The 245440-nt window shown below is 25.6% G+C and overlaps 7 protein-coding genes across 11 annotated transcripts; 4 read left to right on the forward strand and 3 right to left on the reverse strand.

The window, feature by feature from the left end:
- The first annotated feature begins 11877 nt into the window (after positions 1-11877).
- Positions 11878-176185, forward strand: LOC132930158 (ras-related protein Rap-1b). Of its 3 annotated transcripts, none has more exons than XM_060995862.1 (6): positions 11878-12127; positions 23106-23139; positions 74135-74186; positions 145122-145354; positions 156423-156700; positions 170144-176185. In XM_060995862.1, the coding sequence occupies exons 4-6, from the start codon at positions 145187-145189 to the stop codon at positions 170556-170558; spliced, it is 861 nt and encodes a 286-aa protein (XP_060851845.1). In that variant the 5' UTR covers positions 11878-12127; positions 23106-23139; positions 74135-74186; positions 145122-145186; the 3' UTR covers positions 170559-176185. The 3 variants fall into 3 exon arrangements, with proteins under 3 accessions (XP_060851845.1, XP_060851844.1, XP_060851843.1); XM_060995861.1 differs by lacking the exon at positions 23106-23139 and adding an exon at positions 41361-41423; XM_060995860.1 differs by lacking the exon at positions 23106-23139.
- On the reverse strand, positions 96263-138235 carry LOC132929437 (lipase member H-like). Of its 2 annotated transcripts, XM_060994778.1 has the most exons (8): positions 138052-138235; positions 137876-137948; positions 137408-137523; positions 135566-135817; positions 113847-114032; positions 102615-102771; positions 99867-99926; positions 96263-96540 (listed from the first exon to the last, which is right to left on the reverse strand). In XM_060994778.1, exons 1-8 carry the CDS (start codon positions 138218-138220, stop codon positions 96528-96530), a joined length of 1026 nt encoding a protein of 341 aa, XP_060850761.1. In that variant the 5' UTR covers positions 138221-138235; the 3' UTR covers positions 96263-96527. The 2 variants fall into 2 exon arrangements, with proteins under 2 accessions (XP_060850761.1, XP_060850762.1); XM_060994779.1 differs by lacking the exon at positions 96263-96540 and having other exon boundaries at positions 99863-99926.
- LOC132930878 (hexokinase-4-like) lies at positions 106422-109181 on the forward strand. Its single transcript, XM_060996977.1, has 2 exons — positions 106422-107653; positions 108682-109181. Exons 1-2 carry the CDS (start codon positions 106693-106695, stop codon positions 109179-109181), a joined length of 1461 nt encoding a protein of 486 aa, XP_060852960.1. The 5' UTR covers positions 106422-106692.
- On the forward strand, positions 123710-124863 carry LOC132928633 (52 kDa repressor of the inhibitor of the protein kinase-like). Its single transcript, XM_060993440.1, has 3 exons — positions 123710-124073; positions 124144-124430; positions 124507-124863. The coding sequence occupies exons 1-3, from the start codon at positions 123833-123835 to the stop codon at positions 124861-124863; spliced, it is 885 nt and encodes a 294-aa protein (XP_060849423.1). The 5' UTR covers positions 123710-123832.
- A 7377-nt stretch (positions 176186-183562) lies between the features above and the next one.
- On the reverse strand, positions 183563-215083 carry LOC132930625 (uncharacterized). 2 transcript variants are annotated; one of them, XM_060996597.1, is made up of 5 exons: positions 214701-215083; positions 192498-192737; positions 191213-191613; positions 189039-189198; positions 183563-184160 (listed from the first exon to the last, which is right to left on the reverse strand). In XM_060996597.1, exons 1-5 carry the CDS (start codon positions 214706-214708, stop codon positions 183902-183904), a joined length of 1068 nt encoding a protein of 355 aa, XP_060852580.1. In that variant the 5' UTR covers positions 214709-215083; the 3' UTR covers positions 183563-183901. The 2 variants fall into 2 exon arrangements, with proteins under 2 accessions (XP_060852580.1, XP_060852581.1); XM_060996598.1 differs by lacking the exon at positions 214701-215083 and adding an exon at positions 197718-197835.
- Positions 215084-220227: 5144 nt separating this feature from the next.
- Positions 220228-227653, forward strand: LOC132928238 (pre-mRNA-splicing factor ATP-dependent RNA helicase PRP16). Its single transcript, XM_060992770.1, has 18 exons — positions 220228-220466; positions 220544-220679; positions 220751-220914; positions 220976-221132; positions 221832-222013; positions 222177-222391; positions 222471-223220; positions 223308-223454; positions 223548-223758; positions 223842-224060; positions 224561-224720; positions 224820-224970; positions 225038-225209; positions 225279-225420; positions 225480-225640; positions 225722-225876; positions 227036-227250; positions 227332-227653. Exons 1-18 carry the CDS (start codon positions 220310-220312, stop codon positions 227408-227410), a joined length of 3573 nt encoding a protein of 1190 aa, XP_060848753.1. The 5' UTR covers positions 220228-220309; the 3' UTR covers positions 227411-227653.
- A 1272-nt stretch (positions 227654-228925) lies between these two features.
- LOC132928239 (zinc finger protein 883-like) lies at positions 228926-237136 on the reverse strand. The gene is made up of 5 exons (XM_060992771.1): positions 236597-237136; positions 235516-235615; positions 232613-232661; positions 231951-232492; positions 228926-231876 (listed from the first exon to the last, which is right to left on the reverse strand). Exons 2-5 carry the CDS (start codon positions 235611-235613, stop codon positions 230505-230507), a joined length of 2061 nt encoding a protein of 686 aa, XP_060848754.1. The 5' UTR covers positions 235614-235615; positions 236597-237136; the 3' UTR covers positions 228926-230504.
- Between the last annotated feature and the right edge of the window lie 8304 nt (positions 237137-245440).

The raw sequence follows: 245440 nt of genomic DNA on the forward strand, positions 1-245440 counted from the left end.
CTTTGAATACGATTTTTTAAAAAATCTAAGATTTTGGATTAATTATTATCGTAGCTATTCTTACGATTTTGTATTTTTACCGGAGTACAAGCCACAATATGTATATTATCGGATAAAAGTATAAGTAATTTTTTTTAATAAAAAAAATATTCGCATAAATATTACAGTAAGCCATACATTATACGTACGTTGTTTAAGATGCAGAAATTAATAATTACAAAATCTTAAAAACAGTAAATGTATTGATAATTGTAAAAAACAAAACGTATGCTTTATTTTTTATAAAATTTTGAAATTCTAAAAATAGGTAATTGCACTATTATTACATTTTTTTTGAAACATATCCGTTGTTGTGCATAATACATTGATTTGTGTTTGAACTGTTTGAAGAGTTGAACAGTTGGCTGATTGATATTCAAAGCACAATGAAAGGGGTCCGTCTCAGAAATTAAAATTTTTTATACTGCAGTCCACAGCTGTTATATTATATCTGTATTCTGTATGCGGTGTAATGCAATATTAACGACCAGGACGACCGCGATGTTATGGATATTTCCAAGTTGTATTTAAATGGTATTATTTAACCTCATTAGCCAAATTGGCGCACTTACTTGCGGACATCATGTACCCATATTATAATGCTTTTGTACGTTGGCCGTGTAATTTCATTTGGAAAAGCATTCATAGAGCAAAATGCCCTACATGTTTTTGCAACGGTTTGTTCGCGAATACTATTAAAATCGGATAAATCGTATTATTTACATAATATAATAACATATCTAGTAAAAATGTAAAATACGAATAAATAAATAAGGAAGACGTTATACCACAATAGTCCTTATTTGGTACACAAATCTTTATAGCATCTGTTAGAATAGTTATTTTATGTTATGAATTATATGACAACGTTCTTTTTAGAAAAATATTATAATAATCGGTGAAATGCATAATAAAATGATAACTACAGCATATATATATATATATATATATATATATATATATAACTAATATAATATTACTTTTACCGGTGAATATTAAACTATTTAACCATGGTTTATTACAGCTGTCGTGAGCATGAATAACTATAAGAACTAAAAATAGATGTATGTTTAATATATTAATGATTAATAAAATCACGTAGAAAAATTTAACAATTTTTTTAAAGCCGCATAAAACTGGCCAAATAAATATAATTTGATTTAAATTAGAATCATCTGGTTATATAATTATTTTCTTAAAAAAAAAATACACACGTTTATCGTCTAATTCAAACATTATTTCATATTATAAGTATTTTTTTTTTTTTATAATTGCGAATATAATAAATAATTATTAATTATATTATTTAAAAATGAAAAAGGTGTTAGAAAACTACTGATTTTTGGATTCAATTTTTATTTAAGTATAAAAAAAAAAAAAAAATAGTTCTGCTCATAATTATTTTTAAAATGTGTTGATTTATGATCGATTTCAATAAAATAATGTAACAACACCCATTCTTTATATAATTAGTGTCTCTGACTCGTATTACAATTTTTTTTATACAGATAAATCTTTTTTTTTTTTAATTACACATACCTTCATAACTATTTAAATGGATTTCTTATTTGTAAAAGTATACATTTTATTATTATAAATTGAAATTATCATACGGTTGAATGATGATGACGTGTGCACACGGCTCTCAGTATCAATCATCCTTAGACGGTGTTATGGCACACACCTTTGTCGATGCTATAAAATCCCACAATTTACATTTCAAATACTTTCCGGTGTCTAGGGAAAATATATGCGTATTAATATATTATATACGATTGCGCTCTCTTCATTAACAATCACGCAAGCCAACGATTCACAAAAACGTCAGAATGCAAAATGAACTGTTTATTAAACTGTTTGTTTAATAAAAACAAATATTGATCGATTTTTTTTTTATGTCAACATTTTATAGTGTAATATACATCATATAATAAAAAAAATATTATGTATAATATGCGCACAAATATCGAAGAATAATTTTGTGAATATGTCCGAATCCCTTTTGTTGTTCTCCTACATATTGTATAATATCGTATTTGACAGCCAACAACAGTCTACCAGAGCATCTATAGTTTTTCAAGGCACATTCACGCAGTAACACAGTATTATTTATTAGAAATAATTTTTTTATTTTGAATGATATTTCTGCATTAAGATATCGATAGTTTAGGTAATATAAGTTTTATGGAGTCGCATATTATTTAAACTGCAGTAATTTTATGCTATATTTAGTAGAGCTTTGGACTTAATGTATAGATTATGGCATAATATTATTATATGCTTTGAATGTAAACACAAAAAAAAAGTGATTGGATTCAAGTTTGTATTGTCATCGTCTATAATTTGTTTAATGGATATTATTTTTTATTTTTGATAGAAAATAATATAATAATATATTTATTTAGATAAAAGTTTTTTTTGTTTTCTTCTTTACTGTTAGTTTAACTAAAAAAATATTTTAATTCATAGTTTTTTTTTTTAACTTTGTAACTATACATTTAAAAGCATAGTTCAAATTGTTTTAGAGAATTTATATCTGATAATTAACAATACATATGATTTTATTTTAGTTAGAAGTTTAGAACTATAATATCACTAAAAACTAAGTAAACACTATACTTATATGTATTTTATCACAACTCATTCGTTGATAAAAAAAATATCATCAATGTTAATATAAATATCAATTTATTTAAAAATATTTAATATTATTTCAAATGCTTACTTTTTTATGAGAGCTTTTTATTTCTGGAATTACTTTAAGTAAGTTTTTCTAGTACTTATATAGGTAACTGTTTAATATTTTTAAAATTGATCATAAAAAAGTTATAGGAAAAATAAAATTTGATATTAGCATAAAAGTATATTAATTATCTAAGTATTTTACTTTTTTAATATAAAATATCAATATGATTATTAAAATACATTTTTTTTTTTAAATTAAGTCTATAGTAAAAAACGTATTTAAATACATAATAAGAGAGAATTTATTTATTGATAGGTATACAAACTTACTTATTATGAATATCTTAAAGTCTTGCGGCTATAACTAAAAACAATGAAAACCTTAAACAATTATTAAAGAGGATGTAGGACAGCTAGTAACTATAATTTGACATTTCACTCGGCGATGACAAAAATAACGGATATGAATTTTCATATCTCAAATAGTGATATGTTATGTATATAAAATCCCCGTCAGCTACGATACAAGAAAATAGCGTTAACGACATTGAAAGGAATAAAGGATAAATATAGTATTTCTTATGCTAAACTGATGTGTTCGCACCACTAAATACAATACAAATACAAATCAAATGTAAAACGGTTCAAATCCTCTTGGTCTTTTTTCGTCTATTTTTTCAATTATATGTTGTCACAAATCTCATACAATATTTTTTGAACGAAATAAATGTTGTGGATTTTTTAAGAGTAACTTGAAGATAAATTGATACAATTATTAACTAAAATAAAATTATTCAAAAAATATTTTGCAAACCAAGTATCAAGTAACAAGCTTGGATTTAATGGAAGATAAAATATAATTAGACAACCATAGTTAAGATAATAATAAAACAAAATTAAGAAAATATTTTAATTGTAAAGATTATGGATTTTAAAACAAAATAAATACCGGCACGAGTTTATAATATTGTATAATATGAATAAATTATCAGAATTTTTTCTAGTGCCAATAGTAAGGATTGTCAGGAAGTTATCAGAAAAAAAACTAAAACTATAAAGCTGTGGTTTGATAATAAAAATTGATTGGGTAAAAAAGGTACATATAAATTACCTTAAATAGACGGTGTAATTTATTACTTAATGATGCTGTAATATCAAAATATATCTATATTTATACAAAAACAATTTTGTTAAATGTGCAATCATTGTTTATTTAATGCAGACATTAAGAATCAAAGCTTAATCCATTTTAAATATACATAGTTGTCATAACATTATAAATATCAATTGAAATATTTGTTAAAAACATTTTTGAATGTTAAACATTATTTGCTTGTTAATTATTTAAAGTTTATTTATTTAAAATATGATTTTCAAATCTTGATTGAAAATTAATAGATCAAGAATTTGTTGAATATAGATTTTTTTAGAAAGTTTGTTACTTACTAAATTTGAAGTATAGTCTATTGATCTAAAGATCTTAAATATTAGAAGTTGCCTAATATTTTTGTTACATTTTGTCTATAGAATTTAAAGTATTTTAAAAAAAAGAGTAGAAATATTTAATAATTATTTTAGCATTATTTTTAAAACAGTTAACCATTTAATTTTAAAATAACATAACAATTAAAAATGTATAAGTTAGACACAAATGATATTTATTATTGTGCATTTATATGAGCTAGTACTTATAATACACGAATATTAATTTATCATTTGGTTTTCGTTGAAAAAAATGATATTGTTTAAAAGTAAAAAAAAAATATTTTTTGAGTTGCCAAATTTGAATACAGACTATAGGTCTACGATAACAATCTAGTCCATCTTATCTAAAAAAGAATGAAGACATTCGTAGATATTTAATAGATACATTTAAGAAGTGAACGATGATCTAATGTTGTAATATTTATATAATACTATATCATCTTTAAAAACTTAGATTTTATTAATTATAAATTTAATTAAAAGAAAAATAACACGATAATAGGAATATTATATTCTAATAAATTTGCTTTGACTCATGTGTCATCTTTCCATTTTATTTTGTCAGTAGATGTCGCTGTCATTATTTATTTCATTTTCAGGTTTATATAACTTGCAACTGTTTGGTGAAAAACAATATTATTTTTCTTTATTCTCACACAAGTCCAGTGGCGTATACAAATGGGATCAGGGGTATCAGACATCAGTTATCAATAGTAATAGTGTTGGTGGCGTAGAGGATATCGACTGATTATATATTTTTTAAGTAAATAGAGTTTAATTTTACCGATTTCAGCACTGTACTACCTAAATTATACAATTACTACAATATAATAGAAAATAAATAATTATAATACATTATATTATGTCATTCACCAGTTATATTACACAATAAACACGTTTCATTTGATTAAATATTTGTTATTTATGATGTATCGAACGTCAAAAGATTGGTGATTGTGTTTATATATTTTATCAAACGATTATCTACCGTGAATAATAAAATATTATTTTAAATGTTGATATTTATTAGTAGATTATAAAAATTTGTTTAATGGACTTTGATTGTTTTATCAAATACATTTTTTAATAAATATCAGTTAGCATCTTTCGCTAAAAATCTTAAGATCGTTGTTTGGACTTTCTCCATGTACTAATCCACATGTCCACGACTGTACCAATCAAAAGTATTAGCAATACAAAGTTACTTTACGTGAAATTGTACTGCTGAAGCTTAAGTACGGAAATAAAACCTAAAACGAACATAAACTAATTTCATTAAGTTGTTTATAAACAAGTCTGAGACGTTTTAAAATTTCCAGCGACTAAGATTCACACAGAACAAAAAGATATATCGTGGTGAGTGCAACAATGTTTCCGTCTAAATAGTAAATGCGAATGTATACCAAAGTTTATATTGTATTATCCATTTGAGCTCACGGCGTAGTGACGAGACTTAAAATAGGTAGAAAAACTATCGTGTTGTATTCCAGAATATAGATAATAGTTTTGTTCATGGTATTTATGTAAGTATCTTTACTCGGTTCGTTTATAGAAAATTTGTTTAATATTATAATATGTGGTACTAACAAAATTAAAAGCAATTAAAAAAAAGGTTGAAAAATGAGTACTACTCTGATGTATATTAGGTGTCAAGTGATAGATACTCGTATATTAAATTTGAATTAAAAGGAAATATCGTTTTATACGAAAAACAATAAATTCTCAGCGGAGGTCTATCACCCTAAAATATAAATAAGTATAATTCATATTATTTATTTTAACAAAAAGTTTATAATACAGTAGGTTGAATTAAATTTTCTCAAAAATATACATTTAAAATGTAATTTTGCGTATAGAATATAAATATTTACTTATACGTTCTGAGTAAGGAATATATTTTTAAGTTATTATAAAATAATGAAAATCGTTGTTCTCATTTTAAATAATGTGTAATTTCATCCAAATTTTAACTTAAAATGTATAAAAAAATTATTAATTATTATTTTTTGATTTCAGTATAAAATAATACGAGGAACTTTGTATTCAAATGTCCAACATTAGCTGTAAAAATAGTATATTTTATAATTTTTCAACTTAAAAACAGTGCAGATTTTCACGAATTTTTGATTGAATTTCCTTGTTCATGAATAAATAAAAGGTACTTACTGATAAACTTTTTTTTAAATTCTATGTATGAAAATGTATGAGAAATTTTGTATTAATCTTATTTACAGTTTATATAATGGACGATACAGAAGATTTTCCGGTAATAAATCGTTCAATGCTCTAAAACAATCTAAGAACTACGTAAAAGATTTTTAGCAAGTTGATTCAGTATCTTGAGTACGATTTTGTTAAAATTTAGCAAGTATAAAATAAATTGATTAGGTGATATAACGAAAATTGTATGAACACAATCCTAAAATTGTATTTTTATATTAGACTATATAAAATTACGTATAAAATAAATATGTAAATAATTTTTTTAATTATCAATATTTCATGGTGTCGAATGTATTCAATTCAATATTTTTACATTAATAACTATTCTTCGAGTATTACAAAAATTTGAAGATTATTATAAAAAATTTTGATTTGAATTTACATTATAAATGCATTATTTTTTTCGAAATTCTAATACATTTTGTGTTTTTTAGAAACATTTATTGTTGTATTATATTTGATACTGGTCTTTCCGTCATTTTAGTATTTTAATACCATCCACATTTAAACCAAATTTTAATCTAACTTTTATGATAAAGTATACTACTCTAAAGGCAAGATTTATCCTCTACACTCTGGAGCAGATTATTTCAAAAGTGTAACAAGACTACAATTAACCACTGTTTAAACAAATACATAAAAAAAAAATTGAAATAAAGTTATTATTATTTTGAATTAAACAATTGTTATTATTTTTAAATAGAAAACAATATTTTATATTTTAATGAAGCAAACATCTGTTTGTTGTCTTTTTTTTTTACATTTTTTTGCAGATGTTCTGTTTAAGTTGAAATGTTAATTATAATAAGCAAATTCTTTAAAAATCATTCAGCATTTTTTTTTATTTGATTTAAAAATAACAAACATTTCTTTCATATTTATTTGTACAAATAGTTTCGAATATTAATTTGGCATGGTTTTTATTCGAATTCATACATATCTATTTTATTTTTTCGCTTGTAATATTATTTTCAAATTTCTTTTAATTTTAATAATATCACTATAACCTATATAGTATTATTATGTTATAACTTGTTTTTTAGATTCTTATGTATTATTTTTAAATTTAATGAAAATCAAATCATTTTGTGATGTAAATTATAAATGATAATGGATAATCATAAAATGTAAAAAAAAAAAATAGAAAAAATTAGATATATGCAGGACATAAATTAATTAATAAAATACCTACACACTACGACTTTAACCAAATAAGTGGTATATGGGCATGTTTTTTTTAAAGAATTTTTTTTCAACTCAAAGTAAGTATTTAATATTTAATCGACTACCCTATTTTTCATTCTCTGCTACCTTTTTTATGCTTCATAATAATCGACGTATTTATTTGTAGATAATAACTCGTATTTATAGTACTATCAATACACTATTGTTATAACTTTTATAATCAATGCATTGCATCTATATTAACATATATTATAGTTGGTATACATTAAAATCGTGTAATAAATTATATCGCACATAAAATGATAATGTTTTGAATTGTTCAATTTCCTATAATATATTTAAATGTTAAATGTAATTCATTGATAGTAACGTTTTTTTTTTTTTTTACTCATATCATAAAGAGTGTAATACATTATTGCACGACATTTAAATATACGTAAATTTGTACAATACTCATAATTTAATTGTTTAAAAACGAATGTGATTAGTCTTATGTAAATATTATATTTTTGCGTCAGTTTTTAGTTATTTTAAGCGAATTTAAAAATTTACAAATTAATTAATTATAAGTCACCTTACGGATGGACGATATCATATTATAATATTAAAACATATATGTGAATTATCGTTTGCAGTTCAAAAGTTGATTTGACTTATGCAAAACTAAACAAGTATATAACGGATGGGAGAAAGCATAGGACGTAGGTAGGTACTTTAATAATCCCAAAAAGAGGAAATACGAACAAAAATGTTTTAGTACGAAGAGCGATTTCTGATCGGACACAAATTGTCAATGTTGATTTATTTTCTGTTGTTCCTTTGTTCTCTTCAGAAGCCCAATGGAACCAACTCTACTAGACTGCGCCCAACCAAAAAACTTTAAACTTTTAAGTTATTTATCATTTTATATATCTCTGAAACAACAACTTGTTTCTAAATTTTATAACAATGCTTTCCACAACCTGAAAGTTAAACGGGACTGTTGAGGCTGTTAAAATCACTCGAGGGAATAACATTTTTCAAATCAGACGCATGTAAAATTTCAAACGTGGAAGGCGCATTATTATTCAATAAAAAGAAACAATAATAAATGTATAGCCCATGGGTAGAGTTTTGAAAAATATATTTTCCATAATTTTAGAAAAACAAAAATATTATTTTGATATTTCACATGGATAATAGTTTCCGGTAAATGTGTTTCTATAATTTATTTATTCATTTTCTTAAGAAACTATGGATAACTTTTTATCTATTTTAAGTTTAAAATACAACGTTGTTATTATACTTTTTATATAAATATTGTATTTTCATAAATACCAAAGCTAATTGATAATTATTTTAATTTTATAGATAATTATTTTTTTATGATTGTTTTATAACATATAATTATAGGTATACTAATAAAAAATAGCTCAAGAAATTGCATTAAAGTGAGCATATTTTCTTACATCGATATTATTAATTTTCATTTTGTTATGATTGATATTACTGTACGCATGCTACTACAAGAATAATACAATTTGTTGCAATAATTGTGTTATATTTTCTATATTTTAGGTATTAATGTAAGTGTACTCTAGTTAACTTTAATAATTTTCTGCGAGGGAAATACCTATTAAAGTTTATAATAAAATAAAAAAATAATTGTTAATAATTAATCGTAATTTATATGGAGAGTCAGTTTGAATATGTTTTATGATTTAGTTCATTAAATTTAAGTATTCATTTTTTTTCAAAAATTAGATTTCAGAGGCTTATAAAAAAATATTATGCCAACGTATGTTTGATATTTTTAAATTACTTAAAATGCAACTTATGAGAAAACTTGTGTTTTGATTTTAAGACTTTTGAGCGAGGAAAAAATGTTTTTTTTTACATACATTTAGAGGAAAAAATTTAAATAATTGAACATTATATTTATATAAACAGCTGAATTAGTCTAATTTACATTTAAATTTATACAATACAAAATTTATATTTTTATGGTTTTATCCAATTTCGAAAAAATAATCTTTTAATGTCCTTACCAAATTAATATGACTACGTTAAACTTTATTTTAATTCTAATAAGAACAACTTTTTAGGAATTTTGTATTGTATAATTGATATATTTTGCTATTACGAGTATCAAAGTATATTAATGCTATCATATTATTTTTATTTTATTTCGACTGCTCTGTATGGTAATGCGAACTACGAAAATAAAAAACACACATCCTTGTAAATCTAATTTTAAATAATTCCAATAAAAATTATCTTAATATATCTTTTTGTATATTTATTCCTGTTGACAAAAACAACTCCGGCTGATGACTAAAATTTTAATTTAAACATTCTATAAATTGTTTACGGTTAGGTTATATCTCCTTTCGTTTCTGACCACTCCACTTCTAAATGCTGTACTTGTCTGTAACAGTTGCATTTCTTTAAGCTTTAATGTAGTTAATTATTTTTAATTTTATTTTTCTATTATATTTTATGCTAAGGTTAGTACTAGTATGTATTATACGTAATTTTATATTTAATTATAAAATTTCGTGAAAGGTTCTTTAAAAACTTACTCTAATTTAATATATAAATAAACTTTAAAAAGTTAGATTTTCAAAAGTTTTAAATGAAAGTAAATACATTTTGAAAGTATACATAATGTTGTATTTTCTAATTAATAGTTTAGTATTTTAATTTAAGTATAGAAGTACTATCAAAAATGAATGTTAAAATAAAGAGTTGTATTTTATAATTAAATAATAATATTAATGTACATGATTGTATACAACATTTAATAAAAAAAAAATATCAATTACCAGTTCCATTACAATTTTCCTTATTAAGCATTTAAAACAAAAATGTATTTTAATTCTTTTCGATAATAATATGTTGCCGATGGCTTAAATTTATATTTTGGTAAGAATAACCATGTACAGAAAAAAATATTAATTTATATTTACTTTTTTTTTGTTGGTAACTGTAATTCAATCATATTCGCATAATTCTTTCTATTCGCATACAGACATGTATGATATGCGCCTATGATTGAATAATGGGTATTGACCCATAAACATCAATAGCTCCTATCATAGAATGCCAATACCGAATTCTGTCAAACATTTCGCATTTAGGATAGACAAAAAAAAAATAAAAAAAATAATGTTTACACCACCAATGCGTTGTATGGTACTGTAATCTGATTTCGTCGTATTGTCAACACCTTGCCCGTTTATTTTGCGTGTGGTTGTATTCCAAATAACCACGCGCGCCAAGGTGTGAAAGTAACCATTAATAACGTCATTTTTTATTTATTATTATTGCATTTTTTATTTTTTATTTTTTTTTTTTACCGAAGGAATATCATTTGCGGATAACGTCAAAAGCTTAGTGACACTGCCGTTCGAAACAGCTAGCTGACAGTAAAATAATTCGTCATGAAATTCGAGGCTGCCGTCACCGTGCCAGTCTAGTCATGAAGACCCGACTGAAAACTTTAATGACGTAAGGCGGTTTAACATGAAAAAGTTATTATAATATTTTTATCCATAGTTATTTATAACTTTTTAGAAGGTGTACCATGAATCAAAATTATTTTACAATCATTATGTAATATGAAGTGTATTTTTAATAATAAAAAATAATTATAAAAAAATAATTTTAAACGGGTGAAATTTATAGTATAATATTACACTTCTACATATAGTACGCGATTATTAAGATTCGCGTAAAATGATAAGAACTCCAGTCTTCGCATAAAATAAGCTGCTAAAAGAAACAATTTATGGAAACATGCACACAAACAAACAAAAAAAAAATTGAATCCAATAAATTCCGAAAACGAAACCCTAAAATATTCAAAATTATATTTAATTTAGGTATATATATTTTACATACAACATCGTTTGATCCTGAGACACATTTTGGTATAAAATAGTTATTTTATTATCATACTAGTAAAAAGTTATATATATATATATATCATATAAACACCTGCCCTGTCTATGATTTATTCAACGTCTATGTCGTTTTAAAAATACGTTGAATCCACGTTTTTAACGCCCTAACGCCGACGTTTGTCCTGTCGATTAAAATCATGAACATGCCATTATGATAATATTACACTAGCTATTTTGATTCAAAACGAATTCACGATAAACTCGCGCGACCTCTATCTACGTTACAATAAAACCGTGTACCGTGCACAGTATATAATGTGCACCGTAGCAGTACGGTATTTACCGTGCGTTTGTACATGCGGCGGAGGCGGAGTCGCAGTACCTTTAAAGTCTCCGGACTTGCCGGCGTGAACGATAGTCTACCGCTAAACGTTTCGTGCGAATAACCGTAAGGGACTGAGTACGGGAGACGATCGGGATAAAATATTTGATCGCAGTTAGTACAACGTTTTTAGTTTAATTATTTTATTAGTGTTCGAATTTTTAGTTATTTTTTTTTTTTTTGAACTTTTACCGTTTTGAATAAATTGCATTAATCATCGACACGCTGGAAGTGCTGTTGAAACGTAAGTTGAAATGGTTTTTTTTTGTATTTATTTATATTGATATTACTTTTAGTAGGTTGATCAGAATCCATGATATTATTATGTATTATAACTGTCGCATAGATAAATATAAAATGAGTTCAATTTTAACTTTGAAAAATGTTGTTTAACTTAAAACCATACAGCGCAGGTCAAAATTAAAAATTCAGATTGTTATAATTATTTTCAGGAAGTACTATATTGATAAAAACATTAATGGTTAATGATATATATGTATATATATATATACACACATTAAGTATGCTAAGAATAATATTTTCATTTTTTAGATTTTTTTTCATTATTTAAGGAGTGTCGTGTAATAGTATGGACTTCCTTTTTTTTTAATGAGAACCAAACTTTTTTTACTGTAAATTATTAAGTAAGTAGTTTTTTTGAAAATATTTATGTATACAAACCAAAATTTGAATGAGCTATTTCTGAGTTATTAAAAATGTATATAGATTATAGGTACTAATTAAACTTCAGAATTATTCTGAATACTTTCAGGTTTTAGAATACTATGTCCCATAAAGTATAAAATAATGATAGATTTATATTAATAACTATAATTTTCAAGTCACCATGGCCCAATATCTAATATTATGGACCTATTACCCTTGGTTTACAAGTTTTATATCTCATGAACTATTTGTTAAATTTTCGGTTTCTATACATCTACATTTCCGAAATTATATAGTCTGTATTAATAAATAAAGTATAAATTAGCATTAATTACTTAAATTATTAACGAAAAACAACATAGTACTTATAGGTTTTTGTAGCTGTCGGGTTTGTCGGGCGTAGTAATAACTACACGCTTGCGGTTTGCGCGACTCACCTCGATTACCTTTTATACAAGTCGTCTACATTATACATATAAGACGTAGAATGAAATAGTTACCAAATTATGTATAAACAAATTTTTTTTTATCGTAGTTTGGACGAATTGTGCAAAGATAAAAGAAAATTATATTGTTATTTATAATATAATATAATTAAATACTATAGATTAACTAAATTTTTTTTTCTGTGAAATAAATGGAAAATACGGCAAGTTAGGTTTGAAAAAATTATACTCAAAAGTAGGTACAACTTGTATCATACTCCACAACGCCACGTTAAGAACAGTTGTAAATTGTATAATAACCATAAAAGGTAAAAAACTATATATTTTTTGAAATTTAAAGTTACCGTCGGCAAAAGTTATATTTATACAGTGATTTATAAATATTAATTTTTCTTGGATCAGTAATGCATAATATATATATCTAAGATATAATATATTATAATATCATGAACTTAAATTTTACAATTTTTTTTTCTTTAAAAAAATGTTATTTTCATGTAAACATTATGACATGTCTACGCAATACAATAATTTATACACATCTCCCGAAAACAATTTTATTAAAAAACAATTGCATGGAAAAGAAGTAATAATAATATTAAAATAATGTAATAATAATAAATAATAATATAAATTATTTAATAATAACATATTACTTATAATATTAATATTTAGGGTTAAATATTATTATTTAAATTAAATATAGATATACTTAAATTTATTGTTACCTTTTTTTAAAAAAAATTACATATTTATGTTCCTACATTTGTAAAACTATGTTAATGTATAATATAACTTCGAACTATATAACTATTAACTGCGTTAACAATTGAAAAAGTATTTTTTTTAGTACTTAAATAGTGTATTTTAAAATTAATTTTGGAATCATCAAGATATTATTACTTGTCAAAATATTTAGTAACTGATGTTATTTCGATAAAAAAAAAACTCTTTCTTTTTTTACTCAAATATGAGATGGATTTTTAAGTTAAATTAAAACATTTCATTGAATTACATTTGCATAATATTTTTAAATACCTATTTCATGAAAACACTTTTGTCAACATATTGTACGTGTACTATTTTTAAATGGGTACTATTTTATGCTGAAAGAGGAAGGTGAGACAATTTATTTAATTTCCAACTTTGAAATACTATTATTAGATGAATTAGGAACAACGATAGTTAAAATTTAATATTATTGCTATTTAAATAGCTTTATTTATTTCATTTTAAGGTTCACGATAAATTTGATTGAATATTATATTGTATGACGCCATGACACGTAGGTACTTTTCAAACTAATAGTAATTTTTGTTGTTAGATTGTTTCTTTATAAAACTACATGTGAAAATTTGAAAAGTTTTAGTTAATTGTTGTACCTAAAGTAAATGCGGTTTCCACTTAAACAGATCATCAAAACGTGTTAAAAGACAAAAGTATTTGTCTACCATGTTTTATTGTCATATTTATTGTGTTTGGGTTCAATAGTGAGAAAAACTTAAAAATCGAGATGTACATTTTTATTACATACCCAAAATATACTTTAAGTTCACTCTTACCCTTTAAATTTCATTTAAAAGTTGCGTTAAGAAGATTTTGTTTATAAAACTCACATTATTTCCCATCACTTACGACATACCTCATTAAATCTCTGAAGCAGCTGCCTCTTAAATACCTGTACAAGCTGAAATTTCATTACCTAGTACCTACGTCACAGAATTACTGTTTATTTATAGACCATAGTTTGTTATTCAATAGTATTAACATATTGAACGTTCGTGTAATCTGTATTAATTTTGGAATCATATTTACGGATGAATACTGAATGCACGTACAAAATTAACGTTAAATCGTCAGTCAAGTGAACATACTGAGTAGGACACATTTCCTCTCTAAAACCCTAGTTTTATTTTATCGAATCATTTATCATTATACGTATTACATGACTTCGCTGGTTGCGAAATAAAAAAATATATATCACGAGGGAAAACATAAATTTGATTAAGTACGTATTTTAATTATTGGCTGTAAAATAAAGTTTGATGACTTAAAAAAAAAAAATAATAATAATAATAATAATAAAACATTCAAATACTAATAGTTAAATATACACACAAAACGCTCACACAAAATGTTATTATTATAACGATCAAATAATTGATAAAAATTAAGCCCCTTAGACCAATGTTCTGCGGAATACCCGAATATATATGTTTTCCCGTCATATGATTGATGAAACAACACGCGTTACGTCGCACCGGTCTTTCTCTACTCCGTCAATCTTTATTCTATTTTAGTTCAAATTTCCATTATTTCCGAACGCCATCTCGCTATAACGACATCGATTTTATTTTATTCATCGCGACCAATTTATTATAATATGCCACTATTGTGTCCGATGTTGTATTCGTCCCAACTGGATTAACAAATTATTATTAATAATTTCACGTATTTCACGTATTTCATGTATTTTGAATATTTCATTTACCTATATAGTATATGTTATAATGCTGTCGATATGATGATATAATATAATGTATTGTTATACAACATTTCTGTGTTTTTATAGCCTGTATTATCAACATTTCGGGATTTTTGCATTGTATTTGTGTACAATTTAAATTTTTTATTGTAATTACAATTTAAAATTATTCAAATAATATCTTTTTATTATTATTTATTACCTCATCTTATAATATTTTCCTCAATGTAAATTCAAGTATATTTGCAGTAGGCGTGATAAAGCATTTACATTAAAGATCATATTGCTTGAATAAAACATATTTATATTTGAAAGGTATTATATTTAAAAAAAAAGTAGGTACCGAATTCTCCTAATATTAGCATACGATGCCCTAAAGAATATTTGTTCTTAAAATTTATTTTACATTGATAATAATTATTTTGTAAGATTCCTATAAATTATTTTTAAAATATATATATATATATAGTTAATTATTTGTTGAGAAGATATATTTTATAGTGGTTTTTAAGCAATATTTTAATTCATTTTGGATAATAATATTATTTAATTAAATTTTTTATTGAATTTATTTTATTGTTGGTGAAATTTTGGTTTAATGAACACGATGATTTTTAATCTATTTAAATATGAGTATAAATATTTTTGAAATTTAAATACAATATAAAATATTATTATATCCGTTTATTAATTTTTCTATTATAAAAAAGGGTTCGATACTTTAAAACGTAATAATTAGTTTATCATGATGTATACTTCAAAGTGATTGCAAAATCGAAACTGTCTTTATTGGGTTTGTTGCATTATTTGGTAAGTAATTATAATTATTATATTAAGTTTGTATGGTACTGTTCTCCATTATAAAAAAATATGATATAAAGTTGTTAATTATTATTATTATTCAGTCTTTCACTCTAAGTCTTTTAAAATATGCTTAGTAAAATTGAAATTTTATCCTAAATAATTAAATAAATAAATAAAAATCTTTATTATTAATATATTTAGTACTCCCATTACATATCAAGTATTAAGAGTATGTTAGTACTTAACTAAAGTATAGATAGATTAGTCAATTGTAAATATGAAACTCTCTTATAGCAATCGCATCAGTTTTCATAATTAATTTCATATACACGACTAAGTATTAAATTCAATATTAAAGCTGGATAATACAAGTATATTTTTACTGACGTTTAAAAACATTAAAATATAAGGTAAATAGGATTATGATAGAGACTTTAATATATATTTTTTATTTGAGGAAATAGTCTTCAATTACATATTATATTATTAATCTATAGTTTACACAAGTTTAAATTAGAGTTTTTTTTTAAATATATATACTCGTATAAACCTAAATGTTTGAAAACTTTAATATATTATTCGCCGTATTCAGTTGATTGAGGGTTTTTCTGTTGTTGATAGATTGTTGAGGAAATGTCGTTCTGTTGAATATTTCGGGCAGCGGATAATTACGTGCTTATTTGTAAGAAGTGTTTTGATTGTGTCACGTAATGATCTGGATATCTTGCTAGTCAGACATGAGTAGTTAAAATTCAAGTGTCCTTTTCTATCTATCTATTTATGATTATTTGTTTTCTCGTGGTAAATTTGGATGGATATGCATTTATTTTAATTTTTTTTTTGAATTTCTTAAGGTTTGATTTTGTCAGGTTTTAATATACAGTGGTTTCGACATGTTTTTGTTATTAATTTCCATGATTAATTTATTATGTCTTTAATTGGAATTATATTATAATATAAAATTATATATTATGGTATATATTATATAAGAATATTAAATATCTATATAATTTTAAGTATCCCAAAATTGTGTTCCAAAAATGACCAGTTCAAAAAAGGTGGGTAAATAATCATATAAAAATAAATTTTGTACAATCAATTAAATATTAGGTATTTTATCATTTTTATTGGAAAATAATAGATTTATACAATTTTTTATAATAATTTTTATTATGAAAGATACAAATATCTATAATTTAATTTATATAAATTATATTGATTAGTGCAATACTTTTTTGATGAAACTCAAAAAACGACAAAAAACCCTATTTTGAAATTATTTAGCCCCTTTGGGACAACGAACCTTAACCCCCTGGTGAGTAATCATGACCATATTGGACTTAAATTACATTCTTATACTTATGATTATGAAGTAAATTAAGAGGTGAGAAATTAAAAATATTAATTTTTTTTCCTTCATCTCTGACTAAGGGCTTTCGTAGTAGCATCTATATAAAAATATTCCATTATTATACAATTTAAGATACAGTTTAGTTTATTTAATTTATCGAAATACCTATATTCAAGCAAATACTGGGTATTAAATATGTTCTTTTAATATAATGAAATGTTATCTATATGGTATTATACAACTACAACTTTGAATAAAAAAAAAAATTATACATTAATTTCTCAGAAAAGCATTTTGCCTTGGTTTTACAATTAAATATGCATTGTGTCAATCAAAAAAAATAATGAACATCAAATTTTAATGGCAAAGACTATACAAATTTAACTTTTCAAAAATTTTAATACCTATAGAAATGTTTGTGATTGTTAGAAAAAAAATTAAAATATATAATTACAACTGGAAAAAAAACATGTGCTGTAGACAACTAACATCTATGGAACTTTAGAATCGTGACCGCAGCCAATTTAATATTTGATATATGGTAGCATTTTTAAAATGTAGTTTACAGATATCGGCTATTGCAATAATGGTCATTCCTCATTGCATCAAGACCAAAATATATTAACTAAAAAATAGACATATTTTTGATGTGTTTTTAATTAAATAATATCTTAACGAATTAAAAAAAGAGACTTAGGAGATTTTCACACAAATTCTCATAACTATACCGCTGTTTCGTGTGTTATTTTTAGATAATTTTAATGTGAGTCGTTTATACTAAATGTTTTCAGTTGTTAAATGTATTATTTGCTATCAGAGTAATTTTAAATTTTGAATATTGTATAGAAAAATAAATTGCATACTTGATTTTGAATCTTAGTAAATTGAAAAATAATCCAGGTTGGAAATGTGATAACTATTTACTCACGGATTTTCGTTCTAGGTTCAAATAATTAATCACGGTGTCAATATATTTTTTGAATACTGATACTTCAGTAAATCTGATCAGTATTAAATCACTTATTAAGCAAATATTTATTTAACTTGGAATATAAGGTAATATATTTGGCGGGGTTAAAGTATATTTACAACTTAAAAAAATAAAGTCAAATACAAATAAAAAATATTACTTTTTAAGGACAACTGATACATTTAATGACAAAATTCAATGATGATAGTTAAGAAAGTGTATTATTTATATGACAATAACTTATAATAGTATTATCAAAAAATAAAAATTATGGATTTGTTTGAAAAGTATACGAAAATTGATGCATGAATTAACTATTGTAGATTGTTTGCTTAACTGACTTATAATAAATAAAATAACAACTAAAACAAGATAATCATATAAGTAAAATCAAATAAAAAATTGAAATTTGTGTTATCATAATTATTCATTATACCTATTAAATAGAAAAATTCAATATTTTAATCACCTAAATGTGAATAAGAATCTACGGTCAATGCAATTGAAATTCTATGGTATTTTTCTGAAGAATAGATTTATTTTAATGATTAATATTATTAGCGGATAATGGTAAGAAATGTCTAATGTATATAATATATATTGAAAATCACGTTGTAGCTAATTATCGATAATTTCGGACATGTAGTATATGTAGTATGAAATATGCAGTATGTACATTGTACATATTATGTAGTATTATTAGAGATAACAGCAGGAAAAATATGTTTGGCTATTGATGTAAATTATATTTATGTTACCTATTTAATAGTCGAGGAAAACCAACCATTTTTTTTTTATCATAGTTTTGGTTTTAGGATCGATTTTGCCAAGCAATTATTTAGCAATTAAACTACCTATTTAGTTTAATCCGAAAAAAATGTATCTTTCTTATGAACCCAAAATTTGTCAGTGCTTATTGTTTTATTAATGTTATTTAATATCTATATCTAATAAATGTTTAATTGATACATTTTATTTATTTTTGAGAATATAATGTCCTCTGAAGGATAAAAGTCTAGTTATTATTATGCATTAAAAATTTACAATTCCATAATATACCGTATACGAACAGACTGTCGTAATGTATGAGTTAATTCTATATATACTAAACCTTCTCCCGATTTCTTCAATGAGTCTGTATTGGTTCCATAGAGTAATAATTGGTTCTTTGCGTTGTCATTGAGTAGTTTTTACGTACATGCATTTATGTATATGTTTGTAGTAAGTATTTTATTTTAAGAGTAGGTAACCAATAGTACCAACCTATTTGATTAAGTTTTATTTACAAAAAAAGTACTATTGTTTTAATTTTTATTTTTAGTGAATTTATTAAGTTGTGTAATCAATATAATGTGTAATTCACTAATAGAAGTAATTTTATTTGAATACGTTTTAAAAGTCAATTGCAATTATTATGTTTTATACATTATACAATTATAGGTTTTATGATTAAATACGATGTACGGGGAAATTTATTTACCTATTGCTTTTATATAAATATACAATTTGGGAATGAAATTAGCTTACGACAAAACAATATTTGTTTTAAAAAGATGATTGAAAACAATTTTTGATTATGAAAATCATTTAATTAAAGAAAAAGTTTGATGACTGAAAAAGTATTACTATTGTGTGTATCTAACCTATATGATTTTTTTTTTAAAAATCTTCTGTTTTGGCCTCACAAAAATACCAACTACCTAAAACCCCAATGTTTTTACCAGAAACCTATTTCTAAGTTGATAATTAGAATATATTTTTTTCTTGAAAAACCGTCATTAGATACATAAAAAATATTACTATAAAAACAATACATTTATCTCTTAGCATCTAACATAAATAAATAAATAAAATATCAATATAATTTTAACAGCTAAAATTTTTGTTATTGTTTATTATAATAAAATATAATACCTAAAAAGCTAGATGAATATTGGGATTGGATCATCGTCTCATTTCATTTTATAGATATCGGATTGTATAGTGTGTTTTATTTGTAATATCAAATGTAAAAGCATTGATAAAAATCAAAATGTTATCATTAAATACCAAATTTAAACCATTTTTAAGTATTAAAGTTCTCAAAAAAAAAAAAAACATGTAAGTAATGTAATGTAATGTATGTAACATGTTGTATTTTATAAAGATACCTACTAACTATACCTATTTTATACTATTAATTGAAAAAAAAAAAATATAATATTGTTAATTTTGGTAGTATAGGTACATATATTATTAATGGCACATGGTTCCTAACTTCAATATTACATGGAAATTGATTATATATAAAAAAAAAACTATTTCAACGGAATATAAGTTTAGTGAATAATAATATAGATACATATTTTTAATTAAGTTATATGAAAATTGTTTAAAAAAGAAAAACTTTTGTATTTTTGTAAGTTAAAACAACAAAAGTAGTAAAATTCGTCGAGATATATAGTATAATAATCTTTTTAAGTATAAATAAATATTATATAGTTTTAAATAATTTATCAATACACTTAATGTATTATTATTTATACAAAGAGAAATTTAGATCTAACCCTGAATTATAATTAAAAATTGCTTTTTACTCAAACACTCGATTCAGAATTGATTCTCACTTTTTACAAATGTATTATGTATGTAGTACGTCATTATGATGAAACCTAAAACCAATTTTTACCGACAATATTAGAAGCTAGAATACTAAATATAACAGAGAAATTTTGTTTGCACTTCGTTTGAAAAAAATGATCAAACCAGATCAAATATCAAAATATAATGACGTTGAATTTTAAAAATACACATTGTATAATAAACACATTTTTACATTTTGTCATATATATTTCCAGATATATGTTTCTAACAATCAAATTTCCAATTATAAATTTTTTGATGTAACAACTGTAACAGGTAATTAATTGTGATCGAAATAAATAAAACAGATATTTTTGTTTAACTTGATATGTATTACATATTTACATAGTTTTTAAATATGTGTTAGATAGTATTATAATATTGTTATTATAACATTGTACTATAAGTAACGAAATACAATATATGAAATTGAACATATTTTTTATTATATTTCATATGTTTTTAGAAATTTCAATATTATTCAAATATCCTAGAAAATATTTAATATTTATTGCACAATAATGCTTGGATATTTTACATGTTGGGTAACTCCTAAGACCGTAGGCCGTAGCATACTTAAAAATGTTTATTTTTTTTTTCGAAAAATGTCTGTATTTAAGGACTATAATATAATAGTATTAATGTTTTATTAATGTTTATAACTGAATTTTTAATTAAACACGAGTGACTCAAATGTAATTATAAAAGTAGAACACCGTTGACTGCTATGAAGATCTGTCTACTTTTGAAAAATAAAAAAGTAAAATAAAGTATATTATAAGATTAATATCACTGACGTAATGAATTAAAACTTAAATACCTTCATTAAGAGTAAGTATTGGCGGCTCCTATTACCTAATTTAATATTAGACCATAGTATTTATAATGGGATATTTTTGTTTGAATATAACCTAAGCATATTTATCAATGTAGTTTATTTTTTTTCGTATTAGTTTTAAATAACTAGTAAAAGTATGTTTTATTAAAATAAACAATAAATACTCATAAAATATAATATAAATATTTTAACTTTTGAAACGAAGATACATTTATAGATATATATATTTTTTTTTTTAGATTAAATGATCAATATAGTTTTTAAATAAGAAGTATCATCATACTTATAGAATTATAGATTATAAATTTTACATGGATTAACTTTAATTCAACATGGATTATAAGAATGCGGATGATGAAACCTTATCATTGTTAAAATTATAAATGATGCTGATTATTTAATAACGGCTATTGTTTTAAAGATAGATTGTAAATACGCTCGTTTAACTGTGTACGACTAAATGACAAATATTAAGAATAAATAAAATAACTTGTAAACAACTATGACACCTTGTTCAATTTAATTATTAATTCGTTCCCTACGCAGTATTAACGGAAATGGAAAGTTAAATTGTATTTGAAGAATGTGAGGTTTTTGTTGTTCATATATTGATTAAGCAATAAGTAATGATTATTAATTGCACCCACGAAAATCAGGACTAGAAAAGCTGATTATAATCCTCCGAGGAATATTGTGAAAATATATTAAACGAAAAAGCCGATTAATTCTTAAAAAAAAAAAAAAACATTGACTGAGTTATTAAGATTCAAGAAAATTGTACAGGGTGTTTGAATTAATAATAGTAATCATTACTTACATGGTCGATAAATGAATAATTAATACTCACTTACTTCAAAAAAAGTATAATTTACCACTTACGTCAATACAATTTTTTTTAATTCTTTATTAGTAATCAAATTAATTTGAAATAATTTTAATATTGTATATTCATTTATATAATAGCATAATGATTATTTGATTTAATTGCATCCAATAATAAATCACGGATTGATAAATTTATCTCATTTTTTTATGTTTAGAAATGAGAAATTAAAAACCTACACCTACATACACGTATGTATGAATGAATATTATGTATGAACTTATGTATGCCTTATGACGTTTATTGCTTTAATCATAGCATAATAAAATAAATTAAAAATCAAATAGAGAAAATTTTTATAGGAAATTCACGCGAAAACTACTCTTATCGAAGACATTGTTGTGCATTCACACTTGCAGCGTGAGTAAATATTTTGAGTGTAAATACTTCAATTATTATACCAATATTGAAAATTATTCTCACGAATACCATTAATTGACTAGTAGATTTGTATAACTTCATTTATTTTTTTTTTAACAGAATACTAACGTCTATGCGTCTATTATAACAAATAGAAACTCTTATCCATCCAAGTTCAATTTCAAGGCATAGTGAATTCAATTACTTGTCATCAAAGAAAAAAACGCATCTTACCGTTGTGTATATTATTATTTTGACCATTTTCCATTCTCTTGTCTACGTTTCAGTTAAGTCTCTTGCGTGATTTCTCTTAGCCTTTAGATCAAAGTCATATCGTTAACTTAGTAAACGTTTTTGAAATTCGTTTTTTTCTACACATAGATTTATTGTGAGCACCGGTCAGTTGTGACAGTGTCTCACATACAAAAAAAATATATAATTTATACTTAGTTTACGTATTTGTTTCATTGTACTTGGAGAATGGGAGAAACGCATAACTGAATAATTATTTGCACGGATGAGCAAAATCTATTTTATGATGTATGAAAACATATTTTATAAATTATAGTAAATACAATATTATACATAATATTATATTTTTAGTGTTGATATAATGCATATTTATGGTATTATAATACTCATTATGTGTATATATTATTATGTATTGATTTAATCAATAATTATTTCAAAAAGTTTTAATTTAAAAAATAAAATAAAAATCCAAGGTTTTAGTATAATATAACTATTATAACGGTAGTAAAAACTTAAACAAAACAAACTTATGTTTTTACGTGTTGACTTTGATAATTATCGTCATATATCATGAGACAAAACTGTTAGCGCTTGAGAATGTCTTAAAGTGCACAACATAAACATTACATTTATTACAGTGAAATGTTTTTTTATGATTGATTAATTTATTGGTTTCAGGTGTATTAATTAAATAATGTAAGGAGTTAAATTATATAAACAAAATGTATGCCTAATTATAATACATACAATTAATACATTTAAAACAAACCTTTTATTTTAATTTATTTATTTTTATTTTTAAATTAACTCAAGCATTATACAATTATTATAATTTATACGCATAAGGCATAAACACAGGGCAAATTTATATATAATATTTCAATGATAGATATGCTATTTATATAAATTATGAGTTATGACTAAAAATATAAGTTTCGTAAGAAGTTTTATCATCAATTTGTTTTTTATTCAACCTATAAGAACTACATTTTTTCCAAATATTATGTTGTTGATATTTTTGATTTAAATTATATTTAATACAAAAAAAAAAAAAAAATGAAAAACAACAAAATTATTACTGTATAATACAATATAATTGTATTAAAGTGAAAATAAAACAAATTTATCAAACTATAATAACAAAAGTCAACTTTATTAGTTTTAAATTAAAATGCAAACAACGTGATCGTTTTTATATATATATATATATATATATATATATAACGAGCCATCCGGAGTCTGGCTATCCAATTTTAGCACCTATGAGTTATGTTTAAATTGCTATTATTATTCAAAACCAATTTAATTTAATTTTATATTTTAATTTATTCTCGATAAAAATTGCCATATTAATAATATTGTGTATTTCGTTTTAAGGTAAATAAACCTGTACCATACGAATATTCCATTATTAATAATTGTTATTGTGGTGTTTTATAATAGCTTTACAATTATCGTATAATTACCTTTTATTATTATTATTATTAAGAGATGATAATACATTTTATGTATAATATACATTAAATAAGTTGTAAGATAATACTTAGTTCAGATATCTCCATACTTTAAAATAATTGTATATTAAAATATAAAATGAATAGAAATTGAAAATCAATCAAGTATAACATTATATCGATTTATAGTGTGATTATAATGAGAATAAGTGAATAATTAAAATAATATAACAATATAATATTCAATTTAAAAAAAATAAATGAAATATTATGATTATTGAATAATTATTTTTCATACTAAATTGTGATATTTGATGATAATCTTTTAAAGATTTTATAAATTAAGTATGTACATTACAATAATACAGCATTTATGGAATATAAAGTGTAATATAATTTGCATATCTTAATTTAAACGTATTTTTTTTTAAAAGCTTTATGTTTTCGCGCGTGAAGTTATGTTCATATTTTATATGTATTTTGGCACTTAAAATATTTTAATAATTCAGATATCTTGAACCATTATTTGGACGATTGTTTGAAGAATATATGTACATCACTGCTTTGTTTTTAACGACTATAAATAAAATTCGGTTAGTTATGTAATAGATTTTTGGTTTGAACCGTAAATGGATTTACATTAATTTCCCATTAGTACCACTAAAAACGAATCTAAAGGAAAGCTGAGCAATCTAAAAATAACCTAAGGGTTCTGATACGAAATTAACATAATATTAAATTTCATGATTGGACAAGATGGTTATATCGTATATAGTTCATGTTGAAATTAATTTTAATGTTAATTACGACAAATCAATTTGAATTGGAAAAAAATAATAATTTCTATACGAATTTATATTTAAAATAATTCAATAATTAATTTATAACACTTATTATGAATAATGGACATATGTTCATATATATCTCACTAGTCACTGTTACCCGTTACTGCTTCTCACTGAATATTTCCCCATCCAATTGAATTCTCCGTAATATGTTTCCGTGTCCATACAAATGTTTAAAAATTAAGCTATTTGTATACTATGAAATATTATCATTAAAAAAAATCATACAAATGTATGCTTAGCGGTTCCAAATTACATCCATAAAAATTTGAAACAGATTGAGAATTATTATGTAAATATATTATTAAATACCTAGTTAAAAACTAACATTTAACCGCAATTCATTTTTAAAAGCAATTAAATTTAAAAATTGTAAAATATAGTTTACCAAAAATATTATATTGTGTATATTACGTAACGTGATTAGATTCATAATTTAATAAAAACCATTAAGTTATATAGTAGTTATACAATTAAAAATGTAATCACGTTTCGATACAAGGAATCTGAAATTGTACTCAACTACCATATTATAATATTATTATCGTTATTTGTTTCCGTATTTTAATAAATAAATTGACATTTCCCGTCGTGCAAATATTGCAGACAACTATATTGAAATATTTTACTATTTTTTTTTATTGAATACACAATATTTAATTTAAAACGTATATTTTTTTGGAACAATCTGGAAGACAAGTATCGGCTATAAAAATGTAAAAAAATTAGTTATATTTAATTTATTGGATTTGCGTGAATAATTTCAATGGTGTACAGAAGTCATTGTCCCAAATGAGAGTTGCTATAAGGGTTTATTATTTATCACACTTTTTAAATATTGGAAAATATTTTATTGCTACATAGAGCTAATAATGTTGATATATTATATTTTAATAACCCAGTTCATTAAAGTGTTATTTTATAAAACTATAGTTAATATTACTTATAAAATATGAATAATAAACCTACGGAAATAACAATATTTATAATGGTTTTTCGTCCAGAAATTATTTTGTTTGAGATCATACAGATAACTTTACCATATTTTATTATTATAGTAATTATTATTTAGATGAATCGTTAGATGTCAGATTACTCAAAAAAAAAAAAACTAAATACATTTTTAAGTTAATGAGCTTATTTAACAGCATTTTAAGATTAATTTAAAACCGTAATAAATTATGTATAATATTTAATTTGTGATAAAATAGTTTCCAAAACATGAACCACATAATAATTAACAATTTAATATACATTAAAATTGAAACTCAATAAACTTGAAGAATTATTTTATTATAATTTATTACGTGTCCAATTTTTTCCATGAAATTTAATACATAAATATATATATAGTTATTCCACAGAATTAGAACTTCACTGTATATTATTATTAATAATATTTTGTTTATTTTAATAAAATAAGCAAAGTCAGGATGCAAAATAAAATATAATAAACGAGATATTATTTGATATAACAAAATTTTCATCAGATGATGATATAAAAAAAAAAAAAAAAATGAATGAGTAATTGATTGTCTATTAAGTTTATAAATGTCAAAAAACGAATTTATCAATCTGATTTTTAAATCACCTGCCTACTGGTATATACATTATGTAAATAATACAATATTCTTTATTCAATTCACTGAATTTATAAATTGTTGGTCTGTTATGAAAATGTAAGTATAGTGGATAGCATTAGAATTATGCTAAAAATATAGACTTAAATTCATTCAATGCTTATTAATTAATTAACATCAATATTATACAGAAATGTAAAATACAATTTTTAAATTTAATGTTTGTGCATCAATAATTGTCTTAACTAATTTTAGGTCCTAACAGTTGATGTATTGTTTAGATTAAAAAAAATATATTATAACATATATATCAACTATATAATACGAGTCCAACGTAATCATTTAATTTATTTCCCTAATATTTTATGTGTATGATAATGCGTTGAAAAATAATAGAATTTTATTTTTATAATAGTAAAATTATATGCACACAGTGTTTTAAAATTAAGTCATATAACATATTAGTAACAAATTATTTTATAATTTTTACTTTTTACATTAGTTCTAGTATTGCGTTATAATATACGTTGGGTATTTCATCGAAATAATTATGGTAAGGCACCGTTTGTCACTGACTAGTAGATAGTGATGAATTCGAACGACTGAAAAATCTAAAATATTATGATAAGATAATTCCACTGTGCTGCGGATCCACCCACGTCGCCTAAGGATCAAAATAATATTGTTAACTCGAAGCAAGGTCTACGCCCAAGCCGAGGTCCATTAGAGCACACCGTGCTCGATGTTATTTTTTAGTTTTTTCCATTTCGCCTCTGGCTTCTACTCCACGATTGGCCCGATGTTTTAGTTTTTTTTTGTTATTACATCTTGGCAGAAAACTCTCGCCCGTTTTATTTTAAAAATAATCTCAATTTATTTTCTGTGGTTAACTGTTCATCGCGCCGAAACTGTTATCGTTATTTTATAATTATTACCAATCCAGGGTCGATCGTTCAGCATGTTTTTATATTTTACGATTTTTAAACGTTACGTTTAATTACGACTGTTGGCAATATTAAAAATATCAGTGGAGCAAAAAATCTTCCTGAATAAAATAAGAAATTGTATTGTAAAAAAAATAATAAGTTATAGTATTACTTTAGATTTTAGAACCGTGGTTAAAGAAAGGATCAATTTGTCAAAAAATAGTTAATAAATCATAAAGTTTTTCATTAAACTAACCTATTTTAAGATTTTTTGGAATTGTTATGGTAGTAAGATTTTTATTTGAAATTGTTGTAAAACGTGTAAAATGTTTGCTTCTCCATGCTATGATTAAGATTAAAAATCAGTATTTAGAGTATAATTAGGAGTGTTATTAATGTTATTTTGCGTCGTGAAATTTTAAATTTTATATAGATTTGGTTTTTTGGCATTACCTCAAAGTTTAAATACATTTAGGTTTCAGTAGTTATTTGTAAATTAACATATTAGTTTTTATTTTTTACGTATAATGTTTTTAATATACAAGAACTTACTATTGTTAAAACAAATTTACTTAACATAGTAATAGACGTACTACGAATACTATTTTTTTTTTAATTTTCATTAAAAATTATATTTTTGATTATTTAACTTCTACTTATACAAAAACTATAAAATAGTTGCACTCTAACAAACAAATAGCTTTATTTTCAAAATAGTTAGATGTGATATGGTATAATATATTTTATGTATATTTTATAATTTGTCTTTTTTTAATTTTAAATTGGGTATATTTATTTAGTATAAACTTATAAATAAAAACATTCGTTTCAAAATGAAAATAAATTATATATTTTCATTTTGTTTCTGGAACAAAGTAAAATAAAGTTTTTATAAAAATGTATGTCAATTTTCGTATGGTTACACTTTACATGAAAATTTAAATTTAATTAACATTTATTTCACAGTTGAAATTGTATTTGTTCTAATGGAAACAATTATTTTTTTATTATTACTAATGTATATTTTAAAAGTAAATAGGTATTATAATATATTTGTATACACGAGAATGACTAATATTGGAATACATTTTCAATAAAATTAATATTAAAACATAGCTAGTTATCTTATGAGTCATGCGTTCAATTACATAATTTACATAAGTAATTAGTTTGTTATTTCACTAGAAGGAAATGATAACTAATAATGTATGTATATTTAACTGATAATATTATGGTAAAAAATATGAAAGGTTTATGTATATTTCTAAGGAAATATGAATAAAAATATCTCAAAAATCCATTATAGGAATCAGGTTAGGTTAGGGAAAAATTGCCAATCATTTTTAGTGTCCAAAAATTGAAAATTGAAATTGTTTTGGATGAAAATTTCTGTTATATAAAACAATTTACTAATGCAATGTTTTTCTTTTGAGTATATAATTTCCATAGTACTATATTGAATTATTGTCGCAATGTCAAAAGTAATTTTATAATATTAATTATTCGTATTTTTTTGTCATAAAATTATTGTTTTACAATAAATCATTATTTTCTATCTAAAAAATAAATAAAATAAATATTTTCTATTTATTAAAAATATTTGAATGTTTATTTTATGGAAATATTATTATCATAGTTCTTAGATGATAATAGTTTTACTACTTTAATATCGAATACAGTGTTTTATGTAGATATTTGTACATATTATTAAATATACAATTAATTACAAAGTTATATATATATATATATATTGCAGTCGTAAAAATGCATAATTCTTTCATCCAAACAAAACTTGATAACTATTTAACATGGTTATTTTTTATAGTTTTGGCTGAATGGCTTAATATTGCATTTAATATTTACCAACATTAATATAATTATTAAAATAATATATTGACCTTATGGGAACACTGATACATTTTTTAAAAACGTAAAAACTATAATAGGTAAATATAATATTATCGAAATTTTTCAACATTCGTAATCCTTGTAATATGTATTATGTAAGAATAATTACATTTACAAAACCCACTCATCTTGCACTCTTTAAAAGTTTATTTTTAAATTTAATTTATAATATAGTTAAGTTAATGTACTTATATTTATTAACTGTACATCATAACAAACAACATGTTTGAAAAAAAAAAATAATAATAATAATAATAATAAGAAGAATTAATCAACAAAAAAACATTTGATCACAAACACTGTTAAAGTTAAAATAAATCCTTGAATCATGTGTAATATAATAATAAGGTATTGAATAAAATAAAGTATCGTCACCATGCCGGTCGCTGTTATTGTTGATATTATCATAGTAATAGCTATTGTTAATGATATGACATAATATGAATATTACTAGAAAAACTGATTCACGACTTTAATGTAGCTAAATTGCCTATTCAAGACGCCGTCTTACCGTAATTTAGTTGATTAAATGAAACGCGTTATAGTGACAAAGGTACTATTTACGAGATACTTAAAAAAACGGTCATAGTTGTAATGCAAAATCCGCTAAATTAAATGGTATAGGTCACGTTGAATACTTCCAATTAGAATAATATCTAACCTAGCTGTTGATATGGAATTAAATGATTTATTCTAATATATTTATATATACGATTTACTTTTAATAATGTTTAAAATCGGCGTAAATCACATTTCATATTATATAATTTATAATTTAATAGTTACGTAGAATATACGTCTAATGTATATGCATGTACCACTTATAATTATTTGTTTGTTTTGGCAGTAAATCAGGTCGTAACATAGAACAATCAAGATATTTACATTTCAGCTAATACATTGTGTTTTCTGCAATGAAAAACATATTAGTTTATCCTCCATATAAAGTAAAAAAACATTTATACTTAGTAAGTAATAATGCCACATGTGTATTAATTTGTTAAAAAATATTTTATTAGAGAAATATGGTTCTATAAGAATCATAATATTCAAGATAAATTATTACATTTTTCATGATAACAAATAATGTTACATATATATTAAATATAAAAAAAAGAAAATGTATCACTGAAATCCAACCATAACGACGTGATAAATATGATAGTTTTACATTAAAATTAAATTTTAACTAATAGCGGTTGGTATTATTTTTTAAATATATTGTATACATTTAATTTGTATAATATGTCAAGAGTCATATTTCAACGTTAACAATGTGATTTCTACAGTGATGTAAAATTCATTGTTCGACGTTTAAAAAAAAAACAAATTAGGTCATTTTCACTAAGGGCATGTACATAAAGTACATGTATTGATAATTTGTATTCATAAGGCTATTGAATTTTAAAATAAAAACTACTGAACACGCAATAATATAAACTTTTGGCTAATACGCGATGGTGATGTGTCGTGGTTTAAAAACATATTTCACATATAAATAAAAACACTAATATATATGAGCCCACAATTACCGTTGAATTTTACTTTATTTTATTTTATTTTTTATAATATAATTATATACCTATTTAAAAATAAAGATTTATTTTGAGTGGAGAAATTAGTTTCATAACAAGTTAAAGTTATAAAATATTACAAATCTATTTAGCAGTTATAATGATTACGAATGTTAACCTAAAATTATAATCAAAATAATGTAGATATTTAATAAATAGAAATCATATGTATTTATTGCAACTTATTGGATGGCATAACATATCTACTTTTCTGTTGAAAATTCAATCATTTTGCTTCTAAATATATTTTTTACTTAAAAATAATGATAGATGAATCATTTTTGGTTTGTATTTATTTATTTTTATTCAACCTTACAACGAAAAACTGCTGATAATATTTTAAAAAGACTATAAACAGTTTGAACAAAGAAAAATTTAAAAAAAATGTTGGTTGAACTGACTTTAATTTAAAATTGTTTTCTAATTTTCATAATAGTTCATCAAATTAAACTATTTTATCATTTTCATCATCCATGCTACTTTACGAAGACATTTACAAATCAAGACACGTACTTGACAGTCAGTTTAATAAAAAACTAGTGTATATATATATTTATTTATTTTATACAATATATTATTTTTATGTTTTTTTTTTTAATCCGGGACCATTTTAATTTTTTTTTTTTTTTTAAATGATCTTTTATCCGAGTGGTTTTTTTATAATATAGCGTGCGTAATTACAGAATGTATTACCAAAAACGTAATATTCATATTTTTATCTCAAATATACATGTATTTTATTAAATAATTGTATTAAAAGAGAATTATTTTAATATCAATGTCCGACAACGATGTTCAACATGCAGAAAAAAACAATGGATTTCATTGAATATTATGTTATATTATACCGAATGTAATGATACATTAGTGGCTACAATAAGATTATATAATTTTTAGTTTGCCGAAAAGAGGTTTACGATTTACTCTTTAAAATATAAGGTCAGGTTATAGTGGTAAAACATAATGATAATTTCTTATGTAAATGTATGTAAATTATGATGTTATGTTATGATGTACAATTTTCGTCGCGGGCCTGTGTTGCCATAAAATTGTTTAATTACATAAGGTAACGGAGATCAGATGCTGTTTGCATGAAAGTGTAGTAGATATCTATAATATTATAAGGTTCTAATATGTGTATGTTTTGATGTAAGATGACACATCACACATGTATCGCTGTAGGCTGACTGAAACTTTAAACCATAAACATCGTTTATAAGACACGGAATTCCTTAAAAACGTAATAAAAAAAAACCCAACCACTAAAAGTAGCACTACGTTTTACAAAATATGAAAGCATATTTTTTGGTAGTGTCTAAAAGATTAATCTCGACTATCATAAATCTTTGCGAGAAGATAACGAACTGAGAAAGTGCTTCCTTCGTGTGTCCGTCGACCGTCAAACTTTTTTTTTCTTTTTAAAAACCGACGTCTATTTTTTATGAACTTGTATACAACAAATTTAAATTCTATTATTATTATCTGCATTCGTATAAATTATCTGCTGTATTCATAACTGTTCTATTTTGTAATATACCTACATATATATTATAACACAATATTAGCGGATAGAATTATTTCCTATTTTATAACATGAATTAGTACTTGTATTAGTCAATACTATACGATAAGACCATTCTACAAAATTAATTATGTAGTTTGATTTTCGTATTATAAATTAAACGAATTTCTAAACCTAATACACGCATTTAAAAAGATTTGTATACACTAAGCAAAATGTTTAATATGTTTATAATTTATAAATACTTCGCAAACATTTTAACTGTATTGGAAATTATGGGTCTTTTTCCCACCAATTTTCTGCTATTCATCGTTATGTTATGTTACGCAGTGTATTTATATAGAAATATACTATTAATGAATAACGAACATAATATAAAGACTTAAAAGTACTTTTGTATTCGCCGTTTATATCTGCTTTATATTATTTTTCGCCAAACGTTCCACACTATTTCGATTAATTTTATTTTAGCATATATACAATATCTTTAAATCGATTTGTGGTGGCTGAGCTAAAACGGTGGTTTTAATATTTAACAGAAGGTTTTTTTTTTTATATTATCGACTTAGTATTTCTTTTATAGCGTGCATATATTATCGTAATGTAGCATACAAATGGTCGTTTATGTTTTTTAATTCACGTTCATGCAATTTTATTCGTAACAATTTAATAACGAATAAAATTTTTTTACAATAACTGTATATCTGTAGAGTATAGATTATACCTAATACATAAATTTGAAACTAAGTGTAACATTTTACGATACTATATTATAAATAAGTTTTAAATCAAATCGTCAGCAGTAATTGATAAATCGACCAGAAATTAATATTAATCATTGTCCAATTCATGTTGATTTTTGGGATTTAATCATTTTCCGAAATGGAAAAAAACTGTTCATTTCATAAATTGGAAGATTTCACGCCGGAGGTTCTACATTAATACAAATAAATATACGATGCACAATAATATGGGTGATCGAATTTATAAAATATACTAATATTTTTATTTTTTTTTAAATACATTTAATATTTTGTGTGATAATAATTATGAAGTATGAATTATCGGTGGATAAAATACAACATACATATAGTAATATTTTATTATTTTAATTTTACCCAGCTGAATATTACTATTACCTTATATTGACAGGAAGATTATTACTGTCTACAGTTTAAGCATCAGTAACTCCAAATTCCATCAACACAATAACACAATATAATAATCCTTAATATTTCAGTTAGGATCTTGACAATACCGGTCACCTAATCGCAAATTATTAATGTACGGCCTCTGTCTACACAAAATGTTTGGAAAGTTTATCCAAAATTATTTGAATAAATCAAGTGATGACAACTGTATATAGGTTGGAAGATGTTATACATTATTAGATTTCCTTATATACGTCAAACCTTTTATAAATAATATAATAAATATGTTTTTACTCAATGTGTTTATAACATTATTATTTTTGGTGAAATCTTATTAAACAGCAATGTTTTTACTCGTGAAGATTATATTTTATAAATTAGTTAGAAAAATGTCAATGCTTTTTAAATGAATTTTTCATTCATAAAATGTAAAAATAGATATTTTGTTGTGGTACTATAATAGAACTAATGTAATTATTATGATTTTATCTATATTATACAGTGATATTTGTTTAACAGTAATAACTCATCGTAATATGTTATTTTTAAAAAGCACTTATTAATATTTTTATTTTTTCAACATTTTCATCATACATTATACAACAAAATATTTTCATTATTTATTATTCCTACACATTTTATATTACTTTTCTATTTTTGAACAACAGTGTTCATTTTTAATTTCATACAATTTTTATTAAGCAATACAATTTTTTAAGAATTTTGAATAAGTTTATTTGATTATAGATGAACATATAGAGTTTAAAGGTTAAAGTTTAAATGAGTTGAGTGAAGTTACAAAGGGGAACCTTGAAAATTTTGTCCAATGCGTTATTCATCTAAGCTACTAAGCTTAATTTAGGTTCTTATAGCTAATTAATTACTCATTTGAAATTTGAATACAAATTCTAATTCCCTTATCATTCTGTCATTGAAAATTGTAAAAGTATTTACAAAAATTATGATATTAAATAAGTAATATTATACCTACATCTTTTTTTTCAAAGACATGAATGTTTTTCAAGATAGCAATTATGTTAAATTACTGTTAAAATAATAACCCAGTATAATAGTTAATTATATCATTTAAAATTATTAACTATAGTTTATTTGTCAATTGATAATATACATTCGATGACGTATTATTAAAATAACCGACGAAAACGATTTATTTCTATTTCGTTCTTTATTATTCCAGTATAAAGCCTTGTAATTTCATCTTACATAAAATAAAATAAAACTCTAAAAAACTATGCTTACTAAAAAGTAAATAATAATAAGGAACAACTATGATTTATGGACCATTTTATTTTTTTTTTTTTAAATGTTGGTGATTACTTTGTTTTATCTATAAGATTTGCAAATGTACCATATGATTTTTGTTCCTAGTCTTTATTTTTAAAAACAGAATAACACGCTTGAAATAAATTTATTGCATTTGAATGATAAATAACTAAACCTCGCAGCAATAACTTAGATACTAAATTCGAATAATATTACCGTCCGCTGTTTTAAATATTATGTTTATATGTTTTGTACATGGATTTGATAAACCGAAGTTGTATGTGATGTAATGTAATTTGTATGTATTATTCAATGTAACTCGTAATAAATACTAATATAGAAGATCATAATATATTTTTTAAATATGTTTACAAAATTTTCCATTAGATCAAGATATTTTTTAAACGATGGTAGTGCTGTGTTACGTATATGACTTTATTATTGCGAGGAAATTATTTTTGTGAAATATTTATAAACTCAGTTGATTCCGACCACAATTTCCTGCTTAGGTTAAAGTATTTAATAGTATAAATCACTGATGAGAGATTACTATATCGATAATGTAAACTCGTATAATATGGAAAAATTTGTTTTTCAACGATAATTAGCTTATTAATAGAAAAATAATGTATCTGACGTAAAAGTGTGCTACATTACAATATACTGTGATAATATTTGAAAATGTTTAATTAAGTTATAATAATATCAAAGAAATTTGGTAAGTTTGTTAATTTATAAATGTAGATTATTTTTTTAGATATCGATTTTAACTATAAAAAATTGGCAAGTGAATACCACTCTGTTGTCTAGTACATGTCAAGTGAATTACTGTTGTAATGGTTGCTTTAAATTTGAATCAAATGATTTATCATCGTATACGAAAAATGATTTTGAGTGATTCTTATCAGCCAATATCACTGTTGATATTATATTATTATGGTAGGTTCAAGGTTGAATCAATTGTTTCCGTTTACTTGGTATTTATTATATTATTATAATCATAATAGATGCAATTCTTATCATATTATGTTATTGTTATTAACTTTTAAGTCATTAACAAGTGTGATTAGGTTCATGGATATAAATTGGTTATACCTTTAAATTAATTTACATTTTTTGAATATTTTCTTGCGAAAAGTAAAATTTATATTGTATGTAAAAGTTTTAAGTTCTGTGCGGCCACGAATACTATTTTTATATTATAACAGAATCATCTAATTTTAATTTTAATCGTCTATACAATAAATCATTATATATTTATATATTTGTCAGTGGACTAATAATATGGAATATTATATTAAATTATCAAACATTTTATAATATTAAAAAATACTTGTAGCTTGTTAATAAATTTCGTAAAAATTTGCGTATTTTTAATATTTTCATACAGTTATAAGAAAAACTCATGTGAAATCATGTACTAAATTTTCAAAAAATGTTGACCAAGTGAATAACTTTTTATTAGATTTATAGGAAAAAAATAGTCATCGAAAATGAATTGTTACAAATAGCTGTAAAATAGTATTTATTAAATAGTATTATACTATAACTTGTTACTTTCGTTAAAAAGTTTGATTTATTAATTAATTCATTGAAGAATAAAAAATACACTCATAATATTATTGTAATAATCATTATAACTAATATAAATATTCCCAAGTGTTAATGATTCAGTGTTACGACATATTTTTCACAATTAATGACTAACAGAAGGCATTAATTAAATAACATGGTCAATTTTGTGAGAACAAGTGTATTTTAATTATACTAGTGTTTGATGTATTTTAATTAATTGTAATTATCGTGAATAATTAAAATGCCTGTAGTATTGAGTTCTCATAAGATATATATTCTAAGAACACGACATGGAAAACTGAAAGCAATTTACGTTCAATGTGATATACTTATGTACCAATATATATATAAGATATTTATCTAAATTGTAAATACTTATAAGACGTTAAAATTAATCAACTTTCAACTTACTCGTTTAAAATTTGAATTTTACACATCGAAATTTTCAGTAAAAAAATGTATTTCGATATATGAATTAGAAAATATAAATCGTCACTCAAAAATAAAAATAAATTATAAATAATAATAATAAAAAATTAAAATTTTATTTTGTTATTATGAATTTAGTTCATGTAAAAAAATATTTTCAAAAAATTAATAATTTTCAAGATAATGAGTGTTTAATGTTAAAAGAATCACCAAGTTTAATACGATTCTGACAGTTTTTTTTATTATAAGTAAAATGCAGTTTTAATTACAATGACTTGACATTCTGAATAAAACATGGAATGTATTTTTTGTAATAATTATGATTATTTTTTTTCCAAAACTTTTTTGGGTAGGAGAAAAGTTTTAATAGTAGAGTTCTATTTATTGCACATTTTATAACTTGGTATTTTAAAAATACTATTTTTAATTTTATACTTAGTACTTTTCTTATTTGTAAAGAAAAACAACAAGAGAACTACAAAACACAATTGGAAGTTTGTGTTCAGTTGATAAACGTTTTTCGAATGTGATAATTTATCATTGTTCTAAAATGTATAATATTGTTAAAATATAATGGAATTCTAACATAAATATAGGTGAGTAAACAAGGAAAATGCATATACCTAGTTTGATTACTGTCTGTGTTATTCGCTTCATACTAAATTATTATAATTTTATTTTTATACCCTTACTCTACGTATACTCTACGGAATAACTCCCTGATTACTCATTCCCTTTTATGCTTTAGTAATGCATTTTTTTTTTAAACTGGAATTGTAGGAATTTTTAAATATATATTAAAAGACCATATTTTCAAAAACTTATATTTTTTATACCTATTATTAAAGAATGACCTGTGGGCTTTGGCTATAAAAACTTATTTATTTAAAAAAATAAAATAAAATGTTTTCTTTAGTAAATAAATTTCTAATATAAGTACGTTTTTTCTTGAAAATTGTATCGCGTTTAAATCGAAATTTTAAGTGATACATTTTTAATTATTTAACTTTTTATGTAGTATGCATTAAAAGTTATTCTTAAGTAGTAGTATCACTTTACATTTTTATAAATCGTAAAATGTAAAAATAACAATATTAGTTTGGTACAATGATTTTGTAAATCATGATTTTTCAGCCTATATTACTAAGTATATTGTATGATATTTCTAGAAAAAAAAATTTAAATGTTTGTAAATAACACAAAAAGATATAATATTATAATATATAAAGCTATATTAGCTGGTATTAATAGTTATTATATTAATTTTACTATTTATTATTATCATTATAATATAGATTGCTTTCTTTTATTCGAAATGTTAAGATAAGTATATTTTATATTGGAAATTATCACTAAGATAGACCACAAGTTAGAAAAACTCAAAAATTAAAAACAATTAAATAAATAAATTTTTTTTAATTTTTAAGCTTTTTTGATTTGTTATATAATTTTAGTGATAATTTCAAATATAAATACAGTTTGAAACATTCAAAATAAATAAAAAAAGCCATTTATATAATAATAATAATAATATATGTATATATATATATAATTTTACCAAACGTGTGTATATCATTCAACTCCTCCTAGACAAATAGACCAATTTTGATAACATTTTTTGTATGTGTCAAACCTTGGATGGTTTAAATTTACAATTGAACCCGATAAATGTCGTTGCAATAGGGTTTTAGAAAATTTTGACATGGGTATGTTCTAAATAATAATATGTGTACATTTTAGATGCCAATGATTTCGGGAACCACTCATCCGATCAACATAAGGGTTTAATTTAAATAAAAGATCACACTGGGGAGCAGATTTTAATCATAGTTTATCGGCCAACTCTCGTCCATAGAGTATTGAGCGATAAAATATTGAATATACCACCTACATTTAGTACAAAAATGTTAAGACTTTTTCTCTATTGAAATAATTGTTAATATTTCATTAACTTAATTTTTTTTAGTTAATTTTAAAATAATGATTTTAAAAATTGATTAAAAATTAACGATTTGATAGTGAACTGATAAAACTAAGATATAACATTCAGGTAAAGAAGGTTTTAAGCTCATTTCTGATTCTATAAGTTAATTAACAATCTAGATATTAATTTTTAACATAATTGGAAAATACGCACATATAGGTATAAAACGAACTGCGTGTCGTCTGTAAACTACGAGTGTAAATAACAAATTTAACAAAGTTTGAATTACATAAGAAGCGTAACTTTAATGAGCGACGAAATGCGCGAGGATATGTTGCTTGCTCCCGTGTAAGCTTAGAAAACAATTTTTACATCTATGCCCCTGATCACAAAGACGAATGATATAGTTTAGAAAGAAATATTAGAAAATCTATAGAAACTTTGAAGAAAACTTAAAAAAAAAAAATGTTTTGTCTGACGCCATTGACACCCGAGTGAAAAATTATTTTTAAAAAACGCTCCTTCTAAATGGTTAAAAAAAAAAAAATACAAGGACGAGATAGCTATTTAAAATGTATATGCCAGAAATATAATCTATACACTAAATCAGAAAACCAAAAATATTATTTATCTACACGCGTTACGGTAAATGTTAATATTAGGTAACCAAATTTAACACTGATGCATTTTTCGCGGGTAATGAAGTGCATGGAATATAATATACGTATATTAGCTAAACTCCGTGCACTCCGTTGCCCGTACAAAATGCATCCGTGTTCAATTTAGTTACCGGTGCTAACATTTAACGTGAGGATAAATAATATTTTTGGTTGCTTGATTTGGTCCATAGATGATATTTCCGACATATCAACTTAACATATTATTATCCCACCCATTTTTTCAATTGATTAACCGATTATGTATGATTTATTAAAAAATAATCACACTACATCAAACATAATAATAAATAATAAAGACGTAATATCGAGTTCATTAATTGGGATAAAAAATATCTTATCTTAAGATGGAGACCAAATCACACATATTTATTTATTTTTTTATTATATTGATCATAATTTCATCAAACTCGATTGAAGAGTATCGTGGACATACCCGTCATACACCAAATGTATGTATAATGCATTTTAAAAAACAAAATAATGTCTTTATTATAAATAAACCATAATATACAACAACCTGATTAATAGGTATACTTCGATTTTAGCGGCCTTAAGAGTTTATTGAAGCATGTAAATTGTATTTTGTTTCGATGATTATTTTGAGAATAAATAATGATAATATTAGTATACAGGCTATATGTACACTCTTTGAATAAAAAGTTTATTTTAGCAGTTTTGTTGATTTTTTTGAAAGTAATCATTCAATTATCATATTTTAAAAATTACATCACTAAAATATTTAAATAAATAAAAAGAAACTTATTCTTTAGGTCATATTGTTTTAAACAATATTGTATTAACACCGAATATAAAACGTTTTTACATCAATATTCTTTCTTAAACGTATATTGTTTTATTTATAAAATATAACTAAGCAATATTATAGTTTAAACTAAATAATAATCTTAACTTTATAATTTATAATAACTTTAACTTTTTTGATTGTAGGTTGAGTAAATGTCTATAGTATCACGTGTGACATATTTAACGAGTAAACTTAGGGCCATTTCGGTGAGTGTTATACTATATATAAATATTAAAATTGTGTTATCTTCGTAAACCATCCCTGAGGGATTGTGGCAATATTTAAGTTAAAATAATATGACTTGCCAATTTCATGATAAAGTGTACGTCTCAACGTAGATCAATACTAATGTGATAATAATTTTATTACAATACTAACACGAGTTTCAGTTATAAGATCTTGTACATGGCGAAGAGTGTAGATAACTATAGTATGTCAAATTTTCAACTGACTAATACGTTGCATACACATTTTATTATTGTAAACATAGGCAAGATGCCATTTTGGTTGATTATTTCATGAAATTATGGATTATTTAGTTTCTTTCCATCGTGAATGTTTTATGAAGTTATTTCACCCAAATCTTGTATGAAATAAAATACAATTATTATAAAAAGCATATCATTTGACGTTACATTATAATTATTCTATTAAATATTATTCTTTATGATGAAATATATATATTTTTTATTTGAAGAGTTTTCCAATAATTTGAAATATTTTTCCAGACATTTATTGTATGTATATTAGGCTACCTTCTAGGTATATGCAGATTTCAAGCTGATGAGAAATTACAAATACATTTAACTGTAATAAAAAATACAAATACTATAAAATAATAATGTCAGTTACACGTACTTAGTTGTATGTGAAAATTACAATAATGTAATAATTATATTTAATAGAACATATATTTTTGATTAACAGTTTGTACGAGAACAAAAAGAATTAAACAATTATGACTATAAATGTATATTTGTGTAGAATATTTATAGCCAATTAATAGAGGTTTATTTCATAATGAAACTAAATGTTATTATGAGCCTCAATTTTCAAATAATTATTCTCGTTACTTTGAATTTGATGTTTGGTAGATTGTTTACTCAGTCTTAAACATTTAAAATATGTCTTGTCAACAAGAGTGTGATCGTACGCCTGACGATAATGATGATTCATATAACTATGTTACATAATATAATATAAGTATGAAACGTTTGTTATGGTTTGATTATAAAATTAATTTTTTATTTGCATCAATTTATTCTGCGTAAACAAAATGTATGAAAATATTATGTAAGCTATGCGATTAAGGTAACTAATCTGGTAAATATTAAGTTTGTAGAAATAAAATAAATGTAATAATCATAATGTCGTGTGATTATCATTATATTTTAAATGTGTTCAGAAAATTAAGTTTTTAAAATATATTGGAACTTAAAATAAAAGGTACCTAACTAAACTATTTTCATAATTCTATATTTTAATAATATGTGTAATCAAAAATCAAATCATAGTTGATACTTCAGTGAATAGCTTATTCAAAATGAGATATAAAATTTAATGAATTAGTTTAATATATTTAAGACAACATTTAATGAAATTTGTATACACTTTGTGTAAATAAGAAACTAATAAGTAATAATTATCAGTATTTTATTTGTTATGGACAAAGGTGTTTTTAATTCACCTGAGTACTACTATGTGTTCACGTTCTACAATGATTTAGTTGTTCTTGCGAACGAAGTTATTAATAATATTGTTTACAATAATATATTAAACAAACGTTTTTTCTCTCGTAACCATGTTAAATACAATTTTATTTTTCCGTGTAAAATTATAAATTTATCAGTTAGAACATATTTTAACTTTATTTTCTAAAGCTCCCCGCCAATAGTTAAAATTATGATTCAAAGAGCTCTGAAAACCCTCACTTACTTAGTATATATAACATATATATTGATTATAAATCTGCCCAACCACAATACACTAGGAAATTAAGTGAACTTTGAAACAAGTTTTGTATCTAATTACAAAATGAAATTCAGCAACTATATTGTAAGCAGGTAAATAAATATACATTTATAGAATATGAAAAATAATATATTTGAACTTTATTTGCAATTATCGTTGAAATATTGTAAAAATAAATAATTCGATTAAAAGATTTTTTCTAAATGTTTGATATTTTGCACTAGAAGATTTCAAATTATAGTTATAAAGAAGAGCTGTCTCGTAGATCCTTATAATGTATAATAATATTATTATTATAATAGGGTTTTTTTTTTTGTGATGTTTATTTAATTTAAACACAACAAACACGTGAATCTCTTAAGACTAAAATTTGAAAACTGAAGTTGTACCTACACACAATTGTTAACAAAATATTAATGCTTATATTTTCTTATATAGAAAAGTTAATCCTGAAAATATTACTTAATATTGACTATGACGTATATAGTAATGGTAATAATAATAACAATAATAGTAATAATTATTATTATGTAGTTTAATTTTTAATTATACCAGCTGAAACCTTAAAATTGAATTTCTCTTTAACGCTATTATAATATGCTAAATCATTCATAGCGTCATGAACAGGGTTTGTGGGTTTAATCATTTACATAACTTCCATTTTCCAAATATCTAGGTAAATTTTATAATTTAATTAGAACATGATTTTGTGTGGTAAAAAATTAATAAAGTGTATTCAATTTTTAAATTTTAAATTATGTATTTTTTTGATATTTCTGATATTATTAAAATATTATGTCGATACTAAATATTTATTTCACACAATTTTAAAACACCATTTACAAAAAAATTATTAAATTTGTAAATGTAAGTGTTCCAAAGTAAATGGAGTATATCCTAACCTTACTGGTATAAATACGATTATAATATTATATTATCGACTTTGAAATTAACTTCTCGAATATTTATATGGTATAAGAATATATTTATTTATTTTGAACTGTGTATTTTCATTTGTTAAATACTTGATTACAGTCTTCGTAAAGTAGAAATAAACCCAAACTATTCTTAGTGACTTTCATAAGAATTAGGTACTATAATATTTTATACTGGTAAAGTAACCTAATTTTTGTTATGTTTTTTGTATCGTTATTTTATTTTTCAAGATTTCTTTACTTCTCTTATCATATATAATTATTTTTCAAATCACATATATTTATTAAATATGTCTGATTTTTTTGTCTGATGTGGCCATATAGGCGGGTCACTGTACTATTAAATTTGGGAGAAGAAAAGCTTCATAATCATGTTTTACAAATAGTAAACTTTGATATTTGTTTGAAAATTTAAAATTTAAAATTTAAACTATCAAAAATGTGAGTGCCGATGGAGATTTAATTGAATTTATTGTTAATAATAAAATCTTAAGACTCGATATTCCTGAAGATCTGTTTTATTATGAGCTTATGAGTTTATTAATAAATTGTATCCAACTGGAATTGATTTATTGTCCATGAGTGCGAGAGCAATTTTAGATTAACGGATTGATGATGTAAGTAAAATAAGTGATTCAATTTTATCAAAATTTCTCAGTGATAACATCAAGTGTATTTTTTTCTGATACATCCGATTCACTTAGTGGAGATGACGTTGATAATGAAACATATCTTTACGTTATCCGCCTGGGTAATGAGTATCTTGCATATCTGCATGATATCTTCAGAATTAGTACCAACTTAAATTAACATGAAGCTAAGTTGTATTACCATGTTATTAAGAAATGTATGCATTTTTGAAGTGTTATGCGATGGAACACGATTAGTAGTAATTAAAGTCTACAATACTATATTTTATTAAAAGATTTTGACAGGAGACAAGAAGGGTAATATATTTCATATTTTGCTCATCACACTTGTCTTGATGTAAGTGGAAGTTCAGATATTCCTTTGAAAAAGATTACAATTCCCAGAGAGACTTACATTTGAAATGACAATTATTAAGTCACGGTGACAAAGCTTTGAGAAAGTTGGATTATTTGTTACATGTAAAGACACTATATTTACACAAGGTTAATTATACATTGCATTTTCATGATTTAAAAGTTGTGTGGGAATCAGAATTGAGTGCAAATTTGAAGATACATTAATTGAAACGTAGTTGATGAATCATTACAGTATAATGTGTATAGATAATATTTTTTATTTAACATGTTAATAATTTATATGTATGTATTATTCTTTATTCAGATTGTTTAAATTAAAGTCTTTTAAGCGCTCAGTAAAAAAGCCAACAGTAGTCAGATCCCTAGAGTTTTAACTTATAACATTAATATTTTTGGAAATAGGTGTCGTGGAGCACGCAAAATGGCTTTTTATATGCAACGAATTTTCATCAAAAAAATTATTCATTACAGTGATTTTATCAATAGCGAAGTATACTCAAAACCTACTATACGCGAGAAACATGTTTGTCAGTTTTTTCCATACATAATAGTTTGTTGTTCTAACATAACAATTTTTTTATAATTATGTGTGTGCTTTTAAAATTATTTCTATTAATTAATATTTTACGATTAATACAAAAAAGTATATTATACTGGTCACGCATGCAGAACTCTTACATATTTATAAATAATAATTTTTCTTGAAAAAATACTTGCACATATTTATAAGTTAAAACGTATCATTATAATCCGTTAAACTATAAAATAAAAAAAATATCGAGTATATCACAATGTCGATCATTGATTATAATAATAAAAAAGTATGTCTACGTAGCTCAATATACTTAACTAGCATCATATTGGAATATATGGCAACGGAAATTGTCGATGTTGAATACTCTTCCTCGAGAGAGAGTTGCAATATTAATAAAGTAATAAATTTAAATATCTGAAGGAAAATTATTTCATCCTTGTATTTTTAAATATTATTATTATTATTTTTACTGTGTATAAATTAAAAAATATATATAAATATAGATCGTACTTATATTAAGATGTTATGATTTCAGAAATTATAATTTGTTTAATTGAATAATATTCTAATGAATCCGTATAATGTATTAAAATGTTGTTCAGTAGATATTTTAAAATGTATATAATGTAATATATTAAATATATTATGCACTTACCAATATTAAAAAACTCGATATTAAATGTATATAATATTTATTTATTTATTAAATAAATAATATTTATCGAATTACAAATATAACAGGTACTATATTATATAATAATATAACTTAATAAAACACATTTTTAATCCACAGTTATTAAATATTTATTAAGATATTATAATATTGTGTACTTGTTTAATAAAATGTATTTTATTTTAATTATTTATATTTACCTATAATCTCATATTATCAACTAGTTATTTTTTTTTTTTTTTTTTTTTTTTTTTTTTTTTTTTTTTTTAACTTCAAGTGAATAATTTTAAATAAAGTCTATTGTTATGTTGTGATCATTTTAAAAACGATTGAAATATTTATGCTAGAAATTTTGTTATTACTTCTTATAGCACACTTTTTTTATATATATATATTTTATAAACAGATTGAATCACCGCAGGATTTGATATTTGGTTATATAAATTTAGTGTGAATGGCCAAGTCCTTGTGGTATACTCTAAATATTACTGAATAAACTAATACTTATTAAGTAAAAAACATAGTGAATACAGTAATATACGAATATATATATATATTTATTATGTTTTAAAAATTATTAACCCATATGGCATATGATTATGCATAATACTATTATATTAAAAATAGCTTCCCATATTATATATTTATTGATAGAGAATTTTATAAATCGATAATGTATTAGGAATTAAATCCGATTTAGATAAAACTAACGAATACACTTACTTATGGAACTATTTTACCTTTCCTGCACCTACGGATTATATTATCACGTTATAATATAATTTATATGATATTTATGTAAAATTAAATCACCTCTATGGTGAAATATAATATAATATTATTTTCTATGATTATTATGAAGTGTCTGTCGATATTACATTATATTCCATTAACATATACATTAAAAATAATAAGTTACATACTTGACATACAAAGTATGTTTAAGACAAATCAAAATAATATTCGTTTAATATGCGCGATCAGATGAGCGAGACATTTTCAATTGTATCAAATATATACATCATACAATAGGTATTTTAAAAATATGTCAATTACCTGATGTAGCCTGTTCAACTTATGACTTTGTTTTACTGTAAAATCATTATTTTACTGTCACCAATAGTGTGTATTTGCAGAGATGTGTATTGGGTATATTATAAATGTTAAGATGTTTGAATTATTCAGATAATTTAATTTTAATATAAATCGTATGATTATCATCAATTCACACATACCTGGCTAGAACAGTACGTTTACCATACATATACAATAAATATTGCTTTTTTTATCTATTAAAATTAAAAATGGAACGTGATGCTTCATTGATTTTATAAATGTTTTATCGTATATCTAGGTATGGATTAAAATATATTATATAACATGTACACAATAAAAAAAAAAAAGCTCGACAGTAGACTGTAGAGACTTGGCGTCAAGCACACGTCTCAATTTAATCATCCATCGCAGAGAATAGGGATTATTATAATACATTTAAAAGTTATGATGAGTTTTTATAAAAAGAAAAGAAAAGATTTTACGCCGAGTTTGGTAAAAATGACGCTTGTCCAGATTTTTTTAAAAATGTCACTTCAGTTTTTGATAATTTATCGTTGTATTAGATAAAACTGAAACATCAGCTAATCTTACCAATAATTATATTTAATTTCCAATCGATAAGTAGGGACTTTTGAAACGTTTAAATATATTAACTAATGCAATATAGTTTTGTTTTGCTCAAAATCTAAAAAAAAAAGATAATAAATTATGCAAAACAATTTACTAGTGATATGAAAACTAATGTATTTTACCTGACTGTATTCAAATGTTCACAGCTTACATAATATACATTAAACATATTAAAAATATTATATAAATGCATTAAAAAATATTATCTCAAAGTAAGTATGTAAATACTCGTATAAAATGTAAAAAGATCATTTTTTTTTATGAACATTACAATTTATAAAATTATACCAAATGAAAAAAAAAGTATATTAAAGTATAAATATAATCTTATTTATAATTATATTTCATTAAAATTTAAAACACGCGTATTTAACTTTACTATAATAATAATATTATTAACTGATTTTCGTCTAACAAATTTGCATTACACCGTATTACAAAATATAATACACCTATAATAATAATAGCTGCATTATCCGAGGATAAATAAAACCGAAATTTGTAATCTACCCGTAGCGGATAGTAATAAACTAATAAATAACTTTTTATTTCTTACGTGTAACTAATCGCAAACATAAATAAACGTATAAGTAGTTATGATTTTGTTATAATTAATAGCGCTTAAGCCACTCTAAAATAACTGTATCGATCTATTAACCAAGCCTTTTATGACGTATTGTCGAAACCGGTAAAGTATTTTTTGATTCTATATACCTAAGCCATACCATGGCCTTTGCCTTATATTTATAATAGCCGTTACTAGTGGTTTCTATTCCAAATACTCTTACGACCCCCCTCCGGGATCCCAAATAATATGTGTGTAAAACGTGGTACCGATTGGATTTTTACTACTTCAAAGTAATTGGTTTGTGGTTCTCAATGATGGTTCGAGAGTAAGTAATATTTTCTTTCGAGGGTGATTCAAATGCGTCACTTGTAGTTATTGTCACGTTCTATCGTTGGAACAAAGCGCACGTTCGACTGGAATTCCGGAGTTTTTTTTAATGTTCATCAGACGGATTCATATTCACACTATTAACATGCGCTGAATAATGAGATATCAAAAAAATAAAAACAAATGCGGAGAAAAATATAATTTCTTTAACGTAGCATAATAATAAAAATAATCAAAGTGTCAAACGTAATAAAATAACAGATCTGCAGTATATACATATTTTTATCATGATAAAAAAGTAAACATTTATTATGACGTTATAAAAGCTTTACTGTTAACGTAATAAAAATATATAACTTTTTTTTTTTTACTGACGAATAACTTACACGGAGTTATCGTATAATGTATATAATACAATAATATTAATACGATTTTTAAATAATATATTTATATTATTATTTTAATAATAAATCAATACGGTTTTGCCAAAATCAAATTCAAGAAGTCAATCTCAATGGAGGGAAAGTGCTTCGAATTAATAGTTTAGTCGAACAATTTTAATCAACTCCCTCTCATAGGGCGATGTATAGCAACTTTGCTGATGCTATGGATGTACTGTAGTCGTTTATATACTCATAATTTTAAGTCTGTGTCAACCTCTTTTGTTTTTCAAGACTATATTTATCTTAAATTTTTAAACAATGAAAATTGAATAGTCAACTATTTAGTTATATAACAGTATTTAATAATACAAAGACTGACCATTACTCTGGTATAATGTCTATTATGTATATTGTATGTGGTCGTAACATAAATAATTTTGTTCGATAAATAAAAAGGGTTATAACGTATCATCGAATCGATCTATCTTCAATTTCAGTTTTTCTACGTTACTAGCTTTACTATCATATTATTACGTTTCTTATCATCATAGTAAATTGAATTTTTTGATTTTTCAAATAATTTTTTTTTTTTATATATTTATATAGTATGCTATATGCTTTTGTTGTACAATTTATTTTCAAGTAAATTTCATACAATTTTTTTTCACATTTATATGTAATACTATACCTATTAGTATCGTTTTTCAATAATAAATTTGTATCTATGCTCATTAAAAACATATATTATATATTCAAAACGTGTCATTTATTTGAACAATTAATTTATTTTTCTGTCTTTGAGTATGCACTTAATCAATAATCATAATAATAATCACCTAATTATACTTTGTAATTCAATTCTTTTTAATTAACAATTTTTCATTTTTAATAAACAAGTTTTAAAATAATTATGTTTTTTTTTTGGCCTAAAAATATGTTTTTAAGACAGTATAAAATAAATTCAAACTTTTATACTTTCTTTTCTATATTTTTATATTAATTATAAAATAGACATTTATGGCAATAATTAATGATAATTCGAACTCTTCATAAACTTACAATTGTAATTTTAAACCTAACTGAATTAATTGACCTATTTTTCTTACTTATGCGCGATTAATTCGTATTTTAATCAGGGATTTTGTACATTTCATTTGCCAAAACTTTTAATTACAAAAATTTGTTTTTTCCACTTAAATATTTAAAATGGTTTAACACATCATATTATATAATTGATAATATATAATAAATAATAAATTATTTACACGTAAGAGTACGATCAAAATTCATTTTTTTTCTATGGCGATAGTAAATTAATAGTGTTTTTCAAATTAAATATCACAATGCAGTTTGCATTTCTTATGTCCCACGCCGAATTGAGTAAAACAAGATATGTTACCAACACTTGGTCTTAGTATAATTTATCATACTTTTTACTTTTGTGAATCATGTATAAAATATAAAAATGATTTTTGACAATATCTTGAAGTATTTTCGTGACTCTCTTTAAGATATTTTTTAGCTCGTATACTATAATTGTCATAGGCTATACTGTAATTTGAAGGTCTCTAGAGTATATTATAAAGAGAATAGCTTCCATCATTGGAAGCATCAAGTGATGTTTGATAGTGTAGATGTGCCTTTGGGAAATTATCGATAACGTTATTTATATCTTCCAGTATTTTTATTTGATTCGTTAGTCTACATTTCTTCTTTTTTTTTGTTTTTGCTGATTATATGGAAACTGTTCTTTGGCTTGAGTTTATAGCAAACCGTTATTGGCCGTGTTTTAAAGTTACTAGATTAACTAAAAGGATAATAATGTGTTCTTTCATTTGTAGGTAGATGTTGCCAAATTGAAAAACTACGATAATATAGTTGTAAAGGTTATTTTATTGACTTGAGCAAAATCTAATTTTTTATACTACGTACAATTATTAAAATAATTTATTGTCATGTTTAATTGCATTAGAGTTTAAGATATTTATTGTTCAGAATTTCATAGTTTCCCATTTAATATCTTTTCCTAGACGTTGGTTAAGATGTTGATAATAATGTTTTAAAATTTTCGTTTGAATAACAAATATTAAGTTTTCTATAACAAATGTAATTCTGTGGAATCAATACACAATATAGTAAATTACGCAATTGTAACAAACAAAATATTATGGATAATCTGATGTAAATAATATACTATTTTATCAGTTAAGATTAATATTAATGAATCTTTTACGAGAGGTAGAGGTTGAAAAATTAACTGCCAATAATATTTGAATAAAACATTTATCAAAACTAAAAAGAATGAATCTTAAGACTACTATACAATATACCATAATAAGCTGAGATAATTCAATAGCCGTAGTATTACTCATTTAATAATGCTACGGAAATTTTATCTCAAAGCATAAAAAGAATAATTTGTTTGTGGGGATGGTTTCTATTATATTAAATAATATATATATAAATATTAAATACTGTGAATGACTTAAATTGAATTTAATATTTTACTTCTAACTCACTTGTCAAAGCTTATTGAAAATAATATTGTAAAGTTTTTTTTTTTTTTTTAATGCAATTTTATTTAATATCTGTGTACAAATAGTCAAAATATTAACATTTTATTTATACAATTCATGATATTATAGGCGTGTGCGTGGATTTGAGGTAGTGTGTGTTTCGTAAGTTTTTTTTTAAATAATTTTATTTTTATTCAACATTATTAATTAATGAAAATGAAAATAATAACATCAATAAATTTGGCCTGTCTTATATAACATACATATTACATACTTGCAATAACATTGATAAAATTATTATTTTTATTAGTTAGGTCTGAGCCATTGAAATAACAGTGAGAATAAATTTAACAAAAAATACCTTAAACCGGTAGTTATTAAGTTATTTTTAATAGACAGAATGATTTATGATAAAATAAAAACACCAATCAAAAAAGTTAATTATTTCTATAAGAAATAAAGAAGCTGTTTTCACTGATATTTATCGAAAAACTGTCAAATTATATCAAAATTATGTGACTGAATTTTTCACAGTTAAAATAAATAAACGTGTCCATCAAAGTTAATTATCCTAATACATTTATTTATTTATACTTTAAAAATAAGAAGAAATATAAATATTAAGTACAAACATTTATAATTTGGTGTCCTGCAGGCTGCAATCAAAATCTGCGGACGCCTTTTATAGTGATATGATTGTACTCTGTATAATATACGTTATATTTTTAGCTTTAAATTCATAATTAAACGACTGGATTGATAAAATAATGTAATTTTATAATATTTATATTTTTGTGATGCAATTGCTTGTTATAGTCTTACATTATAAGATATATAAAACACATAGGTATAAGTAGTTAATTAAATTAAAATTGTTTAAATACAAAAGTTTAAGTAGTTAATTCAAACATTTGCAAATTAATTTAAAGTAAATTTACTGAAATATATTTTGTTCATTAGCAACTTTTCAGTTAATACAATATTCAAATTGTTTTATTTAAGTATATAATAATATGTATTATGCAAATGCCTCTTTATTCGTAAATATGTATTAAATAGTGATAGTGACATTGACATTGTATAAAACCCTAATAATATTAATCTTTTTTGAACTATATAATATGAAAAAATATCAATACCTTACAGTTGTTAGTTGGTTCACTTTTGATACAGATTTTAAATTCGTTTTTAATTAGTGACTTATACACCTTTAAACTTAAAACTTCGCCGTCGATTACTGTTGTCTATTCAAAGATTATATTTTAAACGTTGTTTGGAAATTCGAATTATATATTACATATAACCATACAATATGTATGTAAATATCATAAATATACGTCTAAAGTAAATTTGAATACGTATTAATTTAACAAATTATTCAAAGTTTTCGATAACGATATAACGCTCCTGGTATATAATAGGCATATTTCAACAACTGATGGGATTCGGAAATCGATTTTTGTTGGGACGCAAAAATGTAAATAATATAATATTATGCTATAAACTATATGTTTAATGTTTATGGTATAATAAGGGGCTAACTGTTAATATCATCATAATAGTGGTGAGCAATATGTTAGTACACACATTTTATACAGATATATAATATTATTTCCGAGTATCAGGTGCTGTATAGATATTGTGGAAATACGTATTCACTTATAGACCATAGTCCATATTATGTCATTTATTAATTATAATGACTGGATATGTGGTCGATTTTAAGTCAGTGGTTTAAAATCGATGAAATATAATTACAAACAATGGCAAATTTTAGTTGAGCGTTGGGGGAATCGCTATATTCCTCCCTTGAGAGTTGTGCCTTGGTTTTTTTAAAATTGATTTTAATAGTTCTGTCTTAATAATACAACTGGCAAGTTAGCGTTAAATAAAATAAAAAAGAATGTACGTAACTAATAATAAAAATAAAATCATGAAGTCCATACATACTACATGTCAAGGTAAGTGCAGTTGTATTGAAAAATATTAACTCCTTCCTACGCAAGTATATTAAGCTTATTCATATAATATACCTGCAGTAATTAAAACGCATATAATATTTAAGCATTCAAATACAAAATATAAATTATATTCTTTTACCTCATTGAGCTATACCTATCTGGTCCAAATTTTAAATAAAATTCACATATCTCATAAAGTGGTTATTGTATATTGCGTATGCGCATAACATAGTAAACCCTAAAGCGTTTAACATTTCGCATATTGGTTTTGTGATTTTTATAAGAATTTTTAAATTTTTTATTTTCGACAAATGATTATTTATCCAATTATTATTATTTATTGTCCATTTATCTAATACTTATAAATATATTCACTTTACATGTTTTCAAACCACACTGTCTAATATTATAATAAATTACATAGTAGTATGTAAGATAATTTATCTATTTATAATCACCATTATCATGACCCATAATATATGACTATATGAGTATTTAATAAACGTAATTGTTTATTAAAACGATAAAAAATATTACATTTGGGAATAAATATTTAAAAAAAAAAATAGTAGTTCATTTTTTATTTCTACAAAAGCGTTAAATAAAACAGGAGACAATCAACAATATACTTTTTGATGCCCAGCAAGTAGTTCAAATAATCTGTTTAATTTATATTGTTTACGATGGTGCTTTTTTAATATTATTATTTAGTTTTCAGGGTATGCGTAGAAAGTAAATATAAAAGAAATTGTATTACATACAATTTTTTTTTTTAGAATTTTAACAAACTGTAAACATATTTTTGTAATAAATATAAATTACATAACCAATAACCTATACAGTAAGATAAATTGAATTAGTTACATTATAAAAATACTGACAAATTTAGTTGAGGAATTATCTAGTAATGGAACTTTGTGATATTGATTGGAAAGGGTGAGTTAGTCTATCAGTAAGTCAAAACACTAAGTTCACTTTAGGCACCTTCTGGGGTCACTAAGAATAGTGGGGGCAGTTCTAAGATTAAATAGTTGCTACAAACATATTTTTATAATGCTATACATTGCATCGCTTTTAGAATAAAATTAATTATCAAATTAAACATAAAAAAAAATGAATAGGTATACTTGACTTCTCAGAAATACAAAAATTATTGAGAAATGATTGTAAATTGTGTATGCATATTGGGTATTTGGGTGAAGTACCTATAAATAGTAATATTTCCATCGGATCATCAAATTAAATTAGGTGGGTATATGAAAATATATGTAATTTAAATACCCAGAAAAATAAGGTTTATAACAAATTAATTTTAATCAAAATGTTTGATAATTATTTCGATACAAATTTTAATTGTTTTTAGAATTTTTTTATTTTAATTTACAGAGTATTTTATTAATGGTATTTAATATTTTAGGTATTATAAGGGTATAACAATTGAAATAAATTGAAAATAATTGTATTATTGTTTTACTTACGTCATATTATATATAAGTTGAATAATATAATATGTTTTTCATGTTAAATACGACAAATTTGTGTCTGAGCAGTTAACATTTTAAGTATAAACCATAGAAAAAAAACATGTAGTTGATATTGGTACCTACAAGCAAATTAAACATAAAATATAATATTATTATAAATAACTGATTCATCAAATTGCTTTCTCTCAGACATTAGTATTATAAGCAAATTATTTTAAGTAAATCATAAATTCATAAAGATATTTTTCAGCCGTAATAAATAAAACGATTGTGAAGTTTTGATATTTTTATTGAACACAGATTAATTTATACGTAATTTCAGTTTTAGTTTAAATTCACAAAATTAAATTATCAAATCATTAAAATCTCATATATTTTTCATTAAACGATTTAATATAAAATACGTACCCACCAATAGTATTATAATCAAATACTGATTATAGAGTCTCTGAATATTGATATTGTATGACGTATGTGTTATCTTACAAAAATATAAGCCTTTAATAGCTTTGACAGAAATATATTAATAAACCATATTACAGGGATTAATAAACTATAACCAAAAAATAATCTAAAAGTGATAAAATAAAATAATACGTATATTTTTTTCAAATTGTAATGTTTACAATTAGTTGAACATGTTTAATCTTTTTTTTTTTTTTTGAACACATAATTTTTACATTATACCTACATTGAATAAAACGAACAAAAACATAATAATTAAATATCATTCAATTTTAATTAATTTCAGCAATTTATGTACACTTCTTTACGAACATTTAAACACAGATTAACTGCAGAATTCATTGTTAATGTTAATTTTTTTTTTTCTAAATGATGCTAATCGTTAGAGAAAATAGCTAAAAAATTAACTCTGTGCAACCTGCAATCATAAAAATGTTTAAATAAACAAATACATAGAATAATTTACATGTACAATTATACATACCTGTTTAATAAATATAAACATTTATTTTTATCAATAATATAATTTTATATTTTTTTTATTATTATAAATACATATTTTTTAAGAATTTTATATAAATATATAATATATATAATTATTTAAATTAATTCAGTAAAATTTAAATTCGTATGCCACGTAATATCATGTTGACTAATTTATAGATGGTAGTAAATATTTAAATGTGTTTTAAGGACATTTTTTAAAATGTAGATATATAATATCATAATGTATACAGATAAATCATAATTTATATGTGTTGTCTTCATGTATTATAAATATATGATATTTGACAGATTGTTGATTTTAGGCGTTAATTTAGTCATTGTTATATTTTGAAAATAACATAATATATAATATTATTTGTATATATTTTTTAATAATGTGCTCGTTAAGTGATTTTATATATTATTATATTATTGACTAAACATAAAATATAAAAACCAAATTTTTTTGTAATGATTCTCTTTTTAAGTCGTACGTGTATGTAAATAATTTCATAAAACCCTATCAGATAGTGATTGAAGAAAACAATATTTATATTGGAAACTCTCATTAACAATTTTGTGTTGCAAATACTCGTAGGAGTGTTTAAATTGTATTTTATGATTATTTACACAGAATAATACAACGCATGTTATTAGTGTTTAATCGGGAAAAATACTTACAATATTGGCATAGATCTGCACCAGTACTGTATTAATACATACCAATTTAATTGTTTATCCGAAAAATGTTCATCATTATGGTGGTTGCTCAAATCGTAAGTATGATACGGATAATTTATCCAGCTACAGGTGACCTCTGCTCGAAATTTTTAATAAAAACTTGAAGTAGTCGTTTTACGTCGATTTTGCTTGTTTGTTTTAAAGATTGCATTTTCAGTGGTTTCTCTTCTTTTAAATATTATAACGTTGTTTCTCTTCTCGTTCATAATACATACATATATATATATATATATACATAATATATGCATCGTAGATTGTAAAAGATAAAAAAAATCATACTTAAACTATAAAAATGTTTTTAGAATTTTCTATTGATAGTTAAATAACGAACTTTCAGAAAACCTCAACAAATCACAAACTTTTAAATTCCGTTATACCAATATACACCAAAGTAACTGCAGTGTATAAACACATGCTCTCTTGTCGACTACCTATATAAGTACTAATAGGTTGGTCGCTATCCAGGTCAACAAACTTTAAATTCTATCGAACAGTTTTCGACGACGGTGCTCTGCTGACTACGACAACTGAGTTCTTAGAAACATTTTCAATTTATATTGCTGAAAATAAATTATCTCAACATATAATATTATTATTGAGTACAGTATTATAACCTTTGACAAGTATAAATAGGTATGAATCACTATAAAGTATAAAAATATAAACGGACACAAGATTTGCTTCGTCCAATTTTTTTTTTTTTAAGTATATTACATTTATCAAATTCAATAAATTTCGTACAATTTAATTTATTATTTTATAAATTATCAATGCATTTAAATTTTTTATAACATGGATGTGAACAAAATTCATATTTTTAAGGAACGCGATGTTCAGATTTTTATGTTGATAATTTGAAATAAATTATAATAATTATGTTATTTCAATCAACATTATAACTACACAGTGAAATCGAAATATTTGTATTATCATGCAATATTTAAGATTCAAATTTTATTATGAAATGTTAATACAATACACATTATACGAATAGTAAAAATCTGATTACAAATTTATAAAAGTAATAATAAGAGCACTAGTAAATTCGTTAAAAAAAAAATAATTAAAAGATGCATATATTCATCAATTTGTAAAATATTTTGTTTCTAGATAATAACTTATTTGAATTTACTGTATTATATTGATATTATATACACATATTTGATTAATTGAAGTATGTACTCATTATACTCATAAGTTATAAATTAGTACTTATTTAATGTTTATGAGTTATATTAGTATTTCTATATCAAGACACATTACTGTACTGGATGTATATACAATTTGTATTTAATATTATAACTGTATTAAGCTAATAGACTACATAAAATATAATAAAGTTTTGATTATATCAAGAAAAAATATAAAATATTGGTTATACATTTTCATCATATTTTAGATTTTAATCGAAGTATGACTGTATTAGCTTTACATTGCTACGTGTTTTTTTTTGTGTTTATCATCACAAATAATTTGCTTCAAATCATTACTTTGAAGGTGATTTAAGATAGTAAATTTGATATACCTAATTGGTAACTTGTGGGATCGAAAGTAAGACAACTTCAGTACTTTTTTAATAAATGGTAAAAACTAACAAAACAAGAATAAAAACTAGAATTTATTAAAAAAACGCCAGTTTAAAAAAAAAAAACATTTTTGTTTTTTAAATCTAAAAACTATTAGATACTTGAAATTCACATTAAAAATTATATTAACATTTTCTAAAAATTATAATACTATCATTTTCTAAGCATGGTGTTATTTTTTAATTCTTAAGGAATTTATGGACATTTGAAATTTTGAATTTTTACAATTATTTACGTTAATGAAATGTTTATTACTCGTTCAAAAAGGTTGAAAATTGAATACCAAATTTCTCAAAAACATTCTTATAGTCGTATTTTTGTATAAATGTTTATAAACTGAATATACTTGGTCAAAATGCTTTGAAACTGTATATAGATTTGTTCATAATTTGTATCTATAATTAAACAAAAAAAGTTTAATGTAAGGCCACGTTAATTTTTTATGAGAGTTAAAAGTTCTAATAATGACAACATTGGGTATTTACACATTAAATAACAATTTCTCTTGAAACATCTTTTATTTTTATTTTGCTGTCATAAAATATTAATCGTACAAACAATACCATTATTAATTAAATTATTCTATTTCGTGTATTACAACATTTTTAAAATATTAAGACTAATTTATTCTACCATTAATATTATATGAATTAAAATTTTTTTAACAAACCCATCTTTTTGTGTTTATTTTTTTTTAATCATATATCTTGACATTTAATGAATTATCAAACACAAATTTTGTTCTTACAGGAACTTTAAAATATTGAATATATGTAAGTAAAATGTTTTATAAGCCTGTGAAATTCAATGTGTATATTATAATAAAATATACATTATTTTCATTGAACATTTTGGATGAAAAAATAATATAATATTCATAATGAATTGGTTTATTCTTTTAGATTTTCGATTTAATTGTAAACTTTTATGAGAAAAATTGAACTCAAAATTATTATACTTTATATAACACTAGTTAATTTTAAATTATTTTAATAAAAACAAAGCAACTACTATTTTTCGTGATTTGTTATTTTGTTTTATATTATAACCTAATTATGTTTTGAGAACAAAGGTAAAAGAAAATCTCACAAGAGTGAAGAGTAGGAGACTCAATTTCCATATTCAGTTTTTTTTTGTAAAGTCATCATCGCAGATTGTTTTCCAATAGCTGTTTTTATGTTTTATTCCTTGTTGAATTTTTCTTCGTCGCTCTATTTAGAGCTTCGTCAAACGAGATCTGTAAAACAAAATACTATAGAAATCAAGATGCATTTTTTTCAAATTCTACTCGTAGATTTAATCATAAAATATATAATATAAAATAATATATTGCCTTTCAGTTCTTTTTTTTTCAAAAATAACAAAAAATTTTCTTTCACGTATTATATTTTATACCTCGGCTTGTGGTGAGTTGAAATTTGATTACCAGCAACGTTTTCAGAAATATTGATATCTATATTCAGGTTTATAGGTTCGGTTGATATTATATTCAACAACTTTTTAAATTAAATAAAAATATATAACAATAATAATCTTTATTACAAATATACGTAAAATACTATTTATATCAAGACTTTTATATGTTTATAAGAATTTTTCTGGGTAAAATATTTTTCTTAAACATGACTGCTACAAATATCATAAATAATAATACTGGAATACGATTTATAATATAACAATAAATGCAATAACATCATTTTAATTGTCAAAAATAACGATTAATTTTAAAAAAGCAATAAACAAACAGTTTATTTTACCATAAATTAAACCAGTTATAAATGTTATAATATCCAGAAAAGATGAAATTATATTCAACTACCCAATAAAGCACACTTGTTTCACACACGGACACTTCGCAACCATAAAACATCTACCTCTTTGTCCAACTTCTGCTACACCCATCAGTCATCACTATCAAACACATACTTCTCGATTGCCAACAATATTCCAAATTAAGACACAAAATCCGACTACTTTAAACTTCTACGATAAATCCTTACACATTCAGCAAAAGCAATCAATACAGTTATTATATTTATAAATCAAACAAATATCTTCCAACTAATTTAATATAACCATTATTAGTATAAAGAATTCAATAATTGTAATTGCTAATAACATTTTTGTCGATGACAAAGATTAATACATTTGTAAAAAAAAAAAATTGATTTTACGTGAAATAATTATTAGTTTTCAGTATAAAAATGTCATTAAGTTTTCGATGACGGAATTCGAATGTCTTAACAGTTCTTCTTGTGAAAATGTGGGTCATATGACATACGTGATCGGCATACGAACTTTAGGAATATTGTTAGACATACATCAACAGTTCGTGAAATTCGGTTGTCTTATAAACCAGTGTAATTGGCGATTTGTACCATCTGGTCTTATTAAATTTGTTATGAAACCCTAGAATATTGTTTTCAGGACTATAATTAATTTAGAACTATTGTATGGGAGGAGCGGGGGCTCCTAACTAAAACCTTATCAATGGTAAGAGAATTAAAAGTCAAAACTAATTTTACTAGAGTAAAAATAAATGTTTGTAACGAAACGATTATCCTTGGTTAAAATTACCCAAGAATATAATTAATCGTAGTAACGAAGTCAATTTATAGTATGTCCAGGTTATAAGAATTAAGAAAGATATTTCATTGATTTCTTGTGAGTATGAGTATAAATATTAAATTAAATTTTAATTAATTATTATAATAATTTTTAACAATATTCGTTATTATTATTTACGATTATGACTTTTATAAGTAATAAATAATGAAATGACTTGACAATTTCTTATTGAGTCAGCAAGCCGTTAGTCTTTTAATACCTACTTTTATAATATAGGTACTTGATACCTATGTTGGTATTAACTATTAAATGTCACAGAATAATGATGAATGTTCAACGCAATGGTTTATGACTAAGAGCTTTTATGTTAAATATTTAAATCTTTTGAAACATGTATATGTAATGAAATGATCGCATTATTTTTTTTCATGCCTACAATATTGATGTTCCTAAAAAACATTATTGAATAAATAAATAATTTTTCGCCTAATAGTGATTAATAATTTTAATGTTTTAAAAAAATGCGATAATTCCATTTCTTAAATTTATCTAGATTAGTTGATTAACTGCTAGTCTTTAATACCTATTTATTTGATATTAAAATATATTATTTATAGCAATTATTATTGTAGTTTATTCCTAAAAAAATTTACTGAAGAATATTCGTGTATACATACCTGTATTATATTCAAGAAGCAATTACGTTTTATACATTAATTCTAGTTAGAAATATTTCATCTCAAAAGTACTTTACAAATGAACATAAATTAATTTTAAAAAACTACATATGTACAGCAGATATATAACTAAAGATAGGCCACTTTACTTATGTAATATTATGTTTAATAATAATAATAATTCAACTAATCTGTTTAAAAATTACAAAATATACTCGTATTTTACCGTATTATACTACTATAATATACCAATATATGAATATGTTTTTAATTTTAATAATATATTATAGTATTAAATTATATTAAATTGTATAAAAAATTAAATTATATAATTATATCTATTAGTGTTATAAATATAATACATTATAATGAATAAAAACTAAATAAAACTCTACACATTGCTTAGTTTAAATAGTATTAACTTATACTTTTTATAATATATTATATTTGTGTATTAAATATTGTTTGTGTGTTATGACTTGACTCAAATATGTGTAGCAAATACAAGTATTACAAGTACAAGTATATGCAATGTGTTAAAAATTGATATTACCAAATTTAAACTTAATAAACTTCAATGGATTCTACTTTAGACACAACATTTATTTTAAAAATATAATTTAATCATTGTTAGGTATTGTAATAAATTATTAAAATGCCGATGACCGAATTTCAGACGTCTTAAAAACATTATAGAATTTGCGTAATTAAAGCTTTGTTGTATTTTTGTTAATTCGAAGAGAATATGATTTATATGTACCTATGTTTTGAATCATAGTAATACTATGTGTAAGCAATTTACCTCACTACAACTTTTCGTATAATATATTATTGTGGAATAAGACACAAGTCATGTAACAATCCACCTTAGGGGTTTGTGGTTGTTTTTGAGAAACCATATATTACGTTGGTGAAAGCAAAATGTGAAGCAAACATGTTTCTTGCGATTTTCTAAAAAATACTAGTCGTATATTCATTAACATTATTATTTGACATGTTCAAAAAAGACAAAACATTGTGAACTTTACAGGCGATTGCATCGAAACATACTGAATGGAAAGTATGGACTGTGGTATGGATACATAAAGTAAAAAAAAAAAACTAAAATTACAGGGTTCTGTCGTAAAATAATTATAATATATTATATCAGCGCTGGTTTGTTCTGCTAGCAAAATCATATTATGACCTGTGAATCGTCATCATTTATGACTTTATTAAGAAAAATATTATGTTTTTTACGATTTAAGTAAGCGATGTTAATATAGACGTGGCGATATAATAATATATAAAAAAAAATATAATCGCCTTTAAAATGAACAAGAGAAAGCAACTAAAAAACCAAAAAGACCTATTTTTTCACAATGAAGATTGTATCTCTATACAATGTGTACTCTTTGTACTTACTATGACACCTGGTTGTAGGGTAACGTGTCATTTTATTGTTTCTCGGGCGAAATATTAATAATTATTTGTTGTCGTCGATAACGTAAAGCACTTTTCTGTATCGGTCGTTATGAAAGATCGTTGTTGACACGTGTGGGCTATTGTTGTATTCCATAAGTTCATTGTTTATCGGATTGAAGTATTATACATGTGTATGTGTGTGTGAGTCAGTTATGATTTTCCAGGATTTATATGTAACATTTAAACGTTTATTTATAAACGATAAAGGTGCAACAGCGATGTGCGTGCGAATACTGGTTGCTGTATACTTTACGCAAAAAGGTTGACGCGAACCTAAATCTCAACAATTCACCCATCTGCGAATTTTTGATTTATTTGTATCATAATTTCTTTTTTTCTCTGTACATTCGTACGAGAAACAGTCCTGCTATTCCTAATGTGTCTATTACGTAACATGGCACTCGTACTTTTCTCCAGATTAATATTTCGGTAATTTTTATTTTTACCTAATATTTACCTTATATATTTGTTGATTTATGTTAGCATTTAATCTTACTTGATCTATTTGTATACAATTAAATTGAATATTTTCATAAATCTTTTGGAAAAATTACCAATTATTAAATTGATGATCTAATAAGAGCACATTACACGTATAATAGTATTCATAAATATTACAGTTTAATATGTTGTTTAAAAATTTAAAGATCGTGAAAAATCAATGTTTATACATAATACAAAGATAATATTCTCATATTTGAGTTTGAAAATTAATAATGATAAATTATTTATATCTAATGTTTAAGTTAACGATACGCAGTTGTTTGCGCTGAACGCAAATTGCCCATGTTTGCAAGAAAAGTCTTCACAGACAATATATCGATCAGTAAAGAAATTCAATGTTAATAATTATTATAATTAATTAATTGGCCAAACCTTGATAAAATTTGTTACACAAATTAATTAAAAAAACGATTGATCTTACAATATACATTTTATTTGATTATAAAAATAAAAATCGTCGGTATAGTTAGACAAACACAGAGGTCTCTTGACTGTTGGAGTGTAATAATGAGTGACAAGTTACTGTGACAGTAGAAACATTTAAATGTCTGAAATTATTTTGAGCACCTATTATATGATATTGATAAGTCATACTAATAATATTGAAGAATATAAAAAATTTAAAACATAATAGGTAAATATTTGTTAACTTATTCATGCAACTATTAATTTTTAGTTTTTAAGTAGGTACTAACTATAAGTAATTCAATTTTATGACTAGTTTTATCGTTTCGCATTATAATTTTAAAGTTTAAACTATAAGTTCTATACCATAAAGCTATTATGGTCAACCATAGTGTCACTTGCATTTCAGCTGAATTGCTGGAAGACATATTTAAATATTTCATTATAAATTCGTAAATAGCGTGAGGGGCTTTAGTGTAATAAGACGTTCGTGCTTATTGCCTCCGAGTCGAAACTAACAATAACTCAAGATCCTTGTAATATTATAATGTCATCATAACGCGTGAAGGCTACTGCAATTTAATTTTATAAACGAAAATGTTTTTTTCGTTGTATTTTTTTTTCTTGATTATTTAACGTCGTGGGTTTCTACTCGAACGCGATATTTCAGCTGAATAGCATTTTAGCTTAATTTTATTGTATTTTTTTCTTTTTCCTTTAACTTACGATTTCCCGCATTACTCACATAGTCACATTTGATCGTTAAACGTAAAGGTGTTTAACATAAATAAAAATGTCCAACGGTAGCGATATGTCTTATAAAATTTTATCAAACGAAATTTCCGTTATATAACTCTTTGAATTAATTTCTACATTGATATTTTTAAAAGCGATACGGTATATAGTTATACAATTTTATGATGCCAACGATAACAAACTTAACGGTTCTCGGGTTAGTGTGGTGTAAAAATAAAAATACCACATTTGAATTTGTAAAGGAAGGTATTTATTATTATTATTATTTTTTTTTTTTATTGAGTAGCGTTCGCTCTGAATATTTTATCGACGAAATATAAAAAGAGTTTGTATTATATAAGTCCATATATTATATATGTTGCTGATTTTGTCATGATACGTTTATTATAATGTCAGAAAATATTTAAAAAGAACCATGTGGCAATATCGGTACCTTAAGTGTTTTTTTTAGCTAGCTGTCCTTTTCCGTATTATGTTATAATTTAGAATAATAATATTAACATTATAATATTACAGTATAATACATTTAAGCGGAAAATATGATCCAATGTATGCAATGTAGAACGTACATTAAGCAATATATATAAAAAAAAAAACAGTGAATGAGAATTGACGACAGGTGTTGATTCACAATATATTATAATATACAAATAACAAAGAATATAAAATGTAATTTTATGAAAAATTAAAGTTATATAACTGTACTTATGTTTTTATTTTACTCTGTTTGTTTAAATTATTTTGTACGCTTTTTTAATATTATATTATTAAATTATTTATTTATTTATTTAAAAGAATTGTATTATGAAGCTTACCGAGTATATAAAAACGTTGAAATAAAATATTATTTTATAGATTTTAAAAATACTTTTATTCAAAATATCTAACTTAAGTCCTTACATAACTAGTGGCGGCCCGTCTGGAGAGACTTTGAAACTGAGTTTCTCCATAAAATAAATAAAAGTTACTAATAAATAATTAGAATGAGAAATATATAATAATAAATAAACAATAATAATAAGATTATATTGTTTTGTATCTGAATAGAAAAATTCATGTTTTTATAACTTATAGCAAACGAAATAATCTATAAAATATAGTTACTTCTACGGGATTTTGGGTTTTAAGTATACGACGCCAGTCGCCAGTCGAATGAAACTGCTGGCTGACCGTTTCAGTCATAACGTGTAATGTCAGCGTCGGGGTGTATTGTCCACCATTTATAGACAGTGTTGATGCTGGGCTCAAATGTGCCGTACAATTATATTTTATATTATATAAAAATAAATATATAATATACGATTATATTTATTATGTACCATTTTTTTGTGATGTTGCTATAAATCAAAATTATCTTGTTTCAATTCTTCATCTACACTTGAACAATCAGTTGAGCTAGTTCCTTGAATACAACTTTTTGCCAACTTTTTAATCTCTGTTATTGCTTTTTGACAGTCTATTGGATCTCGGGAGTGTAAATTTTTAAACCGGGCGTCTAAAATTGTAGCTATTGGAAACTTACTGAAGTACTCTATTTTATCAAACCGTTTTTTTAATCCAATAATTACTTTTTTTTTTCACTTGATACCAATTTCAACAATTACACAATTCAATAATAGAAAATTCTTATTAATTACAACATAATATTACAACTATTCACTGTATAAACCACTGATTTACGAGAATTATTTTTTTTTTTTATTAAATATTGAGGGCAGCGGTATATTGGTGACTAAATATTGCAATACACCGAATCCATGTATCGATATTTTCGATATATCAATATATTGTTGCCATCTATACATATGTATACGCCGCCGGCTTCCGCACTGCGCATCATCACTCGTGCAGTCGTCACGCACACGTCACCGTACGCATTACGCTGCACCTTTAAGTTTTACTATCCGCTCTGTATTATATTAATAATTATATTATATGATGTAAGTTTAAGTTGTTGGTCTCCTCGGCATAATTACCCACGGGCCACTACTGTATATAATCGTTCCTTTCTTGCAAAGACATTTTTAAATTTGTTTTTGAAAAATCTATATTTATATGCCGGTATTATATATTGTAAGGTGAGGATTATAATATATATAACAATAAATTTAGTGTATACGTATACGGAATGAGCATTATGGAATAGTCTTACTTTATTATGATAACTAAATTAAATAATTAGATTAACATAATATTTTCATTTGTGAAGAAAGATTATAATAGTGATGCATATGCAGCATATTAAAATTATCAAATGTATAAGATGTCCTAAAAAAATATCAAAATAGTTAATTCAATATTTTAAACAATAGTTTAATTTTCAATCTATTCAATGAATTATATATTCTTACCTTTACGAAAAATTTGATATTAAACATAATGCATAGGTATATATTGTACAATATTAATAACGTACCTATATATAGCATTACAATTTACAATTATATGAATAGATTGTATTAATATTTATAAATAATAATCATTCACCCATCACAATAATGATTAATTTTGATAAAACATTGTTTATGTGCGCGTATGGTCTACGCTTAATAAATGGTACACACTTTAATTTATATCACTAAAATCCATTCACGTGGATAAACTTAAGATATCCCTTTAAAAAATGTATTTCAGAATTTTGTAAAACAATCTATTTCGAAGTTATCTTAGAGGTCATAAAGTACACATAATAGGTAATGGTGAATGCGTTCTCCTCTTTCACAAATTACAAATATTATCGAATTTTGTACTAGAAACTTTAGTTATTACAAAATATATATATATCACAACTTAACTACTAATAAACTATTTATGTAAAATCTCTAATTTCAATTGTATTTGAACGTTGTGTTTAATTCCTAGTATTGGAACTACTATATAATTTCGAGATAAGCAATAACTCTGAGCCATAAACATGAGAATATTTCATGATACATAACTAAATTACGTTTCTTAATGTAAAAACTTGACTAAAAACAATAAATAGTTGTAATAGTATATTAATAGCAATATACACTACTTAACTAGGCATATTAGATATTTTAAATGAAACAATTAAATATACAAAAATGAATGAATATGCAAAATATAACTTGGTATAATAATTTTATTTGTAATATTATTATATTATACATGAATTCAAAATGGTACGATAATGTGGTGTAGCTTAGATGAAAAATATAATGAGGTCAAGTGAAAAAATGTATATCATGTATTTATATCAAAGTATAAATTCTAGACGGCTTAAGTTAAAATCCATATATTATTAAATATCGATTGGCTTTCATGGAACGTGTCAATAGGCTTCGGTGTATATAATTTATAAAAATAAAAATATATTATTTTTAAAATACAAAGCCAAAGACAATTATATTTTATCTATATAAAATATGTATACATTTAAATTCAACATTATATTTTATTTTAAGTAGTTATTTATATATATATATTAATAATATAATAGGTATCAAAATAGAAATAATGAATTAACTATTGGTATGTATATACTTTCAATATTTTTTTTATAGTGATTTCTTTAAAATTAAGTATTATTTGAATACATAAGTACATAAAAAATATTTTAATTTTAAAATATTTAATTTTTACACCAATTTTGAACTATTCTATATAATAACCTTTTTTTACGAAAAACACTGCATGTTTTATTGTCAATTTATAGTAATTAGTAAAAATTATTGAAACATAATATAGTTCCTACGCGAAATTGTTATATACAAGTAGGAATTTTCATTCATAATTATGATTCAGTCATTTAGATGGATTGTGGTAATGATAAGGACCTGTGAAATACCACAGAAATATGTTTCTTGACATTATGATTGATAGAGTATTTTTTTCTGCTTGCGAGATTGTTCATGTGAAAACATGGTTTTCGAGTTTGAAATTCCCAGTTGGGTCATCGTAGATATCGCAATTCCAACTATATGCTATCTCTATCAGTAATATACCTTTGGGAATATTCTATCCAGTGATTTTGATATAAACATCTGGCAAGCGACAATTTATCTATTAAGAATATAGTCTACTTTTTTTCGTTTTTGATTCAAACCTAAAGCACAATATAAATGATAAATACCATTATAGTTTACTATAATGTAACTAAAGTATGTTCACGATAATAATTTAATATTCAAAAAAATGTGTATTGGTTTTATGACGCAGTTTCTTTTAATAATAATAATAATTATTATTATTATATATATATATATATATATATATATATATATATATATATATAGTATGCACGTTATATTTTAATACTATTGTATAATATAATATATCATACATATTATAATATGATATCAAAAAAAATAACATAGTAAAATATATAGTTTGTAAATTATAATAATAGTATAATAATGTTTCTTTAAGGGAAATAATAAATGTAAAATCATAATACAAATTTAAGTCAAATAGGTATTATGAGAATTATTCAAGCTTCATTTTACGGTTACGAGTAATGGTTATATTTTTATTATACAGCTGTCTAACAGACCATATAGTATAAAAGTTGATTTTACTTATTCACGCAGAAACGAAAGGTTAGGTTAGGCCAAACTTTCGAATGAATAATAATAATCTTGAGATGAACTATTTATTCTAGTTTATTAATAAAGTACAGCGTATTAAAATTTATATTTTTAGAATTTTAATATGAAAATTATAAACAAAAAAGGTGATTTTCGAAAAATATTCTAGCCCGCATGAATTTTAAAACCATCAAAGGGTAAGGTTGAGGGATTTCTTATTGGTATGTAGTATTGAGTATACCGGTGACAAAGAACTGCATTTCAAGAAATAAATATTGGCATGTTCATTTTCGTCTGGCCGTATTGCCAGAAATTCTGAAGTTATTATTATAATATTATATTAGAAATTTTAGCGGAAAACAAAAACTAGAAATATTTGAATAATTAGCATTTTTTTTTTTTTAGCTACTTTACGAGATTTATGCGAAAATTTCAACTATATAGCACAATCACAATATTTGGTTTTTTTTAAAAATAGATTATATCTTGACAGTTTAGATTCTGAGCCAGCATAAATGTATTGATTTCATAATGTATTTTTTATTTTTTTGTGTGTGTATACGAGTACACGATAAGCTGTCGATGAAATGTTTCGATTTTAAACTCAGGATGGTTTTGAATAGAAAATCGGATCTATTTTGGGCTTTAAAGAAGTCAAAAATAAAAATTCCTTCCTTGTATTTTTAAAATTGAATATTGAAAGTTTAATACAAAGTTTCTCATAAATCGTTAATTTATAAATTGAAAAATATTGAAAATCTACTGTCACAATATATTTTTTTTATGCGTTTAAAATCGGTACAATCAAACCGCACATTCAAGAAAAATTAACCAATGTTCATATATGTTAATAGATCCTTTTCAAATATCTATATTTTGTGTTTGCTATATTTGAAAACACTATGGATAAGATCACGTCATTACTTCTCACAAATTATATTATTAACTTCTAAGATGTGCAAATTTTTAGAATCAAGTTACCACTACCGATATTTTTCTATGGAGTATATGATTTGGTTGGCTTTCGTAACCAACTAATTATATATTCGTGACATTAGCTCGGGGACCTTATTTTTATCTTTAACCATCAGTGTGCTGTTAATGTTTAAGATAAATAAATATGTTGTAGGATGAATTTTTTTTTTTTAAATCGTATTATTATTGACGTTGTATATACGATAAATATGTTTAATTTTAATAAGGAATTAAAAATCAATTTGAATTATAAATAAATAGTTATCTACATATTGAAGTCATACTTTGTTTCAAATATTTTAACTAATTTAATTAATTATATACATTTGTATGTATTGATAATTATGTGGCGTTCGATGTATAATATTAGGGTTTTTTCTTTATACCATTTACACGTTAGTAGAACGTGCATTTATTTTGTATATATATATATATATTATATATAGTATATATTTTGTTACACTTGTAAATAAATTGTACATTGTAGTCACGTGGCACCTTTGTTGTCGTATATATTTTTACAGATATTAAAAACAACAAATTTAATTAAACCTTATTTTTTACACCCTAAAGTATGTAGACATTTTCACTACCCAAAATAAGATTCTCCTGATACAGTGAGTACACTTCACCATGCGGTATGGTAAATAATAATGATTTGTACAATGCCCAGAGAAAAGCGTTCTTTGAAAATCACATATCTAAGCATTAACAATATATTATTTTACGTTGATTTTTAGTATTTTACTACCTAAAACTGTTTTAAAAATAAAACCATCGTATGTAATGTAACTAACGTTATTGTTACTGTTATTATAATGATCTCAATGCTCTAGGCAAAACAATATTATGCTAGTTATTGGAGTAAGCACCATCTCCGTACTCAACATATTTATTATACCGACCAAACCCCATCGTAGAATCCATATGTTGTTTACATTTATGTAAGTGATATTTAAACGAACGATAATAGTAATAATAATAATTATTTTACGAAACCACTAAAAACATATCAAAATCACAGTCAACGTTATGAACGGTCACGGATCACAACAATATTATTAATATTATATGAATGTATTAGCTGTTCAGTGTACATTGTTTGCAAGTGTCACGTTTTATTTGATAATTAATAACCAGTTGGTACCTAATAATAATTTAAATGTAAATAAACTAAAGAAAGACTTAAGGGAAAACATTTCTTCATTAATTTAATATTCCGTGAATTTTACATAATATTATTTCTCCGTCTATCGTCCCGTAAATAAGTTCATGATTCTACACTAGTGGAACTGATAAGTTCAACAGATCTCGCTGATTTTTAAACGAAAACCTACAGTTTGAATCGTCATATATATATATATGATATAATATATTGATAGAACATAGAAATCGTTTGGCTGGGAGGGGGTGGTGTGAAAAATGAATATCATCCGTATTCAATGGAAATCCGTATTTATAATATTTCCTAGTGTGAATGAGTTAAATATTTTGAATTAAACAATTTTCAAGTTTTCCATAAATAATTGCTAGCACAAAGGCAACTGCTACAATTATTTTCAAAATAATTTAAAAAAAAAAAATTGTACTTACACAAATCCATTATACGGTATAGGGAAATACAATGTAATATTGGTATAAATACCTACTTGGACAAAAACTATAAAACCAATAAAGTACCTATATGAATTATAACATTTTTTTCGAGTAAACCATTTTTATAAAACACGTTTTCAAAAATGTAAGTAATTTAAAATATTAACCTGTCTAATAATTGTATCTACTCGAATTCCGCGTTGATGTAGTTTATGTAAAACATAAGAACGATTTTTGAAAGAATTTTGGTAGCATGTTATCGTATAGTATGAATAATCACGATGAATATACAGATATACCTTGAGGCGTTATTACTTAGGTGTTATTCGTTTAAGCCGATCGTTGCAGTAATAGAAAATTCATCGGTATTGATATGGAAATTACAACTTTGGATTTTTTTCCTTTAGCTTTCATAATATACAATATATACACGCATTGAGCAGTGTCAAAGCGATGAGTTTTGAGAATCACGCCAACGCAACGTCATAAAAATTATCAGATAATAAACAATTTTTTAAACTCTACGAAAAAATAGACGAAAACGCTTGTTTACCGGCAAAAAATCACATTTTGGACTGAAAAAGTTACAACTCATTAATAATAGAAACTTTTTGTTAAAACTATTTATATACAGAAAGTTCAATTTTTAAACCTCTCAAATGCATTAAAAAACTTTTTTCGTACAAATTTTGTTCTGAATAAGTTTAAGCAAATATGACGGCTCATAAAATATTTACTTGACTATTTCAATTAAATTAACGTGATACATAATATTTAGTCAGTTTATAAAAAAATACATTTTTATATTATTATAATTATAATACTTTATTACTACAATATTACATAATCTTCTAAAACAAATATGTTTCTTTTCTACTTCTACAGAATCAACTGTATTTATATTAACTAGTTTAGTTATTAAGTATAAGCTTAACTTATAGTCAAATAAATCTTAAATTATTTCTCTTACCTAAGTTACGAATAATAATAAAAATAATATGACGCGTCGCCATGCCACATTCGGTCTCACTGCCGTACCGCGCCATTAGATGTTTCACATCAAAAAAATAATATGTATATTACAATATAATATGTTCCTTTATATAGCTTCAAATGCCTACTAGATATAGTATAGATATATAGCCTTTTGTCAATATCAATTATTTGCATATTGTTTTTGTCGTCCGTAAAATCGGCGATTTTTCAAATCCATTTATGTTTAACCCTAAAAAGAAATAATTGACGATAGTTAAAAGTATGAACATTTTCAAAATACGAAAAATTACATAAGTTTCGATTCATCTTCACTGAATAGGTCATGTTTATTTTGAGTCAAAATGTTAGAATATAAGTTTTTGTTTTTCCTATCTTAGTATTGTCATTTCCGATTACTATTTAAATGCTGTTACCAAGTGCAATGAAATTTTGGTCATTTCTCCATAAATTGTCTTCATTGTCGCCATCTTCATTATCTGTGATAGTACTTAGGTAAATTCATTTTCATTCGATTTATAATATTTGTGTATTACAAAGTCCGTACCAAAGTGGTCTGCTTTCCTTTTCATTGTAATAAACTATTAACTCTGAAATTATTATTTGTCCCGAGTACAACCATCTTATTACTAGCTACGCTGTTATCGTATATATTATTGATATTTTATTTTGCTTAGAATTCAATATCGTATAATGATTTTCCATAGTTTTCCCTTCAGTTAAATTTGAAGTATGCATAATAAACATAGTGCTGCTTGAGACATACACAAATTATATTGAGTACATTCAATATTTTACGATTGAAAAACATTTCTAGTTTTATATTTATTGACTAAAAATGTGAAAAAGTTGATTTCAATTACACGACTTGTGGTATGCATTCTAGGTTTAAACCTAATTTGAATTTGTATATAAAATAGAGAGTATTCTCTCAATTAATCACTACCTTACTTTGGTGCTGATGTTTCTATTAAATTAAATCTTATATGATAGGTATATAAAACATGTAAAATATTGGTCGAAAGCCTTGTATCTATTTATCCATTTATATTTATTACATATACCTACAACAAATTGATCTAATGTTATATATTTATATTTGCAGCTGAACTTGACTGCTTGGTGTCAAAATATACCTGTGTTCCATCGATCAAGGGGTAAGTCTTAATATTTTACGAGTACATTTCAAATATTTCAATTCAAACATAATATAATGCGATGTAATGTTACGTTATAATTTGGTACAAAAATAAATCATAATTTCTTATGTCATAAATGTTGAAAAAATTCAAACTCTAAGACAGTGTTCTTGTGTATTGGACATAAATTAAATTTCCGAAGACTTCATTCATGACGAGAGAATATGCCACGTTTGTGGCTTTTAACGTGTTTATGGCATACACGTCGAATTTTATTTAATTTACACTACCGTTAGCAGATTTGACGGGTACCTTGACTCAGGAAAAATAACATATATATATTATTCGAATACCAAGTAATTTTCTGATATATGTCATGTACCGATAGCGAATAAAGCTGTAACAAAAACTTTGTTTGGTTATACTCCAAATAAATTCAAAGTACAGTGAAAACCTAATAACATATTACATTTTAAATCAGTGAAATCAGTGAAACGATAATTTATCACTTTCATTTTATACTATTAGGTAATGCCATATATTCATATAATAATAATGCATTTTTTATATTAATTTATTGCTTTGATGGCTCAAATTGTTGGTGTTTGAATGGAGTCAAAATTGATTTTTGTATTTTTAGTAGTATGCCTATATTATAATATATATATATATATATATTTATATATACCTATGTATAAATATAAATTTAAAATGTCATTCAATCTCTAACGGCACAGCACAATAGCATTCTTAATATTTGTGTTTTTACTTGTTAATTTCTTTAATAATTCCGACGTGGGTATTGTGTACAAAACTATATCATCGCCGTGTACCTATTGCGGTTTAATAAACACTTGGTGGCATTTTCGCCTTACTTAGCGTCACCGGGAAACATAATCGGCCGGCTCGGTGGAGGACGGATAGTCATAATGGTTTCTCCCTCTACTCTCCGCAATCTGCAACTGTCCGCTCTTTTGGTTTTTACGCCTAATGGTTTTCAGACGTCTACAACACCCTCCGTCACATCCCTCCAGAAACTATCGTCAGCTGTTCCATTTATATCCATTCCACGCGTCCCTCCCGGTAGTAGATAGGTACTTACTAATATTCACCGTGCGTGCGTTATTGAAAGCTATTGATTTGTCACGCGATCGGAAATATGAATAATATTCCTGAAAGAAGAAATGATATTTATTTAACGGCGTTTTGTTATGATAAATTTATTGACGTACCGCTGCCTATCGAAATAATATTCCTGCATATTATATTATATTCTTCCAGTATAATTATTGTTTATTTTTTCAACCATATCGTACGTAGTAGATGTATAAATATACTATAATACATTTTATATTTTCCGACAAAGTTGGCATTTAATTTTCTAGTATCAAATAACCGTAAGTCAAAAATTATTCTGAATTCATATGCGTACACGTATGCCGCCGGCGAAGATTTCTTGAATATTTTTCTCATTATCGCCATTATACTTGGACGAATTTCAGCTGGTACAATATATAAATTATCTACTTGATTAAAAATAATTACATACAGAAAAAATTTAAAAAACTCAAATCACGTTAATTAATAGTGTTTCTGTAATCTTATCTTTATTTTACATTGGGTACGATCTTAAATGATACAATTCGTATTGATATTATGAAACATAGAATTTTGATATTTTGAATAACCTATATGTAAATAACATACTCATCATATAAACTACATTTTTTAATACCTTGTTATGTACAAATTTCTTGTATAAAATGTTTGATGTAGATGACTATTAAAAATTAAACTCAACTTGGTTACATTCCTAAACCGCTTTTAGATGAAACAGAATGATAACATCAAAGTAATATTTGTAAAAATGTTTTTACTTTGTTATCCATTTATAATTTAATTGAGATTAAATCTCTTCAAATAGAAATCTATTTTAAACTCTTCTGTAGGGACAGTTGTATAACATATAATGATTTAGGTCAAATTAAATGAATTCAATAGCATGAAAATAAAATCAAGTTAGTACCTAGGTACCTACTAACATAAAAATATAAAATAATTAATGATATAGTGAGTTTGAATAAATTTAACTCACGGTTTATAAATTGTAATTCTTAGAATAATATTATTATTTTACTTTTCATAAAAAATACACAAATCTACAAAGTATTGTTTGAATTTATTAGTTCTCAAATTTTCATCATTTTGGCGTTAATAAACACGCTCATTTGCTTTTGTCAACTGAAGAGTGTAATATCAAAAGGAGGGATTTTTTACGTTTACATGCATTTCAGTAGTTATTTTTTTTTTGTCTATTGTCTGTTAATTATTTTCCAAGAAATAATGAAGACTAACACAAAGGTTTTATGAAAGAGAAAACGCCATTTCATTAATGAACCAAAAAATAATTATTATTTTGGAACGGCGTTGTAATAATACACAATTGATATGCCTACCAGTAAAACATTGTTTAAACCATTATCATATAACTATATTATCCTTAGTGAATCTAAGATAAAATAGATGGTGATACACATGTATTAATAATATAATATATTGTATAATAAATAATCACAATTAAAATTTCAAATATATTAATAATTAAAATTGTTTAAAACTAAATAATCGTTAAGAATTAAACAAATAACAAATTGATCATAAAATAGTTGAAAATCAAATATCAAGAAAAAAAACTAAATGATTAGAAATAATGGAAAAATGAAATTACAAGGACCTTTGTTTAATAATAAAAAAAAAATGAAGTAAAGTAATTATTATAATGTGGAATTTAAATTATAAAAATTACAAAAATATTTAGAATAAATAGTCTATTTGGTAGAAAAATAGTTGTAATAAATAATTTTTCTTTTAAAAAGTTTAAAAAGAAGATAAGTTTATATAAAATAAAATATAAAACTAATGAAAAAATAATGAGATTGGAAAAAACACGGACATAATTATAGGTACCTAAAGGCTAAAAGACTAAAAATACTTAATTTAAAACACAAATTGGCAACAATATTATTTTTTGTTATTTAAGTATATCAAAATAAAAATTAAATAACATACAAAATTAAATTTGTAAATATTAATTAAGTAATATTTTTTTTATTTTTTATTTTTCTGTAGTATAACACAAAACCTCTGAAATGATAACAAATCTTATAGAATAACCTATTCAACACATTATTCATATATACACCATACAAATATACGCAATTGACTTTTTAATAATATTAAATACTGTGATGAATTATAGTCATCAAAAAAAATATTATTGCACATCATTTATAAATAGGTGTTTTACATAATACGGTAAAAATAACAAAAACAAATTTCTATACAAAAAGTAAAATAAAAACACAAAAACTATAGATACACGAGAAACTTGTACAGAATAACTGATAGTCTTATTGTGCAAGTCCTAATTGTAATTTAATGACTAAAACCAGCCAATTCAAAATAACTGTTAATTAAATCCCGATTTCTTTAACTAGTTTTAAATCGATACATGTCTGAGTTTACTCGTCAAAATCTAATACACGAACCTATTCTCAAATAAGCGTTTATTTTCCTAAAATTAACCTAACCAAACCTAATCACTAAAACATTTTTTCAAACAATTTTATAGGAATAGAAATATTTTTTCTGAGGAAATTAAAAAAAAAATCATTTATCAATAACTCATACTAACAAGTGTCAATTAGTGTTTATCCTTGGACGGTTTTTTCGGTTAAGCAAAAAAGAATCGGCCCCAAGCGGCCAAGCAGAAGCCAATAATATACAATATAGCCGCTTATATCCGTTTCTCAGATTTAACGGTTAACAGTGTAGAAAGTTTATAAAGATTTACGTTATCAAATTGGGCGGACGCCCTTTTTTTACAGTGCAGTCAGCCTCGTGTGTTGTATTATTATATGTATATATATGTTGCCGGCCACTGACCCTTTCATGGCAATCCGGAATAATGGATTTGTCGGGTTGGTGGATTGTCCGGATATATTGTGCCGTGATACGTTTATACGTATACCTATTCTAATATAGATGAAATGAAGTGAGCAAATAATAGACCGTTAAGCGTATCGTACTGTCCGCGGTGTAGGTATATATATATATAGTATATTATGTATTTTCAATAACGATGTATATAAACATTTACGACTGGGTATGTGATACGTTATACGATGCGTACAAAAAAGGTACCTATTGCATAGTATAAAACGCCTTTTACAAAAGTCCTATAATACTGATACATTCGTCCCGTTATTGTCATTAGACTTACGTTCTTATAAAATACATATTTTATCGGTGCTTTACAATACAAGATTTGAATTTAAAACGGAATATTTTTTTTCGTTTAACATTTAAATATATTATATAAGTATATATAGCCACCGGCAATGTCGAAAAGTGTAGAGGAAATGACCAAGAAGTTCGAATAACAGCTATAGTCTTTATATAACTACATATTATTGTAAACACCAAATGCCTACATCTTTTCCTCGAAAATCCACGCAAAGTACCGAGTTACTGTTCAACTTAAATATTTTTATCAAGAAAATATAACGATATAAGTATATCAACCTTAACGACTGGACACGTAGGCATGTAAGTAGTACATTATATTACGATGCATACACAAAACCTATTTACGTTTATCATAAAACGACTTTTGCAAACGGTCTATTGATAGATTTATCCCGTTTTTATATTATTAGATTGTTATTTGTTATTGTAAAATACCGATTTTATTGGTGATTTTTAATATAAGATTTGTTTTTAAAATGGAATATATATTGTTGTGATCAAAATATTCAGTAGTATGATGTTAAAATAATTTATATTATATTAATATAAGACTATACTTAATGTCTGTATTACACGTATCTAATATAGTATATTTTTCGATTTATATTATTGTTTGTTTTTTGAAGCATGATTAACACGCTTCTATTAAAAATACAGCATAATATATATTCTTAAAAACAGCGTTTTTACAAATGATGTCGAAGATGGTTTGCTGCTAATTGAATGCATCGATGCTATCTAGAATCAATTATACCATAAATTGAAATTAGTACATTTCCGCGGAACAAACTGTGGTGTATTATCAATTTTTATGTATTGATCCTATTCCAATTTTAATTTAATTATTTGTTTTAAAGAATACTTTTTTTCTTTCAATATTTAAATTCATATAACTATCACCAATGTAGGGAGATGTAGCAGGACCCAATAAAATAATATAATAGCCACAATCTTCATACATATTAAGTACACCAAAAATCCATAGATATGTTTTCGAAGACTTATAGACAGTTATTACCGATCTACTGTTTAACTTGAATCTACATACGTATTAACAGAATATAGTAAACGACAGTAATACAGAAAGTTATAGAACAGACAATTCAATACTGTCCATTAAAAAAATACATCAGCTCTCAAAGATTGCTTTAAAACGTTTTAAGAATATATTCACATAGACTATAGTTTAACAATAAATTTGGTACCTATAATAAATTAGTCCTGTTACATTTAATTTATTAAGTGATATTATGATATTAAATATTTAAACAAAATGTAATATACTATAATACATTGGTGTCCAGAAACTTTTTTAAAAATTAAAAAGAAATATATTTAAAATGTGAAAAATATAGGTTAGTAAAAAGTGTCAATTTAAACTTTGTCCTTAAGTTGGAAAAAAAACACTATTAGTAAGTTGTCATCATATTGTTTTATATTTTATAGTTTTTATATTATATCATACAACAATATTTTGATATTTATACATAAAAACATTAGGTACGTGCAAAAGTCTACAAAGACCTTAGACAGTCAACGTAATGTTTTTTTTTTTATGCGAAGTTTGACAAAACTAATGAATTTACAATACTAAATTTAAAATAGTGTTGAAATAATGAAATGGCCAATGACGATTAAGTCACACGAAACTACCTTATAACTATGACATACTTCATGATAGATATACTTAATGTGTTTTTTTTTTATATAATGACGTTTTATACTAAGTTTGTTAAGTTAATTAGATTTTTGATGAACTCAATATTTGAAAGTAATTTTATCGTTTTAAAATATAATCTCTATTTGTTACTTCTAACTCACTCATTATTAAAGTATTTTTTTTTTTTTTAACAGAGTTATATATAATTGGAATCTTTATTTCTAACTGAATTTACCGTGTATTTAGATCAATGTTCCTTTAAGATCATATGAAAAATACCAATTTAGATATTATTTGTTTTATTTTAATACTAATTATATATTTTAGTATTTAAATGAAAACTTTTATAGAAATCAAAGTAAAATGATAACTTTATGTATAATATATACATGTTAATTTAGTCTTCAAAGATAAATTATAACTATACATTAGTTCATATTTATTATATTCTTAATTAATATTTCATTGTATTATCAATAAAAAATGTTCTTGTAGTCAATTTTCTTTTAACTGTTAAGTGTATTCTGTGTATTTAAAAAGTCTCATTTTTCTTATACAGAGTAGAATAATTCAACAAATCAATCTTTTGAAGCAAAATCCCGTGTAAAAAAAAGAATTATGTTGTCTGTGGTAAAACAAATCACTGTGTTTCAATGTAAGCAATTTTATTTTTTATTTACAAAATGTTTCAAATAAATTGAATTCATAACAAATGTAATATTTAAAAATTATTATACACATAGACCGTTAAGTAAGATTGATTCAGAAAAATAACAATATTGCTTTAACGTTATATAGTAGATTGTTTATTGTTTAAACAGCTGTGCGCTTAAAAGTAAATTCTATCCTGTGCAATACACTCTTGTAGTCTGAATTTATCTTTTGTTGTTGTAATGAATAATGTTTCTTTAAACTTCATTGTCTTATTGAAACGCGATCACGTATCACGCAGTTCTGTTGCCACTAGATATGGTTTAAACTGTACATAGATTTTAGATTCTTGGGAGAGCAATTGAGTTGTTACTCAAGTGCCAACATGAGTTGTTCTTTAATTAATAACACTTTATATCTTAACCCGAGATTGTTCATATTTTAAATTATAGTTAATATGGCTTATAAACTTATAGAATACCATAAAGTTTATAGCATAATGTAAAGTATAAAAATGTACCCAGTTCCTTATATAGTTAAATATTATTATAGAATAATATAAATAAAAACATAAGTACATGTATAATGTACAAACACCATTTACAATTTATTATTTTAACCATGTGATGCGATCAATTACATTAAAATTAATTATCCGACAAAGATCACGAACAATAATTGTAGTATTTTTATGGGCCATCCTTTATCATTAAGTGGACATAAATAGTACGATTATTCATTAAAAAAATGTTATAATAATTTTAAGCAAACTTAAAAACTGTAATTTTGTAGGATATTTTTGTTTATAATGTAGTAGTGTATTACAATAATTTTATTCATCATGTATTTTCAAATAAAAGATTTATTTTTATTTTTTAACCCAAAGTATGATTATTTATCTGGTAATGAGTTAGCAAGGATCATTTTCCAAATTTAATGAAGTACTAAATACATCATATACCTAGTTTTTTAAATTAAAATGACCATTACGCGTAGGTAATATATTCAACAATTTGAACGATTAAAATAATATGACACATAAAATAAATATTGATCTCAAAATATTATAGAGTATTTTTTTTCTTGTTAGTAATATTCATTTTTTTTATATCTACTTGCATAATATAAAGACTGCATTTCTATGGACAAATTATTGTATTTAATGAACATATCGCACGTAAATATATAATAATACTTCGATTTCGTGTGTTCATAAAGCACTCATGTGCTACATTCCGAAATATGGTGTATTGTATTCTTTCATAAGAACAATTCAGCATTTAACTGGTGGGTATTATATGATGTTTGATAATATGTACGAATGGTGTAAGTATATGTATATTGTATACAATATTTGTTTTTTTTTTAATTTTTAGATCGTTTTGTATTTTCACTTGTTTGAGATGACAATATAAAAGTATAATAATAATATACTTAAAAAACCTACACAGATTTACGGAATGTGAAACAAAAATTAAATTGAAAAAATAAGTACTTCCTGAATGAATTGAGCTCGTTGGACGTGGAGCTCACCGATGGAACTGTGCGTGGCAAGGTAGTGGAAAATCATGTGTGACCAAACATGGGGCGTGCACAAGTGTATTAGATAGAATACGAGAAAACGAGATGCGAGAAATAATGCTTGTAGATGAAAAACGGTGAACAGGTGTTCGCGGGAAACATAATATACAAAACAGAAAAGAGTTTTCATTACATTCCAAACGAATTATAACTACATGCGGGCAATAAATTCTTTGAGCTTCTTTAATTCCCGAGCACGCACATGATTTTTATATTATATATTTGTTTTCTTGGAAACCAACTAAAAACTCCGAAACGACCAACACACTAAGTCGTATATTATATTTTAAGCAATTATGAAGATGATAAATTACATAATAAATTATGAAATTTTATCAACTATGTTAAATAAAAGGTAGTAGAATACCTATTTTATATATTCATTATTTTTATTTATATTTTAAATGTTGAAAGTTATAATAGCATACCATTTACTTGACACGCCTAGAAAAAAAATGTTCTAGCGTGTGCTTGATTTCAGGTAAAAATTATTGTCATGCATTAAGAATATTATTACTTATCGACACGTTTTTGATAAATTTATGATGCTCAGTCATGTTATACATATTATTTCTTAAAACTAATAATATTATGTGTGTTTTTAGTTTTGACTGTCCCACATAACGCTTTTATATATTTTCCCCTTGTAAGTTTAGCACTTGAAAATAGGGAATATGACGACCTACTGTTATTTGTGCATGTTGATAAATTATTATGTAGTAATAGTAAATAGTACCTAAACATTTTACGACCCATGAATCTGTATCAATGTGTTTTGAACAAACAGTAGTTATTTGAAATACAATTTCTCAAATTAAAAATAAAATATTTTCGAGTAACATAATCCTCTCGATTAAAGTATTTATTGTTTTAATTTCAAAAAATAAAAATACTTTATCTTTCTTTAAAAGACATTAAGTACCTAGATCAGAGATTCCTGGCCGCGGCCCATTTATGGTCTTCGGACAGCGTGAGACTAGGCCGTGGACTATTATATAATATTAACTTTACTAACTTATAAATTTAAAAAAAATAACTATAGAAATATGCTGAATGTTGAGTCAATTAAGGCTAAATTTAAAAATGTTTTTGGGGATATGTGTATTTCATTCAAAACATCCAAATTAATTCAAGTTAAAATCAAAATTGTACTACCTTTTATAACTATATAATGTTATTTAACTGTAATTGTATAGCAATTATCCATAAAAAATATTTAAGATTTATGGTTAAAAAAAGTTTTGATTAGTTATAAAATCTATATCATTAAATAATTAATAATTAGTTAATTAAGTCAGTATACTTTTTATGAAGAAAATAATTTGATTCAATTTACTGTTATATTGGATACTAGAGAATTTAATAGTTCGGTTTTAAATAAACCATGTAATTCTGTATGCATTTTATTATTTTACCTTCCAATATTTTTAAACTTTTAGTAGACAACTTTATTATAATTGTATTGAATGCCAATGCGTGTAGGAATGTTATGAAATTATGTATAATTATTTAAATTAGAGGGTATAAATAGTAAAATACTATTTTCAAGAAATAATATACAATTTTGTTTACAAAGTGTTCGAATTCTAAACAATGATTACTTAATATAATATAATATTATTTTATATTGACAAAAAAAAAATATTAAACATAATGTTAATACACCTATATAACCTATAATATTCAGTAATATTCAAATATTAACGGAATGCTATTTTTCTTATAAGTTAGTCGAGACGAATTAATAGAAATTTAAGAAGAATCTTTATAAAAATGTGTAGTTTATTTTTCTTTTATTGATCAAAACTATGTTAAAAATATTGAATATAAATAAATTAGATAATAGTATTAAGTTGTCAGATGCGCACAAGAATATAGGGACCACGGTAAAGTTATTTTATTTTAGGCTAATATGAATTCGGCAATAAATGTAACAAATACATCCACTAAAATCCTTAATTGCATACATACATTATACATTACCATACCATTAGTATTGATAAATATCAATACAGTTATTATTATTATTAGTGTTATTTTTTTTTAATTTTTATTTGCGTGTATAGTGTAATTGAAAAAATAACGTTCACATATTTACGTTATTTTGGTTGTAAATTTAACAAAATAATATAATATCATGATTTTGGAAATTGACTTAATATTAGAACTTGGACGAGAAACGTGCAATAAATTAGTTTATAGATCTATGGTTTCATTTTCACCAAAGAAGATTATAACTGTTAATAACAATACTTAATGGTCTTCTTTATCATAAAAAATTAAATTTAAAATAAAACAAAATATATAGGCGCTAATAATACTATACATGTATTTATGCCTAACTATGTATGAACGCGTACACGGGATTCGAATTTGATCAACTCTGCATCATATTAAACTAAATTAACTATTAAGGAATTGTTATAAACAAATACCCACTAGAAATTTTATAAAAATCCATTCTAATCAAAAACAGTTTTTAAACATTAAAGATTTGTCCAGTTCTTTCTAAAACAATTTAATGCAAATCATTTTTATTAAAATATTTGTTACATAAAATTTGTTCAAATTCGTACATTCACTCATGCAATTAAAACAAAGTATTTCTTCCAATATAAATTATCACTAATATAAACATTAAACTTACTATTAATTATTATTATTATTAAAATTATTAATTTTATTATGAAACAACTAACTCACGAATAATAATGAAATAAATACTGATAACTAGTATGAATAAACTCATAATATATACAACGCACAATATTATAGCAGTCATCTTATGTAAAAAAAATCTTTGAAAATAGTTTGTTAACTCTTATGAAGTTTATAATATTATGTGATAACTGATAAGTAATTTTTCTACATTTAGCGAGCCAAACTATTACCTAGACACATATAATAAGTATTAACCAAAAGAATTTTTTTTTTTTTATTTAAACTGTTATATAATTAGTTTTATCATTTAGGATATAGTTCTAAAAGTACAAAAACAGAAAAATGTAGTAATAATAACATATAAGTAAACTATAATAAGTTTGATTAATTAGGTACATTATATTATAAAGCCTGTATGGTTAAATAAATGGGAAGTATAATATTAATTTATTGAGATAAAAATATATGTCGGATATCGAAGGGGATGTTTGAAGATTTAAAAAGAGACAACAAGCTGGCGTGGTGTAATGAAATTGTAGGGCAGTTGAAAGTGAGATAGGTAATATCGCAAACCATTGGTTTATTGTGGAGAGCGCAGAAGGGTTTCATCAAAAGTTAAATTAATGGTAGAGAAATAAACTGTTGCCAACTCGGAAATTCTAAAAAGTTTTTATTTAATATTTTAAAAATTAATTGTTGACTATTGACTACTCTATCTATGTTTTGTATACATCTAGCTGATGATGTTATGATATATAATTTAGTATTACATAATAGATACATCAATAGATTTACATTTATTATATCATAATATTTTTGTTTAAATCATTATTCTTATATTCTTATATTATTATACTTTGTATAGGTAGTAGATTTGAACTTTATGCGAATTTCATATGGATATCAAAGAGAGCTTATGAAAATAGTATAAATGCATAAATGTACAGTATACATCCATCGATAATATTAGGCTCAATTTAATAATTGTGGAGTTATTAGGTTTGACAAACGAGTTTCAATTTACTAGAAGATAATTAAGTCATGCAACAAACGAATTCTGCCCTAATCTTATATCCCGCGTATAATTAAATTTGAGTCTGGGTAAAGTGGCCCAAAATAAACAAATACCAATTATATTTACTTTAGTACGGTTAATTGTCAATGCTCATTGCGATCGGTATCGGTTATGAGGATTTTTAACGAATATTATGTATGATCGATGCTTTAAACTATAATTACGTGTTTATTAATACGAATTGACTGTGCTTATTATAATATTTTATAGTGTATTTTTACTAAACTCTTGATCGAATACCACAATAAATAGCTACAAAATAACTTAACTATATTGCGAAATTATGCGTACCTACATAAAATAACCACAATGATTATTGTTCATTACACGTGAAGAGGTTGGTAAACATTTCATCAAAGGTTTAGTGTTTTATTAATAATAACATTTTCCAAATAAACCATGATTAAGTTTATACATCACGAATAACTCATTTATGGCGAGTAAATGAAAATACCAATAACTTTATATGATTTGCTTAACAAAATTGAGAAATAATAATATTATAATGCATAATATTATTTCTCAATTTTATCAAAATAGTGGACATTATAATGATAAGGCTATAAAAAAATATAAAATGTATAATATTGTACACAATAGTCACGCGTACAACGAAAGCAAATCAATAAGTCAAGTTAAAAAAAAACTCAAGAAACCTGCAACACATAATAAGTCAAAATTATTTATCCTATAAATATTATAGTCCACTCGTTTATTATACAGAGCGGTAGACTACAAAATTGTTTTCAACACTGTTTTCCTCCCTATTGCCATAACATCGTATGCTAATTAATACATTTGACAAATTATTATTACATTAGAGAGTCAAAATTATTATATTATTATTATTTAGTAGATAGAAAATATGTTTAGTCTATATCTAAATTCTAAAATGTTAAAATAAAACTGTTTTTTTTTTCGGGATTCTTTAAAATCTTAGAAAACTAATTATAAAAATAACTTATGTAAATATTTTAAAATTTGAATACCTAATTAATTTTCATTAAGTTAAATTCAAACGGTTGTTTAAGTTTTGAGACTTAAGCAAAATGTGGGTAGATTAAAAGTACGTATATTATACTAGTTGGTGGGCGGGTATAAAAGATAAAAAACACGATGACACTCTTTGTATAACATTTAGTATAAAATATATAATATAATGAGATGTTTTTTTTTTCAAAATAGTCAATGAGTTATATTTTTTTAATAGACACTAAATTCGGCTAGATTATTAAAATTATTAGATATTACTTAATATTTACTTTATTTTACTACATCTCGTATTAAATAATATTATTATTATCATCGAAAATCAGGTTATTTGAAAAACAAATGATTATCATTTATTTTATACTTTATAACATCATTTTTTCTTTATCACATATTATATTTACCTGCAGAGTCGCATAGTATAGTTGGTTAAGAGACTAGCACAGTGCAATATAATATCACTGGAGCTACTAGGTACGGAGATTGTGAGAATTTCCGTCGTTCACGTTTGTAATACATCCGATATAGGTTGATATTGTTGCGAAAGTGCTATATTCTACAAAATCAATTTTCGACGATCTTACGCTACGATTTTTGGCATGAACTATAGCTATTGTAACGTAATGTCGTAGATTAAGTACATTGAAGGTTATTTAACACAACTGAATAAGTGTATAGCAACAAACCACCCCAGCTACCATGGCCGTTGACGTTTTATTATAATTATATTGTTACGGTAAACATCTACGCCCGCTGACTCTATGTATAGCTAACCTCTCGTGGCTTATTTCCACCACTCTCCGTCACCCCGACTGGACTTTGCCAACGGCGGTTTCAAGCGGTTAATTAAATTTGGTTTTGCCGTAGCCATAGATAGGTACCGATGATGACCTCTGCAGCCATCACCGGTAAGGCGGTTACTGATTGTGAGTATGCACAAGAATTAAGCTTATATAATACATATTATTTAGTGGTACCTGTACCTATATTAGTTCAATATTTGACAGTACACATCGAGAATAATAAAAAGTATCGTGTATTAGAGTATGACACTTAAGATGTATGGTTTATTTGGTTTTGTGGTCTACAGACTACAACTAATATCGACCTAAGTCGATAAATATCTAACCAATAAATTTATTTAAGAATGTAAATAAAAAGAACAATATAAATTATTAAAATGATTATATGCATGACTTCATATTTTCTAAAAAAAACAGTTTATACTTTTCTATATAATAAGTATTTGCTATTAAAATAATCACTCTATTTATATACTTACATAAGTATATAAATGTAAAGGTGAATTTCTTGAATGGAAAGTGTTAAAGGTCGCTTGAAAGTAGATAATTATATCAAAATTTGTAGCGAACGTAGACAAACTTGTCAATATTTGGTTATGCATTGCAAGTGAATGTCGACATTCGCAGTTTGTGTTTGGCAAATGAATCTATAATAATAATAATAATAATAATAATCAAACTGTAATTTTAATGATAATAATAAATAAATAAACAAGCAATTTGTGCAAATTGAAATGTCACCATACATCAAATATCAATTGAAGCCTTAGAATTTAGAGTAGGTACTATAAGTACTAAGAGTACTTATACACCTGCGATTTGCGTCCATGTCACGCTCGGCGAGAGAGGAGGGAATTTAATTTAGGAGTATGAAATACATCTAGAAATCGATTTCACGACAATACGAAGCGTTAAAATTGTTTCAAATGTTCTCAATATTTTTATCACAAAAAATTTGAAAAAAAATATATACTATTAGACGAACATAACATATCGTGTTCGAGCGTTCGTATAGACGAAATTTAATGTGCGTAAAAGATTCACGCGTACAAAGGATATTTTATTATTATTATTATTATTATATTGTTTTTGTTGTTGTTGTTGAAGCGAAAGACAGAAGCGCCCTTAGGAGACCAAACGATGTGGGGTTTGCGATCATTTTTGGCCATCATAACCACCACAGTTTGGCCCGGAGCGTCGTTTTTACGGCTCTCTGGCCTCGTTGTCGAGCCTTTCTCGGGACCTACGAATCGCATTATATTACCACCGCTGGCACATGACATTGTGTGTAATAATAACAAAATGACAATAATAATAATACAACATAAGCTTAGTACATATAATAATATGTACAGTTTTAATCGTTACAAAATATTGTACATAGACTTTCATCTGAATCAAATGCCATCATGATCTTCATGGTTCATATAGAACGCCAAACATTATATAATAAAATACATTTTATGAAATTTACATGCAATCGCTAATGTGCATTAGAGTTAAGTCGATTTCATCAATCGCATTAAATAATTAACCTGCATTAGCCTAATATGAATACATAATGCGTATATATAGTATATATAGATATATATTCAAATAACTCACGAATTAACTGAATGTAATGTGCGATAACCATTGCACATAAAAGTGGTAATATGTGATGTGAATCGACACTGCATTATGAAAACGAACATATAATATATGGTATATAAATATAAAACCCAATGGAATTAAAAGTCATTTAACACTGTTATCAAAGTTCGATGGTAAAATAATCACCTGTTTACATTCTCTGTAAATATGTCACCACTACTTTTACTGTAGTTTCTTATAAAAACGATTTTAATAATATTATTGTATGATATTAACAACATTATCGTATACGTCATACTTAGTTTTTATAAGTTGTTTTTTATGAATAAAAATTTATTTTTAATTTATGCAATAGCATATTTCTTAAAAAATTATGTCAATCTTTTAAAATATACTATATTAGTCCAAAATTTAAGGTTAAAAACCTACAAATCCCGGGAATAATAAAAACAAGTATATGGTATATAGCCTGTATAAACAGTTTTAAAATAACGGCGACCAGAGATTCATTAATTTTTAATTATTTAAAATCAACATAATTATTATAAACGTTGCTTTAATTTATTAAACCTTAAAAATGTGTCTATAATAAAGCGTTAAGACGTTAAAAATATAATAATGGTAAATAAAGTGTTTCGTGTTTACTCTATACATATTAATTATTATTATGAAAATTTATGAATACAATTTACCGGTTATCTATATAATTTACTAATTTTTGTAAACAGAACTCACTTAGACTAAATAATAACAAAATAGTACACAACATTTCTCTTGTTGAGATTGGTCAAACTCTTAAGCAAAAAAAAAAAAATGATATAGAATTTTGAACTACTAGTAAAGGTAATGGATAATATTTTATCTCTTGGGAATATGCAGTGATTGTTTTAATATTAAAAACTCGTTATCATAAAAAGTTTAATCGATAATGAAAATATATGCTTTATTTATTATTTTAATTAATTTTAAAATAACATTCGAAGAAAAAAATTATATTTACTGCTTTATTGTAACCATTTTTTTTTTTAATCGTTTTAAATGACAGTATACTTTTTTAATTTCATATTTGAAAACAAAATGTTCTGAGAATTTCTATGCATGAAATTTAAATTTTTAACTAGTAAATAATTATCTTAAAATAATTATAAGTATTTAAAGTCTAGATGAGTGGAATGATTTAGTGTAAGCCAACTATTGTTAGCGGACACGAATGTATGATATTTATGATTGCATTAGGTAGTTATGGGAGACTGGATAAGATTAAAAATAAACAGTTGAGGTTGTAAGAAATAAAAAATGACAATTAGAGTATTATTGGCGACGACAAAAAATTTATTAAAAATATAAAATACTAGGTCTGGGAAATTACAACTATGAACATTAATGCACTGATCGCTTGATTAAGGAATTCAAAATTAAAAGATTCGTGAACCAACCAAAGATATGAAGAAGTACAAACAAACTGCTAGAGATGGTGAAATTTAGGTTTTCGTTATACCAATTATTTTAAACACAACGAAGAAGGACAGAGTAGTAGTTTAAACTTTACACGTGGGATTTTGTTTCTGTATCTTACAATAATATTATGTATATTGTATAGCCGTTTTTGCGCCCATCGAGAGCAGCATAAGCTATTTTCTAGTGTATAAAGATTATGATCATGTAAAATAAAAATAGAACAAACCTTATCTTCAGCTGCCCGGGAGAATTTTACAGCATTGAAGTCATAATATATGAAATATAAAACAAGCATATTGATTGAAAAATAACTTGACACTTGTGCTTGTAATAGACATAAATAATCCACTAAGTCTTGATCTATTTGTCTATTTATAAAATTTACAATAAAAAATTTCTTCATCTACTTCAAAAATAATTTTTTATACAAATCTGATTTTTGGAATTTTAAAATATACTTTAAGATTATATAATTTCAAATTCTTGAGAATTGTTGTACCTCTATTAATAGGAGTATCGTGATATTGTGATTAAAACTTTTTTTAAATAAAAACAGGCTTTGTTTATTGTAAATTATTAAGCAGGTGAATTTTTTTTTTTTATTGATGTATCTAAATTGAAATTCAAAACAGTAATTTCTGAGTTATCAGAATGGTGTAATTTATTAAAGTAATAAAACTCTATGATTTTGCATTATTTAATCAATTATATATTTTCAATAATTGCAATAGGTGTGCTACAAATTTAAATCCAAACTAAATAATTTTGTGAGAGAAATTTTAATTAGAATATTTTCATATAGACTAAAAGCATATTTCATTATGAAGCATATTTAAACATATTTTAAAAATAAAATGCAAAATATATTGATCACAATTTAGTTTTTTAGAATTTTTGTATATATTTGTCTATAATCATCATTAGTGACTCTAAGAAATAAATTCAAAAATATTTTTAAAATCATTATCAATTTTCAAAATAATTGTCTTTGATACTTTTGTTTAGATAAGTAGATATTATGGAAAATAATACAATTCACGGACACATTATTTATTTAATTTTATTTTATAAACAATTTTTTACTGATCATATTTTTAATGTATAGATGAATGCACATTTTTATATTTTTATGTAGAATATAATTTTAGTTTTCAATTCCTTTAATTATCTTTGAAACTCTTAAAATACCTATGAAATTTATGGGTGACCACAAAAAACAGATAACAAAATATAATATGTAAAAAATATTTATGTCTGTTCAACTTATAGTCAACTTTCTGTGTTGGATTTCTATTATTGCTATTATTGCAAAAAAAAAAAACATAATTGTTGATCGATTATATTGTTCTGATAATATTTTTCTTAACAATTAGGTAACCTACAGTCAATATAATGCTCAAAACGTTAATTAACACGTACAGTAGGTACCTACCAATTAAAATCTATGTAGAGAAATCGCGTGTAAAATATGTTGATACATTTAACAAATATTGTATCAATTTTTTTTAATTTAGAACATTATAACTAAAACAAAACATAGAGTTTAAGTGAAAACTTGTGTTTAAGGTGTAAATTACGAGAAAAGGCTTTTAAATGGCATAGTTTATGAAACTTTGTAGACACGTTATGAATTCATGATAACATTAATAATCAATTAATGGAACTTTAATTGTGTCTACATACCTAGTTAAAATTATTTATCAGGTTGATTTCATATAATTTATTATAGTATTTATTATTATACAAGAAAACAATCAAGTAAAAAAGTACACAATAAAACAGTCAAAAATATTTTTTTATTTTTTGTTTTTTTTTTTTGATGATTCAATTCAACAAACATTTCTAGTTACTTAGTAGGTATTTAACATTTTACAATTTTAAGAGGCTAGAATTCAATTTGGCTAGTAAGTAGTTACCATTTACCCACACTCTATAATTTTCACATCGTGGATATTTCTACATAAAATCAAACTCTCTTCATCATATTTTTTAAGGAACTAACAACATAGTAATACTTGCTTTAAATAATAATTCTAATATCAAGTCACATAATTTATAATTACACCTAAATAAAATTGAGTTTTGGGTAAAAAAAAAACTATAAAATTAAAATTAATGATGAAAAATCTACTCAGGTGAACTTTTTCTAAAGAGAAAGGAATGCCTTCTAATTAAATTTAATAACGAAAAAATTCCACTGGAACGGTAAAAAAAAAATACCTTGGTATAAAAGGTTAACATGGCCAAAGCATACTAAACAAAAACAACTTAAATCACGTCTCCATCTACTTTAGCTTATACTAAAATATAACATGAGTTTTAATAACAAATTACTCATATATAAAACAATCATTATACCAGTATGGTCATATGGTATATACACATATGGTATTCCAATTTGGGCTCTTGCTAAACCCTAAGCCTTACATTCAATCACTGTAAGAGTTATCACAGGTGCATGATATATTACAAATACAGCCCTCTATAATGACTTAAAATTAAAAACAGTAAACAAACTTGTTAAAAGCCATTACAAAATATTTCATTGTAAATTAATCAACCATACTAAACCTTATAATAGAAACATGTATTTCTGATATTTCTACAAAATATTCACCATCGATTAATAAGAAACTAGACTAGAGATAAAAATAAAATATGAAAAAAATGAATGTAAATTTAAAATTGTTATGTTCTGTTGCTGTATGTTTCATGTGATTCATGTTAATGTTCGAAATATTCTGCCATCCGTATTATTGTTTATTTATGTAAAATAAATGTTCAATGTATTTAAAAAAAATATATATTAAAATATTTTTAAATTAAATTAATATAGTGTTTTCGTAATTAGTTTTGCTAAAAGATTCAGATATATAATAATAAAAATAATTATTAAATAAAAAAAGATGGCTCTAAATACGTATTATTAAGTGATTATAATTGGTCATATTCTATATCATATTATTAAGCTGCATCTTCATCATAAAATTGTGTTATTCGTTTTGCCAACATTTGTAATTGAAAATTATGAATTCAATCATTTTTGGATTCAAACCAAATAGTTAGTCTTAGATTTACGTGAATAACATAATGAATATTATCCATTACATACAATATAAATGCATATTTTTACATATTTTTTTTAAATAATTAAAAATTTTGTATTACATTTTTTCATTGTTTGATTTTTAGAACAATTTGTTTCATTTTCTGGACAAATATTTAATGAAACATAAATGTATTCTTAATTATTATTATATTAGAATAATGGATATTATTTTATAATGTAAGTACATTATTTATATTTAAATAATATAAAAAGAGAGTGAATGAAAAAGTTGTAAAATCGTTACAAATTCCATTATTATTTATTTAACTGCTTATAATAAGAACACTAATAGTATATAATCATGAAAATAATAATAAAAACAAGTATATCCATTACCATTTAATTTATAAATATTTCACAAAATGTAAAATATGTGATACCATTCCACATAATGGTTAAAATTCAGACGTACTAAATATGAATCAAAAACGTGTAATGTATTTTATACTTACAGTTTTGCTTGATATTTAAGAAATTAATATAATTTATATTTTATAAACATGACGATTTCTAATGTTGTGTATAAAATACAACTTTATAAATTATGTATTAAAAATACTTAAATGGGTTTTGTGATCATCGTAAAATACAATCCAAAAATGTAATAATATAAGCTTCAATGGTTTTAGGTAGTATTTGTTTTTAATACACGTAAACCGTATATAAATATTTCATAATAAGTCGTCGTTTAGTATTAAACTCTGTTTAATAACATCAAGATTCATGCTTATAATAATTAATTTAACGACTTGTATATTACATAATCATAATTAAGATGATACCAACTAAACTATTAATAGATATATTATTTTTATTGTAACATTAGAGCAGTATACTTGCTATTCGATGTGAAATTATCCATATTTGAATATTATAATATTGAATCGAGACTAACATTTTTTTTATCTATAAAAAATGTGAATATTTATATCCTATTATTCCTATTTAAATTTAAATTATTCCAATTTTATATCTATTAAATGTAGCAATATCTACTTTTATTAGATATAAATTGTTTACAAAATCTTTGATTTTGTTAAGAATATATTTAAGTACTAGATTAAATATAAACTAGCACACTTTTCACAGGCAGAGATTTAAAATCGATTATTTAAGTTCATTAAAATATGATTATACCTAATATTGTAAGTTTTCATCTTAACTTTTTTTTTAATATTATTTTTAATAATATGCAATTATCTGATCTATGATTTTGTTTTTTGAATTTTTTTTTATAATTATAATTATTTATCAATTTACGTTTGGATTTAAAATAAAATTATTGTATTGCATAATGAAGTTATGAAGTTAAAAATAAAATTGTATTTATTTTTCAGACTTATATTATTAATGTATAACATTATTTTTATATTATATAATATGTTAAATATCGTAAGTTGATAATTTTATATAAATTAAAGTAATTTGATCGATTCGAAATTAGTTACCGGCTAACATAAATATTTTAAATATTCAAAATAACTGACAATTGAAACCAAATAGTTATTAGTTATTTATTTTCATTTTCTTCAATGATGTACATAAACCTATATTTATCTAGTATGGATAATCTATTATTCATGTTGTCATTATTTGACCATCACAACAAAGAATATTGTTATTTGTAAACCTGTTCAATATAATAAAATTATGTTCTATTTAATTATTTAATTTTCTATTTAAGATATTTTGGTATTACATTATCTATTATGTGGCAGTTAATAACCACAATTATTTCATCATTAAAAAGAATAAGATTATGCTCGTATAAATAATAAATAATTATTGAGGATTTAAATTCCAAGAGTAATAGTTTCCATTACAATGTATTCTATATTTACATCATAAAATATTCTATCATTTTAATAAAATTCCACTATTATCTTTAATGTGTGTTAATAACCATGGTATTATCTCAAAAAAGTTAATTTATTATCGAAGGCAAGTAAATATATCAAGATCCTTTCACTTCATAGTCTGTTTAAGAGCAACGCAAATAATGTCATACATAAGATTTTAAAATATTTGTAAACGCTATCATAATATTCAGTTTATATAGTATTCACTTTCACTATAAAATATTCAAGAGAATAATGATTAGTGTGGAAATTGTGAGTATAATTTATTATCAAAAATAGCTTTCTTGCACGAGATAAATATATCAAGGTATAACGTAGGTAAATACAAAATATGACTTTCGTAGTATTGTGATCATAAAAAAATATAATATAATATATTATTAGAGACATTATACAATATTCTAATACAAATTGTTTGTGTTGCCTAATATAGTATCCAGAGTACAATATAAATATAAGTGCTTAATAAATAAAATATCGCCTACACTGTACATTGAAATAGTATATATGTTACCTAATGTAAAAACATATCGAATATTGTACTTTACGCGTGAATATGATGTGGATGATTCCTCCAAATAAAATGATAAGTGTCTTAAAATTTTCAAACTTCATTTCAAGAAGCTGAAAAATAATAATTCAACGAATAAACAAACAACATTTTATAATAATATTTTAATGTAATGTAATAAGAAAAATAATGATATAATATATTAATAATTTAGCATTATACATATTGTAAATTTATAAAATTGATCATCTTCGAGAATTTTTAGAACTTTTTAAATACTTATTATTATTGGAACTCCCTTTAAATTTGTAAAACAATAAATAATAATACACTGTATAATCATGTTGGACAATTTAAACATTTTAAATTGTACTATGGATCAGTTATTACACATAGGTATTTTATTGAATTATTAAATACAATACACATTTCAATAATTTATGAATATAATAATTTTTAATTTAAATTTATTATCTATCATTTTAGGTACTTAATTTATCAAGAAAATAATAAATCACTGCAATAGTTTACGTACCTAACTGGAAATAATTTTTACAATAAATATGATGTGTGTGATAATATTATATTTACTGAAAAATAATAGAAAACTTAGATAATACATTCGACAGAATCCATTCTAACTATGTTTGATAAATCTTAGTTTGATCGTAGGTACATGGTACACCAGAACTAGATTTGAGACAATACCATCAATTCAAGTGCGTGTTTAAAAAGTTTATAAGTAATTCTTCGAACTTGCGCCCAATTCTCGGATGAAAATAAACGACCACGATACCATTGACTCTACTTCCAATTGTTGTGTTTTGTATTATTATAAGACGCGTAAAGCTTGGTTGTCTAAATTGTTATTATTTTTTTTTAATGTCAAATCATACAGTATATAATTATATAAATCAAAATATCGTGTTCTTACAACGTACAAATAACACTTTTTTTATCGCAAGTTTCAATAGCAAATGATAATCGACGCAGTAAACGTATAGGTAATTATGGCTATTATACAATACCATAACTATACGTACTTATCAAAAACAGTTAAGCACAAGCCCTCCGCATTAAACCGTGCTTTAAAAAAAAACCCCTATTAAGAAATCTAAAAGTCACAAAGTACCACAAATACAATCGCTAAAAAAAACATCAACTACAATTATTAACCAAATGAAAACACAACCAACTCTAAAAACCAAACAGTCAACATTATTATATACTTATTTACTCAATTAGCCGCTATACCCCAGAACATAACATTTTCAGCACAATAACATAAATTATCGTTATCCACAGATGTTAACAAACGATCATTCACTTCAACTGTAACAAACAGCTCATTCTAAAAAAAGAACAAGCAATACCAATTGAAATATATGGACATTTTTCGTAAAAAGATTAAATTATTGCTTACTGCAAGATCGTTAAACCGGTTAATATCCAGTAATTAAAACCCCGTTAACAGTACAATCAAAATTAAATAATAATCTTATCCAACATTTATCCCAACGCATCACACACCACTATAAACAATGTTAAGAATGGATTCAATAAGCTTAACATAAGCTTAATATGCAGCAATAACACATTTTTATGAGTATATAAGAATTATCTAATATTTTTTTAAGTTTTTGGTCGCAAAACTTCCATAAATCACGAAAACCTAGTCAAGCTTCCAAACTCATTTCTAATTAATTACGATAATACAAATTACCTGACGATATAGTTACGTGTTTTTATTATGTAAAATACTAAAATCCAAGGATATATTGCGTCTACATTTTAGGAAACTATCATTCTGCTCACATTTTTTTTTTTACTAGTCTACAAACTTAATTTGCAATACCTTGGATTTATAAAACGCTAACAACCCGGCTGTTGATGCGTATTTAATATTTATAAATTAAATTAAATTATATAGATCGATATAATTTGTTAACTGTATCTTATTGTATATCTTTCAAAAATTAAAAATTGCCTTTAAAAAATAAATAAACTATTCGTGAAAAATGCCCTGATTCTTTTTCTCCGTGCTAAACGAACTCTTGTTTTGATAATTTTAAATATTCTTCCGAGAATATGAAAATGCTCAGTGCTTTTGATCGACATTTACACATAAACTCGTCCGTAATATATTAATTAAATATTTGATTCGCCATCGCGTACCTCATCATTGCAAATTTATCGACTTTATAACGTGCAACGGCGCAACATGAAAACGAATTCATACAACTATCGTGTTGTTATACCACACTTTTGTTCGTTTACACAACATTACTAGTTGAAATATTTTTTTTCCTGGACGTAATGTATCGGAAACGCATTGAACCGCGCACCGTCGGCGCTGTAGCACGTTGATAAAAGGCCAATCCGACCGCCGGTTCACAGACAGTAGCCGAGGGCTTTATTTATTTATTTATACGTTTGGCGTTTGTTGGATTTTAGTTTTTATTTCCATCCGATGTATTTCGACCTTTATTTTTAAACGTGACGCGCGAATGGTCTATTATCTAGCCGGTCGCCGGGTTTAAATATAAACTATTCTTCTACGATAATAAATATTATATTATTTATATGCAGCAGCCGTGATACATGTCAGCTCATTCAATTAACTATGGTCCTCGATAGCGTGAGTTAGACGTGGAAGGTTATTCCGATACCAACTTCGTAATGTTTATGTGACTCGTATGTATGAGAGAGAGAGATAGAGAGAACACTTGTGCGTGTATTGTTAATTATCAATATTAAACGTTTTGTTTAAACTCTTCCATTTTTTGAGCTAACTACTGTACATTCACTGTCACCCAAAATCTGTTTATACATTATTAGAAATAAAAATTTACGACTATAATATGTAGCTATCAACTAACTTAAACCACATTATTAATAATATTTTTTCTGATTTATCCATAACTAATTCACATTTTTAATTTTAATTTTAACTGATGATTTTGTTTATCTTTTAGCAGCTGGGTATTTTTTACATTCCAGAGTTTCACGTTCATTTTTCTAATAATCAACCTTCACTGCATTTTTATTTTAATGCTTCACAATAATTGAATACCTTAAAAAAATATCGTGCTTTCCACCAAAACAATTTCTTATTACCGCTGATTTACTTTCCTGCATTCAAGCTATCTTCACTTGTTTCTTCAAATAAAATGCCTTTTATGTTCTCTAAGAGTGGTAGACTTTTATATTATTTATATGCAGCCGCTGTGATAAATGTCAAACTAAAGTTTTTAAATTGTACTATTCAACTTATCAGTAATAATAATTGTAATAAATAGAATTTCTACACGCTATAAAAATAAACTATTAGTCATTACTTTCTTTAAAATTATTTTTTTACATGATCAATAGGTACCTGGAATAATGTAATACAATATTGAAAAATATAGTAATAAGATAAATGTTTTGATTTACTTACAAACGTGAGTATATTTTTAAATTCTTTTTGCTTGGCATTATAGAATACAATCCTCTGGTTCTAAAAATTCAATAATATATTATGTTTATTAGAATTATAAACACTCACGTATAATATTTCATTATTTTTATTTATTTATAAAATATGTGTGTACATAGGTATTACATATTTTATGGTATCTGATCATATTATGTAGGTACTTATCCACAACAAAAAATTTATTATTTATTATAAAAAAATTATAATTATAATATTATTATTATACGTGAAACAGAAAACATTTGAATAGGATATGAGGCAATTATGTTCAAGCTCTCTGATGCTATCCCACAAGTTATAAAAAGTTTTATTAATTTCAATTTTATATTTATATTTTATCATATTTTGTATCATAAGGTGTTAGAAAAATATTTATGTAGAGGGATAACCTTTTTTTTCAATATTTATTATATTGAATTTAACACCGTTGGAAACTTGAAAGCTCTTACACAATAAAACTATACACTGAATTAGGTTACACGTATATCCTACAATGCTTAGGTTTCCAACAATACAGCAGGACAATATATTTTTTACATATTTGTATAATTATAATCTAACTAAAAAAGGTTTAAATAGTTCATATTTATAACTGTTATCATTTCTAGAGAAAAAAATTCTTATGAGTATTTTATACAATTTAGATTACGATATCAGAACATACTCTGACAAGACAAAATATAAATATGTATAGTTCAATTTATGAGATAAGAAACTAATGGTATAATAAAAGGCTGTAAGAGTATAAATAAAAGAAAATGAGTTAAAAGAATCAAAATCAGACACCATTATAGATGGAAGTGTATAGTTAACAAGAAAAAATGAAGGAGCAATAAATCACTTAAGAACAGGCAACGCATTGCGGTTATATACCCTTTTCTTCATAATGATACAAAAACTACCGATAAAATGTTTAACCGGTGAAGAAATTTGAACTGCATGTTAAAATATATGTATACTGACAAAAACTGTTGTAAAATCAACTATAACTTAAATGTAAAAACCTAAAAAATAAATGAACATAATAAGCTATTCAACCCAACTGAATCCAATGAATAAACTAATATACCTCGAATGCTCAACTTTATTCCATAAAGCCTCCAAAATTACAAATGTAATAAGGTAACAAATTATAGAAAACATACATATTATAGGTTAGTAAAATGTGTTAAATAATTAATTAATACTCTTTATTATAATATATAAGAATTTTCAACCTTAATAATAGCTGATATATGATGATTTAAAATGAACCTAGACCATGTTTTTTTGAAAACAAAGTTCCGCTAAAAATATATTATATATTAATAATTTAACATTTTATAATATATAAAACCACTTCAATGATTTAACTAAATTTTTTTTTTTAAATTACTTCTTTTTTAACATAATATTATCATTAAAGTATGTATGATAGTAAATTAGTAATAATAAATAAGGGATGCAAATTTAATCATATGTATTATAAAGAACTGTTAACAACGATCTGGAAATTCACCATTTTATTAAGTTAAATTATTTTTATATAGGTATATTACGTTACCTGATTAGTGAATCATAAATAATTTCGTAAATGTAGATTATTTAGATTTAATATCTAGTGTGTAGTTGTAGCATAATCTATTAATATTGTATTATAGAATGTTAATGTTTTATGATTATTGTGTAGTATAGGTACAGACGTACAAAATTCTTAAAAGTAACTAGATATTATAAAAATAGAACAAATTATTATTTAAGTCCTATATAATATATTATTTTTATCTTGCGTTATAGAACTTTATGAAGTGTAACTTTTTCATATTTATAACGAATAAAAACATTGTCACCAATTTGCTGACTTTTCAATTACTAAATCCGAGAGGTTTATATTTTGAAAGCAAGTCATTTTATTATTATTATTTTTTTTCTTTCTTTAATAATTCTTTCATTTATTTTTAAAACTATAATATTTAAGTTTAAGAAAATATCAATTTCAAATGTGTCAATCCTTGCATAAAAAAAAATACATTTTCTTTTATTGTGATGTTTCATTTTGTTTAGATCCATATATTTATTACAGTTTCCAATTAAATACCAAATGGAACAAAATAAAATTTTTAAAAATACTATAAAGGAATATTATACAGTAATATTACGAGTAAAAGTATTTTTCAAATAATAACACCTAAGTATAAAAATACATTTACGTATACCTATGTTAATATTAGAGATTTATCACCAAGATTTAAATTTTAATCACTGAAATTAAAATCATATTGAAAAAAAAAAATGTTTGTTCTTCGCGTATATGTAGAACCATGCGATGAATAATATTTTATCGACCTTATACCTAATGCATTTTTTATATCCTTCTAGCACTGTGTGTAGTATAACACTAAACTTATCATGATCATTATTTTTATTAGGTAAGATTACACTCATTATTGTGATATTTTTAGTACAATTTTACCTAGAGCGTTGGTATTGTAAACAAAATCAGTTAATTAAATAACTGTAAATAATATCATAATAATTGTATACAATATTTTATATTTTTGAATTATTATTTATTATATTCAATAAATATGAGTAATATGTTATATTAGTTAATAACTGGCTACTAGTTTTTAAATAATACTTACTATTATTATAACACTCAGACGTATTTAAAATTTAAAAGTTAAATATTAAAAAACAATTTTTGTAATAAAATGTATTTTTACTCACGAATTTGGTATGTCTATATTCATGTTAATAGTTGGTTCTTTGTCATCAATGATTTTTTTTTCACAATCGCTTAACGTATGACATCGGTATGCTTTAAATTCACTTGAATTTTTCAATGAATCAGCCAAATAGTTTAAAACTATTACATGACCACAAACTGAAAAATTGTATTATTTTAATTTCAATATTTATAATACACACACATATATATATATTTTTATAGTTTCTACATATATATATATATATATATATATATATATCAAAAACTATTCAAAACACTACAGTTGCGTGTGATTTGAGAACGTGTGAATATAAAACGACATTTCACATTGAATTACAAGTTACAGCATCAGTTTAACACAATGCTACAATATTAGGTGAATTTGAATAAAAGACAAGATCAATTTTTTTTTTGTCTTAATAAATATAATTTAATAATATTTAAGCCGTGGACGAATATGATAACAAATTATATCATATGATATTTGTCACATTCATTTTAAATTTATAATCCAGGTCTATGAAATACCTACAGCGCAGTTATATACGTTTAGTACCTACATAATGTAGGTTCTCATAAAAGAACAGACGGTGAGTGAGGCTAGTAGTTATTGATTTATTTATTTTTACGTTCAATATTTTTTCTCTTTACTCAGCACAAACACGCACATATTTATCATCACGGATATGGTATCCATCGCGATTAATAACTGTACACACGGTTCTTATCCGACAATACGGATGTGATGCACCAATGTTATGTACTGTATCTATCCTACAATCATCGCTAATGGTTTATATTGCAATAGATATTGTATTATAATATTTTTCTCGGAATATTGACTATATAAAATCAATTGAATTGCCTACAGTATAGCAATGTATAACGGACAATCTTCTACAAAAATATATGTCCAGTAAAATGTCTTAAACGACCACGCTCCAATATACAGTTTCAAGTTGATAAACCGTCTACGCCAACTATCGTAATAATACGAGAATACGTGTATGTCGTGTATACAGTAATGTAGAAAGCGTTTTCATTATTATTACAATTTTAAACATTTATAAAAATATTGAGTTTAAACGTAGGTATTTTCATTAAATTTGCGATATACGTATACCATCAGTACCTATATCTTATTTTTATTACAAAATTATTGTTCCTATTTATATATTGTTTTCATTTAAATAAATATCAATATAGTATTATTGATGTGTGTTGTTAACAATTAACGTTATAATGTCAAACTATAAAAAAATTAATATTATTCTACGTGAATATCTAACTATCATTTTGAAAATTATATACATTATTTAAAGTTTAAAATTAAAATATTAAAAACTTACAATTGAGTTACTATTATACCTATTAAAAGTGTATATTTTTAACAACCTTTTGTGAATGTGAATAATCAAAATTTGATATTTTGAAAATAAAACTGTAGTTAGTTAATTTTAACTACGGTTAAATAATATAGATGTGTATAATTATAATTTTAACTAAATGTATTATGTTTAAAATTAACTGAAAAAGCTAAGTTTTGACAAAGTAAGTAATTTAATAAGCTAATCATTAGAAAATTAACCAACTATAGTTGAATTAAGATATTTTAAGAAATTAACTTTTTAACTTAGCTTTAACTTTTCAACTAGTCAATATTCACATTTTATAGTATAAAAAAAAATTATAAATTGCTTATAACTTGTAAACTGTACTTGTATAAACGTCAAAATGATTAATTAGTTTATATAAACAACGAGGACTGCAGATATGACAAAAAATAGTGTTTCTCAAATGATCCTCAGCTTTTAATAAACCATCTAATCATTTGAACAAAAAACTTAATACTTACATAATATTATCATTAATTTAAAATAAATTCTTTATATGCAAGTACTCTTAAAAATTGTTTCAATTATTGAATATTAAGTTAACGCTAGTTGTGATAAGTATTCGATCTATGGCTATAATATATTTAAAATCATATTTTCTATCCTTATTACAGTCTCAGTTATATCAATAACCATGTTATATCATATATCATTATTTTTATATTATATCGTCTATGACAAAAATAACTTATTATTTTAACCAAAACATATCCACAAATATACACACACAAATAGTTTAATTGATTGCAATTATTGTTAGGTATCTACATCGATATTTTATGTCCAGTAAATGATAATAACATACCTAATATTATGTTATTACAATATTTTAACAAAAATATACAATCGCGTGTATCTATTATTTCTTTTTTAAGTGATTGGTAAATAAATTGTAATATAACAACCTCTTACAAAGCTTTGGATCCGCTTTTAAGCCTAGATAAGCTGAGAATTTAGTTTTTTTTATATATATACATACAAACAATCGGTAACATAAAAATTGCACTCGAACGTTTGAGGCGCTCTGCTATAAGCTTTAATGATATTACAATTGGCAGTTGGCACGTATATTTGGGTTTAAAATCGACAGCTGCGTAGCTCGTCATCGCAGCCTCCGTCTGTATAATAATTACCATGGTTCAAGAACGAGAAATCACGTTACAAATCTTCGTCACGTATCCATTTTATATGGCTCCAAAGATCATTTCGTTCGTCATAATATAATACGCAAAAACATACACATACAAATTTATAGCTACTAAATAATGTTATTTATCTTATATTTTTACGCTATAGAAAGAAACATTTTTATACGAATGTTTATTAATATTATTATAGTTTATGATTAAAATATCAATGTCGATGAAAAGTCAATATATATATATATATATAAATATATACATGTATATATATTTACAATAAACAACGATGCCGTGTCCCCTACTGTTTGTACGCATAAATTATATGAGATATATACGCAGACACGCAGTGTCTTGTTCATAAATAATTCACGATTCAACCGTAAGAAATATAAATTAATCGATACAGCTTGAAGATTTAATAAAATATTAACATAATAAACACACGATCAGGAAAACGATGAATAAAAATATAATGTAAAAAATTCCAGAGGGACGTCATATCGTGATATTTAAACTAATCTATATCGAGACGACAACTTTACCGATCCATCCGACTCTATTATATGCTCTGAAAACGCTAAATAATTTATTGTATGTCATATTATCAAATATTATAATATTATAATTTTACATTTACTAAGTTAATACAAATAGTGTATTTTAAAACTCATTGAAATAAATTTGATTGAACCACATTACTATTTCGAAAACGTTTTCACAGTTAGCTTTATATAATTTACATCATGTGCAATATGAATTTATGCAACCGATTATATGCAATCATTATAAAATCAAATTAGTAAATCTCACTGTGTGAGTGTGCTAAATTCTCGGATTTTTAACGTATTTTAATAAAGAGTAATAAACAACTATACAAATACAATATACAATTTAAAAACAATTATTTTAATATAAACAATTTACAATCGTAATCGTAGATATAGTAATAACGGATAATAGGTACGTTAATATTTTGATTTCAATAAATTATAACCACGAGTATATAATTATGTACTGGTAACCAACAGACGGACAAATAGATACATCGCTATGCATCGGTGATATAAGGTATTCTAAACTTATGTTTAGAAGTCTAAAATTATTGTTTATGTAGTGCATAAATTATCTCAATAAATTATAAACTAAATTTAATTGAAAACTAGATGACTATCATTTAAATTTTGATCTTAGGCAATTCTTAGTATATTAAAATTCGATTATAGTTTAATAATTAATCTTTTAAAATCGTGTTTTGAATAATTAATTAAATTTATTGAATAGGATGCGTGACCCGCACGTTAGAACACACTGTATATTATATAACGCTTATACATAAACATAATAATAAATTTGGTAATTCGTTAGAAACGACGTCATCGGTGAAAACGTGTGAAATAAACAAAAATAAAACGGCAATAATAATAATAATAAAAATAAACGTTTGTCCTTTTTTACGACGCACAAAAGACATAATAGGTATGTGCTAAAATTTTAATCAATATCCAAAAAAAAAAAGTCGTTCCGACTCTAAACAGCGCAGAATGTTACCGAACGTTACCGCCGCCTCCGCCGTCAGAAATGTTTGCATCACAGCAGCCGGACGAGTGCTCGGTCACATCTGCGGTTTCCGGAGACACGCGAGCAATTATTCGCAGATGTTCCGGAAGCGGTTGAACGCCGAACAGGTAGGCCGGAAGTTCGAAGTGTCTGACGACGAGCTGAAACACGTGACGCGCCGCATGTCAGACACCATGGACTTGGGTTTACGGCGTTCAGGACGGCCCGCAGGCGGATCGGTCTCGATAAAGTGCTGGAACACACGAGTACCGTTCCCAACACCGTCCACGGCCATCGAGCCGGTCGCCCGCCAGTTCCTGAGCGTGGAACTGAGCCACGGCCATCGGTTTAGCACGCAATTGACGACCCTGCTGGGCGCGAACGACGTGTCGATCAAGTCGCGCGAACACCCACTGACGGCCAGTGCCCTGATAACCGGCAGGGTGGCCGATCTGTTCGACTGCGTGGCCGGTGCACTGGCCGAGTTCGCCCAAGAGTTTGGCGTGAGACAGGCCGGGCTGCCTGTTGCGTTCACCTTCGGGTTCCCAGTCGGCAGCACCGGGCCCCTGGGGGGGTCGGCCAACCTGCACCGGTGGACCAAGGAGTTTGACCTCGTGGACGGGGTGAGCCGAGACGTGGCGGCCGAATGGAGGATGGCCGCAGCCCGGGCCGACGTGTCCGTGGCCTCGGTGGCCGTGCTCAACGACGCGTGCGCGGCCATGATGCACAGCGTGGCCGAACAGCCTGACACGCGCGCCGCGGTCGTCGTGGACGACGGCTGCAATTGTTGTTACGTGTCGGAATTCGGCCGCACCGTCATCAACACCGAATGGGGTGCTTTCGGCGAGGACGGAGCCCTCGACCACTTGTTGACCGAATACGACCGTCAGCTCGACGCCCGATCCCGAAATCCCGGCCAGCAAATTTACGAGAAAATGACTTCAGGCAAGTTGCGTTCGCGTGAACTACATTATCGCCATCACGATATTACACAATTAAAATAATTATTATTATTGTTGTTATACTCGTACTATAATATATTATTATTCGTGTAGGATGTAGGTCTACAGATTACTATACAGGATTTGAGATTATATTATTCCGAAAAGAATTTTTGTTTTATTATTCCAGTTTTTAAAATCTAAAAAGCTTTATGAGGAAGTCTCAACCCTTGATGCTTTAAAAATGTGCTAAATAAAAATATACAGTCACTTTTTTTTTTTGAGGGGGAGGGATTTGCATATTTTTACATTGAAAATCATAGTATATGTTTATTTAAAATTTAGACACACCATTTTATATTATTTTAATATGATTCTCTACTTCACAAATACTGAAATTGATTTACAATAGAATATTTAGGTAGTAGATACAAGTCTGAGTATTAACAATAATATTAGTGTTTAATTTTCAATAAAATCTTAAATCCTTTTTAGTCTTAATGCACAAATTGTTCTATTATATTAGTATAATTAATAGTTATTAAAAATGGTTTTAATCGTCAAAAAGTATATAGTAAAAATATTGTAAAATTAAAAAGCTTTAAATATACAAAATAGTGCATTAAAAACTTTTTACATTTTATTCTTAGTCATAGATTTATATTATTATATAGTTAATATATTTTATTTAAATAAACCAAAAATTACAAATGCAATAATAAGTTTATCCTTATACTCGGGAATTTATTCAGTTTAATTTAAATAGGTGAAATAACAATATGATTAGATACAGGTTTGATCCGTGATGTATTCCAAGTTTAAAAATGTTTGTACATACATTTAAACTTTTTTTTCTAAATGTACTCTGTAACGATTTGTTAGATTTCAGTTTTTGTTTCATATTTATAATTAAGTGAACGTTTAAAAAAATCATTTACTCCCTCAATATTATTATAATAATAATAATAATAATAATATTAATAATATGATAGTCGCCGCGGTCGGTCGGCCTTCTCCGGTCCACATTTGCAGGCATGTACATGGCCGAGTTGGTACGCGAGATGGTTCTGGCGATGGCCTCCAACCGGGCGCTGTTCGAGGGCGTCACGACAAAAGCCATGACCACCGAGTACGCGCTTAAAGCCAAACACCTGTGGCTGGTCGAGTCAGACGAACGGTTGTCGTACAGCCGCACCCGGACCGTGCTGACCGACGTGCTGGACGTGACCAACCCGTCCCACATGGACTGCGAGCTCTTCCGGTACGCGTGCGGATGCGTCACCACGCGGTCCGCGAACTTGGTCGCCGCCGGGCTGTCGTCCGTACTGAAGCGGACCGGACTGCCCGTCACGGTGGCCGTGTCCGGGTCCGCGTTCGAGACGCACTCGACGTACGCGCTCGCGGTTGGCCACAAGGCACGGCAGCTGACGCTCCAACAGAAACCGTTCACGTTGCGAACGGTCGAACCGAACGTTAAGAGCGCGTGGATTTTTGCCAGCCTGTTGGCCACGATCGCGGCCAATCCGTCATGAATATACCGGCGCGATAATTAAGTGTATATTATTTTATCGGTCACTTTTTTTTATACGTCTAATTATAGATTTTAACATTACACGTGCCTTCAATATTGGTTACAATATACTTACACGATGGTATGTGCACATTTTGATTTGGTCGGGTCAGTTACGGATAACGTAATATACTTAACCTACCGAACGCTTTTCGGCCCATCATCTGGGCGGCGCGGGACTCGTTTCGCCCAGTTATTCGTTTTAAAACCAAACTGACAATGGTTTTTAAATAACATTTATCGTTATCCGGAGAAAACCGTTAAGAGGAATAACACACAAAATGTATTATACACATTCGCAGTTGTTGCGATCACGTCATATAACTATGCTGTCTTCCAATAACATTTATATACCATTTTATCTCATTACATCAAATTAATGACATCGTATTCGACTACTATATGACTATATTATGAATGAGTTTCCACATTAATTTAACAGTAATACCTATATGAGGTATAATAAGTTAGCAGTCGAGTTTCGAGTTTTGGACGGTTTTAATTTAAAATATTTGCTTAAAGCGATATTTAACGACGACTATATTTATAAAAATTAAACGAGATAAAGACATAGTGGATTTTAGTAAATACACATTTATGATTTATAAATACAATTTCGACTCAAAACATTTAAGCACGGATGAAATTCGTTTATGATGCGTGAAACGTATGTGTTCAGCTATTGCAGCGTTCAGATACTAAATTTAAAACTGGACCTAAAAAGCGTTTAAGAATTTAAAATTATTTTTTTACACGTTTTAGTCTCAAATATAACAAACATTGTTTTTTAAGTTTGAGAATTTTAATTTTATTTATTTTATTTAGAATAAATTAGAATTAATTTATTTGATTTTAAACTTTTACAGAAAAATAATAATAAAAAAAAAAGTGGGCAAGTGAGTACCGCTTTTCTATATAGTTTGTGTAGTTTGTGTGTCAATTGAGTCGCTGTTATTGATATATTAAATTTAAGCTCAGTGGCAATGTAGCATTGTAATATTGTATACGAAAAACGATTTTGAGCGAAAACGGTCTGTATATAACTATATAGCCTATAACACCAAGTATATTTCATGATAACATGTTTTTTTGATGTTGCTATTAAAGTAATTTATTTTACTTATGTCAGTATTACGGTAGATTGATTTAATTTCGGTTAAAAACGTATTTTAATATTATTTATTATATTATTGTTAGGTATAAACTTTTGAGTCAATACAATCTCTCTGTAAAACTGCAGTATTAAATGAGTTCATAATATGAATATGTAATATCTTAAAATATTTTTAATATTTTTAATGTTAAGTCACCATGAATAATATTTTTAAGTTATAAAAAAATTATTAAAATTGTGAGGTATTTTTTGTTTAAATATAATTGTTTTCTATATTTGAATTTAATGTGTGTTTATAAATAATTGTATTTATTTATTTATTGGAGATTTTGGTTTTAGAATTAACTAAGTATTTATGTACAACCTTGTACTAAATAGTAAATAGATAACCATTTTGACTTTGCAAAACAATTTTATCATTTACAAAAAAAAAAAGGAAATTGTCTTATGCCTATAAATAACGTAGGTAATAACGCATCTCGAAATCTGAAAGACCAGTTTTAAAAAAAACATTTCAATATAAGTGCAAATTGACTATACAATTTATTTCAATAAATCTGATTTAAAAATAAATGTAATGAGAGGAATGTGCATTAAAAAAGGGAAAAAACTTCCTTTAGCGTTAACCTAAAATGTGCGTTTATTAAATGACCAATCGGGAATAACATTAAATACATTCACATCGTGTACTTATTTTTGTGACCATATACCCATTATATTATATGTAACATATTTTGTGAATGACAAACCTAATCTAATTACTAAACCTTGTAGAACAAGTTTTAGAATCGACCATCTTTATAGGTAATACAAATAAAGTTATACATTTTTTCATGTATGAACATTCCGTTTCATTAGGAAACCTATAAGTAATAAATGATAATGTTTTCCAGCACCTACATAACAATGAGGCACGAAAAGATTTTCAGAATTGTTGGTGAAATATTTACGATAAATAACAATTAATTCTTAATGATTTTTAATACTTATAAATAAACTTCAAAGTCTTAAACAATATACTTAGTATGCATAGCCTTCTGTTGAGGGATATATAGATGGAACATTTATGTTTATATAGCTTTTGAAATACTTTGAACCTAAAATTTGAACATTCTATACTCCAAACAGTTGATACAAACTAAAAGAATCAAAATACGTAGGAACATTAAAGAAAAACTTTTCGTTTGATACCTTCTCTCGGTTATAACTTTTACCAATAATAATAATAATTATTATTATTATTGTATGTAGTGCATTATATGATAATGAGATATCAACAAAAACGAAACGCATGAAAAATTTTACTTCCTACAAGACTTATTTATGGATTATATGAAAATATTATATTTAAAACATTGTATAGGTACCTAACAATACTTAATATAGTTTTATTAAATAAACTCGCGTCAATAGAAACCATTGGTTATGAAAACCTAATATTATATAATATATAATATATATATATTATTTCGTATCATATAAATACATAACCAGATTAAAGAAGACAATTTATTAGCCGTAACACACTGAGTAGTTAGTGGTTATTGTAATTTATTAATATTTTAAACCACGTAACAATATTATTATTTATTTTTACATTTTTGAAAACTAATCAAATTCTCTTAAAAACTCCACTTGGTGAAATATATCAGTATTCAGTAGGTATAATATATTACTCATAAACATACTATATTATATATTTACCCAAAGGGTGGTATATAAATGAAAAAAAATAACTTGAGTTAGCTATGTAATAACATTAATCACGTTAAGTTATAAGTTAATAAGTAACAAACAATATAATATATGTTCAACTCTGAAAGCTTGAAATTAACATGGAGAAAAATATTAACTTAACTCATATATAAACTAATTAGTAATAAATGAGCTAGTATTATTATTTTTTTTTTAATTATTACCTAGGTACTGGTCTTATTGCACTATTGTTTCAATTTTAATTTAAATAATAACTAAATAAATAATTTTTTTTAAATCAACTTATATTATTCCTCCTTTTTTTACACTGACTGTGGTTTAAGTAACTCTAAGTTTGTATTAAATTACCTATTAAAAACTATAGTTAAAAATATAACTAGTTAAGTTTAAAAATATTTAATTTAATTTTTAACTAATTAATTCATTAATTTTTTCTTCAACTATTGTATATTATAGCGAATAAATATCAAAAAATGAAAAAATACATAGTACCTATCCCATTTTAGAATAAAAACTACAACCAGGACCAAATTGTTTATCGTAATCGCAAGTTTGAACTCCCATCGATCACTGTTGACTTCTACGTTGGCCCATCATCAATTTCCGAATGACCGCGAGGTCAGAGATATAGTAATTGGTGGACGAACTAATGCATTATTTGGAAATGGCCTAATCTTCGGAATTCGTTAGATATTGCAGCGATTAGATTATAAAGACAGAACACGGTGGTTTTGTTCGTCCGTACTATTTTATGGAATGTGACCAAATCGAATCAACCGACTGAATAATAAATACACAGATTAATTCAAAACCTCTTTTGGAAAACCTCCGATTTCAATTAAAATAAATTAAAATCAAAACTAGATAAAACAGCTAATTTTTGCTTATATATAATGGTCGAAAATCTCATTTATTTGTAAAATATGAATTTTATGACATAAGATTGGTTTTTAAAATGTTGTTAAAAACAATAAAATAATTATTATAATAAGTAGCTATAATATTGTAATAACATTAGGTATAGTTAAAACAATTCATTTAAAAAATGATTAATTTGATTGATGAACCAATTTACGGTTTATTTAATTTCAATATCCTTTTACAAGAGCAAAAATTAATGTATGAAATGAAATACAATGTATATAATAATCTATTATAAATATGAGTCGTCTTGCGTTTAATTATCAATCGTTATTTTAAAACAATATTAAATGGCCAATTATAACGTTAATATTATATTTTTACTATATTAATTGTTCAGAATATTTTCATAGCACATTGAATTATAATTAAGTTTCGAAAAACTTAGTCGAGTATCTATATCGTTTGAAGCATACTAATGTTTCAAAGATAGGAGTTATTAAATTATAAAATAACGTTAAGGTAATACACCACTGTTCGAATTTATAATAAGCTTTTAAAATTCACATTTTCACACACACAATACACATATTATGCGTGAAGAAATAATAGGCTTAAACATTTTAAAAGTTCTGATGAGTTAAGTATATTAAAGAGTTTGAAACCATCTCATTTATTTTACTTGGTGAGAGGGGGTATACAAACATCGATAATGTAGAGTAGTCATTACAAATAAATTCCAAGAAAACTATGACGTTTCGCTGTGGTTCAAGAATACCTATAACGTGATTTTATCCTTGAAATCGAAATTAATATTATGAATGTAACGTATTTTTTTGTTTTTTAATTATTATAAATAACCATAACCACGCTCGTTATAACTTCACATAAAGCAATTTTAGATGGAAATCAAATTTAATGCATATTATTCTTTACCTGTATCGGAGTTACACGATGGCTGCATGTGGCCACCGTTGAAGTAAAAATCGACATGACCAACTGGCTCTCTCAATCCTAAGAACATGGTCGACGTATGCAACGCCATAACGAACTGACCACTGCCAACGTCGACTCTTTCGTTTTTCTGACTGTCTTTGAAATTAGGCTGTGCTGGATCAAGAGCTAAAAATCATTAATCACGATAATTATTGAGACCTAATAAATTAATAAACAATTTATATTCCCCTGATAAAATTTTGAATTGTATAAAATATAATAGATACAACTATTACCGGTGATTTATCGTGTTATTTATTTTAAACGTCTAAATTATAATATTATACAATATATGGTATAAAGGTATAAATTATATAATATAGACTTATAACTTATAACGTAATTATAATATTTAAAATTTAGCATACTATAAGTAGTATAATGTCATAATAATATTCGGTAGGTTTTTTTCATAGTTTGATTCCCATCATAACAGTTATACAATTTACGGGTAGACACAATAATTAAAGTCCCAAGTCAATAGCCATACTTATCATTCGTTTAATTTATTCCAATGTACACATTATATTTTACATTGTTATATTAACACCTATAATTTTCTTACAATATGTCAATATAATATGTACTAAAAGGAAAAGAGTAGGTACTTAACAAAACAGAAAAATTATAAGATTTATATAAAACATTATAATAATATTACTAAAATAATTATTCTACACAACTCTTATCAAACAATTTAATTTTAATATTCAATACAAAATATGAAGTAATAGTAGCGTTGATATCCTAATGTATATAGATACTTACAATATATTATGTTCTTTTCATACAAAATTAACGATTAAAATAATATTGCTTAAAAGAATATTGAAATATTATAATAGTTTATTTTTTATTATTATTTTGAAGGTGTTCCACAAATTAGTACTTTACTATTCTTATCGTAAACCCACAATAAAATAGTTTTAAAGCAGCCGTACATTTTCAGTTACAAAATTAATGTTTTCTGTTTAATGTATTATTTCATTGCAATATTTATAACGTCTTTAATTAGTTTACCATTAAAAAATAAACTATAAAATATTTAATATTGTATTTAGTGTTCGGCTCGATTTTATAACTCTTTAATATTATAATTTTGAACATTTTCTCTCTTTTTTCAATCTAGATTGTTAAAATCGTAATTGATGTTTTTTCTCATTTTTTTCAGATTTTATAACGTATAAATATTTAAACATTGTATAAATAAACACTAATTCGCATAAAAAATTAGTCCTTATTCATCGAAATACCAGCAAGTAAGTTTCAAATACTTGTCAACTCATCAGAAAATTAATATAAAACCTATAATTTATATAGTGGCAAGTTATTAATTTTTTATTTTCAAGACTATTTGAATAGTCACAGTTTCAATAGTAAATTTATACAACAATATTATGTCAAGTAGAAACCAGAATTTTAGTTATAAACATTTAAAGTAATTAAGCAGATATCTCAGAATAATTTGTTGATTTACAATAATATGTTTTTTTTTTTTTTTATAGAGAACAATAAAACTGAAATTATAGTCACTATAAGTAATTGTTTCATAATTGTCTTGTTGTTGCAAGATATTTGATCGTCTATATGTGCATTATAGTATATTGTAATTGGTAATATAGTTATACACTTCGGCGGTACTATAATATAAAAAGTGCGACAGTAACAAAACTTCCACGAAAGCTGCTAGGATACTAAATTTGTAAAACACAAAATATATGTTCTTATGTGTAACGAATCCTATAATGGATTACGCAGATAGCTTATTATTATTATTATTTTTTGTACATTTAGCGCTAGATTTTATCTACATATTTGTGTATATGAGTATATACTAGTGACCTCCGTGTCACTCAACCAGCTAATTGAATAATGTTTGTTGTGTGTCTAATATTGAATTCCAAATAATTTACGGAAAATAAATCCGATACGGCTAAGTCCGACAGTAATGTATTTTATACATTGATATCGAGATTTCCTGTAATGGGCGGAAACACAGCCATTATATTATATTGTTATGTATTTAAGAAGAATTAGCTGAAAAAAGTTTATCACTTAATCGGCCTCCGGGCTACATTAAGATGACAACACATAAATAAAAATATAAGTGCACAAGAAAGCGATAAATGTTAAAGAAATACAATAGTAACAATAAAAAAAAAAGTATCTCAGTATTGCTTTGTGTAATTTTGTTGAATGTGGTAATGGTTATTTTTTTCAAACGAATAATTATAATTTATGTAACTACCTAAATAACGAGGGATGTTTTAGTTTTCTTTTTCTGATTTCAACCGATTGTTGTCGGTTGATCTAGATTGGATTGAAGAAAAAGAGTTAATTTCTACCAAAGACAAAATTAAAATCTCCTCCAAAACAGAAAAAAACACTGCGTCGTCTACATATTATAATAAATATGGGTACTTGTAGTACAATATTACGTATATGTAGGTATATAAATATTAGGTTTAAAAATATACTAATCAATAATTAAAACTTACTAAATGTTATATTCAATACAGTTAGATATTTTTGTATATAAATATACATACAAGCCATATTTGTACAAGTCATATATGTAAACATTAAATCTTATAGAAAAATAGAGTCTTCAGGCTCTCTAAACAACTTTAATAAACTGTACAAATTCTGATCGTAAATTTAAAATTAAAAACAATTAATAGTAAAAAAAATGTCCGTCAAACCGTTCTACCATGTCTTGTCTATTTTGTTTTTTTTATCTATTTGTGTATCGAACAAAAAACTACGGACATATTACAACAGACATATTGCAAACACTGGCATGAACCTATTAGAATATGGTCTAAAGAAACCATGCGCATAATTTAAGCTAAATTATTAATGTAAGGTTATATTGTATAATATTATGAGTTATTAAAAAAACTTACTCAAGTAATGCGACAAAAATTACAGGCAGATTATATTATATTTGATCCATATGTGTGTTATCATCGTGTCTATATCAGCGGGTGGGTTGTACTATATATCGGTGGCGGTAGTACGAGAAAAATAGCCTTTTTACTAGCAAACTATAAATAATGTCTCAGCCACCAAACGACCGATTACTTTATACATTCAAAAGAAAAAAAAATCGTATGATCGTAAAGAGAGAAGGATGTTAAAAAAATATGCTATCCAATAAGATGTGACGAAATTAAAAACCATAAAACCAAAACGAGAAAATTATAAAAAGTAAGGAAAATCGAAAGTCGCAATAAAAAATACCACAACATACAGTAATATTATATAGTTGAAATATAGATCGTTGCTGAAATGCCCCCAACAAAAATGACATAATCTTACAATTGGTTAAATAAGAATTACTATTTTATAGTGACGAGCTTGAATACGGGAATTATGTTTGTTGGAGAACGAACCTTTCAATAATTCAATATATCAATAAGGCGATTTAGATATGCAATTAAGGTACATCATAATTTAAGTTTTCAATAATCTATATTATATAACATATAAAATTATAATAAAATAATTAAATGAGTATGAATATCTTATGAATTATTGTCTATGTTATAACAACTTTCTTAAAATGAAGTAATTATTAGCACAAGAAAATAAAAATAAAACGTTTACGTATAAATAGATATAAATATATTCAGAGTCATAATATATAATTGTGGAATGTAAATAAAAAACAATTGTAATTTATTAATTAATTTTATAAATATAATATTAAAGTAACCCTGAATCATATACATGTTTGTTAAAAATACTGAGTTATTTTATTTGTACATGTATAACTCATATATTAGTTGAACTATCAGTGCTATGGCCCGATGCAACTAGAACTTTTTGTATTCAACATTTTTATTAGTATTTTAAAAATTTTAAATTTTTTATTCTTATTCATTATAATAAAACACAAAAAATACGTTTAAGGTATCGACTTGTCTATTTGGTCTTGGTACGTGGAATGGAGTTATTATTTTTAGTGGACGAAATAATATTGAAATCAAGGCATAATTTATTTTTAGTATAACAATAAAAAAAAAACAATAATATTTGCGATAATCATCTTTATATCAATAAACATATTGTGTAAGTTTTTTGTATTAATTTTTCAATGAACGCTGTATATAGTATATATTAATATATTATACTTATTTTTATGTGAAAATCAATCTTTCATAAACAAAATGCACACACATTTTATGTTTTATATTAACTTTAACTAACACCAAATTCACAGAAACAATTAATATACTTTCTCAATTAAAATAAATTTATATTGAATAAATAAAAAAATACTTAGATTTCTTTTCGACCATCGACACAACCTCAAAAAACTATACTATAACCATATTCATACGATTTCTATATAACGACAGTGAAAATCAATTGAAACAATACCCTGCTGTGTATATAAAATGTACATTCGTTGTTTTACGTCTTTGTACAATGTATACGATTTTCTCATAGTATCCCACATCGAATTTATTATTATGACACATATAAATATTATAGTCAAAACGAGTAAGCCGAACCTGGTGCACGCGGTGTCAAATTTGTTTGGTCCAAAGGCAGTAAGTAGACGATTTAAAATACCGTCCAGACATAGGTTAGGTACTCCGTGTTTGCAGTATAAATTCAACGACTAATTGCAACAATTGAATAATTTTATTATAATATTATGGTGATTTATTAATAAGACCAGGATTATTGTAGAATAACATTTCTATGAATCTCATTTGAGTTTTTAAAATGAATAGGTAATCGTGATGATTTTAAAACAAATTTGTGTTTTTATTTTTATGACATTCGATTATCCTAATATTTAAAAATCTACATTATTTAAACGTGATTACCATTCTTTATACGAATACCAGATGCTTAAAAAATAACAACACGTGTACAAATTGTATGTATTATACAGGGTTTTCCGTGAGAATTTACCCGTTGCGATATCTCTTGAAATAATGGATATATCATAACTCTGGTTTTTTAATAACATTTACAGGGACAAGAACTACAAATATTTCATGTTTTAATTTATTTTAATGTTTTGGTAAAAAAGTTAAAAAATATATTTTTTTTATTAAATAATTTTCAAAAAAAATTGAAGAAAACCGCTTTGTAGAATTCATTTTTCTAAAAACATTGACGTTTCAACATATTAATTTCATTAATCTCCTGATTTTTATTATTTTTTTTTTTAGTTTCAAAAAAACTGAATTATTTAATACGATAGTCGGATAGTGGTATTATTGTATCAAACATGTGGCTCGCGTGCTCGTTCGGCCTGCAAACACTCAGTTTTTCTCGAAACTAGAAAAAATATTAAAAAATCAGGAAATTAATGAAATTAAAATGAACTCTACAAAATGGCAATCTTCAATTTTTTTGAAAATAATTAAATAAAAAAATGTATTTTTTAACTTTTTCACAAAATATGAAATATTTGTAGTTCTTGTCCCTGTAAATCTTATTAAAAAAACAAAATTATGATCTCTTCATTATTTCAGGAGATATCGTAATGGATATACCTATCCTCACGGGACCCGTATGCATGTTTGTATATTTACTGTGCATGAGTAATAATTTATATATAATATATTATAAACAATAAACATATTAAAGCCAAAAGTTCAAAAAAACTGTATTTATTAAATTAAATAATGAGCATGATACTAAAAAAAAAATGTTCTTGTTGGGTTAGGTAAAACTGATGTTATTTTTAGTATTCTTATATGAAAAAGTACGTCGTGATATTATACCCGAGTGTATAGTGAATACATATATAAACACTTAAACACTTAAATATCCAACCAGATATTGAATATATGTTATTAATATAAATATTATAGATATTCAGTATTTAAATTTATCATTCCATTTTAAAAAAAAATATGTTTTATTGTACTAAATTTTCAAGACTTATGCTGATCTATGAACATAATATATTTTATACTAATTTAATATGAAGGCTTATGGTCATAATTTATTCATTAAAGTAATGTGGCTCAATCAGAATTTATTTAAAATACAAAACATAAATTTTCAAAGAGCTTAATGTGAAAGATGATAGCATTGTTTAATAGATAAAATATTTACGAGGTAGTTTTGGATATGAAACTATCGAATGCAACTGCAAAGAAAGTGTCATATACTGCAGGTGTCATAACGATGCGTAAAAGAACTCAGAAATTAATTTTAGAAGAAGACATAGTGCATCAATTGCACCATTCTATGTTACTATGTTAGAGACTGGAATCGAACCTAAAAGTAAATTTGGAACCCGTAAACTCATAAAATATTGTGAACTTATCGGAACCTATCCAATATCTATAGAACCAGATTAAAATATTTTAAAAATAATCAAAAACTTATGTTTTAAATATGAATTATCAAAATTGATTATGATTACAAATTGTTTCCTATCTCCATAGTTATTTTTTGAGTACATGAAGTGCTTTGATAAATTAATCTTATTTTTATTTAGAAACAAATAGGTACTAAAGTTTAAATTGAAAAAAATATATATTGGAATCATTTAATATTGGTTTTAATCGTTATATATAAACAATTTAATGAAATAGCTGAGTACCGGATCCAAAAAAAAAAAAGTTCCTGTCTCTGCTATAAACAAATAAAACATTTTACGTCCATGTTACGAAGTTACAATAAAAGGTAAAAATAAAATGCTTATAAATGTTTCCAAACAATCTCAAACTTAACTTCAACGTTTGCAAATAAGAATAAAAATGATTTTAAGATAATCATGTATTGTATTAGCTTTATAGTGTAACAAAAATAATATATCTAAAGTACTCATATTGCATTTTATATTATTAAAACTGACTTTTATTTATAATACCAGGATGTATTACAGACTATTACAAGATAATGGATTTTCTTTTGTTCAGAATTTTAATGATACAAAATATAAAGCATTGTTTGCTTGCTGTTAGTCTGACCCAACAAGTAACAAGATGTCCTAAAATAAAGACAATAATTAGTTTTTAAATTTTTAATAAATGTTATTTACTCGTCATCGAAGTACTTATAATTATTTACGTCGTAATAATATATAGACGAGGTAAAGGATTAACATTTTGAACGATTTCTCACCACTACCACAAATAACCATTATCATTTAATGTATAATATAGAGCATTGTACAAAAATACTAATGACCGGGTTTTGACTTAAATAAATATATTATTTTCTTCCCATCCACTTCGATAATAATCATAGACGAAGAAAAACGACAACAATAACTTTAGTACGGTACAACATTCAACAGCGATTGACTGAACTAGAATGAGAAGACGAAATAATAATTTTCAGTACTACTTATAAATAAGTATAATATGACAATGACTGTGTTCCACGCGAAACCATAATGATACTGGAGTTCGAAATCCGAAAGTAGTATTCTAATATTTTTTTATACCTAATTAAGATACCACTCACACATGGGCGTAGTATGCATGGGGGCTGTGGGGGCTATAGCCCCCACAGAAATATATGTAGCCCCCTCAATCCTCATGGTGTTTACTTTCAATTTTTACATTTTATCCGAAATTATAGTTTTAAATGATTTTATAATTTTTCCTGAAATTCATCAAGGCTTTAAAATATATTAGCAGTGTAATGTTTATTGACAATACTATTGTACTTACATATATATACCAATTTATTTTTATTATAAGCACATTTATTTATAGACCAACGCCGTATTAATTATTTGGGTTTACCCGTTGTCGTCGTGTCGTGCATATAACGCGTCGTCCGATGACAATATGAAGACGATAACGGACAATAATAATTGGTTAGAACATACACATAATATTTATTTATTTCAGTATTTTTCTGGAAACCGGTGTCTGTTATTTGCTCATGTACTGCGATCACACACACGTCTCTTTTATTTTTCTTAAAAGCATATTTCAAACATTTTAAATTAATTTTCATTTTTCTCGTTTTTCTTGGTTTTTTTTTATAATGTTTAGTATATTTAATATTAAGAAAAAAGCTGACAAGACTACATTACCACCAATTAGGGATAACGAAGATTTTTCAGTGGATGATCCAAGTCCAATAAATATTAATAATTTGTTAATACCGGAACCGGATGCTCCTAACAATTTTCATCCTGAGCATTCAGGAATTGTACTAAGTGACTCATTTCAGTTAGATTTAGGGGACTTGGAAACAGGGCCGACTCAACATTTACTAAATGTAAATACCAAAATACTTAATAAAATACTTGATGAAATAAAATAATTCTCGTGTTTCGTGTACCTATTTCAAATTAAATTTACAGAGTTATCCCAAAACATTAAATGGAAAGCAAAACCGTTCATTTTCTTCAAATTATTATGATACAAATCCATGGCTAGAGTATAGTGTTAAACTAGATGCGGTGTTCTGCTTTTATTGTCGAATGTTTAATACCAATACTGGAAATACTAATTTTAATAGCGACGCGACTTTTATTGAAACGGGATTTCGTAACTGGAAAAAGGTAATTTTAATATAAACTATTCAAATAGTATTTTCAACTTAATATTCGTTTACAGCTTGGTGGCAAAGATTCTAGATTAACTCACCACGCACAATCTAAAATGCATTTGAAGTGCACTGAGAGTTGGTTAGGTTACTCTAAGAGTAAGTCTACTGGAAGTGTAATTGCTCAAATATCAGCCCAATGTAGAGAAGAAATTATAAAAAATCGAATGTATACAAAACATATAATTGATATTATTTTATACCTCTCACGTCAAGGAATTCCATTTAGGGGCCACGACGAGGCAAAAAATTCATTAAATCAAGGTATCTTTCCCTAAGTTTTATAGTTTGATAATTTTAATGAAATAAATAATTAAGCAATCATATATGTATATGTATTTTATTTAATGAAATAGATTAAATTGATAAATATTATTATTTATAAATGATGACATAGGTAACTTTAAGGAAGCTTGTTTGTTACGAGCTCAGACTGACGTAGAATTTAAAAAAAAATTAAATACATCATTTAATTTAACAAGTCCAGACATACAAAATGAAATCATTTCTATATGTTGTAATATTGTAGAAAAAAGCATTGTTTCTCAAATTAAAGAAGTAGGGTTTTTTGCAATAATGGTGGATGATGCAAGGTAAATTTAATTTGTGACTAAATCTAAAATATGATCTAATTCTTTTTTATATTTAGATGTTATAAGTTGGAATATATGTCTTTATGTGTAAGATATGTAAAAGGATTAAATATATTTGAGCGATTTCTAGGATTTGTAGATGTTTCGGAGAAACAAGATTCTCAAACACTTGCTGAAACTATTTTAAATTTTCTTAGTCAATTAAATTTGCATAATGTACCTATAATAGCACAATCTTATGATGGTGCTAGAGTGATGTCAGGTTGTAAAAATGGTGTACAAGTTAAAATACAATCAAAACATCCATTTGCAATGTATACACACTGTATGGCCCACAGAATGAATTTAGTGTCCTAGATTTATGTAAAAATATTGAGGTATTTAATAAAAATGATTTAAACTGTTCATTGTTCTTTAGGTACTTATATAATTACATTATACTTTTTAGTACTCAAAAATTTTTTTTAATGGAATTGAATCACTATATGTTTATTTTGCTCGGACTTCAAATAATAAAAAACTACTAGATATGCAACAAATAATGGGCATAAAAGCATCAACTATTATGCGAATAAGTGATACTCGTTGGGTGTGCAGATACAACAATTGTAAGTCTGTTAAAGACAATTATGCAGCCATTCTTAAAATTTTAAGTGAAGAAATTAACAATAACAATGATATGGATGTAGCACAAGCAATAGGTAAATTAAGCTAATTTATTCTTTAAATTATTAAAATAATCAAGCAAGTACCTATGTAAATAATTTTTTAATAGGGATCCAAAGTATGATGAAAAAGGGAACATTTATAGTCTTTTTATTTTTATTCCAAGACATACTTACTAAAATAAATATTTTAAGTACTCAACTTCAATCAAAAAAAGCTACATTAGGAAATTCAGTTAATTTAATAAATGGTATTATAAAAACTTTTGAAACTGATCGCTGTTCTGATAAATTTAAAATAATTTGGAAAGATATAAAAGAATTTGCTGACAATTTGGACATTTCATTGGACATCTCTAAAAGTATATTTTAAAAACTTTTCTGTGTTCAATTATTATTTATCAATTTAAATTCTAATATTTATACTTGTAGGTTCAAAGCGTAAAAAGAAAGAGCCAACACATTTAAGTGATTTTTGTGTCAGTTTTAAGACTGGGGAAGCAGATGATTGTTCTTCTATCATTAAATATGATAATATGCCTAACGATGTAGCAAATTTTGAATACTGGAAAATTAATGCTTATTTTAAAATAATGGATTGTGTAATAAATGGCATGAAAAATAGGTTTTCATTAGAAAGTCTAAAAATCGGTGTAGGAGTGGATAATTTTATACAATTAAAATATGAAGAAAGTATTGAGTTTGTTAATAAGTATGAGGTACCTACCTATGAAGTTTAAAACAATATATTAAGATTTAAGATTTATTTATTTATTTTTTAAATTTATTTTCTAGAAAATATTAAACATAAGTCCAGAAAGATTGAAGGCTGAAATGATTGTCTTAAAAAATATGATCAATAAAGAAAATTATGAAATAGATGACATCATACCAGTTGTAGACAAGAATATTTTTCCAAATTTTTATAAACTGTTGCAAACTGCACTTACTATACCAATATCATCTGCCTCGTGTGAACGTTCCTTTTCTGTTATGAGGCGAATAAAAAATTGGACTAGAAATACCATGACAAATGATAGGTTTACAAACTTGTCAATACTTCACATCGAAAGAGACTTATCACATGCAATAGAATCTGAAAATGTACTTAATATTTTTTCAGAAAAACACAGGCGCCTATGTTTGATTTAATAATTACATTTTAATTATTTTATCTTTTATATATTCTAAAATAAAATGCCAGGTTAAGAAGAAGTCAAATATAAATTGTTTTTTTTTTAGAGAATGTTCTCTTTCATTTTAATTCCAGTTAAACGAAAGAAATTTTTTGATTGATATATTTTTGTAGTCCTATATAGCCCCCACATATAATTATACCAAACTACGCCCATGCACTCACATAACAATTTCTTCCGAATGAAAACCGATGTTTTTGTTTTATTATAGTGATATTGTTTATGAAATAATACCACATAAGTGTTTTTGATGTTATTGTTAAAACCTTATGATAATGTTATAGTAAAATAGGTTATAAATACTCTTGTTTTTTAATAATTTAAAACAAAATTATTACAAATGAAAATCTGTTTTCGACACTTCGACATACTACAAACGAGTTATTCTATTAAAATAATTTTTATTTTAACTTATTAAAACACTCACTAAGTTCAATAATGTAGCCTACAAGAAAATATACAAAAATTCTACTAAAAATTGATCACTAATCATAACTGCTATATAATATAATATATGATATATAATTGTTTCGAAATTTACGTAATAACAATATAATACAATTTTTAATCACTTAATTATAAAAGAGTAATGATTCAAATGATGTCTATAGAAGTTTAATCTATCACGGTATGAAAGGAAATACTTTCCATTAATTATATTCTACTAGGACAATGTATATAATACATATATATATATGTATATGTATCGTATAGCATTTTACCGTTTTGATGTTATGGAATACACCGAAGTGCGAAGTGGAGTTTTGAAATGTTTACAGTCTCGGATCAATATGGAGAAAACTTTTAAGATTAGGTTTGAGTAAATTTCAAACTTTGCAATAATTATTATATAACATACTATATAGACTATTGTTCGGTTATTAGACGTCACATTTCAACGGGGGTAATAATCTAATAAAACATAATGTACGCGTGCAATAATTCGATTACAGCAGTCCATACCCGATTCCCCCACTCAAAATGTTATAGAAAATCTTCTAGGGCAGATAAAAATATTCTAGTGCTCCGCTAATATTATTACTGCAAAGAAAATTATTTTAGTTTATTATTTTCTAATAAATCTAAAATATCGAATAGATCGAAAGTCTATATATTTTCGAAGATCTCACAATCCCTGCGCTGTCATATTCGTGCCCTGTCACTTGTATTATAATAAATTACAGATTTTTTTTTTAATATACACTAAAATTAAGGACATACGTTCGCATATTTTATTGGTTGCTAAATAAAAAGTAGCTAATTTATACAATAATATGTTTTATGACCGAATGACACTGAATGTAAAATTTAATTTTACATTTAATGACATGCGTTTTAATGGTTTGTCCATTTATAATGTATATTTTAGATTTCCGTTGTTTTAAAATAACTAAAAATGTAATTATTTCTTAATGTCTTAAATGATACAAGATTTTTAGATTAAAGAGATATAAACAAATGTTGTTTCTATCCGAGAAAATAGATTTTTTTTTTTGTATACATAACACTTATTCTGTCAATATGTTTTAAAAGTACCGTTTATATAAATATTAAAATGTTAGTTTAATAACATGTAGAATGTAAATTGTTATTATCTAACTCTCTACCCTAATTATTATGAATAGGTATATCAGAATATTTTATCTGGTACCCATGTTAATTGTCCGGAAAACGTTTCGGGTGGGTATATTATATTTTTATTTCAGGAAGGATCTATATGCTTTTGTAAAGTCATTGATTTATCGGTGTTGTTCTTGTATTGTTTTCCTTTTTTTTTAATAACGTAGCTCTCGTCGTTTATTGTTTAACACGCGCGGATATAAGTGTCTGGCGATGGTTGCGGGGAGACAAAAGGACGAGTAGAGTCTGAGGTCGTGAATGAAATGCGCTTAACGCTACCATAAATTCTGCGAAAATCCCCGTAGCTTACGGCAGGGGAGATATGCTCCAAAGAACAGGTAGTCCCAGTAAATTGTCACACGTGCGATGCAATTGTGTTCGTTCTGCTACAATACTATACATACGTTCGTATATGATATTTTATATACCTATATATATATATATATATATATAAATAATGTTTAAATGTGGTAAATCCTACATGTACTCAATTTGTCCGCATATACGCCTGGCACGTATACAATATATCTGTGTCCCTGCCCGTACGCATGCTTCTATCCGCGTTGCCGCGCTGTGTGTATTTGTATGTGTAGCGTTTTATCATCGTTAAAGAATCTGTTATTGTCGAGTAACTTCTCAAATGACTTGTATCGCTAGCACGGTATTTCTACGCGTGAAAACGTCAGCCGGTGCCGGAGAGGAAAAATAATTCGCGTCCCTGCCTGCGCATAATACCTCAGCCAAATTAATTCGTTTGAGAGGTTTTTTTTTCCATTGAATGTGTTTTATTTCCCTTTAATTTATCAACCCAAATAGCCACCCATTATATATTGTAAAACATAAATAAAACAGTCGTGTTACAAAAAAATAAAAGCCATACCAAATCCACGGCGAAACCACTTGTTTACGCTGTGAATATGTTACTGGTATACAAGGCCAACGCAAAACTAACAACCCTCCCCCCTCATCACCGAAAAAATAAAAATAAAATAAAATACACGAAAGCAAAAACTACATAAAAGTAATTATTATACACATTATTCACACACATGAACTAACCACTGGATTTGTATTTTATTAATACTAAAAACCTACGAATGTTAGGGGTTTGGTTTAGTTTATAATATCCATTAGGCACTTGAATATAGTTGTTTAATGTATATATTATATATTATTAATTATTTACCTATGTTCACTGTTAAATAAAATACAAATATCTTATTATCAGTAGTGGCGTAATTATGGAGTAAGTTTATGATGTATTCTCCCGTAATACCAAACCAAAACTATATTATATATGCATTCTCATTAGTCATTATAATGATAATACAACATAATTTTCAAATAATCACTTAAATTTACGTTTATTTTATTGTTATTTTTCTCTTATTACTTAGGAAATTGTTTAAACATTTTAAGAAATAACATAAACGATGATGTTAATAAAAATATTCAAAATAACGATATACACTTTTAAAAATGAAAAACAATCCAAGCTTATGTATAAAAAATAAATTAAACCTAACCCGAGGGAAAAAATCGAAAAAATATTTTCCCATGATAAAGTCGTTATAATATAATAACAATATTATCATTCAATTTTAATTATAAATATACATTTTTAATTATTTATGAATATAAATAAAATATAACCCCTACCCCCTTGAAAAATATCATATCAACACCTCTGCATATTATTTTTAATTATTCAGAAGTATTGATCCAAGCAATATATATAGTGACTAGTGAGTACATAATATGATATATTACATCATAACGTTTTAAATCACAAAATATTATATTATAATGTAGGCATCCATGTCCTATATTATACGCACCTAAATACACTCTGACGTATAAATATTGATATTATAATGTGTTAGCTTAATACTTAAGACTAAATATTATATCTTCTGATCTAATAAATACCACACACAGTCAAGTTTAATTATAACAAATATAGTGTATACAGATCCATGTAGACAGAAGTTTCAAGAAATAATTTGAAGTATTCTGTTAAAATAAATCGATATTAACACAAATTTACTTTTATAATAAATATAATAACAGAGTACTGATAAGTTATAATATGTGTTGTTAAACCAACGAACAATTTTAATTTATAACGGCTATTATAAATTGTATTACCCATTAGGAACTACCACAGTGGTGCTATCTCGCACGGTCAAGGTGTATCATGTGATATGTCTTCCCTGTTATAAAGTACCAAAAATATTAAATTAATCAACGGCATTAATAACGATATATTGTGTTGAGTAAATCGTATATGGGAAAAATAAAATACATTTTCTCCTTAAGTTTTAAATTAAATATATTTTAGAAATGACTTGCGTCTCTTTAACTATGTCAAATGCATTTAATATGATATGATTTATATGGTGTGCAAGTATATATATATAATGGATTGACATTAAATTTGTCAAATATGTTCGATTTGTCAAACATTATTTCAAATCCAATTTTAAGAAATGGAAAACCAATGACACGCGAATTATTCTTGATTAATATTTTTAAGATATTTCACTCCTACTTTTTTTGTACCGTTTGCAGAAAGAATTATTGCAAAACAGACTATGAAAAATGCCAGTCTTATATTAAATACATAAAACACTAAAATATCAAGTCAATTTGAGTGAATCCAAATATGAAAAACAAATATGACTAATATCCGTTTTATTTACTTTTGAAATACTCGTAAATGATCAATAAGAAAAAAAATAAATTAATAAAATACTTAAATCATAAATCAATGGAATCATTCAAAAAAATAATTATCATCTATTTCATTATTTGTATATAGTTTTCAATAATAATAAAAACATTAAAGTAATATGAAAAGTTCAAAAATCAAAACATTTTCATTATTTTAAATCCATTCACGATTACGAAATTTTCTTGAAAAAAATGGTATTGTAATAATTTTAAAGGATTTAATATAAAATCGGTATACATTAAAATAACAAATACGCTTATAGTACCTATATTAATATATTATCTAATAAACTTCTGTTAATTTAATTTTGTTTATTATATTTTAATAAACAATAGTGACTTCAATATTTTATAAGAATTTAGGTAATATTCAACTGGGCTAAACTAGCCGAGATATATCGATATAAATACATTCTGAAAATAATGGTTAATGAAAAGAGCGAATATAAATTTGGCAATGATATTTTTTGTAAATATAATTATGTATAGTTAATTCTATCAAATTGTATCTACAGCTAACGATAAATAAATATTTTGTATAGCATAAATACTTAAAAGTTGCAGGAAAACACGCTTTAAAAAAAAAAAATTATAAGTATAATTACAATGATTATATTATAATATGATGTATTTAGGAGTAATATTCGGAGAAAATAGTGTATTTAGGAGAAAGTACGGCTTTTTATTTAAAAATATAAATAATAGTATGAAATCAAAAAAAAAATAAAATTGTATTCGGGTTACGCACATTCTATTACACTAAGAATTTGCATAAAATACGATACATATGACAAAACACTTATGAAATATTATACAAATCGTTTCTCGTTGTAATGTCTTGTATATGATATTAAATGATTTTTTTTAAATAAAATAACCCTACAGAATATCTCTGTTATAGTTACATAATTTTAATACACCATACATCTTATCTCTAGTTACGTCAATCATCTTGTGTACGGTTTTAATATGTACGAGTATGTAATATGTACATCGTTGTGTTGTGAAATTCGATTTCGTCGTCGACACGAGTTGGTCCTTGTAAAGCGACCGCACGTATATATTATTATTATTATAATCGTAATATATGTTATACAAGAACACCACACGTAGACGATGTTATAATAACATTAGAAAACAACGCGTCGAATTTAATTTAACCACTGTCGTGGAGTATGTACACTTAACAAGAAGCAAAAGGTTAGGTTTTATTTTCGACTCTACGTTCGCGAGAGTGTTGATAAAATATAAGAATTTATAAGCTAAGAAACGTTTTCATAACAACTCCCCCCCCCCAATACACGTTTTACACACACACAATGTATATAATAGGTACGACATATTTATATTAAAAGAAAATATATCATTTTTATTTTCTATTTACTGATTGTTCTGTATAATAGTTAATTTTTTGAATAATTATAGAATTACATGTAGGCGTGGAAAATAAAAATATAATGTAACGATTATGAATAGACGGAACTTAAAGTTAATTAGTTTTAATAGTTTAGGAAAGTCTATAAGATCATCAACAGAAAAGTTAAATTAGCTTCATACTTTCTGTGAACTCAAGTATTCAAGCCAAGCCGGTGCATAACTAGTGAATAACTATGTAACAGTGAGTGATCAATTTTTAATACTGTACAGCAAAGAAGAAACTTACGTTGAACACATTCAGCTTAATTCCTACTACAAAAAGTATCAGGATCCCTCATAATGGTAAATAACAATTAATATAATATTATAAATCATTTATTGACGAGAAAATTTTAAATTTTAAACTTAAAACGATTAAAAAGTTTATTGATTAAAAATATCTTGTATTTCTCGAGATATTATCTGATTATAGATAAAATATTCACTTATTTATGTGTGTATATATAATCAATCTCACAAAGGCATATTAAGATTATATTTGAGTCACTTATTTAAATTAATTTCAAATTCGTCTAATACAACAAGTTCTTAATGCTTTTTAACACATTTTATCCTAATGAGCATAATAGTGTTACTCACGATTAAATACAATACGACCTTCTAACCTTCTAATTCAATATTTGTATTAAAATATATATATATATATATTTTGATATACTACATAGTATTCTGCAGGTACTATAAAAATTAAAAATATTGCTTTGACATATATGGCATAAAAAAAAAATACAAAAATAAAAAAAATATTTGATTTTTTGCTAGCGATTTATGACTTATGTATATTTATCGTGATATTATATTTAGAACTACATTATTATTTAATTCAAACTAACATATTAATTTCAAGAACCATAAATTTTAATTACAAAATTAGTGTACCTAATAATCGTTTAAATACATCACCTTCAGGGTGACAGCCAGTGTATAATTATATGAATTTGTATACAGTGTCCTATGAGGATTATCCATTGCAATATCTTTTTTTTTTAACACTCACAGGGATAAGGACTTTATAACTGCTAGAAGTATTTCATATTTTAATTTAATCTAATTTGTTTAAAAAGTTTAAAAAAATAATGTTTTATTTAATTATTTTCAAAATAATCGAAGATATAGAAATTTTGTAAAGTTTATTTTTCTCAACATTTTATTTTCATTATATTCGTGATTTTTAATATTTTATTTAGTTTTAAGAATATTTTTCTAGTATTATATGGGTACGAGGGCCACAGGTTTGATTGTAATATTAAATAATTCACAATTTTTCTCGAAATTAGAAAAGTTATTAAAAAACATCATGTGATTAATGAAAATAAAATGTTTAAAAATCAAAATTTTCAAAAAAATAAACTACAAAATGGCTATCTTTGACTTTTTTTTAATTAATAATTAAATAAAAAATGTTTCTTCTAACTTTTTATCAAAAAATTAGATTAAATTAAAAATATGAAATACTTATAGTCCTTATTCCTGTGAACCTTTAAAAAAAATCACATTCATGATATCTCTATTATTTCATGAGATATCTTCAAGGGACTCCTGTATACCTAATATATTATAATAATAGTGAAGGGTAATATACAGTACCTAACACATACTTTTAAATGTTGTATGCACACGTATTACTACCGGTTGTTGACGGCAGTAGCATTGACGCTTTCCGCAGACTATTTATTTGAAGTCTCAATGTGATTTGAAGCGTATATTCCGCGTTAGTCTGAACGCTCTGGCACCCTCTGGTTGACTCGTTCGAAACGGGATTTTTTTCTCTTTTATTTTATTCGCCCTTTACGTTGTTTGATTTGAGAGGTCGCAATTTTCATCGATGCTTGCCAGCGGCAGTGAAACAAGCAACAAAGTCCTCCCTGGTATCTATCTTATATGCGTTACATTATATATATATATATATATACACGCATACAAATAAGTGATTATTTTATCTTTAACCAGACAATATATTTAGAAATACGAGGAATTTTTAATTTATTTCTTAATCGTCTCAAATTTTACATTTTCCCCGTGATAAATGGTTTACAATATATTTGTTCTTGGTATTTAAAAATGCCTTGTGTTTTATTTTATGATCACACAGAATATTGACATAAATTTAGTACACTTCAACTAAATTATGTACAATGCTCGGTTTATAGCGACAACAGTAGTTGGAGTAGAAGTTTAGCTGCATTCTAGTACCAGTACTATAAAGTAGTAATAATTGTATTAGGAATTTAGGAATGATGGTAATAGTAAAAGTTAAAATCATACCAGCTTTAGATTAGTAGAAACAATAGCGTATCGTGTAATTAAATTCGTCTTCTGATGTCGTCGCTGGGTGATCTTCGAAACGACATTTAGTAAAATACAACGGTAGCGTGCCCTCCGCTAGTTTCACTTCAATTTATACCGGTTGAGAATCAAAGGAATACCAATGTGTGTGTGTGTGTGTGTGTGTGTGTCCTAACCGATACTCATCAAAATTTCATCACTATTTAGTTATCGAATATCTTAATGCCTATTTCTATAGTATGTTTATACTGCACAAATTGTAAATTAAGTATACACATTGTCTATGCGCGAATATGTGTATAGAGTTTATAGTATATGTTTAGTGAGCAGTAACGACGAACTCATATGTCATATAAAGCAATCGCTTCACTTCTTAAAATGGTTTATCATACACATTGAGTGGGTGGTTGAGACAACATTTTTAGATTTCGCTTCACAAAAAGAGGTCTAAGTTCGGCGTCACTGATAGCGAGTAATTAATGTATTGTAATAGACAAAAAAATAAATACTTTTCTACCATTTGAAATACATACTCTACATTAATATTAAGTTTATTTGTAATATTGTTTAAAACTACGAAATTTAATATTTATTTTGGTTTATTACCTTTATTTTAAAGTTATTTTCATATTAAACTAATTTTGTTTTCTAAACATTAATATTTTTTTGAAATGTACATCAAATAATAAAATAACATTAAACCTATATGTTTAATAATTACCTCAGCATCTATAGTTTGAATTAAAAAAGTAGAATTGTATCTATATGATAAAGTTTTGATATTCAATTTGTAATTATTAACTTTAAAACGAATAAAAATTTTTATAAACAAAAAAAAAATACAATTAATTAAAAAAATTATATTATTTATCTATTGAGCAAAGAACAATTTAAAATTCAGGTTTTGTGATTTTTGTATGAACTCATAACCAATTAATGTATGTATATCGTTCGCCGGGTCAATTATTAATAATAAAATATTATTTATTAAAATAATAATAAGAATTACATTTTTAAATGAATTATTTAATTCAAAAATTGGTAGAAATCGTATTGATAAAAAATGTTCTTCATCATAGACCTTACACAAAAGTATAAGGTTTGTGCGTCCAACATGTATAATCACATTAACCATTTTGATAATTAGTAAACTATTAAACTTTTTGTAGACATTATACCATGTATATACCAATATATATACAAATATCTATATAATTTCAAGCAATATAAAAAAATTAAAGCATTGAATATCAATTTTCAACAATCTTCGTATCCTGGTAAGTGTAAAAAAATAATTAGCTGTCCATTTCACAAAATTAACAACAAAAAACAACGCTTTATAAACGTGATATTTGTAATGTAGATATATTTCATGAAGTGACCACTCTAAGAGCTACCTATATGCCAATATTACCAAGTGGGTGTGGCATAGTTTTATATTTACACAGAAAATAAAAATAATTTATGTTTTTCACTACCTGCCGATATTATATAAAGTATTATAATGCAATAATATTATATGATATTATTATTATAAAATATTACCTAAATTAATTTTGTTATTTAAATCTTTACAGAATTATATATTATATTATTGAACTGACTTATAATTACATTCTATTGTTGTAGAGATGTAATATTATTATTGTCATTTTCGAATGCCAAACAGACAACAATAATAATTTTGTGTGAGTTATAGTATATAATGTGTACATAAGGCTTTAAATGACGTATACTAATAATGAGTAATATACCTTAAACTATTGTCATAATAACTCATAAATATCAAATATGTATTTATATTCATAAATATTATGTTAGTATAATTTAGTTCAACACATTTTATAATACTGTCGTTGACCATAATAAATATTGAAAGAAATATTTTCATTGCATTAATAATATTTTTTTATTTATATTAAAACATTAAATATATGTTAAAGTTAGGTTCATATACTAATAAGAAAAACTATTCTATATTTGATATATCATTCCATAATAGGTACTCAAATAAATCAATATAGTATTGTTCTAAAATTAATACCTAATATTACTTAGGTATATTTTAAGGCTATTAGCAAATTTTAAATTAATGTTTAAAAAATATATTTATTTATTTTGTTAAAAATACAGTAATATTATTAAATACGTGTACTACTGTACTTATACACTCTTATAAAATTAATGTATGGTAGAATATTTTATTGTATATATTATTATGTATTATAAACATTTATATATTGAATATTATTACGATTAAAACAATTATTGGTTTATTTGAGTGAATAATTTTACAATGTTAAAACATCAGTGCGATAAATGCCAATAACTGTTTATAAACTGTATTGTTTTGATTAGTATTCATATTTAAATTATGAGTAATCAGACTTTTAGAGTACGTTTCAAATCTAAATATATTTTTATTTAAAATGTGTTTAGTAAATTAGTCCTGGCATTAAATATAAATATTTAAGAAAAGACATAATATTCCTACCGTAAAGTGTCTAAATAACATGCCATATACGTGCCATATTAATTATAGCTTGTACAATCGTGACCAAATTTAGAAATAACGTACGCACCTATAACTCTGTTGATTGACCCGTTCAATCTGTGGCCCACGTAACCAATCAAATGAGCACCTAAACTATGGCCGATCATTGTGACGTTGTCAAAGCTCTGAACGATACCGCGGTCACGCAAACCGTTCAACCAGTCGACCAGATGGGTAGCAACTGTGGGTAATCGAAGAACCACATCCGTGTAATCCATTTTCTGGGTCCACTTTGACCAATTGACTAGAACCACATTGGAGTCTGTCCACTGCACCAGCGCTATAATGAGTCAATGTATATTTTGTTACATGTTTGTTTTTGACGATTTTACGATAAAAAAATATCACTACACCCATTAAACAAATATAGTAGATACCTAGTACTATACATTATAATATTGTAGCCCTGTAAATTGTATATTGGCAGCAGTAAATATGGATAAAATAACAGAAAAATTCAGCTAATAACTGAAGATTACATGACACAAAATACATATAATAATGATTCAAATGACAAAATCTGATATTAATAATAATTCCTACTAACCGTAGAATTTTAATCACAATTGAAATTTCGATACAAGTAAATTTAAGAAATCGTTAAAAAGTCATGAGCATTTTATATATAATGGATTTTTTTATACTAGTTGACAACAAATCACATAGTGTTTTTAAAGAGAAATCCTTAAATATTATAAAATCTCAATCTACATTTATATTTGTACATTTCGTGTTAATTAATTTAAAAAATTTGTTTGATTATGTTAAACATTTCACCGTACAAATTGTGATTTAATTTTATTTACATTATATAAATATCATACTATTTAGTTATAATAGGTTTTAAACATAACTTGAACGAAAAAAATATTTATGCTGAAAATATAATAATAAGACATTAATAAATAATAATTTACACCATTATTCATTAAACGTATTTATTTTTCGTTAATAAAACTATAAGCATTTATTTTTCTGAAATTTAAATGTATAATATTTTTCTTTGAAACAAAGTATTTATGTGATATTGTGTATATGACGCGTAAAATTAACAAAATGCATACTTAGTTCTCAGTATTAATAAAACAAACAATTTAAACGAAAACTTAAAAAGACGGAACATATAAGAAACAATGTAACATATAAATAGCTACATGTTTTATTATACAAAACGGATTGTGTCAATCGACCGAATCTTTAAATTTTCGCATTTTACAGGTGTACATAATGTTTATATTGCTCTTTGTGCGTTTGATTATAAATAGCTAAAATATTTTAAACGTTAATGTTGAGCTCAAACAATAATCCTATAGTATATTGTGTTTCAAGTAGGTATATTCAACATATTAATATGTGCACATATTGCATGATTAAGTGGACTGAGTACTGGAAATGTGGATAAGTATTCACTATGATACGTTTCTATAATACGGCCTATATCACTAAGAGGGCAGTATTCTATTATTAAAGCACCGTAGTTATATAAATAATATGCACTCGTGACAAAGAATTCACTCGATTATAATAATATTATAAAGCTAGAAAAGTTAAATTTACGTTAACGTTTTTCCAATCTATACATTAGTAAATATATTGTATCATCGAATGTTTAAATTTGTTTAAAAATAAATAAATAAATAATCGGAAACACAGGCGAGTACGCAATAATGTTTTTTTGTTGATTTTTGGCAAATGATATTCAACGAAAATGTGTTTAAATATTAAACTATATAGAAGAATTAATTAAGAACCGCCAAAGTTTTAGGTTATACAAAAACGTTATTAGTTCTCCTAATCCTGATGTATAATATTGTGATAATATTTGTTCAAAGATCTAAATTATAAATTTAATACTTAAAAATTGATTTACTTTTTCCCAAATCTGCTACAACGCCAGTCCATGGACTTGATCTAAATCCGTGAACTAATACAATCAATGTTTTGTTGTCTAAAATCGTTATGTTACTTTCATCCATCAAGTGATAGCTACAACAAATATACAACGTAACAGACATATTATTCAATGTAATCCATAAACAATAACAATAATAATAATAAAATACAATTTATCTATAATCACTGTTTCTCGAAATTTCAAGCAAAATACCACCTAGTTTTTAAATCGTTCTAATTCTACCAGTAAACGTATAAATGACCATAACGCAGAATATCGTATCGCTGTTGTATTTGAATATAATATTATAATTTAACACCATGAAAACATAATTTTTATGAATTATTGAATTAGAATACTTAAGCTACAGATTAAAGTCATGACGGACAACACATATCTAAATTCTCAATCGATTTCGTGTATATTGACGTGTGTTTACATTACTTGTCATCGAAAAAATAATATTGAACTTCGGAGACATCGATAGTGGTGTTAGGCGCAGCGATAGTTAACCGGTCTGAAAATAATACACGGACCATATTATTATAATAATATAAGATAGATTTGTTCGCATGTCGAATGGATCGAGTATTATACAAACATAAGAAAAACATAATTACAGAATAAAAACTGGAGCGCGATCAAACCGCAAATGGACAGCTGATTCATCGTTACAGCGCGCCAGTAATGAATGATAATGGAATAATAGAACGGACGATACTGTTTTAGAATATATTCCGTTTTGTGCGCGCGATGTAAAAAAACCGTGGAAATGTCAACGTTTTCCATATAACACTCGTAGGTACCGTACACTATACACTATACACCCATGGTCATCGTTCGAAAAATACTAACAAATTATAATAATTGTTACGATTGTACCGGCGATAAACGATGTTGCGCCATAGTAATATAATATAATATACCTACATTGTGTATGCAATATGTAAGTGCTTTGTAGGTATATAATATGATTATTATGGTTTATTACGATATTTGAATACGCCGCGGTAAAAATATAATTATTGTTGTTTTATTATATATTTTAATTTTTTTTTTTCATGATTCACTTTATATACATACACTACTGATCCCGACGGGAAATCGTTTTCCTCCGCGCAAAAAGGTCGAATCGGTAGGAAACAAATGGCATACAAACTTACCGTGGCGTGAAATATATTTTTGCCGAGAATTCATAAATATTAATTCAAACCAAAAAAAAAAAAAAAAAATCCAACCTATTTTGTTTTGTTTTATACTTATTGTACTTATAACAAATTAAAATTATAGATGTACACTATTAGCTATAATAATTAAGAACTTGTATTTGTAGCTATATAGGCACTGTATACTGAATAGATTACTGTGTCTCTCAAATTATTCATGAATAATAATATATTGTCTAAATTGCTAAACAACAAACTCAGAAAAGCTAGTATTTATAAATCAAAGACCAATGAAATTAACAAAAAATATTATACTAATAAAATATTTATTTACGTTTTAAGTAGTACAGTGGGCCAATTTATGATATAATATTATATCATATTATTTCACTCGAAACGTCTCCATATATTCGTAAGAATATGAATGTATTTAATATTTCAATTTATATACAGAGATAGAGAGAGACCGAGAAAAGATAGTATGTATAGTTGTACAGCAGATATTAAAATTATACTGTAATCAAACACAGTTAAATTCGAAATAATTCAATCTGTTTGTTTAAGCTTTTCAACACTACAATCAATTCGTTTTTATATAATTGACATACCTACTATATTATCAAATCCATTCGATATTACAAATACCGCATAAAACCGTACTTTGTAGATGACCTTAATAACCATTTAAATACTATACACATAGTTAAACATTTTTATTTACAAAACGTGAGATACTTTAAAGCTTGCCTAATTCATGTTTTTTGCTCATTTATACACACCTAATTTAATTTTTATTTATCATCAATCAAACAATAATTTAATATTTACATTTGAAAAATTCTTCATAAAATAATAATTGACACCCATAATATACATATACATAATACATATGTATTCAAATTTGTTGTAAGATATATTATTGCTGTTTCTTACAGTGTCATAATAATAATCGGAATTAAATGTCTTATTTTTAGTTTGCTTAAAAAATAAAGTATTTGAATAAAAATAAATTTAAATGTAGAATACGATTAAGCTCATAAATTGTCTCATCCAAAACATTAATAATATTTATGCTCGGCTGATTTCCATACCATAGCTATTATTTTTTTAGAGCAGTGGTTCTCAACCTCTTCTCATCCAAGCCATTTTGGGGCTCGCGCCCTTCCTATAAATTGAAAAAATTGAGTATATATAATATATACTTAAATAAATACAAATTTTATTTTGTGATAACAGCTTGCGCCTTCCCGTCAATATGTACACGTCTATCAAGTTGAAAATACTGTCTCTTAAAGCATTGTTTATAGGTGGTATGGATACTGTTAAAAATAAGTATGGTGTAAAATAGCTTGTGAATTATGCTGAAAAAGTGCATTTAAACAACATGATAATTAATTTCACAAATCGTTAACACCCTCACCCACACACGCACGCACACATATACATATACATACACACCACAAAAATATAGGCTTTCAGTCGCCACTCGATAAATTTATTTGACATTTCTATGTCTAATCAACAATTTTAAAGACTTCACCTCATCATGCATTTTTTTATTAAATAATCCTAGCCAGTACCAACACCAACTGTACGCTGTTGTACCACGCTGAGTTCCAATTGCAGGACCTGTGATATCACTAATTTTCGAGTCCCAATTAATATACTACGTTTGTTTTGTCTCAATCTGATAATGGTTTTTGATTATTATGATAAAAATAATTACCAAGAATATTGTAGTAGTGTGATTATAATTGATAGCGACGTTGACAGTGCGATCGGTCACGCATATAATTATATATATGTCATTAAATTCCTAATATTATATATAATTTTTGGTAAGACACGATTAGAATACACCACAACATTGATTCTGGATCGTAATTCCCGATTCTCCGACGATACGCTAAAAAATGTAAATCCCGCACCAGTAGAAAGCCTCGACCATTCCTAGGTTAGGTTATATTGTAGGATAGGGACGATAGGGTATATTCATGTATACTTATTGTCATGCCTGTTTATTACTATGTTTCAATTGTGTGGTGCCAACTTGCCTACAAAACCCGCGAAAAGGTCAATGTTATACTTTAATTCAATCTTCACTAAAATATTCAATGATCAAACTTACCTTTCATACCATCTTCGTCAACGTCACTTGCAAAGTCGATGTCGTTGGATATATTATGTATAATTAGTGCAAGTCATCTGGGACACGTCACACGTCTGTTCAATCAATTTCAAATACACTACGAGATTACACTTATTTTCTCCTTCGACACAGAAATCTTGTTTGATTTAGTATATAAATTATTATAAATGAGTGTATTATATAATTCCCATTTTTTTTAAGTTCACACGCGATAATTCGAAAAAAACATTAATTATATCATCTAATTACGACCCGGGTTTATATATTTTTGAAAAACCTAACTGGTTAACCAAAAATTGGGTAAATAACTGAATAAGATATCTACATAATGTACCATTTTTATAATTTTGGTTAACATCATCATTGTGGTTTAAACATTCAATTATTAAAAAAAGTATTATCTTTTCTAACTAATTGAAATCAGCACTATCTCTTTCATATCGTATCTAGCTAAATGTACCATTAATCATACATAGCTGTTAGTTTATTATTATTCGTATTTATTTTTAGTAAATCGTTACTCAATATGACATGGTCAGTAGTCACATATTATATTTTTTGACATGTCTAATTGTTCACACAATAATAAAATATTGATCATTTAGTTTAAAAGTAAATTGCTCAAAAAATTGTCATGCCATTGTCCATGTGGTATTTACCTAATCACTATTACAGTGATTTCCACGCATACCTTAATAAAAGGTAATATATACATTTCCTTTAATCAGTTTCACCTGGAAAGAAATTAAGCCATAATACTTTTTTTCTTATTTATATAATTAATTGTATGTCAAATATCTTATACATATTTTGATCCCAAACCCATACTCGTAAATACATAAATTAATAGCCTTATAATTAAACGATAAAATATATTTATAGCCAAATATTAAATCATCACAAATTAATTATTGTAATAATAAAAACCGTACACTATAAATACCTAATAATAACTTAGATTAAAATTGCCATTCCAATATGATAGATGTAATTTATTTTAAACAATAATTAAAATTATGTTTTTTTTTTGTACTTTTAACAATCAAAAATACACAGATTAAAATAAAAGTTATTCTTTAATAATTCAATTAAATTTTGTAAACAAAACCGAGGATTTAAAATTTTTATAAATTATTCAAATTAATACTGATAAGATTTTTAATGTTTATAAATACAAATACAAAGTAAATCAATTTATAAAAAAAACAAATAAGAATAAATGAATTATAAAAATGCGCTTTGGTAATTAAAATAAATATTTAATTCCACTAATGAAAGTATTCGCATTCAATACATTTAAAAATTAATTAATTACGAAATTATATTTAGGATATTTGGACCACGTGAAAGATCTCGTTTAAGAGATGGTTACAGTAATTTTTCTTTTCTTTTTTTCTGAAAAACCCTATCATCAATGTTCTTCACAGATTAGATCGGTGCTTTTCTTCTCATTTCTTCTTAGAATGATGGCAAGACCTTTTTTTATGCTCTGAACGTGACGTTTTGAGAAAAATATAATTTTATTATTATTAATTTACAGGAGCGCTGTCAGACGTGCGTTAATTAAGCGTTAAGGTTTGGGGTAGGCCATTTATTATTAAATAAAAGGCATTTTGTAGAACAAAAAATAAAAAATGTTTCTTTTGTAAATATCACCGTAAACTCGAAAATATATATATATGTATATATATAAATATTTTAAATATATGACTTTAATATATCACTGTAAAATAAAATCAAGAAACTTTTAATTTCCTATTTTGGAGTGCAGTTTAATATGCAAGGGTTTGGTAACTATTTAATTTTTAAATTCACGATTTACATTATTATTATCTTTTATTTTAATAAATTATTAAGCTCATATATAATATTTAGTCCAAGAAAAATCTGTGCTCAATGTATTTTATAAGCGTTTTTATATTGGATTTTAAATTCATTAGAATTCGCTAATAAATAATAAATTAAATATCCTAACTCACCCAATAAATTCTTGTCGTAGATGATGGCGTCAAGAATTATTAAAATAATAGCTTGGTCAAAGTGTTTCTCTAATAAAATATGGTAGGTAGTTTTATAATAGTGTTTTTTTTATATCTATATACACTAATTTTACATTTTTTCTTTCGTTTTTATAACTTAAAATAAAATAAAATTGAATCTAAATGGAAAAAAGTAATAAAATTATACTTTTTAAACATTGTTATTAACACTATCTAATTAGTATGTTATTATATTATGTAATAAAAAAAATATTTTTACTACCTATTGATAAATCCAATGGTTATAATATGTCGTTATTATCATAAATATTTTAATGAACGAAACTATTAATTCAATATAATTATTATGCTATAAAGATTTATAATATTTCATTATTTCGAAAAATAAAACCGTCCCAGTTACTTCAGCAATATAGACATATCAGGGCAAACCTTCTCGATTTACATGCTTTAATTGTCTAAACTGTGTAGTATTGACTTTACAATTTAAAACAACTAATGTTTAAAAATGAAACGAAATTTTATTTAAAAAATTGAACAAAAAACATATTTTTAATTCAATGTTTAAACGTTAATCAAAATATAATATTATATAATTATTATTACGTTTTATATTCATGTCATTCAACACTCTTTAATTTATAATTCTAGTTTCAAAAGTTTCAAATGATTCTTATCAAAATCGTATGGTAAATATTAAAACTCGAATTGATAAATAATGGAGTCTTCAAATTCCATCCCTCGATTTTTTTTTCGGGGACATTATTGTTCGACACGGAGAAATTTAATTGTGAAGACTTATCATAATAAAAGCTTCAATGTAATACACAGCCACACAGTAGGTACATACTATATTATATTACATGCATAGAAAGCCATTTCTCTTATTTATTTTGTCTTCATTTCGAACCTTAATAATTAATTGGACCGAGGGTGATTTGTTAAACATTTTATAATAAGAATGATAAAAGAATTAAATATTTCTCGTACTTTAGGGTACTAATTCCTTTCGTTTTCACTTCTCTAGGCTATCTCATATACCTATAAACAATAATTATTAAAATAGCCAATAAAACAAATTAGTATTGTTTACTTGAATGTGAGCCATGTTCTTATTACATTTATGACTATTTCATTTTATATTTTACAATTTCTGTTTAAAATTTACTGATTATATTTTAAGATTAAAACTAAAAATATATTTTTAACAAATAAATAGCTATGTTTAATGTTTCTATTGTTAATTATTTTGGATATCATAATGATTATTTAGTGTTCAATTTCCCACTGATTTTAAATGGTTTAGGTGTATTATACACGTATGTACATTATTAATGTGTAATATAATTCTATTTTAAACATTTCATCAAAATAAAAATATTTTGCAAAACATTCTAATACAAAAGAATTTACGGCTTTCAAAAAAATAATGAAAGAGATAATAATAATATTTTATGTACTGAAAACGAATATTTAATACACTAAAATATTTATATCTTATATTTATTATTGCTAACATTTTAAAATAAAGAGGTAGTCAAGTGGGAACCGCTCTGCTATACATTTAGGTGTCGAGTGGTTCACTATTATGTGTGTATTAAATTTAAATTCAATGATATATCATTGTATACGAAAAACGATTCTGAGCGGAAATGGTCTGTCAGCCTATATCACTAAGTATATTCATGATATTTTGTTTTCTTTTTTATGTAACTAAAATATATAATATATATATTTTTACTATATCATTGTTATTAACTCTTGAGTCAATACCACCTTGCCATAAAATAGTGTAAATAAATTCATGATAATATCTTAAAATAAATCTAGATATTTTTAAGATTTAATTTCTTACAATTTATAATAAACGAAAGTCATAGGGTAACCATGGTTACAGAACAATTAATTTAGTAAAAATATTAGATTTGCGTAAAAATTCCCGTTTTCCTTAATTTCTTGTTTGTTTTTATTCAGATTACAAAAATAGTACTGGGAATTTTTAGTTTTGATCACTCTAAAATACAAAAATGTCCATTTTACTATCCAAAACTACCACCAAATCATGTATATAGACACAAAAAAATACATCTTTACAAAATCAATACATTCATAGATCCGCTCAGAATTTAAAATTAATAGAATTAAAGTTTGGCCTTTTGAGATTATTTAAAATACTCTAAGTATAAATATTTTTTATAAAAAACAAATGTTTATTTTATTAGCTTTTAGTCAGTGATTATTACAGGAACATAATTATATACTCGTACACAAATTTAAAAAAAAATAAAATAAAATTGTGATTAGTATACTATTATTGTAACGTGTATTAGTAGTTAAATCCTTTTTTTTATTAGATCGTTATTTTTTTTTTTTAGTTTAGTGCATAATGTCCAGTAGACAATGAAACATTAGTCCAACTTACGGATCAATACGGTATATCATGGCTGACCCGGAGAGAACTAGATTGGTGGTGCTTGGTGATGCTGGCGTTGGGAAGAGTGCAATCTGTAAACGGTTTTTGTACAACTCGTTTTGCTCCAAGTATAAGACGACAGTAGAGGACCTTTACAGCAAAGAATTCAACGTCGGCACAGCCCAACAGCTCAAAGTAAGTTACAATATTAGAGTTATTTAAGAACAAATGTGTTATATATTATTATATATTTTGTAACTTTGGATTTTAAAACTCTTGGAAATATTACTAAGATATATCATTGGTAAATTTCCAAAATTCCGATATAAAATATAAATTATCATTAAATTATTTTATGAATCATATAATTTAGCAGTGTTATATTATGTATATATTATTAAATACATTTATTTAGTTTAAGGATAACATTGGACATTTTATGATAAAGTCATAAATAATACAATGGAATTCGTTTATTAACATAAAACAAGTGTGCAACATATTTTTTAGATCTTAACCATAAAATATGAGCAATTAATTATCATATTTTGTACACTAACAAATTAATACATTAATTAGTCGGACAAAAAGTTTATCAATTGACAACAAGAAATAAAAATTAATTTAATTAATAATCAGTAGACATGTCTCGTAAGTATAGGTACTAATAATACGATACTATAATAGATAAATAGATAAAACATTTGATATATTATAGAAACATTATTATATGGATTTAGAATAAATAAATTCAGAATAAGTGCAGAGCTATAAAACGTGTACATATTTTCTCTAAAATAGATTTATTCACTAAATACCAAGAGTGAATTACTAATACTAATAATCCAATTAAAATAAAACCATACCTTTGCGTTACTATTGCACATTATATTATTTTTTATATTAATATGTATTTTAATATAATTAATTTACCAACCGCGGATATTATATACATTAATTTTATGTTACTCGAATTTCAATGTATTGTCTTATTGGTTATTCTTATTACTACGAAAATCAATATAAACTTCATTAGAATACCTTTCATCTATAACTATTTTATATTTCGTCACCTTGAATAATATTCTTAAAGAATATTAAATTACCACTTTATAAATTAATTGAATTCGTTAAAAAGTAATAATATGGGTTGCAGCTATTATTGTGAGCTTAAAACTTCACCATGTGAACGAGTATGAAAACAAAGATAATTTAATTTTAAATACGTCCCGAATATTATTAATATGCTTATACGTCATTAAAGTTTGAATAATATTATATTGTGTAGTGGTGTAGTGTTATTATTAAACATAATATTTAAAAAAAGTCAAATACATTTTATGTTATATGCACTGGCGTTTTTATGTGTATTAATAATAAATATAATATCTTATAATATTATACATTATTTTTTCAAACTGAGCTACACAAAACGAATACTCGATGTTATTCAAATGTAAACATATCAGTACGTAAAATTAATGTAGCAAATTAAGTGGTGTAGGTACGTTACAACATAACAGGTTATTAATAATAATGATGTTAATAGTTATAGAAATATAATATATACGAATCCGGTCAAATACTAAACGCTATTATGATTATCTCCCGTCAGTCGCCGTGTACTTGTAATCCATATACTGTGTATAATTAATAATAATAACAACGCGCAGGTACAAATAATATGATCAACAAAAGATCCGTTTGTCCGAAATGAAACTAATATCGTTGTTACCGAATGGAAATTCGAGGCGGTCGAATTACGCCGTCTTTCGCGTGTGCAAGTATTATAATATCGTCGTTGAGTAAGTATGCTGCTGACAGACGCCTTACAGCGGGACCCTTGTTTGACGGTTATGATTATTATTATTATTATTATTATTGTTACGTCGACGTACTACATTATATAGTATTGTTTTCAAATCCCCGTGGTCGTTGTAGGTTATATTATACGTAGCGCTGCAACGATCGGGGACATCAAATAAACGTCTTATTTCAAAGACGTGCGACTAAAATCAACCGCCACCGGTCGACGTCACTTCTCTCACCTTCTCCTCCAAACGTAGCTCCGTCATCGCTGCGCGTAACACACCCTTTTAAACCACTCACCACTCACATGCATAGGACGACGTGCGTTTATTGTTATATGACGTAGTAGTACGAATAATATTAGTTGTAGTATAGTACTGTGGGCAAAGACGTTACGCCGAAGTGTCTATAGTTCTATAGTAACTATCATACCCAAAATTCGAGAAAAACGGGAAGCGGTGGAACGAATCGTTTATCTGATACTGAGTGCGAAAATAAAGGAAGATCAACAGAGGCATAGGAACCGGGTGGACATGGACGATTTGTAAAAATTGTAGTAAACAATTGTACTTAACTTATTGTTTGTATATCGTAATGTTAATTCATTATTATGTAACTGTAAATTGTTAATAGTAAATTGTAAATTATTTTTATACGTTAATAAACGATGGAGAACCGTCGGAAAAGCAAAACATAGTCAGTCCTCCACAGGGTCGATGATTCTGGATAAAAAGTAGGAGTAGTAGTAGTAGTGGTAATAGTAGTAGTAGTAATAAGAGAAGGAGGATTGAAGTGAAGGGAGCTTAAGCCCGACGGCCACAACTTCCACGTTATGTGTCACACAAAGGCCCCTTTGTAAAAGTGAACATATACACAGAATGTAGACGAAGGACGGAACTGTGCAGAAGGGTTAATGATTCGATTGAATAGCATTTGCGGGGTTCCAGCGCCGACCATCCATATTATGTACTGGACTTAACCGCACTATTTCAACGACCATTTTACGCGCAGTGCCTATTATATTACAATATAAAATATATATACTGAGTAATGATGTCTCAATGGTATTCACCCCGTCACTTAGATATACGCTTTTTTTCTAATTGGCGTACTATTTTCAAAATCTATACGGGTAATAGAAACCGTATTCGAACGCCCAGTTTGGGCAGTTTGTCATAGTTTTAAACACTTATTGGTTTACTTATTAATTAAAATATAGTCAATTTAAAATGATTTTTTGCTACCTACGGTGAAATACTTCAAAATCCGAGATAGCCAATATTTATTTTATAATGCTAATTTATGTAAATATTTTAAAAGTTGATTTATTAAATTCCGTTATATATTCAAATAGTTAAATAAGTTTTAAAGTATAAAATTAGTCAGTAGGAGGGTATTCAAAAGAATTTGTATTATGACCACAGTGAGATACTCTGTAAATACACTTTTACCAATTAAATAATTCGTTCAAATTCCGATTTTTGGAATTTTTTAATAAACTAATAAAATACTATGTTTAAAAATTCTTAGATTATTTATACTATTTAACGAGTATATAACTTATATTTTCAAATAAAAACTTCCATTTACTTTATATATATAACCAGATAATTTTTTTGAATTCTTATATGTTTAAACGAATGGTTTCTAAGCTATTAATTTTTTGTATACAATTAATCATTATTAGTAATATTAATTAGCATATAAAAATAAATAATAAATATTTAGTCTATTAATAAACTACCATACTAAAAAAAATTTTATCAATTATAAAATGTAAATTAATAAATGAATATATTAATATTAAAATAATTATTATAGTCTAATATTATTATAGTCTCCATATTTGCTAATCATAGATTATTCTTCTTAATACATTTAAATATGTTTTAATAAATTTCAATTTAATTTAGATACACCAAATTTTCAAAACAAAATATCTGCTTAACAATTAACAACAGAAAATGGTAGTTATAATTTAAAAAAAAAATTATTTTTAAAATTTTTTATCGTCAAAATTTACCCATTAATAACATAAAAAACTTAATAATTTTAAATACGATCTTTAATATTAGTATAAGCGCATAAAATTCTAAAAATCAGAATTTAATGAGTTGGTAAAGTGAGTACAAAATGAACATACTTGATGAATCCACCCTACACGTAATGAATTGTCAAGCATACTCAAATATTTATTATATTTAATTGTTTTGTTCATAAACAATGATGTTTGATTTTTGTATATATATATATATATATATATATATATATATATGCAAATATCGGATATAGTTATGTGATTTTTTTTTAAATTTACTGCACAATTAGTCGCGATACTAAATCAACAATTGCTATAGAATAATACTTCAAGTCTTCAATACTGATATCAAAAATGTATTATAGTACGATTATTAGTACTGTAGTGCTGTATACGATTTATTTTAATAAATATTATCTAACTACTAGCATTACATTTCTTTACATATTTTAAAAATTATTATTTATCGATTATTCATGCAATAAACATATTATATTTATTTTTAATAATCATATTGCTTCAATCATAACACACAGTTTATGGAACGATTTTAATCTAAAATTAAATAAAAGCCGGTAATAACTATAGTGAATATCAATTATCAACTTCTTAGTTAAATGCATACTTTATAATGTTGTTTTAAATATTATAATAATAATCATCAATATTTGTTATTTTCAATAATATTTATATTATTTAACATGTGTATACATAAAACATTTAAAAATGTTATTTACGAATGTAACGTAAAATAGGTGAAATAAATCGTAAAGCAACGTCTTTTGTAAATTATATAATAACATTAACGTCCTACTATAAATTCTTAATATTGAACTTACATTTTTGTAAAATTAATATATCAAATTAAATGTATTAAATAACTTTTTTTTATCGTCGAGATTTCGTGTAAAAAAAATATAAATTGTTAATTTCTTTTAACAACAAAAAACTGATTACAATATTAAAGTTTTTTCAATGCACATTAATAATTATAGGCAATAATATGTTTTTTATAATACCAACTTTACTCTTCGTATTTTTTTGTGATGTAATAAAATACCTAAATATTTAAAATATTTTAATGACTTAAATGTTATATTATTCAACATTTTTATTGGTATATTTTTTATTTTTAATAACCTTCGTTTTCTTAAAATTTAATGAAAAACCTGCAGTATATTTATTTTCTTATATTTTTTTAAAAAAAAAAAAACTTATGTATGCTATCTGTAAATAACTGTGCACTTAAGGCCAAAATATTTTGCATTATTTTTTTTATAAATTTTCATGTAAACATTAAAACATCCAAACCTACTATTCGACGGAAGTACCTAAACAAAACACTGTCAGATCAATATTATGTTATCGTTCTACCTCGTTGTTTGTAGGAAAATTGGATAATCTTTTATCGGATTAAACTATCAAAATATATGTATCACCAAATTGGTTTCCAATATTGTAAATTATAATTGGAAAACCGCATCAATTAAAATAAGAAACTCTCGATTAATAAATAGACCTATATAATGTACATTTGTACATAGATACATTTAATTATTCCAAATTAATTCACTGACTCTGACTTATTTACAATTCAATATATATGACTTCCAACTATTAGTCAAAATATTAATATGTATTCAATATAATTACACACCAAATACACTGAATACCGTTTGAAAAAACATCTCTTATACATCTTAAAAGACATTTTCACTTACTATAATAGTACCAATTTATATAAGCACAAAAATGTTTTTAATTCAGATATTTAATTGTTGATTTTGAGTTAAAAACATTTTAAAAGCAATACAGAATTTTTTTCTTACATCCTTTCAGCTATATTTGCTGGTTACATGGCTTCTAACCTATTGTTTGTGGTCAATGCGTTGGTGTGGCCATAATAACAATAGTGTAACATCAAACATTTTAATAATTAATAGCAATAACCGCCGTAGTGTAGGTAACAATAGTTACACTACAAATCATCTCACGATCGTAAACCACTATACTGTTAATGTATGTATACAACAGACATCAAGTTTCCCATTCCATTTCTCTATATTAACTGTGCGTATTCTCTATAATGTCAGTACATCATATTATTACATAACAAATCAATATAATTATTATAACTTCTATTACATAATACCTATTATATGATTCTCAAAAATTATCTATCACAAGATTCTTGGTGTACTTAAAATATATTTATTAAGTATTTTTGTTTTTTGCGCACCGGTAACAATGATATTATTCTAAGGAAAAAGCGAAACAGACAATTAAACAATTCTGGAAAAATGAATTCCATAAATATATAATATTCAATCGTTGCATAAAAATGTTTTCGCATAGGTACCTGCAAAGGATTTTAATTTTAATTTTTTTGTTTCTATACGCTGTGCACGTGCTACAGTTCATGTTTTTGGTATTATATTACGAGTATGAAAAAAAAAATTTAAGTCTGTGTTGAGTAGGTTGATGTTTTACAGTTCGTGTTAAACATATTAAAATCGTCCATATAGTATTGTCTGTACATTTTATATTTAATTTTTTTCACGTTAAACTATTACAAATAACTGTTGAAAAATAGCATTTTAATCCTAAACGTGTATCCTTCATTTCTGCACTGGAAGAACATTTAAATATTTACATTTTAACAGCTATAGGTAGTTCTACAAAATTTTTAGCCAAGACCTTATAAAAACTTTAATTAATTTAAACTTTTAAATTATATTCTATAATTACACTAAGTTATGATAATAATAATTAATGATATAATATAAGTTGAAATATTATTATTGTGAATAAATTTATATGTTAAATACAATTATTTTATAACAGTTATTTGGGTATCTTTAATACATAGGCAAAGACGTTATTAGATTTAACGATAAAGGCATACAGCACATTTCAAACCGAGGATCTTACAATATGTGTAACATTTATATTTCTAAGCACGCATCTGAGATTGTATTATTTTTATAAATAAAACTAATTAAAAATAAAAATAGCACATATATAATGAATATCATTTGTAAAAACTATTCACTATTCAGGATTTTAATACAACAATAATTTGAATTCAACCATAAAAGCGTTTGACAATAATTGGGTAAGAATATTTAATTGCCTTTTTTCAGGTAGGCGGATAAAAAAGAATCAAAATATATGTTGTAGTCTACAAACCACCAAAATAAAATTGAAATTCTTTTTTAGAGCTTAAATGTGGGTCGCGTAACAGAGGACTTACAGAGGACACGGATTTCAACCCCTTGGGTCTCATTTTCTGAACCATAAAGTGTTTATAGAAATATACAGAGTGATTAATTTCTCAAGTATGCTCACAGCATCCCTTAATTATTCATTTATTTGGAAAAAAAAGAAGTTTCTATCGACACAAGGTACTTCTTCAATGGCGTAAAAAAATATAAGTATTTTAAAATATAGTTTTTAAGTATACTTATAAATGATAAAAATCATATGATCAGAAAAATTTGAATAAATGCATAATTATAGAATACAATGGGGGTAAGAATGAATGGTGAATAAGTAGGTGCAAGTTTGAAATTAACTTACTTTTCAAAAAAAAAAAAAAAAAAAAATTGAAAACGCATACTTATAGATATGTATAGGCACGTACCTGTAGGCATATATGGAGAATGGAGATAAAGACTAGAGCCGATATGCACGTAGCAAAAACAGTTTCGTTACATTGAAAATCATATCACGTCTGCGTTCGGGTTTTCTTCACTCGCATACAGTATTTATTGGTCGTTCGTGGACACGATTATCATCTCCAAAGACACAGTCATCTTCAGTACCTACATAATATATATATATATATATATATATATATATGTGCAGGTACCTACATAGTTTTGGACGATATTGTGTTTTCAATATTAAACAACTTTGGAGTTCAATCGATATAACAAATGTAACATTGAATTTTCCCGTAATAAAATGTAATACAATATGAACTGACTCGTGTTTTTAATGAGCGTTATCGAGTTTGACAATACGAGTTTATTTTACCCATAGTTAATTCGCATGTGAATCGCATATAGTATGATAATATAGTTATGTAAAATATACAATTGTATTGCACTAATTGTAGCACAAGTATTCGTCGATTCGGCAATTCCACATGAACTTTGATACGTCTTACTTGCACACAGCTAAATTGAAACATAGTACATTTTTTAAAAAATCATAATCTCGCCATAACCTTGACGACACTTAAAGTTTCATTTACATAAATTCATTATATCATTACAATTTATCTATTCATAACAATGCTATGTAGCTATTTCTATTACTATTTTTATAACTATGTGTCTATGTATTTAATAAATAACTAGAGCCATCAAACTATTATAGGTATATTATTCTATTAGTTGTGTTGGACAACTGATTGCCATAGGTTTTTACTACTAAATAAATCATAATATATTGGTGAATACAGTAATATGATAATTCTTTAGTTAATGTTGTTATTTTAAATAAGTTTTAGTAAGTATATATTTTGCAACGATTCAAATGATTCAATTATGATGCAATACGATGTAACTGAAAATAATTGACTAAATATATACCTTATTGTCTGGTGCATACCTACATTTTTTAACAAGCTAAGAGACATAAAATTGTACATAAAAAAATTAAAATATCCTCTTGATATTAAAAGGAGAGAGGAAGTAACATAACTCGTGCTAGAATAGGCCACTTCCATCTAACACATGCTTACCTTATCAAAAATGAACTAACCCCAATGTGCGATAGTTTTAATGAAACTTAAACAATAGAAAATATAGTTATCAGCTGTCCCAAATATACTGGAGCTCGTAAGATTGTCCTCTAACACTTCACCAACCTCTCGTGAAGAAAATTCTGTCGCAATCAGTGAATTTTTTCACAATATAGGCCTAAGATATGAATTGTAAATTTTCCAGATCATGTTAATATTTGTATTTAGATATAATTTATATTAACAAATATTTTTAATATTACGTAGGCTAAAAACCACCGTAGTGGTACTGTATTTTACCATATATATAATATACATAAATAAATACCTACATTTCGAAAAAAATTAACTTTATAAATAATTTAAAATGCTGAAATACCTATTTATAGTTTTGAAGGAACACAGCGTATCCGGGAACTCTTTTTATTGCACCAATAGCGATATACATACTTATAATATATAATAAACATTTCCAAAAAGAATTTTGGTTAAAGTAAAAATTTACTGAAAAACGGTTTACTTTAAAAACACCATCTTAAAGTGTAAATTTAAAATTTAAAAATAAATACATACCTATGATATTTTTAAATCGGATAATTAATATTACAATTAATAATATGGCAGTTACTGGGAACAGTGTGCTAGTTTTACACTTTATTAAACACAATGTTGTTATTTAAATTTGTTTGTACCTAGTTTATTAGTCATAACTCATAATCGAACTTAAATATTTTAATTTAAAATATTATGTTTTCTTTTTTTTAGTTTTGATTATTTTATATTTTATATTATTAAATGTAAATCATTTGCTTTAATTTCGAAAAAAAAGTTGTTGGAAATGTATTTGTTCAAAATTCTCTAAATTTTCATTGATTCCTAGGCTCTAGGGAAAAACAACAGATTTTCCCGAAATTTTCCCCTTGTTTCTGGAAATGTTTCCGAAATTTTAATCTCTACTCACAATGAATCTATTTATTAATTTAACATAAATATTTAAATACATACACTGTTTACAATATCAATTATACACCATAAATAATACCAATTCAAGAATGGATATTGATTTCAATATTACATTAAACGGTTGCCCCTTTTGGCCCTTTCTCTGGTTCATTGCCGGTTTCAATATATTAATTTAAATGATAATTTAAATGGTTACCTACTCGGCTACTCCATGCCTCTATGTCTACATAATTTATTTGATAACCATACGTAAATTAATTTTTTAAACAGAAAATAATATTTAAAATCGTGTAACCACAGATGGAAATTGGGTATTGGTACATAAATAATAAACCTATAAATAGTAAAATTTATTTTTAAAGGTGGAAAAATCTATGTCGTATAAAAAAAATGAGAGGTAACTATTAGTCAGCTTACATCACTAAGTATAAGTGATGTATGTATACGGTATGTATGTAGGTTGATTTATTTATTTTTTAAAACAGTCATTTATTATAATATTAACTATTAGTTTTTAGTAAATAATTATTATAGTTACATAATATATTTATGCTATATTCTATTATTGATATTAAATTTTGAGTCAATACCACCTTATTGTAAGACAGTGTGAATAGGTTCATAACATAAAACAATAAATAGGTATTTTCTTAAAATCAATCTACATACTTTTAAGATGCCATTGTGTAGTGTAAAAGTTCTGAGTCCCCAAAAATAATGTTTTTAAGTTATAATATAGAAATTAATATCGTTATTAATCTTTAAAATATACAATTTCATCCAAATTTGAACTTTAAATGTCTATAAAAAATAATTTTTTATGTGTATTATTAGATTTTTTTGAGTATAAATTATTTATAAGGAATATTGTATTACATTTTCAAACCTTAACTATAAAAGTTGAAGATAAATAAATAAAAATTTGTAAAGGTATTACAATAAAACACTCGTTGTATTTCAATTGTCATGGTCTAAACGAATTTTGTCAAATATTAACAATTTTACGAATTTTCAATATCAAAATAATTTGCTAATTTTCGCGATTTAGATGAATTTGTTAAAGTTTTAACTTTGAAAGCTTATAAAATTTGTTTCACGCTCTACTTTTTTTTTCATTCATAACAACATAAAAGGTACCTGTTTGTATTACATCTTTAAGTTTTTGGACCAAGCAAAAAAAATGTTATTAACATTTTTTTAAATTTTTTTTTTATTTTATATAATTTTAAACGGGCCAGACCCAATTGCAAAGAAGAGCACAAAACAATCAAAAACATTTATAGAAAAACTATTACTGATTATACTGTATTTGAATATACTGGAAATTTTTTATTTTTAATCTCTCAGAGTACCAACTAGATCCAATTTTCTACCAGAATTTTTCCAAAGTTAAAAATCAAAACATTTTTACTATACAAAAGGTGATAACAGACATACAAAAAATTAAAACAAAAATAAATCTTCAATATATTATGTAAAATAACATTTTGTAATCAAATCCAAGAGATTGAGGTAATCATCTCCTTCCCTAAATACGTCACTCCATTAACAGTCAAAGTGACTTCATCGGGGTTTACGCAACCACATTTCCTATTTTTAAATGCTCTACAGAAATTGCTAACATAATTCAAAATAGTTGATTATCTCTGACGACAGTAAATTATATTTTAAGTCATTAACAAATGATGTTATGTACGTTAAAGGTGGATATCTTGGACACGTGCGGCAATCCGCAGTTTCCAGCCATGCGACGGTTAAGCATAGCCAACGCCAACGCGTTCCTGTTCGTCTATTCGATCGACTGCGAACGGTCTTTCGAAACAGTCAAACGAAACTTCGAGGAAGTACGCGAGCAGCGTGAAGACTACCAAATGCTGCCAATTGTAGTGGCCGGCAATAAACTTGACCTGCCAGCCGACCATAGACGCGTTACCGTGGAAGACGCTTCCGAATGGTTATACTGCGAGCTACCGAAAATGAGGCGAGTCTATAAAATGATAATAATTAATACTTTATTTAGATATGCGAACGATAATATAATTTGAACTGTGATATTATGGGGAGAAAAAGTTTTTCAACTCTGTTAGTAGTCATCGTCATTCGTTGATATATTACAAATACAATAATTTCGTCATATTACCATAAATTCCAAATACAAAAACTAAAATATTTAAAATAAATCACGATAAAAAACACATTATTAATTTTTAAATTATGCATTTAAATTGTTAATCATTTTCGTGTAATGAGGTGATCTATAGCCTATAAGTCTCGGCATTGACAACATTAACTGAATTATCGACAGTCTTCCGTGATTAAATCCGTTCTGCCCACTAATTCGATTTATAAGCTTGTCTGACGTAAATATTAATTATTATACTTCCAGTCAATTTTTTTCTATAATAGCAATAAAATACGTGTCCTGGATTTTCAACGAAGTTCAAGTAGGTACAACTAAAAAAAATATGTTCGTACTACAGTCCTCGGCATCAAACAAATCGGTGTCGGTCCTTTTCGATATACAATAATGCTATAATAATATCATATTTGATATAAATTATTAGTCTTTCTACTGTAATGTGTATAAATATAACACACAATAGAAATATTTTTAGATATATATTATGTTATATTTGTGTGCATCATAAACTTTTTATAATACTATGTATTATATTATAAAATCAAGGAAGTACCTTAAAAAAAAAAATTGGGGGTCCAACTTTTTAACATAGATACTGAAATTTTATAGTCAATAAACTATATTTACCAGTAAAATGTGGCTACTTTTAAAAATTTCGGGGGGGGGAGTCCAGGTCCCTTTGATCCCCCTCCCCCACCACAGATACGGCCTTGTATAAAACATAGATACAACATAGTAACGACATAATTGTAAGTTATGAAAAATACTCGTCATTCATACAGGAATATTAAAATTAATATATTGACTTATGTTTAAATTGCATCCATAACAGTTACCTAATAATATAATTAATGTAATAAACTTTTTTAAGAATATTTTTTTCTTTTTCTTTTATAATGTGAGATTTTTATATTTGTGTAAAATACGGCGTGCAGAATATTAATATACGAAATATTATAAAATTCGCTACCTTTTGGTTAGGTCTTAGGTGTAAAACTAATATTATTCTAAACAGCATTATTGTTTTGTATTTACTATAATTATAATTAATTATTTATAAACTGCGAGTGACCCAGCCGCAATATGAAAACCAGTTTTGACCTATAGAGTGGTATGACTGCAGTCGCACGCGGGGTAATTATGAACATTGTTTCCCTTATAGCAAAGCAGCATAATATGACGACTGTAAATTTCTAATTTTTATTACCAAAAACATGCTTCCATTTCCTCAGCTCTTGTTAGTCGTAGAAACATGATTTTTTCACCAAAATAAGCTTAAGAAGTTCTTCTAGAGAACTCTGTTCCAGTTTTTATATTTTTTTTTTGTCTATTTTATGTGATTTTGTTAAAAATTTGAGAATTTTAGAAAATTCCAAATGCAAACATAAATGGTTTGAAAAAAATTCGAAAATCTAGAACGTAGTTGACTAGTAAAACTTCTCAAATTTATTTTGGTGTAAATATCATGTTTCTACGACTAAACTAATAAGAGTTGAGGAAAATGGGAAGTACGAAAACATGTTTTTACGGTCGAATTTCGTTATCAGAACAGCTTCTTAATTGTTCAAAGAGGACCGACTAAAATTCCGTTTACTTGAATCTATTTATGGCATTTTTAAAATTCATTAAAAATAAATATTTATGTAATTCATTACCTGTTTATTGTTAATTTAAATAATAGCAAAGGTCACAATTTCAAAAATGTTGAGTAATAGAAGTTTTTAGGGACTTAAACAGAACCTAAAAGAAGAATTAATGAACATTATTCTCGTTCATGAACGAAGAATGGACCAAAATAAAATAGGTTAATATCTTACATACTATTACAATAAATAGATAATCTTAAATCTTTTGTGTAACGCGACTAAAATAATTATACACATAGAAGTTTCTATGTATTTGACATAATAGAAAATAAAATACATCAATTAAGTCCTTATTTTTTGTATTCTTAGTAATTATATAATTTTTTCAATCACATGCCATTTCCATATTATTTATAATAAAAACTGAAACTTGAATATCAGTATCAATTGTTTTAAATAATGTTTGATGTTCATAACTGTGGTTGAACAATGAAACCGATTTAAATAAAATAATAAGATATTTAATATAATATATATTGTTGCGTATATAATTCATTGATTGTGTTGGAAAATGTTTAATTTTGAAATTGAGATTACTAAGATCCTATAAAAATTTAATATCACTAGGCTGCAATATATTTTGAAGCGTTACCTTGGAGCATAAACATACCGTTTACAATACATATTGATGAAGTGTCACTGTGTCAGATAAAATTATATTGTAGTAGAAGGACAAACAAATGAATATTTTTATTTAATCATTCGAAATAATTACGATTTGCCTTCCTAAAAATGCTACATACATAAATCTGTTACTATACATAAACAATTGAAAAATATTAAAAATATTATTAACCCATAATATGTGCAAACAACAGGAAGTGTATATAAGACTAAAATGTGTAATTTCAGTTATTATCAAATTTTAAATATAATTACTATATTATTATACAAAAAATATTGAATATGAATGAAAAACATTCTTAATATAGCCTGCTTAGCTAATGGTAAATATAATTATTGGCCTAAAAATTATACTCATTTAATAATCTCCTATGTTTTACTTATTTTTATTTTATTAGTTATTCTAGTAAGAAAGATCTATTTTACGGATAATTATATTTTTTATTTGAACCTTTTCAAACCAATACATAAAAATTTTAATTATTTTTTTTTTTTTTTGATCTATAATATTATGCACTATTCTTCTCATAAATAATAAGCATTAATGGAAAAAAAATTGTTAAACTCTCTCTCAGTAGTTTCTTTTTTTATAATAGTACCATCGTATCATAAAATTATTCAACATGGTTAACTATAAAAAATTAAATAAAACTACAACCTTTAACTAAAAAACAATAAATTATCGTGTACGTACTTTAATAAAATGTCATTTGATTTTTTGACTTAGGATTTGTTACTACTTAGTCCCCGATGGACTATAACATGACATTGCAATACATAGTATAATATACAATATAAATTATACTTATTACTTATATGTTAGCTTTATAACAGCAAATTTTAACAAATGATTTTAATGCGTTACGTGAAAAATATCGGAAGTTCAGGAATTACAAAAACATATTCGATTGGGTATAGTCTGATCAAGTTGATGCAGCATAATATACTACTTACACCTGAAATAATAATCAGTAATTCTGAATAAAAAAAAACGCTCAAATAAAATGATATAACTAAGTCACAACCCAGTGTGCTAATTTTAATCTAGTTGCATCCCTATCTATAGTCAATAATAATATTAATTGGATTATACGTAATAATATATTATTATGATGTATAAAATATTTTTAAAAATTACCAAAATAATATTGCTTATATTTTACAAACAAAACGATATTAATAAAATTCTATATTTAGTACTACTTTATTTTCACAAAAATAATCGTAATAATTATAATTAAATGGTTAATTTTAAAAATATGTCTAAATAAATAATTTTAGGATAATATAAGGCTGAACAATATTATTATTAATATTATTTGAAATAATAAATTATTATATTGTTTTTCAATGTTCTTTATTTTATTTTTCAAAAAACCTTAGGTTGGTACCTAATTAAAATGTTATCAAGATTTTTACAATCCATAACGTACAATTATTGTCTTATGATATACACAGTATATAAAATTAATAAATTATGCTAGAGCCAATTTTATGTTTTACTATCAACAATTCGACGAAGTGTCATCAGTGGGTGGCTTCTTCACTCAAGATTTTCCTCCTGTAATATTATAGCCTATATTCTTATTGTGCCTTGTGTACAGATTGTATATATATTAATAAAGAAAAAAAAAAAAACTATCAACAATTTACCTTTTTGTGTAAATATTATTCAGCCCTTTAACCTAGATGATTTTTCGTCAGTGTTTATATTTTGTTATGGATCCATTTTGGGTCTTCTATCTGTCATTGTACAAAGTATAAATAGGCATTTGTGTAACGCTAACAAACCCTTCAGCGAATACAACCAAACGAAAAAAAAAAACAAACTGTCCATCGATCAAACACGCGAGATTTTACGTACCAGCCCAAATACAATTTATAATATACATTGAATTCCTGAGAAGAATAAGTATATTTCATTTCCTATCTCCAGCCCTGAGCGTTTGTAGTCCGGACGTCCGCTGTCGAGAACACAGTGATGTGGTGGTGTCGACGGTAGCGAAGGCCGTAAAGACTATGGTATTCTACTTACTGACAAACGCAGCAGTAACAAAACGTAACGATCTAAATTAAATTAAACATATTCATTACCTTACTATATATATCAGATGCCTCTGTTTATACGGAGTCCGATAAATAGGTGTTATTTCATTATACAGATCAAGATCGCTGATCAATGACCTCGTTTCTCAATAAGATCCATTATGTCCATAATACCATTACTGTTTAATCTACATATTACACCAAATTAATATTCCGTGTCTTCGTTATATATTTACGATAATGTGAAACATTTACAAAAATACACATTTTACTTTTACTTGTAATACGTTTAGAGAGAAATTTTCGAAAACGCCGGAGCCGACGTCAGAAGTACTAAAATCTACATAAAATGTGATATATTTTTTTTTTAATGTAAGACAGTCATTTTCTCAATATTTTTTACTCTATAGAAGTATAGAAAATGGATGTACGTTTTTCAAAGTGCACACGCGATTTGAACAATGGATCTTCCTTGTATAGCAGTTTTATACACTTCAGAAAGTGTACAAAAATCAATGAACACATTGTAAAGTGTAATATTTCCAGAGTTTTACTCTCTTAACATATCATATACGTATATCGCTCATGTACCTACATTTAATCGTAATATAATGCGCACCAACACTCGTCCCATTGTATTTTTTTTAATAAATTCAGAATTAACTTAGGTACTATAATATGATAATATCGTCTAATAAAAAAAAAAAAATTAAAAATCGAACCACTTTTTAAAAGAAAAAAAACGTTGTCATTAGGTAGTTACTTCACCAATTATTTATATATAGTATATATACATATTTATATTATAAAGCTAAATTGTGACATTATAATAGAAGTTTTACGCCAACGCAATTTCCAACGATAGTAATAAATTATGTACACACTATATTTGTGGTCATGTGCACACGCCGTTGTAATATAGCGTTGGTGTGAAATGTCATTTTCAACTAATTAGTCTATTCAAAACCCAAATTTAAAATGCATTAATAAATTATGTCTCGAATTCGTAGTTAATGTCATTTTTCTACAAGTGCTAAAATTGATTTCATCGAGTAGCACACTGGCACGTTCGCAATCATCGAAACATAACAGCATAACGCCTATTTCGAATTGCTCTTGAAGAAAAATACAAATATTTAAAAATAAAATATAATTATTTGAAAATATTACAACCGGGTATAAATTATAGTTGTTTAATGATTTCAAAATGTAGGCGAAAACTATACCTTGACTTGCGCAACATTTAGTGTTAAATGAAAATAATTAAAATATCACTCCAACAAAAACAAAATATCAATAAGTTTTCAGCATACAAATTAAACTTTTAATAATACAATTAAATTTGTACGTGATTGAGCGAGTTACTGTAATCATTCATACACATTTTAAAGGAAATTTTTATTGTATTCCGTATTAATTCATCATTTTAAACTGAATAAATTGTGGTTACACTCGGAATAATAAATTTAAAATATTAAGTTTGTGCAGATTTATATTAGATGTCTATAAAAATTATGTACTAGAGTTTAATATTTCATTACATAAGATTCAATATAAATAGCTGACAAATATAATTAACTTAATATATAATTAATTATTACCTAGTAATAAATAATAACTTTTTAATAAAAAAAAACATACACCTAGAAATAAATAAAAAAAAAAATGAATATTGATATAGGCAAAAATGTATTACGTATTTACGTACTATTAATAGCTTTTATGCAGTATTAAGTTATTTAACGTATAATTATAATATTGTCAATCCCTATGATATCTAAATTACCAATTATATCACATAGAGTAAGGTTAGAAGAACTCTATGACATATTATAAATGTAAAAGTTATTAGATATTGTTATTTAAAATTACAGCTGTTAATTCTTTGTTTTTATTACACCCTCTATTTTCTTATATTATTTGGAATAATAATGCATAAGTTTCAGTTCATAATCTTTATAGACATAAAATATAAATCTACAAACACTCAATGTTTAAATTTAATATTCTGAGTATAACTACAATTTATTCATCTTAAAATCACGCTTATAATAAGAAACAATATTGAAACTCCAAATAAAAATTAGGTATATTTTTTATTTCCAGAAAAAAGTAAATATATAAATAAAAATACGATAAACATATATTAGATATATATTTCTAAATAATTTTAAGTATGTTTAGCATTGGGCTTATAAAGAATATTCAAAATATAATATTTGTATTCAATCTTTTTTCAATAAAAAAAAATCCTATTCATTGGTAAAGGGACTTGAATAATATATGTTTCATATTATTGTTTAATAAAATATTTGATTTATGCTTATTTCTTTAAAGAAACTAAAAAAATTAATAAAATGACCTTATGTAACATCGTAACATATTAGATTAATAATTATTCGATTCTACTAGGGTAATTTTTTTTGTGTAAACCTAATTTAAATTAGATATTTTACCAATGCTAAGAATTAGTAATAAATTGTGGAACAACAAAAGTTTAAATAAGGAAAAAATCTTAAGTCCGTCTCTGAGTATAAACTATGACAAGATTGTTATATTTTCCTTTTAGAATATTGAACTAATTTCAAATTATACAGTAAGTTCTGGTTGTAATTTATATACATAAAATTAATTTCAGCTGCTTAACTATCAAAGTTTATTTTTTTTAAATTAAAGTATCTATATATTTTATTGTTACCGATGGCTGAATGTAACAAATAAAAAAATGCCTTGAACTGGAAATTATAATATGCTTATAAATCAAAGTATATATGCTATATGCTATAGATGATTTTATTTTTGAACAGAATGAGTTCTTAAAGACTTTTCTTTTGTCTCTTTAGATCCATAAATGAATTTTGTTCTTTGTGTTACACTTTCGTTCCTTTTTAACAAGGATTTTTCAAAAGTACTGTTTTATTGATGTTATTATTATAGTATACTTTGGTATTTTCTCTGTAACAATAACCACTGCATACATAAGTTCCCACAATCAATAACAATATTTAGTATCACAATAATTCATCAAATTAAACTGAAAATCTGTGTTCACTAAGACGATGTTTCCTTAAAATAAAATATAATAATATACATATTACTATATGGTCTATATGTATATGACTATAATAATATTATAAATGAATAGTTCAAATACAAAGTAAATTATTAGTCTAATTAATAGATAATATATACATATAGTTAGCGTAAAAAATTAAACTCACCTCTATACTTCAGGTATTGACATTATTCTGACGCGTCAAATGTGAACGAATTGTCAATAATTCTATAATTTATTGAATTTTAATTGCATTAATAATTATTAATATTATCATTTTTTTATGAGAGTAATTCAATTTCAATTTGTGAATTAAAAAAAAAAAACATTATTTTCGTAATATTGATTAAATGTGGACGGTAATTTATTCGTTTAAAAAGCATTCCAAGAACTATGGTAAAACTTTCATGATAGTTAAAATATCCGTTTCAAAATTATAATATAAAAATACATTTTATCGCAATGTTCAATATTGCTGAGAAACATTTGTAACTTATACGTGCACTCGCTTCAATCAATAATTCTAACTCCAGGTTAATGCATACGTTTTACATTCTAAATTAACGAATCGTTGAGAAAAATTAATATTTTATTCGTGAATTATTTGACGCGCTTTTGATTATGTATTATTTTATGTGACACAATTTCCTAATCAACGTTTCGTGTTTATACAAGGCTTTTAACGGTATGTCTGCATACACCCCTGTACACGGATTATTATTTAAAATTTCAATATTATATTATATTCATAAATAATTAATTATCACAATACCATAAAGAGAATCTGATTGAAATATGTATAGTAGTGCATTCATATAAAATATACAGGATTATAGACCGATGGTGATCTCCTCCGATGGCTATTTGTCATTTAATCGTGTATATTTTATTCAAATCCTGGTATTAATATTTTTAGCACTAACTTAAACGCAATCAATTTATAGTTATAGAAACCCGAAAAGAGAATCTCCAAGATCAGAATCGCTTTTCCAACTTAAAAGTTATTATCTATCCTCTCGAAGTATGCATATTTATTCTACATAAAATATTAAAATGAAAACACTAAAAACCACTGTATTGAACTTTGCAACAAAATTTGTGAAACAGAACAAAAGTGCAACACCCTGTAAATAAATTATCTATAATATTCAGTCCACACTCGTTATGCTCATCTTTGTGGTGATCCATTATTTAAAACGATACCGTTGCAATGTGCAGTGCAACATTCTACCATAATGATAAGGAACTATCATATTTCCACATCTATGATTTTACATCCGAAATTCCGAAACATTATATTGTTTGATAACTTATTTAAGTAAAATAATTTCGTAATCGATAACATGTTTACTGAATTATACATTGATGAATGATAAAAATATGTTCCACATCCGGGGTATATAAAAGTTAAAATGTTAAATGAATTGTTTTTAATTAAGATTATTTCAGTTGTAATTGTATTTCAGAATAGTTATGAATTATATTCAGAATATTCTTTGAATTGAGTAAGTGAAAATGTAATATAACTTTTGTTCAATATAAATCGGTAAATTATATTGTGTATCAATATGAGATTTTAAACAAACCACATACCTACCTAAACCCACCTCAGATAAGATGTTTATTATTTAGATTATCATATCAAATAATTTCCGTGCCAGTCACAGTTTTAATATTTTTTTTTCTTTCTAATACAAATAAAACAAGTTTTTAATACCCAATTTGTCATTAATATTATATTTTAAATAGTCGTTCGTTATAAATTATTAAATAAATACAATATAATAAATGATATAATATGCATAATTTAATTAGTTTATAATTTTATAATATAAAGTATATTGAATAATTGTTTGATCGTTTTAAAATGCATTATACCTACTTACAACTATATTATATTGCGCATGCCTATATTGCATATTTGCATATTGTATACAAATAAAAAAAAAATCAATCGGTACGTCAAAATGATAAATAGTATGTTTTTCTTATTCTAATGTCATTATTATAGTGTGGGTGTTTAAAATATAATACTGTTGCTTTCCGTTTTCGTCTCGTATTAACATCACTGGTCTGAAACTGCTAAAACACCCAAGTTTTTCAAACGTTTAATAGGCAAAAACTGAGGAAAATTACTACCGGTCGTTTATTTTATACAAGTCGCTTGGCAAATTGAATACAAACCATAATTAAAACTAAATGTTTACCGGTAAAACGCGTGCGCGGCAATGACGCATTCGGTGAAGAATGCGAACGACAGGACGATAATGACGTTTCGAGGCGATTAAGGCCTCGGAATAATGTGATTTAACTTACACAAAATTAATGGGTAAAAACAGTATGGATTTACCAGAGATATGCCTTCAGAAGCAACTTTACGCTTTTGATTAATAACAATAATGGTACAAAAGCACGATGAGAAAGTAAATAATAATAACATCCGCCTGGTTGCGATTAGCAGTGCCTCCGATGCCTTATTCAACTTGAACGAATACTTGGCGGGTATTCGATCAAAAACTAATAACGCAAATGATTTGATTATATGGTCGATGAGTGCAATAAAAGGCTAATATTCTGATCGGATATTGAATCATCTTTTGTAGACAAGTGTGCGGTATTCACTATTCATATTATTATGTATTAGATATCATTTCATATCATATTATCCGGAGCGATATTATTAACATAAGATTACACCCGTTTTCGTAATAACCGTATAATTTTCATTAAAGAGTTAAATGCTATCGTAATTAGATATAAACTATAAAAATAGATAGCTACAACACAAATTGTATGCAATAGCATAAATGTTATTATTACCGTTATTACCGTTATATGTCACAAGTTTTCAAAGTCAATATGAGTTCTGAACAATGAATCATTATGATTTTTCTTCGTATATCAAATTAAAATTAAATGGTTTCGTTTAAACATTGTGAATCGAATAAATGGCATACATCAAAATCGAAAATCTAATTTCAAATTGTTGTAACTTTCAAAAGTTATCACTAACTTGATTAATCAATTACTATAATTGTCAGTGATTATCATAAGTAATAAACAATATATTCGTATTATATACTTAAAGGGTTTATTATATGTCGATAATAAACTCTATTACATTATAACTCAATTAATTAGAATTTTTAAATTGTTTCTTGGCCTTCCAACAAGTCATGAAGACTATCATGATGTATAGTAGACCGTAGACGAATATACGACAATAATTATATATTTCTGTCGATTCAATTATTCTCTTGTTGAATATTAATATTCAATGAATAGTGACTAGTGACTACGTCATAATATTTGAACATGCTATGATTTTAGCGTTACGTTTATGACATATTTTTGATTAAAAATTTAAAAATACATATAATATATCATTTTTAACTAACTAATCATTTTTATTATTTGTTTTCAATTAAATTTTCTACGCCTTATCGTTTGTGATATGGTGCTCTATACGTATCACTGATGATTTAAATTATTACCACAGTTAAACTGATGCCAGAGTGCGCTTCCTGTCCTAATTTTTGATATACGTATTATTATAGATATTTAAATATTCTGCAGTATTCCTGATACCTATAATTTTTTTATATATTTGTTATTTGTAAATGTTTATTTTTATGTTTATCATGTTACTTTTATTATATCCTTAAATATCTATATTTTTCCAATTGAAAAAATATATTACAATGCAAGCATTACATTACAATAACTACGCTAATCTATCAAGTATTTAGCATATATATATATAATAGCATATAAATACTAATTTTCAACATTTAACATTTATTTAATTAGGTAATTAATTTAATCATTAATTGTTACTCATTGAATACATTATTTACAATAATTTAATGAATTAATAAATTATTCAAATTCATAAATCGAAATTAACTAAATACGCTTAAAATTTTTAAATTATGCTACAATGAATTAAAAATGTCACCTATTTTATGTCTAATTTATACACCATTGAAACTTAACTTTGATCGTTCACGCAAATATAATAGCAAGTACCAATAAGTAATATTATTGAGGCATTATTTACTAATAGGTTCCTGCGATATTAAATATACCACCAGCTAATCGTATTCAACAAAATATATATCCGCCATAATGTACTTAATACTTAAACTCACTAAACTTAAACACCCATAACGGCTATGTGTTTTGAATAATAAAAAAAAACTAAAAACAGGCAAGTAGGTAGCATAAATTATAAGGATCGTAAAAAAACGCAAAAAAGGATTTTGATGTTTTCGTCACATACCTATGCACGTGTCAAGAACCTTTTTATGTAATATCGGTCAAACACACAGTCGCCTGTACTATAATCCACACAGCTGAAACGTAAAAACATTATATTAGTTAACCATAATAACGCAGAGAGTATCTATAATCTATATTGTGTAAAAATAGTTGTGTATACGATTCCGATAAGGAAGAGTATTAAACACTGTGCATATCACGGACAGGTGGTGTGAACTGTAGAAATATATCCGAAACTAGATGATAATATAATAATAATATAGCTATTGTCCTATTGATTTCTTTAAGTATCGGTTTTTATTGTGGCAATATATTTTCAGTTCATGAAACACGATCAAATAACCAATAATTATAATAATATATTTTTATGTGTGGTAATTAATTATGTTTGACGTTTGAAGCAATTTTTATTTTTACCAAAATCATTTGACAAAAATATGAAATACATTATCAATCTGTATTCTGTATCGTTTCTTCAATAAATTGTCTAACCGTATCATGTTACTTTTAGTTATTATAATATTTGCATCTTCTCAGTGAATTATTATGATAAATGATTTTTGGAGAAATAATAGAAAAGTATTAAATAACACGCTAAAATAGCGTTTAAACTATAGTTTGAAAAATTAAAATAATTATTTACTTGATATTAGATAATGTTTCAGTTATCGATAAAATTATAAATTACGAGTGGAATCATATAACTTTTAAAATATGTCGTTTAAAAACATCGGTTTAAGTACGAAATACTTGATTTAAGACTAAAAAATTAGTTTATTTATTTAAATAATCAGCCGGTTTTTAAATGTTAAACTCCAAAGTTTCTCGTACATTTGGAAGTAGCGTCGTAAAATACTTAATACTTATGACGTGTGGGACCCTTTTGTTAATATAAAATATATTCTAAGTGGTCTGATATATACTACTACATGTGTACAATAAAAATAAATGTAACGCTTTAGAGTTATTTCACGTTTAAATATTTTAGTTAAAATCCATGTGAATATATTTTTCATTATACAAAGGCGTGATAATATAGAACGCTAGTGTAGTCTAATTGAGTTTTAATTTCAATAGAACGCTCTATTCACACAGTACTGTTAATTATACACAGCCATTGGGGTGAAAAATATAAAAATATTGTTCGCCTTTATTATAAAAAGAGAACCACCCCTAGAGAATAAATTTTAGATGAGGTAACTAGTATATTAAAGTAATTACACTATACAATATAAACTAAAACGTTGTACTCCTCAATCCCATCAAGCCGTCAGAACGAAAACTCCTTTAAACTAATATACAGTATGCACACCCATTTTATGCACACTCACCGGTACTCTCATCATCCTGTCCATTCATAACGCATAATATAAATAGCGCATACCGTCTACTTATATCAGTGGCGTACCCAAGGGAGGAGGGGTCGGGTATGGACCCCCCATGGAGGAAAAGGTGCAAACCACTGATTGTATATTGTGTAATATGGTTGATATTGTATACATGTTAAAAAAATTTGGACCCCCTTTGAAAAATTCCTGGGTACGCCCCTGACTTATATATCAATATAACATACATATTATTATATATAAACACAGCTCTGACGCGAACGACTTTGCACAATTATTTTCGCAGGGTCAAGTTGATCGAGTGTTCAGCTAAGGACAACGTGAACGTGCGCGATCTGTTCAAGTGCTTGTTAGTGTTGTCCCGGAAGCTGAACGGAACGGAAGACCAGGCGGCATGCCCGTTGAAACGTCGGTCCAGCGCGTACGTCAGCCACACCAAATCGTCGAGACGCGCCGCGGACAACGCGGGAACCGCCACGACTTCCGGTCCGGCTGGCGGCGCTTCCAGTCACGGTCGCGACGAGCATCAGCTACAGCAGCAGCAGCAGCAACAGCAACAACAGGAACGGGCGAAACCGCGCAGCCGTAGCCTGATCAGACGGTGCAGCCGGAAGGCCAAACAACAGATTAGGGACACGACCGCGGGTGGCGGTGGCGGTGGGGGTAACGGCGGTGGAGTGGATGATTGCAACGTCAGCTAAATGACCGCATAATAATATTATAATATACGATATACACAATATACCTACATGATAATAATGGGGTCTTCGGTTGACCGACAAAAACAAACTTCGCACTCGTACACAGTTCATTATAATTTTAGTCGTTTTATACCCATTATTATGCCACGTGTACCTATATAATCTATATAGTTACCAATTGGTGTTTTACCATATTATTTTACAAGATTGTAATATTGTTAATCAATTTTTTACTAACCCCCTCCCCTCTACGAAACTTGCATCCAACATTTTATTTGTTTGTTTTACCAGCGTATAATAGCCGCTAACTAGTTATTTTTCGTTATTTTTGTTCTTTCTGTTTCATTATACAATCATAGTGTCCCTTTAACATTGATTAACGTTTTGTTCGTTTGGGGTGTGCTCAAATAATAATTACTATTATGTGCGTCGTTGACGTGCCTCGTGAAATATTTATATAGAACGGAGTAACTAAGTGTACTATATACATACTTAAGTACTGTATTATGATAATAAAATAATAATTAAGAAAACGTCTTTTCAGCGGTATTATGTGTAACGCGTTTACAACGAAATATTAAGAACAATAAATTTTCAAGTTTCACAACCCCCATACAAATTTTGTATATAATATATTATGTATGCACATTCTGTATATACGTATATATCGTTAATTCATGTTTATCAGTCCAATGTAGCCGACACTGCAATTGCAATATTGGAACGACAAAATCACTATTTTGTCTCTATATATTATATTATTATATTTCCTGCACCAACCGTTCTCTTAATAATAACGATATACTTGTGTATAGCTATATCATAGTTAAGTATAAATTATATTCTTGTGTTCTCTTCGACGTTAAATAAAACGTATTAAAATAGTTTTGAGTAAAATCACTATCTTTATAAAATATACTCCCATAAAACTATAATATATTATATTATATTATGCCGTTATGGTATTCAAGAAAAAATACAATATGTTTTAAATTTGATTAAAAAAATAATTAACTATTATAATAATTATTTTATATATTTACATTGTATTAATTTGTCTTTTTGATTTTAAAACCCCATCAACGTACAAATAACATTTTGTTTATAGATTATGTACTATTATTTTCGGATTTTAATGATCAAGATACTGTTATCATTTTTGTATCGTTTTCGTGCATTTCAAATTGTTTTAAATCACTTAATGTATTATCTGGAAAGTTATTATCATATTATAGTTTATTTATAAGTAATAGGTTTCAAACAACGTTATGATTTTTGAGAATCAATTTAAATTATTTATCAAAATTATTGGTCTTGTATGTACCTTTCAGAACACAGGTTTTGACCCGATTAAATGTAAATATAATAATTAACTAATAATTTTAACATAATTAATATTATAATTTTATTTAAATGCCCAATGTGTTTTGTTACGAATTATTTAATCTAATAAACACGTTTTAAATATATTAATTATTGACGGTAATAAGATGATTTGTATTACGCCGGTTATCGTCTGTATTTCGTGTAAATATTTTATGAATTTAAATATTTAATACGCTAACCTGTAATCTCTGATTTCACTGGTACAAGATTTATGATTTAAACAATAAACGTGATAAATTGTAGTAAATTCGTTAATTTATGTGCCATTGATTTCCAAGTGCTTCCATAAGCGTATTGTTCAAATAGTCAACCTATAATATAGGTATTATAAGTGTGGTAAAAGAATGTCTATAAATAATAATGTATTAGCAATTTAATTAATAATGAACCAAAATAATGTTAAATATCAAACATATAAAAATACATACTATTAATTGTTCATACTTGCATTTAAAATATATTTTAACTTAATTTGTTCACGAAGCATTTTCAAAAATGTATGTGTTCTCTAAAAACACCTAAAACTACATGACACCTACTAATAAACTATACGCAATGTATTTATTCGTCCAAGTTATTAATTACTATTATTATTCTCATTCTATATTCGATGTTACTATACATTTTAATAACTTAACCATTTTACTAAACATACAATATATATGTATAATTATATACATATATTAAAATTTTCAAATATAATAAAGTACAATGTACATACATATAATGTAGTATAGTACCTATAGCATTAACAATGTATAAAAAAAAAAAAATAGTTAAATTTATCTAAACAAGAACGTCCGTGAAAAGAAATCTCAAATAAAAGGTCATATTTACTTAATTGTACTATTAATATTCATTATCATGAATTATTGACATTTAATATCACCATTATTGCCTATATACATATTATTAATTTGTTAATCAATCATGTCGTTTGATATTTTATCGAATAATATGAACAGTACAGCTATTATATTGTAAATTACCTAATAATATGTGTAATATGTGAATGTCTCATCATTACGTATTTTGACGTATTTTCTATATTATCAATTAATATCTATACTTACGTGTTAGGTATTGAAAAAAAATACGAGAATAAAACTGTTGGTAAATGTCCGTTTAAAATGCCAACGGGGTAACGGGTTATGATAGGCTCTTAAATACTGCCTGCGAGCACCTCTGAGTGTAATAAAAATCAAAAATGTGAAAAATATTATGTAATATTTCTCATTTTTCAAAAATAAAGTAGGTATGTGATAATATATTGTCGTAGTTATATCCCCGTATGTGGCATTCGTGTGAGTGAAAATTCATTTAGTCCAATCGGGAATAAGCAGGGATAATAATAATTAATTACGTTTTTTTTTCTACAATGCTATAAAAAAATGTACATTCATTTAAATTAAAAATATTATCACACTATAATGACACACATTTTAAACCATAATAGCTTATGGAAACCATTGATGAGATTATTTTATTAGTAAATATAATTGTTAAAACCTGACATGATTTTCACATTTTGAATAATCAATTCAGTTAATTGGTTTTACATATTGTATTTTCCCTTCATAGAAAAAGTTTGATTTTATTATGGTCTTGTGCAATTCATTTTAATTGGGCAAAACTAATTAATTGTCTACAACGATTTTTCCATTAATTCGAATTTAATAATAAAAATAAAAAAATACAGCGAACAACAGTGCTTTCACGTCACTTTAATTTGTGTAATTTTAATCAGGCTATGTTGAAATTAATAAATACAAGTTATTTTTTTTTTTTTTTACTAGTCTTCAAAATTTTTCACGAAAATTATATTATTGGCTTACTATTGATAAAAATAAAACACTAAACCTACATATAATTTTTTTTTTTATATATATTAACATTTAATTAATTGTTTTTATTTTAGCTTAATTTTCAACAAAATTAATAATACGTATTATCAAAAGAAAAAAAAATTATTTATTTTATTAACTCATTATAGAATAAATAAAATAAATAACTGATTCCGTTAATGATTACATTTAAGGGACCAGTAGAAATTGGTAGTCTAATCCTAATATATTGTATTAAAATTTATCATATATTTATACCAAATAATTTAAAGTTAGTTAAATGCATAAACATTTATAATATATACAGTAAGGGAATAACAATGTTTAAGTTATAAAATACATATACATATTACTTACAACACAATATATTATATATAATACATATTAAGTTTCAAAAAAAAAAAAACATAATAATTTAAAATTAACGGATAAAACTTTATCCATACTAATAACATTATAATTATATTAGTAAGAAATTGTAATTAATAAAAATGAGAAATAAATATTATTTATAAAATTATAATTGATTAAAAACTCCTACTAAAAAATAATTATTATCTAATGGATAATCTTTAGTGTATCGTCATCAGGTGTAAAGTTTTTTAAAATTATAAATTTTTCTCTCGAAATGTATGGGTGTATTTGTCTTCAAAACACTAGTAAATTTGGAGAAATATGCACTCTAAATGTTGTGTTCATAAATAAAACACCAACTCAGTTAATGTTTAAGATAACCATAATGTACCTTCTAAATTTATTTCAAAGTTTCTGATTATATTATAGCATACCGTATATAAAGTTTCATATTCATTAAACATTTAAACAGTTTAATTTAAAACAGAACTTAAACGAATAATTTCTGTAATTGAATAATTTAGAAAAAAACCTATTTCTTATTTTCTATAATATTATTCGTTATACATTTATACATTACAATATAAAAGGTTATCCATTTAAATGTTCACACCCACTATTTCAAAAAGTTTGAACTTAATTAAAAATATTTTTTTTATATAATTTGATGACTCCAGAACAACATATTATTAAGAAAAATTTAAAAAATATTTAAATTTTATATCGTTCTCGTTTTTCTATGTTTTACTTTTCTAAAATGACAATATACTTACATTTTAATTTCATATTACGCAGCAGAATATTTTCATGCATGCAAATCGAACATTTTAACAAGTAGTTAATTACTTATAAGTATTTAAAAAATTGATGAGTAAAGTAGAGTGGTACAGGGTATCCCGCCAATGGTTCTCTACTACGCTTACCACATAAAATACTTATAAATTATAACTAATTAAATTCTGGTTACAAATTAAATTTGTGTATATCGGAGAACTCCAAAATAAATTCTACTTCAGAATATGAAATTAACAATATATGTGGTCGTTCAAAAAATAAAAAAATTAGAAAAATTAAAACGAAAAAACACTGCAAAATATATAAATAAAATTTTAAATATTGTTTTACAGCTAATTATCTACAAATAATAGTTTAGTTTAAAAATATAAAACTTTTAGCAATTATGAGTATAGGTTCACCTTGCATAATTATAATTCCAAAAAACTTCAGTATACGTGTGACTTAATTTCAGTAAATAAAATATTATAAAAGAATATTTTTAAATCACAATAAAGTAAAGTTAAATCTTTTGCGCTTCAAATATTACTGCATCCATTGTTGTAATCAGGTGGAATTATTCTTATTTTGTATGAATTTTAATTTTTTCTTACAATTTATTATATCAATTGATAAACGAATATAGGACATATCTAATGTCTATGTGATATTCCACAATAATCTGGACAAAAAAAAAATTGACTGATGGCGATCATGTTTTTATTTTAATTTTTTAGTAAAAACTATAATAATTTTTATTATTCATTTTTTGTTTAGGAGAAGGGGGGCAACAAATTCATAACCAATATATTTTAAGTAATTAAATATAATATTTACATTTTCAAATTGAATTCCAGTATTTATCCGTATAAGAAATAATCAATTAAATGTATATATATATAAATTATGTGTGAAGTATATATTTTCTCGTTTAATTAAATAACTAGGAACAATAAGGTACAATAAGATATGTGTAGCACCTCTCGAAATAGGTAAATTTATTTCTGCAGATGGAAATATGGAATAACTGTAGTACACGCCGTTCATAATAAAACTAAAACGGAAAGACTACTAATCTAAAACTTAACAATAATGATTATCTAGCATTCATAATATTATGTATGTTATCATATCACAAAAGAACAATTATATATATGTGTATAATTATAATTTTAAATAACTTAATTATTGTATGAATAATTATATTATAAAGTTTTATAGTGTGTATTGATTTTTATTATAATAATAAACATAGTATTGTTTCAAAATTGTATTTAGTATTTATTTAGCCTCGTTTTATAGTCTATGGTCATTGCCCACTGCATATCCTTTGATATTATAACTATTACATCGAAAAACTTTTTTATTAAAAAAAAATAACAAGATTCCTAAAATACAAACCTTTATAATAAATAATAAATAATATTTATTTTAATAATAAGTTATCGGCCTTATTTCTTTTCAATATCTAAATTTTACAGCATACTAGTGAGTTTATTCAGCGATTATTACCCGTATTATTTATAAATGAAAAAGTAAATAGTTTCCTGTTATTGAGAAATAATTCAAGTCAAGTTTTAAAAATCAGTTTTCAAACAGACTTACCTTAGATATTCTTTGATATATTTACAGGAATATAGTTTCAAAATGGATAAATACATATAATACTCAGAATTCAATATGTACGAGATTATGAAAAATAAATTAACATACTATACTTGTAATAAATAATTTCAAATGTAAATATATTTTTCAATTTAAAAAATAAACTTTTATCACTATAAAATAATATTCTTTAAGTAAGTACTCTACTATTGTACGAAAATATATTTACTTCGATACTACATCTACAGTTACTGTAATAATATTACCGTCGGCTAATGATGGAATAATATTTAAATACTACACTGCATATCTATGATCGTAATTTAATATAATAGTATACATATGATGTTGTTTACACGTATAAATGTATACCATAGTATCCACACAACATAAAGTTAGTCTCACAACCACAAAACCCGTACGATAGTAAATATTTGTGTTGTTTTAAAATGCAGTACAATGTGAACGAAATTTTTATTGTATAACATAAACATAAGGACAGGGACTAAAATTGTCTACATTAAAAATACACTTAGTGTAATACGAAATATCGAGTGTGTAGCAATCTGCAGTGACTGTAATATTATTATGAATATATCATAATAAAATAATATTAAAATTCGTTGTAAAAAAAAAATACATAAAAACTATGCTTATAAGTATTTACAATTCGAAATTAAATAACCTATTGAATTTCGATCGGACTACTTTCTAGACTCTGTGATAATATATTAGTGATATTTAAAAAAATAAAATTCTTCATTAGTTCGGTTGATAATATTATTGTGTACAGTTTAGGTGTGTGGTATATGGGCATAAAATGAAAATTACGAAAAAAAATGAATATTTAGCATTTAATAAAAGGTATTATATATAAATATGACGAATATGTTATTGCATCATACCTCTTTTTGTGTTTATGTCACCGTTATAACAAAATTATATAATGATGTTATCTATCGGTGGGTAGTTCAAATAGTTCAGTATACAACATTGTTTGTCGCTCTATTGAACTGAATGAACTCAAGTCCACGGCCAGAGATACGGTTATTGTAAGCAATATTTCCTACGCCAAAATCTTTTATTATATTATCCAATAGTGTAAAAATATTAATAGAATTCTGTTGTTGTATAACAATAATATTTTCAGATATTACAGCGCCAAAAGATGATCGTACGAATTAACGTGTCGAACAGAATGGAAAAAGAATCAAGCAAATAGCTCTACTAAAACACGCCACGTGATATACCCAAAACTGACGACTAAAATATAATTTTGAGTTCCATAAAAATCATTGAACTATTTATTTGTAAACGTCGGTCAAAAAATATAAATTTAAGTGAGACAGCATCACATGGTTAAACTGTGTTATTTTATTTTAGTCAAAATAAATTACATGACGTAATAATTTAGACAAACAAAATATACATACGTGTATTGACTCCCGTAGTCGTATCCTAAAATAATACTTATAGTAAATTTCCTTTAACTTATCAGAGTAACTTCTAATTTATTCTTTAAGTGATAATTTTAATCTAAAACTATTATCATACAATATATTAAAATGATAATATAAAATAACTATTACCATCAAGACGTCATGATGTAATGTTTTAAATTAATATTGATTAAATAAATGTAAACACTTAAATCATACTAAGAAAAAATGTAATAAATAGTGCTGTAATAAAATGAAAACGTAGAACAATAAATTAAACTAAAACTAATTAACTAACTAGAAAAATGTATAGGTTTTCAAAATAATATATATGTTAACAATCGGTAATATTAATTTATATGATCATTAATAACGTGTATGAACCGTAAATAAAAATTGATAATATGATATTTATCAAAAATCAATAAATAGCAAAACTATACGCTATATTGTTATAATGAATAAAAAATAATTCTACCTAAAAATTATTTGTTAATAGTTTAGGAGTATTATCTACATAATTAATTACAAATTAAGTGGTTTGCTTAAATTAATTCAACAGTAGAGTACCAACGTAGGTAACAAATTTATTTCCCGACGTTAAGACGTATTGCCGTTTTCACATATTGTTATTATAATAATTTATATATGCATGTAAACAACAAACATTTCCAGTCACTGTCATTGTTTATATTTTAAACCGACTCGTGTTTTATGTATAATTACTAAAACCCAATAGGATTAAACTTCACTTCACGAATTTGTGTGTTTTTAAATGTTTATATTTTTTTTAACATCTTCAAAATATAATTGGATGGTCTGAATATGTAAACGCTATACGGTATTTACCAATACACTGTCATCACTATTTTACATCTTTAAAACTCGAGTATTTATTAATTGTTATTATGAAGTCCAAAGTAGATAAAAGAGTTGGAATTTATAACATAAAAATACAAAAATAAAACAACGAATACTGATAGTATTTTCAGATATATACAATATACATATTATATTATCATCTTGTAGACATCGCTTGGAAGCATTAATACTCACAATACAAATCCCGTATAAGTGTAAAGTGTGGTGTTCTATGAAAAAATCTCGTATATATACACATTGGGGCCCCAAGGGGTTGAGAGTTTGTGACGGCATTGTGACAAAAATATGTAATATATTATGCTTCAAAGAATATAAACATACACATCAACAACTCAAGACGAATATTATCAAATCACTGAACCGTTTGAAAATGAATCTATTTTCTATATAATACATATTAAATGAAAAACAAATTATCAACAGGTACAGGAGACGGAAAAAATATTATGTTTATTTATAACGTTTCTAATGTTTATTAATATTTATCTTTTAAAGAGTACGAGATAGTTTTACTTCATTCTAAACTTATTTAACATAATATTATATTGTAAATATGTGTTATCAATTTATCATAGACTATAATACCTATTAGTTATTGATTTTATTCAATTTACTAAATAACTGAGATTGCCTGCATTATATTACATTATTCTTTTTTTAGATTGGATATACTAGGGTGTAGAACAATAAGATTCTCGATATTTATAAACATTACTTTAAGATTTAACGTTTTTACCTTTCTACTGAACATTTCTTGAGAATATAAACTACTTAGTTGCTTTATTGGTAGAAATATTTTATAAAAAAAAAATACGATATGTGGTCAAAACAAGATAAAAATTTGTAAGTAAAAGAGTCTTATAAAAAAAAAAAAATAATAAAAACCTGCAACAAAATTGTTTTTTTTTATTGTAAACATTTGTTTTCATGTTGTTTTATTCAATTATTTTTAATTTAATTAAATTTTTTCAAATGTTATTGTTTTAAATACAAAAACTTTGGCACTATACTCGTATGTATAATTTATATAGGTATTCCTTCAATGTTTAAAAAAAAATGTTGGAATTGTTTTTATACCTTAAGCTTTATATTATTATAGTGAAATCAGAATATTTGTAACCTTTCATAGTATAATTAGTTATTAAAAGTTTTAGAGAGGGAAAAATATGAGTATTTAAATGTAATACCGAGTATATAATATAGAGACTGATATAATTCCTCAATTTAAATCTAAAATCGATTGAACCCAAAATGAGAACACAATGACTACTTAGAAGAACTTACAAAAATATAAGACATTGTTTAAATAAACGATTAAACATAAATATAATGAGCTTACAGTGTATTATACGTCTCTCGTTTTACCACAAGTATTAATCAACAATTACCAACGACGAGTAAGTGTTACGCGTATTCTAATAATCTAGTTATAATAATATATTATATTCCTATAAATACGACGACGACTTACCATTTTCCTGATGTCATATGATTATTATTGTTATTATATTATATCGTGTTCTGATGCATTCGGCGTCGAAATATATAACATAATAATATTATTACTAAAATAGAAACATCAAAACCGTTTTGTGCAAAGTATTGTGACACGAAAAAACTAAGGTAGAAGGCACTATAGTACGCTTCAATTTAATTTTAATCTTCACAAGTTAATCCTAAAGTTTTAATAATATTAGATTTTTTTTTTAAATTACATACTATTATCACTATTACTTACTCAATCGATTACAATAAAAATAATAGCTCCATGTACTACTAATAATGTTAATAAAAAATGTATGATTGTCCAATACACTATATTATATTGATAAGAAATACAAATATTATTTAATAAGTATAGAAAAAATATTTTGATATTTTTATCAATTTTATATTTTTTGGAATATATTTATAGATGATTATTATATGATTGGCAAATGTGCTGTTCGTAAATGTTGTTGTTATAAATGCATAATTATATTTTTAATTCAAACTTTTTCCCAAAGTCAAAGATAATTATGTTCCCTTAATAAACAATGTACTTATTCTATTTTATTTTATTTACAGCTTTTAATTGTTTGTTATGAATGTATGTATAATATAATATTATCTGTAAATATTTCAATAACCGAGCACCCATATTAAAAAAAAAATTAACTTAATTTTATTAACTGCTATATTTAATTTTTAGTTACGCCAATCGGGAAACGGCGTTACTGCTGCAATGTTGCAGATGTTGCTAGTGCTAATATACTACATATTATACTGCAGGAGCTACGCCTTCGTAATAACAAATTTACAGGCATAGCCAACTCTCACAGACTTTTTTTTACCAAATAAAATATTATTATATTATGTATACAAAAATGAATATTGGCCGTGATATTAATATATTATAATTTATAAACCAATCCACGTCCCTATGCGCTCAACAAAAATCAATCTTTGCGGTATACACAACCTATTTTAAACTTAAAATTATTTGCCAGTTAATACCTATAAAACAGTTATTATCAATTAAAAATGGATTAAAACTGATATGTATTATACCAGAATATTATCACAAACGAAAATAATCAAATTTAAAACAAATTCTTGTAGATCAACATTTAGAACAGTATCTTCGTATCTTCAATTAGCAGTGAGAAATGCAAATTTTTTATCTACTTCCCAATGATATGCAATGTCACACTTCAGCTTCGGTTAAACATTGTAGTGTTATGTTCTTTTAAAATTACCGAGACTTAACACTCATTCTTAAGTAATAGGTACTGTACATTTTAACTGTGTAGCCTATACAATGTTAATATTTTAATATTATTATAAATACAAATTATCTAATTCTATATATTCTGACTTACTATTTAATGGAACAAATGTGTTATAATAGATGATAGGTAGAAATATACTATCACTATATTTTATACTAATAGGTCAATACATTTATATCAAAAAAATATATAAACTATTTAATTTCATCGAAAGTTAAAAAAAAAAGTTAATAAACAATTTATTTTATACATAACTATGTATGTATACAATTTTTCTGTTTTGCTGGTTTTTTTTTACTGGTAGGTAAATGGTACATCATAACATTCATATCAAACAGTGTCTAGGAGTTTCTATAATAAGGTATAAGGTGAATCATCCTCGTGTCACATTTCTGTGTTAAGAAATGTTAGCAATTACTTACGATAAAAGTCTTCGGTTACCTACACAGTTAACTGCAGACGTACAGAAACGTACAACTATATGTATTATGTGTAAAATCGAATTTTGTATAAATTTTATGTTTTTTTTATAATGATTGATTAAATGATACAATAACGATCGCACCACCCACAATCCACATGTGAGTTATAATAATTTTACATCTATACATTATGTCGTATAATAATACGTTATTGCATCGTGCATATATATTTCATGCACACAATGCAAGTATAATAATATATGCAGCAATATACGTGGACCTTTTTCTGGCGTCATTTATATTATGCATTCTCATACTTTTTATACGACCGCTATAATACTGCCACTCTTTTACCTCTGTTTTACCATTTTTTTTTTTTTTTTTTTTTTTAATGGATAAAGCAAAAAATCTGCATAAAACGAAATTTTTTTAGTTAAAACAGATGTATATTATTGCATAAAGCAAATTAAAAATATTTTATAAAAATAAAACAGAATGAATTTAATAGAAATAGAATGTGTCATCAATGTATAATATGATATATTACTTAGTAAAACTGAATTTATTCATTTTAGTTGAATATAAAATTCACTCAAACATCTATAAATACCATACATATTACACATCTTATCTGACGTAAAAGAGGTCATGAGACGTCAAAATAATGTTTTTGAAAAAAATTACCTAACTAATATTATTTTATTATTTGTTTTTAGTTTTTCAAGTTTACGTACGTATGTTAATTTATAAATTAAATTGTGACTTGAAAATTAGTTCACACAAAAAATTATTATTGAATAAAATTTTTTATAAAATTGGTTAAATTTTCATTTAAAAAATATATCAACAGTCGTTAGTTATTAGGAAAGCAAACATATAATTATTTAGGAACAAAACAATTAGTCATATTTTTTTTTAATTTGTATACTTTCTGTATTAATGATAACGAATATTTTTTCATCAATTTTTATTTTTATATTTGAATTAATTAAATTAAATATATGAAATTCAAACTTAATTTAAGATAAATCTGTTTAAAGTAAAAATATTTTTGGTCTTATGACTCTTTTTTGTATAAGATTTTAACGTATGTATGAATGTTTAGACACATAAATTGTTAGTAAATTGCTTGTTAATACTACACTTGTTATATTATGTTTATATATATAGTTGGGAATAAAATGGAAAAACAAATACTATTTATTAATTTAAGTACCTAGTAGTTGTGTGCACCTGCCATCATAATATGTTTAGTGAAACACGTAATAAATAATGGTGTGTAAACATTATTTTTTTTTTGTTATTTATATTACATTGGTGATTAATCATTACCCACAGTAAATTTACAATCACCTATTTTTATCGTTCGTCATGATTAAAACATATTATTATAGAATTCTGATTAACATTGGTTGTATATTGATTTTGAAAAATAATTAGTTTATACTATTATTTTTTAAATCGCAATAACATAATTTTATTTTATTTAATTTTCGATATAAAAATTGAAATAAAATAAGCAATAAATGGTTTTTGGCAGACTTTTATTTAAAAAAACAAAATACTGGGGAAATCGACATAAAATCAAAGTGTACTAACGCCTGTAAGTCTGTATAGCTATATTACATAAACCTGGAATGACAGTAAATGATTTCGTGTGGGATTCGACATCGGTGCATTGTTGTACATCATTACAACATTATACGATCAACGTAATAATACAATTGGACATTTTAATGATGAGCTGCGTCTATAGGTATTTGCAAAAATATATTATTCAATGGACGTGCACGTGGATCTCTTGGGTGAACGGACGCGGACGAAGATTTAAGTTTAAATAGGTGTTATAAATTATGGTCGTCGTGACTACTGTATAGTTTTTCCGGTGGCCGGAAAACGAGCTAGTCTGTCATCGAAAAACCGCACAGTGCCCATTTTACGTTGTCTCCTCTTCACCCACCTATTTCCACCATTGACGAAATTTCCTGACGGCAATGGCAAATCGTCGTTATCCAGCAGCACCACGAACGCGTCCGTCCGATCGACCTTCTTTGCATCGCCACTAGTTGTGCAGTCCACTACTTCCAGACGGAACTCCGGTCTTTTTACAATGCGTCTGGGACGTCTGAAAAACAAATCTCCAAGATTAGGTCAAACAACATCAATAATTATTATTATAATTATATATTTATTCAATTTATTTTCGTTCATACAGGCATTAATTTTTTTTAATAGTAATAAGTAATAACAATATAATATTTTTATAAACGAAACGGTACAGTGCCAATGTAATAGCACATTACCCGAATGTAAAACGAACACGTAAACAATAAATTATAATTGGCATTATATAATAAAAGAATTTTTTTTTTTTTTTGGTCAAACGAATGGAATTGGTCGATGAAATGCGAATTGAATTCGAAATAAGTACAATTTCTGCAGGTTAGGTACACATTTTAAAATATCATTTCTTTGTGGTTATAAAACTGTGTCCGAGCTTATTATTACAGGCCATATATGCCTTTTTATTTATGTACACTATATCATAAATTTATAACAATAAAATATATATATATTATATATATAACAGTCTGCATAGTATACGTATGTACAGATTTGTTGATTCTGATTCCGTAACGAGAATATTGCATGATTTTTCGGTTCAAAAAAAGAGAGAAATTCAGTCGCCAATTGTTAATTATTAATGTGTACCTTGGTATATACTCCAACCATTTTCAAACGTTGTACATTCCGTTCCAAATTTCGGTTCAACGATATTAATCGGTAGCAGGTGGTAATATGCAAAGGATATTAATGCCATAGTGAATAAAATACATATTTTACCGGTGTATGACGTGTCAAACGCTAAAACTCGTGTTGGACGTTGTCAAAGTTATTTTCGTCATACGTATATTGCTTTCGGTAAGAGTTGGGAGTACTTGACAGTTTGTTACACTTAATCAATTTCAACCTAACGCTTAACGCGAATATTTCGCATTCAGAAAACGGGATGGAGTTTATCACCGATAAAGTAATTACAAAGCTGCCATCGCGTTCGATGTGAGATGGCCGGAGACAAAGCACGTATCGACTTTTTCTCTTCGTCGTAAACAAATTGAAATAAAAAGATTAGCTTGAGCAAATAATCTAGCTTAAAAGTAAACGACACATAAATAATATTATACATTTATAACATTAAAAGCTACGTAATTTTATACGACGGCGCTTTGTATATGCAATTTTAATACACAAAACGTAATGTAGATAAAAACATAACCTAGTTTATACATAGTAATACTATATACTATAATATAAAATCAATGCCAATATGCTACAACTTAAAAAACCGGAAATATTCTACACAAAATCACTATTCAAATTGACGGCTGACAACATTTATTTAATAAAATAAAGTGAAGTAAATATTTGGCTATTTTAACAGACTATCAGAGAAAGACAAAAACAGTATTTTGGAAATTTAAAGTTGAAAACAGATAATTTATTCGATTTAAAAAAACGGATTCTACCCGAGAGGATTAAAATTTCAACGAAATTTGATCGCATCTTAAGATAGATACAGACAGGTTACATCGTAAAGCTTATAGAAAAAATCACTGAATTTTTTATTTACCTGACCTTCATTTTTATCTATTTATTAATTAATATTATTTAAATTAGACATTTTTTCTAAGGAATTTAAAACCATCTTTATAGGTTTTTTTATATATATTTTTACGTTACTCAAAATTTAATCTAGAAAATCTATTTACATACATTCTTTTATAGTGCAATAAGATTGATGTATACTTCTTTAATTTGTCATTTGCTCTGATACAAAAGATGTATATAATTCAAGAGGTCTAAAATATTTTTAATTAATAACCCTTTTCTTTTTGAGTTTTCTTTCGGTACTTATGTGTGACTTAAAATCGCTGATTGCAGTAACTTTAATAATATTTAATAATTATTATAGCTAACATGACCCATGCGTACAGACATTAGCTAGTGTATGAGGCGTTTTTCGAAAGTATATTTTTCAGCGTACACACATCCAAACACAATAAATAACTAGTATACCTCTATTATAGTTTCGTGCATGCATAACATAATAATATTATAACATTATCATATAATAATATTTTTTTTTCGTATAGTTAAGACTTTATATAATACACACGGGATAAAGCTAAAGCGTATATCACGCGTTGTCTGCGGTTGAAGCAGACCTATTCTGCCCATTCTGCCACGATGTATTTTTTGCACGTGCGTCAGAAATGAAATGGATAGCGCTTGACGAAGAGTGTATTATCTAAAGTAGTGGTAATATAATTGCGGTTATACATTACCACAAACACTTAATGTTTTGCGCATGCGCAGTGATAACGTCGAGGCCCAGTTACTATATTTCAAGATTTTAAATCATAGCATAATCCAGTGTGTATTATCCAAAGCCAAAACGCTGCTCTTTCGTTATTATAATCATCAATATTATTATATTATTCTCCGTTGTTTCTTCCGCGTATTACAATTCAACGAACTCATTTAATTTTAAAATTTTGTATATTCCAATTTCCATAAACTGTTTTTCTAATTCCGCTCCTTTTTCGAAGTATTTTTATTTTCATTTAAAATTGTATACAAATGACTGATGAGATACAATAACAAAATTCAGATTCCATGATAGTGTTACATGGAATTTATATTATTTAACTTTGTATTCATACTATTTCCCTGAACTTTTCAAAACTTTTTATAATACCACATTTATCTAAAAAATAAAACAATAAATTATTACATATTTTCTTTAATCATATTTTTTTCATGCAATTGACACTTGTTACATTACGATTTTTCCATTTAAAACAATTAAGACTTATACGCATTGAAAAAATGAAATTTAAAAAACATATTTAGTAATATTCTTCTTTCAATATTTTAAACATTTACTATTTGATAGGTTCAATGTAAACATCATGTTATAAAAAACTGTCCCAATAAGAATATATAATATTATTTATTTATTTTTAATACTATTGTTTTGTTATTAAAATCAGCAATCTACTCTGTTATTATTACAATATACCACAAATAAACTCATGGTATATTTTAATAAAATACACTTTTTTTTATATATTATTGTTATGAAAAAAATAACGTCGAACTTTTAAAACTTTTAAAATATAAAATCATTAAATCTTATTTTTATATTTGATTCGGCGTACATTTTGTATTATAGTTGAAAGAAAAATTTTTCTGGTTGAACAAATCCATTATGCTAAATTTCATTAAGTATTAAGTTGTTTATAAGACTATTAGAAAAATAATTTTTAATAATACTTACTTATAGAATATTTATTTCAAGAATTTTTTTTACTTCTAAATCATCTATGCATTATTGTATTATGATTTTAAGATAACCCTTAAATTCTAAATGTATTCAAGCTATCAAATACGAAAATAATATTAAAACTTATGAAATTAATTTTCTCACAAATTGTTTATTGTTTATTACTATTATGAGTTATGACGTTTACAAAACAATTCAAAGTAAATCGTATTAATTATTATGAGTGAATTATTTCTCATATTAAAAGCTACGACGCTTTAATAATTCTATACAAATTATATTTACGCATTAACTAGACTTTTCCACGAGAATAATATAATATAATCAGAAACACAAATATAAATGAAACCAAACAATTAAATAATTATTTAAAAATATTGTTTATCTCCTGTAAATTTTAAATGTATATAACTTTATTAGTTATAATAATTTGGTATATGGAAAAATTTCTCTCTTTCCATTGTTGTATGTCTTAAAAATTATATACATCATGATACACCAAATATGTTTACAACCATTTTTTTTCATCTAATAATAAATTTATTCAAATTATGATTTTTTAAATTTTTAAGTATATTTCATGATCTTAGTTATTATACTTTAGTTATATATAACATTTAAGAAGTGTCTTGTGATGTTACCAACTCCCTTTTTTTCAAATGGGTATTATCATATTTTTAGCATATTCAAAATATTTTGATTTATTTAAAATCTAAATCATTATTTGAACTAATAGTTTTTGAGTTATTTAACATGTGTACTAAGGATAATAGGTCCATAATAATAGATTTATATTTAGTTTATAAGATGTGGGAACTGCTATGATTTGAACAAATTATAGTAATCGATATTGATCTATAAACATTATATATTTTGTTTATATTATTTTATTTTATGTCTGAGTATAATAAGTGTTAGTTTAAATATTTCAAATATTTTATCATTTTTAAGGGCTATTATCTATATGAAATTGTAATAACTTAAAACTATCTATACTCATTCAAAAAAATCATTTGCTTTGTAATTTACCAAAAGGTTAGTACAGGAGGTATACTAAATTGGTTTTAATTTGAAAAAAATAATAATTTTGTACCTCCTTAAAGGTCTAATAATCTAAGTATTGGAAATATGATCCTTAATTGTACCTAATTGAAAATTCTAAAAATTAAAATTGATTTATATTCATTATTAGAGAAATGTATGGCTATAAATATTGTGCATACTCAATAAACTATCCTTTACGTATAGATTATTGATTAATTGATAGTTTATATTTTTCCTTAACTTTTATTTTCGCATTATTATGCACTAAATGCTATAAGAAACCACAAACCAAGTCCATTTATATAATATAGCAAAGCGTTTTTAGCCTTTTAACGAATTAAAACATTTATTTCATAAAGCGCAGCAAACAAGCTATTAACTTACACATCGCATCTAGTTCAAAACTATGGACTAGTTAAAAAAAACGTGGGTCGTCGAGTGTGCGAGGTCATAATGTTTGCACACAAACACCTTGTGAGTATTTCAATCCCACCGTAGAACTTCCCCACACAAAGCTTAAGCGTTCAGCCATATTATTGTCAAGTCAAGCAGTCACACAACATCATCTGCACACAACTATAAATTATAGACATTAATGTACGTCGAATTTACTCGGTTCGGGGCTGTCCACCGGCGACGGCGATAAACCGCGCGGGCCGAAGCAGCATGCCGCTGTCCCGGGTCAAGACCATTTCCTTCATACTCTCATCGAACGGCTGCCGTCTTGTGGTTGGACTACTTGACTTCTTCGGCGTAGTTCCTTCGTTCTGGTCTTTGCGGCCCAAATATAGGAGATTTATTATCATATAAAACGTACATGACGTATAAGACACATAGCAATTAAATCGTTTGATCGGTCGAAGTTTGGAAGTAGCGGGAATTAGGTAAAACGGGAAAACGGGTATTAAAAGATTCCTCGGGTCGAAAACAATAATAATAATAAAAAAAAATGTAATTTATACGTTAAATTCCGTCACGAACGGCCTTTTCCTATATTCAAACACCCTTTATTTTATCGTTTTCGTCGTAAACCTAATAACCCGAATTCATCATGTCCCATACTACGCGTGCCAACACATTATCGAAACTCTGTCGAAAACACGCGTATAACAACATCGCATATACGATGTTAAAACGATATGGCCCTCTCCGGACTTGCTATTTTTGATAGGAAAGGAACAAAAAAAGCGTCTTTATGAGCAATAAAATACATCATAATATGTATATTATTATAATAATATATTGGTCGAATTCACGGCACTAACACGTTTCATTACAATTATTATATTGTCAGCGCACGACTGTTATTATATACCTAGCGTACACGGGCACGTGGTTGTCGTTAGAAAGATTACAAGTGCCGCAATAACACACTACACATAAGCGAATCCGGTTAGGTAAGATTCAAAGGTTGGAAAAAAGTTACGACCGTTGATGCACCACTAATAATACATGAGGATTTCCTCAACCGAGTGCACGCGCTTCCTGATATTATGGAAACGAACTTATTATTATTGTTGTAGTGTTGGGAATTCAAGACGTCCTAACGGTCGGACGAAGATCGATATTTTATACTATTGCCACGCGCAAGACCATTAAAAAAAATCAAGTGCTATTGCTATCGTGGTCGTCGGACGAACGGGTCGAGTACCTATCTACGCGTATGGGTAATATATGAATTTGCTATTGAAATTTTCCGGAAGTGTCACATGTCACGATAAAACATTTTTTGTGTGTGACACAAGTATCCTTAGATCGTATACGGGTATCAACATCGAAAGACTATATTTTGTTATATTTATGCACGTCGGGTGTACGTGAACACGCTCACACCTTATCGGGGACAATCGTCTTTAAAATCGGAAAGAAAAAAAAACGATTTTCAGTGAAACTCGATCCATACAACCGAATACGGTTAAGTTTTATCAGAAACGGCTTGTAAATATTCTTCGATGCGTTTTCATTGCCTTCTTCTCGGAAATTTCAATGCGGACATTCAAAAAACGACCTCTAGGTAGTCTGATCTATATAAATTACAGTACAGCGGACGGGTTCGATTTTTAACGCATGGAGAGGTGCAAAAGTTTTTAGGTCATCAGAAAAAAAACCCCATTTCTAAAGGGAAAAAACATATATAAGTACTGTACGCGTCGTAAACAAGCTACAGCTATATAGCTGAATCTATGACTTTCGCCCCAGTATGCTTCGGACATTTCACCTTTTATCTCATATTTATATTTATCACAATTCTCCCTTCGTCCTTTCGAAAACAATCACAATTATGTATCAATATAAATAATTATGATAGTTGACATGGACAATTTGTATTAATTAGCTTACCACTTGTCACAATTAATCGTAATTTGACCACCCTTAAATAGTTCATAATATAATTATCATAAAGAGTTTAAAATCCTACATCACTATGGGAATATACCGATAGAAACAGAGAAATAAAATATATATTAATTCGATTTATAAAATCAAAGTTATACACAGATTATTTTAATAATAGATTTAAAAATATTCTGCTACGAATATTATTAATAGTTTCAAACGATGATGTGAATAACAAAAGTCGGCCTACATTATGAGTGTTTGCTTTCAAAATCACCTTGTACGCAATAATATACAATTTAAATGTGGAGTGACTGTCAGTTCTCCGTGGTACACCCTGTATAGTGAGCATATTTATAAATATGATTAATGATATATTTTGTTTGTGACTATTGTGCTTGATGACAGTATTACTTAACCTATATATTAATATTATTGAACGCATATACCTTGTTCGGTGACGTCCGGATGCGGGGTAACCGGATACTTGCGATAGTTGGCCATTTGCTCGGTCTCGCCGTCCATCAACCCCTCGTCCACCCTCAGCCCAGTACCCGGTCGCAAGTTGTCTGCCCGCCGACCGTCCGGATGTGGCACATACTGGTCGTGCTGTTCGGACTGGGCGCCGACGCCTTCCGGTGCCGGGTCGTCTGCGCACACAAACGGCCCAATGTGACTTCCCTGCCGGGCAGCCACATTCCGCTCTCTGGGACCGTCTTGGTACCGTTCGGCGTATTCAGCGCTGAATTCAGCATCACCCTCCACCTGCAGCTCGTCTTTGGGCACTGCTGCGTGCCGCCTGTTGACGCTCATTTCCTCAGCCGTCCGGTACGGTGGTTCGAAATGGCACCTGCGATGTCATGTACGAAAAAAATTTCATTTTTCTCTTATCGTAACGATCACTATTATTATCACGATCAAAAGCAAAAAAATAACAATTCTCAAAAATATTTTTGTATAAATATCGAATATCGAACAATTAATTGTTTTTCATCTGTATATTTTTTGAAGTTATAGCCTTATGGAAAAACTTATATTTTGATATAGAAAATTAAGGCCAAGTGGTACTCTACAGAATTCGAGGTGCACTATTTCACCCGTATAAACTTTAAATGCTTTTTAATAGGATAAAAAAGAATATTAAATTCAATAGTATTGTACTTTTAATTAAAATAATATAACGGGTCGTCACAAAAAAAAAAATTTAAATCTAATAAATTATAAAAAAATATTTTTTGTAGGAACTTATGTGAATAATATAAATAATTTGTGCACATAAATAATATTTTTTTTTAATCACAAAAATTGACTAAAATAAAACGTGTGCAACCTTTTGTATAGACTACATATTATTATATGCATAAAAATATTTACGTGTCATATTTTATTTCACTAAAATATATGAGTTGTCACTACCAGTTGAAGTTTTCATTTTTCCAATGCTCAGTATTTTTTTTTTTTTAATTTATACTTGTTAAATACTTAAATCCCTATTAAATAAGTATACCTTTATAAGGGTTGTACGTACAGTTATATCAACTTCGGTGGAGTGAACCAAAATATTAAGTTATTCGGGTAAAATAATCAATATTTAATTAACATGTTTGTTTTATATATATATATATTTGTGATGTGATCCACTCTTTAATATCTATGGTAAGAACAAACAAGTAATCCATCGACAACCTTACTTAATCAAAAATTAAAGTTAGGTTAAAATACTGCTGGTCTTGCCTGTATTCGGTGTCAAATGACGGGCTGGCCGATAAGCTGATCGGAGGCTGTGGTGGCGGCGCGACAACCCCGTCAGGTCCGGTCCCAAACTCCTTCCGTCGATACTTGTGCAACTGATCGACAGTCACTACCGGTTTGTGATTGTACCAGTACTGCAATCGGCCCAAAGACTGTTGACGGTGCACGGACGCCGGTCGATCTTGCTGCAGTTGCCTCCTGTTCTTGCCACCCTTCCGATACCTAAGTATTATATTATATATGTGTATAATGGGTTGAATGGCATAAAATAGTTAAGTTTATAGTTTATACTTTTATTACGCCCTTAAAAATGTAAATATACCATAATATTATAATTTTATACTATGAAAAATCATAAAATTTTCGTTTATACAATATATATGGATAGGTATAATATTAAAATCACAAAAAAAAAAATTCCCATAAATTTAATACATATAACCTCAGTAATATCATATAAATTTCGTGACGAAATTACCAACTCTACGAAATAATTTTAGAATATTATACTTCAATAATTTGTAAATCCCACTAAATGGCATGGTTTAATCGTCTAATATTAAGTGAATATATTATAATTGTACAGAAAATATCAAATACGTTTATGGATATTTAATTTTTCTTAGAATATGAATATTTTAAAATGAAATAATGACGTTAAAATATAATATTTTACGTATAATACAATTTAAAAATAGTATTCGTTTTATCTCCGGAATTTCAAACATATTTCTAAATTATTTTGTTATATTTCACATAACAAAAAATATTTGCAAAATAAAACGACATCCAAATCCTAGCATTGTATTAAACATATTTTCAACGTAAAACTTAAAACTTTTGACATTTAGCTGTAGTGAATATTTCAATTTAATTTTATAATTCTTTATTTTTATTTTATTATGCATTATAATATTTCCATGAGGTATTTCCTCATATTTCCATGTATTAAAATCTATAGATAGAATAATTATAAGTCGTCGTTAAACAAAATTTAAAAAATTTAAAAATGTTATCCTTGAATTAATAATGGTAATGTAAAACTCCATAGCTGTGCACTCGTGTTTTGATTAGTTGTACTTTAAAACTTCAAAAGGCAATTTCGATTGCTGATGTGATGGATTCATGACGACGCATTTACTGTGTTTTGTGCTCTCGACAAAAACTAGTACTACAATAATAATATCGTTATTTACAACAAACAGCTAGTGCACAAACTAAAGGCAATATCGTTTTTGAAATCGCTACTCATTATAAGGTTTCGATGACGATGTCATTCTTTCAGAATACAACAGAAGAGTACAATCAGAATATTTTGGTTATCGAAAATATTATGGTATCTTGTACTTTAAGTGTACTCTTGAATGATTTCGTTCTGGAAACCGACAAAACTTTGAATTCCTATTTAAATTTCTTCGACTTATTAAAAAAAAAAAAATGCTTTTAACTTTCGTTGTAAATTAATTTATCAAATAAAATAAAACACTTGAGAAAATTAACAACATAAAAAAGTTCTCCGATTAAGCCAACAGTCATTTATAAATAGAAGGGAAATTATTTTAAACTATTGTCATTATTACAAGTAGATAATTCTTATGGGCTACCAGGCCCGTAGTGTGAGAATAATCCATACTTATCAATCGAATTAGACACTACAAGAATGAAGAATATTGAATAAAAAAGCAATAAAACAAAATGTTCACGTTGTTTGAGTAATTTATTGCGGTGTATCGTACATTGTTTGACTAACAACCTATTACATAGGTACATAAATATCGTGTGTTTTAAATATTTACTTTAATTATATTTACAATCCTATTTTCGCAGAATAAATTGAATGGGAAATTTAGATAAAAGCATACATGTTTTCATAGTGTTATTATTTAAAACGACAATAAATGTAGATAAAAATAAAAAACAATATCGATGCGATAAGCATTTGTTTAAATTCTTAAAACGAGTTATTTTTGTGAACTCAAAAGAATAAAAGTTTAGGTTTGGTTAAATTTGTAACGTGTATACATTATATAATTATATTTATATTGGTATTATTTTTTTCAAAAAATCCAAAATACATATTATATTAAAATCGTCGTCTAATATACCGACTTTAACAATAATTATCCGACAACTTTATACTTTATTATATACAATAATTTAGAATCTATTACCCTTCTCCTAAACAGTAAAAATGTTAATAATATAATTTTCCGGATGGAAAAATTTAATATGGAAACATATAACGCGTGTATAATAATATTATGTATGTACGTACGAATGTATTGTGCAAATGACACGCAAATTACTTTGAAAAATCGTGTCGGCCTTGAGTATTTTGGTTCATAAAATATTACATTTTAATAACTTGTGATCCCGAAAAATACTGATAAGTTTTCCCGAATACAGTATAAAATATGAACGAAGTTTCATAAACTAATTTAATCAAAACTGGCGACAGCAGTAACGTGTGGTATACTATATAAGTTGTAATGATATTTTATTAATTCTACTCGTGCATGAAAAGTTTGTCGGTAGAAAAATATTATCAATTGTTATTTTAAAATATGTTCTAAATAAAAATTAATATAACAGCTATAGATACTCACTCTTTACCACGAACGCTAAAAAGCGAATAAACGTTAATGAAAAGATGTGTTACGTATTTATGTACGAAAATGTTTGCAAAGAAAAATTACCACCCAATCGTATCAAAGGACGGTATTACAATTGCGAATAACTGTAAAAAGAGTTATAAATTATTATATACTTTCAAGTTTTTTCACCCTTTGCAGCGACTTCTTAATGACTATTGCACGCTGCATTTACCTTGAACTCAAATGAAATATAACAATAAATCATATCCGACCTATCTATTAAAAAAAAAAAAATTACTCAACGAAATTCTTATTTTGAAAATTTGTAGGATATAACAATGCATAATATTTTATGTTATGCATTATGTTCATCGTTTTTATTTGTAAGAACATTTTATTCTCGTTGCCAAATTAACAACATTAATATGATCGCATCGATAAGGATTTACACGTGAAAGGACCATACTTAATAAGGTACTTATTATTTTATAATATATATCATAAAGCTATAATAGTAAATTATATATACCAAATATATGTTCAATAATAAACATACATCTGCATTGTAAGCAACTTTTCATTAATTTTAATAATAAAGTAATAAAATAAACCATTCGTTGTATGTACATGGATATTTTCTTATTAATATTTAATCAAAAATATTATCTTAAAACTAAAATTATCACCTACACTAACTTTTCGTCTCCATTTAGAAAATGAAGGAAGACTACTATTTCCAAAAATAAAGGAGAATTTGTAAATACTATAAATAATTTTAAAAAATGTATGTATAATATATAAGACTTGGTTAAAATATTTCTAAGAAAAAAAATTAATATTTTCGTAGTATAGTCACTATAATATTGTAACAAACATACACAATAATACAATGTACATATATAAATATACGCGTATCAATGTCATCGGGTTGAGTGACTTTTACAATAAAAGACAAAAGCCCAGAAGGCACACGTTCCCATATTTCTAACACGTATAAACGATGTCACGTCTTTACTTTATCATATTTTATTATCGTGTATTCTATACGAACGATATCAGATAACTGTTTCTGTAAAATTGTTTTCACTATCATCTTATACTCACGTTAATACAATAAAGTATACGAATACTGCATATATTCAATAATAATATAAACGAATAGCGTACGTAAGAGTATAAGGCATATTGTATGGTTATAATATTTTAATAATATATTCAATGTATTTCAATATTTTCAGTATTTTTTTTATTTTTTATTTTTTAATACCTATGCAATACCTTGTTTCCTTTAAACGCTTAACAATTTAAAATTATACATTATTTGTTCATATTTTGATCACTTATACGGTATAATAATATCCAGCAAAATCGTATTTCTAATTTAAACACACAAATTTGACCGATATGTAATCCATTTTGCCTAAATATTATGTAAGGCAGTTGATTGTGTTTTTAAGAAGAAGATTGTTTAGAAATGTCAGTAATTTAAATAAATTTATTCGAAACGCGCTTATGCAATCCCGTTTTTAGGTTAAGAAATCAAACATCGTTTAGAATCGTTTTTCTATTTCGATAACTTATAAATTTTCAAAAACTTTAAACATAATAATAATAAATTACTGTCTATCTTTTTCCTCTATATGGTGTATGTAAAACGGAACAAATTCCCCTCATATTCCAATTTCCGTTAAATTTGTCATGGTCTATTCATACCTAATATTTAATTTTTGTACATAATTATTTTATTGCTAAGTTAATGTAGGCTATATACTGGTAAAATTTCAAGGGAGTATACGAATAGATAAATAAAATCTGTACTTTGATCGGTGAAACCTTGCAATTAAACTTAGCTTCATTTTATACAAAAAATGTGTATCAACAGCACTATTTTCATTTAAACAATTAAAAAGCGCTTTTACCAAACTGAGAAGTAAATGTCAATATTTCTTTATGGGTGAATAAATGTGTGAAGTGCATCAAAACCAAACTCGTGTAAATAACAAAATAAAAACAATAACAAAAAACAAAGTACTTATATGCGAGAATCGTAGAAAATTATAGGTTCCTACACTCAAAATATATACCAATATATATATGCAATAAGCACATCAAGTTTACTTTGAGTTCTATCAATATAAATATGAGTTACAATTATATTTTCCAAACCACTGAATACGTCGTGTCTGTATAATAAGTTTTTTTTTATAACAACGCAATCGGATGGTTATGTAGTAAGTACTAATCAGTACTAAAATAGTATGGTACGCCTAAAAACTAGATCAATAAAATACAATAATATCAATATGCGTAAACATTAAAACAACAGCATTCAGAGACATATTTAAGAATTTTGCGCCCCAGCTAAGATAAATCTAGATACCGTATTATATCAAAATGCTCTCCAAAATTCAAAATTTACCGCCCCCCCATGCCACCCTAAATACGTCTCTCACAGCATTAATGATTCTTTAAAATCGGAAAATAATTATGTCAGCAATGTAGACAACCCGTAGTAGTGTAGTAGCTCATTTTTACTCTGATATCAAAAAATAAAAATTTTAATTAAACTAAAATAGTTAAAAAGTATATTATATTCCTATCGTCTCACCTGGACATTGTGGAACTGACGGTCGTCTGATAGTGCTGACGTGCAAGTACTAAAACAGTTCTTTTCCCACGTAAATACTTATTGTGTGGTTATCGTTTTAGTTTGAAGGTCGTCCGTTGTTTCAAGACTGCACCCTAAAATAGGTTACGGGGTCGATTTGTATCTACCAGCTATGAAGTTTTGTAGACACGCATAATGTCTACGACAAAACGTGGAAATGGCAATGTAACAACGCGAGGCTTACTCGAAAATAATTCATTTTACGGAAACATTGTACAGACATTATTACAATTAAACATAATTTAAACATTTGAACTTTTAAGTGATCGATTAACGGTGAAAATGTTAAAACACACTTTTGGACCTACATTTTAATTGTAAAGTACGCTTAGACATTGTTCCACAACAATAACGACAGCCACATTATCACTTCTAAAACATAATCATTAACAACTACATAATATATTATAATATTATATAATCGTCACAACTATTAATAATAGTCGACAAACTAAGACGTCCACTTTATATAATTAATATCACTACAATAGATAGTATTTTGAGATTATAAAATGATATTTAACTATACATTTTACATTAACTACAAATTATTAAATTAAATTTTTAATTTTCGTATTCATTGAATCATACATTTTTAATAAGCTTATTTTCATTGCTTATTGTAAAATATCGTGCGTTTAAATAAAATCTAAGTGAAAAAATATTTAATATTAAACAATAATAAAAGAACCTATCTTTTTTTGACCTTGGCTTCAATGTCCATTAATGCTTCGTGTATTACAAATTCTTTAAATTACATTAGTTCACATTTTTTTTTTTAAATACTTATATGCATAGTTTTCAATAATTTATCTTATTTTAAAATTTAATAAATATTAGGTGCTGCTATGTGTTGTCATATAGTTGAATGCTTCTGACAAAATGCAAAAAATTTCAGCTTCTTTTTTAAAATATTTAATTTTTATAGTTCATATACGTAAACTTAATATAAATATATAATAATAATTGTAAAATATAAATATAAAAAAATTGTTGGTTAATTTTATAGTCAATATAGTATTATTGTCGAATTATTTAATAATATATAAATATTTGCATTGTATTAAAAAAAAAAAATCAAAACACTATAATACAATTCGAATGATTTCTAAAATACCAATAAAAACTCCAATATTTTTCAGTTTATATTTATATTTAAAAAAAAAAGCATAAATACCATGTTATATAATATATAATAATATAATACACGAGTATAATATGGTTAATTGTTATGCACTTATTACGTACTCGAACAAATAAACTTTGTGCAAATTCTATATGTATACGTACCTACTCTCACGCTTCGCTGTCAGCCCTGCGCTGGTGTTTATACCATAGTTATTACTATATTCATTATTATAATTTATAAGTTCGCGATTTGTATTATAATTAATGTCCCATATTCTGGACAAGAAATTAAAGCAAAATTAATTTCAAATACTAGATCTTTATATATTATTTCCTATGAGGATATTCTCAGGACATTCTTAAGAACAATTTTAAAACACCATATTTTATAGGCAAAAAATGTGCCTACATCAATAATATAGAGAAATACAATATTATGATTATTAAACACGATTTGTATATTTTTTCCACATATCATAGTTTAAAGAACTATAAATTACTAATTATTAATTACAATAACAAGAAAAATAAAGTATAATTAATTTTAGCAGACTGTACCATAGGTATATAGGTACCTATATAATACTATTTGATAGATACTGCAAACAATTTTAAATCACACCCTTAGAAGCTTCTTAGTATACCTGTGAACAAAATTCAATTACTTGTAAATTACTAATATGCTTCGAGGCACTACCAACAGTTCATATTACTCGGAAAACAATAAACACCTTTCATCAGATCAGAAGTAATGAGACTAGTAATTATATAAATTTACTAGTCATCACAATAATTATTATAGTATCTTAAAAGGATGCCAGTATGAAAATATTTTTTTGTTTAACGATTTTTCGGATGATAGTAGAATACTACAATAGCTACAGCTGTAGTTAAGTCACCATATGTTCAATATAAAAAGAGAACTTTATCTGTGCAATATTATCCTTTAATTTTCCGATGTCATGCTTATGAAAAAAAATGTTTATATTATAATATCACAATAAATTATGCAACAACGCTACTGATATGAAATCACTTCAAAGTGGCTTAGAATTAGTATTTAAACATCTTTTAGGATTAAATTTAAATATTTCTCAAATTTTCATTAAAATTATTTATATTAAATCCCTCAAAAAGTGGGCATGTAGTCACCTCTTAATATTCATAATTAATTATAAACGCAAGTGTACATCCACATACTATAAAAAAATATCTAGTATAAGTATCTCTAAACTCAGTCCATTTCTAGTCACTTAACACCATTTTGTTGAAATACAATTTTTCTGTCAAGTGGCCTTTGATTCCTCTAACTTTTTAATGACTGAATACCATATTTTAGTAAATGGCGAAGTATATTTAACACTTTGCATTGGTTAAGTTGCCTCAAGTAAAATATGGTTGACCTATTAGATGTTTATAAAATATTTCTATTTCTATCTGTGCCACTCTATTTAAAATTTATGCTAAACTTGTTAGAACTTAACACAGTTTACTGGTGAATGTTTTCGTAATAAACGTGTAACTATTGATAATTTCCGTTTAATAATATTATTAATTATTGATCAACTAGATAGTTACAATTAACAATTAATAATATTTTAGAGTACCTATTTAAATGACTTAAATGTGTACTTAAAAATAATCTTATAATATTTATTAGATATTTTTATTAAACAATAACAAGAAAACCCGTTAAGTATTGAAATATGACACTATTCGATACTGCATGGCTACGTCATGAATAATAATATACGTATAAACACTTTATAATAATAAATAATTGTTCATTACTGGCGGTAACTCTGAATTAGAATTATTACAATAAAATAATATCGTTACAACTATAGAACTGTGATAGAAGAATTTATAACATATTTTATTCACCCCATTTCCGTTACCAATCTGTGCCATGCGAGTTCTAAGGGAAATACACCACGGCAGCGGTACGTTGAGCTATACATCAACGCCATATGCTTTCCGACATGATGAATTGCCTAACAATGTTCAAAACGCATATCCTGAAATATTTGTTGTCCTACCGATGTTGAACGCAAACAATCGATTTCGCTGGTTACACACACGCATACGTATATATTATATTATGAATAGTCGATAGCAATATAATACTATATACCAAACAATTACTACACCAAAGTATAATTGATTAATTCTTCAGAGGCACCCGAACGATTAATAATATTATTAATGCCGTATCCGCTACACCGGTGTGTTATTATTATAATAAGCACCCGATCTATTATCGGATCTGCTGCATGTATATATAATACACATAATATACAGCCCCATTTGTATATTTTGCGTAAAACCTCATCGTCAAACGTTCACATTTTTAAATTCTAAACCCTAAACAATATTATACATTTATTATAATATTCTGATGTTGTGGCGCAACGTGTAAAAATCGTGTAGTAATATAAAGGTAAATAATGTATTATAATATGTCATGGCGTCGAGTTTAATTTAATAATAGTATTTATACATACGGGTAATGCAGAACATGTTTAAAAGCCGTTTACTTAGTTGCGCAGAAGGTCAAGTCAAATGAAATGCCCTTGTAGTGTGCCATATTGTCCAACGGTGAAACTATATTTGATCGTACTTGGCTGCACGCGTTATACCAATCAGTAACATGCTTACCCCAATTTAAAATTATCGATTCAATCATACCGTAAAATTAACAATCCTTTTCGATATTTGAACTTCGAACAAAGTAAAATTTTTAACAATTTGTCCATATTGGTTTGTTATTACAGAAGACATAACATCAACTCGTTTATTGTATATTATATTTGAAAACTATATTATCATGGACGATGAAATAATTATTATTATTAACTTAACTTGTTTCACTATGAATATATATATATATATATTACCATATTTTCTAAATATACAAACATCACATGCAAATATATATACAAATATACGTATATCGTTTTACTTAGGTACAACACACTAATGTATAACTAGCGAAACAACTACAGAACTTTGTCCGGGATGAGAATAAACGTCTAATAAGTTCAGCGATAAAACAGCTGAAATAAGTCAATGTTTAATAAATGTGTGTTAAAAGTTTACAAGTATTAAAACGCTTAAAACTAAAACAAAAATAATATAACTAAAATATCCAAACAGTGAAAATTCTTCTTTTTTTTCAAAATATTTTATTCAGAATAATATGATAAATTGTACAATGAATAATATATACATTGAACAATATTAGGTACCATATTATAATAATAGTAAAACTAATACCTAATTTATGTTTGAAATAATATTGTAATTGGTACGGGGAATTTAATTTAAAAATAATGTAATAAATGTATTAAGAAGACACGCAGTTAATATAGTTTATTTTTATACATATAGTATACTTAGACCTCGTCAACATTTAAAATTGCCATTATGTTTCGGAAGGAAAATATCTTCAGACCGTAAATATCCCAGAATAATATTTTCCGTTATTGTGTAAATAATTTATTAATCTTAAATTTAATAATCGTGGGAGCCTGAAACTCAAATTGATGATTTATTTTCGTGTTTTATAAACGTCACGGCTATATTTTCACCCCGTTTATTGTGTGTACATTCGTATAAATACATGACTATATATATATATTGTTATTACTATTATTATAATATGTACAGTAGTGGCGCTCTCGGTTTCGCCGATTTCATCGCATGTCTTAACGAACCATAACTAAAAATCAATAATTATTCATAATATGTACTTATACAAATACAATGCATATTAATTTCCATTTTTGCCTTTTTATCGCATACCAATATTGAGCAATATCTAAATCAAAACGCCTGTTTCTTTATCTCATCTAGATAATGTATAAATGATTGCCATGTAAGATAAATATATCCTATCTAGATGAAATATATAACATATAAATAAATCAAAACAAATAATTTTTGAATTATTTCCAACGGTATTTAATGTAAGTACTTATTATTGCTTTTAATATTATTACTGTTTTAGTGTATAATCAAATAAAATATTATTACGCTATTCGTGATAATATATATGAGTATGGATTTTATTTATGTTAATTCTCTTAATCTCTTTCTATAAATAATATAATAGTTGATATACATAAGATATAATCATTTACATGTATGCACACTGAACATTGTACACGGAGACACAAACCATCACTGCGTTATGGATACCTGTGCGTACCCTTTTTCAGTATTTATATCTATTTATTTAAATAATTATTTTCTAAATTTAGATAATAGTTGTGGGTAGATATAATCTTGTATTTTGATCACTATATGAAGCAAAGATTATTAAAATTGTTTATTTAAATAATATTATAACGATAAAATAACAAAAACACATTAACTATGTAATATTAAATTATTAGTTTTGTGTGCATTTAAAACAAATAATGAAAATACCTTTCATTTATTAACAAGATGAAAATGTGTACGTATTCTATAGAATATTTAAAAAAAACTTATTATAGATATTGTTATCAATTTGTTTTTATTAGCGACATTGAATCGAATACTTTTTTAAGTATAAATTAGGTGCAATATAGTGAGCGACATCTATCGGTGTCAATTTAGTAGCTTTTATAAATAAAAACGCATTGTGTGTATGACGTGATCTCGAACTCGTTTTTCAGTTGCATCTTCCTGTTCCTGTAAATACATTGATAATGTTACTTGCAAAGCATTAAAAGTATTGAATTTCATCAGCTACTGGTGAATTCAAAGTCACCAGCTATAGGTATTTGAATTAATTCACGTTGGTCCTATTAATAATCGTATGGGACCCTAAAACAACTGATTTGATTCAATAAGAGAACGAATTCAGTGAACATTTTTGAAATTTACAACATTTGACAATATTTTTCAACCTCAGAATTATGCTCCTATAATCTATCTTCTTAATTTATGCTCATTAGATGATCGTGGATACTTATGTAATCTTTCATTTCTCCATATTAACATCTAGAGTAGGTATGGTATACTCCTCTTTCTTTTTAGTACAAATTAATTTTAAAGCCATTGCTCGGTAAGTTTGCAAAAAGGCATAACTTATCTCTATTTTTCATTCACGACCAACTATCAAAAAATGAACCTGTCACGCGTTTGACAAGCATTAACAATGATGATCCACTATTCCTTATTTATTTTAATTATGCTTTAAAATTGTATTTGTTATCTTACCGTTATGTTATATATAGTATACAATGAATATATAATATATTAGTATTTTGTAATCGTACACCTAAAAATTACTGTTAAAAACCAGTATTACTATTTACTACATACCGACATATTTAAAACAAATCTCTAATTAAATATATTATGTACTACTACAATTACTAGTTACTACTACAACTACTGTAAGATACACGACGTAACTATAAATTTGAAAATATTTTGGTTTTTATAATATTATTGTATTTAACTTGTGGTTTTGTACCTCGTAATAAAAATTTTCTATACTTAATATAATTCATACAATATTATTGTGTAAACGTATTTAAACAAAATAAATTTGTTGACACTGCATTAAATATGATACACCGCAGTAGTAATATTGGTTTTCCCGGCACCTTAAAAATATTATGTTGTTAAAATAATATGAAATATTACGTACTTCAATAATTATACTGCAATTATAATCACACGGCGTTTCGGATAGGCATTTTAGGTACATTTGCCAAAATTTCACGATTCAACATATAGTTAACGTATAGTTCTTGTTAAATTGTTGCTTATAAATATTATTTGTTTAATACTACTTCAAGTGCATATATCACTGTAAATTGCTGACCAATACTATATAGCTCTTAAAAAAATAAAAACTGACAATACGATTGTACATTGTTATATTACTGTTTTGCATACTTTCGTGAGTTAATCATGTTATATTTTATATTAATAAACTACTACTGATAAATTATTTCTTATTAAATGCATGACATTTAATTAAATACACTTCAATACTAAAATAATGATCAGAAGCCAAGTTATGGAACATTTTTCTCAGTAAATAACTATCATTGTATGTTTGTTTTTCCAATATTTAATAAATATGATTTATTAAAATAATTCAAAGAATAATATTATATCAATATCAATCAATTAGTATATAAACGACTGTATGAAGTTATTTTAGATGACCGAGTTTTATAGAGTATGAGCTACTTTTAGTGTAATGCTAAAATAGATAGTTTAAATTACGATAAAATAAAAACTGTTTTTCTAAAACGGTTAAATTATGATTACAATGAGTAAGAACCCATTTGTTGTTTTTGGTTCTTTACTTGATTTATAATTAAACCTAAATGTTATAGTAAAATATATTTCAAAAAAATACTGTAAGAATATACTAGTATTATACACTTTATTATAATTAAGTTACTGTATACTGTATAGGCGTCCAAGAAAGCTGCGACCGCGTCATTTCGTCACGGAACTGTATCTATTCACAAACAAGACATATAAAACCCCCTGAGATGTCTACCTCTCTGTGACGGATAAAGGATGACATTCCGTTTGTTAACCGGCAACGTGGTGATTCGTTCGGACTGACGTCTAAATATTGATAGTCTTTGCGCTGCCCCGTTGAAGATCTATAACTCGGGATCCCTTACGACGCCTTTTACTCGCGTTGAATTTTTTTCTTAACATATATTTAGCATTTTCAAATTAAATCTACATCATATACTAGCGCCCGTATCATGAAACAAATTTTTCAAAACACGTGAATCGATACGCAAATGCGTCAAGTTTCATGCCCCGGATTTACTGGATACCGTACATCGAACCCACGTGTTATTTTATGTAGATAATTTATTATACATTGTATATTGTACAGCGTGTGTGTGATCTATATTCAACTTTGTGTGTGCTTATATATTATATAGGGTGATTCACTGAGCATACTCACCTACATTTTTTTCTTTTGAGAATTAATTAATTTAAATTTTGGTTTATGGGAAATTTTAAGTAAGCTAGTCGACATTTCAATTATTACCTAATTTTTTATACCATTTGACATTCAAGATAGTATTTTTAGGCAGATAACTTATTTAAAAATAATGATGCATTTAAATTAAAATTTTAACGAGTTAAGTTAAAAGTTAAAGTTTAACGAGATATTTTCTAAATTATAACAATATATACTAATTAAAATGTTGATATAGATTAATATTAATTACTAACATTTTAAATCATCAACTCCAAATCTTCTAAACACATTATCATGGATACCTTATTATTTACAAAATAAATCATCTACTTATAAATTTACAAGAAAAAAAGGTGATTAAAAATGAAGTTGGTACCGCCACAAGATATTTCTTAAATAATATACAAAATCTAAGTATTTAAAAATAAGGCTATTAAGTACCTATAATTAAATGACTTATTAACTAAATTAAAGAATAAGTTTGAGTAATGAGCATATGCTTGGTGAATCACCCTGTACAATTAAAACGAAATAGTGTATAATATGTATACTGTATAGTTCCTGTACTGAGTGAAATATCGTTATACGCGTCGACTACGACAACGGAAAACCATCCCACGTACCTAATTTGTTAGCGAGTTTCCGATTCAGTTCCAGCAGTGTAAACTACGTGGTCAGCTGCATGTAGAGTGGATTTTGGTGTATTTATTTTTTGGAAATTTTAATCCCAAGCTTAACACATTTTTTACCATATCTGACAATGTCAATACGCCAATAGGTATACGTTTGAACGTTTCGATGGTTACAAACTTGTTTTATACAATGGTATTATATATTAATAAAGTATACCTATTATGTATAAAGTATATTTTATTAAAAATAAAATTTTATCGTCATACAGTAGTCAGTCGTCATCTAATAATAATAGCGTGATAACATATTTTATAATAATATATTTATGTGTTCCGAAATAAAAAAAAAAAAATGATTTTAAATAATTTTTTTTTATCATTACAGTAATATAAATTTATAAATTATAATGCGTGTGCATAAAACCGACAATTAATTAAATCAAAGTCTTTTAGATTAATAATTCCAAAAAATAAATCGTATAAGCAGTTATTAAACGTAAACAATGTATTATAATTATATTTAGTCTATTTAATATTTATATATGTATACAATATTAATATAAATCGGTGTAATTATTGTTGTTTGTCGCAGATTTTTACTATAAATTTGCACCAACGTAATATTGTTAAATAAAAATAATAAACAACTATAACTTATACTTTCTAACCATAAACCGATTTTTCTATACACCATACATATAAACATTTATATTTGAAATTATACTCCACATTTTCTATTGTATTTATTAAATAGTTTGCATTGTTGTTTCAAAAATCTTACAAATGAGTACACAGCTCAATATATTACAGAAACTCAAAAGTAAACGCGATTCTTCTGGCGATTATAATTTTAGTTTTGCTCTCGTTTTTCATTCCTAAAAATAAAAATAATGCTGACATACTGGCTTGCTATCGTGAGATTTTTGGCAAGCCGTTCATTTTTTCTTGTTATACATAATATGCCCACGGTGCATTGGCCTAGGACTGCTCTGCAAAATTTCTCAATGTTTACCCATGTATGTTTAATCGTGTATTATAAATAATAAATTAAACAAGACACGTATGATATTAATAGTAATCGAATCCAATCTTGGAAAAATTATTCGAATATTAAGATTAGGTATATGTATATAGCTGATCTAGTACGTTCCGTTAAAATATGTAACCTTAAATATTATTTCAAAAAAAACGGAACATGTATATGGCAATAGCTGAAAATTCTAATCAATCATCCATCCGTCCAGGATTTATGTATATTATATACATATTATAGTATAACGTTCGATGTAAATATTTTTAAGTAATTAGATATAAAATACTAATTTTACACTTATTACTTGTAAATTTAAGTAATATAACTATAAACTATCCTCTCGTCTCTCTTAGCACTCCAATTCTAACAACTGACGTTACCGAGGGGGGCTATATCTCACATCATTCTTGTCCGGAATTGTACCAACGTACAACTTGTCCGATGCGGATTACGGTCGAAAACTAAAAAGGAAACTATTAACATAACTAAATATGTATGTTCACCATAGGGTGGTTGTAGATTCTACCAATATAGTATATGCCTATGTTAACTGCACGAGGTTTATCGATAACGCGCGAAAGACAGGTATTGCTAATTCTATTGGCCCGACCATTATTATATTATTTACCACATTGTAGTAATGTAATTCATGATCACCTCTATAGCTGTATCTGATTATTACACTATGATTGAAAAGAAAATGTGTACAATTTTAAATAAAATATGTATTTTTACTTTACCAAATTTAAGAATAGTAATTATATATAGACATTTGAATCAATTTAAAATTTAAATACACCACATTCGGAAAGATAATAATAGAATCACCTCCTATCGTCGTATTCTCTAACCTCATCCGGGTAATACTAAATGATTTTTACTACATATCTAATTACAATACAATATAATTGGCTCCATTAATTTTATATTTAAAATGGTATTTCGTTTACTTTTTATGACAACCTATATTTTTAATTGCTCATATCTAAATGTGAAGCAAAAAACATTTTGATTTATAGGTATTCGATATTTATTTATCAAAATATATAGAAAAATATTCAACTAAATTTATTGTTTGTTTAAGTAAAAAATAAGTAAAACCTCCCAAAAAACTGTAAGATACAATATTTTTTCAATAATTCAATGTTCTTTCTATACACGCTATAAAAAAAATCCTTTTTTTCAAAAACCATACACTAGTAATATTATCGTGATAGTATGCTATTAAAATAATCGATTGATATAGAATATATAGAATATATTCAAATGTAACGAATATCTATTCTATGGAATTTACATGTTTTATACTTTTATTTACTCTTTTTTTTTTTTTAATTCCATTATACCAGTAGATTTTACATAGGTACTTAAATACTTGTTTTTCGATATCAATAAACCCGATTAGAGTAGGTATATACTATTTAGCATACTACAACATGTCCAAATATAAATCAGTGGCATTTACGTACATATCGGACATTGACGGAGATTGGAGTGACTTACGGTGGCTTATCCACTCAAATAATTCCCAAGCCCCTCAAAAAAACTTTGACGAGTATTATTATTTTATAGCATGAGATATTAGAACGTTTTGTAATATCTTGAAAACTATTTAAAAAATTGACTAAGTTTAGTTAATTTTCAAAGTAAATAGTCTTTAATCTTAAGGCCCGTATAGTCGTCTCATCTCAAAAATAAAATGCTATTAAAACATAATTTTAAAACTAACCCATTTTTTTCTCAAATAAAAATATTATATTGGTAATAACCTTAAGACCTAACCCTACAAAAACAACAACAATATTTAAAACATTGACCGGTGAGGGGGTTTAGTTATGCAAATTGTTTTGACTATTATTTTAAATATAATTAATGTAACCTTTATTTAAAAACTTTAACACCTTCCCAAAATTTGGACTAAATCTCCGTATGGTGACGTTAACAAATACTGCATAAATGATGATAAACGACGAAAATACATGAGGTACGTTTGACGAACAAAGAGAAATCAGCGTGTATTTACGTGTCCATGCTGTTTATACGAATTATTAATCATATATAGTTTGTAAATCTATGTGTAGATTTCCGCCATAACTGCACATTAAACATACTTTATAGACAACTAAACAATAATAATGTATGATGTGTCGTAGTGTGGAAATAATATTTATTGTCTGTGTACCTTGTATAAGTGATACAAGTAAACATTCAATTAAAACAATATAATAATTGATTTATGACGTTTTGGTTGATGATTTCCATTGGCAAAATCATTTTGCTAATACACATTTTTATAATAAGTCAGCAACCATCTGGTAAGATATAAACTAGTCAACATAGTATGTACTATACCTACAACACGGTATAGAAGCTACCGTGCCTACAACGTAAATTCCGTTTATTTTGAGCTCCGTAGAACGGAGATTACATTGTTGAATGTTGGCCATTGCTCAACACAATAATAATAATCATTAGATTTCAAGATTTGCTTAATTTTTCGTACTAAATTCTGTTACAAAATTATATAATGTAATTATCATAATGACTCATAGACCATTGATCGATAATAATAATAATATAATATTGTATTCGATCTCCAGTTATTCAATAGATTTTTAGTCAACAGTAAACGTTTAAAATGTATAAAAACATTCTATTCTATTATTATTTAACAAATTTCGGACATCGATCGAAAGCTCTATTTTACTTATCACATAGTGCTTTACTATTTTTTGTTTCACATATCTAAAAATTAATTTTAAATCACTAAACCGACATTTTAGTCGTTTATAATATTATTTTAATGATGAGATTAAAATAAATATATATAATATTATTTACCGGTTTCCTATATCATTCTACAGCTAAATGAACTAAAATAATGATATTATCAGCTCTACGCATTGATAATCGAGTACAGGTTATAATGAAACATAATTAACAGGAAAATCTCATGGGGATCGCCTCAATATTATTAACATTTTAATTTGTCGTTAACATATTTATTCTTGTGTAAATTATAATCTACATGAACAATATCCAATTCTACTAATTACCTATATTTTGTATGTTACAGTTATCTATATAAAAACTACCTAGTCAAATTATTTTATATTATAGGTACTGTTTAATGTTCATTCAAGCATAATAGCGCGTAGTTTGTTGAATGAACGCCACCATGTGTCTATAATATTCTGTTAATAATCACATATAAGTTTATAACTTACACAAAAACTAAGAATTTAATATTTTGTAAACCATGGATGTTATTTAATGGAGAGAGGTTAGATTATTAGATAAGGTAATGTTCGTAATAGGTCAACAGTCAACGTATGCCATATAATATCTATTATATATACCTAATCCTGAAATTTTTCATATTTAATTTATAAACATTCATAAATATATGTACCTCTTAATATAAAGAACCATCAATGTATGTAAAAAGATAACAGAATCACATCATGCTCACAATGTCAACATTATAATAATTATATGTATTTTATTGTTGGTAATAAATCATAATTACATAAAAAAAAATGTATACACATTAACGTTTATATATATATATATTATAAAAATAAGTATATCCGTATCACCGTGAAATTACTAGTGACACAATTACATTCTAGACGTTAAATTACCATTTCATTGTGATGTTTAAGTAACAGACATTTTTAAATATAATACTAATAATACAGCTCTCGGTTACTTTTAACAGATAAAAATTAGCTTAATTAGGTACATAATATATTTATTGTTTTTATTCAACTTTTTGTATAGTATATATAAATTAATAAAACATTATCTTATTTACATTTGTAACTACATTGATAATAAAAACATTAACAAAACATTATAAGCATTTTTAACATTAAATTCATAAAATATGCAGTCTAATAAATAATTTAAAACCTACTTAAAATTATTATTTTATTATTCAAAAATAATAATAAAATGAATAAAACAACTTAATAATGTATTTAAAATATATTACCTATCTTAAAGATTATTATTTTTTTTATTATTATTATTATTATTTTAATTCTGTATAATCTAGATTATCATGAAAAATTAGGTAATATGATTTAAATTTTAAATTATATATAGATATTAATTATTATTTTATCATATCAATTAATCGTTAATATAATTAATGAAAACAACTAATATACATTATAATAATAGACTAAATAGTATACCATTCATCATTATCTCATGAAATTACAAATCATAGCAGTATTAATAAATGTTGAAATAAAATAAAATATAATAATAATTTAACATTTGGTAACGTAATTTTGGTACAATAATTAATAAGTTGTAGACGTAATTTTCAATTTTAATAAAATATTTCAAAGCCGTTTTTTGTGAATTTTTGTGTAAATACTAGATACGTACATAGTACATGAATATAATATATATTATAAAACTAAAATTTTCCAAAGAATTTAAAGTTTATACATTAATATTAATACATTTTCTTTTGAATTAGTATGATATTGTATTTTAAAGTTTAATAATATCGTTCACATATTATTCTCGACGATATTAAATATTATTATTCTAAGAAAAAATATATAATAAACAACGCACTACACTAATTTCATAAAAAACCTACTTTTGAAACATTGTAGTCTTTATTATTAAATTAAATATATCTATTTTCAAGTACAGTTCATATTACGTATTATATAATATAATGTAAATAGGTACTCACTATTCACAGTATAATATAACACCACCATCTTAAGACCGTTGAAATGAAAACTGTTTTATTGAAATCCAAGTCTTGTCTCAGTCTATGTTGCAGTATTATTCTCTATGAATCAGTCTCTTTCACTTTGCTGTCAAATCATATTTACACTTCGGCAGCAAAGCGGAAAAAGACAAACCCACAAGAATGATTTTACCTTGACAGCAATGCCGAAAATGTGGTAAGTTTAAGTGTAAAAATAAACGACTGGTGACTTTAAGTAAATAATAATTAGTAAAAAAAGGATTGAAAAAAATAATAAAGAAAATTGATCATAATAGACTCGTCTTAACATTTGCACATTTCATTATATTTAAGTACCCGTGTATTTGCAGTGCCTACAAAAAAACTATTTAAAAGTATTATTATTTAAGTATTTTTTTAGAGAATTCCAATATTTTTTCACGATCAGAGGCCAACTAGAAGGCTGTTTTTTCATCAAAACAGAATAAAAATAAAAATGTACGATGAACGAGAGAAAAATTAAAATATACGGCTTATCAATTTGTTTGCTCAAAACTATATAATAGTATAATATTAATTATTATTATAAAATGCTCCTCCACGCGTATCAGTTGCCGACGACTGCGGCGCTACCTTCCTTAAAATTATTATGTAAAAAAAAAATTATTACAGTTATCGCTTGAGTTAAATCGAGATAAATGTATTATAACATCGAAGAATGAAAAAAAAAACCGTTTTTAATCCTTCACGCGGCGTTTTTATGACACGTACCTCATCATATATGTATAAGTAGTCATAAATACTGTTGATATATAATATTTTAATATACCTATATTCATATACTGATGGGCTTTGACGGATTGAAATGGCAAGTTGGAACGCCGCCTTATATTACGCATACAAACATCAAAACACTCACATAACGTTTGGATTGGTGAGGGTGAGTTCCTACAGGAGACATAGGTATATCATGTAAAAAACTAGTACACAAAATATATAAATTCCTACATAAGTTTAAAAACTAAGTATATTAGTGTCCCACTGGTTCATTAAACTTAAATAGAAAAGTATTTATTATTGTGTGTTTCTATCATAGTATCATAGCTAATTGGAGGGGGACTTTAGTGCGACTTATCCCTTATTATTTATCCTATTATTTTCAGTACCATAAAAATTTAGGACATGTAATTTAAAAAAAATATATTGGAATATGTTTGTATGTACTTAATTTGTTAGGTAATGAAATTATTATTATTATTAAAATCATTTTTAATATAGCCGTTATAATATATATAGGTAGGTAAGTATATTATTATTATTACTATTTATTTTATTAGGGCTTATTTTACAACATAAAAACTTAAAAATTGATTAAAACAAATAATCAGGCCTAATACTAATTAATCATTTGTATAAATTATGTTCGTAAAAAATATGTACGCCCATGTTACGATGTTGGTTGTTTAAAAAATGAAATTATCCCTGAGATTCTGAAAATATAAATAACATCAATAATAAGGTATTCCGTATCAAACAGACAACTGGACGGAGATGATATAAACAAATATTAGTATTGTTATAATTACAGATTCTAAAACAATTTTATTTGTATTAAACGTTTAATAATTTACATGTTAAAAATATTTTTGGATTTTTAAAATCAATTTAAATAAAGTGGTATGGGATAGCCTCACGATTCACAAGTTTGATAACAACATTTTACAACCACTCTAAATTTAAAGCTCAATTTGTGTTTATGATTGCTATATCGTGACTCTTTAAGTTTAAATAATATATTTCATTAGACAAAGAATCTACGTTCAACCATTAATTTATGATTTTGAATAAAACAGAACTGATTTATCTATCAACAAGTGCATTGTTCAATCTAAATATACGTATACATTATAAATTTATATATTAAAAATCATATAGAAATTAATAAACTTTCTCAAGTAAATATCTACATTGATAAGTATAAGAATTGCAAATGAAAACAGATATGTAAAAAATGCATAGATAATAAAAACTTTATCGAAATTACCTAATCGGTATAATTAAAAAAAAATACTCAGTACGATTATAGATTATACACGTATTTATATATTTTGTTATAAGATGAAACATTTTTGAGTTTTATAAATTTAAAATCTGTGATAGTGCATAAATATTTTTATTGTTTATATAATTTATTAACCGTATGCAATACATACATATATAATTTCAAACAAAAACTAACAACTTTGAACCATACCAACCACTGTGAGATTTCAACTCTATATGGGGAGGGAATTTGTTTTCCATGTTTACTTTACCGTAAATCCAATAAAATATTTTCAAACGCTATACATACTTATCCTATAGGTAGTAGGTACGAACTCGTGGACGGACTTATGTATACATATATTATATATGGTTTTTTTACCTGCTGTCTCTTGCAGGAACTCACCATTTCATGTTATAATGCACTGCAATATGGTACAAGAAAATGATTGTATAATATTAAACGTTGTGTTCTCGTATAGGTCGTACACTGTGAGTATGCAACGACGGGATTGTGCAAGTCTTCGTGTATGGTGATCTCGCGCGCGGCAATAACGACGGGAGTTCGAGTAAAAGAAAAAAAAAATTACAAAAGTTGAGAAATATGTCGATGCGTGCAGACAGCCGAACGAGCGAGCGCATCTCCTCTCAGTCCTGCAACGAACAACGGGACTACCGACGTGAGAATGCGACGGGGGAAAAAACGCGGTCGGAAAAACTAAAATTAATACGGATGGTCCGATGGACAAAAATTTCTACGCACATATATACATATTCACGTATATGATACTAATATATACACACTCACGCGCTCGTTTGCTGTACGAATAATTTTCATAAGCACTATGACGCACGGACGTCCGCGCAAACCGTATACGTGCGCGACCACGTATAGCTCGTTCTGGTTTTTTTTTTTATTATTTATTTCGATTTTTTTACACATTTCAAGTCGTTCTCCGCGGTTCGCCTCCCCGAGACATTTTTAAACGTTTTATTTTGGTCAAACGCGGCGAGGGGGCGATTCTGGACCGACGTCAAGGTCGCAGCGAATATTGTTCTAACACACACTATATACACACGTTTTTATACATATATATATTTATATTGCTCGAAAACAATTTCATAGGCCAAAACGACGCGTATTATGGAACAGCTGCCAGTGCCTGTGTAGCATATAGTATGACATTCAAAGCATCACTATACCATATTCTTTATATCGTATAGATTATCACGCATTATTGAATATAAATAAATATTATCGTATATGAATAAAAATAACTATAAAAATAGATTTAAATTAAAATAATATTTTCCTATAAGTTACGTCTTGTAAGGCTGTAACCCCCTACTCGAACACCAACTATCACCCCATTCAGAAACTTATACAAAACTCGAGTCCCGGAAATTAAAAAACTACATATAAGTACACTAAGGTTGGCTGAAAACGCGAAATTTGATATAGTAATACCATGTAGCATCGGAAACTGCAGATAAGGTAAATTCGTTTCCGTTATTTCTTAATAGTCCTGCGCAGTGTTCAATTTTAAAAAATGCATGCAAACTCTCGCAATTATCTTAAACTATACGACATCATTTACGTTCTATAATGCCCGTGGTAGCTATATATACCTATTACCTATAATCATTTTCAAAAACAAATCCATCACTCTCAAAATTCACAAGCACTATTCTTAGAATAATATATTATATTATTATAGGTAATATTTATTACTTATAGTGCCAGGGCCAGGTTCCTGGTACCTACAAAATTTGGGGTCCCTATATAGTATTGTATTATTTAATAGTAAATACAAAAAAAATATATTTTTCAAATTTACATCTTATTATATATATATAATATGGAACTTGATTAGTTATATTATCATTTATTATCTATAATATACATTTAGCGGTCGAATATTAAATTAAAATATTATATATATTATTGGTTACACCGTACATTTTTGGCTGTATACGCACCGCTTATTATAGCTAGTTCGACGGGCGACCTATATTCTATATTTTATATATAAAATTAAAAAACGAGTAGCGTTATCGCCGTTTCAGGGAATCATCCACCAATTTATGACCAACTAAACTTTAGAGTCAATCACCTATCGTAAGCGAGTATTATTAAGTAGGTGTATGATATATATTGTCATGATTTTACATTAAACTCGTCACAATAACAATGTTTTCAGTTCTACAGTTTTAATTTTTAACACATTAATGGCTAATGCGATATTTAAGCTTACGCGCAACAACACCACAGCAGTCATCTAAATATACCACGTAGTATTAAATTTGCACAAAATATTTTCAATGGTATGAATAGTATTCAGTGTGTGATACTTTTAACTGAGTACTTTAATACGATACAATATGTATTTTATCAATTCTATTTTTCAGTTTTTAGATAAATTTAATTTAAGCCAACAAGTATTTAATAACTTAAAACAAAAATCTATATTTTTGAATTTTTATTCTGAAACTACAGAATTTATGACAGTTTCAACGTATAAATAGATTTTTATTTATAAGCACTCAAATGTTAGTTAAACGGGTAAGCAGAGTACTACACTTGCTAGTATAGCTGGGTATCGTTGCGTTGCACATCTCCCCTTGACCATTGTATAGAAATTAATTGAGTAGGTTGCAAGTACATATTATTTATATCATAATAAGTAATAACGTAATAAATAAATATTTATGATTTGTTTATAAAATGTAATAAATGTTGATTTAACAGAAAATAATCGCGTTAACATTCTATTCGAATAAAATTCGAAAGTATATGTAACTAATTATTGTTACATTATAGACAATAAGTCAACATACCAATAACCAGCATTAAATAAAAGTCTACTAAAAAAAGACTTTCAGTTATTTTAATTTTAATGTTATACATTATATTATATATGTACTAAGTAGGACTGTATAATCTTTTAAACAAATTTTTAATATAGTTAAGAGATTTAAGTTTTTAGTTTCTTAAAGTATATTAATAAATCTTTATGAAACATTATAAAAAAATATATGGTTGGATCAAACCCAAATAGTACGAAAATAATGTCAGTTTTCAAGTTACATTTTACAAATCTAAGAAGAATAACTGAAATAATATAAGAATAATAACGCAACATTTAACCCGACATAATGCATTTTTTATGTTATTATTTGTTTTGCTTTATAACGTCTGCAATTTTGACAAACTAAGTTGATATACCTATTTAGTTCTTAAACTATGCATTTACTAAATTCTGATTATTATTATTTTGAACTATATACGGCGGTGATTAGCATGCATGGTGAATCGCCCTTTGTACGGGTATCACGTCCTCTCAATTAATTAGTATATAGTAAGACTTTCTACTTCCTAATCCTGTCACAATGCCTCACACCAGTCACACGACCGGGACTAAGTTATTGATTTTGAAATTGTATTTTGAAATGAAAAGTATAATTCAATTTAAATATAATATCATGAAATAATCAATAATAATAATCAATATAATATTTATAGCGAAACGCTACAATTTTCTCAATGTATATTTCAATTATATTGCGTACCATTATAATGATATAATTTTTACGATCACAGTAAGCAACACAAGGCGTCGTAGATAGGCACCATACGCATACTCTTTTTGCTTTTCCCGCGGTTACATAGTACGCGCGAAACTTCACGAAAAACTAATTTTTGTTCCTAGAAATCAACAGACTATACGTACAGTGGCGGTCAAATTATTTTATCATGGTGAGGGATGTGGCTGATTTTTTAATATGCACAACTATTAAAATATAATTTATGGTTATGCCTAATATCAATTTTTTTTAAATTAAGGTAAATTGGTACTTTATTTATAACAATGTAATATTAACAATATTTGTATTGTATTATTAAATCAATTTTTTTTTTTCTGCCAATTAGTCCAGTACTTCATTGGAGGTTATATTTATAATCCCACGATGAACAGCCATAGTGGACAAGCCATTGAGACGACATAAATAAAACATTTTACACTAATTAGTTAAACAAATATTATCGGCAAGTCCACAACTTCATTTTCTGTAATGATCTTAGGGATCAAACTATTTTTTTCATCCTAGTCCGAGTGATAAGTGGTAGAACAAGTTAAATAGGTGGTAATTTTTCTTTTATTAGACATTATAAAATAGACTATAGACAATATATATTACAATTTACAGCAGACAGTTTAAATATGTATAATGCGCGACACAGTATGACTGTACGAGACACGAGTGACGAATACGAAAGCCAAAACATTGTGGTCTGTGTAACAAAATATTGTGACAAATGTAATAATAATCAATAAATTGGCCAACTATAATGACATAGCTGTTAGCTACGTATTATTGTATTAAGAGGACGTTCTACCCGCATATGTTGTCTCTGTCTTATTAATGTAGATCATAGCAAATTTTCGTTCAGCAGAACACATTTTGTGATGTTAGCTTTAAAATTAGAGTAAATTTATCTATTATTAAATTTAAAGGTAAGAATATTATCTGGAAAATATCATAATATGCTTTTATTGATAGTATTATTTTAAAACGAGTTATGAATATTTTAAAGTTGTAATATTTTACATAGCTTTAAATCACTTTAAAATGATAATATCAATAAAAGCATATGACATTTTCTATGTAATATTCTTACCTTTAAATTTGATAATAGATAAATTTACTCTAATATTAATGCTAACATCACAAAATGTGTTCTGCTGAACGCAAATTAGCTATGATCTACATTAGTAAGACAAAGACAACACATGCGGGTATAACGTTTCGGTCGATGGACCGGTCAAGGGAGGAGTGTGTTGTAATTGAATGACCACCGAGCTGGGTAATTCCCGTATATTTTGTATAAGCAACTAATTACTAAATATTAATAATAATAACAGCCTTATTCCTAGAATGAGTCTAGAATCTAGATAATAATAATATACGCTCATAAGCGTTATTTTGAGAAAAAATTAAAACAAAATGTAATCATTAACATAATATAAATAAAATAAAATATATGAGAAAAAAATTCATGGGGGGATCTATCCCACTCATCCACCCCTCGTTTGACCGCCACTGAGACTACATAATATAGCTTGACGATAACTTAGCTACACATTTTTTGGATTGCAAATAGAAATGAAATACGACTGCAAGCATAAGCTTTTTTATCATTTGAACAATTATTGTTATCATCGTCAAATAATTTTTGAGTAAAATTACAAGTTTTAAATAATTTAATTATTTTAAAAGTATGTCATTCAATACATGGAATATACATATATTATATGAAATAGGTATCATGTACCCTACTTTATTATTATTGTTATGCAATATGATTAAATTATATTTTTTACAATTTTTTAAGCTTATACTTTCTCGAATAATGTAATGAAGTGACCTACCGCGTAGGTACATTATGTTTGATACCATATTTATTTTCAAAGCCAAGTATTTCAAAGCATTAAACATTTTATGAAAAAAAAAAATTTTAAAAAATTTTTAAATGTTTACTTTCTATAAAGTATATATAAATACCTAGCTTAAAATCAGTCTAAATATTTTTAAATTTTCTTTGTGTACCTTAGTACCTATAAAAAAATGTTAATTCAAGTAATTGTAGAATGTATCAAATGTCTACAATTTATATTTTTTGAATAATAATAAAATAACAATTCTTGACTTTTGACTCCCTCTTCTCAAATACTAAAATAATATTAAAATTAATTTCTATCGGATCAATTTATTTTTTATTTTTTGAATATCTATTAGAACAAAATGTAAATAAGAACAATGACACAATTTAGAAATGTTTGTTATTAGGATAAGTTGACTTTAGAAAAAAAGTAACGATCCTAAAAAAGGTTGTTGTTTTGATTGATAAGCAGTAAAATCTGTGATAATAGTGTTATACTTTAACTACATTGCTTTACGTTTACGTTTTAAAATTTGAATTTAAAAAAATAGTACAATAAATGCAATTCAAAAATGTCTGATGATGAAGACGGTGTACATAAGTTGTCCGGGTACAATCACACTGAAGGCGGTCTAATTATTAAAAAAAAACCTAAACCTGCTGAACAGTTTGAGTTTAAAATACCTGATGTACCTAAAGGTTCATTGCTTGGGTTGGACAAATTGGCTGGTAAGTTTTCTATTACAGTATAATATTAATAATTATATTATTGACACCTTCCATTATAAATGTATAACAATTTTTAGCTCAAAAACGGTTAGAACGAGAATTAGAAAAAACCAAGAAATCGACGTTACATTCCTTTACAGACAATGACGATGAAGGACAAGATATTGAAGAGACACATTTAAAAGACAATCTTAAACATAAAAACAAAAGCCGGTAAGACCTTATGACTTAAAAACTAATTGTGTGATAAATATTAATTACATATTTTAATTTTTAATGTATAGACATTATCGATCAGCCCATGAAGAAACTCCAACATATACTGGAGGGTTATCAAAACAAGCAATAGAAAAACAGGAAAGATTGAAAAAATCATATAACCGCGGTGTTCATTATTCAACTTCAGATTCTAAAGACAAGCGGAATCGTCATCGTGAGAGAAGAAGCAGTAAGTAATGATTATAAAGTAAAAATTTTGAAAGTTAAATCATCATATACTTTTCTTGTAGGTGACAAAGGTGACAAATGGAATCGTCGAAATGAACCGTATTATAAAAAACATGAAAGAAGTGGTAGCCGTGATCATCGATCCAGTAGAACACCATCTTATAGAAGTAGAGATGAACCTTTAACTCCTAATGTCAGACTTCGAGATACACCATCTAGGTGAGTTATATTACAGTCTTCATCAAGGGCATCTTCAGAGAAGAGGCATACCTTGTATATTTTTAAAAAATGTCTTAGTATTTATAGTTAATTTTTCTGAAACTAAACTGTTTCTGATAACATTAATATTAATAAAATTGTATAATATAATTATTAATAATTGTTACTATAATATGGATATATTTTAATAAATTAATATCATATTTTGTTTATGTTGTCTTTTTTTAATATTTTAATTTCAAAACAAGTCATAAGCACTTTAAAATACTTGTTTAAAAATTAATATAACAAAAAAAGCCTGCATTGAGTCTTAAATAATATTCTTGTCTTTAAATTTGATAATAGATCAATTATTTGCAATATTAAAAATAACAGGGTAATACAATGAACTATTTTAAATGTAAAATTTACTGTTCTATGTTAGTAAGATGGACCTAACACAACATCACATGTTTTCATTTTATAATTAATCGTAGAGGAGTAGTAAGGTTATCCCCATAAAAATAACACAAAATAAATGTTTGTAAATTGAATACAACAACCCTACTAATTAATTTTATGATGTATTTTTTTTTTAATTTTTAATTACTTACCAACAAATCATTTTCATTTATAATTATTATTATTTGTATATTTTTCTAAGAATAGAGCCAAGTAGTTTATTTTTATACAAAATAACAACAATCTTCTATTTTTCAGAACTACTTGGGATGAAGATGATCATAATATGTCTTCATATAAATCATCTACATGGGATATGCCAACTCCAAAATCTAGTATTGATGATGATCCAACTAGAACACCTAGATTTACTCCAGCTTATAAGTATAATAAATGGGATAGCAATCGTGCTTCAGGAGCTACACCTAAACCAGGAAAAGGTAAAATCCAAAAATTATATATTCTTATTAAAATTAATGGTAAATACCTAAATTACCTATATAATATTAAGAATTTGATACTATTATTATCATTAGGTAGTTATTTTGTATAATGTTTGATGAATGAAGAAGTATAAAATTATATTATAAAATTTCATTATAGAAAATGATCTATTATGGGCTAGCGAAACTGATCGTGACGAATGGGAAGAAGCTCAAAACCGTTTGGATAGGCAATGGTATAATTTAGATGAAGGAGTTGATGAAACTAATAATCCATTTAGTGATGTCAGTGAATCATATGCCAAAAAAAAAGAACAACAATTAGCTCAAAGTAAAAAGAAACGTATGTCTGCACAACAAAGACAAATTAATAAAGTATGTAGAATGCTATTAATAATTAATTTAAATTATCAATTTTATTAATTTATTAATACTTATATATTACTAATTTTAGGATAATGAACTGTGGGAACGTAATCGTATGTTGACCAGTGGTGTAGTAGTATCTGTTGACATAGACGAGGACTTTGATGAAGACAATGAAGCCAGAGTTCATCTATTGGTACATAATATTGTACCTCCATTTTTGGACGGCCGGATTGTGTTCACAAAACAACCTGAGCCTGTTATACCAGTTAAAGATCCAACTTCTGACATAGCAATAGTTGCCAGAAAAGGTTCAATGTTGGTACGAACATTCAGAGAACAAAAAGAAAGAAAACGAGCCCAAAAGAAACATTGGGAAGTAGCAGGCACTGCTATAGGAAACATAATGGGAGTAAAAAAAAAAGAAGACGATAAAGATGAACGAATCGATGAAGAAGGAGAAACTGATTACAAAACTGACCAACAATTTGCTGAACATATTAAAAACACACCAGAAGCCAGTAGTGATTTTGCTAGAAAGAAGACATATGCACAGCAGAGACAGTATTTGCCAGTGTTTGCAGCCAGACAAGAGCTGTTGAATATCATTAGGGAGAATAATATTGTCATTGTTATTGGTGAAACAGGTAGTGGTAAAACTACTCAACTTACGCAATACCTCCATGAAGAAGGATACAGCAAGTTTGGCATGATTGGCTGTACACAGCCGAGAAGAGTTGCTGCTATGTCAGTGGCCAAACGTGTTTCAGATGAAATGAACACCAAACTTGGTGATGAAGTAGGATATGCTATTCGTTTTGAAGATTGTACTTCTGAGGTAATTTACATTAAAATATTTAAAATTGATAACTCAGAACATTTTAAATTCTCAAAGATTTATTTATTTGCATTTTTTTTTTTCTAGAAAACTGTAATAAAATATATGACTGATGGTATTTTACTTAGAGAATCATTGAGAGATCCAGATTTAGATAATTATAGTGCCGTTATCATGGACGAAGCTCATGAAAGATCATTGAATACTGATGTTCTTTTTGGTCTCTTAAGAGAAGTAATTATTAACAATATAATAAAATTTAAATATTTTAAAACTCATTTTAGAGAGTAAACAGTTATAAATAAATACAAATTTAACACTTTATAGGTGGTTACTAGACGTACTGATCTCAAATTGATTGTGACATCAGCTACAATGGACGCTTCTAAATTTTCTTTATTTTTTGGTAACGTACCAACATTTAACATTGCTGGTCGGACTTTCCCAGTAGAAGTTATGTTCAGCAAAAATCCTTGTGAGGACTATGTTGAAGCTGCTGTAAAACAAGCATTGCAAATACATTTACAGCCTCATGAAGGTAAGTTAAATTTGTATTAGATTTCTTTCATTAATTTTGACTTATGTAACTTTTAATACCTAATAATTTTTATTATTAATTAGGTGATATACTAATATTCATGCCCGGTCAAGAGGATATTGAAGTAACATGTGAAACACTAGCTGAGAGATTAAACGAAATAGCCGATGCCCCACAATTATTAGTGCTCCCAATTTATTCACAATTGCCTTCAGATTTACAAGCTAAAATATTTCAAAAATCTAGTGATGGATTACGAAAATGTGTTGTAGCTACAAATATTGCAGAAACATCATTAACAGGTAAAATTAAATTTTTATTAACATGTTAGACTAGTGCTTATTGAAATATATAACGTATAAGTTTTGTGTATAATAATAGGTTTATTTTAATTAATATTCATGAATATTTAAGTATAATTGACAATACTATGAATTTAAAAATATTTAAAAGATGATTTATCTAAAAGCAGTGTTAGGGTATACAGAACTTTATAGCTAATAGTTAATACTAATAAATAATAACAAACAAAAAAAAAATGTAAATATTCAAATAAAATTATCAAAATATGCAGCTAAAATTATTTTTATTTGAAAACCCATCACATTTAAAAATATATATAAAGAATAACTTAAAATATTTATAAATTAACAATTGTTTAATGTCACCTAACTTGAATAATATTTATTAATTACAAATTTATCAAAAATATACCCAATTTATTATTTTTTTTTTCAATATATATTTATATAAAAAATAAATATTATGATAGTATATTTTATTTTATTTTGTCTTATTACAGTTGATGGAATTAAATTTGTTGTTGATACTGGTTATTGTAAAATGAAAGTTTATAATCCTCGAATCGGTATGGATGCATTGCAAATTTATCCCATCAGCCAAGCAAATGCTAATCAAAGAAGTGGTAGAGCTGGTCGTACAGGTCCTGGACAATGTTTCCGGTATATAAAGTTTTTTGATATTATCAGTTTAAAATAATTGAATATAAGTTTTATATAAATATTTTTATTTAAAAAATAAAACTATTTTTAAATTTTAAGATTATACACAGAAAGACAATATAAAGATGATTTACTGATGGGTACAGTTCCTGAAATCCAAAGAACCAATTTAGCTAACACAGTGTTATTGCTGAAATCATTAGGAGTTCAAGACTTACTTCAGTTTCATTTTATGGACCCCCCTCCACAAGTAACGTTATCTTAAAATATTCTATAAATTAATATTATTTTCTCCAATTCAACGTTATATGTTTCAGGACAATATTTTAAATTCTTTATACCAGCTGTGGGTACTAGGAGCCTTAGATAATACAGGAGAATTAACATCTCTTGGACGTCAAATGGCTGAATTTCCACTAGATCCGCCTCAGTGTAAGATGTTAATAGTATCATCAGTGATGAACTGCACGGCTGATGTATTAATCATTGGTAATAAAGAATTGTCATTAAGCACTTTAAAACAATCAATATATTATGTGTTTAATTATATTTTTATAGTTTCTATGTTATCTGTGCCTTCAATTTTCTACCGACCAAAAGGTCGAGAAGAAGATTCTGACAATGTCAGAGAAAAATTCCAAGTTCCCGAATCTGACCATTTAACTATGTTAAATGTTTATAACCAATGGAAGCAGAATAGGTTTTTATTTTAATTATTTATTATATAACAGAAAATTTTTACAAAATATGTTTTTACAGTTATTCAGCATCTTGGTGTAACGAACATTTTATTCACATTAAAGCTATGCGTAAAGTTCGTGAAGTAAGACAACAACTTAAAGACATTATGGTTCAACAGAAAATAGAAATTATATCCTGTGGTACAGATTGGGACATTATTCGCAAATGTATATGTTCAGGTAAGTGATTCAAAACCATGTTTTTTATTTTTATAAATTGTAAATAATATTAATTTAGTATAATTCATTGATTTTATATAGCTTACTTCCACCAAGCAGCAAGATTAAAAGGAATTGGTGAATATGTAAATTGCCGTACAGGCATGCCTTGTCATTTGCATCCTACATCAGCTCTTTTTGGCATGGGTTTTACTCCTGATTATGTTGTATATCATGAACTTATAATGACTTCAAAGGTAAATATACACTTTCTTGTGCATAAATATTATAGTATTTAATAACACCCTGTTATACATTTAAACATCAGCTCAATATTTATGTTTATAATAAATTAAATAGTAATTACACATGAAGTCTTGTAACATTATTAAAAAATGGTTTTATTGTATAGTTTTGTAAAATTTGATAAAAAAAATCTGTTATCTAGGTAAAAATACTAAGAGAGATTGTTTTAGTGGCTACACTATTTTTATAATACCAATGTTATGCGTTAACTGCTATTCTAAATGCTGAATAGCCTCTGATATCTATTAAAATGATATCCAAGTTGCATTATTAAAAATGATATTATGATTTCAAAATTGGTGTCTTTTGTATTTATTTTTTTCATATTACTTGATAGGGAAATAACGATAAATATTTTATAAATTTGAGTCAAGTAAACTGTTTCTTCTTTACTTAAATTATATATATTTAACTTTTTTATAACTTCACTTAACCAGTTGATCATAGTGCAGTGTTCACATTTAATCTTGTTCGGGAAAAAATTGGAAATATCTTGTGTATTTTACCAAAAACTATTAACAATTTCAATTAACATACTTTCCAATATAAATTTAATTAAATGATAACATTTTATGAATTGTTTAGGTTTCTATTGACGGTCTAGCCATTTAGTCACAAAAAACTAAGCTATTATTGCTGTTATTCTATTTCATTTGTTCATAGTTGTTACTGTTATTGTTTCATAAGTATATAAAAATAGATAAAAAATATAATTTCATGGGTAGTAATGTAGTACAATCAGAAGATTTAGATTCTCTTTTTGATGTCAAGTGATGGCCCCAATTCTCTATTTAAAGTCAAATACAAATTATTATAAAACAGATAAGACATTTTTTTTCTTCTATTCATCTTTTTACCTTTATAATCTTAAAATTATGATCTAACTTATTTTAACAATATATATTTACAAAATCACATAAAAAACTTAAGTAAGCACTTTCATACTACTTACCATTTTATAGAAAACATAAGACTACCAATGGGTTTAACTATCGCTTTTTTTACTTAATTTTTACACTAAGTAATAAAATATTTTTATTTGAATAATATATGTAAATTAAATCTTATTTTCTAATTAACTTAAGCACACTTTCAATTTTTATACTATAGGAATACATGCAAACTGTAACTGCTGTGGATGGCCACTGGTTGGCTGAGTTGGGTCCTATGTTCTTTACTGTTAAGGAAACTGGCAAATCAGGTTCGGCAAAACGACAAACCATGGAAACCTTACAAGAAATGGAAGGTTCTATGAGGATAGCACAAGAGGAAATGAAAGCAAGAAAACTCGAAGAAGAACGTAAACAATTGGCCAGCATCAGAAAGTAAATATATCATGTTTATAAAAATAATTATCATTAAAATATTATAAAATATGAGACATAACATTTTTTTCTGATTTATAGAGTGGAAATCATTACTCCAGGTAAATGGGAACCTGGTACCCCAACACTTCGTCGCAAACAAGGAAATTTGGGGCTATAGCAGTCTTTATTTTATTGTACTTGTAAACACTATTGTTTTTTTATTAATTGATTATTGTTGAAATTGAATTTAACAATAGGTACTAAAAATATGTTTGTATACTATGGCCAAAAACTAAAATATATGTCCATGTATAAAATATATATTATGTGAAATTGGCACAACAGCTGTTAATTATTATTTTATCTACATAATATGTATATTACACATTTACTTGAAAAAATATATGTTTATAATTTCATACATTATTTATATTATTTTAAAATAAATTTCACAATTATAAACATAATTAACTTTGACTTAAGGTCTGGACTTTTCAAATACGTTCATTGCAAAAATCTAAAATAAATAACTATTAAATGATGATATTATTATTCTGTCAGGTGCAGTTTAAAATCATTTTATGCTTTCAATTAAACTTTAAAGTATATGGAGAAATAAAAGAATATTTACAGAGTAATAATTGAAGTCTGCTATTTACTTTTTTCTATACTTTAATAAACTATAAAATTAAATATTAAATATTAGTTAGGTACTAACAAAATTCATTAATTTTAAAAATAAAACACACATTAATTGCATGTAAGCCCATGATACTATATGAACCACATTCATTGTCTCTGTCTTACATCATAGGAAATTTATGTTCCATTCTTTGTTGTTAGCTTTAATAGAAAAGTGTGTAGACTTACTATCAAATTTAAAGGTAAGAAGTATTTATGTGTTTGTATATCTATTTTTTCTCCGATTAGTCCAATTTATAGCAAATAATGAGCATTTTAAAATTTAAACATTTTACGCACTCATAACTTGCTTAAAAATGTATATATTAAATGTTAATTTATGCATTATATAAGGGATTTTTGGACAAAAAGGATATTGCGCCACCCCTCTTTAAAAGACAAATCAAATCCACTACTGCATTGTATAACATCAAAAACACATTATTTGTAACTGTCACCTGGTCAACATAGCCACAGGTACCTATAGTATATCTAATATTATGCAAAAGTTAATAAGTGATTTAGGTAACTATGTAAATTATTCTAATTTAAAGAGTTATAATTATAATCATTATAGTGCCTAATAAAGTGACTCATTGAACAAGTTAAAAAAAACTCAGTTCGCGAGTGTACTAAATTCCTGGTTTCTAAACATAAATTAATACAGCGCATATAACTATACACAATTTAGGAAAAATTTGATAATTTTTATGTTTGATACATATTTTAATGCTGACGAGTATAATTTTACTTTGAATATAACTATTATAGTGTTGTGAAATTATTTATTTATTCATTCATTATTCAACTGTAGTATTAAAAACTACCAAGTAATTAATAAGTATGTTCTAGTAATTAACGTATGATCGGATACAACTGAGTTATAAGATGTTCTAAACTCGTTTAGAAACCTAAAACCTTTTGGTTTATAATGTATGAAAAAGAAAATTTTTTTAAATATCATAATAAAAATTGTTTTTGGTAGATTAAAGTAAAATTTTAAAAATGAAAATGCTAAAAATATATGCTTGTATATTACGGTCAAAACTAAAATACATGTCCATATATTATATAATATATATTATGTGTATAGTTATAAACAGCTTTAATAGCTGTCAATTATAATTTAATTTACATAAAAAGTATACCTAATATTATATTATGTACTTTAAAAAATATATATATATTTATAAATTTATATATTGCTTAGCATATTATTTACATCTTTCTAAAATAAGTTGCACAATTACATACATAATTTACCTTGATTTAAGATCCGGCGTATTGAAATGTTTTCAATGTAATAATCCAGAATTATGACTAAACAGTTAAGATAATTATTGGTACTTGTGTTATTGCCCTGCCACCGTGCCATACAAATGTTAACACCCAGCCATACCATAGGTGACTATCAATATTGTCCTATATTTTTTATATTGTTCAAACTTTCAAATTAAAATAAATAATTAATAGTAGCATTGTTAATAGCTAATATTACACCTAAATAAAAATAATAAAAAATAAGACAATATCCTATAGATCCTTAAATGTCATATTTAATTTGTTATAATGATGTTTTTATTAAAAATTTGTAGTGCCAATTTTAAATAGTGTGGAAAATAACCTATTATAATTAATGTATATAACTTGAAATTATACATAAAATATAGTATATGGATTAAAATAAAATAAAATTTCAAATATTATAAGAATTATTCTACCTTTCTTTCATACACAGATTATATACTTAACTAACCTGCACATAAGATATCAAGGTAGGGTAATATTGATCACAAATACCGGCATTTTAGACAAAAAACTGCTGATGGGCACCTGAAAGTGGGGTTATACACTTTATTTAGCTTAATGGCAGGGAGACAACAAATACTCAATAATTAGTCAATCAAGTACAAATCGTAATCATTTTGCACATTAATTAATTAAGCTATATGGGAAGAATAAAAGATATGTGCAGTGTCATAATTTAAGTCAGTTATTTCTATACTCTAATAAGCTATAAAATATAATATTAAAAGTTATTAATACTAATAATAATCATTAATTTAAAATAAAATAACTTTGTAAAGTATTTACAATTAAATCAAAATCTAATTACACTTGATGTAAATATTTTAAACTACATTTATCATACAAAAATACATTATATTGGGAACTTGTGAGGCTTAAACATTTTAACAACAATATATATTTTTTATATAAAAAAAAAATAATTGGTTAAATATTGATTTATGAAAATTAAAGAAATTCTAATTTTCTAATTATATTATCTGATTTAATAATATTATACATTGTTATCTGTATTAAATTAATGTTCAAATTTTAATAAATTTTCATATTTAAAAAGAACATTTGAATTAAATAAAAACTAAAAAGCAACAATACATTATAATTATTTACCAATTATAAAAAACAATTTCATATTTACATAAAATCTAATATTTATCTACACTTCATATTGTATTCACTACAAAAAAATTGTAAATGATCAATACTTAAAGACTCTATTATACAGTTCACTGATAATAATAATAACGAGTGAACAAAATCATTTTTATCCATATTTATCTGTGTTACGCATCAGCATGTACAACACTGTGTTTTTTCAAATACTCTTGATTGAGAAATGATTTACCACATTGGTGGCAAACAGCGGATGAGAAATTTATACGATCATGTGTGGCATAATGACGTCTCAATGAAGCTAGCTTCAAAAAGGACTTGTTACAAACAGTGCATTCAAAAGGTTTTACACCAGAATGTATCATCACATGATTCTTTAGATGAGATGTACTCTTGAACCTCTTCAAACAAATGTCACAACGATGAGGTCGTGATTCAGTATGAGAAGCTTTATGTGCAATCAAAAATGACTCTTGAATGAATGTTTTGTTGCATACATCACACCTATGCACTGATCTATGATTTGAATGCATGATAGCATGCTCCTGTAAGTGAAGTGCATGATTAAACGTAGCACCACATTCTTTGCACGAGTACTTGGGTTCGGCTTGTCCACTATTATTGGTACAATTTCCAGAGAGCAAATGTTCATTGAGTTGTTCATATGAGAAAAAGGACATACAACATGATGGACATTGATGTTGCAAAGCAAGTTTTTGATCATCTTTAGAGTGGGTCAACGAATGTTTTTTCAAATTTGATGAATCTGCAAATGCCAAGCCACATACATCACATGCAAAAGGACGACAACCAGTATGTGTAAGCATATGACGTTTGACATCTGATGGACGTGTAAATCCTTTATTGCAAATACGACAGGGGAATGGTTTTCGACCTGTATGAGTTATCATATGAGCTTTAAGGTTACTTTGATTTGTGAATGTAGCTTCACATTTGACACATGAAAATGGCTTTTCTCTCGAGTGTACCAATTTATGTCTTTGCAATTCTGAAGGTTTGCTAAACGCTTTATCACAAGATGTACATGGATAAGGTAAACCCCCATTATGGATCATTGAATGTACTTTTAAATTATAATTGGTAATAAATGACATGGAGCAAACTTGACACACAAACGGTCGTTCACCGGTATGAATCATCATGTGGCGTTCTAAATCAGATGGTCGTCGAAATGATTTTTCACACATAGTGCACGGATGTGGCTTTGCTTTTGTACTAGCTATTAGATGCCCACACAAATTACTGGAATAAGTAAATGTCATGTTACAAGTTTTACAATGCAATGGTCGTTCACCAGTATGTACGCTTGAATGTCGTTGCAAACAAGATGGCTTTAAAAAACTCTTATCACATTCAGTACATGTATACACAGCACTCCCAGTATGTTTCATGATGTGAAGTTTTAAATCGCTTTTATTTGCAACAGACACACCACATTGATCACAAACAAAAGGAGGATTTTCTGTATGAATTGTCATATGACGAAACAGTCTGTAACTTGAGGGAAATTTCTTATCACATCTGAGGAAAAAAAAATACAATTTATAATATAGCAATAGAAAAATGTACAAGGTTATTTTAAATAAAAAACATACTTTTCACAAGCGTGTAGTTTCTGACGAGAATGCACTTGAGCATGTTCTTTTAAAGATTGATCATCAGAAAAAACTAATCCACAAACTTCACAATGATGTAACTTGATATTGCGATGAATGACTAAATGTGCACTCAATGCATTTGCCTTATCAAATTTTTCTCCACAGACAGTACACAAAAATTTACAATCAACATTTTCCCCAAGTTCATGAGACACTTCATGTGATTTTAAGGCATTAACATCTGAAAATCGTTTGCCACATTTTTGACATTGTAGTTCATCCATGGGGTTAGGTCGCATAAGACTTTGACAGTTTGCCACTGCTTCATTGGCCATATCAATTGCAATATTCTTTTCTTCAGCAATATAAATTTCTGTTGTTCCTTCTTGATTAGATAAATCCACATTTTCAATTTTTAAATTATTTATTTGTATTTGTCCAGATACACTTATAGCTTCTTGACCATTGATTATTTTTGCTAAACTTTCTACAGTCATAGTCCCCACTTCTTCTTGATCCAATAATAGATGAGCTAAATCCTACAATTTGAAAACAAACTTTTATTAGAATTAAATTACTTTTATATAATTAAATTAAGATCAACATGTTACTATAGATATTTTTAAAAATAATAGAAAGTCAAAAAATGAAATACTTACTCCATTTAATCCTTGAACAAATATCCCATATCCAATATTTTCATGCACCCTGAAATATTTATAAATATTAACTTCAATAAGAATAATTAAATGTTTATATTCATTTTTATAAATTATACATATTATAATAACTTAGAATAACTTATCAACAACAACTAACCTAAAATTTAGAATAGGATTGAAAAAGCAATAGATATTGAAAATTATGTGTATTGTGTATAGTGGCACATAATTATATGCATTAAGTATGGTTAAATATTTTTTAAAACACAATTTTTAAAACTAATTATTGTTAATTATCTTTAAAAATTTTTAATTTAGTAACTATAAACATTCATTAAAAATAATATTTTAAAGCTAGAGAAATTTAATGATATGTTTAATATAAATATCTAAACTTTATATCATAACTGAAACTAGTATTTTTATTGTATGCAATTATCAATATAAACCCATACAATTATTAAAAATATAATCAAACTATATAAGAATTTAAACAGTATATTTGCAATAATCCGAAACACAAAATATATATTATTATAATTATACTACTTTCATCTTCATAACTTCTCCAAAATAAAATATTTTTATTTTTTCATTAACTAGAATATCAATAATATTTTACCATTACATCACATTTTAAGTTGTATAGATCTTTTTAATATTATTTATTATTTGTAAGGTGCCAACCCCAGTATGTATTTTGATGGGATGAAACAGATGTCTGCCCAACCACATAATTTTGCAGTATAGGACATTAAAATATAAAATCAAATGGACTAGCTAAAACACAGTGTGGATAGGTACCTTAAGGCTTCAACAAGTATAGTTATTAATTAGCTTACAAAAATTGAATACTAGCTATAGCAAAAACTTAAATCAAATTAAATTGTTTACAATGTTTGGCTAAAGTTTATTTTAAGGAAAAATATAAAAATTATTTTTGTTTTTATATTTTTATTAAGTTAGTATAACAGAGAAGTTAAGATAATAAAGATTTTCATGCTTTAGTATATTTTGATCACAATTTAATTGAAAGTTAAGTTTTCATTACATGTGTTACATGTTGAAGCTAGTTCTATGTTTATAAGGTAGAAGAAAGTTAAGTGCATATGTCCTATCTCACTCGGGTAGTTATTTCTTCTTCTCTATTTTATTTATATTTTTTTTATAAGTGTCTTAAGTTTCTTAATTTGTTAGTAAGTGATTTATTATTCCAGTTTTTCTACAATGGTTCTATATTCTATTGTTTTGTTATTGATAATTTATATTAAGTTAAACTTTTTAAAAATATTTTGGTATATCCAACAATAATAAGTTTGATGTTTGAACCATTTAACAAGACTTAGAACCAAAATTAAAAATATCAGTATTTGAACCGGAATATTTTTTGGATTTTCTTAGAAACCAATATTTGTTGGTAGAAAATCTTTCAGATCCTTTCAATTCAATTATTATTTAGCTATATTATTTATTTGGATAATAATAATTGGTTCATTGAATTTCATTATAATATAAGATATACAAAGATTATAATTTTTAAGAAAAATCTATAAAAAGATCAAATATGATCAGTTACTAAAATTGTTATTTACCTGTTTATTAGTGAATAACCCATTGAGCATTATTATGATTATTTCCCTATAGTTTATTTTTTAGCTTTGGACGATGACATCTAGTGATATTTACGAGTTTATAACTAATAAAATGATCACTAGAAAAATAATAAACACGTGTGCTTTTAAGTTATTATCAAATTGTATCCTAGACTAATAAATATATGTTCAGTAAGCAAGCAAGTTGTAGTAAAACTAACAACTACAAAGTTGATCATTTCTTCATATCTTACAAAAACTTAAACCACTATTTAAATAAAATCACATGATTAATACTATTCAGTATGAAATTGTATAAAACTATGATGTACAATACCACAACTTCTTACAATGAGTGTTTTAGATGTTTTTAAAACTAAAATCATAAACTAAGTTCTTAACCTACTGTGATAACTATTATTTAATCCCAACATTTGATTTAAATATGAAGTTTGTATTTTTATTTTTATTTATAATTTGAAAAATACTAAAATACTATACCTAAAATACTGAAATTTACCGTAACTAAAGCTATTATTCGGTATTTTAAAGAACCAATCGATTTTTTTTTATAAGCCTCATTGGAACTATAACCCAAACTGTAAAAAATCATAGAAGTTCCAGACCCTGTCATTATGTGCATAGTGCAAACACTAATTTTAATTACATACTTATATAAAATAAAAACTTGTTAGTTTATTAAAAAAATTAGATTAAAATTCTAAAATTGAATATAATTATAAAATACACACCATGTCTGTAATTAGATCAGCCAAACTGTTTATTCTGTGAGAATGTTTAGTTTTATATTAACTTTACAAACATGAAATTTAATATAACAAATTAAAATAAAAAAATTATATTATATTATAAATGTTTAATGTCCTGTCAAATGTATAAATTTTTTTCTAAAAATTGGATAAGTTATTTTCAATTTTTTAACTTCAATACCCAAAAATTTAAAGATAATTATTGAAGATTGCAGCTATTAAGGACACAATCATGGTACCAATATCAATGGAAAATTAAAACGAGTACAGATAAGTAAAAAAAAAAATTGTAATAAGTTAGCATTATACTCTTATTCCGCTCATTCATTAAATATTATTGATTTAAATGCTGTTAAAATTTATCCAAAAATTATGACTTACTTTGGTTATATACAACAGTTGTTTATACTTTTTAGTTTATCTAAGCTATAATAGAATATTTTAAGATATAGACTAGGGTCCAGATAAAAAGAAGTAAGAGGCCCAAAATGGAGTGGGGAGAGCTGCACATTTTTCTATTAAACATTTAAAAACTTACCGTCGATCATCTGTAGTTTCAACGGTGGCTCCTTGGACAGTGACCAAACGTTTCTCCCCAGATTTTTCTGTAACAACAATTTCCACGCTACCGTTCATTTCTGAAATCAAAAAAATATTTAGGTTAATATTAATTAATATTCATAAAAAAAAATCACAAAAATAAATACAAAACTATTTGGTGTTTATATAAGCTCATATTACAAACAAGAAATTACAAGTCTTTTTAACTGTATAACTATATTAATTATTTACTACAAGTTGTATGAGTTAAGAGTTTCAAAATTAAAGAAATTCATCATTAATAATTAAAATTGTAGTTAAATAACAAAATATATGTAGTATCATATAATGTATTTAATGGAGCAAAAATCATATTCAAAATTATGTGACTACTGAAAATTAGTCTGAATTTTTCCAATGAATGTTCTACTGTTTTACTACATAGTAAAAACCTTAAGTAAAAGCTTCTAACCTACCTACCGTGTGCTTTTACATACATTAGGAATCCTGACTTAATTAATCAAGTATAAGATGTATTAGATACATAATACAAATTAAATAAGAAAACTAATTTAATTTCCCCCTTTAATTAGGAATTTAAAATAATTTAACTGTATATACTTCAAGTGAGTCGGCACTTTTAAAAAGTGTAATAAATTATTCCTAATCAGTGGCTAAGTAGCCAAAAAAATAAAATAACAAAAATGTTCTGTATATTGCTAAATAATATTTCTCCTCACCAAACGGTTTTTGTATTCAATAGATATTAAATTTCAAGTATAAATAAATAAAGTTCAGTTGAATCTAATCTGCCTCCATTATGCCCAAAGAAAAATATATTATACAGGAGTAGATTAGATAATTACTGAGACTTAATTGTAAGAATATAATAAAATGCCACAATAGTACAGCAAATAGACAGAGATGAACAACCTGTGGATATTAATATTAACACTTTTCCTTCATTTGGAAAAATATCTTGACAATATTTTTCTTAAAGCCACAGTATTTCCTTAGCACTAAAAAGCATTAAAACTACAGACGGTCAAGTACATAATAAATTAAAAGTATTTACTTACTGATATTTTTTCGTCGTTTCGAAGTTCAGTTGATGTTAATCGTGAGCAGATGTCTTCAAATCATTAACGTCAAGACGGCCAGCCACACATTAAACAGAATCCAATCGCCGTAGTCGAACGCTTAATTTTCTTGGGTGAATGTCGACGGAATTATCACGAGCGGACACACAACGAACGGGCCTGAGCAATAGGCAGAGGTTTAGGGTACGTTAATTATTGTTGTCGATGTCACGCACACTCATAAACAATAACAATAAATAATAATCGTTCGATATCACGGTAAGTCGGTAATGTCAAAACTAATATACCACAAAGTTTTTTGATTTCTCCATTATTGCGTTTCATCAATATTAATATTATTATTATTACTATTATTACAAATATTATTATTATTATTGTTGTTGTACTCTATTCTATTTTATATATTAATAATATAATAGGATGATGATGATCAGATGATAATAGTGTTCGATAGTTCTACGAGATGATAAATGATAATATCACAAAAAACCCGACGGACAAAAAAAAAACAAAGTAACACCACACGATGTATATAATATGGGTGTTTTAATATTATTATTATTATTATTTATTTATTTCGGTTTGGGGGCGACCGTCTTGATGATTGGCGTAAAAACAACCACTGTACCAGTGTCGCACATACGGTACACACCAACCCTTGTCGGTCATCGGTTGGCGACACTGATTCTATTGTCCGGACGGCCGTTTCGGCGGCGGCGGCGATGAGTTTGAGACTTTTACTTTACCATTTGGTATTTACTATTTACCATTACTTACCAAGGACAAACCGGTCGTCCTCAGGTCGTGACGAGCTCTTTATATTTTTCGTCCACCCGCGGAAAGAATTTTGAAAAAATCGATTAATATTTTTTTCTAGTGGTGTTCCCCCAACCCCCACCATCGCCGTAAACGTCCATCACATGACATAACAGCAGGCGTATAATATATAATGGGGCAGAACACGCAACGGCAGACTTCTAATCACGAATTACGCGTTTTTTTTGTTGTGTGTGTGTGTCGAGCTTGTACCTATATAATAGTCGTAGACGGTAGTTAGCACTTAGTAGTAGTCGTAGTATTACGCTGCATTGCCTATATACATTACCTGATATACGCCGACGACGATCGTTGTTCACACGCACACAACCAAATAATATTTTCGACACGCGGATAATAATATATTGGTGATAATAACGCGGTCGATACACCACATAAAAAACGCTAATTTTTTATTGTATTATACTAGATGGTGGTCATACATGTAAAGAATGTTATTTTAATAGTGTATACAACTCTATTCATGGGTATACATGCAAAGCAGACATTAATATGTACCTATCTAATATTCAAAGTTGACGCGATTACATGGATTTAGTAAAAAGGGATGGAATGGATGGGTGGGTTCTCAAACAAGAACGCTGAACTTCGTCAAATTTCGAACAGCTCGAAGACTATGAGTAAAAGCTTATTGAAATTAATACTCGAAAATTAAAATAGAATACTTCGAACTCTAAATAGTCGTACCCATAAATAATATTTTTACTTCCGGTATGACCAATACCAGTTTTCACGAATTTAGTATTATATTAATGGCGCAGGGATAATGCATAACATATTATTATATTTTATAACCTAATATAGGTATTATAAATCTAAAAATCTTTTCTCAGTTTTAGAGGATATTTGCAACGTACTATTTATTTTTTCTCTGACTCACGCGCAACATAGTACATATACAAGTATACAACAGATCCAATTTTAAATAGTTAATTTTAATATTTAAATTTATAATTAATTGACCACTTTTTATAAACTTAAAAATAAGATTATTATATTGGTTACTTATATCAAAGCTTTTATTGATATTAATATTTTTAAATGAGATATAATCATTTTAAAATTGTTATAGAAATAATAGCATATCATTATAATGTATAGTACATATTTTATATTTATATGTTAAAATAACATTATATACCTTTATTTAGCTTATATTTTAGATTTTTTTTATTTCCCACTCTTAAAATGTTATATGATATAGTCACACATGGGCCATGGTGAACGCAATTGTACATGAGTAAACAATTGGTACACTAACATCCTCATAAGAAACCTTCAATAATAAAATTGCTATCAATTTGGATTATTCGTTAAAAGTTAATAATGAGTATAAATTGTAAAAATGTATGAAATAAAAAAAGTATGTTTATTTGGCGTTATGAATAGACTACTAAACGTACAACACCCTTGTTATATAACTTTTTCGAATTGAACAATTCTTAAACATATATTGACTTTTCTTCTCGTACTCTGATTTCGTATTTCATGCCACCACGTGCACTTACCAATTTTTTTTCAAAAATAAAGTTTAGATAAAAAGTGTAATGTATGTTTAGTTAATGCTTCTTAGTTTTACTCGTATGGTTTAGGATTAAAAATTATATCTGACATTTTGTATTATTATTATATAGCATACCTATAGATTTGAATAGTTTCAAATAACGAAGAAGCAATAAAGAGTCGTAAAAATTAATTTTTATCCCCCTATTTGACCTAACCTATAGGTACCATTTTTGCATTAATATAAATTATTAATTCATAACGTGAAAATATTTAACGTTATTCTTCCAACGTCGACATCGTAAGTAGTTTTAGTAAAAAAATTGATTTATAAGGGCAAGCCAGGGGCGCAATTTCAATGAAAAAACTGAGGGTAGTGAAGCTTCTCTATCTTTTGTCCCCCTCAAATTGCGCCTATAGGGCAAGCCAAAAGAATAACAATATTTTCAATGAAACGTTTCATATAATATTCCTACTACAAATTGTATTATTTATTTCTAATTTATACAAATATTATAAATTACAATATCAAAAATTATGTTTTAAAATATATCTACATTCAAAATATTTTAATATTTACTTTTATCTAAATTCTAAATAAACAACACTATATTTTTAACAATAATGAAACTGTGCCAATAAATATTGTAGTACCTATGTACATATAGATAATTTCGTTTTTACATCGTAGATCTTAATTCATGTATGATTTATTCGTATCCATTATAGCAAGGATAAGCAACTGAAAATTAAAAGAGGTCTAATTTTCTGCAGAATTTTAAAATCTATCAGGCCAGAGAGGATAGAAACCAAAAAAAAAAAAGATTTTGCACCATCAATCACAACTGATGAATAATAACATTTTTTTGAAACTACCAAATGGTTCAATTGCGTTTTTTACAGAACTAAATGTATCACTTTCTTCGAATAATTCATATCTACGTTTTACAATAAATATTATATCGATTTTATAAAAGTATAAATAATAAATTAACATAAAGTAGTTTGAAAATGTAGTACGAGCTATATTATAAAGATTCGTGGACCGTCAATTTCTCATCGTCCCTGCATTATAGTATTATAAGTAGTATGTACATTGTACACACTCAATACGGACAATGCACATATAAGAAGTACTGAGACGTTCTATGAAATCTAAAAAAGAAAAAGAGATGATAAAAGAATCCAGTAATGGCAGTACTAGTGTTCAGTATGATCCTAAAGCTCCCTTGATATTACCAATAATGACTCAGTTTTTATAAATTTAATTAATAATTATGTAAGTTTGTATAAATTAGAAGGGGAGGTGAACCTTTTAAAAGGTGCCAAAAATCTCCGTGGATAATATAAGTGTCTGTAGCAAATAGGTAAAATTATACAAAAATAATTATACTCGGATAATATTATACATATATTTTTAAAACATTTTTCATCTTGATTTCATATTTTAAAAGATAATTATAATTTTAGCAATATTCATATTATTGTTTATTCATTATCTTGCTAGTAAAGCTAAGCTAAAGTAGATTTTAATATATTTCAATTGTGAATATTCCTAAACCTATTACAAAACCGGGTTAGTCAACATTATTATATAATCAGTTTCATTAGCAGACAAAGAAAGAAATACACACTACAGACATAAGAGTAAAATCAGTAAGTATATTCATCAGAGTCGCTCGGATCTATCGTTGACCATATTAAATAATTTAAGTACCTGGACTTAACATAGTAAACATACATTTTTCCATTTAACCTTGATATTTTTGTTTCGTATTTTCTTTGTTATTCTTTTAGTAGCTTCACTTAAATATTTCTGTATATTTGAAGACAGTGACGTCTCCAGGATTTATTTTACGGGGGTGTTTTAAACATTTAATAGACTTATAGTAGGGCTCCGCCCCCTATACCCCCGTATTACATTAACAAATACCATGTATTGATATAAATTATTATATTAATTAAAATGATTATATTAAGACAGTATGTGTAAGATCTACAAATTGTATAAAACTTTTATAGTATACCTAACTAAAATAATTACTTTTATATTCTAAATCACATAAAGTAAATAATACACTATATAATACTAAACCAACAACTACAACCTATAGTATTAAAAAAAAACATGAAATTGAAAAGAATGAGTATAATGATACACATATTATGATTAGGTACCTACTTATTTGAATTATAAGCAGGAGAGCAAGTTCATCAATAACCTCTGCTGTAGATATAGGTACATCTCTATGGATATTCATTAATTCTAAGCCATTCACCCCGTTTTCTCCAACAGGATTTTCTTAAATAACTAATAAGTATACGGAGAGTTGAAAAGGAGCATTCACTCTTAGATGCTCTTAGACAAGGATCGTTGCCAATATGGCAATATGACTAACAGCATAATATGAGTTGTAGGAAAAATAATATAACTACAATTATGAATGATTATTTTGCATTTCGTGAGCCAAGTTTTGGAGTTTGGTCAAATAAAACAAAATACGGCTGATGGGGGGTGTTCTAACACTTATATTACCCCCCCCCCCCTAAGTACGCCCTTGTTTGAAGATTTAATTATACAAAAAAAAAATGTAATTATGTCATAGCTATATTTTCACAGCAACAAATTACGAAAAACTAATTTGTGCCACATATGGCACACTATGCAAGAAGGGGTTAAGCTAAACACACAAAATTGGTTCAACTAAACGAAAATTGGCCATGTAGTACGTTTGTAAGACAGAGACTACACATGCGGGTGTGTTGACCTCTTATAATTTAATTTTTATAAGAGTTGTTGTTAAATTCAAATTGAAAAATAATAAATAATTTTTAATACAAATTTTGGTTTCCGATCTTGGTGCCCCATTTATTATAATGTACTTTAAAGAACTCAATACCATTCAAATTTATCCTTTGCATCCCTCTTCCTTCCCACCTAACACTCTAGTATTATCGACACATAAATATGATTCCAGTAATATATTATCATAGACGCCACTAGATTGGAAGGTCTTCTATTGAGTTAGGTAGATCACGATTTATTTATTTTAATTGCATCTTGATATTGACAACGCTATCTACTGATATTGTTTTAAACTTTTCAAATTGCATGCAAAGAACCGCTTCGGGGCGATCGCTTACTTTTACAAATAGATGTCGTTGTCGTATACATTTTTCTATTTCCACACTCGCGATTATTTTTTTTCTCGTAATGGCCGATCGGTGAACTAGTAATAGTTATAATTTATAGCAAAAGATGTGGGACTGTGGGAGTTTGATCAAAAATTTGATGGTTGAAATTAATTTTTTAGATTAGGTATTCAAATCTATATTTTACCGAGTATAATTTTAATTTACTTTAATATCATTATTATTTATTTATAGTAGGTATAACAAATTGAAACATATGTTTATAGATACTATAGTATGTTATTATTAAATTCCTATTAATAACAACTAATAAGTCACATGTAGCAAAAAAGCGTCTTCCAGACTTCAGATCGATTATTATGCCCACAGCCAAATGATATCTCCACACTAATTATGTTGTTAATGTTTAATATATTATATATTATATCGTAACAATATGTATTGAAAATGTAAGCCTGTCATATACGATGTCAATACCAAAGTCGAAACATAGAAATGAAACTGAAATTTGAAATTAAAATTTAGTTGTGTTAAGGACTTATTCTAAAACAATAATAAATGTATAATTAATAATGTGTATTTACTATTTATTATAAATATTAATATAAAAGTGGGTCAACGCCAAAACGCAAGGTTATACGAATACTAGCTATATTAGATTAGATATATATTTAAAAAAATATTTCATAATATTATATTATTTTAACGTATAATAATTTTCGAATTACTTAACGCATCTCGTTGAATATTTAGAGTAAAAGAATACCTATTTAGATTCTGAGTTAAGTGATAAATGTATGAGGTGTGTTTTCTTAAAGGTATATAATTTTTGTTCTTGTCGATCATCCATGGCGTCACCTTTTAGTTTTTGAAGTAGTAAAACTGTTTTAATTTTGAACTTAGAGACTAATTTTTCATCAAAAATTAGATCTAGTTGGTATTTTTTTTGCATGGTGGGGGGAGGGGGTGTTTAGTAGTTTACAAAATAAATAAGAAAACGGGAATTTTTACGCAAATCCAGTTTTGACAAAATAAGTTTTATCTTTTTGTTGTATTTACCTATTTAAAAAATGAATAATTATGGAAAATTGAATGTTATATCGAATATTTTTATATCAACATTTTCTTAATAATATGATGTATTTAAGTAATTGTTTAAATAATTTGGCTCTTTTGTAATACTAGGTAATAGTTTAATACTAGTAATAGCTAGAGTAATATTCATATTTCATATTACTCATATTAGTCATATTGTATAAAGAGATACTTTTTGGTTATTTGATCTACATGATGTATAATACAATTTTCGTCCGCGCGTAAGTAAAAGGCTTGAAAAATGAAAAACGAGATTTCTCATTAATTTTACTTATAACTATCAAAAATACATATAAAGCATATTTGTCACATAAATGTTGGCGAAATTCGTCTAAATCACAAAAATATGGTTGGTAATTATTTTGTTGCAGGTAGTTAAAAATGCATAAAACGTTAATTAAAACATCTAAACCATGGAAATTTAATTCAAGAATCATCTAACTTTTTAAATTTTGATTTAAAAAAAAAATAATAAATTTAGCGTAAAGTTACTTACATTTTTTATGAGTAATGATTGAAGTTCAAATTTTGACATCATTAGATAGTCACATGCGTATAATAATGATTTCCATTATTATTTTGTTGTAGTTAAAGAAAACTTTGATCAAAAACTATTAAAACATAGGTATTACTTCAACTTACATTGTTACATTATAAATTTCTGTTCATGGTGACATTTTAAAAATATTTAAATTAATTTTATGCTATTTGTTAAGATTTGAAGTAATTAATTTAAAAAATAATTTTCTATAAATGCTGATAAAAATTGTTATGCTATGTCAAAATACTTAATAATTGAATACTATTATTACTATTTATTATTTTAGTTGTTCGATGTTCGAACAGCAATCTAAAGATAAATAAGTACATATTATAATACACGTCACATTTATACAGTGTATAATTAATAGTTATATTATATTCATAATCATAAGGCCTAACACCAAATTATAAATATTGTGTTTACAAAATTATATGATATGATATATAAAAACATAAAAAATATTATCACTTCTCCTTATCCATAAAAAAAATTCTAGATTTCCGGCGCTGACGTATTATGTTATTAAACAAAAGTTGAGGCTCTTAGCACTAACGATTTAAAATACGTATACATAGGTAAAATGTAATATTTTTTAAAGTTGTAAATATAGTTTGTAAATAAAGTAGGTAATAGGTATCTATGCAGGTTAGGACGATTAGGTAAATTAACATTATAAACTTATTATTTAATTTATGAAAAACTAAAAATAAACTTATGGTTTAGTACAATATTACCTATATGTATATATATATAGGTATAATATTTAAATGTTTTATTAAGATTTAACAAGTAGTAACTAGTAATTAATTTAAATAATTAATAAGAAATTTACTTAAGTTATATAATTGTATTTATAATCAATGTTATATCAATTGCCAACTGGTAAAAAGCCAGCAATCGAATAGTTTATATTAGCCACGTGTGATTTATTTTAAAATGTTTAATAGTGTTTAAGTGTTAGGTAGGAACTACTCTTTTTAATGAGTAGCTATTTATGTTTGCATGCGTTTAATTCAGAACAGAAATTAGTTGGTACCTACCTAATATTTAAAATACTTTAGAAATGAAGTATTTGAATTGTATTTAAAATACTATTAAGAGAAAAAGTCTACAATAATTTATAATATTGACTATAATATGCCTATCAAAATTATAGAAATCTAATCTATCTAAGCTAGTATACTTATTACTATAACTATTTTATTTTTATAACGTTTAATAATTTAAATAAAATATATTTTTATTAAATAATAAATTTATGTTCAGACAAACATAATATAATGTATATATTATATGAGCAGCTTCTATAGCTCTACGCCTCTACCTGTATTAATTAATTCTGTTTATATGTATTCACTATTCATAGAATGTAATATTATTATTTTCAATTGTTACAAATTAATATATTATAATTGTAATCTGTAAGTTGTAACTATCTACAAACACCATAAACTATTAATAGATGGTAGATATTATTGTGATTTGAGAATCATTCGTGGGTATGGTTTGATTTTTTAATCATTTAAAATTATGGTTATTTTTTTATTTTATTTCAAAATCAAATTTTCTATTGTTTTACTTATTTATATGGCTATAATCTACTATATAATCTTTAATCCAATATAAAATTGATTTGATCATATATTTTTATAACTATAATGATCTTTGTAGTTGAGCTACCTAAAGGCTGT

Source organism: Rhopalosiphum padi, chromosome 4 (assembly GCF_020882245.1).
Source record: "Rhopalosiphum padi isolate XX-2018 chromosome 4, ASM2088224v1, whole genome shotgun sequence".
Lineage (NCBI taxonomy): Eukaryota > Metazoa > Arthropoda > Insecta > Hemiptera > Aphididae > Rhopalosiphum > Rhopalosiphum padi.

Coding starts and splice junctions, on each gene's coding strand:
- LOC132930878 (XM_060996977.1), top strand. CDS start 106,693: ATGTTACCGAACGTTACCGCCGCCTCCGCCGTCAGAAATGTTTGCATC. Junction 107,654..108,681: donor TTACGAGAAAATGACTTCAG/GCAAGTTGCGTT, acceptor CCACATTTGCAG/GCATGTACATGGCCGAGTTG.
- LOC132928633 (XM_060993440.1), top strand. CDS start 123,833: ATGATGAAAAAGGGAACATTTATAGTCTTTTTATTTTTATTCCAAGAC. Junction 124,074..124,143: donor TTCATTGGACATCTCTAAAA/GTATATTTTAAA, acceptor TTATACTTGTAG/GTTCAAAGCGTAAAAAGAAA. Junction 124,431..124,506: donor AGTTTGTTAATAAGTATGAG/GTACCTACCTAT, acceptor TTTATTTTCTAG/AAAATATTAAACATAAGTCC.
- LOC132929437 (XM_060994778.1), bottom strand. CDS start 138,220: ATGGAAAACGTTGACATTTCCACGGTTTTTTTACATCGCGCGCACAAA. Junction 135,818..137,407: donor TGTAGCAGATTTGGGAAAAA/GTAAATCAATTT, acceptor GACTCATTATAG/CGCTGGTGCAGTGGACAGAC. Junction 114,033..135,565: donor GTCAATCAACAGAGTTATAG/GTGCGTACGTTA, acceptor AATGATTTTTAG/CTCTTGATCCAGCACAGCCT.
- LOC132930158 (XM_060995862.1), top strand. CDS start 145,187: ATGGCTGACCCGGAGAGAACTAGATTGGTGGTGCTTGGTGATGCTGGC. Junction 145,355..156,422: donor GCACAGCCCAACAGCTCAAA/GTAAGTTACAAT, acceptor TGTACGTTAAAG/GTGGATATCTTGGACACGTG. Junction 156,701..170,143: donor TGCGAGCTACCGAAAATGAG/GCGAGTCTATAA, acceptor TTATTTTCGCAG/GGTCAAGTTGATCGAGTGTT.
- LOC132930625 (XM_060996597.1), bottom strand. Junction 191,614..192,497: donor TCATTTGACACCGAATACAG/GCAAGACCAGCA, acceptor ATGACATCGCAG/GTGCCATTTCGAACCACCGT. Junction 189,199..191,212: donor TCCGGACGTCACCGAACAAG/GTATATGCGTTC, acceptor TGGGCCGCAAAG/ACCAGAACGAAGGAACTACG.
- LOC132928238 (XM_060992770.1), top strand. CDS start 220,310: ATGTCTGATGATGAAGACGGTGTACATAAGTTGTCCGGGTACAATCAC. Junction 220,467..220,543: donor TGGGTTGGACAAATTGGCTG/GTAAGTTTTCTA, acceptor AACAATTTTTAG/CTCAAAAACGGTTAGAACGA. Junction 224,971..225,037: donor TTATGGACCCCCCTCCACAA/GTAACGTTATCT, acceptor TATATGTTTCAG/GACAATATTTTAAATTCTTT.
- LOC132928239 (XM_060992771.1), bottom strand. CDS start 235,613: ATGAACGGTAGCGTGGAAATTGTTGTTACAGAAAAATCTGGGGAGAAA. Junction 232,662..235,515: donor GAAACTACAGATGATCGACG/GTAAGTTTTTAA, acceptor TAAATATTTCAG/GGTGCATGAAAATATTGGAT. Junction 232,493..232,612: donor TTGTTCAAGGATTAAATGGA/GTAAGTATTTCA, acceptor TTCAAATTGTAG/GATTTAGCTCATCTATTATT.